This window comes from Lissotriton helveticus, chromosome 1_2 (assembly GCF_964261635.1).
Source record: "Lissotriton helveticus chromosome 1_2, aLisHel1.1, whole genome shotgun sequence".
In the NCBI taxonomy this organism is placed as follows: Eukaryota; Metazoa; Chordata; class Amphibia; order Caudata; family Salamandridae; genus Lissotriton; species Lissotriton helveticus.
Genome location: NC_136058.1, coordinates 154,149,840 through 154,366,892, shown reverse-complemented (window position 1 = coordinate 154,366,892; position 217,053 = coordinate 154,149,840). Strand labels below are relative to the sequence as shown.

At 45.7% G+C, this 217,053-nt stretch overlaps 1 protein-coding gene across 4 annotated transcripts; it reads right to left on the bottom strand.

Annotated features, from left to right (window-relative positions):
• Window positions 1–50,776: 50,776 nt before the first annotated feature.
• On the bottom strand, window positions 50,777–214,406 carry YIPF1 (Yip1 domain family member 1). 4 transcript variants are annotated; one of them, XM_078670416.1, is made up of 10 exons: window positions 214,181–214,406; window positions 161,976–162,048; window positions 143,822–143,985; window positions 129,425–129,505; window positions 129,057–129,144; window positions 128,861–128,977; window positions 113,984–114,150; window positions 110,813–110,995; window positions 91,755–91,855; window positions 50,777–51,618 (listed from the first exon to the last, which is right to left on the bottom strand). In XM_078670416.1, exons 2-9 carry the CDS (start codon window positions 162,004–162,006, stop codon window positions 91,763–91,765), a joined length of 924 nt encoding a protein of 307 aa, XP_078526542.1. In that variant the 5' UTR covers window positions 162,007–162,048; window positions 214,181–214,406; the 3' UTR covers window positions 50,777–51,618; window positions 91,755–91,762. The 4 variants fall into 4 exon arrangements, with proteins under 4 accessions (XP_078526542.1, XP_078526552.1, XP_078526558.1 ...); XM_078670426.1 differs by having other exon boundaries at window positions 213,123–214,403; XM_078670432.1 differs by having other exon boundaries at window positions 50,777–51,564; window positions 214,181–214,391.
• Between the last annotated feature and the right edge of the window lie 2,647 nt (window positions 214,407–217,053).

Here is a 217,053-nt window from a genome sequence, read left to right as displayed (position 1 = left end):
ACTAAGGAGAAGCCCGCTCATTGATACTCCGAGGGAGGAGAGGGGGGCTGAGGTGGGGGCGGCAGCCATTGGCGCTGTGAAGTCTGCTGTAGGCAGCATGGCTAAAACAAAATGTTGGGAATTCCATTTATTATAGAAAATCTACGTGTAAATTATGCTGTGAGCATCGAATAAATAAGTGCACACTAGATACTTGAGAACTAGGACATACTTAACCTTGAATCTGCAGTTCCTCGTTTGCCCAGCACACTATGCATTTTTCTGAATGTATGTAACACTTGTGTTGGGCTAGTGTTTGATGTAGGTGGCCACAATTTAGATTAGGGTTATTGACTCACTCTTTAACACTGGGATACATGGAGCATGTATATTTTAAACCTTTGTAACCTAGACCATAACTTCATTAGGTTCAATTGACGAGAATTAAGCCGAACACTTCCCAGAATGAATTAGCTTGTTAAATGAAAGCCGAGGCCAGGAGTAATGTGTCACCAGGAACATGGATTTATCTTGTAATCCTAATGTAGGTACACCTTGCCGATTTAAGGTCTGGAGAGTCGAGTGTTCAAAATAATGCATAGAGAGAGAGAAGAAAAAACAAATGGAATCTTACAGCTGGGGGGCCAATCCTGGTGTTATTAGCCCAAGCCACGGTCTAGCCTTAATTGGTGCTTCACCATTACAAGTCCGACAAATGTGTGATGCAGTGTATTACAAGCATACAGAATTCCATATTCAGATAGAGAAACAAAACCGGAGGCCCACATTCTATATCATATCTCCGGGATGAATAGCAATGCCGGTATAGTGTAAAGTCAGGGCAGGTTATTCCTTATATTAGATAGTGGTATTTTGTATTATACTGTTTATAGGTCACACCTTAACTCTCCCCAAAACCCCTTTTCAAATTTTAACTCTGCTGCTGCTTTCGGCAAAACAGATTTTTCTGTTTGCAGGTACATAGAATACATGTGGAATCTTTACTGGAAAAATAAACAAACTAAAGCTTGTGATTTGTAATTTGCAAACATATTTTATGCATAGTGATTTAGGTCGGTATAAATGCCTATTCTGTAATAACATGCAGACAGTTTCCTGTCCATTTATATTGAACCCCAGCAGTGCAATAAATAAACTGGTGTGAATATCTACTGATAACCAATGTTTACTAATTTTGAAGAGAATATAAAGGAAAGGGCGCTAGAAAGACAGGCTTCCTTGAAATGGCTTACATTACAATTTCAGTTAATGTTCTAATCACGAATCAGATTTTCATGCTTACTCCTCTGACTGTAAGGCATTGTGACATTACAACTCAAATATGACAAATTACTCCTGATGAGTAGTGACATAAATTTATGTTAACATTAACAGCCTCTAATAAGGAAATTAGAGACAGTTTCTGTTACAGGGATTGTAGTATTCCATATCCTATGAACTAATGCGTGAGTGACCTCAGAGAAGCCACTAATGCTGGTCTCATCAAGATGATAATGGCTAATAACTCATATTATTTGACCATCTCCAAGCATAGTCATTTTTTAAAAGTTTGAGTTTATTGAGAACAAGAAATAGCAATTCAAGCATAGACATTTTATTAGCAGAGTAAGTCAGCTGGGTTGCTTGCCTATTTTTGTGACCTCTGTAAAGTAATTTGTTTCTTGTAAGAGCTGCAGCTGAGGGTGTGTATGGGTAGATACAGACTGCATTCATAGGAATGTGATCGACTGCTCCGCTTTCGACGTTTAAGTGAATGCACTGAAATAAAGTACGAAAGTGAATGTGTCAGTAAAAGATGCAGTTAATATTAAGGGTCTCCTTAAGGCTTAGTTTCAGGGAAGATTAACGAAATACTGTTATGTATAATTTGTTATTCTTTTTACCAGGCAAGACTCACAAGAACATCCATGCATCGTTGGTGAAATATAAAGATTTTTTTTATTTTAGTTGTAGTGAGGGCCTTTGACATGTAGACACCACTTCCAAAACAAACACTGGCAATGCCAACAGATCTAGCTATAATGTGCCGCAGCCTTCACTCTTGCACGTACACCACTCACTCTGCATGTACATGGGCAAATACGTCTTTTACCTCTGGGAATAGAAGCGAGAACTGAGAAAGAGCGTAAATCTGCTCTGGTGCAATGGAACATGGGCACAACCAAGATTGTGTAAGAAGAGGAACAAAGCATGTGAGAGGGCATGTAAATGTGAAGCTGAGATGCTCAGGACAAGTGCCAGCAAGTGACTAATGCACCATGCAAAGTATCTTTACAAAGATTGTGTTACTCATAATTAGAGGCAGCAGTCCACCTGGGATTTAACCGAAGCACACTGAAGTAATTTAAGTAATGTTGTGGCAGCTGAATTAGCACAGTCTACAGGCGACAGAATATTTAGGTAAGCCAAGCAAGACGGCATTGCCATAATCCAAACAACTAAAATGCAAGGATTAATTTTCTTTAATGGACTACCATGTACCAGAGATCTTCTTGATTTGTGGGCAGAAGGTAAGATCAGTATTTTTGGGCATAGTTGCGGAAGCTAATAATGGGCCAAGAGTCAGTTCCTACCAAACCGAAGTACAGGTTTAAGGATGGTTCCCTAGAACTAGCACCACTGTTTTATCTGTTTTAAAATTCAGACGGTTATTGCACATCAAACATTAGACTGAAGTTGACTTCCCAGACGTTTAAGGGGAACGTCAGTCTAGCTAGTGCTTTGCTGTATCAGGAATTAAATATTTACGGCATAGTAAAAAAAAGCCAAAAAAAGAAACGGAAGGGGTTAAACAAATGTTAAAGAGCACAAAAAACAACACAGTAATTCTTGATTAATCAATGTCTATTGTTTAACTTTTAAAAAGAAAAACGACTTTAATTCACACACAACTAAATACTAAACATTAAATTACTGGTATACACAATGAAATCAAGACCTCTCTAGCACCACCTGAACTAGAGACTCGAAGTATACTGTAACTGTAAGCAATCTTTATTTCGGCATTGTGCCATTAAAGACAGAAAGCAAGTATAAATACTACAAGTGCAAGGTGGTATATAAAAACCTAGCAATACATTAAAGTAATCATCCTTGAAACAGGGGAATGTTAAAACCTTTAAAACATGTTTTAAATTAGGTCCATACAACTTAACATTGTGATACTACATGTGTGTGTTCGGTGATGTTAGAAGGTGGTTCTGACACTATGGGCCAGCCAGATTTTTCGCTTTTTGAGCACCCTAATTGTTAAGCTTTTACTATGGGGGAGCCTCATAAGTTGGAACTCACCCACAGTGAACTCAGGATGTAAGAGACAGCATGGGGATTTTACTTGTGTCCCCCTGGGGACACAAGTGTACATGTGTGTGCACACGTGTAGGGGCTGCGCAGGGGAGATTCCTAGCATGCGCAGCCAAGGAGCAGGTGCAGATAGACTGGTGTGGCAGGACTTATGCAGAATGGGGTGGTGACATGGAATAGGCTATATACACTGGGAAGAAACATGCCAGGGAAAGTCACTGTGTTTTACTGTTTTTCACTTCATTATACCCCTATGGGGATGTGGAGCCCATGGGCTAGAGTAACTTTCATAAGGCCTACAGATTCCAAACACGCACTAAAGTCCACTGTAACAGATGTGAGAAAGAGTATTCTGCAGATTCCAAAGTCATATTTGTACTGCTTTTGGGTCATCCAGGACTGTCATATTTCTCTGAGCCAGCCATAACCAGACGCTGGCTGAGGGCTGACCTCAGCAGGATGGATTGAAAACCTTTTCCACAAGTTAAGGCCTCCTCTCCACGAAGACAAGATGGGTGGGGCTACAGGCTCATCCATCAGCAGCTATCACTGGGTGCCAGGCACCAGGCTGCACTAAGGAGGGAAGGCAGCGAGGGGGGGAAGGGCCTGTTTCAGAGACCATGTGGCCAGAGACCCTGGACAACGCCATTTTGAAAAAACCCAGAGGCTGGATACAAAGGAGGAAGCAGGGGCAGGGAAGTGATGTATCGCAGTTTGATAGGACAAACAGGATAGGAGACTTCCTGTCAGCCCCCTACTCAATTTTTTAAAAGTACTTGCACTGGAAGAACAGCTGGAGGTGCTGGAACCTTATGCCATGGGCAGTTGGAAGGAGGAACTTCCTGATTGTCCCAGAAGGCAGAAAAGTGCCAGGGGAAGAGTCCAGGCCCAGTGAGCATCAGCCAGGGTCTCTGCGCAAGCAAAAGAGAGGCGCAGGGGGAGAGACAGGCAAAAGGCTGGCGCAGGAAGCCAGGGAAGATAGTTCCCTGCTGAAAACCCCCTCTGAGAAGTCCAGAGGGCAAAGGCGAGTGCTCCCAGTGGCTGGGGGGCGCCATCAGGAGCAAGCACACCGAAAATGGAGAAGATCAGACTCCTAGGGGCTGAGATATCGCCATCAGGGATCGCCATCTCGCTCTCTGTGATGAGGAGGAGGGGCCCGGGACCCCATCTCTGGGCCCTGAAGTGACGGAATGGAGGGGAGCACCGTTGCGCCCCCCTCCGAAGATGTCTGGGGGCCTGGGACCCCATACCCGGGCCCCGAAGCAAAGGAGGACCGAGTGCGGTAAAAGGGGCCTTGGTGGGACCGGGCCCCCGAACAGGCACCGACCGGCAGGGGGTGGGCTCCCTGAGCCAGATTACTCACCTGGGGTTCGGGTGGGACCAGACCCTCCAAAGAGAGGCCGCCAAAGGACGGACAGCGCGGCTTTCCCCGGCACAGAATGAGAGCCGCTCATCAAACATGCAGGAGTTCCCATAATGCCTTGCAGGCCAGGACCGACCTACAAGGGCAACCAGCCATTTTCTTTGCTTGGGTTGGCCCCAGGAGGACGGGGTCACCACCACATGAATGCAAAGGTGCTGGGGGAGCTGCTGGAGAAGCGCAGTCTCCCCCCAGCATGAAGAGGTGTCCCTCCCTAACTCACATGGGGACTAGAAAAGAATAATCCTTCAAGGGCTCAGTCGGCATTTAAACACCTTCTAGGCTTGACATTTTGTTCTACAGCTGAGGGTATATTGAGAAGTGCATCACAGAATGAAGTGCTGAGTTTGGTTGTCTGGAGAAGGGCATCCCCTGGAGATGAAGAGGTGTAATTGCACCAGAAATGCATTTACTAATGGTTATTTTTTTTAGAGGGACTGAAGGTCACATGTGTGATGCGAAGTGCCTGTGTAAGGTGATGTCATAAGCAAAGTGGGGTTATGTTGCCAGACCTTCCTGCTAGGGTGTCTGGCTGTATATGCTTAATCCTGTAATTTCATCTGTGATGCCTTTAGGGGCTGTATTTGCAATGCATTCTAATGATCCATAAATGTGATAAGAACTGTCATTTTAAGTGATGCTTAAACAACTATTCTTGCTGCTGCTGTTAGGCGAGGAACAACCCAGACTGTTAGCCCCGAGGATTTAGAGGTGCATACTTATGGTCAGTAGGAGATGCTCAGTCAGGGTTATGTGTCACCAAGGCAGGTGTACCCATTTTTAGTGCTTGTTGAGGTAATGGGCGGGGCCGCCACTGGGATGGTGCCAGTGCGCAGGGCCCTCATTAGGGGCCAGATGATGTGCATTCATGGGAGTGGTGGTGCTAGACCTCGCCCCCCCCTGTGGGAGGGGTGGAAATGTTATGCAATGTCACAAAGTAATTCCAACAGCTTATGTATATTTGTAAGTTGGTGCAAAGTATTGAGTAGAGTGTGTGTTTAATAAATGTCCTCTTACTTTTATAAAGGAAACAAGACTGGACAATCAATTATTGAGTGTTATTTCTGCGCACCTACAAATGGTGATTACTAGCCCACACCACCTCCGTTGAGTAAGCCTCAGACTGCTCTGCAACGCTACCCTCTAAGAGTCAGGCGCTACAATTGGGTGTTTGGTTCCCAGTGAAGGGCAAATGTGGTCATGTTATTTGTGAAGGGCTCACAGATGCTGCCTCGTTTTCCAACAAGTGACCTTTAGGCCTTTACTCTCCAATAAACAATTTAAAATAACATATCCCATGCATATCTTTGAGTGACTATATATACTATATTTCAGAATTTATTAATCAAATATATTGTGTAAGATCTAGGTCTTTAGGCTTTAGGTGATAGTGCGTGTTTTGTACTAGTGTTACCGTTAATTGTTCTAGAGATTTGTGATCAGCTAAATCCGTTGGGATGAACTTCATCCTAATGCACAATGTTGTGTGCAGATACTTTGACACTGCAAATACAATGTGCTGGCTTGTATCAGTTGTGAGAAGTTGGCCTGGTATATGATGCTCACTAGTTCTAGTGATCACCTTGTACCATGCCAAGTAACCCTTATGGTGCAGGTTGTAAAGTCAACCTTATAGACAAGCTATCCTAGGGGTAGCATGGACTAAGCAGTCTTAGGCTAAACTCTGTAAAGGCATGTGAAGCAAGCTGTTTTACCATACACAATCCCTTGAATACCAAATGAAAGGACACCACACAGATATATATTGAAAATATATATAGATTTATTTCTACAAATATCCCCGATACTCTTTATGAGCACAGAAGCAAATGCGTTAAAACAAAACACAGTTTAAATACACAAAAGTTGCACAATTATGGATGAGCCCTAGGGGCCACCTAAACCATATACTAAAATAGTGGTATAAGAACCACTAAGGGGAAAGTGAAGAGGCCTAGGGCCTGGGAAATCGCTGGAGCTGTTCGGGACTAGCAGTGAAGAAGTCGGGAAAGGCCCGCGGGACTCGGGTGCAGTGCGGAAAGTGCACGCTTTACCAATGCAATGTCAATGGTGCGTAAAAGTTACAAAGTTAGTTATTAAGGAACCTTCCGAGTGACCTAGAAGGATGAAACTTTAGACACAGACACTAGAGGTGTATACCAGTGTGGGAACACCGGCGTTGCTGAGTTACCTCACCCACAGGAAGCGGGTGCACAGGGTCGAAGTAGTGTCGGGTTTCGTCACGCAGGTCGATGGTGCTTGGAGCTGAAGATGCTGCAGGCGGCTCGATGTGAAGAGTTCCGGTGGATCCAAGGGTGGATCTGAAGAGGTGAAGACCTGAAAGCAGAGGGGACAATGTTCAAAGTCACTAGCCAGTGACTACCGTGGAACCAGAGTGGAACCAGGCGATGTCGGGTGCAAACAGGCGTCGAGGTGTAGCTTCTCTCTGCAGCCACGTGGACACGAGGGGTCGAGGACGTCCAGGAGTCGGTCACGAGCTGTCCCACGCAGGCTTCTCGCTGTTGGCGGTGTCGGCAACTTGATTGGAGCAAACAGGCCTTGGCTAATGCAAGCCACGCAGGAATCGAAAAAGGCTTGTTACTCGGACCAGCAAGGTCAGAGCAGGTGCTCCTTTTTACAGGAGCGAGGGCAAGTCTGAAGTAACCAGACCCGCAGTGTAAGTTGAAGGTTTCGTCGCCAAGATGGCCGCTAGCCACGTGGCAAGTGGACGGGATGGCGCGTCGAGTGGCACAGTGCAAAAGGGCCCCACGCAGATCGTGGAGATGCTGGGGGGCTGATCTTCGGTGCAAGGGCTGCTCGAGGTTGGGGCTTCTCAAACCCCAAAGCACAGCGTCGAGGGGGCCTCTGATGCTGCGCAGTCAGCGTTTCGGGGGTCTTCCAAGAGGTCCGGTCCCACGTCTCTCGGTGCCTCCACGGGTCCCTTCTTTGCAGGGACTGTGGATCGGGCTGTGAGAAGTCTGGGAGTCTGGGTCTTGTCATGCTCTGGGCTCGGGCTTCGGCGGGAGGCGGCGGCAAAGCAGACGTCGAGTTGCTGGTTGGTGCCTGTGTTCACAGGGTGGTCACTCCTTGGCCACAAGGGAGATTCTCTTCCGTCTTCTGTGCAGCAGAATGTCGAAGTCCAGTCTTCTTCTGTATTTCAAGTTGATTCAGGATGATCTGAAGTCTCAGGACACAGCTCCCACTCTTATTCGAATCTGGGGGGCCGGATCACCTACTAGGTCCCTCCTCTGGGTGGAACCAGGAAGGGGGGTGGTTACACCCCCTTTCCTTTGTCCAGTTTCGCGCCAGGACTGGGGCTGGAAAGCCCCAGCACCGGTTTGAACTGGCCTATGCACAGGAACACCTTGTGTGCCCCAGGCATGTCTGATTCTATTCAGCCCTGTCCTACCCAATACACAAAATCCTGTCTGGAGTGGTGCTAGCACCTCCCCAGGCAGGAAACCCTTTGTCCAAGCTGCCCTCGCTGGAAGGACTCCCAGCAGCAGGAGGTCAGACTTGTGTCTGTGGTGGCAGCATCCATTTTGTGATGCTAAGGCTCTGTTTAACTTTAACCGGGGTTCAGGTTAGGTACATGTCGTGTCCCTCTAGAAGGGTGGAATGCTACCCCCGTCGCCAGAACTGGAGAGGGGGTAGTATTCCAATTCGTATGACACCTTACTCGACATGTTTTGATAAAGCCAAACCCAAGATAGCATTTAACCGCGAGGTTCATAATGCACTTAAGAGTATATGGTATGGCAATATCATGAAACAGCTAAAGGACATGGTTCCGAAAGCTGCAGACAGGCTCAGCTCATGCCAGAGCACCATCTCACATATTTCCAAGCACTCTGCCTCCAGGATTGATGAGGCCTTCCATAGGAGTGACTGATAGGAACATATGTGTCCATTTTAGGTTAGGTATAGGCATACTACACCTAAGTAAGGGGTGGTTACACCGACTTACCCCAGCTGAGTGATCAGCCAGTTGTGTCAAATATGGAGGCCAGGCCAGGGGTGGCACAATACATGCTGCAGCCCCTGGTAGGCCTTGGAAGCACCTATGCCCTGGGTACCTGGGTACACTGTTACAGGGGCCAATAAGGTGAACCAGTTCCAATGTCGTTATGCACCTAAAGTACATGGGTAACAATTTAGATAGAGAACAGCAGGCTGTGGGTCTGATTAGCAGGCCCACAGCCACATTAAGTCATAAACCAGTGAAGCAAAAAGCAAAAATTTGGGGTGACCATAGGATAGCAGACCCTACTCTCCTACATCAGTTTATCACAGTATTCTCAGATCCTCTAAGTGCTGGGCAAACCCACCGTTTCTACAAATAGTTCTGATCCATTTTGACCTGGCCATTCTATACCCTGACCAAAAGAACATAACATGTGCCATGGTTTCAAGTAGACATAAACCTACCACAGGTCGGACATACCTGGTAATTTCCACTATAAGAGGATGAACCTTTGTGGGTGAAAGCACACAAGGGTAGTTAACCATGTCTAAACTATAAGTACAGCTTTCTAGCAAGATTGGGCTCCGACTCATTCCTGAAAGTTTCAGCTTTATACTGGAACGTGTGCTGTAACAATTCATCTGTCAATGCACCCATGGATGGACTTGCTAGTAGACAATGCAATTTTAGCTTTTTAAAACTTTCCTTTAGGTCCCTTTTTGATATATACCTACATGTTCCCTTTGGGTGGTCCTATTGCCAGTTTTTCCACATTTTGCCCCATGTGAGTCTGATGTGCCTCAGCCAGGGTAGATCACCACCCACGCATTTCCATTAGCTCTTTAAGCCCTTGTTGATATGTGTTCAGTGATGGGGTGGCCAATATTTTTTTCCAATATAGTATGGGCTTGATCGCAATCCCTTCCGCAAATGGTCTAACACCCATGTCTAGCCTCAGTGGGATCAGTAGAGTGCTGGTTGGTAAGTTGAACAGCTGACTGAGATGCCTATTCTCTGTCATTGTCAGGGCGATGATTGTCTTGTGACCCCAAAACTCTGCTCCATATACTATAGAACCCTGCACCTTGAGTCTATTGATTTGCATTATCGGGGAAATGGGTTTGGTAAAGGATCTCCTGAATAATTTCAGCAGCCCACCATTATGTCGCTCAAGGGCGAGTCTACGTTTGGAGATGTGAGCTTGCTAATCCATTTTTTTGCTCAGGGTCATCCCCAAATACTTGAATGTGTGTACCTGCTCTAGGGGAGGATCTCATTTAAAGTGGGTTTAGCTTGTGTGGAGCGAAATGAGTTGAATACCATGTACTTTGTCTTGTTGATGTTTATTTCCAAACTCTTTAGTGGGAAATAGCTTTTGAATTGGTCAGGATCTTCCGAAGGCCCATCGGCCTTCGGAAGATCTGCAAACATTAAGGCATGGACCTTCATTTTGTCTAGGTAGGGAGCATCATTATCGCACTGATTCAAGTAGGGGAGAAGAACATTGATGAATAACTTGAAGAGTGTTGGGTCTAGTATGCACCCTTGCCTAACACCTCCGGTTACAGGAAAGGGGTTAGTGACTTCTTCCAGCCTGCCACTACAAACCTAAGCAAAGTTCTGTTCATGTAATAGTTTTATAATTGTACAAAGGTAGGTTGGGTCTCCCAGGTCCACCAGTACTTGCCACAAGATTGTTCCTGGGACCAAGTCAAATGCAAAGTTCAGGTAGACAAACACAATGTAAAGTATACCTTTCTCCAGCGTGACAGTTTTCCAGTAAAGGAGCTGTAATCTTAAAACCTGATCAACAGTTGAGGTAGAGTTGCTGGAACCAGCCTGTAGGGGGGTTAAAATCTCCTTATCGATCCTCCATTCTTGCAACCTTTCTAATACTCTTCTACTAAATGTCTTTCGGACAACATTGATAGACTGATAGGTCTGTAATTGGAATGAGACCGGTGTTGGACTTGGCCCTTCTGGCAGGTTCACCCCTGAACTTTTTGCCGTTAATTGTGACATGGTATTAGGGATTCTTTGTTTCTGCGCACTTTCACTGTGTCCCTGTGGAAAGTGCGTGCGCACTCTGAGTGCGTGTGGTGAGATAGGCCTGCCCTCCCATAGGAGTGCATGGGGAATGTATTTGTCCCTGGTAGTTCCTGATGCGTGGGGTGTGCAGGCTCGAGTCTGGTATGTGCGGACTCGTGTGATTGAATGCTGCGCAATGATGCGTGCAGCATGTTTGTGTCTAATATGGAAGTGCCACTTCTAGAAGTGTGCCTGTCTGTGCACCATCACCATCACACCATCACCCTGCTCGACAACCTCGACAACCTCGGACTCAAGCAACTGGTGACCACCCCCACCCACCTCGCCGGACACACACTCGACGCCGTCTTCTCATCCAGCAAAGACGTCACCGTCAGCCACGCAACAGGACTCCACTGGACGGACCACAGCTGCGTCCACTTCACCTTCAGAAGAACGACGACCCACCACCACCAGCAACAGGTTGCTCGAAGAAGCTGGAACAAGATCACAGCCGACCAGCTCACCGCCTCCCTGAGCCAGCACCCTCCCGTCAACTCAGCGAACCCCAGCCAGGCCGCCGACAACCTCACGAAGTGGATCAGCAACTGCGCGGACGAACTCGCCCCTCTGAGGACCCCGCCCAGCAGATCCTGCAGCAGAAAAACACCATGGTTCACCGACGAACTCAAGTGCTCCAAGAAGAACTGTCGAGCCCTCGAGAAAGCCTGGAGAAGGGAACCAACGACGGACAACATGACCACCCTCAAGCTCGCCACCCGGAAACACCACCAACTGATCCGCGCCACCAAGAAAAATGCATACAAGGACCGGCTGGACAACAACGCACACAACTGCAAGGAACTCTTCAACATCGTGAAAGAGCTCTCCAACCCCAACGCCGGAAACAACGACATCACCCCGTCGCAAGACCTCTGCAACTCCCTCGCGTCCTACTTCCACAACAAAATCACGGACATACACAACAGCTTCAACAACCAACCAACGCAAGCCACAACCGCAACGACGCCACCATCCACCACCCTCCGCACCTGGACCCCGATCAGCACCGAAGACACCATCCGCACCATGAACTCCATCCATTCCGGATCTCCGACTGACCCCTGCCCTCACCACGTCTTCAACAAGGCCGACGCTGTCCTCGCACCCCACCTGCGGGACATCATCAACACCTCCTTCGACTCCGCCACCTTCCCTGAGAGCTGGAAGCACGCCGAAATCAGCGCTCTCCTCAAGAAACCCACAGCAGACCCCACCGACCTCAAGAACTACCGTCCCATCTCGCTCCTCCCGTTCCCGGCCAAAGTCATCGAGAAGACCGTCAACAAACAGCTGGCCGCCTTCCTCGAGACGAATGGATCCCTCGACCCCTCACAGTCTGGCTTCCGAGCAAACCACAGCACCGAGACCGCCCTCATCGCCGCCACCGACGACCTTCGAACTCTGATGGACAACGGAGAAACAGCGGCCCTCATCCTCCTGGACCTCTCCGCGGCCTTCGACACTGTCTGCCACCGCACCCTAGTACAGCGCCTCAGCAACATCGGAATCCAGGAGAAGGCACTGGAATGGATCACCTCCTTCCTCGACGGAAGAACACAAAGAGTCCGCCTACCACCGTACAAGTCAGAGGCCACCAAAGTCATCTGCGGCGTACCCCAAGGATCCTCGCTGAGCCCAACCCTCTTCAACGTCTACATGAGCCCCCTCGCGGCCATCGCACGCCAACACAACCTGAACATCATCTCCTACGCCGACGACACCCAGCTGATCCTCTCCCTGACCAAAGACCCCGCCACCGCCAGAGCCAACCTGCACGAAGGGATGAGAGACGTAGCCGAATGGATGACGACCAGCCGCCTGAAACTGAACTCAGACAAGACGGAGGTCCTCATCCTGGGATCCACGCCCTCCGCCTGGGACGACTCCTGGTGGCCCCCCGCCCTGGGCACCGCACCCAAACCGACGGACCACGCACGCAACCTGGGCTTCATCCTGGACTCCTCCCTCTCCATGACCAGACAAGTCAACGCCGTCTCCTCGTCATGCTTCAACATCCTGCGCATGCTACGTAAGATCTTCCGGTGGATCCCCACCGAGACGAGGAAGACGGTCACCCAAGCCCTCGTCACCAGCCGACTGGACTACGGCAACGCCCTCTACGCCGGAACCACGGCCAAACTCCAGAAGAGACTCCAGCGGATCCAGAACGCCTCGGCGAGACTCATCCTCGACATCCCCCGACGCAGCCACATCACCGGACACCTGAGAGATCTGCACTGGCTCCCGGTCAACAAAAGAATCACCTTCCGGCTCCTCACCCACGCGCACAAAGCCCTACACGACCAAGGCCCGAGCTACCTCAACAACCGGATCAACTTCTACACTCCCAAGCGCCTCCTCAGATCAACCAACCACGCCCTCGCCGCCGTCCCCCGCATCCGAAGAGCGACAACAGGAGGAAGATCCTTCTCCTACCTGGCCGCCAAGACCTGGAACTCACTTCCGACCAATCTGCGCCTGACCCAAGACCACCTCTCCTTCAGGAAGAAGCTCAAGACCTGGCTGTTCGAGCAGTAGCGGCACCCCCCCCTCCCAGCGCCTTGAGACCCTACGGGTGAGTAGTGCGCTCTACAAATGACCTGATTGATTGATTGATTGATTGTGCAGTGAGTGTGCTGGCATGTGATTGGCTGGAGCTGGCTGGGGTGCCAGGCTCCATGAGTCATGATGGGTCTGCCCGGTGGTGAGTGTTGAGAATAGCATGTGTGACGTGAGGGAGTGGTGCACCTGGGTCCTGAATAGGGCTGGGCTTTCCCCACACAATGCTGGCTCCGCCCCCTGTGGTGCGTCTAATGTCCCTAACCCTGCCAGTGAATAGAGTGAGGGGCTGAGGACATCAAGAGTGCTCCCAAACCAGCTGCGCCTGGTTTTTCCCCCACCCTGCACCTTTAGACAAAGGAATTCAATGTATAAAAAGGGGCTGTGTCTCCTTCCAAAATGTTCTTGTTTGCCAACTTGGATCCTGCCAGGGGCGTGCTGCTGCTTGGGCCCAGGGAAAGGCTTGCCTCCCTGGGCCCTGCCCAGCCCCTGGATGCCTGATGGACTTTGTTGCTAGGAACCTGCAGCCTAGCTTCTACTCTGGGATCTTGTAGAGACTTTGGCGTCATTTCTTTACCCTTGGGGGCTTCATGCTGAACTGAGTGCCCCTGGAAGCGCTGTAATTTGTGCTCTAGCGCTGGGAGCGCTTTACTTTCACCCCTCAAGCGCCTGTGAGCGCTTTATTTGTGTCCTAGCGCCTAGGGGCGCTTTATGTTCTATAGCGCTTGGGAGCACTTTAATTGCCACTGCCGGTGCCCACCCGGCATCGCCCCGTGAAATCACCGCCGCGGCCCTCGTGCCGCAAAAAGGAAGCCAGGCACCGGCATGCCTGATGTTGGGTGGGCCTTCCTGTTTGCGAGGGAAGTCCCGCCTGCTGCTGTGCCGCGATTGGCTGCCCGCCTGGCAGGAAGGGGAAGCAGAGTCCTCCCGCGGCCCTGGGCTCCAGTGAGCTAGGGAGAGCCCCGGGGCCGCCTCACCCTGAGTCCTGGTTCCGAGATGGGGGACTGGGTGAACCGAGGCGCTGCCGGGCAGGGCTCCCAGGGATTGGGAGAGCCCCGCTACCGCCGCCCATTTCAGAGGAAACCTGCGCAGCCGGTGAGTGTGTGCGGAAGGAGGGGGGGGCATCGGGGCATATTGCCGGTGCCCGCCCCCTCCTCCAGTGGTGCAGGCGCCAAGAGGCCCCAGTGAGGCCCCAGTGCTCCTCAAGCCCACGAGGGGCTCAGAGGGCCTTTGTAGTTAGAGCCCTGAGAGGCTCAAGAAGGCCCCATTGATTTACGAGCCTAAGAGGCTCCCCAGTGCCCCAGTTGTTCTCGAGTCCCCCGGGAGGGACTCCAACGTTCTGGACCATTTGTGTATTCAGAGCCCGAGAGGCTCAGGGGGCAGTTCTTGATCTCGAGTCCCCAGAGGAGGGACTCCAACGAAGGCCCCACATTGTTCTCGAGCCCTGAGAGGCTCCAACGTTGACAGCATTGCTTGAGAGCCCACGAGGCTCCCGGGGGCATAGTTCTTTTGGCCACCGAGCCTGCGAGGCTCACAGGTGGTTCTTGGCCCCTTTATTGTTTCTAGAGCCCCAGAAGAGAGCCAGGAGGCACGCTAGTGCCTGGCTCAGTTCTTCAGCTGCCCAGCACTTAGTGGGCAGCTGCTACGTTTAGGCCCCCCTGACATTGCGACACAGGGCGTCCTAGCCCCAGAAAGGCCAGTTGGCCTGGGTATTGTATGAGTTCATGCTAATGTAATTTCTGCGAACTGTTCTGTGCTGCACCTCTGAATGTGTTTTGATGCATCATGTGCCTTGTTCTTACACCTCTGAATGTGTTGTGTATGCATCGTGTTCTCCTTTGCTGCACCTCTGAATGTGTTTTGATGCATCATGTGCCTTGTTCTTACACCTCTGAATGTGTTGTTTGTGCATCATGTGTTCTCCTGTGCTGCACCTCTGAATGTGTTTTGATGCATCATGTGCCTTGTTCTTACACCGCTGAATGTATGTTTATGCATCATGTGTTTTGTTCCCATGCCTATACCCCTAAATGTATGGTGGTACTTAGGTGGTTGTTCTCTCCTAGTACAGGTGTTCCCTGTGAGGTCCTGGTTCCCTGCGCAATATTTTCCTAAGGTGGTTAGGGTTGCGTAGGTGGTACTTACCTGGTACCAGTAGTTACTGGTTGTGTGCTAAAGTGATTATTATTCTATGATCTACAACGTGCTATTTCTAACAGTATTTCTAGTTCTAAAAGTGCTGATTCCTGACAGTGGTCCAGGTGGCCCTGTCTTGTACATATCCCCTGTAAATTCTGCCCGTGCCTGTTGGCACATTGTAAAGTGTGTGATTTTAACTAATGTGTTTTGGTGTAATACAAAGGCTATTTTTATATATAACAATACAAAAGGACTGTCACTGGTCTGTACAACTAATACGGGCAAAGAAAAATGTGACGGACTCTGTGTCTACCTGTAAAGTGTGTACAACAAAAAGGAAATGAATCCCATCAGCCCACCCATATGGCAGAGCTTCATCATCTGGGATAGAACCAATGATGGTCCGGTTAGGGAGCCACACACCTGTTGGAATTATGTGCTTCTCGAAACCCAAGGAACCACCAGTGATGAATCATACCAAAAGTCAAATCAGTTTGGAATGGTGTGGGATGTTAAATTGCAGTGAGAAAAAATGTGTACAAAAAGAATCAAAAAGTGAGATGTACAATTGGCTACCATGATTTAAGGAAAACTTTATTAGGGAAAATCATGGTGTCAAAATTAAAATGAGTGTGAGACAGTTTGACACAATAACTGTCTAATAAGGATGGTATTTGGTCAACATGTTTCAGCCATTGTAGGAAAGTTAAGCCTACCGGGCTTTCGGCAGGACCTCTTGAACACTACTGCAATTAAGCTTGACCTAAGCTTAGTGAAAAAGCAAAAATTAACACAAATTAATGATACAAAACATCCTACCGTACATTGGATTTTCCAGACGGGGGATGTCTGTTTCATAAAGTATTTAGGATTCTTTCCCAAAAATGCTTGGGAGAAAGCTTCACCTCATCCTGGGCACTGCTCAGGGTTGGAGGCCCCGCTCTGTCCGTCGGTACCCCTGGACTGATCCTGAGCCGAGGGGGTTTGTCTGTCCTTTGGACTGTAAATAATTTTCCCCTTAGACCCTCCACCAACCTTGTTTTTGACGATATTTGTATATATAACCTTGTGCGGAGTTTCCTTTGTGGTGGGCCTTGGGTGTTGTTGCTGGGGGTGCGTGCGCAAACACTTAATTCACATTGCCTCCGAGTTTAGCCTTACTGCTCGAGTCACGTTACCAAGGGGGTGAGCAGGGGTTATCTTGGCGAGTAACTCCCTTGCCCTGACGTGGAATGGTGGTCTCTGACTGACTTTGGCGCAAGCCCTGGCCGGCCAGGGATCCCATTTCTAACAACAGGGGTCAGGTTTTCCTAAAAATTGGTATTATACGAGCCCCCAACCAAGAGTGAGGGTATATTTGCTGAAAACCCCTAGTCCTCTTCGCTTTTAATCCTGTCCCAGGACACCGCACAATAAAGTTATAGAGTCCCCTGGAACCAGTTTTAAACCTTCACATAAATATTTGTTTGCACTCTGCCCCACACCCACCAAGTTCTTCGGTCCCCTCTACACAAAACACCTCAACTCCTCTTTCATTTTTGAAGAGTTGTAGCCCACACCTGAACCGGTGTGAGGAGGGAGCCCCATGATGAAGCATGTCACCTTCGGGTGAGTGAGAGTTCTCGTCCTTATAAAAGGTCTCTCCTTATCCTCAACAAGACACATAACCTTCTGATCTATGAATTCTTATAGTAGTTTTAGGAGATTTCCTTCAGAATTTTTCCCTACAACACTAATTATGTCACAACTTTTTGGAGAGCGTACTTTTTGTGAACTACAATTTAGATACGGAGCAGAACTCTCTCTCTTTGGGGCTTCTCCTGTTGATCTTGTGTGTATTAAAAACCCTTCCATAATGGCATTAAAAAGTACCAAAAAGTAAGGTCCTCACACATCGATGCTTGACAAACACAGATCGCCAGGTATTCTATCAATGCCTGGAGCTTTTAGGTGAGATTTTTTTATGGCAAAATGACTTCACTGCTGATAATTGGGGCATACCCCTTGTTAACGAGGGACTCCCCTTTATCAGCGATGGAATGCTTTCCTGTCCAATCTAGAGCTGGAGTTGTTTTCGGTATACAATTTCGAGAAGTGCTGCATCCAAGCTTCTGCTTCTATATTGTTTTTTACAGGGGCAATGCCTTCTCTTTTCCCTGTCGCTAAAATATACCAAAAAGAACAGTGACATTTACACTTTACCGCGGTAAGGAGAGCGTGTTGGTGATCTTTTTATAGGCAGCTATTTTATCTTGTATGTTTTTTGTGTCTTTGGCCTGGTCAATACTTTTTCGCCTAACAGATCCAAACTACCTGGAGGATGGCGCTTCACCTAGCTCCCAGAGTGTACCTTGTTTATGTAGCCTACATTCTTATACTCACCCAGCTTCTTCTCCTTCCCTTCTTTTTTCATTGCTTTCCAATGCCATTCCCTTTGAACTGTCCTTCCTCCACCCAAAGCTCTTTTGAGCTTCCATGCATTGATTATGTTCAGGTACGGTCATTCCCTTTCCCTCTAAATGAATGCCTTCTATATTCATTCACAGAAGGATACAAGGCCAAATGTAATAATACATGTGAATTGCATACTGCAGTGAGTAACTTGAACTCACTGGTGCAGGCAGTGCTACTTCCTACATACTCATAGGAAGATGGACAAGAATGACTTTTTTAACAGGCGTATGAATATACATTTTCCTAATTTTTGCGTAGGAAAATTTAAATTCTATTTTGAACACAGAGGCGAGGATTTCTTGCTCAGTAGCCTGAGTAAAGAAACATTACACCATAACAATAGAAGAACTACATATCCCATGAGTCCTCAAAACACACAACAGTCCAATAAAAATCCTGGTAATCCATGTATAACAGTCTTCAAGAAAAAGCACTTCCTTTTCTTCATGCATTACCGCTGATCTTAAGATTTCTTCTCCTACTGATAATCTTCTGCCCCGTTCCTTTTGGAGGGATATAACTTCCAATATGATCAATTAAGTTAATCATATACTTAAACCATAACAGAACAATGAAACGTCCAGATGCTGGGTGGGTGAAAAAGCCTCTTTTCTATTAGGATGGGAGACTCCTCAGTTCGGTATCCTTAGATGGGGGGCCACCCCCGACTCCTGTACAATCTGTCCGGAATCTTGGATTTATGGTTGATGACCAACTAACCATGAGGCAACAAGCTGGTAAGGTAGCCTCAGTTTGCTTTGTCATCCTGAAATGGCTGAAAAAATCCTGTGGATGCTTCCTTTGCCCACTCAAAGAACGGTAGTTCAAGCTCTTATAACAGCTAGACTGGACTACGGTAACGTTCTGTACCTGGGAGTGGGCAAGGAAGTGCTACACAGGTTACAGGTGGTACAAAACGCTGCCGCCAGAATGCTTTGCAATCTTCCTACAAGAACATCTGCCTCAGTCTAACGTGATCTCCACTGGCTGAAAATTGAGAATCGCGTTAAGTTTAAAACTCTATGCTATATGCACAGGATCAACGAAGGAGTAGCGCCTCACTATCTTCAGGCCTTAGTGCATCAATACCGACCTACACGCTCCCTTCGATCCGCTAATCAGCACAATTTTCAAATTCCGAGGATTATAAGAACCAGAATGGGTGGACGCTCATTTTCCCATCTGGCTCCAGTACTTTGGAATTCTATGCCTTTTTTGCTTCGCATTGAGCCACAGCATCAGAAGTTCCGCAAGGACTTAAAAAGTTGGCTTTTTAATCAATAGTTTCTCCATCTGCACTGAGCTATCTGTTCTTTTCATTTTTTGCGTTCCTAGCGCCGGGAAACTTCGGGTAGCTGTTGCGCTGAATAAATGTAATTAATAATATAATAATAATTAGTAGAATTGAAATTTAGCTTCATAAAAGCTAGGAAAGTTTAAATTCTGTCTCACGATGAGAGGCTCAGGTTATGCAGGTTTAAAACTGGCTGACTGCCAATAATGCCACCCCTTCACTGGTTAAAAATAGGATTGTTTGATGTTAGATCGGTGGACCAATCAGTCACATTCAAACTATCCTCCAGACAGCCACCCAAAGAAAAAACTTTGGATGCCAGGGTTCTTCTTAGAAAGTGTGAGCCAAACTGAAGGTGTCGATGCCGGCTTCACTCACAAACCAACACACCCACCTTGCATTGAGATGAGTTCATCAGGTTTTCTCCTGAGGCGGAAGCCAGGAGTAGGCCTGTTTGTTCATTTTAACAAAATTTGAGTGTTTATTACTTATGCTTTTTACCTGTTCACTCCTTCTTTGTTCAGGGCGCCTCCAGCCTCCTGGAATCCTCGCGCAGCGGAGCCTAACGCTGACGCGGTAATTTCGCCATTGACGCCATCTCCCGACGCCCACGTAGGCCACGCCCCTTTTTCAAGAGGCCACGCCCCCTACCACCAATTTCCTTCCACTATAAATCATGTGCATATTCTGGTCGTGCAGCGGACGAGCGCAGCGGGCGCGACGATTGCGCGCCGAAGGCGCGGCTAAGGCAAGCCCGTCTGCGCCCGTCCACGCCAGACCGGGCCACGGGACAAAACACTCTGCGCAAACCCTTACGTACACTGCTGACCAGCTGCGTTCTTTAAATGCAAACTGGCAACTGAATCAAGCTACCATGTCCCACGCCCATAAACTTGGCATTGCTGCACCTTTGTCTATTACACAAACTCCCCCTCCCCTATCATCACCACTACCGCCCTCCTCCTGAACACGAGATCGGCCGTTAAACACCAGACTGAAATTTACGACCTTCTGGATTCGAAAACCCCAGATCTCCTGTTCTTAACAGAAACATGGTACAGGTCCGACTCTTTGCCCAGCGTCCTTGCCTCCCTCCCACCTGAATATTCCATGCTCCGCGTCGATCGACCTGGAAGCAAAGCAGGAGGCGGCGTAGCTCTGATTGCCCGCAAGGAGTTCCATTTTCAGATGTTGGCCTCGCCCACACTACCAGCTGCCGACTGCCTTGTAGCGCGCTCCACCTTCCTTAAGACCCCTGTCACATGCATACAAACGTATCGACCTCCCCAGTCGTCCTCTGACTTCCTTCTCGCTTTTCAGAACCTATTGGCCACCTTGGTGATTAATAATGCCTCTGTTATAGTTTTGGGCGATTTGAACTACTGGCCCACTGATCCCGCCGAGGACTCCATTTCCAAAGATTTTACTCAATCACTCCTTAGTTTTAATTTTATTCAACATGTTCAAAGCCCTACTCACATCCGCGGCCACATCTTAGACCAGATTTGGACGCTTAATATTCCAACCTCCCCCCCCATTATCTCGCCTTGTCCCTGGTCGGATCATTCCCTACTTGCTTTTTCTATGGATCTGAACCAAAAAACACCCCTTCCTGTCCCTAAAAACATCTGGGTTAGGAACTGGAACAAAGTGGATATCCCCTCCCCAATTCGCTAGCTGCCACCTGCCCCGATATTATGGACTTAGACCCTCATTCCCAGACTGCCACACTCGATCGATGGCTCACGACCGCCTGTGATCCTGTGGCCCCTTTGAAGCGAATGGCTATTAACCGCTCCCATAAGGCCAATAAATGGTTTAGCCCTGACCTCAAAGCTAAGAAACTAGAGGTAAGACAGGCTGAACGAGCCTGGAGACGAGCCTACTCCCCCACTTGCCGGCAACACTTTGTCACTGTACTTAACGAATACAAAACCTCCATACTGACGGCTAAGACCGAGTATTTCTCCGGACGCATCTTAGCGGCAGAACGCCAATCCCGTGAGATATTTTCCACTGTACACGAGTTGGCATCGTCGGATAGAGCCTCACCCAAAATCCCCCCCCTCCCAGGATGTATGTGATTCGCTCAACGATTTCTTCATTGACAAGATAATTCTCATTAAAGCCAATATTCCTCCCCCTCCTCCTACTTTCACTCCTTCCCAACCACCCGAAAATCACTGCTCCCTCACCACTATTCCTCCACTCACCAGAGAATCGTTGTCCCCTCTACTTAGCCGAGTCAAGTCGGGCTCCCCAGCCAACATTGCCCCGGCACGTATCCTCAGCCAGTTTTTTCTGGCATGCCCATCTCCTGTCCTGGCCCTTTTGAACAACTGTTTCACGTCGGGCCTTGTTCCGGCCTGAAGACTGCTATAATCTTCCCAATATTAAAAAAACCTGGAGTCGACCCCTCTTCCCCCGCAAATTACCGCCCCATATCCCTCCTCCCTTATTTGGGAAAAATAGCAGAGTCCCACGTCACCCAGGTGCTCAGCTCCTTCATTGAGAGCAGCAGCTATCTTGCACCTTGCCAGGCGGGCTTCCGCCCCCGGCACTCCACAGAGAAGGTGGTCATTTCAGTTATGGACCAACTTAGGGAAGGTCTCGACACCAACATCCCCCAAGCCTTGGTCCTCTTGGACCTATCCGCCACTTTTGACACGGTGGACCATTCCATCCTTTTGTCCCGTGTCAAGGCGGCGGGCATAGGGGGCCAGGTTCTTGCCTGGATAGGTTCTTTTTTGGAGGGGCGCACACAGGCGGTCCACTTGGCTGAATTTTCAGCCTCACCCAGCAAGGTGAATTGCGGGGTTCCCCAGGGCTCTTCTCTTTCCCCTCTCTTATTTAACCTTTATATCTTCCCCCTTATTTTTGCACTTCAACAAATGGAGGTCACAGTCTACAACTATGCTGATGACCTCCAGCTTATTTTTAATTTTACTTCTTCCTCACCAGATGCCTCTAGCTTCCAGTCGGTCCTTCTGTTTATCCGAGGTTGGATGAACGCAAACCACCTCGAACTCAACCCGGATAAGACAGAGTTGATCTTGACTGGGGGCAGCGGCAACCCTTGGTCACCATCTTTCTGGTCTATTTCTTTTGGTCCTCCCCCCCTTCCCTCTCACTCCGTTAAAACCCTTGGGATCATGCTCAATCACCACTTGACGCTTCACACCCACATAAGTTCTGTTGTTTCCTCCTCTTTTTTTACTTTACGCATCATTAGGAAAGTATCTCGGTTCTTTTCTCCCTCTGCACTTAAACTGATCGTCATGGCCATGATTCTGTCTAAAATTGACTATGGCAATATCATCTACAATGGAGCCCCGGCTTATGCACTTCAACGCCTCCAGCTGGTGCAGAACCAGGCAGCTCGCCTAGTGTATGGCCTACCAAAATTCCACCACTCCTCCCCTCTTCTAATGGCCCTTCACTGGCTCACCTTCCAAGCTCGGGCTGGCACTGCCCCCGTTTTCATTAACTCGGCCATAACCAACTACAATCCCGCCAGAGACTTGCGCTCTTCCTCCAAATCCCTGCTAGTCATTCCCCGGTTCAAGAAGAGGCGTTCCGGCGGCCAGAAATTCTCGGTGCTGGCCCCCACCTTCTGGAACTCACTCCCCCCCTTCCTTAGGTCTTTGCCCTCTTATACAGAGTTCCGCAAAGGTCTCAAGACCTTTCTGTTTCAGCAAGCATTTAGCCCATAACTCCCTCTCCCCCACAGTTTGAAATCCTACAGCGCCAAGAAACTGCCAAGTGAACGCGCGCTTTACAAATAACTCAAAATTCAAATTCAAATCAGCAGCTGTCCAGTACCTGGAGGTCTAAACTCCTCCGTCATGGCCGTAAAGGCTCTGATACATTTCACTGTGCATACTTATAATTTAGAGTTACCTGGAAACGCTGGAACATGAACACTTTTGATGTTAAATTTGGTTCTTCTAAAGACCGTAAATGTGACCCCTTCAGGAGTGAAGATCATAGAAGATATATCTAACGTTCTGACATCCAAACCGGTTTTTGTAAGAGATGATACATAACATCGCCAATTTACCTGAAATTTCCCTTCTGCACAGAAATTGGCTATCTTTGCAGGATTACAGAAGATGCAGCACCCAATTCACATCCCACAAGTGTGTATGTTGGCACCATAGACAATGATCATTGAACCCCCTGAAGAGTCTACAAGCAATTGGTACACCGCTGCAAGGCTGATGGCCTGCAGAAACAGCCAACCTGCAAGTGTTGATGTTCCTGTACTCCAAATTCTTAATAACCAATTCTGACAGAAAGTTCAAAATGTGTACAGCATCTGCTCCCACACAATCCAGATTCTGTCCTAGACACCAACGGGACCATCTGTGCCACACTGAGCTGTAGTATGTGACTGTGACTCTGACATTGCCTTTCTGTTGAAATTTGAAGCCTGCTCTGAACATCTTCGATGATTCAGCATTTCTGAAAACCTACCATGCCATCAACCTGAGTGTTCCTTCCAGAATCAGTCGATGTGCGTTGCATTGAGCATTCTTGAAATTGTTATGAAGCTGGGGAAGAAGGATTATAAACTCTGACCTAGGTTACAGAAGAACTGGAAACCACATTTTCGAGCTTAACACCTGTGTCATCAAGACCAACTTTGTCTTCTGCCACCCAACCTGTGATGTATGTCTCACAATCATTGAGAAAAGTGGGAACACATGCCTGAAAATCTGACTCCAGTGCTGAAGGAAGGCATCTGTCGTCTTCTCCAGAAGATCTGTCCTCCAACTGAAGAAGCATTGGAGTTGATGATCCAAACACAACATAAAAAGAGCTATTTGGCAAGGTCCACACTTGCCCATTATCTGGTGAGTTATCCCGAGTCCAGTTTCCAAGCGCTGAAGTCCCTCAGATATATAGAGTTCCAGTCTGCTATGCGATTTTGCTTCCCAGGAAGATATTCCACTCCGAATGAGATTCTCTTATCTAGGTCCTTGACTAATTCCACCAAAGACTTTGACTGTGTTCCTCCTATTGTTTTATATGTATTAGGCTGCTGATAGACTCTTCATTCTAACAGGATGGAGCAAGAAATGTTGGTCTTCATTTGTCACTTCATAATGAAGGATCTTACTAGCGGTTTTAATCAATCGAAGCACGTTTCTTTCTCTTGCTCGGACCATAGATCCTCTGTGGTAATAGCCCCACAATGAGCCCCCCATCCATAATGGCTTGTGTTGGATTTTATGATGAAGTTCAATAAGGATCTAAAAAGAACTTTGCCATTCCAGGATTCCATGTGGTACAGCCACCACTAGATCACTGTCCTGGCTTCTTTTGTTATGGCTGCTACATAAGTCAGCTCTTTCCAGAGATATGAGGCCTTGAGCCTCTGCAGTACCTGATAGTGTAGTGGACCTGAGAACATTGACTGAATTGACAAAGCTAGAAGTCCCCAAATCCTTGCACGATGTAACAAGACTGGACTGTTCACCAAGGTACTCCTTAACTCCCTTCTGATGAGTTCCATCTTCTTCTGAGCAAGCTTCTGCATCTGCCCGGCTGAACCTATAACAAAGCCCAGAAAAACTATTTTCTTGTTTGGATTGATTTTGGATTTCTACTTATTTATCTATTTTTTAGAGTCAAATATGACCAAAATGAGAAAAATCTAACGTACACAAGTTAGGATAGAAAGTTTCAAAGATTAAATAAAGTTATAGCTATTAGAAGACAATAGCTCCAGCGGGCACTATTTGCTTGACCTGGACAAATCCATAAGTACAGTCTGACCAAGATAGAGTGCGGGCTGGATACAGGAGTCACACAGACCCTGGCACAGTACTTTGGATGCATAAAAAAATCAAAGACCATGCGACACCCAAGAAGGTGAGACATTGCAGAGGCAGGTGCGGCTTCGGTTCCTTACTGCTCTGCAGGTTGTTGGCACGTCAGGGCTCGAGGACAGTGCAGTGCACAAAGGAGGTGAGGCGTCACTGAAGCAAGAGAGTGGGCGATTCCTGGAGGCGGTTCAGAGTCTGAGTCGCTGATACCTGGGACTTTCCGAGGCGCAGGGGAGGTGATGTGGTTGTTGCCGAGATGACCCTCAGTTCTTTACCGCTGTGTGGTGCGGATGGTGAACTAGGTGCTCAAGCTGCAAGGCTTTGATTCCGCAGCAGCAGTGCGTCACAGACATCAGTGGAGTGGTGATCGGGACTCCTGCAGTGGCAGTTCTTCAGAGGTGCTGCAGCATCATCGGAGCCTGTGTTGTAAGTTTCGTTGAGCGGGGAACACAGCTTCAGTGCAGACAGCAGCATATCATCAAAGTTGTAGACCAGCGCGGATTCCTAAGCCGCTCAACGTCAGTTTCCTCTTGTATCACTAAAACTCACTTCCAAAGGCCCAGGAACTGGAGGTGGCACCACTTGGCAAGTAGGGCTCTCAGCAGAGGTGCCCAGATGATACAGGTGAAGTTTTGGATGACTCTGAGACTTCTAACAAGAGGCAAGCTCAAATCCAGCTCATGGAGAAACTTTAGAAAGCAGGCTGTAGACAGCAAAGTCCAGTCCTCTCACTCCCATGGCAGAAACAGCAGGCAAAACCAACAAAGCAAACAGCAGAGTGGCAGTCCCTCCTAGCAGCACAACAACTCTTCTTCCTGGCAGAATGTCCTCAGTTCAGAACTGTTCCGAGTACATGGTGTCAGAGTTCCAGTACTTATACCCATTTTAGCCTTTGATGTAGGGAGACTTCAAAAAAAGGTCTTTGTAGTGCACAAGACCCTGCCCTTCCTGTTCCTGTATCGAGACACACTACAGGGTGGAGACTTCTTTGTGTGGGGACAGGCACAGCCCTATTCATGTGCAAGTGTCATCTCCTCCCACCACTAACTCAGGAAGGCTCTTCAGCTTGGTCATGAGCCATCATGATATGCAGGGCTCACCTCTGTGTCTGACTTTCTAGAGTGAATTCACAAAGCCCAACTGTCATCCAACTCAAATATGTATTCTAGGAACAGGCAGAGGCCCAGAATGGCTTAGTAAGAAAATGCCAACTTTCTTAAAGGGGCATTTTCAGACCTGGAATGTACAACCTGCCTTCACTAAAAGATGTGTTTTGAAATTGTCCAGTGACATCAAACTCCAATTTTCTATCTACTCCTAATTGGAAGACACACTGGTGTGCTGCTACCAAGTAGCTCCAATGCTAACCTATGGGGAGACAGGCTTTTCTGTAGTGTAAAATGAATTTAGCAGTTTTTCAGTACATGTCCTACTTTTTTGATACAATACACTGCACCCTGCCCATGGGGCCACCTAGGGCCTACCTTAAAGGTGCCTGACACGTAATAAAAGGGATGATTGGGGCCTGGCAAGTGGGTGCACTTGCCACGTCGAAAAGGTAATTTAAAACGTCCCATACATGCTCTGCAGTGACAGGCCTGAGACATGTGTGCAAGGCTACTCATGAGGGGTGCACAATCAGTGCTGCAGGCCTACTAGTAGCGTTTGAGTTACAGGCCCTGGGCAGACATGGTGCATTGTACTAGGGACTTACAAGTACATCAAATTTGCCAATCATGGAGAAACCAATTACCATCAGAGTTTAGACAGAGAACACTTGCACTTTAACACTGGTCAGCAGTAATAAAGTGCCCAGAGTCCTAAAGCCAGCGAAAACAAAATTCAGCACACAGCCAAAAACAGGAGGACTGAAGCAAAAAGACTGGGGAAACCATGCCAAAATATACCAGGTCTAACACACAGCTGAGAGCGGGGAGAACTACCCAGCCTCTCGGGTGTTCTCATCACTAAGGCGGAAGAACCTTAAAAGACCATCCGCGTTGGTGTGTTCTGTTCCAGGGTGGTGTTCCACCGTAAAGTCCAGTCCAGGAGATGGACCACCTCAACAGTTTAGGATTCTCAAACCTCATCTGCATTAACCATTGGAAGGGGCTTGTGGTCTGTCTGAACCCGGAAGTGAGTCCCAAACAAATAGGGTCTTAGCTTCTCAGTGCCTAGACCACTGCAAAAGCTCCCGTTTTTTATTGCTCTCTACCTCTGTTGCCTGGGAAGTAACCTCCTACTGATGAAGGCTACAGGTTGACCTAAGCTCTCTTCGTTTGGCTGTGAAAGCACGTCTCCCACACTATGCTCTGATGCATCAGTCTACAACACAAATTCCTTGGAAAAGTCAGGAGCACGGGTGCTGTGCACGTGGCTTCCTTCAGGGTGTCCAAAGCGGTCTGGCATGCCTTGGTCCAGATCCCCTGATAGGGCTGCTTCTTGGAAGTCAGCTCTGTCAAGGGGGCAGCAATGGTGCCATATCCCTAGATGAATCTCCTGTAGTAACCAGTGAGACCTAATAAGGCTCTCGCTTCTGCCTGGGTCTTTGGCTGTAGGGACTGCACCTTGACGCTCCCTATCTAGTGTCCCAAGTACACCACAGACCCCTTCCCTATCTGGCACTTACTGGCCTTCATATTGAGGCCTGCTTGCTGCTGGGCCTTCACCTCCTCCTGGAAGTGGTACATATGGCCCTCCCAACTGGAGCTGATGTAATCAAGGTTGGCTGAAAATCTACAACCCAGCCAGGACCTTGTTGACCAAGCTCTGGAAGGTAGCAGAGGCATTCTTCAACCTAAAAGGCATGACCTGAAACTGGTAGTGCCCATCTGGTGTTGAGAACGCTGATCTCTCTTGTGCTCCCTCAGTTAAGGCAATGTGCCAGTACCCAGAAATTAGATTAAACGTGCTGAAGAACTTGTCAGCTTCAAGCTGATGAATGAGCTCATCAGCTCAGAGATGGGGGCTTGTCAGCCTTGGTGATGGCATTGAGCCCACAGCAATTATCAGAACTGAAGTTCAGGTGTGACATGGGGTAGGGCAGCCTTGGGCACCAACACAACTGGGGTGGACTATGGACTGTTCAATCACCCCTCACCTCTTCACTCTCTCTGAGATCCTGTAAGAATTGTGCTCAACAGGCAGGCTGTCCCCAGTTTCAATATCTAGGGATGAGTGAGAACTGAGAGTTAAATTGTCCCAGCAGCTGGCGACAGTCTCTCTGCTGTTCTACTGTCAGAGTTGGGGAGCGTATCACACACTCTACTCACCTATCCTGATCTTTGGTAGACATCATCCATGACCAAGAGCATGGTAAACTCAGACCTCTCAAAATGTGGTTTGAGGCGATTTACGTGTGGGACCCTCAAAGTGTTCCTAGGAGTCTGCGTCTCCACCAGGTAGGTGGCATCACTCCTGCGCTCCTTTTCCTCAAATGGCCCAAACCAGTGGTCTTGTAGAGCATGGAGCTCTGCTAGCGCCATCACCTACACCTCTTGACCAGCCAACGTTTCATGTACTCCTGCTGGCTTTCGGATTCTCCTCGGTAAGTTTCTGGAAGTGGCCAATCTGGTTTCAGAAGGCCAGAATGTAACTGAATGCGTCCTGGGCTGTCTTCCTAGGAGCTTGCTCCCAGCCCTCCTTTACCGAACTGAGAGCTCCTCACACAGGGAGCCCATACAAAAGTTCAAAAGGGCTGAATCCAACCCACTTCTGCGATACCTCTCTGTAGGCAAGTAAGAAGCATGGCAAGATGACTTATGCCTCAAGAAGTCTGACAGACCTATAATTATGTCTTCCACATGGACTTCATTTACAAGGACAAGAAGTTGGTACCACGGTCAGACACCACCTCCTTGGGGAAACCCATTAGGGTAAAGATTCAAATCAGTGCCCTGACCACAGTGGGTGCAGGAATATGACACTTTAACCTGCACTTGTTTACAACGCGTGTCATTACCAAACATTTTTTACTCTGCAAAATCTTTTACAACGGATGGCTTTACAGCACAATCCATTACAATGCATTCCCCATACAATGCAATTTACTATTCTAACTCCACCAGGACGTTACTTTGGGGAATGTATTGTAATTGTTTGCAGTGTAAAGCCCTGCCCTGTAAAAGATTTTGTGGAGTAAAAAATGCTGGGTAATGGCATGTGCTGTAGAGCATGCGATGTAAAGGATGTTTACCGGGTGCAGTCACCGTCCTCTGAGGGATAGCTTCCAGATACCGGTTGGCAGGGTCCACACGGACTGTCCCAGGCTCTTCAACCTTAGGCTCGCTATGAAGGAGATCATTCTCCCAATAAATCAGGTAAAATATGAGGCATTCCCATATGCCTGGTTCTAGGCCAATTTCCAAAGACCCATAAGAGTGTGGTCTTCTTTTTGCACCACAGAGAATTCCTCCCTGCTGGGGCCTCCTTCCTGCTGCCAATGGGTCAGCTCAGGCAGGTCCCCCAGTTTGGCCACATCTTTCCCTGTAGGTTCTGGGGTGTCCCTCTTAGGTTCAGCCTCCTCCCAGACCATTAGAAGTTAAGGAGCCGGTTTCCAGTGAACCTTTCTCCTCCTCTTCCTGGCAGGGACGTGCATCACTGTTTCAGGCCCCAGGTCCTTCTGATCACCCTCTCTGGTTGCCTTGGATCGTATGGCCAGGGACACACATTCTGGCGACCCTAACATATCCAAGTGCGACCTGAGCTCCACTTCCTTCCAGACGGTATGCTATAGGTCGTTTAACAGCAGACAATCAAAAGGCATGGATGGACTTGCATCTATCCTCAAGGAGCCTGAGACCCCCCCATTCAAAGAGAACCTGAGCCACCAGACATGGGCAAACACTGTTGTCTACTGCAACTCCTTGTTGGACCACAATATAGACAACCTACTCTTCAGACACCAGATGACACCAGACAGTTGTCATACTGGCTCCTTTGTCTTGCAGAGCCTCAACCCATTGATGGTCACCCACTGCCTTTACCTTAGTTTTGTCTTTGTCAGGCAAGAGGGTTCTCTGGACCATCTCACTGTCACCAAGGGAGACTAGGGTCATCGCAGCCGGCTCCTCCCCAAACGTTACACTAGTCATTCCCAGAGTCTGCCCACCAGTGGGGGAGTTGTGCCTGCTTGGGACAACGGGGATTCCCCTTGAAGTGCCCTTCCTGATTACATGCAAAACACTTCAGGGGTCCCTTCCCTGCAGGCTTTTCTGAGAAAAAACAATCCTTTTCAACAGGGGGTTGGGAATCCTTACCCTGGGAACTAGTTTGGGTTCTTTAGAGAACTCATTACCCTTATTATTTTTGTCCCCCTCCTTCTGCCGGGGCCCTGTCCCCCTTTGGCTGAGTCAACCACATACACCTTCTTGTGGACCCTGGTGATGAGCAGAGATCCGCATCCTTAGCAGGGTCAGTAAGCTTAATGCCATTCAAGTGCAGGCACAACTTTGGAAAACAAAGACATGTGCTCCCATGCAATCAAATTGTAATGCCCCTGATAGCCTGTTATATCACTGCCCTTCACCCAACCATCCAGTGCTCTGAATAAGGAATCAAACCAGTCAAGCCACATCTGGGAATCAAGTTTAGTGCTCTCCCTAAACTTTTGTGGGTATGCATTTGGGACAAGATCTTGATCAACGCTGATTTCATGCTGGGGTACCTCATCTGGTCAGCTGGCCCTAATGCCAGCAAGGTGTCCCTCCCCTCCACTGCAAAATGCTTTCACAAACCTGCCCATGAATCTCCCTCAGGGACCCTGTGCATGTGTAAAGCTGCCCCATAGCCCTGAAACCACAAATCTATGTCATCTCCCTTCACATAACCGTTCATCACACTCTTGGGTATATGTACTGTTTCCTCAGACTGCACTGAAGAAATGCTGCCATCATCTTTACTGGACTTGATCTTCAAGCTCAGTTCTTAAGCCCAAATAAAGTTCTGTCCTCTAGAGCCAGTCTGTCCTTTTCCAAGACTAGCTTCTCTTTCTCCATCTCTAATGTTTGTTTTTCAACATCCCCACTGGGTTTAGCCAGCTCCAAGCGGAGCTTCCTGTCTTCCCGCTGGTCTTTCAAATCCGCGGTGTTCAGGCCTTTAGAGGAAAAACTGCTCCCTGCCTGGAGGGGACCGTTCCCCAAAGCAGATTCAGATTTTCTAACAAATCACCATTTAGATTGGGTTCCTCCTCCACCTCCACAACCTCCTCCTCTGGGTGCTCACCAGCCTCCCTGGCTGCTAATTAGGCCCGCATTGCCTTTTGCAGCTCCTTCTTCCAAGCAAGGCCTTTAAAAGAACACTTGAAACCCCTGCAAAACCTTTTGAGCGGAGGCGCCATATAGGTTTCCAACATCTCCTGCTCAAACTCTGCAGACACAGCTGATGGCTTGCCAGAGTGAGAGAGTATTGTGAAAACTCAAAAGGGTTGTCCTACAAAATCAAGGAAAATGAAAAGCAGTATATTGGTACATAATGGTTTGAGATATGGAAGTAGTATACACCAATCACTGTATGCAATGCACAAATACATGTTCTATTCTCACCACTGAACACCAATGTTAGAAACGTGGTCGCTAGTTGGAAGTTGTTTGCACCCTGTGCAAGTGGGGACTCTCTTCGCTCTAGTCAGGGTAAGGTACACACTAAGACTAATCCATGCTCACCCCCTTGGTAGCTTGGCAAAAGCAGTCAGGCTTATCCCCAGAGGCAATGTGTAAAGTATTTGCACACACACAGTAACACAGCGAAAAAAAAGCCAAAGTACAGCACACCAGTTTAGAAAAATAGCCAATATTTATCTGGGTGAAGCATGACAAACATCCAACATACACAAGTTAAGGTACGAAGTTTCAAAGATTAAATAAAGTAATTGCTCTTAGAAAACAATAACTCCAGCTAGGGCTGTTTGGTCGCACTTGACCAGGACAAATCCACAAGTTCAGTCCGACCGCGATGGTGTGCAGCCTGGATACAGGAGTCATGCAGACCCCAGAACAGTAGCTTGAATGCATCAAAAATCAAAGACAATGCGGGATGCAGGGTAGGTGAGGCATCGTGGAGGCAGGTGGGGCGTCGGTTTCTTACTGGTATGCAGGTAGATGGCCCGTTGGGGCTCGAGGACTGTGCGTTGCACAAATGAGGTGAAGCGTTACTGATGCAAGTGCGGTGTGGGTTCCTGCAGGCGGTGCAGAGTTAGGGAGTCTACGACGCCCTGGACATTGCGAGGTGCAGGGGAGGTGATGCAGCATTTGCCAAGATGATGCTCAGTTTCTTACTGTTGTGCGGTGTCTATAACAAAGTAGGCGGTCAAGCTGCAAGACTTTGATTCCTCAGCACCAAGGTCAAACCACTGGGCAACAGCTGCCGAGTCGGAGCAGTGCGTAGCAGACGTCGTTGGCGTGGTGCTCGGGACTCCCGCAGTGGCAGTTCTTTGGAGCTGCTGCAGTCGTAGGAGCAGCCTGCGTTGTAAGTCGCGATCGTTGCCCGAGCGAGGACCACGGTCTTGCTGCAAGCAGTGGCACGGTGTCAATGTTGCAGACAGGCACTGGTTCCAAAGTCGCTGAAACTAAATACTTGGCGCACAACCAATTTGATTTAGCCTTACAATGAAAGCATAATAGAAAATTTCCTGTGTAAGTGAATATGTCTACTTAAGTTGGCCAAATATTCCATATCAATAAGTTACACTGACATAATTCCTAGGATGTAAACAGTGTGTGGTTCAGATCATGTGCTTTTCGCATTGGCGCGCCTCTCATACATGTGTGTTCATCAGAGAACCCACATTATATCCACTGCTCGTCTATCTATGTGAAATATATGTATAGAGACACACTATTCATAATCTACTCCAAAAATATAAAACAATGGCTGCAATATTGAGGAACAAGCATTGCTGGAATTGGGGAAACAGAAGGACAACATGGCAAGGAATGGCATATGCAGAAATTGGCACATTAGTTCATGGCTGGCATATGAGGGGACAGGCCCATTATTCTATGGCTATAATAAATCGAAACTGGCACATCATACAATGCCTGGCATATAGGGTAGGTTTTGCTGGCATGGAAACACACGGGAACATTTTCAGATAACAAGTTGAACATTTGGGGGCAAATATGAACGCATTTGCAACGTATTTCAAGTTTGTATTCAATGATACATTTTTTAGATTTAGGGGCATTTATTATTGATATTGTGGCATTATTTCCTTAAAAATCCACATTGACCTGAAAATGCTATACATCACGTAGGAAAGACACATTAATCTTCCAGACGCAGAGTAGAAAACCCAAAAATTAATATTGTCTTGGCAGCAAGATTCAGATACAAATCTGCTGGCTCCCTTGAGAAGACCTGCTCAGGCAACCGTTGTGTAGTCTTACGGGGACAGAATCTTGTACTTCTAATGGTGAACTCTTACTGTGAAGCAGAACTACTTTGTACAAGAAAGTCAGCATCTTGCAAATCCACCGAAAACAGCCCGTCGTTGTTCAGGACAGCTTCCAGGAATAGATTCAGAATTAGTACCTTGAACGTCTTCACAGAGAAGTTGAGATTGCTGCAATCCAGTATTGTAAAGATCCAAGAATGTTTTCAAGAAACTGGTGGTAGTGATTGTTATCCCCCTTTCTGATATGCAACAAGTTCAACTGCTCCTGAAAGAAGTTCTTAAGAAGCCATTTGAGGAAAAGGAGAATTGGATTGAGGTCACTAGGGACCCGGGAAGCTATATGGTCCAGTCATCCTGCACCACAGACAGGAAGTATGACTGAGAGGCACTGTGGTATATCAGACTTAGTGAGCATGTACTCACAAAAACCAAAGGTAGTTACATACTCAGTGAAGAGCGTGGGATTATGTCAAGGACTAAAATAATATGGATTACATAGATATTGTTTAAATTCCAGTTCAAGGAATATCAATGTTCCTGTAAAACATGAGATCAAGAGATATTCTGACCGTATAATATTTCTGTAGCGGGAGGGAAATGTAACTTCGAGGGAAATGTACTTTGGAATTCTTTTTTGCATATTAAGTAATCTTTGCGAGAGGCATACAAAGCCCCTTCAGCATCATGAAATGCTCTTTGCTTCGGTTTGCTGTAGGGTTATCTGCACAGGGTGGTCCTCGTTTAGCTAGGGCACAGCCCAAAGCAAGATAAGACTTGGCAAACATTATCAGCACATTATTAATTAAGCATAGGGCACTGGCGGTAATTGAACTGCATGGGCAATTGTACTGCTTACTGAAATGCAAGATTCACTATATTTGGTTATTTGTTGTTTTATATATCGCAAACACCACCCGAGTGATGTACAATGCATTTGTATATAGCAGAAAATCAACCAGGCGTTGACTTTGAATATGAAGACACATTTTAGCATATATATAAATGCTGTCACAATATTTACAGAGGCAGGGAAGTGTGCAGCAGGAGAGTGTACACCTACAATAGAGATAAATGTCATCAATCAAAACACAAAGCACAGTAAATTGGAATGAAAGGGAGGCAGCAGTAAGATAAGGTCACAAGAATAACTGGATAATAACGAAAGAGAAATGTAGCAGAGAGCCCTAGTTCACAAAATCATTATGACTACACAAATGGTGAGGCTCAGTGAAGTATTAAAAATATCAACAAAAAAAGCAGGTGAGAACAACATATAAATCACCAGCCAACAGCACCGACACAAGAAAAATAAAACAAAAACAAAAAAATCAGCGCATACAAAATATGAGGGCACAGGGTGTTAATGAGTAAGAACAAGAAGAATATTATATAATTGATAAGGGGAGCATCGAGAAAAAACACATAGCACTGAAAGGCGGGGATGTGCACAGCACATGAATCTGCAGCACTACTAGCTGCAAACCGATTGTTACAGCCAATTCAAACTGAGCCAGTTAAGGGGCGGGGCCAGCCCTGAAGGGGGCTTATCAACGTGTAGAGGAAGTGGCATGAGACACACAAGGAGAAAGTGTAGCAGCACTGCTCAAACCACACCAGGGGGTGACTAGTGATGGGGAAATGGAAAGCCAAGTCGGTTTTGGAGAGTAAGGGGCCATGGCACGAAAAGAAATGGAGGGTAGAGAAAACTAGAAGACAGCAGGGTGAAGATGACTGGCATAGGTCATGTCAAAGTAAAGAAGTCCATTATAGGGGGAGAGGAGGAGGACAAGGGAATGGGATGGATTTTGGTGATGCCCGCAAACCTGTGCCTTGGGCTAGGACAATGGTTACCAGTATGGGAGAAGAGTAAAAAGGTGCAAAGAACAGCAATTCTGTAATGGGGTGGTGGAGGGAGCTTCAGCATGGGACAGATGAAATGGGATGGAATAGTCTGTACGAGTGGGTACCAGTATGAGGTAATTTTACCATCCCCCCTCTACCTCTTCACGCCCCATAAGAAGTGTGTATGTGCTAATAATCTCACATTATTGTGTAATCTCATATTTTTTCTTTTCTGCTATGTTTATACTTGTCTATGTAATTATGGAACCTGTAACTCACTGATCCTCATGTAAAGCGCTTTGATACCTCCGGGTCTAGCCAGCGCTATATAAAACTTTGCAAATAAATAAAATAAATAAATAGTTGATTATTATAATGGTTAGGTTCTAATCAGAATAAACTTGTCTTTAGATCTCCTCCATCAGTGCCTAGAAAAGTGACAAGCCACAGTGGCAATATCCAGTTTCTGTTTTTTTCTTATTCTATCCCCCTATTTCGGGGTCTACAGCTAACCAAAATGCCGCTATCTTTTTAAAACAAACTTTATTGGCTTTGTGCCTCATACATTACATACAGATGTGCTACTTATACCACTTTGGGAATCATTACAATATTAAGGTTACGACAGTTGTATAATGCTAGGGTGGTACTTATACATTACAATTTGTGATTGCTGTCTACATATAAAAGCAGATGAATGCATGTGTTGTGTATCATGTAGTATTAGTGTCTCAAGATAATATATAAAACAACTCCCCCCCCCTTCCGGGTCTAGCCAGCGCTATATAAAACTTTGCAAATAAATAAAATAAATAAATAGTTGATTATTATAATGGTTAGGTTCTAATCAGAATAAACTTGTCTTTAGATCTCCTCCATCAGTGCCTAGAAAAGTGACAAGCCACAGTGGCAATATCCAGTTTCTGTTTTTTTCTTATTCTATCCCCCTATTTCGGGGTCTACAGCTAACCAAAATGCCGCTATCTTTTTAAAACAAACTTTATTGGCTTTGTGCCTCATACATTACATACAGATGTGCTACTTATACCACTTTGGGAATCATTACAATATTAAGGTTACGACAGTTGTATAATGCTAGGGTGGTACTTATACATTACAATTTGTGATTGCTGTCTATATATAAAAGCAGATGAATGCATGTGTTGTGTATCATGTAGTATTAGTGTCTCAAGATAATATATAAAACAACTCCCCCCCCCCCCTCCTCTTCCCCCGCTTGGCTCATCACATTACTATTTACGAGACTTCAGTTAGTTTAATATCCACAGGAGTCTGTACCTGGTCTGCCAAGTCTGGAGTCTATGTGTCTATGACCCTGGGCGGACTCGGTTTGCTCTGTTCTATCCGATTCCCAAGGTGGTAAGGGGCGGCGGGTGGCGTATATAGTGTTATTGTGTGGGAAGGTCGGCAGCTTTGAAGGGTTCCAACATCATGTGCAATTCTATTGAGCCTCTATATTCCTCCCTATGTATTACTGCACTCTCTGCCCTCCCCCAGTGGATCACTTCCTCAGGCCAGTTTAATATGTTAGATGAGAAGGCTGATTTCCATCTCAAAGTTATGGATCTCTTTGCAATAAGTAAGGACAAGTCTGAAAATCTCACCTGTACCTTCTGGTTCTTAAACCGACGGTATAGGCCCACTATGCAGCTTTTTTGATGTATTCCAGTGTGTACACCTAGTCGCTGCCTCAAGTGTGTCTGTAACCTGTGCCCAAAAGGTGGAACGGAATTGACATGTCCACAGCATGTGCATCAAAGCGACATCGCTGGATTGGCATCTCGGGCCATTATTCTAAATCTGGGTACATTTTGTTTAGTCGATTTGCCGTGAAGTAAGCCCTATACTATCATGTATTGTTAAAATTTTAATTTGGCATTACGAGATACTTGTCTAGGGTATTCCAATAGAGAATCTCCTATTAAAGCAGTTCCCTTCCTAAGTCTCTATCCAATTTCTTCCTTAATCCTGTAAGAGACGTAGCGGCATGTGTGTGGATGCCGTGACAGAGCTAGCGGATCAAATAGCGACCATTGCCCATTAAATATAGGGAATAAACACATTTGTGTGTAGGGGATTCAGTGCTAGTAGGGGACAAGTGTTTTCTGATGAACCTAGTAGTATTTGCATGCAGAGGAAACTGGGAGCCTGGAACTCTGTTCGTGAAGTCCTCATGATTTAGAAGCACTGTCAGCAAATAATACCCCTATTGTTGTCACCCTCTCCCTTTCCCACTTGTGTATGCAACGTTTTGTTACTAACCCTGAGGGGGTGGGAAGGCACAATAGTGGCATGTTTGGGGCGTACAGGACAACTCATTTTGTGTATTGCAGAGCTCTCCTCCAGTAGATAATGGCTATTTTTAGTAATACTGAGCTGTTGGTGGAGTCTTGCTCTGGGGCAGTAGAAATGTGTGTAGAGTTCCTTGGGAGAAGGCATATGGCGCATATACTATGTCATGTATGTTGCGTCCAGCAAGCCAGTGTACAAGCCATTGTAATTGGCTTGCGAAGCAATAGCCTTGAAAGTCAGGACTCTCAACCCCTACCCCCTATCCGACCGCAGCTGCAGCTTGGGGAGACAAACCCTTCGGAGGCCTTTCCCCCATATTAAATCAGATAGTTGAATGTTTAGGACTGTACAAAATGCAGCTGGGATCACAATTGAGAGGTTGGGTAAAATAATAAAGTAGTCGTGGGAGGATGACCATTTTGGAGATTGCTATACGGCCTTCTACCGATAGGGGAAGGGATGTCTAGAAGGTTACTTTGGTACAGAGAGCAGAGACTGCTTTTTGGAGATCACCTTCGAATAAATCTTGTGGTGTCCTACTATTGTAATTCCTGAAGTAATCAGACGAGGCAATTGAGTAAGGTAAGAGTGATAGATTTATTGGTCATCCACTTTCAGACTCCCACAATAGAAGATCAACATTCTAACTTGAGCTCCGGTTTATACCAACTAGGAAGGACAGGGAGGGGTGGAAGGAATGTACCATGGGTGAGGAAAAAAGAGAGAAATTACAACGCATCTCCATCCCCAGGGAGGGAAAGGAGGAGAGGAGCAAGTAACTGGTACGTGGGAGAAGAAGATACAAGTGCAGTCAGTCAACGGGGCAATTCTATCCCCACTCCAAGTTTGCCCATTTTCCAACCGCACTACATTCCTCCCAGTGCTTTTGACATTCTGTGGGGAGAAGAATTTAATCTGCCCAGTTTGTACATGAGTGGCTTTCTGCACCACGACTGAATTGTTGGCTTTGAGGTTTAGATCTTTCACCCCAAACTTCCGATCAGACCATTTTTTGTAGATGGTTTGATGTCTCAGAACTTTCTGATGACTGTCCCATTTGTTGATCATCACAGGTTTCCCCCATCTAGCCAGAGGGGATTCAATTTGGTACCTGGTTCTCTCCCTCTGAGAGCCACGAAAGGAGAAACCCCACTGATGAGGTTGGGTGTTGTATGGTAGCCCCATAAGCACTCCCTAAGGGAGTCCTCTAAGTTGAAGCCATTTGTGATCGCCAGTTGGATATGATCTTTGATCATGCGGTTTGTCCTTTCTGCTAAGCCATTTGCTTTGGGAAAATATAGAGCAGTTTTCTCATTCTTGATGTTTAAGTTCCGAAGAAAAGTCTTCATTTCTTCGGAGGTGAACAGCACCCCGTTGTCCGTTACAAGGATCGCAGGTATCCCTTCAAACGAGAAGACAGATTTCAGAAACGATAAGATTGTTGGTAGTAGTGGAAGAAGTGAATTTTACAATGACCCAATGTGAGGTGTAATCTATTAGTACAAACCTAAATCTTTTCTGGGGTCCTAATGCATCCATAGGGCCAATTATATCCATGGCAAATGTCGTCCATATTTCTGCCGGTACTTCGATAGGAGACAGGGGCACTGTGTATTATTTTGGATTTATCGCTTCTCGCACAACTGATGCATTGCTTGACCTTCGCTTCCACCATCGAGTCTAAATTTGGGAACCAAAAATTATTTCTGACTTTAGTTTTGGTAAAACTTCTACCTAAATGTCCTTCATGGGCTAGGTCTATTATTTTCCCTCTGATCGCGGAAGGAGGAACTGCCTTATTGTTGCGATAGACTTTGTCATCAATGATGGTAAGTTTGTGCCTTACTTCCCAAAACTCCTTTAGATTGTCCGGCAATTCCATGCATTTCTCGGGCCACCCATTGATGATTAAGCTTTTTGGAGTAGACATACTGGGGTCTTCCTTCATTCTTTCATCCCATTCTCTCTTTAGTGATGGAAGGGAGTTGGACGGTTAGGATAGGAGTATCCAACAGCTCCTCTTGGTGGTTACTTGTGAGAAAAGACCTTGACAAATAGTCAGCCACTATATTGTCATGTCCTGGAAGATATTCAATTTTAAAGCAAAAGTTCTCTAAACCAAGAACCCATTTAGCAATTCTTGGGGGCTCGCAAAAAGATTGTTTGGATGAAAAAATATATGTTAATGGTTTGTGGTCGGTACGGACAGTGAACTTCGTTCCCCAAAGAAAAAATTTAAAGTGGTTGATTGCCCAGTAGCACACTAGGGCTTCTCTTTCGATTACGGAATAATTCAGTTCTGATGGACTCAGAGGGCGAGAGGCAAATGCTATGATGGTCACTCCATCATCTCCTTTTTGTGAGAAGGTAGCTACTAGGCCTTTGTTCGAAGCGTCTGTGCTTAATATGGTTTTCTTTTTGCAGTCATACGGGCCAAGGGCAGGAGACTCCATGATCTCCTGTTTTAATTTGTTTACAGTCATACTGTGTTTTTCCTCCCATTTAAATTCTTGCTTGGTCTTCAAAAGGTCACGTAAAGTTTCACATTTCTCAGAAAACGACGGAATGAACTTTGCCATATATTCAATTAGGCCTGAAAAAGACTTAAGATCTTCTTTACATGTAGGAAACGGGGCATCTTTTACAGCTTGTATTAAGCTGTGTTTAGATCAGATCCCATTTTGTGAAATTTCGTGTCCCAGGTAGTCAACTTCTTTAACTTTTACTTTACATTTGTCTCATTTTACTGTCAGTCCAGCTTCAGAAAGCCTGGTACATACTTCTCTGAACACCGAGTCATGCTCATCTCCAGAAGCACCATATGCTAAGACATCATCCTGGAAGCACATACTGTTGTGAATGCCCTTAAGAATTTGCTGCATCATATTTTTAAAAACGGCTGCTGCCGATGCAAGACCGAATGGCATCCGTCTGAACATGTATGTGCCGAAAGGGGACGAGAATGAAGTTAACGGTCTGGACTCTGGGTGAAGTTCAACCTGGTAATATGCCATGGAAAGATCAATAACAGAGAAAAATTTGGCTTTGCCCATTGTGCTTATCATTTCATTAATATTGGGAAGGGGAAATCTCTCAACCCATATATTATCGTTAAGGCTGCATACGTCAATGCAGAGGCGGATGCCTTCCCCATTGGCCTTAGAAGCGATAACAATGCGTGCCAGCCACTCTGAAGAATCTATTGGTTGTATGACTCCTAGCTGACATAGTTTGTCTAGTTCTGTTTCCAGTGGTTGTCTTAGATGAAGTGGAACTTGACGAGTTTTGTGGACAATTGGTCTGGCACCATTTTTATTTTATGTTGGTAATTTTTCAGAAGGCCGAGCTTGCAGAGAATAGGTGAGGAAATTCGTCCCAAAGCGTCTTTCCTGGATTAGGTTCCTCTACTACGATGACTTGCTCTTTATTGTTGGGGTTGAGGATGATGCCGAGCTCTTTCTAGTGTTTCCACCCCAAAAGTTTGGATCCAACGCTCGCCAGATACACTTTACCTTTAGTAGATCTCCCCTTAAAGTTTATATGAGCTTCGAACATACCCACCAGGGGAATTGGATCCTTGGTGTACCCTTGTGGAGAAATATCAGGTTTATATATCGTTGTGCTCTGCTCTCCCCAGGTTTTCTTGAAGTCTTCCACGTTAAGAAGGGTGAAAGGGGAACACGAGTCCGCGAACATCTCTATGGATTTTCCGTTGATAAGTATATTGCATTTGGGGTAATCAGAAGCAGAACCGTCACATGTACTTTTCACTTGAAAAATTAACTTAAGTTGTTCTTCGCCTTAGACTGTGACCGCTTTGGCTTGGCCACTTCCGCTGTCCCTACAGACTCTGGCAAGATGTCCACTTCTATTGCATTTCTTGCATAGGGCACTACGTGCGGTGCAGAATGGGTAGTTGGCTAAATGGTTGTTGCTCCCACATCTGAAGCATTTGAGGCTTGATGGCTCTCTTGATGGCTTATTGGATGGTTCCCCAGTGTGTTTGACTTTTAAAACATTACTACCAGGTCTGCTAGGTTCGTCAATCCTTACAGAGGCTACTACTTCCTCAGTCACTTTCATTTCTTTCATACATTTATCGGTGTGTTCGATTGACTGGGCAATGGCGATAGCTTCTTCCAAAGTGGGATTTTTGGTCAATAATTTTTCTTGTATCCTGCTGTTGTTAGTACATCTGACTAACTGGTCACAGATTAGAGAGTCATTGAGTTCTCCAAAATCACATCTTTGGGTAAGACCTCTAAGTACTGCGACATAGCTTTTGACAGATTCATTCTTGCCCTGGGCACGTTTGAAAAATGTGTGACGCTCCAGGACCACATTTATTTTATCGCCAAAATGGTTACCAAGCTTTACTAGGGTAATTTCATAAGCATCAAGTTCCTCATCTTCCTCTAACTCTGGTTCTGGTAAAGTTTCATAAACTTTACGACCATAAACCCCCAGGTTATGTAAGAGGATGTGCTGTTTGCCTAACGCAGAGAACCTTTCTCCCCCCATTGCAAATAAATAAGACTCAAAAAGTTTTGTCCATTCCTCCCAGTGGATTTCAGGTTCCCCACATTCGTTTAAAAATGAAGGAGGTTGACATATCCCAGGTGTGCCCATGTTGGAATAAAGTCTGGTGGGCAGGAAAAATAACTAAGAAGCGATAGTAAACTGAGGGTCCTATATGAGAAGAATAGAAAAATAATAAGAGTGGAGGAGTCACAAAACAAGACCGTAAGTATAGTTCCCCAACACAAGGAGATCAAAGCTGTTCATAGACCTCAGAAGAGCATGAGTCATATGTAGCACGCAGCAGCAAGGGAAGCAGAATTTAGCCACAATTTAAATTACTGAAGGTAGCGAATGTGGCGCCGAGAACATTATAAAATTGTATAACAGTCTCTCCAGGAATCTCAAAATGAAATAAAGTACAGTCTCACCGGAAACATCGTAATAAATGTATTACAGTCTCACCGGAGAAGAGGAAGACACTCCAGAAAACCTCACCGTGAGGGATGCAAAACGATGTGTAAAGTCCTTGAAAATGATGCCTGAAAACCCTTAACAGCCCCGGAGGGCGAGCTGGCAGTGGGGCATGGAGTTGCCGCCCAGGATGCACATCAGGGCCAGGCGTAGAAGGCTGGGGCGCCGGAAGGAAACGGCAGGGCTAGTCGGGAGTTGCCAGCGCTGGGACTCGCAGTGGAATCTCACAGGAAACTTCCAAGAACGAATCCCAGGGGAGGAGCCAAGCTCGCGACCGTGATGGCAGTGTTGTAGCTCGGCTCCGTCAAACCTTCCTGCCTGAACTGTCTATCCTGTACCTTATCCTGCCCCGAGAAGTCTTATTTGATGGAATATGGACTTATGACGTTTTGCTGGCACTCACCGTCTGCTCCGGATGTTCTTAAGTGCCGCGGATCCTGAGCTGCGCCCTTGTTCGCTTCGTGGCCTCCGGGGCGGGCAGGCCTGGTACTCGTCTGCGGCGCCCAGGCGGGGCGGAGCGCCGGGGCCGACCCCTTGGTGGAGGAGCGGGGTCGGCCGGAGCGGCCATTGTGCGGTTGGACCGGTGGCGTCTGACCGGGCCTGGTCTGGCTGTCTGGGGACCTGGTGGTGAAGTGCTGCCTTCCACGGACGGGGGTTGACCGAATGGACGACTCGTCTCCCCTTTGTTCTCCTGTCCGGCCATCTTGAAACCCTCCGCCCGGTCTCGGCGGGCGGCGCCCGTGGGTCGGTGGCGCCGGCTGCCTCAATATTCTGGTGGCCTGCCTTTTTGCCCTGAGGGTTCCATTGCTTGTTGCCGGCTGGGTCCCGTCGAGCTCTGTTGGTGGCCGGATTGGGGTCGGAGATTGCCGCGGCCGTGCCGGGCTGCAAAGATGGCGGCCCACACCCTGCATCTACGCCCATTTGGGGACGGCGACATTGGCTCACCGCACGGCACGTTTGCTGAATACCGTAAAGGTGAGCCTACAGTTGGCGACGTTTTCGCCGCCTTGTGTTCTTGGAGTGCTTCCATGACTGTGCCTGTCGATGGGCTGGATGGTAGCCTTTGTTCCCGGCTCGTTGGGCCGTCCCCTGCGTGTATGGCTTCGCCGCTTCAGGGTGCTGCGGTGCATTTCCTGGAAATTGAGAATACTGAGGCCACCGCTTGTTTGGACGTTCAGATGCCTGCTGCCTGGTATTGTCAAGAGTTCTCCCCTGTGGTGGATGCATTGGAGAGCCTCCAGCCGAGATCCGTCCGGATCGGTCTCGCCGGGTCCCCCGGTGATTTTTTGCCTTGGCCTGCCGAGCGGAGATCCTGTAACTGTTTCACCGGGGCAATTTTTTCCCCTTGGTCTGCGGAGCTGCGCTTGAGTTGCCTGCTGCTGTTGCTGCCCTTTTTTACTCATCCGGTCCGAAGCCGTTATAACTTGTGTAGTAGCTCGACGTTTGGAATCCCTGTTTTTCACCTCTGCCCCCTCATGTTCTGGTTCTTTGTGCACTGTGTGCCTCTGGCACTGGACAGACGAGGACAGGGTTGAGATGACCTTGCACCGCCGGACTATTACTTTGTGGCGTGACCGGATGACCGCATTGCGGCTCTACATGTATGATTGCTTCCTCTTCATATTCCTGGTATCTGTTTATTGTTTTGCAATGACTTTATCTTCTCGTGGGCTTTGAATGTGCTCGGACGGGGGAGTTGGGGGCTGATAGTTTTGATTCTGTGTCTCCTCTCCCGATAGATTTTTTCTTCCTTTCCCCTTTCTCTCTTTTTGTCTACATGGTTTCTTCCTTACTTTTTGACTCTTCTATATTTCGGGTTTCCGGTTAGGGCGACAGGCACGCTGCTGGGGGGGTAGGCCGTAGCCTTCCGCAGGGGTGTAGGGTAGGGTGGGTGGGGGGGGGGGTCTGTCTTTTTTTTTTTTTGTTCTTGGTTCTATGGCTCTTGTGTATTCTTTTTCAGGACGCTGCGTCTGCATGTAGGCCTCCTGGGGTGTTTTTTGCTAGCGTGGGCACACGGCCTCCCTGCTACCGATGTTCATTGCGCATCCATTATTCCTGTTTCCTTTGGTTCCGTGGGCTGCCCCCTTTTTCGTGTGCTTTATTTGCCATGGGGCATATACTGTGGGGCCGCATCCTCTTTTCCCTGTTTTTTCAACCCCTTTTTCTGATGCTCTTTTCCCCTTTTTCCCCTTCCTTCTCTCTTTTCCTGGGTCGATGTAGCGGATGGCTTTGTATCAATCCTGACTTCCTTTCTATGTATTGATGCGTATTCTTGTGGTAACGGGTGGGCGTTGGGCAGTGGATGGTATTGTTTGCTGATGTGGGACTCATGTTTTGCCCTTGCTATGATGTAGCTGTTCATTTTTTTTTTTTTGGAAACTCGCTGTGTTTTGCTCCACTGCCTGTTGATGACCCGCCACGGACTTTTGGACTTTAATAACTGCAATGTTCCTGCTCCTCACCCTATTATATTATAAAATTAACCTTCACTTTTCCTTCTCACTGTGGTTTCCATGTGGCTATTTGTTTTGCTTTGTTGCATCTGTTATATCGGAGACCTGCTGGAGTTTCTTTCCTGGCCTGTGTGCTAATACAGTGTGGTGGCCGGCCCGATGGGTTGTAGGCCCGTATTTGTCAGCTATATCTGCACAATAAAGGTTTAAAAAAAAAAAAAAAAAAAAAAAAAAAAGAACGAATCCCAAGTGTCGGATGATTTTAATGAATTATGCGCTGGAGCGAGGAACGATCTCCTGTGGCCGCAGGCGTAGTGTTGGTCCGTGAGGGAGGCTGCTGAGCGTCTGCAGGGCTGTGAGCGTGCGACCAATGCTAGTGAGCACGCACACCCTACTTCACTCGGTTCCAGAGCAAGGCTCGCATATGGAACGGAGCACCGACCCTTGACCAGAGAGGAGTGGTCGCCTTCACTAGGAAGTCCGCAGAGGTCTTGAATAGCAGGGTATCCGCTACGCCGAATGTAGACTGGCCAAGGATCCCCACAGGCGCAGGAAGAGCTGGCTTTGAGGCGCTATGATGTGTAGCAAAAAAAAAAACAGCTGACCCTCCTCATGTAACGGCAGCATGGAAAGGAGAGGGCCACAAAAGTTCAATCCACCAAAGCAAGGCTCCTCACAAGAAGGCACGGAGGAGCCACAGCAGCAGTACACAGATCAATGGCAGGAACTCGTCACCAGTCACAGAGAGAGAATAGAAAGGCGAGATGACCAATCTGCCCCCTGCGCAGAGTTGTCGCCATAATTGTAATTCCTGAAGTAATCAGACGAGGCAATTGAGTAAGTTAAGAGTGATAGATTTATTGGTCATCCACTCTCAGAATCCCACAATAGACGTTCAACATTCTAACTTGAGCTCCGGTTTATACCAACTAGGAAGGAGAGGGAGGGGTGGAAGGAATGTACCAAGGGTGAGGAAAACAAAAGAGGGATTACAACACCTACATATTCGGATGCCTAGGAATTTGAAGGTGTTAGGTGCGACTTGGTAGTTTTAGAGACCAAATGGTATTGCGGTTAGCGGCAGAATATTTTTTTAAAGGAAGGCGTAGGATTTAGTCTCGTTTATAGCGAGTCCTGAAATTTTTTCAAAATGTGTAAAAATATTCACTATGGGGTGTAGATCTTCTTGCAGGTTTTTGATATAAAGGACTGTATCATCTTCATATAGAGACAGTGTGTGTATTGTTTGGTCGATGGTGATGCCCATTCCCGCTGTCTCTTTTCGGAGCTTTATCGCTAGTGGCTCAAGTGCCAACATGAAAATCAGAGGAGATGGTGGGCTACCTTGTCTTGTGCCTCTGCACACTGGATAGGGCTGTGATATAAGTGTGCCTATGCGGGCTCTCACAGTTAGCAGCGTATATAATAGTTTATACCAGCGTAGGTATACGGGGAAATGGCAAACTTGCGGAGTACTGCTAGCATATATTCCCAGCTGCGAGTATCAAAGGCCTGGCGCAGGTCTAGGGAGATTCACACAGCTAACCAACATACTGCTATTGTGTATGGGGCTGTAGACACCGAGAAGTGTACAGAAGTAAATCACTCCTGTTGAATTCAGTCTACAAAGTTAGTGCTGTCTACCAGGAACGAAGAGGACACCAAATGGATAGCTGACAGGCTGAATATACAGTCGTTGGCTTCTGAATTGAAAACTCTTCAGGCACATGTGCTGGCACCATGAGAAACTGACGTTCAAGGCCCTGACAGTGAGATCATTAGGTCCCAGGAAATCAGAGTTTTTGAACAGTTGCTTCTTTGTGTCTGTTGTATATAAATTTAGACTGTTCCTGAACAAAGTATAAAGATAAGTGAGAGAACACTCAAACTCATGCCAAAGGTGAAGCTCATTGCTTGACATGACCACCTGGCTGAGCAAGCGACTTTTGGAATAGTACAACTTCTTGCCACAGGGCTCTAGACATTTCACTTGTTTGTCCATTTAGGAGAGCAAAGCATTGCCTTTTAGGGAATTTGCCATCAGCACAACAGATTTGTTACAGAGGTGTCCAGAGATGACTGTTTTTCAGTGCCTGATGTGTGTTGTCCAGAGACATTGTAGTAGCCAGTGTAATATAGCCTTAGAGCCCTCCGTAGCAGGCTCTACCTACCGCCCATTAAAGACCTGCTACAGCATTAAACTAGGGACCGGGCCTTTAATGATGGGTAGAGCCCGCTACGGAGGGCTCTAAGGCTATTAGAACATTACGCCCCTAGAGGGTCCTAGTCGAAATTTGATACTCCCTAAACAAGAAGAGTTGCTTCCTGTCCTTTATTTGTTATTTTCTTGATTGGGGTGATGTTTCTACAAGTAGGGAGGAGGCAGTCATAAGAGGTTGTCAACTATGTAATGTCAAATGAAGCTTACTTTTTATGATAGTCACCATAGAGTAGGTTACAATAAAACTCAACAAAATATATTTGGGAAATAGAATTTAATGCTGAAAATTATCCAAGCAAGCTGCAACTCTTCAACGGGGCTCGTTCTTGCCACAGCACGTTAGCAAAATAAAAATATTCAACTTGTGAACACGGACCCTGGGAAAAAAATTCCCAAAGGAGCTGCAACTGCCAGTTGCATTTTCTTGGAGAAAAGGAGAAACAGATCTCCAAACGCTTGCCACTGTTCAGAAGAATACATTGCCTGAAAACTACAAGTCAAATTATTGGTCCAAGCAGGTGAATATATTAAAATAAGCATAGTTCAAGGCAGGGACAACCTAGCACACATATTGCAATGGATAGGCTATATAGTATAATGTGATAAATGCACAACTTTGAGACTGTTATGCTAAATGTGTAAGGAATTCCGAGGTGGACAATGGAAATAATTCAAGCATGTGATCACATGAGATATCCAGTGCTGGAGAAAGACACGTTATATACAGTTTCTGGACACAGTTTCAGCAATCTAGAACTCTGTTGTCTAATTGCTTTGTAGTACTCATGCAAACCTTACTGAAGGGGAAGATGGCAAAGGGCCAGCTGGTATTTACTAAGCTGCATGCAACTGCGTTTATAAAGCATGTGGACATTTGTTTGCTTTTTACTACACATTGCCTGTGAAGTTTGAAATTGCTTATTGATAAATCATACAACAGGCTGGCGACTGCACAGAGGCTTGTTTCCATTTTAGATCCTGAACTATCACTCTTATTAATTTTTAAGGGTAATAACATAAGAAAATCAGCCCCACCTAGCTGACTGTGGTCACGCAGGAGTCTAAGAATAGGAAGAATTTGTTTGAGGGAATACAATTCCTCCACAACTTTGGAGGTGGTAGTGGGTATATTCTGAAACACAGCATTGTCCTGTTTCACTCCCCCCAAGTGTGCAGATACGTAGAGATGCAAGAACTGTGCCACTTGCAGCCAGAAAACATCACTTCAGACTTGAGGGAGGGAGGACCATTATGTACAATATTAATGATAAAGTGATGGATAAGGGATTTATCGGACCAGTACCAGGGATTTTACAGATCAAGCTACATAATAACACATATGGAATATGAGCAGTTGCAGAAGACATTGGCTATTTAGGTAATCTAGAGGCAGATTGCTGTGACTAGTGTTTACAAACTAAAGAAGCATCTACTTAAGTGAAATGTAAAATAGTGTTTCTACATTTTACTGAATTGAGTTGTAAGTGGAGAGCAAAATGAAGAAATCATGCTGAATAGTTGTTAAATGTGTTTTAGCATGTGAAGGGTAACTCATGTGGTTGAAAGCAAAGACGGGCACTGTGAGAAAGTGTACTATAAGGTTAAGTAGATGGTAGCCCCCTTCAAGTAATAATGGCACTAATCCTTACTTTGTCTAGTCATGTCTCAAAAATTTAAATCTGAGCTCAACCAGGGTTATGATTTTTTATTTTTTAGATGTTTCTAGCACCAAAATGCACAAAGCACCAACAGCAGGTTTCTGGTTGTACTAGTATTTGTAAAAATCCGAAGTCAAGGCGGACCGTGATGGACCGTGGGTCAGATACAGCTAGGTTTATCCAAGTGAAATGTTTACCTTCTGACTTAGTTGTTTTTCTGCAGAAAAGTCCTCCTTGACAAGGTCCTTGGCAGGTCAGGGTGCAGGCTGGATCCGAAGAGGGCCTCATTGACGGTAGCAGCCTGAACTGCAGGATCCAGGTGGGGGCCTCGGCTCCAGTAGGAAGTTTGAGGCTCTCGACATCAAAGGCTGAAAACTCCAAGCAAGCGAAGGGCAGCCCCAGGAAGCTGCTGGCAACGGCAGGGTGGTGTTCCATCGTGGTCCTGGCAAAATCCTCTATGTACAGACTCGGAAAATGGTATGGAATTCAGGATTCAAACCAACAAACTGAGTCCGACCTGCAGTTCCTCAACAGCGGCAGTTTTATATTTTTTGCAAAAAGTTCAGAAAAAGTTTCTGAATGTCCACTCTTGCAATTTTGAAGGAGAAAAGATTATACTCTAAAAGGACACGTCTTGGGGGTCATTAATCAATCTCCTAAAAGCCACCAGCGAGGTCCGGGGCCAATCCAGTTGGATTTAGCAGAAATTTGGCCCTATTGCAGAATTTGTGTCCTGGAGCTGAACAGGAGACTAGCCATCACACCCTTGGAATTCACTCTTTTGTCCTGGGTAAATGTGGGAAGCACAGGTTTAAAAGGAGGTGCAGTCCTACTGTCTTTCAAAGGTCTAGAGGGGCCACTCTGGCAACTTAGAAAATGGTAGTGGCAGGCCTAGGTATGAGTTATGTCTGCCTGTGAAAGGTGATGTCCATTTGAAGCTGGTGCAGTTGGTAGTCACATCCACTAGGCCATCCTGTCAGGTGGAGGTCACAGCTCCTCCCACCCAAGACCCTTTGTGTTTCCTTTCTTAGGAGCCATTCACACCCCCTTGCAAGGGGCCAGTAGGCCGTCCGGTGACAGGTGGGGATAAGCTCTGGAGAAACGAGAGACTTTAGGCAGAAAAATACCAATTTCCTTACTATTAATTTGAGTCCTTTAATCATTGTTGTAGCCATTACCAAACTGAAATTAGGCATTAGAAGGTTTTATAATGTGATAGAGTGTTTTCTATGGGTGCCCTCCTTCACACAGTGAACATTTTTTCACTGACAGCACATGTAAAACTTAAGTACACATGCCATACCTTTAAAATACAATACACCCTGCCCTATAAGCCTTTAGGGCTTATCTTAAAGGTGCTAAAGTATTAAAAAGAAGGTTTAGCCCTGAAAAATGGTTCATTTTGCCAAGTCAAATTTGCAGTTTGAAAAGTGCACACTCAGGCTGCAGGGGCAGGCCTGAAGACATGCTTTGCCTTGTCACTTTAGTAGCAGCAAAATAGGTGCTGCAGTCCCCTAGTGGCATTCAACGAACAGGCCCTGGGAACACAGGATACCATAAATTAGGGAATTATAGATAAGTTAAAGGTGCCAATTTCGATTTTTAACCAATTCAACAAGTTTATAGAGGTAAGAGCACATGCACTGGGGTCTGGTGTATAGAGTCCAAAAGCAAACAGCATTAGTCTAAAAAAAAAAATGCGGGTAATCATGCAATAGCAGGCTTTTTCTTAAAAGGCACTTAAAGCAATGAAGTCACACTTCTTAAATAATTAACCTAGAGCATTTAATAATGAACCTGTCACTTAGCATAATGAAATGTTTAAAAGGCATAAGAAACAATAAATAGGGTAAGGCTGGTAATTATTTTATTGTAAAAGGGCATCAAAAAAATAAATTGTCTAAACTCCTAGAATGTGGCTGGCTAAAAACATTGAATGGAAATATGAAATCCGGCAGTTCTTGAAAACTAAATGTCCCTTTTACAGAACTGAAATTTGAAGAAAAGATGCATTAAAATAAAGCTTTTAATAGGACAATACTAAAATTGAAACTAGACAAGAAACATCTCCCATTGACAGTTAAAGGCATGTATGAGTACAACATGGTCAAGCTCCTTAGACCACAGTGGAAATAGAAGGCGCCACGACTGAGTAAGTGCAGAGGATCTCACAGAGTGAAACAGCTTCTGCAGCTATGTAAGTCTGTGTTAGTCTCATTTGATTTTAGAGACATTATAAAGAGTAAACGTCACCATTTAATCCAAAGTATCCCGAGCATCAATTATGCAACAATAACAAATGCATTTTTCCAAAATAGTTCATACTGTGCAGAGCGTCAGCACACTACATAAAGAATAAATAAACGGCAAAACATTAACTGAAAAGGTGCAGTAATGTATTGAATAGTTATTAAGAAAAGCTTATATATTCGGTAAGTAATGTACAAATGGTGGAACCAGAATCTCTGAAATAGGTGTCTCAGATAAAACAAGAAACTAGACTGCAAGCATTAAAGATTCTGTTTGCCTAAATAATTAATTATTCTTCACTTCATTATTTCCATGTCACCGGTCTCCATCAATCAGTCCTGGCAGCTTCTTATAAAATTGGTTCCAGCTTGTCTTCATTTCGGTTACCCTAAGTGTAAAATAGATAGTGGAAGAAGAGAACCTTATTGGCAGGGACATAAACCTGAAAGACATAAATGTACAATGAAAGATGATATTTTCCCTCTATTAATCGAATCTAACTAGAAAAATATCTTGTCAATTAATGAAGACTAAATGAACACCCTGATATTTTATTTGCACAGAAAATAGCTTAAGTCATGCAGATTTTATTTTTAATACACAAAAGCAGAGTTTGTATTATCTAAGGTGTGGTTATCGTATTACGGGACGCAGTGCTTAGCAGTGTGATGGATGAAGAAGTGCGAGGGATATGTGTACAGTTTATGGTTTTCAGTAAGCTGGCAGTATTGAGCAGGTCTACAGGTCCTGTTTTGGCACCTGTTATAGTCCACTTTGCTGGTTACTGTACTGGGTTGACCGTTTAGAAATGCTGTGTTCAACGTTTATGGCCTGAGCAGGCACAGGTTAAAGCAGCGTTTCCTAAATAGTGGTTACTGAACCACTGGTGGGTTGTGAGCCAATTCTTGGTGCGTCGGAAAAGTCCAAGTATTATATTAAGATGCATTTAAATTCTGCATTTATCTTGTCACGTTTGCTGGGCATCAAAGACAGAGGTAAAACATCAGGCAATGTCTTCCGACACATTTCTTTTTATCTTTTTGAACATGGGGGCTTGTGTTTACAAACCCCTCTCACTTTGCAGTTAGAGAAAGAAAGGTTAAGTGAATTATGTGATAATATGGTTAGAGCACAAGGAGTGTGAAAGGCAAGGCTGAAGAATGTCATTTTTTGTAACCCACAACAAAATGTAAATTACTGAACATGAACTGCACACATTCAGCAGTTTGACGCAAAAATGAAGCAAATTTATTTAGGTAATTCCGACTTGGTGATGAACAAATTATAAATATTCATGAAAACCCGATTTCTACACCATCATTTGCATGCAATATAGTTTTATCAGTAAAACTGTTTGTCTGTGGAAATTTGGAGCCATTTCAATAGAAAATGTGCAGTCTGTAAATGACAGTGTGCTACCACACAATGCTTTAGTTACATTTATTTAAAAAAAAGAAAAATCGCCCACCTAATGTCCATTAAAGCTTGTTGGGTCACAACGACATTTGTTGGTCTAAAAATTGGGCAACGGTTCTAAAACATTTGGGAAGCACTGGGTTAAATGGAGAAGTGGCGGAGAGACCTACTGGGATGGACTTTGTTAATAGTATCCCAATTCTGATTGTCAGTCAGATGCAGTTGTGTAGTACCATTTAGACAGACTGTGGGCTTGGTGTCCAGACTGATTCCGGACACCCCCACCGGGTATGTTAGTCTGTATACCAGCCAGTTCACAGTGCAACGAACATGACAACTCTGATCCAATAGGATCGTGCAAACCGTGTAATACTTTTCGCTCAGTCACTCGTGCTCACTTGGTCTCAGAGAGATGCACAGAATAAACGTCGGGGAAGTGTTTCAATAAGCATTTATTGAACAAGCATCATTCTAGTGTAAAATTGGTGTGCTGAAACAACTATAAGACAGTCATAGATAAATAAGATATTAAGCACCAACCAAGTAAAAGGATGGTAGATTTCAACAATAGTGATTAAAACAATGACTACAGCAAGTATTAAAATACATGACTGTAGAATGACTACTCCTACGATGCAACCCTAACTAGATGTACCTAAGTGTACCTAGCATGTATGTAGGGGTAAAAGCCAAGGATCCCCCAGGACAAAGTCAACGCCATTACCTGAAGTGAGAGACTGTGGGACCCAGTCTTGGTCTCGAGATGGACACCCCGCAAGTGATGTCAGACCACTGCGAGCTGGAGTGTCTGCATGCAGGAACCTCAGCGTCTCACGTCAGTGTGTCGGCATGGAAGTCCTTTTCACCCCTGACTACCTCAGCAAGATATGGTGTTTATATACCCAAAGTGGTACCCTCAGGGATTATACGTCATTGTGTCAACTCGGACTTAGGATGACGGAAGGGGAGAATATAGGTGAAAGGTTAGGTGACTACCTGAGCCTATATTGGGGCACCTATATGAAACATAATGCCAGGAAGTGGCCATATAGTATGTTGCTAGTCGGGACCTACAGTGTTTCACTAAATTAGAGTCCTTTGTTGGCTAGAGGTATATGGCCGATCTCTTCGGTATTCTGTGCCTGTCCAATTGGTAATGGGTGGTTTATTGCTGTGGACTGATAAAATACTGATGTACATTGTCCATTAAATCTAATAAAGAACAACTGTCAGTCTGAATTCTGAGAGGGGTTATATTCATTCAATTATAGTAGATGAACAGCAAGAACATTTTCTTTCTCTGATATGCAAATTTCATTGATAGTCGACCAGTAAATCAAATATCTAATCACCATCTTATAGTGGCAGACAAAATTAGGTAGGAGTAGATAAAAGGGACAGTAAAAAGTGAAATGCCAGCTGAATAAACAGGTTTCTCAGAAAAGCTTGTACCACATTGTCAGCTGCTTTAGTGTCAGAGTCTAAATAATAGTGCCTAAATAGTATGACCTTGTTTCCAGATATCGGCTGTCTATCACATATCTCATTAAAGAAGACATTCCTCAAGAGAGCTGCAGGAGGGGGGCGTGGCTAGCTGCCAGACAAGATGGCCGCAGCTTAGGAGAGCTCCGTGACCCGAGGAGCCTCCCAACAAAATCCGCTTAGTTATCCTGCCCGATTCTGGCCCTACTGCAGAGATTTCCCGACAGGAGTACCTCCGATGTATGAGGAGCCAATTTGCGCCGTCGGGAACCATTCCAGAGCGGAGATCTGCCGCAGTACAAATTGCGGCCTAGCCTGGTGACTGAAGCCGGGGACTAAATTAGGTCCGGGACCCGTTTTCTGGCAGCGGCAGCGGAGTGCACAACAGACGCCCGGACCCCCGCGGAACACGCCCCAGCAACAGAGTGCAAGCGACAGCCTCGCAAAACGTGTGCGCCGCTGGAGGGGTGAGGGTGTAACGAGTGGCCAGACATACCCCCGGGGACCTCGAACAACAAAGGCATCGTGCGGCGGGTCGGCCGTGGGCCCACTGCACCCAACGCCCCCCCGGAGGGCGCAAGAGAAATACCGGAGTACAGGCGGTTCAGCTGGGGGTCCGGCACCTGAAAACATCGATTGGCACTGCATTCGAGGGGCTTTTCGGCGGACCCCCCCCCATCCTCCCCACCCCCATCCATTAAAGAACGACAACTCAGGCCCCAGAAAACAGACCACAAAAATCTACCGGAGAACTGCGAGTGAGGGCGTGAGGAGAGACTACTTGGCACCAGCCCCAGGGGGGGGTCATTACAGAAAGGGGAAAGTAAAGGCAGGGGGGCCTCTTGATCACCCACCCCAAGTAGGCTGTGAGTAAAATACCCGGAGGCACGCAACAATGAGCGGCAGGGGAGTGAGGGCCAATACACAGGCCCCCAGATTGGAAAAATATGCCTACAACAAAGATGGCGCAGAAGCGGCAAAGGGGAATGTGCCGCATTCGTCCACACAAGTGCCACGCAGCTCGGGGGACGCAGATGAAATCACCCATAAAGATGTAATGGCGACACTACAAGCGATGCAGGCCTCTATGGGCACGATCTCCACGGACATTTCCTTAATGCGAGCAGACCTCTCCAAAGTAACGGACCGCCTGGGAGAGGTGGAAAAAACGACAACGGGGCTCTCGGCGGACACAGCGGACCTACAAATCAGAATGCGCAAGCTGGAGCAAGATAACACTGTGCTGAAGAAGAAACTGGATGAACAAGAAGGGAGGTCCCGACGCAATATTTGTATGCCTAGTTGGCGTACCGGAGACGGTCGGGGGCCCGGCCCTGGATCTATTTGTGGAGTACATTATTCAAACCCCAAAACAACAATAGAGGAAGTGTAGAGGTAATGATAGAATCACCCTCCTGACTGATCTATATAAACAACGGGATTCTATCAATGTGTACAAGTGAGTAAACTTAATAATGGTGATGGTGGGTCTAAAGGTATGGCCCTTTCTTGTGATGACAAGATGAGGGCACCATGTGCTTTTTAAAATACCCCTCACACACTAAGAAGCCCCTTAGTGTCATGCTTCATCATCGGGGTCTTCCAGTCCCTCTACGGGGCGGGGCGTGCTACGACCTACGAACTACGTGGGAGCACTGATAGTTGTGACGATAGGCTATGTGTGGTGTAGTGTACGTGATATAAGTGAAGTGTAGGGACCTATTTAGTGATTGCAAAAAAGTTAAAAATTCCCTGGCTAGTAGAAAAAATAGAATTTATTTGGTTCTCTAGCTGGGAACGTTAAGAAGGGGGTTGTGTAGGTAGGGCAAATTGCTTACTACCAGGTCGACATGTTTCGTAAGTAGTCCCCTACTACTTACTCATCAGGACCTCTGATGGTCCCTACAGGAAAAATAAACTCAGTTTTGTAATCTAAAGAGTATATGCCTATAGTCCTATAACTAGGTAGCAAAAATCGGCTACCTGGTTAGGCTTCCGGGCTTGAGTGGGCCCTTAGGGAAGCTTTGAAAAATCTGACCGGATCTGGTCTCTGTAATGAGAAAAGGGGGAAGAAAATGCACAAAGAACATGTAAAACAGTGCTACATTTATCCATTCAGATGATACTCGATGCCTATTTACACAGTTCTCATATTGTCATTGCGTGGCCATATCAAGTATATGCCCGCTTGATTGATTGAATGTGCACCGGGACACAAAAAATGGTTGTGTCAATCGATGTCGAAAAACTCGTCATATCATTCATATATATTTATAGATTCTCAGCCACAGATTCTGTGGATAAGTGCACCCTGTCTCAAAAAACACATGCACTCACGTCTCAATGCACCCGAAAAAAACACACATACAAGGGAGATTAGCTGCCAATGGTAAAAATGATGATGTAGTCGTTCTCGAAAAAAGGGGGGGGTTGACAATGACAAACATTTACTCGCTTTCAATTGCTAGCTTCAGCGTTCTCTTAAATACATAAGCAGACGAGATTTGAATGTGCGGCGAAATCGAGCAGTTATATACATACTGATTAAACACTTCTAGCGTGCCTCATGAGCTGGCGATACGAAGGGTCTTCTCCGCTGTATACTGAAACGAGAAACCGCATCTAGCAATCACTCGCCGGTATCGGTGAGTTGTTATTACCTTGGTAAAGTGCACGACCAATGGATTAGAGACTCGTGGCCAGATCCGTTACTTACATATCCGCTTCATGGAGCAATGCCTTATTCCTACCCTTGTGCCTCTCTGAGGAACCGTGTGGCCGTGTTTCTGCCGTCTTTTCACTGAGCGGTGGAGGTGATTCGTCATTCCTGACTTGTTGCTGGAACCACATAGACTAGAGCGCTAACCCAAAATGGCCGCCGCTGGTGGCACAGCAGTGTGAAAAACGACTCGTTTTCAGTCTTTTTTCTGTTTTTTTGAAAAACATTGAGGCATTAAAAATTAGTATTCTGGTGGTATGACGACCAGTATGGATTATAAATAGGTTTAGGAGTCAGAATACATTGAAGGTGGTACGCTCTAATGAATCTAAATAAGAACAGAGGGATAACTAAACAGGACAGTTTGATTGTCCACTTGTGCTCAGTATCTTTTTATGAGTGTCGGTCATTACCATAGTGTCTGGGCCATAGAGCTCCATGGAAGGTTGTACCATTATAGACCATATAAAAGCATAGATAAGCACATACTAGAGTTGTCCCCATGGAATTTCATCGTTCAAGCCAGTCTTGTTTGAGTTGATGCGGAATACCCATCTCTGCTCCTTCTCTAGAAGGTGTCTTTCATGAGCCACTGACTCAATAATTGTCCAAGAAATATCTTCAGGTTTGTGATCGCTCTCTAAGAAATGGTTGGTTAGCTTGGTGCTGGCTTTTTTACACCTTATTGTACTTTTGTGCTCTCCTATTCTGGTTTTGATGGCTCTGCTGGTCATGCCCACATATTCCAATTTGCAGGGACAGGTGATGAGGTATACCACATTGGTACTGTTACAGTTGGCGAAAGCTCTTTGCTCCCAGGTGGCCCCATTCTGGAAAAACAGTTCTGTGCTCTTTTTGGTTAGACAACAAACCTTACAGTTTCCACATGGGTGATGTCCTTGTACAAAATTGTTTTTTTTTCCGTTTCTTACAGCTTTTGGTCTTGTGTGGACTAATATGTCCCTTATGCATGCTTGTACAAGTGAGTAAACTTAATAATGGTGATGGTGGGTCTAAAGGTATGGCCCTTTCTTGTGATGACAAGATGAGGGCACCATGTGCTTTTTAAAATACCCCTCACACACTAAGAAGCCCCTTAGTGTCATGCTTCATCATCGGGGTCTTCCCGTCCCTCTACGGGGCGGGGCATGCTACGACCTACGAACTACGTGGGAGCACTGATAGTTGTGACGATAGGCTATGTGTGGTGTGGTGTACGTGATATAAGTGAAGTGTAGGGACCTATTTAGTGATTGCAAAAAAGTTAAAAATTCCCTGGCTAGTAGAAAAAATAGAATTTATTAGGTTCACTAGCTGGGAACGTTAAGAAGGGGTTTGTGTAGGTAGGGCAAATTGCTTACTACCAGGTCGACATGTTTCGTAAGTAGTCCCCTACTACTTACTCATCAGGACCTCTGATGGTCCCTACAGGAAGCCTAACCAGGTAGCCGATTTTTGCTACCTAGTTATAGGACTATAAGCATATACTCTTCAGATTACAAAACTGAGTTTATTTTTCCTGTAGGGACCATCAGAGGACCTAATAAATTCTATTTTTTCTACTAGCCAGGGAATTTTTAACTTTTTTGCAATCACTAAATAGGTCCCTACACTTCACTTATATCACGTACACTAAGCCATTAATGCCGAAGTAGCTACTCTGCTATGGGATGGGAAAAATGCTCGCATAGCGCAATCCAAATTGTTACGAAGTTGGTATGACGGCGGCATAGCTCTACCCAGTGTCAAATTGTACTATTGGGCTGCGCAGGTAGCGGTTGTCAATCAATGGCTGCATGCCCGCATGATGATCCAGCTTACCGTCTAGACAGGGATGTACTGCTGGCTACCCGCCTGATAAGAGCCTTATACACGAACAAGAGGTGTCACACACTGACTGGCCCCACGGCCCACACAATCAAAATATTCCCAGAAAGCGCTGGGATGGGAAGGGGTGCTTACACTGGCCACCCCACTCTGGGAGACACGACGACTGGGCACCTTAGCGAACTCTAAAGGGTTCAAACACTGGGACCTAATAGGTATTACAAACATTGGTGACTTGTTAATCAGGGGCGAAATCCTACCATTCGAAGCACTCCAAGAAAAATAAGGACACAGAGCGATACCGATACACCCAAATCAGGCACGCACTCCAGAGCGCTATCCCTCCGGGCACCACCTTGGCAGACACTTCACCACTGGAGGACAGGCTCCTCACAGACCACCTAGACAAACACGCCATATCGCTAACATACCGGAAACTTGTTAACAACCTCCATGATCCTACGGTAGTCCTACGTAGCAAGTGGGAGGTAGAACTGGGAGACATAGACGACTCTGATTGGATGGATGCACTGGCATCGGCCAGGGAGGCAGCGATCCCATCTCGTCTGAAATTAATACAGCTCAAAATCTTACATCGTGTACATTATTCCCGCACCATGATACACAAACTGGGGCATGCACCTGATTCACTTTGCCTGCGGGGTTGCGGACAAACAAGTACATACTTTCACACATTATGGGATTGCCCAAAAATACAATCATACTGGAAGCAAATACTACAACAGATTTCGGAAGTAACTGGGGTGGAGGTCCTTGTAGACCCTAGATGCTGCATCTTAAATATATGGCAACCAACGGACCTAAACGTGGCGCAACAAGCGTGGGCTACACTAGCAATGGCTATTGCAAAACGAAATATAGCACGGAAATGGCGCTCCGGGGTACTACCCACACAATCCAGTGGGAGAATGATATGGATGTAGAATTGGCAGCTGAAAAAGCAGTTTATACACATAGGGGCTGCCCTAAAAAGTGGACGCGAATATGGGGGAAATGGAATGAATCCCGAGGGAATATATGTGAACCACCATGTACAGTACTGACCCCTGAAAATAGCCCATGACAAACTTGGGGATATAAGCAATGATTGTAACCACTACCACGAGGAGGGGGTGGGTGGAGATGGGAGAAGGCGCTTTGCGGGGTAGTAAAGTTGACTGATATTGTTGAAACTTGTGGAGTACACACTGCCGGAACGTTTATAATCGATCAATGTACCTGGATGAGACTGTAGTTGATTGTTGTATATTTGTAGGACTAATGAAATTAAAATTAAAAAAAAAAGTCTTAAAAAAAATAAAAAAAGAGCTGCATGAGCCTTTCCCTTTGAGAATGGGCACTAACTTTCTTTTGAGGCAGCTATCTGGCTAACAATAAAGGGCCTTTTTCATATCGAAGTTGTGAAGAGAGCTTTGTGCTGGACCTTACAGATATGGATTTAAATGGTAATCAAGTATCACTTTACAGGACAAAGAGGTCATGAAATCCTTCATCATTGGAAATGTGAAGACAATCTTTGAAAGATTCTTCCTTTACACGGAGATAGCCAGTCTGTGAACCTTTAGAGATGAAATCTGTTATTTATTTTTACCAGATATAGGCGGTCAGATGATAACATTCAGTCATAATAGGTTTTGGGATAGGTGGATTTTCCATACATAAAAAGCAAAATGTTTTCCACTTGAATGCGTATGATGGTCTGTTGGGCAGATGGAAAATTTCTCCAGAACACCTAATGATGACCCATTCATATCTGTAATGACTAATTCTGAGATATGAGACACAGGCAAAAGGACTGAACTATGTAAATGTATTGTTGTAATAGCAGATGCATTGTTGTTTATAAAAGGCAATAAAATCTGTAAAAAAAAAAAAAAAAAAAAAAAAAAAAGAGAAAATGATGACCCATTCATGACCCTTTTTAGGTCTCGGACCTAAAGGCTGCGCTTGCGCAGTCTGGGGTCGGAGAATTAATGTTGTTTAGTAGCGCTTTGGATCCCGCCTCCCTGCTCTGTCTCTCCTCCATTGGCTGGCTTCCTAAACGGAGGCCAGCCATTGGAGGAGAGAGCCGTCCCTCCAAAGAAGCTCCCTCTTTTTCGGATTTGGGTGAATACGTTTTGCTGTTCTTTAGACAGTGACGTTGTCCGTCACTCAAAACAGCAAAACCACGCCCCCGAATTCGAAAAAATACGGAAGCTTGCGGCCGCCATTTTTTTCCTGTTTTCCTGCCTGCCGGCTGTTCTCTGTGCCCGGTGCCTCTAGGCGCAGGCCCAGCTTCCAACTACGTGGGCTTGGTGGCTAGGGGGTTCTCCCTGTAGTAGGCCGCCATCCGCTCCTCTGTAGTGTGATCTGCCTCGGTGCCGGCGCAGTCTAGCAGGTATTTGGTGTGCCCGAAAGAACTCCCGGTAACAGGCCCGTAATATGTCGGTAGGCGCGGAGGGGAGTTGGAAAGCAGAAAGGGCTGCCCCCTCCCTCGTCACCGTTACCCTCCCCTATTCCTCCCTTCTTGCCTCTCGTCCTTGCACGTTGTCCTTCAACCCCTTCCCCTCCCACGTTATTTTCACAGTCATACTACTCGACTGTCTACCCGCTCTTCCCTCATCTCCCGCGCCACTGCATTCGAGCTTCTCTCCTCCCCCCTCCTGTCTTCCTCCTTTTATCTGCTCCTCTACCTTATACCCCCCAACAGCTCTCCCCCGTGATTGTGCTGCACTACACTCCTTTGCTTGGGGCGCACCGCTCTTCCGCAGCCTAAACGGCAGAGGCAAGCGTCACCTCTGCTTCTCTCTCACGGCACTTTCGTCCTTCTGTCGGACTCCCTCCAGGGCCCACGTGCCCGCCCTGTCCATTCTCGCCCCTTCCCTCTCCTTGCCTCGTCTCGGTCTTCTCCCCTCTCTCAGGATGATTTACTGATAGGCCGCGATGTTTTCATGAATGCGCTTCCCATGGCATTTAAAACGTTACAGCTCCAAGGAGCACGAACAACCAAGCAGATTATGGGCGTTTGACGCAATTTTTTCAGTTATTACTGCAAGAAGGCGAGATTCCAGAATCTGAGGTTTGTTTTTAACTCGCAGCTTGATAGGGTGCCTCAAAATATTTTTGAAGCACAATGTTTGAATTGTCATGGTTAGGGTCATGTTTGTAGCATGTGTTGTTGTAGATCGGGAGCATAGTTTCAAGTGACTTTGCTGAAATTGGAAGTTGCCCCTAGATTGATATGGTCTCCACACAGGCTGCTTTGTATAGTAGGAGTAAAGTGTATAGCTTGTGTCAAATTAATTCGATACTAGGATGGAGTTAGGTCATATGTACACAACTCCACCACTGCATCCTACCACCCTGCATCCAGTAGCACTGCTTCCCTTGGAAACCTTTACAATGTCTGCTTCCCAACCCACATCCAGTGTGTAAGCTTAAGGCTTTAGCAATGAGCATAGGGAAGCCCTTACTTTAGGAAAAGTACATACACTTGAAATTCCGCACCGTGTAGTGTTACTGTCAATTTCCAGCAGTGCTGTTTATTTCCAACAAAAGGCACATAGTGAACTTTATCCACAGTTTGACCAGCCGGGTACCTAGGTCCTCAGACTGGAGGCATTCAAAGAGAAACATGGCATCACATGGAGTGAGTTCAGGGGAGCATTTATATTGGATACAAGGGTGGCATGCTCTATTCATGAGTCACCTAGCTAAGAGCTCCTGACCACTGCACTGAAGCCACAGACTAGTCGCCGCGACGCACTCCCTGCATGCAGAACGTCTGCCCCCTCGATGTACGATGATCTTCAAGAGCACCAGTCACTCAAATGTCTCGCCCTCCCACATTGGATCACATGCTTACCCATGCTCAGTTCCGCAGGTATTTCTGGGCTGCCCTAACGCACTTCAAGAGGAAGCTGTGTTTGAGCTTCCAAACTCCACACGTTGGGCCTCTCCAGCTTTCCAGTTATTGATTGCCTGCAGCTCCCCGCCGCACCTCCTCCCAGACTGCGCAGGTGCCCCAAAGAAACTGAGCCCCATTGGGGCTTGGCTGTCATTAAAGAGAGGGTGATGTGCGACTTCCAGAGTTGGCAAGGGCTGCCTACTTAAGTGCTAAAGGGAATGCCCGGGGAAGACGGGTTAGCGGGGCCGATCGTCGCTGCTTATGGCTGTGTCTAGTGCGCGGATTATCAAAAGTTCCAAAAACAGCCACCAGGGGCTTGCTTTCCACTATGCGTTCTGGTAGAAGGCACTGACCGTTATACACGCATACGAGGAGTCTAGCCAGCTATCCTTGAACAATGCCCTGTCTGTGTACCTCATCCTCCACCATCTCACTCACCCCTTCCCCTCGCCAGCTGTACCCAAAAGTGGAGTCCTATATTGGTGCACCTCGAAATTTTGTTCCTGACAGGCTGGCATCTAATCTCCTGATTGCACAAAAGTGCATACTTCCACGTTTTTTTTTCTTCACACCGTGTGTTGCTGGTTCGAGTGAAGACATTACTTATCAAACGGGTATAGTAAAAGCAAAATGAGCCTTATTCCGCCCTATTTGAAATCATCAGTGCAAGTACAGTGTTTAGAAACTGTTGAAGATTTAAATCGCGGGTAATCTGCAGTATAGAGGAGTATTTCCTCTTTTGACAAGGAGTAGCATTCCTCGTCTTGTGCCTTCCTGTCTCTTACCCACTTCTGATGTTACCGCCTCATTCATTTTCGGACTTTCCATGGCCTTGTCCCTGCATTTGGAAAGATGCACAATATGGGAACAAATTATCATTTTACATATCTTTAAGTACCCGTGTGTAGCGTCATTTTCATGTGTAACCTTTTTCTTAGTCTTTCATTGTATTCATTCTTCGTTGAATATTTATTTAAGCAATCCCACTTCCATTTAAGTCTGATATTAATTTATATTTTTAAAAAAATGATGTTGAAAGTTTGAGGTGTGGTGCAACAGGGTACCAGCCCTTGGTCCTATTGCTCTAGCCTTGTGTGCGAAGGTTCTGCTTTATCTTGGTTTATTTTCTGCGGCTGGTGCATGAGGTGTTTGGTAGAACACCAAGCGTTTGCACTTTCAGCTTGCTTGTGACAGATGCTGTTCATTCACTTGGAAATTGACGTCATGCCAGCATTTTCTTTGGCAGGGTGGCCATGGCGCGGACTGCACTAGTAGTGCTAATGATGTCATTTTCATACCATTATCTGCACCTTGAATTTAGGGAATTACTCTGCTGCAGTTCAATAAAAAATGCACTTGCTGGCGGGAACTTAATTAGTCTGGTGTGAAGCAGCAACACTGTGTTGGCAAGCATTCAGTTTTAAAGCTCTTCCCTCCTTTAAAAAAGCAAAGCATTCTCACTCTGAACCTAAGATTTATATTGGGTTTCTGACCTCATCTACGGATTTTTAGTTTTTTTTGTATTTATTTTTTTAAACATTGATTTTTGTTTCAAATTTAAGTTGCGCTTTGGGGAGCTGTAACCATGTGTTCAAGCACGGTATTTCTTATTTTTGCTTAATCCAACTTTTTTGTTTTTGTATGCAGCAAATAACGGCCAATCAGTGTAAAAATCAATGAAGTAAATGGATGGTTATGAGAAATGCTTCAGATGTAGTTAAGCATCACTTGGTGAAAAACAAGTGGTGAAATGGAAAGACGTGATTTATAAATCCCCCTTCCTGTTAGTTTTGCATGTACGAAAAGCAGAATGAAAAGCACAAATAAAAATCTTAACAGCAGCCGTCCGTGTAGGTAAACGCGGTGGGACGGGGATAGGTATGCCGACAGACGACAGAGTAGTAATTGTTTATTTATTTAATCTCTGTTCTGTCGTCTGTCAAATCCCCCGCCCAGCCCGTCTTACTTGCAAGGACCACCGCTGAATCTTAAATGGATGATAGTAACAAATTACTTATGTACATGTTTCAGGCAAACTGCTTCAATGATTGACAAATTTGTCCCACTCACATATCTCTCATGTAGAGCGACCACTGCCAACCAACCTCCAACATGTGCTTTGTTGACTATTCTGTGGCTTTTGATGGAGTGGATGGACCTATTATGGAGGAAACTGTCAGACTGGGGCATCCCCCAAACCCTTTAAAAAGCAATTATCGCTCTCTACATGGACACATTGGTGCCAGTTAATCTTAGCTAAGGGAACAGGGTTTCGCAAAAACATCTACACAAATAGGGGCATTAAACAAAGCTGCACATTTAGCACACTACTATTCAGTCTGTACACTGCAGATCTGTGGATCTCTATCGCAAAGGCCAAGTCATTTCAAGATCATCTCACAAAAAATCCCAAACTACAATATGCGGACGATCGAATTATCTTGGACCAACCTACAATAGATCCTTCTGCGATCCTGAGATGAATTACATCAATTCAATCAAAGCAACAGGATGGTGGCAATTAAAGTAAAGTCACTGCCTCTGGGAAACTCATGGAGGAAGCAAAGAAAGTTCGGAAGCTGAGACCCTAAGATTAGAATACACAAGAACATACAAGTATTCGGGGGTTTCGGCTATCTGATATTAGCACAGCATGAGCTCACATTAAGGCTCTGGAGAAGAAAGCACAAAGCCGAATATTCACCCTATGTAAACTAAATGCAAACTTGTACAGCCCATTGGCTTAGGCCAAAATAAGAGTCTCTAACGCCACATTAATGCCAACAATCTCTTATAGTCAACAAGACTTTCCATCACAATTAGAAGCCATGCTGGATAAACTCCAAACAGAGACCTACAAAAGAATATTTCAATTACTTGATGCATATAATGAGACCAAATCCGGCTAGAGTTTGGATAAGTAAAACAAGATTAATGTGTAAATCCCAATTTTTCAAGGACTGCTATCAGATTTTTCCCACCAGGCCCGGAACATTAAAGGCAGTGTTGCAGAGCATCTTCAATAGACTGGATAATGACTTTTCTCGATTTTGTTCTCAAGCGAATAAGCTATTGGCATTGTAAATGACAATGCCATTTATTTATGATTTAAAAAAAAAAAAATGTCATGAGCAATGCCAATAGCACTACCTTTAATAATGCCGAGACCATTGCATTGTAAATGCTTGTTAAGTCTTTTGCTTGATTTGCACTTCTAGAAGGTTGACTGCTCTTATGGAGAGGCCATGAGCAATTAACCAATGCAAGGTTTTAGCCTCCACTGAGACAGTCCCCAATCTCATTTATTTATCCAGGTTTGTTTAGGTAATACATTGCTGTTGTGCTGTCCACTTGAGGCACCACTGACTTGTCTGTCTACAAAGGTAGAATACAATTGAGTGCAAGTTCAAGGAATATGACTCCTTACTACGCGAGTCATTACAGCGCGTGCTTTCACAATGCGGTCGTTACAACGACCGCGTTACTTCGCAATGCCATTACTACGCAAGTCATTACAACGACTTGCAGTAGATGGCGCCGTAACATTAGGAATGTATAATTTACTATTCCAACTCCTGCCTACGCAACAGTAAGGAAGGTGTTGGAATAGTAAACTATACTATTCCTTATGTTAGAGCACAATCTACTGCAAGTCGATGTAATGACTTGCATAGTAATGGCATTGCGTGGTAACAACGCGGTCACTGCAACGACCACGTTGTGAAGGTATTGCGGTGTAATGTCCGCAACGTAAAGGTTGTTTCCCAAGTTCAAGTGCTCTCAACTCAAATCATATTTATTTACTTTAATGATTACTTTGGATGTCGTTAGTTGAAGTCCTCTTCCGAACACACTAGCCGGTCTGGTGGCGCAGTGAACAAATGCACCCACAGCAGGGACCTGTGTTCGTCCTCATGGTCACAGGTTCTAATCCCGGCGGGTCCACTCAGCCTTTCATCCATTTAAGGTTGATAAAATGAGTACCATTGAGTTGGGTAACAATATACATCTATTATTCAGCGCCTTGAGACCTTCGGGTGATAGGTGTGCTATACAAAAGTACATGTTTGTTATGTTACTTGTAGCCGAGCAGTGTGTAGGATATCTTGACATCTGTTAATACATCAGAACCTGCTCATCTGGTTGGTAGTATGTCAGCCTTGACTGTTGCCTTGAAACTGGTAGCTGGGTGATGGTACCTTGATGGAGGGAGCTCCCTCTACCAAGCATTGAATAGAGGCCTAACTGGTCAATCATACTACACTGAATGTATAATGCAGGAACATTCGGCAATTCAGTATATATTTCATATATATATTAGCACCTTGTTCATAAACAAATCAAGTGGTGTAAAGCTATACACATTTCAATATTGCCTTCTCATCAATAATGTTGGGAGGGAGCGCAATTAAGTAACAAATATCTACAGCTAGAAAATGTATAGCCTTCAATCAGGCAGCTGCAACAAATATGTATGCATCAGTGAAACCAAGGTTTTTCAAAAACTCCTCTTGTTTTGCCCCAAATATTGGAAGATATTGTGTCTGATCCCCCAAGAGGTGCAGAAGTTGCATAGACCTTCCTCTTAGTATTGGACACATACAGGGGCCTCCATGGGGCATATTGTGGCCTAGCGTTCAACTGTTCCATGTTCCAGGTGTGGAGGAGTGGGCGGTGGATATTGGTTTGTGATTTTCTAGTGATTTCCTGTGCTTTCTTTTCCTATTTAATGTTAAAGTGGTCTATGCCTCACTGACAGCTTCCGGGTTGTAGATATACAGCAGTATATTTCTGGCTTTCTGCTGTTAATGCTGGTGGCCAGTGGTTGTAGGCAGAAAAGCTGTGTTTTGTACATTGCGGTCTCCAATAAACAGAATTATTCCACAAATACTCTTCTCTTAAATGACTCCCACTTGGAAAAGTGGCAAACATTCCTGCTTCCAAATGCAATTTGGTACCCTTTACGCATTCCGTAGCAACCAACTGCGTTTGCCTTGCACTAGATGGACGGGCCACAGTTAAAATTGGTCATACTTTCAATCCAACTACAGTGCAATTTCAATCATTTTTTCTAAAAAAATTCAGATGGAGTATTTGCTACGATAGCATGCTGATGTCACAATTGAAGTGACATAAAACTATTTTCTTTGTTTTTTCCAGGAACACAAGCCACAGAGGCTGGAGACACTGGCATACATTTATAGAAATAAGCAAAATACACATTAATTTTAATTGACAAGTTCTATTCCACTAAGGTTTCTACTCTGTTTCCTCTTCCTGACAACTGCCTGGCATTGCATGTTGCAGACACCACTGATACTCAAATTGGCCATTCATCACTGTCACCTGTTCAGATCAAATGTCCAGAAGTGATCCTGTTATCACAGCTCACAGTCATTAAACCTGAGAGCAGACGCTCAATAATTTCTAAACTAAATTGAAGAGTATGCCTAACACGGGATTGAAGTAAGTATTGTAAATTATCTATAGCCTAATGCTCCTTATCTTTCCCACAGTTACAGGCTTACACAGGAATTCTAATTTCACAAATGTAGTGTGGTGTGTATCCTAATAAGATGTAGTAAGGCATGTATCAATGGTTAATATAGGGCGCAGTCACATTAATTGCTCTATAAGTATTTGTAAATTACTATGGTGCACTCCCACAATGATGATAATACAAAGTGTTGCACACAGATACATTAGTTTGTAAGAGGAGCTCAAGAACTGCTTTCATTCCATCTTAGCAAAATCTGTTTCTGAATACTACTGACTGCTGCTCACTTTATATTAAAGTCTGCCTGTGATTATGATATACACACAATGCAGATTCTCCAGGTTACAGGCTGATACATCATCATGAGCAGGAATGCTGCTTTAGATGCTTTTGCCTTCAATGTGCCTCCTTTTTCACAGAGGATGACCATACCAAAATACTGCACTGTCTACAAGCTTACTGCATATCCTTTGCCTTTCTGTTACTTTCTGCGAGAACACATGCTTTAAGACTATATAAAAACAGATATGTAGAAAATAAGTGCTGTACATTTTAACATATGCCACACACAATTGTCTTTCATAATCAAATGTATTCTGTTTCCGTTTGCACTTTGATCATCATCAATAGAACGACTGTGCTGCAACTTAGAACATCTTGAATAAGATAACACAACTGCACGTATACACAAGAGGTATGTTCCCCAACCCACCACCCCACCCCCGATTTTGGCAGGCCAGAGGTGAGCTCCCTCAGACTGGGCCGTCATTGGGTAAAACGGTAGTGTCCCTAGACCCCTGATAACACTGTGAGCGTCCACAGGGGAAATCTTTCACCAGATCAGTCACCTGGTATGTCACCTAGCTATTACCACTTGTGTTAGCCCAATTTCACCAGATTTTCTTTTGTATTTGCAGGGGCACAGGTAACCTTCACACACTGCATTCCGTAGCTGTCAGTGGTTCCAAGCTACTCACTTTTTCAGCACTGTTGCTTTTGGCTACAATGAAACCCTCTTCAACAAGCAGATTTTGATCACATCTGCTGCCCTTCCAGCCCCCTTTACTCTCTACTGGTACCTTAATATTTATTGGCTGCCCCACTATTGTTTCCAATGTTTTACCGGCCTTTTGCAAAGAGCGTGCACTCGCATAGCAGTCCCATGATAAGTGTAGAAATGAACCCCTCTGTCTACATCTCTGCATGCAACCCTTCCCCCCAAATGTATAGAGTTGTACCCTTGAGCAGTATGCAGGATTTGAAGCTACAACTACCTAAATCTGGCCTCTATAGAGACCTTTTATAGGGATTCACAGGGCTTCCTCCCCTATACCATCACAATGTCACACCATTTATTTAGGACGGCCCCCAGCTCCCTCTGCAAGTTGACTATTAGCATGTTGTATGCAAGGGATTCTGCCTTTCTCGTAATATAATCTTCCATTAACCTTCTTTCGAGAGGTGAACTTTCAATGGTTTCTTCACCCAACCCCTATATTTTCAGTTAGTGCCTGTTTAAATTGGAGGTACTTGAAGGTCAGGGATTTAATCATTTCATATTCAGCCTCAAGGTGTATGAAGGGCACCACCCCCCTGGTATCCCATACCCCACTCAGTGTAGAAATTCATATATTGTCCAAGTGTTTAAAGCTGTCAAGGGCGGTCACTGCCTTCAGTCTGGCTCCGACCCACAGTGGGATCCGGGGAGTCAATATGGTTATCCGTCCCATTTTTAGGTCTCGCCTGTCGATGCGCATGCGCATCGAGCAAGGCGAGAGTATTGGCACTTATCCGCTCTTTATCCACACTGCAAGGAATCGTGGCGATTCCTTGCAGTGCACGAGAAATTTAAGCTCAATGCGCATGCGCATTGAGCTTAAATGCGCGTGCACATGCCCCCAGCCGCCTGCCTTGCCTACTCTCTCTCACAGCCTCCCCCAGCTCCGCCCCCTCACTACTTGATTGCACGGCCGCTAGGCCGTGCCTCCCCTACTCTCCTCCCCCCTCCTCCTCTCCTCTCCTCCCCTGCCTGCCTGCCGCTAGCCTTGCCTACTCTCTCTCACAGCCTCCCCCAGCTCCGCCCCCTCACTACTTGATTGCACGGCCGCTAGGCCGTGCCTCCCCTACTCTCCTCCCCCCTCCTCCTCCTACTCTCCTCCCCTGCCTGCCTGCCGTGTCGCACCTCTCCCCTCTCCGCCCCCTCCCCTGCCCGCCGTGTTACGGTGAAAGGCTTGTTTTTTTTACCAGCGGGCAGTCTCTTGCCCTCGGCTGCTTCTATAAAATTGTCCGAGCTTAAATTAGGGCGCGGTCTGCTGGGACGCTTAGCCCTCTCTTTAAGTTTGTCTTAAAAACATTCCACGCTCTGCCTCTGTCACATACTGCCCCCCGCCCATGCTGTGCGCTAAAAATCAACATTTCTGCCCTTCTCGCGCTGATAGTCTGCCCCATGCTAAGTGTCCCTCTCAACCCAAGTACTCTGCGCGCCACGCTGTCTCCTGCCCACGCTCTGCCTCTCAGTCACATGCTGCCTTCTCCGTTCCCCCAACACCGTCCATGCTGTGCACCACTCTGTCCGCCCCATGGCACGCTCTGCTCCTTTCACATATTGCCTCTGATCCCCCACCCCCGTCCATACTATGTGCCCCTCTGACCCCACATTCTTGCTGCGTCCCACTCTGCCCACGCTCTGCCTCTGTCACATACTGCCCCCGCCCATGCTGTGCGCTAAAAATATGCATTTCTGTCCCTCTCACGCTGCTACTCTGTCCCATGCTATATGTCGCTGTGTTCCCAAGTACGCTGCGCGCCACGCAAAAGTCAGTCTGGCCGTGGGGAATCCTAGCACTTCATCAGCTCTCCATTGATGTGGCCGCTCCTCTCCCCTGCCCCCCCCCCCATATCATCACACTTCAAAGGAATGCGCTCCGCTCCCCCGCCTCCCCCACAGCAATGCCGAGAGCTTGTTGTTTATAGTCTCCATTTACCACATGTTTATTGTGGCTTTAGTTTAGGGATTACCATAGTAACACGTGTACCCCACTGGGACTTACAGGGTCTGTTGGCCACTCGCTCATTATGGCTCCGTCTAAAATGTATTCCCAGTCATGGTGTTCTAGACTGTGGCTTGAGGGCACCGTGAGCCTTGAGTTTAATTTTGCTTCATCTTAGATTTCCGTAGATATATGTATGCTGCGCTTTGGGTTTGCCTAGCTCTATCTTTAGCTCTTGCGGACTTTGTAGTGTGTTCATGAGGTTGTGCAGTAGAGCATGTAGTGTGTGTCTATGTCTTACGGACTGCTTCGTAGTCCAGCAGAAGGAACATTTGCTCTCCATGCAATGTGCTTATTGTCTATCTATGACAAATTGTGTGCAGATCTGATCGGGCCGATGTTCACAGCTCTGCCGCTGCAGTGTGTTCAGAGAGAGCACATCCAGTCTTCAGGTCTGTAACTAGTGACTAATTCCAGCCTTGGTCGGAGTAGAGAGTATACAAATGTCAAGATCGACTTGCTAGCTGCAATGATGTCTGCCCTGCCACCATTTACTTCGGACCCTCACTCACCCTCACTCACCCTCACAACCCTCTCACCCTCACTCACTCTCACAACCCTCTCACCCTCACTCACTCTCACCCCCTCACTCACCTCACTCACTCTCACCCCTCACTCACCCCCTCACCTTCACTCACCCCCTCACTCACCCCCTCACCCCCTCACTCACCCCCCTCACCCCCTCACCCCCTCACTCACCCCCTCACCCTCACTCACCCTCTCACCCACCCTCTCACCCACCCTCTCACCCACCCCCTCACACGCCCTCACCCCCTCACACCGCCACCCCCCCACTCAGAATGCACACCCCCTCACCCTCACACGCCCTCACCCACTCACACCGCCACACTCCCTTAGAATGCACACCCCCTCACCCACCCCCTCACTCCCCCTCACCCCCCTCACCCTCTCCCTCACACCGCCACACCCCCTCAGAGCCCTCACTCTCACTCACCCTCACTCACTCACCCCTCACCCTCACTCACTCACCCTCACTCACCCTCACTCACCCTCACAACCCTCTCACCCTCACTCACTCTCACAACCCTCTCACCCTCACTCACTCTCACACCCTCACTCACCTGACTCACTCTCACCCCCTCACTCACCCCCTCACCCTCACTCACCCCCTCACTCACCCCCTCCCTCACCCCCTCACCCTCACACACACCCACCCTCTCACCCTTACACATACCCTCACACGCCCTCACCCCCTCACACCGCCACACACCCTCAGAATGCACACCCCCTCACCCTCACACGCCCTCACCCCCTCACACCGCCACACACCCTCAGAATGCACACCCCCTCACCCTCACACACCCCCTCACCCTCACACTCCTCACCCTCTCCCTCACACCGCCACACCCCCTCACACCCCCTCACTCTCACACCCCCTCGCTCTCACACCCCCTCACTCTCACTCCCCCTCACTCTCACTCCCCCTCACTCTCACTCCCCCTCACTCTCACTCCCCCTCACCCTCACTCCCCCTCACCCTCACCCCCCTCACCCTCACACCCCTCACCCTCACACCCCTCACCCTCACACCCCCTCACCCTCACACACCCTCCCCCTCCCACCCCCTCACCCACACACCCCCTCACCCACACACCTCCTCACCCACACACCCCCTCACCCACACACCCCCTCACCCTCACACCCCCTCACCCACACACCCCCTCACTCACACCCCCTCACCCTCACACCCTCACACCCCCTCACCCCCTCACACCCCCACACCCCCTCAGACCCCCTCACCCTCACACCCCCTCACCCTCACACCCCCTCACCCTCACACCCCCTCACCCTCACACCCCCTCACACACCCTCACACACCCTCACACACCCTCACACACCCTCACCCTCCCTCACCCCTGCACGCCTCTCACCCCTGCACGCCTCTCACCCCTGCACGCCTCACACCCCTGCACGCCTCACACTGCTGCACGCCTCACACTGCTGCACGCCTCACACTGCTGCATGCCTCACACTGCTGCACGCCTCACACTGCTGCACCCCGCACACTGCTGCACGCCGCACAACACCACCATATCACTCTGGGACGGCGCCACATCACTCTGGGACGGCACATCCACCGCCACCACCACATCCACCGCCACATCCACCACATCCACCACCACTACATCCACCACCCCATCCACCACCACCACCCCATCCACCACCACCACCGCATCCACCACCACCACCACATCCACCATCAACACATCCACCGCATCCACCACCACATCCACCATCACCACCACATCCACCACCACATCCACCACCACATCCACCACCACCTCCACATCCACCATGACATCCACCGCCACATTCACCACCGCATCCACCACTGCATCCACCACCACATCCACCACCACATCCACCACCACATCAACCACACCCACCACCACCACATCCACCACCACATCCACCACATCCACCACCACATCCACCGCATCCACCACCACCACATCCACCACATCCACCACCTCCGCATCCACCACCACATCCACCACCACATCCACCACCACATCCACCACCACCACATCCCACCACATCCACCACCACATCCCACCACATCCACCGCATCCACATCCACCACCACATCCACCACCACATCCACCACCACATCCACCACCACATCCACCACCACCACATCCACCACCACAACATCCACCACCACATCCACCACCACATCCACATCCACCGCCACATCCACCGCCACATCCACCACCACATCCACCACCACCACATCCATCACATGCACCACCACCGCATCCACCACACCCACCACCACCACATCCACCACACCCACCACCACCACATCCACCGCATCCACCACCACCACATCCACCACCACATCCACCACATGCACCACCACCGCATCCACCACCACATTATTTACAAAATTAAAAGCCATTGTTATTTGTAATATCAATACATCTAAGTCACGTAAATACAACACACATTGCATTACAAATGCTATAGGTGTCACATTTGCGAAAGTTAAAACTATTGACATTGTAACTGACAAAGCTATTAATTTTACTATTTTCAAAACCAACACATAAATAAAAAAAGTGTCATTTACAATACCAATCACTCAAACTTTCCTAATGCGAGACCTATTGCATTTCCAATGCTTGTTTTTGTTGAGCCTGATCCATGTTTTTACTAGTGTGATAGTCTAAGGCTGAGCGATATGTGGTATTTTCCCTCCCTCCTGTACGTGCCTAAAATACCTGCAGTCCAGTCTACGCCAATCCATTCTAAAGACAGAGCCCTCTTAGGGAGTTTGTAGCCATTTGTTCAATGAGCAAAGCTGAGCTGCCTCGTATTATTTCTTTTTTTTATTATTTAGGAGTGTAATTTCCCTAACACATACTGCTGTAATGTCGTCAGTGCAATCCAAGAGGCACCACCCGCCCACAGCAGCACCCTGGTCGTGTGCTCCAGTATCTTGAAGAATTAATCTGGGTTATCGTACGGTACACACATCCGGCCTAAATCACAACAATTGCATATCAGGAAAAAGAACATTTTAAGAATTGGGTCAATTTACAAGAGAGTTTGCATATAATAAGCCCTATGTGCAGAACTTGGTTGTCCTCCTGAGTCTTGCAATTGTGCAACTGTTGTGTTCATGGGCTTGCATGTGACAAGCACATCTCAAATTCGCAGAGCGACGTCTAAGGATCTGCACCTCACACATCACAGATTGAGACGCAATGGGCTTAGGAGACGGAAATGTCCCCAACCGTGTTTTTGACCTCACAAACCACTGGTTATGAAGTGTAGAATTATAATATGACCCTTAACCTATAAGGAAATGGACTCTTCACTCCCAGCAGCCATGGAAGTCAAGTAACTAGAGGGCACTACAGCAGGGATCAGCAGCACTGAATGTGGCTAAGGGAGAATGCTCACGCGCACAAGAACAACGCATAAACAAGCACTGCTGCTTCACAATGCTGTTCTGGCAGAATATGGGAGGGGTTGAAGCAGGAGCATCCAAAGCAGAGTTAAAACATTTCTTCACAAGAAAAACATTTCCTAACATAAGACGCACTCTTCCTAAATTCCCATTAAGTTTTAAGATGTTCCTCCCTCTTTGTTACACCTTCACTGGCAGGAGTCAATGTGTAATTGTTTTCAAAGATTGTCTGTGCTTAACCAACCTTTAAAGATGGACCCATCCAAGAACACCCTCAAACCATATAGAAAAATCCAAATAATTGGTCGAATTTGAACATTTGCAAAAGTACTTCGCTCCTGGAACATTCTTACCAGTCATGATCCTTAAATCACTAATGGTAATTTCTGTGTGCAAAGTTAAAATATTCCTCAAATAACTTAGACATGGGTGTGCAAAATGTTTGTGCATCTGTCCTAAGTGATGCTCTTGTTCTCTCCAATTGTAGTCTTTGATGAGATGGATCCAATGCATTACGTTTGCCTCAAAATGTATATTATGCCCACCTCAAGCATGTTTAGTACTTTACCCTTGGCACTAATGTTGCACAAAAGTAGTATTCGCAAACTATTATTTGTAATAATGTATTTTCTGAGTATTTTAAGGAATTGAGTTAAGTGGTTCAGTCAAAAGAAACAAATTAACTCAATATGAATGGTGGTAGGCTAAGAATGTGGCAACAATAACTGAAATGTTCTATATCAGTACACATGTTTTAATATTGATTACATAAAAACATTACAATCAAAACTAATCCTTAAATACTAGGGCACAGATACACACAGTCGTTACAAGCATAACACAAATCCGTGATTGATTACACCAATTCGTGTCTTTAAAAAAATGTAGAATTCAGCACTTTCAGATATTCATTGAGCGTAACTGACTCGGTTTCTTTAATTAGATGCCTCTAATCTAGGTTGTTTAAACCCGATTTAACTGACTAGCAAGATTAGCATCTGCACCCCACTGATCTATTAGTCACATCATTTAAGAGCCACATCCAGGAATTTCACTGGAAAGCTAAACCAGTGCATGTACTTTCTATTTAAAGAAAATAGAATTTTCCATTTTCACATGTGAATGGACATACCAGAATACAGGCATAAACACAGAATCACAAAAACAGATTTCTGTCTGCTGCCCACTGCATTGCTCCTTAAACCCCTAAGATCAACTAAGGGGATCCGCAAGAATAATTTATCCAAATAAAGTTGCCACTGCATGTCTAATTTAAAGTTAATTTGATTCAGGAAGGATCAAATTAAGATAGCACTACTTGGAGCCAGAATGACGGAATACCTTAATAACAAATCTGCACTAAAGCACTTGATTATTATATCTAACCAACCTAGAATTTTTTTTCAGAGGACTTGATATTCAGGAAGTAATGGTTATACATTTCATCGAAGTGTACCAGACATTGGCTATTGTTAATTAGTAACACAGCAGTTAACATCTTGGATGCAATGCTAATTGTAATTCCTGGAAAAGAGTCTAAATTAAATACCATGGTCCAAACTACAATATATGACAAGATATTGGGAATGAAACAGTATTTATTTTTGTTTGTAGGGCTTTAAACCGAGAGTCCAAGGGCCAGATGTATGAACAATTTTAGTATGCGCAAACGGGTTAATTGTCATGGCCGTGTATCAGCACAATTTTGCGAGTTGCAAATGAATTGCGACTCACAAAAAAGTGTTTTGAGACTCACTATTTGGAAGGGGCGTTCCCTTCCAAATAGCGAGTCTCAAACCCATGTACTAATGTTTTGCAACTGCAATTGCGGTTTCAAAACATTCGCAAGTAGGAGGTAATGCATTTGCAAATGCATGCAAAATTATTTTTTAAGGGCTGGCCGTTGCCCTTAAAAAACAAGCATTTACAATGCAATGGTCTCGGCATTGTTAAAGTTAGAGCTATTGGCATTGCTCATTGACATTATTTTTATTTATGTTTTGGCAACATAAAGAAAGACAAATAGATATCCACTCGCCGTCTATTTGTCCACAGTGACTTTAGAAAACCTGGAAATCGCGGCTTCGCCGCCCAAACTGCTTGAGCTCAGTCAGACATGCTCCATCTTCCAAAACGTTTTCTTTCTCACCTATGCCCACGAGATCCCCTCCCCCTGCCAGGCCAAAACCCTAGCGGTACCAACCACCTTGCTTAATTGTATTTAATGTACCCCCATTTTTTGCTCCATAATAATCCGGACCAAAAAAACGCACCTTCCAACTATCTCGCCTTAAAATTAACCTCTTATCGCCGCCAAAATTCACCCACCCCTCCAATAGGTATATGTCAGCGCCTTGCCTGCCTCAATATATCCACATGCTGAGAGAGAGACCCCTTGGAAATCCACACCCCTTCCCTGCGTGCCCAAACCTGTGTGATCCTGAGCAGATCTCATCATTATCTTGCACCTTTCTGGGCCGTTCTATAGTGTAATGTATTATTCTCAGGGCTTTCCACAAGACAAAGAAAAACCGTTTTGCATTCATATTGCATTCCGTGCAGCCCATACCAGGCAGCCTTTCAAGGCGCCCCCTCAAGCTGTGTTCTGGGCACAATCTCCTGATGCGCGAAGCCAAGGTAGTCATTTCAATTAAACATTTAAAAGAGGGAGCCCCTTTAGAGTGGGAGGGGAGCCTTTTTATGTTATTGGGTGTATTAAACACCTATATTGAATGGCAGAAGCGGTAAAACACCAGCCAGGCGGCTTTTATGCTAACACACATTTTTATTGAATGTGATGTTTTTTTCCCTTTCACGTCCATAGGGTTTTCACTCATGTGAGGTGGTCTTCTGCACTATTCACCATTTCACACACAATACGCTATGTGTACAAATAATTTTTCCATACTGTACTATGTTTTTCATCTTAGCCCCAGCCCTGAAGAGTCACGGGCGTCTTGCCCGCATGACGAAACACGTGTCGGCTGGTCTTTTGCTTTTGATGTCACCCTTCCACAAAGGATGGTCCAATACAATCTTTTGAATGAAAAAAGAGACTTTCAATTGTGTCCACTTTGTTTCATTTACTACCAATTGTTCTTTAAATGAGCATGACACTTATATACACCTCGCATAACGTGTGCACAGGACTTTTGTTGTACCATGAGACTATTTGACATAAATGTATAAATACTAATACATGTGACTATTTGATTAAAATTAATAAAAAGATTTAAATAAAATAAGTAACATCACATGAAGCATGTAAAAGTTTTAATAAAGAAAAATAGCATCGCGTGAAGAGTGTGCAGATTGCGGGCGGCCGCTGAGTATCTCCAAAATGTTAAAAAAAATAAACGTAACATTGTGCAAAGCATGTAAAAGTTTAAATAAAGAAAAATAACAATGAGCAAAGCGTGTGCGGAACTCACGACCGCCTTGAAGCGGAACCTTTCAGCCTGCCTCAAGTAAAGATAACGCGCATGAGCAGAGGCAGGCCAACAAAAAGAAAAGACTGCTCTCCAAGTATCTTAAATTAACATGACGAGTAAGAGCACATGTAACATGACGTTGACGTTGTGACGGTCTAGTCATCACAAGGACGCTAGTCGTCTACTTAAGGAGGGAAAACTCAGGGGACTAGCCCTGTTTGCCTACCCAGAGCGTCCTGAACGCGCTGCGCTTGTTATCTTTGCATTGCCTGCTTTACTTTAGGCATTTTAACACTCCCGTTTTCTTATTTGATTTAATGATTGTTTAATTCTGCCCCTGTTTTTAAATTCACTGCTCACTTACTCGCACAGTTAATTGTTGAAGCACTGCTGTTTGGCGGCTCCTCTCCCCGGTATTCCCGGTACTGTTGTACTTTGGTGGCCATATTGGGGGGGGTAGAAGTACGCCCGGCGGCGCCATGTTGACGTTGTGACGGTCTAGTCGTCACAAGGACGCTAGTCGTCTACTTAAGGAGGTCATGCTGACGCGCAGCGGATTCGCACAGCGGGGTCGCCGGTTTTCCGCGGGAGTTACGCCTGAGTTCTGCCCGTCTGCGCCCGTTTGCGCGGAGGACGGGCCGCGTTGTGAGGATGCCCTGCCCATGGTAGCATGTAAGGTAATACGCTCCTATTCCCTTGTGGATATGATTGCACTGAAACCTTTCTTTTTACCCTGTCACCACAGCTTTACTCCTGATGCCCTACTTCACCTTTCTATTTGCCCAACTTGTAACAGTGATCCCCTTTTTATTCCCTCCCCCCTTGGAAGTGTACAAGTACCTTCTATCGCTAAGTATCCCCTGCATTCGGAAAGGGGTTTTCTAATTAACGCTCGATCGCTAATTAAACATAATGTTGCCTTTCACAATTTTGTTACGGCTAGGAACCCCTCTTGGGTTTTTATAACAGAAGAACAAGTTACTTACCTTCGGTAACGCTTTTTCTGGTAGATACTATATCTGCCTGTGGATTCCTCACCTTGTGAATACCCCCTTGCGTCAGCAACATTCGGAAATTATTTTTTCGTAGCCTCGCGCCGACGTGAACTCCTGACGTCATAGAGACACGACCTCGCTCGCGACTCCGCTGACGTCACCGACGCCTATAATAGGCCCACGCCGGCGTGATGACATCAGTTCCGCCCTTTTTTCCGTGCCATCGAGGCACACGGACGGACCAATGACAGTAGAAATATACAAGTATACACAGTACACAGTACTCAAGGCAAAACACACAGTGTTAAGCAAAAGCAGGAAAGCAACTGAAACATTTCCTTGACAACAAAATATATATATACTACATTACAGTAACTCTGGCATAGAAGAGTGGACAACGGGGAGGCGGGTGGGTCAGTGAGGAATCCACAGGCAGATATAGTATCTACCAGAAAAAGCGTTACCGAAGGTAAGTAACTTGTTCTTCTGATAGATACATCTGCCGTGTGGATTCCTCACCTTGTGAATAGAGTCCCACAGCAGTCCCCACTCCAGGAGGAGGGTGTCCACCCTTCTAAACCAGGAAATCCTGAAGGACAGAGCGAGCAAAGTGGCCGTCCCTCCTCACCTCGGAATCCAAGCAGTAATGCTTCGCGAAAGTGTGGAGGGAAGACCAAGTTGCCGCCCTACAAATATCCTCAACAGGCACACCTCTAGCCAATGCTGAGGTTGAAGACTTAGCTCTAGTTGAATGAGCCCTTATACCCTCTGGTGGTTCCTTACCGGCCAAAGAGTAGCAGATCTTTATGCAGAGGACGATCCATCTCGATAAAGTTCTTTTATGGACCGCCCTTCCTTTCTTGCAGCCAGCAAATCCAACGAAGAGCTGGTCTTCCAAACGAAAGTCCTTGGATCTGTCCAAGTAAAAGGACACCGCCCTCTTAGGGTCCAGACGGTGCAGTCTCTCTTCCTCCTTGGAAGGGTGAGGGGGAGGATAGAAGGTAGGAAGGGTAATGGACTGTCCTAGATGGAAGGGAGTTACCACCTTAGGCAGAAAAGCAGCCCTGGTCCTAAGAACCATTCTATCAGCATGAATGGTCAGGAATGGGGGCTTGGAACTAAGAGCTTGAAGCTCACTAACCCTCCTTGCCGAGGTTATTGCAACCAGGAAGACTGTCTTAAGGGTAAGAAGCCTCATGGGACATTTGTGGAGAGGCTCAAAGGGAGCACCCATCAAAAAGGTCAATACAAGATTCAAATCCCACTGAGGCACAATGAAAGGTGAAGGAGGGAACATATTAGTAAGACCCTTCAAAAACCTTAAGACCACAGGAGACTTAAAAAGAGAGGGCTGGTCAGGCAAGCAGAGAAAAGCCGACAGCGCCGACAGGTAACCCTTTACCGTGGCAACCGCCAGACCCTGCCGTGCCAAAGAAAGAGCAAATTGGAGAACATTAGACAAATGGGCCCTCAAAGGATCAACAGACCTTTCCCCACACCACATGACAAATTTCGACCATCTATAAGAATAGATGGACTTAGTGGAGTCACGCCTGGCTGACAAGATGACATCCACAACGTCAGGCGGGAGGGAAAAGGAAATCAGGTTGCCCCGTTCAATCTCCAGGCATGAAGGTGCAATGTCTGGAGGTGGGGGTGTAGAACCTGCCCCTCCATCTGAGAGAGGAGGTCTGCCCTGAGAGGGAGACGGAGCGGCGGGTGAGAGGAGAGGTGGAGTAGATCTGTATACCACACCCTTCTTGGCCAATCCGGAGCGACCAATATGACTTGGGCCCGGTCTTGGCGAATCTTCCTCAGAACCCGAGGAATCAAGGGTATGGGGGGAAACGCGTAAAGGAGTTGACCTCTCCAACTCAACTGAAACGCGTCCCCCAAGGCTCCTTGCATCGGATACTGGAGACTGCAGAACGACAGGCAGTGCGCATTCTCGCGAGTGGCGAACAGGTCCACCCGAGGAGTCCCCCACATTTGAAAGATGTCGTGAACCACCTCCGGGTGAAGCCTCCACTCGTGGTCGGCAGAAAACTGCCGACTGAGACTGTCTGCACGAACGTTCAGAACCCCGGCCAGATGATTTGCCATCAGACAAATCTGATGGTCCTGAACCCAGGACCAGAGACGCAGAGCCTCTCTGCAGAGACACTGCGACCCTACCCCTCCCTGCTTGTTGACGTACCACATCGCAGTCGTGTTGTCCGTCAGGACTTGAACAGACTGACCGCGAAGGGAAGGGAGGAAGGCCTTGAGCGCCAAACGTATCGCCCGCAATTCTAGAAGGTTGATGTGAAGCAACCTTTCCTCTGGAGACCAAAGTCCTTTGACCTCCAGATCCCCCAGATGAGCACCCCACCCGAGAGTGGATGCATCCGTTATCACCGTGGCCACCGATGGGGGAAGTTGAAAAGGCTTTCCTTGGGACAGATTGCCTTCCACGCCCCACCAAGACAGATCCGCTGCAGCTTCTCTGGAGATCCTCACTGACTCCCTGAGATCTCCGCTGTGCTGATACCACTGCTTGCGGAGGCACCACTGGAGCGCCCTCATGTGCCAGCGTGCATGGTTGACCAACAGAATGCATGAAGCCATCAGACCGAGCAGGCGAAGGACCTTCAGGACTGGAACGACCGCTCCATTGTAAAACAAAGGAATCATCTCCCGTATGTCGCGAATCCTTTGAGGGGGAGGGAATGCACGACATACGGTTGTGTCCAGTACCGCACCTATGAACAGGTTGCGCTGGGAGGGCACCAGGTGAGACTTGGGTACATTTATTGAAAAACCCAACCTGTACAACAACTGAGTTGTCTCTCGCAAATGATGGAGCACTCTCTCTGACGACTCCGCTTTGATCAGCCAGTCCTCCAAATAAGGGAATACTGGAATCCCTGATCTCCTGAGATGCGCCGCCACCACTGCCATCACCTTGGTGAAGACTCGAGGCGCAGTAGTAAGTCCAAACGGAAGGACCGCAAACTGGTAGTGCTGCGATCCCACCGTAAAACGGAGATACCTCCTGTGCGACTTCAGGATTGGGATGTGAAAGTAGGCATCCTGCAAGTCGAGCGACACCATCCAGTCTTCTTCTTGCAGCGCTTGAAGAACCTGAGCAAGGGTGAGCATCTTGAATTTTTCCTGCTTCAGATAGAGATTCAAGATCCTGAGATCCAGGATTGGACGAAGCCTGCCATCCTTCTTCGGAATCAGGAAATACCGGGAGTAGCATCCCTGACTCCTTTCCTGCTCTGGGACCACCTCTATCGCACCCTTTCTTATCAGAGTCAACACTTCCTTTTGCAGAAGAGACAGATGCTCCTCGGAGCAATACCCTTGGCAAGGAGGGAAATTGGGAGGGAATTCCCGAAAGGGAAGGGCATACCCATTTTCTACAAGATTGAGAACCCAAACATCTGACGTAACCGATTCCCAATACTGTAGAAAATGGGTAAGCCGACCCCCAACCGGACCCACATGATCCTGAATGTCGGATCTAGGGCTGCTTCTCAGGGGCAGGGGGGTTGGAGGAAGTGGAGGAGGAAGAGGCCTGACGTCCACGAGGACGCACTCTTTGCTTTCCCCTGTATGACCTGTACAAGGAGTTTTGCTGCTGCTGTTGTTGCTGCTGCTGCTGCTGGCCTTGCCGGAAATTCCGAAAGGCAGGGCGGCCAAAACCTCTGAATCTTCTGCCAGTTGAAGAACCTCTCACTTGAAGACCCAAGGATTTAGCAGTTGCCTTGCAATCTTTAAACCTCTCAAGGGCCGCATCAGCCTTCTTCCCAAAAAGGCCTGAACCATCGAAAGGAAGATCTAATAATGTCGCCTGAACATCAGCCGAAAAGTCAGAAGATTTCAACCAGGCAGACCTCCTAGTAGCGACAGCAGTGCCCATAATGCGCGCCACAGAGTCTACAGTATCCAAACCGCTCTGAATGACCTGGCGAGCCGCTGCCTGAGCGTCAGAGATGACTTCCTCAAAATCCTTCCTGCTGTCATCAGGAATTTTTGGAACAAGAACATGCAAAGAGTCCATCAGAGCGTGTAAATATCTCCCCATCAAGCAAGTGGCATTTGATGACTTTAATGCAATACTGGCAGAGGAGAAGGACTTCTTTGCCACCTGATCCTGCTTCTTTGCCTCCTTCTCAAAAGGAACCTGAGGGAAAGCACTAACGTTCTTCTTGGAGCATGCAGCCTGAATGACCAAACTCTCCGGTGAAGGGTGAGAGGTTAAAAAGGCAGGATCATCAGGGGCAACCCTGTATCTTCTGGCTACACTTTTAGAGACAGCTGGAGCCGACAAAGGTTTTTTCCACACCTCTAGAATGGGCTCTGTCAGAGCATCATTGAAGGGAAGAAGAGGTTCCACCACTGAACTCGGAGAATGGAGTACTTCAGTCAGAATATTAGATTTGAATTCTGCTGTAGGCAAAGTTAACTTAAGGAGACTGGCAGCCTTTCTCATAATCAAATGATAGGGTTGAATGTCCTTAGAAGGAGTGCTAGAACCTGATGGTAACTCCCACTCTGGAGAGAAATCAAGGCTTCCTGCTTCTGCCAAATCCTCAAAAGTATCTTCATCCAATTCACCCTCTTCAAGGTCAGATTGTGAATCCAAAAACCTCCTTTCTTCTAGAAGGCGCTGAGCCTCTCTTCTGGATCTCATCTTGACCCGTTTTGCTCTCGGATCCACCATCGGCTCCGACGGATTCGGAATCGACGTCGGGATCGAATCCGCAGGTTCAGAGGGATGTGTTCTAGGTCGACCCGGAGCAGGCGAAGCCGGAACCGGCGTCGACGGCTTCGGTGGAGCCGGAAAATGCCACGGCGGCGTCGGAGCCGGCATGTAAGGCATAAACGGAGCCGAAGGGTAGGAGTGAGGGACTCCTAAGCTAAAAGCCAAAGGACCCATGGGACCCGAAGGTGCACCAGAGGGGTACCACGACCTCGAAAAGACTCCATACATCGCGTTGAGAAACGCAGAAGGGTCCTGGCCTGGGGCAGGAAATGGTGGATGGAAACCTTCAGGCCTGTCCCGAGGAGCGTTCGGATTCGGCTCACCTAATGGCTCGGAACCCTCATCCTCATGATGTTCCTCCTCATCTCGGGCCGGGGACGGCGCCGGAGATGGACTCGGAGCTGGAGTCGGAGACGGAGCCGGAGACGGCGCCCGTGACTCAGAAGGGGAAGCCTCACCTTCAGGTTCTGGATCCGAAACCTCAATGGTCACTACCTTCGAACGAACCTTCGGTGACCTCAACCTCGATCCCGACTCCTTACCAGAACGACGTCGGGACTCATGTCTCCTCTTCTTATGTTTCCTCCTTTTTGAAACATGATCCGAAGCCGACTTAGAAGACGACCTTCCTCGAGATCTAGACCTGGACCTCGATCTCGACTTCGACCTCGCCCTTCGAGAACGAGACTTCGACGATTTCCCCTTTCCAGCTTTCATCTTAGCCACTAGGAGCTTCGCCTCTCTCTCCCTCAGGGCCTTCGGGTTCATCTTCTTACACGAAGAGCAGTCCTCCACATCATGGTCCGAGCTCAAGCACCAGATGCAGTCGCTGTGTGGGTCGGTAATGGACATCATTTTGCCGCATTCTCTGCAGGGCTTGAATCCGGTCTTTTTCAAAGACATTGTCGAAGAAACAGGATACAGAGAAGCAGAAAAAGGTAACAATATAGGCAACAAAGTATCTGTTGGCTACAGAGATTCCCCATAACCGTTAGCGTCGACGACGCGGAAAAAAGGGAACTGATGTCATCACGCCGGCGTGGGCCTATTATAGGCGTCGGTGACGTCAGCGGAGTCGCGAGCGAGGTCGTGTCTCTATGACGTCAGGAGTTCACGTCGGCGCGAGGCTACGAAAAAAGAATTTCCGAATGTTGCTGACGCAAGGGGGTATTCACAAGGTGAGGAATCCACACGGCAGATGTATCTATCAGAAACCTGGGCTTCGGACTCGTCAGGTCCTGATCTTCTGATTGCGATTCCTGAAGGCTATGCGCTGCATAGATTGGACAGAATAAGGCGGAGAGGGGGAGGACTGGCGATTCTTTATAAAGCTTCCTCTGTTTGTCGTATAAAAGCCCTTTCCGAGCCTTCTGATACCTTTCAGGCTATGCACTTTTCTATCTCTTCTTCTCCCTCGGTATCTTTCACTGGTCTTCTTATCTATAGACCTCCTGGTCCTAGATCCAATTTCAGCTGTGACCTTTTTAGAATTTTGGAACCTTACTTTGGTAAACCCCATTTTACCATTCTAGGGGACCTAAACTTCCATCTAGATGACCTGAGTTCGAAAGATACTCTCTCTTTGACGGACTCCCTTACCGCATGTGGTCTTCTCCAGTTGGTGAATAGTCCAACTCATTTGGCAGGACATATCTTGGACGGGGTGTTTTCCAACGACCCTAGGCTCTCGACGGGTCCCCCGTTCCATTGGTTAGGTCAGATCATTTGGCCGTACCTTTAGAACTTACATTTCCTTCTGTGCCTCTGCCTATACTGTGTTCCGCCAATAGAGTTCCAAAGAGGAGCTATAGGAACATTACAAATTAATCTATTGCACCTTTTATAGGGCCCATCGCCCTTTTATCTACCAGAGATGCTGGTGCAGCTGCACGGGAACTCGCTAACTCCATCTCCAGAGCTGTTGAGGTGCTAGCCCCAGCTTCTCTCCGCTATTCAGCAAGGGGTAAACCTTCTGCCCCCTGGTTCACTGAGTCGCTGAGGCTCATGAGGCAGAGCTGCAGGAGGCAGGAGAGAAAATGGCGGAAAACCTGGGATCCCTCTGAAAGAGATTCTCACAAGCGGTTGCTGGGAGAATAGAAGGCTAGAATCATCAGGGAAAAACAGGAGTTATTTTCTAAACGTACGACGTCCCTTACCTCATCTAGGGAACTTTTTAGATTGTCGACTCTTTGTGCTCCTTACAAGAGCTTGACCCTGTCGTAGGCTCGCAGGAGCTATGTGACAGGATTTCAGAGTTTTTCCACACTAAAATTGCGGATATTTATCTTACGCTAGAAGCACAGAGAAGGACTCTAGATGTTGATCCCTGTTGGACCCTTTCCAATCTAGAGCCCTGGACCAGAGATCCTTCCAAGACCCTAACTGTCTTTCCGCCTCTCACCATTGAAGACCTAGATTCACTGTTGAATAAGACTAAATCAGGTTCCCCTCTGGACCCCTGCCCCTTGAAAGTTTTGAAGGAATGCAGGGACACCCTGTTACCGCCACTATTGGAGGTGATGAACGGCGCTATGCTACAGGGCACCTTCCCGGCAGCCTGGAAAAAGGCGATAGTTAAGCCTTTACTTAAGAAGCCCACTCTGGACCCAGAAACTCTTAAAATTTTTAGACCTATTTCCTTGTTGCCAGCTCCTGCTAAAATGTTAGAATCTCATCTCAACCTACATCTCACTGCCTTCCTCGATTCCTCTGGGTTCCTGGACCAGTCCCAACATGGATTCAGGAAATCCCATAGTACGGAATCGGCACTCACTGTGGTGATGAATAATATTCGAACTAAGGTCGATCAAGGGCAGACCACTCTTCTTGTCTTACGGCAGCCTTTGAAACCCTGTCTCCCTCTACTTTAACATCGCGTCTGAGGGAGATAGGTGTGCAGGGCCCAGCTCTGAGCCTTCTGTCTTCCTTTTTAGAACTAAGAGAGCAGAGGGTCAAGCTTGGAGAGTTCCTCTCCCCTGCTAAACCGTTGCAATGTGGGGTTCCGCAAGGGTCGGCTTAGAGTCCGACCCTGTTTAACATCTATGTGGCCCCACTTGCTAGGTTAGTAAAATCGCAGGGGATGGAGGTGGTGTCATACGCGGATGACACACAGATCATGGTGTCCCTGGCCCATTCGGTCAGTACCTCCGCGTTCAGCTTCAGGAACTGCATGCAAGCAGTCTCTGAATGGAAGATCCAAAATTCCTTGAAGCTGAATGGTGATAAAACCGAGGTGCTGGTCTTTGGTAAGGACCAGGAGATTTGGTCCAGCGAGTGGTGGCCCCCTTCGTTGGGAGCCTGTCCTATTCCATCTCACTCTGCCAGGAATCTTGGCGTCATCTTTGACACCTCGCTGACAATGAACCTCCAGGTAAATAGAACCGTGGCCACCTGCTGGGGAGTTATTAGGATTCTGAGGAGAGAATCGTTTACTATCTCTCCCCTCAGGCCCGTAAGCAGACCGTGGTCGCGCTGGTTTCCTCCCGGCTTGATTACTGCAACGCATTGTATGCAGATATCAATAAAGGCCTTATTCAACGCCTTCAGACTGTGCAGAATGCGGCCGCAAGATTTGTTCTGGATGCCCCTAATTCTTTTTCTGCCACACTAGCCAGGAAGAGCCTCCATTGGCTTCCGATCCAGTTTAGGATCTCTTTTAAAATACTCTGCCTTGTCTTTGGAGCCCTATCGGCAAGATGCTCTGATGCCATAGGCTCCCTCTTAACTTGCTATACTCCAAGCAGGAGCCTCCGTTCCTCCAATATGAATCTTCTTTGCATTCCCCGCATTAATACGGTCAGATGGGGAGGAAGGGCCTTCTCTACTGTGGCCCCCCGACTATGCAATTCCCTCCCCGCTGAGATCAAGACTCAACCCTCGTTGGCCATTTTTAGAAAGGCGCTAAAAACGTGGTGTTTTATCAAGGCCTACCAGTAAGCTTGCTTTGTGGATATTACAAGCATTTTGTTTAGGCGCCTTGACGCCCATTGGGCTAAGTAGCGCTATATAAATCGGGTTTCATTCATCCATTCATAACAGGGGCAATCCTTATGGGAGAATTCAACAGTAGAAATGGAGCGACTACTAAGCATATTAACCAATAAAAAGCAGGCATTCAGGAAGGACAGTAAATGGAGCCAATTAAAGAAAAGGGATGAGGCTTAAAGCACATAGTCTAGTGCATGTCTCGAAGAGACAGCACAGGCACTGCTTAAGCGAGACCTAAAAAGTGATACAAGTGCCTACTAGGTCTTCTTTGGGACTTATATGACCCATCCGTATTCTATGTCCTAACCTACAACGCTCCGCTGAGTGGTGTAGGACAAACCAAAGAATGCTTGTCAATGTTTTCCTTTTGTCTGTAATAACAGGAAAAAAGATAGATTGGACCATTACGCTTGCAGTAATTGCAGTATAGGTAGTCAAACCAAATCCACTAGACGTGTGACTTAACCCCTTCGACGCTCATGACGAGCTCAGCTCGTCATGAGTTACGCCTCTCGTACACTCATGACGAGCTGAGCTCGTCATGAACCGCGGGTTTTCGCAAAAGTCAGCGCACAGCGGGAAAACCCGCAGCGCGCATGGTGTTAAAACAGCTGGGAACAACATGTACTTACTAACTATAACAGCAACAGTGTAGTCTACATGTTACAATATGGTAGGACAAACAATAGGTAAGGGTCATGCACCTTTTGTAGAAAGACTGTTGATGTCGGCACACATTGAGTAATCATGCAGACCTATAGGAAGTTAGGGATGTATCCTAATCACTACCACCCCGCCCCCCCTGCTCCTAGTGTGTTTTTTCCGTGTAAGATATAGGGATAACTGTTAATAAAGTATCCTTTTTGCACCATCTAAATACAATGTTATTTCTTCATGTCAATCCACATACAAAATGTGCTTCCACATAAGCAGTCTGGATGAGACTGCCTAACACCCGCTGGTGCAAGTGAAGGCCTGCCTCCATGATTGAGGTGTGTCTTTTTTTGTTATTATGTTTTTGAGAGAACAGTATTCTTAACCAGTAACCACAAAAGAGGAACACAAATGACTTAACTAAGTAGGAGGTTAATGTTCCATTACTAGACACTATCAGTCTAGTTTATACTTATTTTGATATATAAAGGAGAGATGTATGTGTAAAACCCACAGAACCTGTGTAAATTCAGGTACTTTATTATTATTTTATTATTATTTTTACTACAGATGACAAGCTAAAAGCATTCCATTCCTATTGGATTTATCTATGGCAGATTGCACCCTAGTGTGTTCTAATGCAGTAACACTTATGGTTGCACTTTGTTATATACGCGTCCGACAAACGTGATCCGTATTTATTAATACAGCATCCAAGATTATAGGGGGAAGAGGCAAAATGGGTAGTTCAGAGTAAGTATGTTTGCCCTTGTCGGCTTAAAGCTCACCTAAAATGAGTTTCTAGCCTGAGAAAAGCAAAAATCCAAATGTAACATTAAAGGTTAGTTACACATTTTATGGAGTTGAGAGATGCAGAGAGTAGTGGCGCAGAGTAGAGTCGAGTGGCTCAGAGTGCAGTGACATCGGATGGTGCAGGGTAATGTCTTTTAGAGTGGTGCACAGTAGAGTATAGTGCCGTAGAGTGCAGTGACGTAGAGTGGAGTAGCGCAGAATTCATTGGCGAAGAGTGCAGTGTTGCAGAGTAGGTAGAGTGTCAACATGCAGTGGTGTGGAGGGGAGTGGCATAGAGAGCAGGGGCTTAGAGTACAGTAAAGCAGAGTAGAGTGCAGTTGTTAAGAGTAGAGTTGGGTAGAGTGCAGTGGATTGTTTTTGTTTCAGAGTAGAGTGAAGTGGAATAGGGCGGAGTGGTGCAGGGAAGCGTGCCGTTGCATAGAGTGTAGAGGCGTAGAGTGCAGTGGCATAGAGTGCAGAGTAGATTACAGTGACGTACAGTGGATTGGAGTAGATTGCTGGGGAACAGAGTTGCATGTTATAGATTGAAGTGCAATAATGTAGAGTGTATTTGCATAGAGTACAGTGGCGTAGAGTGGAGTTGTGCAGAGTAGAGTGGCCTAGATTGGAGTAGTGTAGAGGGTACTGGCGTAGGGTGCAGTGTTGCTTAGTTGCATAGAATGGAGTTGTGCAGAGTAAGTTGGTGTCGCCTAGACTGGAGTGGTGTAGAGTGCAGTGGTGAAGAGTAGAGGGGCGAAGAGTGCATTGGCATAGAGTGGTAGGGTAGAGAGGCATACAGTGCAGTGGGGTAGAGTGGAGAGTTCAGTGACCTGGAGTGGTGCAGAGTGGAGTGGCATGAAGTGGAGTATGCATGGTGTGGTAGGACACTGCCGTTGCAGACAACACATTTTAAATTAAAATTATCATTTGCAGATATACACTTTTACTAATAAAACTATACAGTGAACAGACAAAAGTGTGTGCAAATTGCATCTCCTAGTGAAATGTTTTTTTTATTACATTAAAGTAATAGTTTCCAACACACTTCAGAAATAACAAAAAATGTGCATCAATAGCCGACGAACACTGAGCTTGTTCCGAAACTCACTCAAGGATGAATCAGACCTCTTGAAATTCAGGAGCAGACTGAAGACCTTGTACTGGAAGTTGGCAACCTATAGCTGCAGTGTTAACCCATTAACCGCAGCCGTTTTTTCGCGGCAGTGCAGCAGTTTTAAAGAGCGGGCGGGGCTGCGTCGGCCGTTGAACGTGCGCAGCACCAGCCAGGTAGTGCTCCGAACGTTTAACGGCCGTCTGCAGCACTTAACGGGTTAATCCGTTTGTGACCTGCTTTAGTGCCAGAATGCCCCATTGGATTGATAGATGCACTTTATAAAACAAATAGATGAAAATATAACATCAGTCGTAAAATATTTAAGAAAAGGTGTTTGACAGAAGGCCTTGGCCAGTGAATAGACAATATATCAAAAAAATATCTTTTTTTTTAAAAACCTTTTTTAAATTTTATTACATGTTACCAATGTACACTGCCTCAAAAAATATTTCAATCCCACATTCCATATCTCAATGTTTCTTCTGGCCCCACTGTTACTCCCTTCCCTGCCCAGTCTCCACATCACTCTCAGTAACTGCAACATCTCTGGTCCTTCAACTCTGTCACAATTCTCTGTATTGATCCCACGCCCTGCCTCACGATCCCTCCTATGTTTTGCCTACGTGTCTCTTGAAAAGTTTTCACTTAGTCCGCTTGTCTCCAGGTAATCGTGGGCACACCCACATCAACTGCTTTTACACCAGTAGGTCTCTTATAATACACATGAAATCCAAGTGAAACACTTAATTTGTTATAGGAATGTAACAGGCGACGCTTGCAAGAGCAGTTACTTAAAGGGGGAGTGGGGTGGGATATCTAGCGCAGGCAGCAGTCACAGAATTTCTTTCAGATGGGTTGGTGAGAAAGATTTCCCAAAGAAACTCCAACCAGCTGCAGAATAACAGGGGTAATTGCTAACAAAAAGATGACAGGAGCCAGGAAAACTAGAAGAGGGTCGAGATACACAATAATGATAGAACTGAAATATTCGGAGGTTAAAATGATGCATATCTTTACCTCGACATTCACTGAGCCTTTGTTGTCGTCTTTGATGGCATTTGAATATGGGCAGGCGTAGGTGTGGCATGACTCTTCTCTGGTGTATCAAAAAAATATGCCTAGGAAATCAGATACAAATACAGAGTATAATACAAGGAAACGCACATTAAGCCAAAGGTAAAAAATACAGTAAACAACTGTTCGTATACAGAAATCATAGGAGTATGCAAGGGAATTGATATGAAAGGCTGGATGCTGTGATGAATTCCAATTAAACGGGAATTAACAACAAAGGAAGTGAATAACCTGGACACACAGTTTTTTATGGAATTTCCATTACCATGTTTTAAAATGGGACATGCAAAACTTTACTTTTTGAGGAATCTTCCCTCATTTTTTTTTTTCTAGTCTCTTAGGCAATTTGCCAATCCGAGGGCATACATTTCCATGTAACTTGTCTGCTATTTGACTTTCATTTAGTTATATGTAAAACAGGGAAATTAACTATTTACATTAAAAACTTGTTTTACTTCTCGTTTCTTGCAGGTGGCCTTGCACTGCCTTATTCTAAAGGACTATGGTTGGGTCGGGACAACCCTTTGAACTAATTCATAATGAACTGAGCATTTAATTGGACCTAATGAGACCTCGAGCGTCATTATCATAAACCCCGGTCTTCTTTTGGCTTAAACATAATCCTTTTTGTCGCACTCCTGCTCCTTGTGAACACACAAACAGACTTTAAAACGCAGAAAGTCCGGCTGGGCGCGAGACGAGTCGATGAAAGAGAATAAGCTGCAAAACTATTGGCACCGGTTAGTAACCTTTTGCAGCGTAGCTTATTCATGTATTTACATGCCACGTTTTCAGTTGCAATTATGATGAGATGAAGCAGTAGGAGAGATTAAAAAGAAAATCAACGAAGGCCCGGAAAAAAGTAGTGATGCCAAAAGAAACAATCACTGGCAAAGCCACTAGGTCTGGGGTTTGAGGTCAGTTTTTTAGCTTTGTCAATGCTGGTTGTGTTATCTTTTGCCCTGGTTTTTGCAAATGTTGATTGTCAGGGAAGCTGTTGGATCCTCATCAATGTAGAATAAAAAGAAAAGAAAAAATATTGGCTACAAGCCAAAATAAATTTCGGTCTCTTAAAGTTCTTATTACCACATTCCCGGCAATGAAGGAACTATATTGTGAGTGGATGTGCTCCTTCTAAAAAGGCAAAATTCCATCACTTAAAACGAGCCAAAGGCTAGAGTGGGCTGCATGCTGTAGTGGGCAGAAGAAAGATGTGAATGATACAACAACATACCAATGGATGAAGAGTGCGGTCTTAAAGCACCTAAATGTGTATTATAGATCAAATGGACTTGGCTTAAGCTAAAAAGCGTTCAGCTCTCCAAGTCGGCACTTTGCAAACATCATGCAATACAATGCTACAAAGAATGGTGAAGTTGTATCCTTTCCTTTCTTCGGAGGTGGTTAAGGATGTTTAGGTTATACTTTAATTGCCCCTCGGTAGTACTAGGACATAACGCGTATCTCTCCTACTGCGGGGTCGAGGGAGACCTGAAAAATAAATAAGCCTTAGCCTTGCTCACCTTGAGTGCGTGCCTCTTTGCTGGAGTAGGATGTTCGTTTGTGTGTATAGATAGAGATTATATATATATATATATATATATATATATATTACCTACTGGCGGTCGCCAGTAGGAATATATAGTTAGGATTTTTTCTCTATGGGATTTTTGAAAATTCTATGTCTAATAACTTTGGCGTTTGTGGACGGAATTGGCTGAAATTTTCAGGAAAATGGAACATTTTGTTTCTGAGCAGCCCCTGAAAATTTGGGGGGGGGTCATCAAGGGGGGGGCGAGAAAAAAGGGGGGTCCCAAAACGTGTTTTTGCCATGCAATTTTCCATAGGGCGGTTGGCCTCACTTTTAGCTCAAACGGCTGAATGGATTTCCACGAAACTTGGCAAAATTGTAGATATTGTTTGCCCGATGTGCCTTTGCTAGGTCTCAAGATATGTGGTCCTGTGAATTTTGAGTAAATTAGGTTTAAAAAAAGATATATATCTAGAGCCGCGCCCGGTACGCGTACCGGGGAGCGCTCCAGGCGCGCCACGCGACTTGCGCACGGCAAGCTGATTGGTTCTCGGGTGTCTGTAAACATTCGAAACAGTCCGCAGCGGCCGCCATCTAGTGTCTCGGTAGGATTGAGACACAAGAGGTGGCAAGAATCAAAGGGGGGAAATGAGCAAAAGGGGGCAGGGTACACCCCCCTGACCCCCTACTTTTGATGTGGGGGCCATAAAAGGCTCCCGCGGGTGAAAAAAAAAAAAAATTCAATTTTCGCGGGGGTGAGCGCCCGGTACGCGCACCGGGGAGCATACGGGGGAGCGTACCATGGAGATTAAAAATGACAGACTTTAAAAAAAAAAAAAAAAAAAAAGCTTCTTTTTATAAATTGGAGGTAGTTCTGAAAAGAACTTTTTTTTTGATTTTGTTGTTTTATATATTTTTTTTTGTTTTTGTTGTTTTATATTTTTTTTAGACTTTAAAACAATTTTATATTTTTTGGGGATTTTTGTCAAGGGAAAAACAAAAACAAGGATTCCAAAACTGCTCAACAGGAGCAAAAAAATTAAAAAATTTAGGGACTGGAAGAGCAGCGGTGTTGCTGTTTCTTTAGGGCAATGAGTTCAACACTCTGCTCCCCATAGCAGAGCAGTTCGTCACACTCCGTGCACAAAAATTTGATGCCTGCAAACACCGGCTGAATGTTAGGGACCATTCTTCCACGGGGTGGTCCCGAAGGTGTTGCTCCACCAGTGGAGGTTCTGCCGCCATCTGTGGGTACATTCCGTGCCAGCTATCTGACACTCTCCCTGGCAAAGTTGTTAGGGTGTCTTCTTTTCACATGCCTGATCAAATTAGCATTCCCAAAACTATATTTTTTCAGAGGATTGCCTCTGGATAAACTACTCCCACATATTTTGCAGGTTACTTTGGGAGCGTTGACTTTTTTCTGTCCTTCAGGGATGTCGTAAAATTTCCAGATGAAATGGGTTTTTTTCTTTTGCTGAGGAGGGTCCTCATCTAAAAATCCATCTGAATCACTGCTGGATGACTCTCTTGCAGCCATTGCTGGAGATCAGAAAAGTAGGAGATAGAGTAGACAGAACAGCTCTTGCTCTCTCCAAGTACAAAGCAATAGTGAGAGAAATGGGTGGGTTTCACACAATTTGGAAAAAAAAAAAGTTCTGAACCAATGAAAAGTGTTATTTTAAAGTCACATGGTTTGACGCGCTTACGCTACGCGCCCCGGGGCGCGTCCCGGGCGTGTATCGTAAGCGCATCGGGGCGCTTACGTTGCGCGATCGTATGCGCTTCCGGGTGCGCTTACGCGGTGCGTCATAAGACGCATCTCGCGGCTACGCGATACGTGTCTTATGACGCAAGGCGTGGCGGCTACGCGATACGTCACGATGTTGTTTTCGTTCGCGGCAATAGCGCTTCCGGGACGCGCATCAGTACGCGCCCCGGGGCGCGCCGCAAGATTGCGCTTACCCGTGCGTTCACCTGTCCGCGCCCCGGGAGCGCACCAAAAATAATATAAAAAAAAAAAAAAAATTATAAAATATAAAATTCGATTTAAAATGTATTATTTTTATAAAGATTTGCTATTAAAAAACCTATGAAATTCACTGAAAAAACCATAGGTTATAGACCATATATAGTTAGGAATTAGCATTTAAAAAACCTTGAAAATTCACTGAAAAAACCATAGGTTATAGACCATATATAGTTAGGAATTAGCATTTAAAAAACCTTATTTTACTCACACAAAACCATTGAAATTCCATATATAGTTAGTTGTACTAACTATATATCGCGCACCCGCAATCCACTGCTGATGATGTCACATATTACATCATTCATGACATGGTCAGTGACATCACTGATGACATCACTGATGACATCTCAAATGACATCACTGATGACATCACTGATGACATCTCATTTGACATTACTCATGACATCATTCATGTGATGATACGATGAACCTCTTCAGACTCTAATATAACCTTAGATACACTCAGTGTAAACAGACACTCACAGACTGTCACTCATCCATGGAGTTACTCACACACCTAATCAGTCTTGCAAAGAATCAATCACACCTCCATTTCCTCAACTATATAGTTAAACACACCTTACTTATTGAAACATATAATAACACATATTTACTCTGTTATACAATCCCTGATACAAGTTTACAATAATCCATACAGCCACTCACACATTCACTGGCTCTTATGCACAGTTATTTATATATGTCAACTACCACATGTACTGTGTTTTACATATGTACTTACTTTGACATGTAGCACTGAGATATCCATTCACTCACCAATACACTCATGCACACAGTAAACCGCCCATACAGCTGTTTCCACATGCACTTTTGAACCCATACATCTAGTGAATCAACTGCTCACACATCTATGCACAGAGTCATACACCTCCCAGACACCCACACACACACTCAGTCTCCCTTACAAATACTTGGCCAACTAATCAATAACCCATATAGTTAGTCATATAGCTAATGATCAACACATGCATCAGATTACAAAACAACAGACACAATGGTGCACAATTTAAAACAGTTTAGTCACTAACCCATGCACTCAGTGAGACACATTTAATCACTCACTTATACAGTCAGTCATGCACCTACTAAATACATCATCCAGACACTTATACATCCACTCATTCTTCAATATATAAGACATATTTTAACTTTACAGAAACATACAGTCACTGGATGTTGTCATCAGTGATGTCATCAGTGATGTCATTTGAGATGTCATCAGTGATGTCACTGACCATGTCATGAATGATGTAATATGTGACATCATCAGCAGTGGATTGCGGGTGCGCGATATATAGTTAGTACAACTAACTATATATGGAATTTCAATGGTTTTGTGTGAGTAAAATAAGGTTTTGTAAATGCTAATTCCTAACTATATATGGTCTATAACCTATGGTTTTTTCAGTGAATTTTCAAGGTTTTGTAAATGCTAATTCCTAACTATATATGGTCTATAACCTATGGTTTTTTCAGTGAATATATATATATATATATATATATATATATATATATATATATATATATATATATAGTCAACTAGAGTTTCCTAGGTTTGCCTCAGCCTTACCTCATGGACTGAATGAAACATATCAACAAGCATTTGCAATGCAATAGATCTCACATTTACGAGAGTTTGAGCTATTGAAATTGTAATGGCAATGCCTTTTACTTATGAGTTGTTTTCAAAATAGATCAATAAAAGTCAATGTCATTACAAATGCGAGACCTATTGCATTGCAAATGCCAGCGCATAACTTTTTTTTCTAAAAAGCGTTAGGATAGAGTGCGTCCTGCCTGCAACAGCAGGCAGGACAAAGCTATTTGAGAAAATAGTGCTCGGAGTGTCGCCATGGGAGGTTACAAAATGAGACAAGGCAGTAATAAGGAGGGACTACTAAGCCTTTTGATCAATGAACAGCCAGAGTTTACAGTGGACAATGACACAAGCCAATACAAAATATGTGCGGAGAGTGGGCAGAGCTCAAAGTCCCGACCTGAATACAGCATTCCTCTCAGAGCAGCGCACGGGCTGCCCAGGCTCAACATAAAAATGTATTTTGCTGTCATAGTGTCACTGGTGTGATCCTCAGAGTACCAAACAACCTTTTAATGTAAGGAGCGTTAGGCTGATAATTGCCACTGTGACAAGCACAATGGCAAGGAAATGAACCGAAAGATATGAAAGTCAGGTACCACCTTGGACAAAATCTCCAGATGACGTTGAAAGACATAGATAAACTTCGAAAATAGAGCAAGCGGCTCATCAACTAAGCTTACATCTCAGAACATATAAACAGAAGACACAACTACAAATTAGGGAAAATAAAAAAAGGGATTTGAAGTCACATTAATGCATGAATTCAAAAGGTAGACTAATGAGTGTCATAAACCAATATTAAACTGCCAGGAATGACCGGTCAATTTCATGTAAATGAATCTTCAACCAGAAAAACAAGGGGTCACCCTGATCGAATGTGCTCAACACCACTCTAGCTGATGTATATAAAAATGGTATGTTCACTCTTGGCGGCATGGGGAAACTGGTTACATCTCTTTAGTGAGCCATCAGAGGATTCATTCAGCCAGACGTGAGCATAGAAGAGTAAATGGGAGGGAAGCCTGGGTAGGGAACTCAAAGAATGGATTATCAAAAATGGATTATCAGTTCTTGGGTATGCTCCAATGGTGATGAGGAATGCAAAGGTCAAACTTCTACAATTTAAGTATACACATCACATTTTAACGATCACATCACATGTACCTGGGAGTTCATATATAATCAACCTTCGAAGCACATCATAAGAAGCTGAAATATTCCATATGGTTTGATCCTGCTCTTTGCTAAACACGTTTTGGGGGTAGATGACCTCTCCCATTGCTACTCTAAAGGTAGGAGAGGTTTTTGCACTAGGGTTGATAGCCTCTTGCAGGTCCAGGTCTGAGGCTATCAAATAGGCTCAAGGCCACCAAAGCAACCTCCTTTGGTGAATACAGTTAATTAAATGGGAAACAGCTGAGAATGAAGCGCATTCATATTATCGAAGAGCAAGAAATAATTAATTGAATGGAACCTGATATTAATGTATATGGCCTCAAAGTCATAAGAAACCTCCATGACAAATACACTGCAATTGGTTCTGGTTGCTGCCGCATGGAATTAGAACCATAAAAATGCTTGCATTCACCAACATGTAGAATTCTCTAACAGACCCCAGCTGTGCCTGCTTGCCACAGTGTCCTCTCTGTGGAGTGGCATGTGCTGTGTGCCGGTACCAATTCAATAATTTCAGAAGTCTGGGAACACCATCATTATATGCTTAACATGTTTTTCCTCTTCCCTCTGTATTGAAGTATATATGAAAACCAATACAAATGTACACAGAAAAAATAAAATCTGAGGGTGCTAAATGCACCGCAATTCAGTAGTCACATACATTCTTTCAACCGGAGGGTGTCAATGTATTCCTGTGCATTTTGCGACACAGTCTTTGGGCAATGAAGGGGTGAAAGAATGAAGACTTGAAGATTGAGTTAATCTAGAATGGCGCAACACAGAACCAAAAGTTGAGGAAACACATTCAGGGATATTTTGATTGCTGGGCTCTAAGGTCTTCTGGACACAAATCCAAGTGCTGACTTCGGAACCCAAGTCTCTCAATTGACTAATCGGTAAATGTGGTAAATCTAGGGACTGATTAACTCACTAACTGCAATTATGTTGCACCATTAACCTATAAGGTCTCTTTGATCTTTGATCTGATCTACGAGCATCGCCTAACCAAACAGGACAGTACTTTATCCTTTGAAAACACTAAAAGGAGCATCTAAAAATAGAGACAGGAGCAGCCATATTTGGCTTTGAGGCTGAAATGACAAACAAAGAGAAGAACAAATAAGAGGGTGGAATATTTAAAGGAAAGATAAACATCTTTAAAATGAATAGATCCATACAGGATGATGAAACGTGATCCCATGTTTTTACACCAGAAATAGCCCAAACTGCTGAATTGTTAACCCTTTCAATGTATCTTGGGATCTTTATAGGCAAGTCACTATGAGGGGTATGGCAATAATGAAAGTGAACGTGATGTGCCACCCAACTACTGCGGCACTATGTTCTTTAGATAAGGGGGCGAAGGATGTGTCTTATTCGTGAAAAAAGGGACTGCTGACTACTCCAATGACAATAATCTTGGGGGCCAGTATGGCCTTGCTATAAAAAATCTTCCCACATTTTATTTTACTTACTCTGCCCACTCACATTGAATACCATAATGTTTAGGGGTTTAATTGCCGTCAGTTTATAATGAGGACCTTGGTCTTTGATCTCTTAAGCTGCAGGGTGGTGGCCATCATTAACTCGTAATATATCTCAATAGCATGGAACGCAGGTTCCCTAAGTGAGTACTTGTTACCATACCGCTATGTCCCATCTGCTTTCCTTTTAACTGATAGGAGGAATATAAGCAATACAGAAACCCAAACTGGTAGAGGCAGATATTTTAAACCCCCCACAAATTTGCCATGTTTGTCCAAAAGAGGAGATTAACCTAGAGATCACTGCCTTGCACAGCCGCAGAAGGGGTCAATGTTCGAAACCCCCCCTTGTACCTGGACCCCAGACCCCTTAATGAACACGTGCCACAGATGATTACAATCTGTGATTGTACAAACAATTGTAAATAGACCATGTAAAATAGACAATTGGGCCAGGACACCATGATTGATACAGTTGATCAATCCCACCTTGAATGTTTTTACGATTTCCCTTCTACCTCACTTTGGGAATTCTTCCCCACCTTCAAGCACCCTTTATTGCACGTTCCCTTTGGAGCAACCTCTGTTATTATCATTGATAAATGCATATGATGTTGGTATGAAAAATAAATGCATACTGTTGACTTATCAATTGAAGTCTACGCACATCTTTTCTCATTTTTTGAAAAACTTTGATTTCATTTACATATAGATCTATCAATACTAATATATAAAGAGAGAGCCCAAACCTTTGAGGCGGGTAATTTCAGGAACCACAGCACCAATCACAACACCCAATACAGCGTTGGAAAGGGCAGTTGCAGCAGAAGGACATAGGCTATGCAGACGCCCACCATATACATTTAAAAGGTAAAAGAACCGTGCCAGCAAAGTAGTCCCTTGTGGGCGTGTCTGCGTTGTGCTTTGGGCGTGTGCTGGGGGCGTGACAAACACTGGGGGCGTGTGGTACGTTCCGCCCTTCATGCCATGTCTCATATCGTGTGCTAATCCCACCCTGCTTCCTTTAAATACCCCTGCACCCCATAATCATAACCCATCCTTACTCCTTAAAATACCCCAACACCCTTAAACACTAACCCATTTTAACCCTATAAATATACCCTGTACCCCAAAACCCAAACCTATCTCTAAACCCCAAAAATACCCATGTACCCCAAAACCCAAACCTAGCCCTGAACCCTATAAATACCCCTGTACCTCAAAACCCAAACCTACCCCTGAACCCTAAAATTACCCCTTTACCCCAAACCTAGCCCTGAACCCTAAAAATACCATGGTACCCCAAAACCACCCCTGAACCCTAAAATACCCCTGTACCCCCAAACCTAGCCCTGAACCCTATAAATACCCCTGTACCTCAAAACCCAAACCTACCCCTGAACCCTAAAATTACCCCTTTACCCCAAACCTAGCCCTGAACCCTAAAAATACCACGGTACCCCAAAACCAGCCCTGAACCCTAAAAATACCACGGTACCCCAAAACCACCCCTGAACCCTAAAATACCCCTGTACCCCGAAACTCAAACCTAGCCTGCACCCTTAAAATACCCCTGTACCCCAAAACCCAAACCTACCCCTCAACCCTAAAAATACCCCTGTACCCCAAAACCCAAACCTAGCCCTGAACCCTAAAAAATAACCCTGTATCCCAAAACCCAAACCTAGCCCTGAACCCTAAAAAATAACCCTGTATCCCAAAACCCAAACCTACCCCTGAACCCTAAAATACCCCTGTACCCCAAAACCCAAACCTAGCCCTGAACCCTAAAAATCCCCCTGTACCCCAAAACCCAAACCTAGCCTTGAACCCTTAAAATACCCCTGTACCCCAAAACCACAACCTACCCCTGAACCCTAAAAATACCCCTATAGCCCAACACCCAAACCTAGCCCTGAACCCTAAAAATACCCCTGTACCCCAAAACCCATACCTATCCCTAAACCCTAAAACTACCCCTGTACCCCATAACCCAAAACTATATCTGAACCCTTAAAATACCCAAACACCCCAAAACATATACATCAGTACCCCAAAACATATACCCCTATACCAATACTTACCTTATCCAAACATTAAAAAAAACATGCTTTTACCATTCATGCATTTACAACGAATTTCGTTGTGAATGTATACGTGGTAAAAACATATAAAATGTAATGCCATGCGTTATAATGGCATTGCGGAGTCATGGTACTTTCGTAATAAAAGTATGCGGAGTGATGGCATGCGGAAAGAAAGTTGCGGAATATTGGGCGTTTACCCTCCCCCGGTAAGTACATTGGTTGCACGGCGGCCCACATCTCCAGCAACATACTCATATTTTTTCACCACCCGTTTGAAAAATGCACAGGTCTCTCTCATTGATGGCCAGCACTGACATACACTTTTAGACACACCTCCCGACACAAGTTCTAGAATTGCGAATTTTAGAGCTGGGGAGCCACGTTCGAATCTCGGCATCAGCTCAACATCCTGTGATTCCAGGCAAATCGCTTTGTCTCCCCGTGCCTTCCACAAATGAATGTGTTCTGTAATGTAATTTGTGCTCCTGCCATGTTGTCGAGTTCGCGCTATATAATATTGCAAGGAAAAATAAAGTAGGGAAACTCGAGTTCACACACTACTGAACGCGCACTCTTAAGTGCATCAGCAGTGCACTGTGAATCGGAGCGTTTCACAGGCCTGTCACAGATAAGAAATGCTATCAAAACGAAATCCTACAAAACAATATACTACTGGCTGGCAGCAATTCATACCCGGACAACGTCGGGACGGGCTGCTAGTGTATGTATAAAACTAGAATGTTTTGTGGCAGGACGTTTTTGTTCTGAAAACGGAGCCCTAACTTGATTTACAGCTCCTGACTTAGAAACACATTGAACTAATATCATTGGTTAAATTATTGGTTTGAGGACCCCTGTTTTCTATATCGTATGTTACCCAGGTCCACAGACTTGTTGGGTCACCCAATGTCTGTAATGGCATGGTCTCTCAAGGCCACCCTTACCTGTGAAAAGAGAGTGCCACTACTGTATGTAAAGGGTTTGTTTGTATGGTCTGCAGGGGTGTGGAATTGTTTAAAAAATGTACTTGTCCAGTGGACAAAATTATGCAGAAAACTACTTGTCCTGCGAAGAAATCTACTTGTCTTACCTATTCCCTAAATCAATTAAACTGACCGCCAAAAGTGTAAGCTTGGTCTTAAAGAGTGCATTTTAGACATCGTAGTGCTTGAAGCATTGAAGCTGCCTCTTGGGAGAACAATGTCAATAAAGAGGGAGCATACAGGAATCAGAAATTACACTTTACCCGGTGTACGCTATACTGGTACGTTTTCTGTTCAAGATATTAACAATGAATATAAAAGACTGTCACAAATCAGCTAGAACTAAACCGGTATCTACAAAACATCTGAGACCCACGCAGAAGTCAGAGGAAGATATGAATATGATCTGCGACAGTGTCTATATGTGAACCATGACTTTTCTAGCTCTCCTAGGAAGGGCAGGAGACAACTTCCTTTTTTAGGGGATGGTTCTATCTCAGCCCACATAGATGAAAGAATCATCTGTCAAAACGTGTGAGCTTTTAACTTGTACAAATTGGGCACTGTGAGATGATGTTACATAATGGCAAGATTGAAAACTCCTGCAGCCAGTTTGGGGTGGAGGCACATTTAGGCCTGTGCTTTAGAAATTATCTCAACATTACCAAAGGGAAAACAGACAGTTCTAGAAGTATTTTTGAGGTGTGCATGAGATCACATTGCGATACTGGTTGGCTGGACAGTAATATCTTCAACAAGCTCAAGATCCAATTTATGTTAAAGAGAATTATTAAAGAGCATCATGCACTCTTACATGAGATTGCAGACTGACAATCAAGAGGTCTTAAGTAGAGGCCAGAGGCTAACTGTCCTGCATCTGCTAGTTATATGGAATGGGCACAAGGAAAGTTCATGTTCTAAATCTAAAATAACATGTCAGTGGATGATATCGAGACCAAGGAAGTACCATTGCTTCGCTTCTAGATATTGTTAGTTTCGACAACCTAAGGTACAAGCTGCAGAAATTTGAGCAAAAGTAAGTTGATACATGTATACTGAGACAGTGATTAACCGATGTGACTGAAACCTTAATGTTCCCTTTGGATGGTGGCATGCTTCTGCAGCAGACTTAGGACAGAAATGTAATCAGGAGAAAAGCTGAGGTGTTAGGCTTTATAGACAACACAGAGCTGCTTTCAGTAGGACACGAACAGAAGTGGTTAGTACTTGCTGAAACAGCAATTTTCCAGTCAGGACAGTCTGTCCTCAAATAATGATTGTATGACAGAGTATTGTTGACAAAGATATAGAGTTCTAAAGATATTTTACAAAAATATTGCTCCATTGGGTCCATATTATGCAGATCACTCTCTGTGGGGCAGAGAGATGAAGGTTGCTTACTTTTTGCTTCCATGAGGCAAAGTCTTGGAATTCCTATTTCAGAGAAATGCCAGTTACATTTGTCAATCGATATAGTGGATTCTGGTTTGATCTGCTAGTAAAGATCATTTATGCATTGTTATCGGCCCCAAGGGTGTTGCTAATCTGGAACCGGAAATACTTGTGTTTTTTAATGAAGTACACTGTGGTATAAGCAGACGTCCAGGGAGAAACATGAATAAGGTGACTGGCAGGACAAATCTAGCAAAGAAAGAACTCGAAGGCCTGATGACAAAAGCCAGAAGAATTAACTTATTTGTTTTTCAAAACTTTTCCCATCTTTTCATATGGAGGCTTGAGAGTACTCTAGCACATTGTGTGAGCATTTTGAAAAGGCTTGGGTGCAGACACAGAGGAGTTTGACCAGAAACAACAACGTATGAATAGTTTTTACTTTGTGCTATCCAGATGTGCTCAACCATCATTTTGTCCCAGAAAGCCATCTCACAAGTCTGCAGTTAGACAGAAAGGAATGTTAGGGTATGGGATAGGGTTAAAAATCAATGTTAACTTAAAGAAAGGGTGACATAGTTAGGTGTTAGAAAGACAACATAAAAAGTCAGAGATAGATGGGAAGAGTGAAGATTTAAGGACATTTTTTTCAAAAGAAGAAAAAGGAATGGAAAATAGGATGTACATAATGAACTTACAGTAAACGTGACAGTCACCGTGGTCATGAGGTTAATATGGAGGTGGCTGCGGCAGTATTCAGCCTCCAAAAATTGATAACGTCCCCATTATGTGATTAATACTTCACAAATCCGTAGGGGTCTCCCTTAGGATAGCAGCCAGAGAACAAGTCAATACAGGCTACTGAGGCAAGTGTTGCATCGGTGCACTGTACACAAGAAGTTTAAAAGGAAGCACCTGTCAGTATCCTCTAGGTATAACATGTTTTAGGCTTGCCCCGTCACCAGAACATGGGAAACCCTTCCATCACATGTATGACAGAGGTAACAACATTTACAAACATTCACATCAGTATTGCATAGGCTCTCGAGATGGAACAGGTGTTACAGTGGGAGTCGGTGATGACCAAGAGGTTATATGGAGATCCAGTGATGAATCGGGGGTGTGCAGGGTGAGTTACAGAGGGAAGCAGTGATGTCCTGCGGGAGGAGTTACACATGGTGGCAGTGATGTAACGGGGTGGGCAGGAGGAAGAGGGAGTTGCAGAGGAAGACAGTTATGCCCTTAGGCTGGGATTAAAGTGGGAACCACTGATGGCCCATTAGTTCACCGCTAAAGATGGGAGAGGTCTTAAAGAAAGAACCACTCATGGTTTCAGGGGTGGAAATACAACAAAGCTCGGGTTGTGCTGATTTTTAAAGAAGAGAGATGGTTTGGTGTTTAACAGAAAAGGGAGATGAGAAAGACAGGGAACTAAATGGATGGTAGAGGGCAGAAAGAGAAGGGAGGGCAGCATGGCATGGAAATGGAGGGATAGTGGTTTTACCCTGGTAGTTTGAGAGCAAAGGAAGGCAGCAAAAGTTGGCTAAAGATGTATAAGGATCTAGATAAAAAGCAAGAAAAGAAAGGGGACTTTGATTGGGTAATAAATACAGCATGGGGGCAAGACTGGGTCACCGTGGGAAACTGGACCAATGGCAGAGACTTTAGACACAGCAAGGGAAAAGAGATGAGTTGAACAAGGAATTCGAAAAATGACTGCAAACAGTAGAAGGAAAGGGTGGCTGACATAGCTTGAGGTGGTTGGGGGGTTAAGTAGCAAGTAAAGGAGGTTTTATAGTTGGTACTTTAGTAATTTATGCCAGCTGGCACAGGGCATATGTACACATTCAATTGCTTCTACTACCTCTCCTGAGAGGTTAGCAAAGTTAGCTGTTTCTGCTTTAAGCAACTTCTAACTGGAACTTTTCCATGTAGTGTATTTACTTGTTTTTCATGTGATTACTTTCCAGCAGAAAAAAAGCGCTTCCTGACTGCCTGGGAGTAAAAACCTTGGATCTGTGGTGGCATTTCATGATCAGCTTCATTGGAAGATGTAGCTGTGAAAGAGAATCCGGGGCTCTTGAGGCAGATTTCTTTGGAATCACTTACATTACCTTCTCAACCCAGTTTACTTTCCTATCTATTTTGAAGAAGCTTGTTTCTGTGCACTGCATAAACGCACTGTCCTGCTGTACATGCTGCTTTAACTATTTACCCCCCCCCCCAGTACATTTGAAGTACATTTCTGCCTTATGTAGGCACACAATGCACCAGGCTCTTATGGAAATGTGGCTTAATTATCGGCTGCCACGGGAGGGCGCGGAGCCTCTAATCACAACTACTTAGCCACATTGTGTGATCCTGGGCAAGTGTTACATTTTCATGGTCCTCCTGTCCTAATCTTCCAGGATTGGTTGTGCTTCGATCAGGGTTAACCCCTTGTACTAAGCGCTACCTTAAACAACTATATCTTTCTAAACAGCATAGGAGCCAGTGGTTTGACCAGAATTTTGTTAGTGTTTGCAGGGGCAGCAAGGTCAAAAAGAGCTTTCTGAGACTTGTTTGCTATAAATGAGATAAAATGTGTGATATTGGGAGGCCTGTGGGCATGACTGTGTTCAGTGAGACTAGAGCTTTAGTCCCTGTGAGGGTCTGAGGTCACCTATCCCGCAACAGGTATTGTAAATGGATGCCTTTTGTCCTGGCAATAGAAGGGATCACCCATAGTTTAGCGCCCCAGTGCTTCCCTAAAGTCATTCTTACTGCTGCACACAAAAGCATGTTAAGTCCCTGATAATTTTATGTGCAAGGTTTTGGTAACGTTTTTTAATTGAAATTAAGGCTCGAAATGCACTGGCAAGAGGCAGGACCAGATAAACTACGAGGAAAGAAAAAAAGCATAGTGCAGGCACCGGGTGAAATGTGAGGCTCATGGAAACGGAAGTACTGGCCGGAGTTTTTATGTACACCCTAGTTGAAACAGGAGAGCCCCAGGGACGCGGAGCAGGGGCTGGGAGGTGAGGCCAGTGGGGTGCACTGGCACCAAATAAGTGAAGAGGGAAAGCAATGTGCGAAGGGAGGGGCCCGTGAATTACTTCACTGCTGGAGGCAAATGCGAGTGAGTGGGGAGCGACCTGGGGGCTGTATCTGACAGGCCATGGGGCAGCACATTAGAAGGGTGAACAGAGAGCCCATGTGAGAGTATGGTCCGCCAGGCTCTTTCTCGCCAATGCTGTGGCTGTTCTCGGACTTCAGAAGCTGCATCATGTTTCCCTCTTGCTCTAAGGATTGAAAGAGCCAGAAGAGGAGCCCGGAAGCCGCATGAAAGCTTCGTGGAGTAAGACAAAAACCTCTTAGCTGACCGCGCTGTGCAATTTCTGTATGAACCTGCCAATTTCAACTTAATCAAGCGGCCGACTTGGGAGCTGGGGAACCAGGTTCGGTTCTCAGTCTTTGTTCAACATCCTGGGAGTCCGGGCAAAACTTTAATCTCCCCGTGCCTACAGAAATAAAATAGGCATCCTTGTGTAATGTAACTGGCTCTCATATAAAGCACTTTGTTTCAGTCAGGTGTCTCGATTTACTATAGTGCACGGTCTACTTGTCCTTCAGACAAAACAGACATTAAAACTTCTTGCTCTTGCAAGAAATCTAGATGTCTCGGGCGTCGGGCGATACAAATTCCCCTTCCCTGGGTCTGGGAATTAGCCTCCAACAGCCAATTAGGTTGACATACCCACTGAGCACATGGCAGACAACCACATTCTTCAGCCAAGAATTGTCTGTTTGTTGACATGAAACAAGAAGTGGAGGGAGGGGGTTATTAGTGTACAACAGTACCCTCCTTCCTTTAAATAGTAATAGAAACCCTTAGGGTCACAAAGTTGCCAGGCCTTGGAAGGTTGTTAGAGGTACTTATGGTTCGGAGTTTAAGGGAAACCTGACTTCAGTTTCTACGACTAAACCCATTTGGAATAATCTTTTCTTATGTTCCCTGAGACATCTCCCATCTGAATCTCTAGGCTCTTCCAGCCCTACCAGCAGGTCACATACACCTTTTTACTCAACATCTAAACGCAGGAATGGGGTCTTGTTGCGCAATGACCAGAAAGACATTAATATCTCAGTTAACTTGACTAATGTCAAACGCCAGAGACATCTTTTGTTGTATGGAATTTACAGCCAAGTTTCACCAAGCTATGTGCAAATGCTCAGATAACTTGAAATTATTCACCGCTAATACAATGATGTTTATGTAGGCAGAACAACATAGGTGAAATGAGCACACTTTGAAGTGATTGTGTATTCCCACAAACAAACAGTACTAACTATATATTTCGCAAAGAATCTCTATAATTTTTTCACAAAAGGGTTTATCTCCTGTTCATTACAATTTACAATCAAGTGTTATCACTGAGTGCATATTGTTAGTTTCAAACTGCTAACCTTGTTAGAAGGGAAAGTCAACATTCGTCAATATTTGAATGAGCTACTGTTCATGCTAGCTTTTAGTGTCAAATTCATTAAAAACAGCTAACAGCCCCCCCATTTTCTGAAATCACAGACATCATGTATTTTGTATGATATGGGAATGTAAAGGAAAGAACTACATTCTAGCATCCTTCCACTAGGCAGATAGCACGTTCCTCAGTTGTTAGTCTTTCACCAGCTTTGATAAGATTCTAAGCAAAGAAGCCCAAAACCCCTTCACAACTTTAATAGTTATCTTGAATGTTAATCTTTAAGTCACATACGCCAGTGCAATCCATTGGCATCAGACATGATATGCCAGAAGTGAGAAACTGAAATCAGCATTTATGCACTTACGTTTTCCACAAGTTGGAGCCTTCTAATTAGGCACAATGTCAAAGCATGTTTGATACAAAGTCACAACATCAACATTCAAAGATTTGATTCAAAAGAAGCAGTCTTCAACATTGACCATTTACTTTGTTTCCTTTAGGCTTCAGCAAGTTCTCCTTCATCCACTGTCTACCTAAGTCAGGCAGTTGACTTAGATATGTGGAGGTATTTAGGTAATGATATTATTATTAACTTGTTTTTCATAAGACACTTTATACCACACTTCTGCCAGTTCGTGAGGTCTTTAAATAGGAGGTGTTACGATTAACAATCTATGGTACTAAATGTACTGATGTTTCAGGAGAATGTTAGACAGAGATGGCCTTGTTGTAACTTGTAACTTACAGATTGTCACTTTGTTTCAGCTGCGACATTGAGCTATCCCACCAGCTTGCAAGTCTGGATATTTACAACATAAATACCGCACCAACTGACCATACTATTATGACATTCTAAACAAATTACTTATATCAAGGAGAAACAAATAAGAGTAAGGGATCCCAAAGGTGACAAGACACTTCTGCAACATCCAGGAATCCATGGTCAATCGTGTTACTGTATCCGTCTACTTAAAGCTAGTTTTGCCCACCATACTTCATTCCCCTCAAGGTCCGTAGGGGCAGTAGCAGTACCTTATGACAGTTAAGTTGAATATTGCTGAGAGACCTTCATGACTACTAAAGACATGATGTTCATGGGTCAAAGCATATCAGCAGCCCCACAAAATAATGGAAAGTCATAGTCACAACCCAGTCTGCAACACAGGTGATGACCATAGACTACTACAGAAGTTTTTTTTGTTTTTTTTTTTTAACAAGTCATTTCTGGAAGCAATAATTATGTACCCAACATTTTTTCAAAATGTCAATTAAGTTTAACTGCCATCTATAGTGAAATTAAGAACAATGTATATGAGAGTCTGATTGCTGCTTTATAATGCAATCTGTCAATGACAAATGATCTGCAATGATTAAGTTCCACGCAGGGTGAAATATGTTGGGGCTGTTTTTTATTAGTCCTCTGGCCTTTTTGATAACTTTATTCAATAATAAAGCTTTTGATATGTTTTGTAAACCTGGCTTTTCAAACTTGGCAACTACTTGATTTGAGGATTGTCTCAGGATCGTGGTTTAGCCTGCAGCATCAATAGGGAAGATTTCCTTAATTGGATGAAAGACACTTGGAGTGTGCGATCCGTGAGCAAGTCATTCAGGGCCATGACATCGCATCATACAGGAGACATAATGCAAATGAGACATCTATTTAATACAACTTCTGCCCATCAACTAAACGGTTGAACAATATACTCCTGCAGAGTTATAAAAACAGGGGCAGTCATTGTTAATGAAAAAGAGGATGGAAGATATGCAGTATGGTAGACCGTGAACCTTAAAAAATGAATTGCAAATTGAACTAATTCAAGTCCCCCACAGCAAATGTGAATAATATATGGTGCTTCAGCCAGACACTTTGATGGGGTCAGTTAGTCAACAAAAACGTCAATGCAGCAGTACTATATAAAGTGAAACTCTTACATTACCTTTCTGCAAAGCTATTTACCAAACATTTTAAGTGTGTATGTCATAAATGCACTTTATAAATGACACCATATTTGTCCACATAAAAAACATTCCTCCGCAAGCTGGTGTGCTGTTTGGCACCACGCATAGTTCTGCACCTTTAAGATACCTGTCAGTTAAACTCTTTAAGGAGTAAATACTAAATACTACGCACCGTACATAGTTAGTTTTGAAATACACCATGTTTCTCAATAATAACCAGTTCTAAAAATTACATGTGCATATTTACAAACAGTAAGGTAAGAGTCATACCTTGCAGCCAACTGCAAGTAGGGCATGAAGAAGAACTATCGTCACCACAGTTGCAATCGCAATTCGTCGGTTGTCATCTCGAACAGCAGGCCAAAAGGTCAAGACCAATACAGACCCTGAAATGAACATTGCAAGCACAACTAATATCCACCGCATCGATTCAAATGGAAAAATCCACAGCAACTAGAAAAAGGTATAATATAATATCACTGTACAGTAGTAGAGGTATACACATATGGAAAGGCAATGAGGCACATTTATTGAACAACTCAAAAACTAAAAACTAGATTTGACTTTGGTTGTTTAAATCTTTACTGAGTTACTTATTTCAGTCTGGACATTACCATTCAGTTAAATATGCCAACTGTCTGTTTCATTGCCTATAGTCAAACCTAAACTCACATGAAATTACAATTGTGAGAAATTGACCCAAATGACATTAAAATTTCGAGAAGTGGATACACACATTGCTACATAAGCTACCACCTCCACTGTCCTAAAAACATGCCCAATATCATCAGCAGTAACGTCCTAGACGAAAGGTACTCCTTTGTGTGTCTAGTCAGAAGAGGTGCTTTAATGCAAAAACACAGGACTTTATTTGAGCAAAGTACTAGACACAATGATGACACTTTGAGGACTAACATCAAACATTTAATTATATTTTAAGCTCAAGAAGAACACTGCCTTTAACAATGAGAATTATTTGTGTGCTAAGAAATAATTTTACTCCCCAAAATAATCACAGTGGTGAGTAAAATACTTCCAGTTTGAACCCTTATTTTGGGCCATGTTGCAGATTAGGACTTCAACTCCCTCTTACTTGTGACGATATATCGATATAGATATCGATATATATATATATATATATATATATATATATATATATATATATATATATATATATATATATATATATATATATATATATATATATATATATATATATATATCTAGAGAAGATGGAAAGTTGCCAATTGCTCCAGTTATCTATTTTACAGCTTATGAAATGCTTTAGAAGCTACTTGCTTAACACTGAGTGGTCATCATTGGTAAATACTCCAGAAGGAGGTCATTTAGTCAGGGCACATCTGGGTCACGTATTATGATGATTTAAACCCACACCAGTTGACATTTACTTATGAATCCAAACCTCAGAAGTTCTTTTCACCAAACGGTGATAGGAGTTATAAAAAACATCTTCAGGAACACTTCTTTCATTTTCTGTAACTTTTATTTATGTTTTTTCACAAGGGCTGTTGATATAATTCTATCAGATGTAAAGTTCAATTTGCAGTTTCATCTTGAATAACAGTTATCTGGTGCAAATGTGCTGTGGTTTCTCCTCCACTTAAATAGGCTTGAAACCAGGTACATCGTTTCTGCCACTATCACATTGTGCATTCTATATGCTGTAGAGATCGAAAATGAACTGTAGACTAAAAGTGGTGTTGTTGGTCTCAATACTCAATATCCTTGTCCACCCCATCAAAAACGTGAGTGAGTGCTAATTTCTATACATTTCTATACATTATGAAGAGCATCATGAGGAAACTGATTTTGTCCCATATTGAGTGTTGGATTTTGCAATATTAACTTATATTTGTGGCTCACTGTACTATATGTATGCTGAATGAACTTCTTATATTCAGTTTTGACAGTCAACAAACTGTGCTTGTTGTACCTTTACCATGGGTGTATAAGGGATAACAATTTCAAATCCATCTTATGTACCCTTTCAGCAAAGTATCCAGAACATCGCTGTCACTGCTGACTGCGCTCCCAGTTTTAATACAATTATTTGAATATATTTAATACAGTTGTTACTTGGTCAAGAACAACAAACATTAAGAATTCTAAGTCTACCATGGAAGCAGGTCTCTAAATTTATGGCAATTCCGAAAGTTTGCAGATACACCCCCCTATAGCGCTCATCGCTATTTCCACCCCAGGTTAACAATGCTATGGGAAAGAAGTGGGAAAGGTATGGGGTAGGAACAATTGGGGACTTTTTTGGGAGAGCAATATTTTCAATTTTCCAGGCTACAGCAGGTTTTTGGTATACCGGATAACCAATACTTTAAATTTGTCCAGATTGGGAGCATCCTCACCTTGTGTAGCCCTAAGATTAAGCTCGACTAGCTACCACTCTTGGATGCCATAACTAGGAAGTCGGAAGTCTAGCAGAATTAGGAATTTTTTCCAAACAACCTAGAAAAAAACCGAAGAATCCCGGGCAGTGAAATTGGGAAACCCCGATGTGGATATCTATATGAGCCTTTCTTTAACCGCCAAAATACTTTTATCCTCAAACTTAAAAGCTCAACTGTACAAAACTATATTTAATCTTTATTTTACACCTGCCAAACTGTACACTTGGGGATAAGGATAGATGATAAGTGCCCCAGTTGTGGGTGAGGGCCAGCCACCCTGATCCATATGCTGTATGACTGTGACAAACTGTCTATTAAAAGAAGGGATGCTAGGTTTTTGGAAGGAACTATTTAGCCATAGACTAGAACTATCCCCTACTCTGTTGACCTCGGGTATGATAGCACTATGGGTCTTAGTATCGAGCAGGAATACTGTCTTTTTTTGGGGATAGCAGTATACAGGATATTACTAGCGGCTAGATGGAAAGATGCAGAACCACCAACTTTCCATTTGTAGCTTGCCAGACTTCTCGGAATTTACAATCAAGAAAGGGCTATTTATGCCTGTAGGGGCAGACAGGCCAGAATTCGGGGGAAGAAGATTTGGGTGCATATCGCCGATTGGAGCAGAGATGCAAGGATGGGATAGGAGAGAGCTAACCGAGGCGGCCTAGAGCTCCTTGGGGCCCAAGGGGGTGGGTTTTCCCTTCTCTCTCCTTTTAATAATATAAAATAGGGGTAGGATGTAATGAATTGCTTTACCTTTTAGATATTCCCAAGGTACTGTACTGTTTTGGTTAACTGTCTTCCAATGGACCAAGCTGTTCTTTATATGATGTAGCGCTTTTCAAAACTGCTTTTACTGTATCAACTGCTTTTTATGACTACTCTTTTGTACTGTATTAATTGGTTTTTATGTGATCCTTGACTGGTATTTGACGTATTTGTATTTTGTGGAAATGCATAATAAAATTGTTTTTTAAAAGAATTCTAAGTCTACCAAGCAGGTCATACTTACAGCAGTTGGAATATAGATGAACAGTGAATAACCATAGACACAAACAATTTCCAGAAAGGAGTACGAGACAATGTTCATAACTTTGCTGTTTCTCCACATGAGGAACCCCCAAAGGGCCAGTGGAACAAGCCATGCGTATGAGTAGATGGCAGTTGCTGCAATGGACACTGAAACACAGAAAACCACAAGATCTTACACTTAATGATTAATATGCTGAGTGCATTGACCATAAAATATCCTGGAGGGGAAATTTTGATGTCAAACAAGAAATTAATTGCAATGTAACTGCACACATTTGTAAAAGCGTACAACATTAATCAGACATGGGCTGTTTTGATGAAGGTTTTTAAACTACAGTACATAACTCTACATACACTAACTTTTAACAATATTTCTGCAACCATTGGTTTGTGCATGGTGCTTACTAAACTTTCAGCTATATAATAAGCACTATTCAGTTATCCATTTATAATTAAGGAAATCTCAAGAGGTCTGCCTCTTGCCTTAGTATTCCCAAAATAATATTTGCTACTAGGGCTTGCCCCAGTCTTATCTGTGTGGCTTGATACTTACCTGTCTTTAGGGAAGGCTGCTTTCAGTCCACAAAACAAAAAACAAGCATTTGCAATGCAATAGGTCTCGCATTAGGAAAGTTTGAGCTATTGGTATTGTAAATGACACATTTTTTATTAATGTTTTGTTTTTGAAAATAGCAAAATTAATAGCTTTGTCATTTACAATGCCAATAGTTCTAACTTTCGCAAATGTGACACCTATAGCATTTGTAATGCAATATGTGTTGTATTTACATGACTTACATGTATTGATATTACAAATAACAATGGCTTTTAATTTTTTTTCAATAATTAATACTTACATGAAAGTTATTGTAATTTATAATGGCACTAGCCTAAAGTTTTGTAAATAACTCTTGTGAAGATTATGTTCAGTGTATTTTATTGTGACGAAAATCAAAGAACAGAAGTGAAATATTAACATATTTTTGTTACATTTGTAATAAAGCTTGAAACATTGAGAGAAAATATGTGAACCAGGTGTTGTTGAATGGTTGCACAGATTGATGCTGTGGTGGCGCTGAGTGATCCTGTGATGGCGAACGAGTGATGCTGTGGCCTTCAGTGATGCTGTGGTGGCGCCGAGTGATGCTGTGATGGTGAACGAGTGATGCTGTGGCCTTCAGTGAAGCTGTGGTAGCGCATAGTGATGTTGTGGTGCCCCTGAGTGATGCTGTGGTGGTGCGGAGTGATGCTGTATGCTATGTTTTGTTATGCCATGCTATGTTTTGCTATCCTATGCTTTGATTTGTTATGCTATGCTGTGTTTTGTATGCTATGTTATGCTATGCTTTGTTATGCTATGCTTTGTTATGCTATGCTTTGTTATGCTATGCTTTGTTATGCTATGCTTTGTTATGTTATGCTATGCTATGTTTTGTTAGGCTATTCTATGTTTTGCTGTGTTTGGTATGCTATGTTTTGCTATGCTATTATATGTTTTGTTTTGCTATGCTATGTTTTGTTGTGTTCTGTTAAGCTATGCTATGTTTTGTTGTGTTTTGCTATGTTTTGTTATGCTATGCTATGTTTTGTTATGGTATGCTATGTTTTGTTATGCTATGCTATGTTTTGTTATGCTATGTTTTGTTATGTTTTGTATGTTATGTTTTGCTATGCTATTACATGTTTTGCTATGCTATGTTTTGTTGTGTTCTGTTAAGCTATGCTATGTTTTGTTATGTTATGCTAGGTTTTGTTTTGCTATCCTATGCTTTGTTTTGTTATGCTATGCTATGTTTTGTTGTGTTTTGTTATGCTATGCTTTGTTGTGTTTTGTATGCTATGTTTTGCTATGTTATTACATGTTTTGCTATGCTATGTTTTGTTGTGTTCTGTTAACCCCTCCACTGCGCCCGTGATTTTGCGGAAGTGCGGCACTTCCGCAAAACGGGCGGGGCCGCGTCGGCCATTGGCCGCCGGCAGCACCAGCGAGGTAGCGTTGCCGTCGGCCAATGGACGACGGCTGCATGGAAGGGGTTAAGCTATGCTATGTTTTGTTATGTTATGTTTTGTTATGCTGTGCTATGTTTTGTTTTGCTATCCTATGCTTTGTTGTGTTTTGTTATGCTATACTTTGTTGTGTTGTGTTTTGCTATGCTATGTTTTGTTTTGCTATCCTATGCTTGGTTTTGTTATGCTATGCTATGTTTTGCTATCCTATGCTTTTTTTTGTTATGCTTTGCTGTGTTTTGTTATGCTATGTTTTATTATGCTATGCTGGTGAGGGTGTGAGTGTGTGTGTGAGAGTGTGAGTGTGTGTGTGTGAGGGGGAGGTGAGGGGGTGTAAGGGTGAGGGGGTGTAAGGGTGAGGGGGTGTAAGGGTGAGGGGGTGTAAGGGTGAGGGGGTGTAAGGGTGAGGGGGGGTGAGGGGGTGAGGGGGGTGAGGATGAAGGGGTGAGGGGGTGAGGGGGAGTGAGGGGGAGTGAGGGTGGGTAAGTGTGGGTGGGGGTGGGTGAGGGGGTGTGTGAGGGTGAGGGGGTGTGAGGGTGAGGGTGTGTGAGGGGGTGTGGGGGTGTGAGGGTGTGAGTGTGTGGGGGTGAGGGGGTGTGAGGGTGGGGGATGTGAGGGTGGGGGATGTGAGGGTGGGGGATGTGAGGGTGGGGGGGTGAGGGTGGGGGGGTGAGGGTGGGGGGGTGAGGGTGGGGGGGGTGAGGGTGGGGGGTGTGAGGGGGTGAGGGTGAGGAGGGGTGAGGAGGTGTGAGGGGTGAGGGGTGTGAGGGTGTGTGGGGGTGTGAGGGGGTGAGGGTGAGTGAGGGTGAGTGAGGGTGAGTGAGGGTGTGGGGCGGAGGGTGTGAGGGTGAGTGAGAGAGCGTGAGGGTGAGTGAGGGTGGGTGGGTGAGGGTGGGTGAGGGTGAGTGAGGGTGAGTGAGGGTGAGTGAGGGTGAGTGAGGGTGAGTGAGGGTGGGTGAGGGTGAGTGAGGGTGAGTGAGGGTGAGTGAGTGAGGGTGTGTGAGGGTGTGTGAGAGAGAGAGAGTGAGGGTGTGTGAGGGTGAGTGAGGGTGGGTGAGGGTGAGTGAGTGAGGGTGTGTGAGGGTGTGTGAGGGTGTGTGAGGGTGTGTGACGGTGTGTGAGGGTGTAAGGGGGTGTGAATGTAAATGTTATGGAAATTACGTACATTTTTTACGTACGAAAATTACATAAGCATTGATATTTAAGAAAATGATGTAAGAATTGTAAGACTTGATTTCCTTATGCATAAATAAACAAATGTCGTTTCTGTTACTTTTCCTCCTGCAACTTTCTTTGTGCTGTGTACTGCCTTTGAAAATACAGTGAGCCTGTGAAAGACAGTGCAGAGGAGCGCAGTTATTTACAGTATCTCCAAAGGCAGTTATATTTGTCAGGGCCTCTCAGTAGCCGACTTCTTGTGAAAGCGAGCTCATTCATCCTGCATCTCACTGTCCTGCCATTTCCGGCAGACAGAGGGAGGAGGTGAAACCACAGGTTATGAGGGGTGAACGCAGGAACACCCCAGCGTCGGAGTTATTGGCATTATCAATACCAATGATTTTACCGAGCCATGTTGCAGGGTCTATATCCTTTGTGACCAAAAGAGGTCCCACCACATGGCTCGGTAAAACACATTGGTATTAATAATGCCAATAACTCCAATTAGAAAAATAGCTTGCATGTGACCCCGTGCCCTGCATATCACATCGTCACATTTGGATATTTAACCAGAAGCGAGCGTGGTCATGGTTTTTTTTTTTAAAAAACCTTTGTTTTAATCCTTTTGTTGCATAATATTGTGAGGGTTAGTAAGCATTAAATGACTACAATTACAATTGCTATGTAATCTGAATTCAGAGATAAAAAGACATGGGTGCGCAAAAAGAAAGGGAACTCCTAATAAGCGCATTAAAGGCAGTAAGACTAGAAACGTTAAGCGCAGCAGCTACCAGCTACAGTGTGCATCCCTGAGCAATGCAAGAAATTATCGAAGACCAGCACAGGAACGTTATTGATATAAGTTGCAGTACAGCAATTTAGCAATCGCACAGGAAATTTTAGGAATGTAAGCACACTGGGGACTCAGTAGGGGTCCGAGTTCAAGTAGTGTTATACAAGCCACCAGCTGGCCACGCACCGAAAAGACCATGTATTAGAGAAAATCTAAATAAAGGTAATAGCAGAGGCAGGAAGGGAGAAAAGAAAACCGTCCCAGCAGGTTAGGGGGACTGGAGGGGTGAGGAAACAATGGGCTGCTGAAACAACACAGCAATGGGGGCTCCGTGAAGGGAAAGTGTGTTGTTTTGGGCGGCCTTGTCTTGCTCATCTCATGTCCCTCTGCTACGCTTTCCGGGATTCAGGACAGCCAACCCCAGAGGGCTCACAGCGGTGGGACTTGGGCAGCAGCGGAGGCACAAAAGGCAAGAGACAAAACGGGTCTTCAGACAGATAAGCTGCTCTTTTCGGAAACAAATAGTAATTGCATTTCAGCCAGAATTAGGAGCAAGTTTCACATCTTCAACTCCAAATAATAAGATGAAAGAAATGTTTATTACACTGCTCAAACGAAAGGAACTGCTTGCATAGGGATAATGTTCTTTACACCGATGCCATTTGGCAACGGTCGTTGTACTTTGAATAATAGCACGACCAGCTAAAGCAATCTCGGCACAATATAACAGCGAATTACTTAAATCTTTGAAAGTCTCAACAACAAGCCGGAGAAACTTGGCAGAGCAACAAACAAAACAAGTTGTGAATGAAAGAACATTGCGGACAGAAGCTTTTAGGGGCGGGGGAGCGGATCCCTTTGAAGCACGGCCTCACGGCCGTGCTAGAAGTGTGTGTTAATTAGGGGGAGGAGAAGTGAGGCCGAGTGCGCTGGGGAAGCAACAGATGGCTTTAATTTAAACCTCTCGGAGGCAGGCGGCTTGGATAAAAGCGCGGTCACGAGAACTCATGCACTCGTCGAAATCCGCATCGTAAAAAGTCAGTTTTGTGGTTCGGTTGCAATAGGTCTCTCTGCGAGCCCTAACAAAGTGTGGCAGCTTCGTAATAATTTTTTGTTATGAATGCAATTTCTGCTTAACTGCAATCAGGACTGCAACCTTTACTTTCGGTCAAGAGTATTGATGCAGGCTGTCAACACCGAGTACAATCTAAATTTTTCTTTTACATAGGTTTTACATGATTTAATGGTTGCTCAGGACTTGGCATTTGAACACAGACCATTTTAAGTTGGGTTGAGGATGATCCCTTCCAAGGCATGTCCAGGAAGCCTATCCTTAACAATAAAGGTTTGCAGGTAGCCACAGACTTAAGTTATTAGGCACTCTTGTTGTGGTAAGTGGGAACTTGGCAGAATACATGTCCACTTATGGCCCTTATGGTTTTTTAATGCCATGCAGATGGGATTCATATCTTTTCCTACAACCCGAAGGATATCATTTTCTAGAGTTTCTTCCTGCAAGTGAAAAGAAAAGACACATTTTCTGTGAAGTGTGAATTTTTCACAAAGATCAGAAAGAGGTATTTGCACAGCTGTAGGTGATCATTGATCATTGAATATTGAGAACTACCTTTGTGGATGATATATATTATCAATATTTGGAACATGATGAATTATACATGGAGTAGAATGTATATTCATTAAAGAATGAAGAATCAATGAATCTTGTGGATTGAACTTTATGTGAAGCGTGTTTCAAAACTTTAGACCACGTGTCATGTTCAAGCTGTGCACTGGGGAGCCTACCTCTCATCAGGGGTAGCTTTGTAAAAGTGTGAATTTTTCCTCTGACCTCTAGTTAAGAGGTTTCAGTGCTAATGTGAATATTGCAGATACGTATATAGTAGCACACGCTTGCTGGTGCTTGGACCTGTGGGGCTAAGAAAACAAGTCATATGACACAGATATGGATACCAGGACTCTTACTGGAAAAATGACCAAATCTACTCGAAAACACTGAAATGAACATCACTGTCCTGCGCCATTTGGTGCTGAACCATTCGAACATTCTTTATAGACAGAAGTAATGATCAAAAGTGATGCTCCATTGGTGCGACCTATATGATGATGAAAAATATTACTGAAATGTAGTTATCAAACCAGCAGCTAAGCTGAAACCAGCATTGGAAATGCAATAGGTCTCGCATTAGGAAAGTTGGAGCTATTGGTCTTATAAATGACTTTTTTTTGTATTTATGTGTTGTTTTTTAAAATAGCTAAGTTAATAGCTTTGTCATTTACAATGCCAATAGTTAGAACTTTCGCAAATGTGACACCTATTGCATTTGTAATGCAACATGTTTTGTATTTACGTGACTTAGATGTATTGATATTACAAATAACAATGGCTTTTAATTTTTTTAAATAATTAATACTTAAATAATTTATTTAATTTGTAATGTCAATAGCTTAAACTTTTGTAAATAACTTTTGTGAAGATTATGTTCAGTGTTTTTTATTGTGACGAAAATCCAAGAACAGAAGTGAAATATTAACATCTTTTTGTGATTTGTAATAAAGCTTGAAAGCTTGAAAACAGCTTGAAACATTAAAAGAACATATTTGAACCAGTGATGTTGTGGTTGCGCTGAGTGATGCTGTGGTTGCGCTGAGTGATGCTGTGGTTGCGCTGAGTGATGCTGTGGTTGCGCTGAGTGATGCTGTGGTTGCGCTGAGTGATGCTGTGGTTGCGCTGAGTGATGCTGTGGTTGCGCTGAGTGATGCAGTGGTTGCGCTGAGTGATGCAGTGGTTGCGCTGAGTGATGCAGTGGTTGCGCTGAGTGATGCTGTGATGGCGCTGAGTGATGCTGCGGTGGCGCTGAGTGATGCTGGGGTGGCGCTGAGTGATAATGTGGTGGTGCTGAGTGATGCTGGGGTAGCGCTGAGTGATAATGTGGTGGTGCTGAGTGATGCTGGGGTAGCGCTGAGTGATGATGTGGTGATGCTGAGTGGTGCTGAGTGATCAAGGGGTGATGCTGGGGTGGTGCTGAGTGATGCAGAGTGGTGCTGTGGTGGTGCAGAGTGGTGCTGTGGTGCAGGGCTCGACAAATCAAAAAAATCTTACTTGACCTGCAGGTCGAGCGAGTAGACTTTTCTACTCGACCTAACAGCAATGCACTCGACCCACAAATTGATTGCATATATATATATTTTTTTTTAATGCTTAGGAGCAACTTCTGATCAGAATGTTTTGTGTGAAAACAGTATTGAATTCAGGGGCGGATTCCTATCAGAGGTAACAGATTAAAAACAGGGACTGAAACAGGAGAAGAGCAACACATACTACATAGGAGTAAAGCCGGCTAGCAAGGTGAGCCTGTGAATGAAGAGCAGACGGGTAGTACTAAGTCACCCTGGCTCACTTGCAACGTGCTGCACACCAAGACATAATTTAATAACATACTGAATTGATTCATTGTACACCTAGACGAGACCTGGTATCTAACGCCGGGACAGACATACAGCGTAAATGAGCACTTTTTTGAGGAGGAAAAAACAAGGGACTCCAAGAACGGTTGTTTAGCCGCTGGTGGGGGAGGGGGCGGGCCGCCATTGCGGAGAGGGTCCTAGAGATATATGTCTAGATAAAAAGAATAGCATAGCCAAAATAAAACTGGGTAAATTAGGTGTTGCAATAGACAGACAGACCATTTCGAAAAAGAGCAATCGTCGAAACGGTTTCCTCAAACACAATTCAACAATTGGTTTGCTAATGCTGTTCAGGCAGGGATATTCATGCTGTAAATATGGGGTCAGACACACATTGCCCAGGATCACATGTAGCCAAGGCAGGAACCGGCGCTGTAAATAAAGCCTGTGCCTTCTAGGCGCGGGAGGGGTGAGTGGACACGTCACATGAGCGCTGCATCTCCCGCCGTGCACGGAGCAGCAGGCCCGTCAGGCTCCGGCAGGAAGAACGGCAGGTCTCGCAGCAGCTAGTTACTTCTCAGTCACTGGTATTCACGGTTTCACCAGTGCTGGAGCATATTAAAATGAAGGGGAATCGAAGAGCCTAAAAAATGAAAATAAAAAAAGACACTATTTTAACCCCTATGAAAGAACCCCCAGTAGGTACTGAATTGATATTTGTATAGCGCTTTTCACGACCTGCGAGACCCAAAGCACTTTCTGGGTCGTCCTTCTGTATTCTGTATATAGCGCTTCGTACACCTAGCGAGGTACTAAAGCGCTCCCATGTATCAGGTTCATGGGAGTCACTGCGCACAGCTGGGAGGCCGCATCCCCGGTGTGGCTCCAATTATAGGAGATATGTCCGCATTACTGTCCAGTTCTGGAGGCGACTGCTGGAAAACCAGCTGGTAATAGACCCCTGTCCCTCCATTGAAACCCGGACTCCCCGCCGCCTCATTCAACATGCCGCATATCTATGATAACTTGAACCCTCGAGTGAAGGGTAAGTTAAACAGAAGCTTCCAGACCCTGTGGGGTTCCCAAACAACCCCCAGCTGTCCAGAGCGGAGCCCCGCTGACAGAGCACTCTTTCATGTGCAACAAAACCATATATTAGTGTTAAAAACCGACTCACCTCTGCAAACAAATCGCCCTGCACTCCGTCTCGACTCCACCGAAGAGAGAGCGTATTGGCGTGCTACAAGATTGACGGAACTGGGACCCACAGAAACAATAGGCAGTGCACCATACCACCATCACTAAGTTAGGTGGTGTGTGCATGCTGCCCCCTAGAGCCTTCACCGCACACAGCACCACCACCAATCATGCTGCCCCCTAGAGCCTTCACCTGCTACTGCAGTGCCCTGCCAGATCGCACTCGCCAGGCCGGTCAAGTAGGCCTTGAAACCGACTCGCCCTTCAGGAAATTCACTCGCATTTGCGGGCGGTCGAGTACATTTTTCGACCCCTGGTGGTGCAGAGTGGTGCTGTGGTGGTTGTGTGGTGGTGCCGAGTGGTGCTGTGGTGGTGCTGAGTGGTGCTGTGGTGGTGCTGTGGTGGTGCTGAGTGATGCTGTGGTGGTGCTGAGTGATGCTGTGGTGGTGCTGAGTGATGCTGTGGTGGTGCTGAGTGATGCTGTGGTGGTGCTGAGTGATGCTGTGGTGGTGCTGAGTGGGAGATGGGGAGAGGGAGAAAAAGGAGAGCAGGGAGAGAGGAGAGAGAGACGGGGAGAAAGAAGAGAGAGACGGAGAGAGGAGAGGGAAGAGAGGGAAAGGGAGAGAGGGAGAGGGAAGTGAGGGAAAGGGAGAGAGGTAGACAGAGAGAGGGAGAGTGAGAGAGTGAGGGGAGGGAGAGAAAGGGAGGACGAGAGGGAAGGAGGGAGAGGAGAGGGAGTGGAGTGAGAGAGGGATAGAGAGAGAGAGGAGAGCAGGGAGAGGGATAGAGGAGGAGAGAGTGAGAACCATGTTATCGACTCAAGCACCATGAAATACCAGGAAGGCACGTTTCGTTTAGGAGGTTGATGCATAATAAAAAAAAATCACAGACGCACTACTCCACTTTAAGGAGGCAACACTTCCAACATTATGTAATTGCCCCTCTGTCAAACAGAGGACTGGAGTTAAGATGTCCCTGAAATAGGCCATACACCAAGCTTTAGTTCCAGCCTTGGGCTGGAACTAAAGCTATCAGCTGGCTGTCCACAGCGAGAAAGTAAACAAAGCGACTGTCTCCTGCTGATTTGGGCTGAACATCATATGTTTTATTTTTTTTATTCATTTAAGATTAAAACAAATAAAAAAATACTACTTTTAAAGTCAACTCCCATTTCTTTGTAGATTAATAATAGTCTGGAACTATATGTTAGCAAAAAAGTAAAGTTCTGAAACTCTTTGGCAAAGTACACTTCAAAAAGAGAGAGTTCAGGTTTTACAATTATTTATGCAATATCGTGAGCTGTCGTGAAAATTTGCCTTCGTTGTCTCTGCTCTTAAGAAGGGCGCCTCTTTGCACCACCGAGCTCACGTGATCGAAGGAACGGCTCACGGCACAATATCAGGAAGAAGGCTGCTCACTAAGAAACGTGCGAGTCCGGAAACTGTCAGGTGATAGCATCACATGACTGAAACATCACGTGACTTTTGAAGAGCGCCTGACATCTCCCAAGAGAGGAAGAAGAGGTACGTGGGCAAGGGAGGCACTGCATGGCGTCAAACTAATCCAGCAACGAGAGGTGTTCAGAACTCCGGCAGCGCTACACATTTATATAGGGCAGCAGCCTAAATCCTGATGGTTTAGGGGACAGCAGTTATCGCAGACTGGGGGCAACCCTATCCCCGGGTGTTGATAAATCTCAGGAACATCTCAGTAGGATTGGCATCCTTCTAGGAAAAAAAATAGCAGCCATTTTAATGTGTTTTAGGATTCCGGGAGGGTCTAGAGTTGGTACTTCAATAGAAGTTTGTGTAAAATCTTGTATCAAGATATAAGATCAAGATTCTTGTGGCAAGAATAACTCGGAAAGTTAAAAGAAAAGGATACACTGCCTGGCGGCCGTGAAACTGAAAGCACGGCCGGCCGGCCGTGAAAGCCTTTGATGCAGCAGGGGGCGGAGCGGGAAGAGCTGCTGGTGGCACCAAGCTGGGCAACAAATGGCTGGCGATTTGATGCTGTGCACGCGCATTTTATTTCATTGCGCTTGCGAATTGACCTAAAAGCGCACGTGCACTGCATCAAATCGCCACTTTGGTTAAACTCTGGATAAGCCCCTATATCTCTCGCCAGCTCAAATGCGCAAGCGCATCGGCAGGCGAGACCTAAAAATGACGAGCTCTTGGCATTGCTGTGGGGAGGGAGGGAGGAGAAATGCGAGACCGGGCCTGGTGGCCGTGAAAAGTGTGAAGCAGGGGGCGGGGGAGCAGATCCCTTTGAAGTGAAGCTAAGCTTCACTTCAAAGGCAGGAGGCTCGAGCAACAGATGGCTGGCTTTGATGTGGTGATGCGAGGCAGGCGGATAGAAGCGCGTGCACGGGACGTTCACCTCCTGAAGTCATATGGTGCCTTTAAACTGCCGAATGAAGGCATAACCCACTGGAGTTTTAGTAAAGTCTGACAAACTCAAATGCCTTATAAAACGAAAGGTATAGTCTATTTTTTGTAAAGGTAGACTCTAACTGCACATTCAAAAACACATCTTTAATTAGGTCTTATTGTAAACAGCATCAATACAATTTTCGGGATGAAAAGGCAGCCAGCAATTCTTGTAGCTGAAAAATAGTCCCGTGAACGAGTACAGATTTACACCAGCGGGAAAAATACCCGATTTATTCAAAGCCATATCACGGTTCGAGGTCTCAAAATGGTCATTCAGTCTTCCGCACCTAACTTGGCCGTAGGACAGGCAGTTACACTTCAGTTCTGCTATGAGCCCAACCTCCAAGGACAATGGGGCAAAAACAACAACGAAACACATGTAATGACTACACAGCATAACATTTGATGATAATACCATTTTGGTTTTTCTGCAATCAGGAAGTGCATGTGATATTTAAAAAAAATAACAACCCTTACTGAAAACGGCAAACACTCAAACGTTCGTGGTAGATGTGGGCGAGTCAACAAACAGGGAGAGCCACACGGCTCTAAACCCAGGCATGAAACGAGCGAGCCCCGAAAAATTGTTGCCACGTAAATAATACAACCATTGTGTTCAAATATGAAAAAGTTTCTTCAAAATAAAAATGTGTGTGTTCAACGTGTGGAAAGCGTTTCATCTTATTACATACATCTGGTGGGAGAAGAGATCACTTGCATTACCACGGTTTCACTCCCTCAGCCCTAAACGCCAAACGGATTGCAATAAGCCTTCGGTGATATTTACTCAAACACACGCAGTCAGCAGGTGGCGCTGCAACTCCTTCATTGCCGCTTCAGGAATTTGCATTAAGCCGCACTCTGCTGCTTACAGGATCCAAGACCTACGCCAATGAGTGAGGATGCCTGTGCTCCAATTTATTTATTTATGCAATGTTATAGGTTTGAACATATTTGGTTTGTTCCTAGATATGAGACACGCTTGCAATAAATGAGAATCGGATGCGGGAAGCTCATTCTCATAAGACTGTGCCAAGTGAAAATGAAACGTATTGCCTTTGTCTGCATCCCAAAGTATGTGCCTCGCTCAGCGAGTGAGACAACCAACCCGAGCTGTGAGACCTTAAGTGCTTGTTTAGGCGGGTGTCTTCTCTTCGCAATGATAATATAATGATAGGAGGAGTATCTCAGAATCGGGTCTTTGAAAATATGCTGCTCACTTAATTTGAAAATAATGTATGTCCTTCAATAATGCGGTTCAGTGGATTCCAGAAACTGCAGACCATGCTTAAAAGCTAAATAAATCAAAATAAACATGGAGGAATAGAAGCGCTCTGATCCCTGATACCTTCGGGTGAAGTTCGAGCTATAAACAAGCTCTCTGCATTGCTGGGGGAGGGGGGGGGGGGGGGTGGGGGGGCCAGGGAGAAGCAGCCTTTGATGTGCGAGTCAGTGGGAGGGAACAACCATAAGGGGTGTGATTGGTGGTGCTGAGTGGAAAGCGCGTGCACATGCACATGCACTCGGCGCAATCCACCTGGTTTAGCTTTCCTGGTTTCAACTCTTAGTTTAGCCCAAATTGTCTCAAGCTATTAATTCCTGCGGAATTTAATAGTCGAGACCTAAAAAGTCTGTGTGCACTATACATTACATGGGCTCTTTAATCATGTCTCAGATGGAACCGATGGCGACTTTTTGATGTGCTGAGGGCCACCACTTATGGATAGAAAGGGTAGTTGGGAAAAAATATTTAATTCCTAAAACCTTGTGATAGGAAATTAAGCTTCAACCTGCCCTCCACTAACGTATTGGTGTGATGCATACGGTAAACGTTAATAGGCATAGTTAAAAAAAAAAAAAAACTACCTTGAACTCAGCTCAGTATTTGTGAAGCCACACAGAGAGAATAATCAATAGGAGAAATTGTTCTAAGTAAGGGCAGCGCAGAGGTCTGGCATTTCCACAGTGATTGCACACAAAGCAATGCAAGGAATCCTTGTAAATAGTCTAAACCAGTGGTTCTTAACCTTTTGACTTCTGTGGACCCCCACTTAATCCTCACAGGAATCCAGGGACCCCCACTGATTCATTACAGGATCCCGGCTTAAGTAACTTCGATGATTTGAAGCTCAAAACAATACACACAAAAAACAGAAACAAGTATTCAAACAACTACACAAATTATAAAATATTTAATTTAAAAACTAGCTTAAAAAAAGAATAATTCAATTTTAATGGGACAGTTGTGGCATTTTTAAGTTCAACTGAGGCCAATCATCGTCCATACTATATTCTGTTTGATGCATAGGCACTGTTCCCACAAATCCATCTGAGGAGACCAACTTAATTTTTAGCCTCCAATTTCAAATTCCTGACACATTTACAGACTGTTTAAACATTTTAAACTTTCCACTTTGCTTCTTTATTTATATACACTCATTAATGAGTTAATATATTAAATTCTCAAAGCGGTCGCAAATCCCCACAGTAGGTCCCCATGGGTCCCCTAACCACAAGTTAAGAACAACTGATCTAAACCACTGGCACCGCTTAAGGTAGGAATTCAACCCATTGTTTTTTACCCTCTGTGCCACTACACCAATGGATTTCAAACGTTTGAATGCAGTCCAAAGTAAAACAAAAAGAACTTAACCAGACCTTTCCAAATTACATATATGTTCTTTTAACTATTGATTAATTGGCAGCTCTCGACATATTTAGCAATTCAAACTTGCAGTTATGTGGAGTTATTCCTTTTAAAAATGTAATTAAATACATGATTTGCAACACACTAGTGACATCCTGAACCCCCGAAAGGTATCCACAGTGTAATCCTTTATATGAAATAGGTGGAGGTACTTTGGGGATTATGTTGAGTGCCCCCACACCTCCACATTTTAAAACTTACTTTCAGCCACGGTATGACAATAAAAATACATCACTGATGGCAACATTACAGAGTAGCTCACTCCCCTTCTGTTTTCTTCCACTAAAAGTCTGCACTGTTCTAAGGAAAATGCTTGTCTATGTTCTCTAAGGGCATAAAAATGCTCCTCTTGGCTAGGACCTGATGTTCTCCTACCCCATAGAAGAACAATTCAGGGCCCACTCCTTAAGGCTGAAAACTTCTGCTCCAGACAGAGGCCCGCCTTATGCTTGTATTTCCTCTGGCAGAGGCTCTACTTAGCAGTTTTGGATGGACTGTTCAAATGAGCGGGGTTAGTACTGATTTGCAAAAGGGGAACCCTCTGCCTAGCGTAGCAAAGAGGCTGGAAAATTGATGGGTTGGAACAACTGTCAGTTGTTTAGGCTATTTGCAAGCATACCTCCCATCACCGTTTGTGTGTCTGAATTCCAAAATGATGCCAACACATCTTGACCTACGTTCCATGGCCCCTTGATGATCGACACCCGGGTTTTTCACACAGGTCTCTTTAAGTCCGTTTTGGCTCACATATCCACTGACCAACTCCAAGCAGAATAATCATTATCCAGTATACAAATCCAGACTCCCTCCGCCCACTATAAATGAAGGAGTTTGGTCGTTTTGGTTGGAATCATGTAAAATGTGAAACTAGTGAAAAAGGATTATCTGCTGATTTAGTTGTGATTTGAAATACAAGCAGTCTTGATGTAGTAGTCTGGTAATGTAAACTTTCTGTAAAGTAAATAAATAAAGGAACTAAGTACTTTGACATTTCTGGTGCAACAACAAAATATGTAAATAAAAATGGCATTGATTTTTGATCACACAAGAATGTGTGTATTGTATGCTTTAGCATTAGAACATTCCAAGTCATCACGTTAAACATACCAAAGCCTGTAAGTGTGGCATGCTTACCTTTTCTGAATTCAGGCACATAATGGTAATTTGGATGGCCTTGATGGCTCACATAGTTTGAGATGTTTCCACTGATGGCAATAGCAAATACCAGCGTGGCACATATCCAGAAGGGACCTAAAGAGAAAACTGTATTATAGACAAAGTACCTGAATGATATCAATGTGTTTGACATGAGAAGATTTTTCATGCTCACCATACAGATCGGGGTTACTCCGGACATATAATCGTACAAAGTTTCTTCCAGGTATTGGCAAAAGGGAGCCTTTTATTCTATCGAGAACCTAAAAAATTAACGATGAACAGTTGAGTGATCTCAACAAACAATTGCAGGCACAAGTGCTCACATCCTTACTCCACTTAAACGAGCGGACATACATGTAGACGCTGTAGTACCACTATTATAACTGGTTGAGAATAATTTAACAATTTCAATTAAAAGAATTAGGTAAAGAACTTAATGATAATCATTTTACAAGAGCAACAGGGGCGAATTGAGAAATTAGATACCAGAGGCAGACAACAAACCATTCTCTAGGCGAAGCATGGCAGCTCTTTACAAACCTGCCGAGTGTCCACGTCAAAGAAAGTTTGGTAATATTCAAACGTCCAAAAGGCAGCACTCTTCTTTTGCCCAGCTAGCAACTGCAAGCAAAAGGAAAACTTTAAATAAATATGCACCTACGAACAGAAGACACAATCTAATCTAATTGTCAACTACAGAACAAAAAGAGATGTAAGCATGCACCATTGTAATTTATCCTCACGAAGAGAAAGGTTTTCAACAGAACTTTCGCTCCTACAGAACTAGTTTGAAAACATCCTGTTTTCTTCTTTTAGTTTTCAAAGAGAGCAAAAGATGCAGTATAAGAACCGTTAGCATACCATGTTTGTTAATGTTCTGCACCCTTCTCAGTTTGTATTTAATGTATACATCTCCCTGTTGATGAATTTCTCCCAAAGTCAAGATGTCACTGTATGTTTACGAAGATCTTATTAAAAATTAGCAGTGCCAACAACAACGTGCAGACTGGAAACGACCGCTGATATGGCAGCCTGCATGGGTTTCCAATAACACCAAGTTGTACTTGTATAACCCCATACATTGTAAGGATTTTTGTTTTAACTATGTCCCCTCTCTTGTACAGGATCTCTGGCAATTGGAAATGGCAACTGCCCAACTTGATGAAGTCAAAAACGCTTTTTTTCGATTCTGATCGTACTCGAGACCACACTTTAGTGTTGTGGTGTCAAGTAAGAGCAGAATCGAATCCAGACAATCATCTGAATCTTGATTATTTCTGGAACGCTTATGCATTTTCACAGAAGTATACGCATCAGAGGGTTATAAAAGAGTATGCAGACAGTACCAATCTTTCACAATCATGCCTCTCCTAACTTGTGTGTTCCTCAGGTGTACAGAAAAATTAGCTGTAATATCTGCAAAATAATTCTAATGAAATCGAGAAATATAGTATTTTGTTAGCCGATATCATTTCTGAATGGTAATCTTTAGGGGTGAAAGGTTTAAAGGAAAAGTTCCATGGAAAAGGGAATTGTCTGGGTCTTCTCAAAAGCCTTTTTCCAGTGCTACAGGTCTGAGGTGCAATGCTTTATGAGTAGGGCTCCCGGTTTTATGGTATTTTTTTTTACCATTTCCGTCTGTATTTATCCATATCTATTTTTTGGGCATTTTTTCGATATTTATCCACATTTATTTTTGCCACAAGTAAAAGGCGATGCTATAGCTAGTATTTTTCCACATTCATTTAAATTGACAATGCACACATGCGCTCACTAGCGATTTGTTGTGGCTTTAGGAGTGCTTTAAATGGTCCGATACTGAGTAATTTGAAAAGAAGAATACATGTGCTTATCAGTTCTGCAATAAAAACACTTTAGGATAGAGTACAAGCACTTATCAGCAGCAAACATGTGCCGGCGCTTCTGTATTTCCACCTAAAGCCAGCTAGAAATCGGTCTTCAAATGTCTATGGTTTTCACCAGGGGCGGATTGGCACTGCGGGCATTCGGGAATCGGCCGAAGGGCCGTTGTCTCCGTGCCCTCTGTGGGCCGGTTTTTTTCTCCCCTTTCCCAGTTCACAGAGAGTGCTCTCTGCTATCTGCTCTCTGTGGACTGGGAAAGGGGGGGGGAAAAACGGCCCACAGAGGGCACGGAGACAGAGACAAAAATGAAAGCGCTTCACTGTGTGCCATATAGTGATTATTAGCTGTGGCCTCTACTTCACCCCCTGCCCCTGCAAAGCAATCACACCAAGGGTGGGCTGGGGAGGGGTGATTGTTTGCGAAAATTGGCCTCCTTGGGGGCCAGGTGTTGCTCAGGCCTTGAGCCATTTTCACCTCACCCCCCTGGGGCCGACGCAGCCGAGAAACAGTGTTAATCTTAACACCTCGCCCACAGCCCCTGAGATTCAGGTCATAGTGGGCGAGGAAGAATGGGTCTGGCTGTGGGGGCTAGGTGATGTTTTGAACTCGCACCGTCTTCACCTTAGCCCCCCCTGGCTACCGTGGATGACCCAGCAGCTGTGTTTTGCGCTCTCCTGCCAGGACATTGCCCTGGGGCCTGGAGGGCTGGGGAGGGCTGATTAATTTACTAATTGCAGGGGCCATACTGCTGTTCATGTGCTCCTGAGCTAAAGGTCTGAGGAGGGCTGAGTAGGTTAGTAATAGCAGGGGCTTCCTTTCTTTTCAGGTGCTCCTGCACTGGAGGGCTCGAATAATTTTGTGACAGAAAGGGACCTTGCTGGTTTTTAGGTCTCGCCTGTCGATGCGCATGCGCATCGAGCTTGCAAGACTATTGGGGCTTAAACAGTCTTTAACCAACTTGCAAGGAATCGTGGCGATTCCTTGCAGTGCCCGTGAAATTCAAGCTCAATGCGCATGCGCATTGACATTAAAAGCGCGTGCACATGCCCCCAGCCGCCTGCCTTGCATGTCTTTCCCTCAGCCGCACTCCTCCCACACCCCCGCTCCGCCCCCTCCCCGGTCTGCCGTGTCGCATTTCTTCAGGGCACTTTCTCCACGGCCGCCAGGCCACATCAAAGGCTTCCCCAGCACTGCCCCACCCATCAATCACCATCCCACTGCCACCCCCCTCCCTCTCCATATGGTGCGCTCTGCCTCAGGCCTCTGAGCCGTCCCTACGCTCCCCACCCACCCCCATCATTCACACCCTTTGTCATTACTTCGGCCCAAGCCTGAGCCATCCCTACGCTCCCCGCCCACCCCCCTCCTTCACACCCTTCGGCACCACTCCGGCCCCGATCCTGAGCCGTCACTTATTCACGGCCGCAGGCCATGACTCGCATGTACTTCCCCGGCTCTGCTCCCCGCCCCGCCTCCTCTCTATCCCTCGCTCTCCTTGTTTTGTTCTCATTCTCGCAAGCTTTTACCAAGTCTCAAGGCCGCACTTTCAAGGCCTGTCTCTTTCACGGCCAATGCTTGTTTACTTCGTCTCCCCCTAACCCCAACACTTCGAGATCGCTGTTATTTTTTTATTTTTTATTTACTTAGTCGATTCCCGTGATTTGTGTATTTAAATTAGTAGTTTAGGAGATTAACGTTGAGCCAACGCCTAGGCTCGAACTCTGGTCTCCAAGTCTCTGGTCGGTGAAACTGTTTCAGCACAACAACAGCCACGTCACAACCCACCATTTGGAGCAATGTGCTCCCGCCATGCCCCCCACAGCAGTGCCAAGAGCTTGTTAATTCTTAACTAACTGCGCAAATTGCTCTGTACCACAAACTGCTACCCCCCACGCCTCAACTCTCCACGTCTGTACTTCTACTCTTCCCTACTCTCTAACACTACACCCTCTCACGCAGGCTCTCCACACTTTCACTCGCTTTCCCTGCTCCTTCACCTGTCGGACTCCTCTTCGTCCTCTCACATTTATACCTGTTTAGTCCCATCTTTCCGGCTTTCCCTTCCCATCTCCTCCCTCTGCCTCATCTCCCTGACTTGTCATTCGACGACCCCCTCACACACAGCCCAAGCCTTCCATCCATCGTACTCGCTTGCTTCCTCCCACCTTCCTCACCCTTTAACAATGTCCTACCCTCCAAGGTATCTCCCACATGCTTTACCTCTTACACTCCCCCTAACACACATGCTCTCCCCTCTTCATCAGCTCTTCTCTCCCTGTTACTTCTTCCCTTCCAACACCTTCTCCTCCCTTACCCACTCCTTCTCTCGGCCCCATGCTCCCTTCACACTCTGCCCCCCCCCCCATCTCTCTCTTTTTTCTGCCTACGCTGCCTTTACTGCCCAGTCCTCGCCTTTACGAATTTACGCTGTTTACCGTGTGTCTCTTCTTTTACAACTTATTTGAGTGTTTTTTGTGTCTACACTCCAGGCTTTTGGGGTTCTGTTAACCCAGGGGCGTAACGCAGGCACCTGGAGAGGGGCATAATTTGAGCCGGTGGTTACCACCACATCCACCACCACATCCACCACCACATCCACCACCACATCCACCACCACATCCACCACACCCACCACCACTACATCCACCACACCCACCACCACTACATCCACCACCACCACCACCACCCCATCCACCACCACCACCCCATCCACCACCACCGCATCCACCACCACCGCATCCACCACCACATCCACCACCACATCCACCATCACCACCACCACCACATCCACCACCGCATCCACCACCACCACATCCACCACCGCCACATCCACCACATCCACCACCACCACATCCACCACCACCACATCCACCGCCACATCCACCGCCACATCCACCACCACATCCACCACCACTACATCCACCACCACCACCCCATCCACCACCACCACCCCATCCACCGCATCCACCACCACCACCGCATCCACCACACCACATCCACCGCATCCACCACCACCACATCCACTGCATCCACCACCACCACATCCACCGCATCCACCACCACCACATCCACCATCACCACCACATCCACCTCCACATCCACCATCACCTCCACATCCACCATGACATCCAACGCCACATCCACCACCACATCCACCACCACCACATCCACCACAAGCACCACCGCATCCACCACCACATCCACCACCACCACATCCACCACATGCACCACCGCATCCACCACCACCACATCCACCACCGCATCCACCACCGCATCCACCACCACCGCATCCACCACCACCGCATCCACCACCACCGCATCCACCACCACCGCATCCACCACCACCACATCCACCACCACCACATCCACCACCACATCCAACACCACATCCACTATCACCTCGACATCCACCATGACATCCACCGCCGCATCCACCACATGCACCACCACTGCATCCACCACCACATCCACCACACCTACCACATCCACCACCACACCCACCACCACGTCCACCACCACATCCACCGCATCCACCACCACATCCACCACCACCGCATCCACCACCACATCCATCACCACATCCACATCCACCACCACATCCACATCCACCACCACATCCACCACCACATCCACCACCACATCCACCACCACATCCACCACCACATCCACCACCACATCCACCACCACATCCACCACCACATCCACCACCACCCCATCCACCACCACCACCGCATCCACCACCACCACCGCATCCACCAACACCGCATCCACCGCATCCACCATCACCACCACATCCACCTCCACATCCACCATCACCTCCACATCCACCATGACATCCACCGCCACATCCACCACCACATCCACCACCACCACATCCACCACATGCACCACCGCATCCACCACCACCACATGCACCACCGCATCCACCACCGCATCCACCACCACATCCACCACCACCACATGCACCACCACATCCACCACCACCACATGCACCACCACATGCACCACCGCATCCACCACCGCATCCACCGCCGCATCCACCACCGCATCCACCACCGCATCCACCACCGCATCCACCACCGCATCCACCACCACCACATCCACCACATCCACCACCACCACATCCACCACATCCTCCACCACATCCTCCAACACATCCACCACCACTTTCACCACCACCGCATCCACCACCACCACCGCATCCACCACATCCACCACATCCACCACCGCATCCACACCACATCCACCACCACATCCACCACCACATCCACTATCACCTCGACATCCACCATGACATCCACCGCCACATCCACCACATGCACCACCACCGCATCCACCACATGCACCACCACCGCATCCACCACATGCACCACCACTGCATCCACCACCACATCCACCACACCTACCACATCCACCACCACACCCACCACCACACCCACCACCACGTCCACCACCACATCCACCGCATCCACCACCACATCCACCACCGCATCCACCACCACCTCCACCACCACATCCACCACATCCACCACCACCACATCCACCACCACCGCATCCACCACCACCCCATCCACCACATCCACCACCTCATCCACCACCACCACATCCACCACACCCACCACCATTTCCACCACCACATCCACCACATCCACCATCACCACATCCACCATCACCACATCCACCACCACCACATCCACCACCACCACATCCACCACCACCACATCCACCACCACCACATCCACCACCACCACATCCACCACCACCACATCCACCCCCACATCCACCCCCACATCCACCCCCACATCCACCACCAACACCACCGCATCCACCCCCATCACCACCACATCCACCATCACCACCACATCCACCACCACCATATCCCCCAGATCCACCACCACCACATCTATATGTGTGTGTGAGTGTGTGTGTGTGTGTGTGTGTGTATGTCGCTCTGTGTGTGTGGAGGTGCAAATGCAAGGTTCTTGGATTTTCGTCACAATAAAATACACTGAACATAATCTTCACAAAAGATATTTACAAACGTTTAAGCTATTGCCATTATAAATTACAATACATTTTATTTAAGTAATCATTATTCACAAAATTAAAAGCCATTGTTATTTGTAATATCAATACATCTAAGTCACGTAAATCCAACACACATTGCATTACAAATGCTATAGGTGGCACATTTGCGAAAGTTAAAACTATTGACATTGTAACTGACAAAGCTATTAATTTTGCTATTTTTCAAAACCAACACATAAATAAAAAAAGTCAAACTTTCCTAATGCGAGACCTATTGCATTTCCAATGCTTGTTTAGTTGCTCAGCATGTAGGCCAGTGTCACCTTGGGCCTGTGTCCTGCACAAGAACAGTATCCTCCCACTTTCATTCCTTGTCTGTGCATAGGCATATGTGGCCTGATGCCAGAGTTGCAGAAATGGGGATTCAAGTTTGAATCCCAGCGTCTGCTCAACAGCCTGTGATTCTGGGCAGATCACTTCATCGCTCAGGCCCTTAAATAAAAAAATCGGATCATGTGTACAGTAATTGGTACTCATGAATAGAACTCAAATAGCCTTTGTCTTGGGCTAAATTTACACTATATAAAACTGTCAAATGGTAAAACAACTATAAAAAATAACCATGTGTTCATGCTTTATGATTCTGCAAAGGGACCATAATAATTAAAGAGGACACTTTATAAAAACATGTCCATATTTTTAACACAGCATTTCCGATACAAAATGTCCATTTAATTCCCCTTAGTGCTTCACGGTCTGGTTTTCTTATGTTGTGGAGGCTGCGCTCTGACACCTAAGTCATTCGGCACCGGATGTATGACATTACAACGCATGCTTTTACCACGCATGCTTTTACATCGCAGTTTTTACAACGCATACCATTACAACGCATAGCGCTTTGGGGTGCTGGGTAGTGAATAGTTTAATTTACTATTCCAACTCCAGTCCCCATGGATAGTAGGGAAGGTGTTGGATAGTAAATTAAATCTATTCCCTATCCTAGAGCGCCCCCCAGCGCAATGCATTGTAATGGTTTGCGTTGTAAAAGTTGCGATGTAAAGGCACTGCGTGGTAAAAGTTGCGTTGTAAAGGATGTTTCCCTTAGGCACCTCTTGTTGAGTGCACCATTCTACTTCTATGTTCTTTTTGTTATTCTGGGAGAGTCTAAGCTTGCCCTAAGATAACATTTCATAGTATTCATAATTTCCAGTGACTCCCTCCTCAATGGGGGATCTTGTTGGCTGATGTTTGTGGTAGCTGGTTAAGAAAGAGTATCCAACGACATTGTGCAGGGCGTTAAGACTGCAAGTAAGTATTCAGTTATCTGAACTGCAGTACTCCTAGTCTTTACCAATGTTACTTGCTCTGTAAGCTTTATAAGGCTTAATTTACTAAATATTTCTCTACAAATTAGACCTCAAAGAGTAACCAAATGGTGTTTTATGAAAGGGCACGCCCCTTGAATGTGGGCCACACCCCTTAAATGTAGGTCACGCCCCCTTAATGTGGGCCACTTTTTTCGTCAGTGCCCGGGCCAAATTGTGATCCCAATCCGACCCTGGTTTTCACACAGAAAGTACGTAAAGTTACCTATATTGGTGGTGGTGTGTTTATGTGTAGATAGACAGATAGATAGATCCCAAGCTACACGCCACGTCCTCTGAAAGTTACTATCTCAGTCTAAGGTTCACCGACTGAAAATAGATGCTAAACCACTCTAGGGTGATCCCAGCTAAATTTATCTTCCAAATTATCTTTCATACAGATTGCAAATTGTAGAAAACACAGAGACCCTGTGACTTTACGGGCTGCAGTTTGCCAAAAGAAACCTGTTTAAGGCTCTATGCCTGTGTCACAAAGCTATCTATCCAACAGGTTCTGTTATTACTGCATGCTGATTGGCGGAGAAAATCAAAACACGAAGCGCAGAACCTGTTCGTGTGTGTGCTTTACTTTTATTACAACATACCGATTGGCACACTGCACTTTCTACCGAAGGGTAGAGCGATGTGCATTGTACTGTTTTTTTCCACATGCCCGGTGACACGAAAACAAACACGTGAACTACAGGAAGTTCTCCGTATACTTTGGTCTTTTACTACTGCAAGCTGGCAGGTACCCAACACAGAACATGTGGCATGCAGACTAAGTCCCTGGCCATTGCACGGATACCACGGTAGGCTGACTGGTGCAGAACTGTGCACACGTGAGGTGTGCCACTCCGGCAATGATAGCCTACGCGTGGCGCCGCGAGGCCAAATGAAAAGGGGGGGGCCCTCGGCCCCCCCGCACGCATGGCGGCGCGGCGACCGTCGCCCCCCCCTTTTCCCCCTTTGTTGTCACTCGGCGGTGGGGGCGTGCCCTGGGGGGCGCGACCCACCGCCGATTGGCCGGCGGCCTCCCTGACCCGGATCCAAGGTAGAAGGTCCGGGTCAGGGGGGGCGGGCTAAAGGAGGGGCCGCCTGGCCCCTCGGGAATAAAGAGGTGGGGAGCGCCCAGGAGACCCCCTTGTCCCTGGACGCTCCCTCGCTGAACGGTGTGCCCCGCGCTCGGGGCTTCTTTGTTTTCCCACCCACCATCCCTTGGAACAAAGTCTTGTAGCAGTTCTTATGTCTGGTTGACTGGTAAGTTTTGAAGGTACTGTCCACATGTCTCACAGGGTAGTAAAAATGGAATTGTTGGTATATTTTGTTGATGCTTTTGTTTAGGAATTTTTCCCCTTTTTAGCAAACCATGTGTGAAATGAATTGTATTTGATGCCAAGTGTCTTTAGGCCTTTTTTCCCTTTGTAGCTATACGTTGATACTGTTATTTATTAGCCAGTGTAGCTGTCCTTTAGAATTTCTTCCCATAGGTCGTCGTATTTATTAGGTATGGGGCATGCGGTAAGGTCATTATCGGTGAGCACATATTTGAGGTCTGAGGGGGCGGGCATCATCCTATGGAGGTTCCCGCCCAGGGGGAGGGGCCTGTGGGCCACTCCTAGAACTCCAGGGGCAAGGTAATTCATGCTGCAAAGGAGCGCGGGTAGGAGTAGTTCACGCTTTCCTTAGGCTGGTAGCCACCCCGCGCGCGTATACTCATGACGTCACCGGCTGGTGCAGAGTAAGGGCCCTCCTTCAGTGGGTAAATGGAGTTCAGGGCGTAGATCGGGCAAGTCCCGTGGTAACACTGCGCATGCGCACGTCTCAGGGGGAGGCGCAGCTTGTAGGACCTGACACCGGTAGTGACCCTGCCATATGGCCAGAAATGTACAAAAATCAAGATGAGGATGTTTAGTCTCGGTTAGGAAACAACATGTATTAGAGTTTTTGTTAAGGTCAGGCTCTCAAACTTGTTGAAGAATTATGTATCTAAATGTCCTGCTGATTTTTGTATAAATTGTTGATGATGCAATTAAAAACCTTTTTTAATTTCATACTTTAATAAATACGGCCGGGCGACTAGCGCCCGCCTTCCAAAAAGTAAAGATGTCTCGTGTCCACGTTCCTGGGTGTTGGGTGCCGGATTGGGGGGGGAGGCGGCAGCTAGTCGCTGACCATGCCAAGGTGCTCATATACGAGGCAGACTCTCCCCGTGTCCTCTATGGCTGCCCCAACAGCCAAGGTTGGAAGGGCCGTGGGCGTGACCACTGATTGTGGGTAAAGAGGGGGAGAGAGTTATCAGTCTATTGTAAGATAACGGGCTGGCTCAGTTCTAATAGGGCAGGGGCAGTGAATGGTCTTAAGCTATCCAACACCTCCTCCTTCCAAACCAAGTCCTTATATCAACAGCAAATGCCAAAAACACATATTGGCAGGGAATCTGCCACGGTTTTGTTCAACAGAATCGATCTACAAAATAACGGGAACCTCGTATGCACGCAGGTGCTTGTGCGTTGCACTGGTAATACTGCACACTGTTACACATTACTGAACACGTAGTTTCAGTAAGTGTGTTACCATGTATTGCGCGTTTATTATTCACTGCTAAAATTGTTGAATTTGTGAGTGTAGAATGCATGCTCTTAGGCGCAATAAACACTCGCTGTCAAGAGTGCGGTCAGACACTGTTCCTGAAAGAGGAAAAATAGGACCATTAAAACTGAAATCAAAGGAGAAAATGAAAAACACACAAAAAAGAAAAAAGGTGAATCACGACAGGAGGACATAAGAACAGACTGCATTCCGTCAGAGACTAGTAAAAGGTATACTCCCTTTATTTTACAAACAGCCGCAGAAAAGGTTAAGCAGGGCTCACGTGAAACAAAAACTGGTACTGTAGTCAAAAGGGAACCGGGTAAGCCATGTGAGTTTTATAGCGCTTCTCAGCATTCGTGCACTCCCCCATGCATCTTAATAAGTAAAGAATTCTACAGGTAAACCAGGTAACCTGCAAAAGTTGTGTTTAACAGTCCTTTCCAGAAAAAGCTCATACTCTCCCGAAAAAGAGTGATTCTACATTGTACAAGTGTTGTGAATGTGCCAGCGCCTCCTCATCCCGGGGTAGAAAGCGCTACATAAACGCAAATTCAACAAAGCACGAATAGAACCCAAACGCATAAATAGTACAGCTCAGCAAAACCAGTAATGTAAAGTTCACCAACCTTGGGCCCTGGCAGAATAGACAAGCACCTGCCACATGAAGACCCAGAGGGGCAGCCTCCAGCCCCCGACCCGCAGCATGGTCCCCAGCGTGGCTCGTTCTAATCCAGTTGGGTTCAGACGGCTAAGGGTTCAGGGGCGGGACAGAGGCTCCTGAAGTGCTGCTCTTGGGAGCCCCAGGGTCCCGCAGGGGGAGCAGAGTGTAGCCGGGTACAAGGGAGAGATGCGCTACTGCAGCACTGTGAATTTAAGTGCTTAAAATGTGCACTGTATGGGGCCTGGGACAGGGACTCAGGAGCGTTTGGAGAGGCTACGGCATGGGGTGAAAGGACAATAAAGCCCCATTAACAAGTAAATGGTCTTTGAAAAGACCTGTGAAGTACTCGGGTGTGGCTGTGTGTGTGTGTGTGTGTGTGTGTGCCCTGGAAGGAATTTCCAGCAGCAGGAAGGGGGCATGGCGAGAGCTCTGGATTCGAGCAAGGCAGCGTGGCAACATTTTCTAGTATTTTACCGTTTCTAAATATAAATACAGCCAAAGGAAATATAGATTTCCGTCTGTATTTATATGTAGAAATCCGTAAAAACGGAAAACCGGGAGCCCTATTTATGAGCTGAAGCCTTGTGAACCGAGTTGCAGGCTTCCTATATAGTAAATTGGGCTATATAAGAAGTATTTGTGCTATGTCGACTTCACTTTTCGCTGCACCAAAACAAGCAGCCTGCATTGGCAGTGTGTGTGTGTGTTAAGGTGCAGGGCCTCTAAGTGTGGCACAATATATGCTGCAGTCCTTAGAGGCATTCCCTGGTCACAGTGGCCTTGGACCCATGGTATCTTTTACAAGGGACTTAGATTTGGCTAGAGAGGTGCCATTTGGCAGTGCAAGTATACAGTTTTAGGGAAGAACACAGGCCCTGGGAACCTGGCTAGCAAGAACCCAGGCCACACTTAGAGAGCATCAACAGCAGGCAAAAAGTGGGGTGCAACCCTGCAAAAAGGGGCACTTTCCTACACAGTGCAATGTGTAATTCAATCTGTCACTCCAGGATTCAGAGGCAGCAGGATCCACCTGAATGTGGGACAATATCCCTATAGTGTATTCCTCACTCAATATCAAATCGGTGGCATAGCCAAAACCCAGAATGAATGGCTTTGATGGTACATAGTTGGGTTCTGCCCTAAAGGTTAGGTTTAAAAGATTGAGCAGCTTTCAACTTTTATGAATCTGAGAGCAACATCTAGACCAAGACTCCCAAAAAAAGTAACAGTCGGCACAAGCAAATGTATATTATGGGTTATTATTTGCCACTCACAAGACATATCTAGCTAAATTTCATCATGTCAAGTTTTCGGAGAAACAAAAGTTCACATATAGGAAACTTTACTCATCGCTACTGCAAAAACTGCTAAATAGAACTACCCAAAAGGTAGGAACTAAAACTTTACTTAGATTTGAGACCATTTGAGGTTCAGAGTACATCTGTTTAGTAGATTTTGAGAGGTTTGTGTTACAAAAAGACGTTTGTTGAATTCGAAGAGTTAATCAGGAAGGAACTTGGGTATGACCGGTCTATCAGTTTTCAGGCCAATAGAGTCAGATCTGCATAGGACCTTAGAATCTAAAAAATGAAAAACAAACAATTTGAAGCAAGCATATGTTTCCCTTTGACTTATATTATTAGGCCCATTGGGGGTTTTGGGCACTGATCCTTAATCCTGGAAAAAATGTCCGGAGGTAGTAGGGAATCAGCAGTGGAGTCTTGTTGCCCAGTACCCACTGCGAAAGGCCATTTACAGCTGCTTCAGTGGCACTGTGCCTGCACAGCTGGTTAAGAGGGCATAGCCAAAGACTATGCACGCCTGATTGAAAGGCAAAGGAGCTGGAGATTGGACACCCAGATTATTGGGAACAGAGAAATTAAAAAAATAAAAGCACTATAGAGCTGTGTTTTGTTTACTCAGAGAAGAAACTGATGTAGTTTTATGATCCGATATCAGTGACTGTCTCTAAATATTTTATACACACACAGATATGTACACATCATACAGATATATACATACACATACATATTATTCCTCAGCAACCATCATCTTCTGATGATCCAGTCGCACTCTCCCGCAGACACACGATGTCCAGATGCTTAATTGAATTTTTATTTTTCAATTTGTAGCAACACCCAACACAGGACGTATACACACACAATATATATATATATATATATATATATATATATATATATATATATATATATATATATATATATATATATATATATATATATATATATATATATATATACACATTGCCAAAGGCTGGACGGCTGAAACGCGTTTGTCAGCTATGGTGGATTGGAGACAATAAATCTTTGAAAAAACGACTCGCGTGTGCACCGCATACCTTTGTGGAAACGAAGGATTTTGGGCACACACACACAAACAGACACACAGAGAGCGAGGAAGTAAACAATTACGAATAAGTCATTTTGATTTAGCTCTACTTTCCATTCAAAATGCATTTTTGGATTGCAATATCTTTGGTGCTGAAACTTTACACGCCCATACAGAAACGGACTCAAGTTTAGCATGGCAAGTTGCATGCAGGTCTGTGCACTGTTTTAATGGTACGGGCATAAGTGTTGTGTTGGGGACTATAACTGGCTAATTTCAAGTGTTTTTATGTTTTGTTGTGGAACCATAATCTCACTTTAACACAAAACCCACTGGCGAATACATACATGGGGATCGGCTAACATCCTGTCCCCCAACCAGTAAGAAAAATGCACAACAGTTTTGTGAGCACACTGTAGTAGCTAAAAGGGTTAATTGTATGCCCCCCCCCCCATTATTTCTGATGGAACGAGTTTTTTAAAGTCTGCTTCTTCAAAAAAAGTGGGGATTTTGTTACTGCAAGAAGTAATTATACCTGCTTATATATGCCTAAATGATGTCCGATTTCGGAAGGAAATCAGTCAAAGTGTTAAATAAGGCTTTTCTACCTGCCTTTCCTCTCATGCAAGGGTCATTACAGGGTGATGACACGATAAAAGTCATAACAGCCTTAGACACAGCTAGCTGATCTATTGATATGCACTGGTCCTTCCAAGATATTTTTGAAATATCTAGTGAACCAGCGTTTCCAAAATGACAGGAATAAAAACAATACCCACAAATAAAAAATAAGCACGGCCCACAGCGGCATAAAACTGTTTCAACACATCTGAAGACAATCTAAGCAGGTTTCTTAAGTCAAATGCTGGTCCTGAAAGAACACACTTCTACCCTGCAGAGCAGGCACAATGCACAATAGCAACGCTGCATAAAATGTTTTTTCGGAGTTTTTCCCTGTGATGAATATCAACTCAAGACATACACGATGGGGGTGGACGGGCTGAGTGTGGTGATCAAGTGGTAATACCTTTGCACATGCATGACATATGAAACTAGATAATGTTAAGAAATTCTAACCTCTGTTTTATCAGATACGTCATTCCCTAGGAGGTCATCATCCTCATCCCGTCTGGTATCTCGTGGGACTCGACGCTGACTCTTCGGTTTTTCACTTGGATCATCTATGCTGATTGTGGTGGCATCAGGATTTATAGCCAGCAAGTTAGCAGCAGCATCGAATTCTACAAACAATCACAGCTGAGTTGTTGTAAAATCCTAAATTAATTTTTCACTTGATAAGCAAATAGTGGAATTAACAACAAGCATTGGAAATGCAATAAGTCTCGCATTAGGAAAGTTTGAGCTATTGGTCTTATAAATGCCTTTTTTTAATTTATGTGTTGTTTTTTAAAATAGCTAAGTTAATAGATTTGTCACTTACAATGCCAATAGTTATAACTTTCACAAATGTGGCACCTATAGCATTTGTAATGCAACATGTTTTGTATTTACGTGACTTAGATGTATTGATATTACAAATAACAATGGCTTTTAATTTTTTTAAATAATTAATACTTAAATAATTTATTTAATTTGTAATGTCAATAGCTTAAACTTTTGTAAATAACTTTTGTGAAGATTATGCTCAGTGTTTTTTATTGTGACGAAAATCCAAGAACAGAAGTGAAATATTAACATCTTTTTGTGATTTGTAATAAAGCTTGAAAGCTTGAAAACAGCTTGAAACATTGAAAGAACATATTTGAACCAGTGATGCTGTGGTGGTGCTGAGTGATGCTGGGGTGGCGCAGAGTGATGCTGGGGTGGCGCAGAGTGATGCTGGGGTGGCGCAGAGTGATGCTGGGGTGGCGCAGAGTGATGCTGGGGTGGCGCAGAGTGATGCTGGGGTGGCGCAGAGTGATGCTGGGGTGGCGCAGAGTGATGCTGGGGTGGCGCAGAGTGATGCTGGGGTGGCGCAGAGTGATGCTGGGGTGGCGCAGAGTGATGCTGGGGTGGCGCAGAGTGATGCTGGGGTGGCGCAGAGTGATGCTGGGGTGGCGCAGAGTGATGCTGGGGTGGCGCAGAGTGATGCTGGGGTGGCGCAGAGTGATGCTGGGGTGGTGCAGAGTGATGCTGGGGTGGTGCAGAGTGATGCTGGGGTGGTGCAGAGTGATGCTGGGGTGGTGCAGAGTGATGCTGGGGTGGTGCAGAGTGGTGCAGAGTGGTGCAGAGTGGTGCAGAGTGGTGCAGAGTGGTGCAGAGTGGTGCAGAGTGGTGCAGAGTGGTGCAGAGTGGTGCAGAGTGGTGCAGAGTGGTGCAGAGTGGTGCAGAGTGGTGCAGAGTGGTGCAGAGTGGTGCAGAGTGGTGCAGAGTGGTGCAGAGTGGTGCAGAGTGGTGCTGTGGTGGTTCTGTGGTGGTTCTGTGGTGGTTCTGTGGTGGCGCTGTGGTGGTGCTGAGTGATGCTGTGGTGGTGCTGAGTGATGCTGTTGTGCGGCTGAGTGATGCTGTGGTGGTGCTGAGTGATGCTGTGGTGGTGCTGAGTGATGCTGTGGTGGTGCTGAGTGGGAGATGGGGAGAGGGAGAAAAAGGAGAGCAGGGAGAGGGTAAAGAGAGGGAGAGCGGAGAGAGGGGGAGAGAGGAGGGGGAGAGGAGAGAGAGGGGGAGAGAGGAGAGAGAGGGGGAGAGAGGAGAGAGAGACGGAGAGAGGGGAGAGAGGAGAGAGAGACGGAGAGAGGAGAGGGAAGAGAGGGAAGTGAGAGAAAAGGAGAGAGGGAAAGGGTGAGAGGGAAAGGGAGAGAGGGAAAGGGAGAGAGGGAAAGGGAGAGAGAAAGGGAGAGAGAGAAAGGGAGAGAGGGAAAGGGAGAGAGGGAAAGGGAGAGAGGGAAAGGGAGAGAGGGAAAGGGAGAGAGGGAAAGGGAGAGAGGGAAAGGGAGAGAGGGAAAGGGAGAGGCGTAGAGGGAGAGAGGGAGGGTAAGAAGAGAGGGGGAGGATGAGAGCGAAGGACGGAGGGGAGAGAAAGGGGAGGGAGGGAGAGGAGAGCAAGCAGAGGGGGAGATGGGGATGGGGAGAAAAAGGAGATCAGGGGGAAGGTAAAGAGAGGGAGAGAGGCGAGAGAGGGGGAGAGAGGAGAAGAGAAGGAGAGGGTGAGAGAGGAGAGAGGAAAGTGATGGAAAGGGAGAGAGGTAGACGGGCAGAGTGAGAGAGTGAGGGGAGGGAGAGAGAGGGAGGACGAGAGGGAAGGAGGGAGAGGAGAGGTAGTGGAGTGAGAGAGGGAGAGAGAGAGAGAGAGAGGAGAGCAGGGAGAGGGATAGAGGAGGAGAGAGTGAGAAACATGTTATCGACTCCAGCACCATGAAATACAGGAAGGCACGTTTGGTTTAGGAGCTTGATGCATAATAAAAAAAAAAAATCAGACGCATTACTCAACTTTAAGGAAGCAACACTTCCAACATTATGTAATTGCCCCTCTGTCAAACAGAGGACTGGAGTTAAGATGTCCCTGAAATAGGCCATACACCAAGCTTTAGTTCCAGCCTGGGGCTGGAACTAAAGCTATCAGGTGGCTGTCCACAGCGAGAATGTAAACAAAGCGACCATCTCCTGCTGATTTGGGCTGAACATCATATGTTTTATTTTTTTTATTCATTTAAGATTAAAACAAATAAAAAATACTACATTTAAAGTCAACTCCCATTTCTTTGTAGATTAATAATAGTCTGTAACTATTTGTTAGCAAAAAAGTAAAGTTCTGAAACTATTTGGCAAAGTACACTTCAAAAAGCGAGAGTTCAGATTTTACAATTATTTATGCATTATCGTGAGCGTCGTGAAAATTTGCCTTCGTTGTCTCTGCTCTTAAGAAGGGCGCCTCTTTGCACCGCTGAGCTCACGTGATCGAAGGAACGGCTCACGGCACAATATCAGGAAGAGGGCTGCTCACTAAGAAACGTGCGAGTCCGGAAACTGTCAGGTGATAGCATCACATGACTGAAACCACGTAACTTTTGAAGAGCGCCTAACATCTCCCAAGATGAGCAGAGCCGGCCGGTGATAGTCAGGAAGAAAAGGTACGGGGGCAAGGGAGGCACTGCATGGCGTCAAACTAATCCAGCAACGAGAGGTGTTCAGAACTCAGGCAGCGCTACACATTTATATAGGGCAGCAGCCTAAATCCTGATGGTTTAGGGGACAGCAGTTATCGCAGACTGGGGGCAACCCTATCCCCGGGTGTTGATAAATCTTAGGAACATCTCAGTAGGATTGCCATCCTTCTAGAAAAAAAAAAGCAGCCATTTTAATGTGTTTTAGGATTCCGGGAGGGTCTAGAGTTGGTACTTCAATAGAAGTTTGTGTAAAATCTTGTATCAAGATATAAGATCAAGATTCTTGTGGCAAGAATAACTCGGAAAGTTAAAAGAAAAGGATACACTGCCTGGCGGCCGTGAAACTGAAAGGCCGGCCGGCCGTGAAAGCCTTTGATGCAGCAGGGGGCGGAGCGGGAAGAGCTGCTGGCGGCACCAAGCTGGGCAACAGAAAAGGAGACACGGCCTGGCGGCCGTGAAACTGAAAGCACGGCCGGCCGGCCGTGAAAGCCTATGATGCAGCAGGGGGTGGAGCGGGAAGAGCTGCTGGCGGCACCAAGCTGGGCAACAGATGGCTGGCGATTTGATGCTGTGCACGCGCATTTTAACTCATTGCGCTTGCACATTGACCTAAAAGCGCACGTGCACTGCATCAAATCGCCACTTTGGTTAAACTCTGGATAAGCCCCTATATTTCTCGCCAGCTCGAATGCGCAAGCGCATCGGCAGGCGAGACCTAAAAATGATATATTGATGTTTGGCAGAACCATAGTTCTTAAATAAACTCTGAAGAGATTGTGCGAAGCTGGACTCACACTTCACAAGGAAAAGTGTTGATTTTTAGAAAATGATGTGGAGTATGTGGAATACACCTTGTCTGAAAAGGGTGTCAAACCCAAAGCGGATTTGTTGAAAGTTATGACTTATGCCTTATCCAGGCAATAAGGACCACCTAATAGCATTTCTTGGACTCAGAATATTATGCTAGGTTTCTAGAAAACTTTGCTGATGAGACTGAATGATTGAGAATGTTACTCAAGAAGGGTAGCAAGTTTGCGTGGGGTCAGTGTCAACGACAATGTTTTGTATAACATAAAACGCAAGATATGTACTGCTGGAGTTTTAGTACCACGTGACATTAAGCATAAAACAGTTTTGACTGTGGAAGTTTGTGCCACAGGTATTGGTGTCGTACTAACACTATTTAATGGTAAACGTGAGAACACAGTTGCTATTGTTTCAAGATAACTGACCAAAGAAGACAGGAATTTTTTTGTAAATGGGCGGGAATCTTTAAAGGCAGATTGGGGTATACCTGGGGAATTTCTATTTTGCTTTGCATTGATCACAAACCGCTATTCAAATTTTTGTCACTTGGAGGAGCATGGAAAATGGTTTAGCAAGGTTGCCTGCATGTTTGCTTGAGTATCGCTACAAAATGGAACATATTCCTGGGTGGAAGAATGCCCAGGCGGATTGTTTATCACAGCTCTCTGTGGATTGGGAAGAGATGGATGGCGATGCTGTGAAAGCTGAAGAGAGAAAGAAGGAGCCATTGCTTGTGTGAATTATGTGTTGGTTTGGAGCAGTGGTACGGTCACGATCGAGTAGTGGGAGAAAGCTATGGCTAGTGAGGATGTTCTGCCTGAAATAATGTTCTTGGTAAAAAAAAGGTAGTAGGAGAGAGAGTTCTGTAGCTTTATATTTATTTTTTTATTATGATAAACACATTTAATTACCAATTCACTCTTAACAAAATATTCTCCCTCAGCACATTATTCCTGGGGCAGATGATGTGGGTATAATATTAGCAAAAAATTAAAGTCTGGCAAGGGAAACTAAGAATGAGAAAATCTTCAGTAAACAATATAGCAACACGCATAATGATTTGGTGTAGTAGTTTGTGAAATATTGCTCTGTGTCACATATACACACACATGCCTAGTAAATATTTGTTTTGATTTATCTCAATGGTCTGCTTTAAACAGTGAATGTAACTGACAGTCTCACAAGATGTCCTCGGCAAAATGAGTATGAGATACTGCATACATTTAAGACCACGTGTCCACCACAAAGGCCGCTTGCCTTGCCACATCGATTTTTTTTTATTGTTCTTTTTATTAAAGACAAATTAATACATAAAATAGCACATTACAGACAAGTTAAAAGAAAAGGAGACACGGCCTGGCGGCCGTGAAACTGAAAGCACAGCACGGCCGGCCGTGAAAGCCTTTGATGCAGCAGGGGGCGGAGCGGGAAGAGCTGGGGAACAGATGGCTGGCGATTTGATGCTGTGCACGCGCATTTTAACTCATTGCGCTTGCGCATTGACCTAAAAGCGCACGTGCACTGCATCAAATCGCCACTTTGGTTAAACTCTGGATAAGCCCCTTTATCTCTCGCCAGCTCGAATGCGCAAGCGTATCGGCAGGCGAGACCTAAAAAAAGCTCTTCCAATGTGCTTGGTAAGCCACCTTCACTCTTATATCAATGCTCACATCTATACTGAATAACAAATGCCACTTTTCTGTGACCAAGAGAAGCCAAGGAACGAAGCTACAGTTCATCAATAAGGAGAAACATCTAGTATTTTCACAGGTTACAACCATGATTGCATTGATCGACATAGTACTTTAGGGGAGGACATTTTCGGTTATTGAAAGGAACACTCTAATTATTAAGGTTTAGCACAAGGTACTAAAAGGCTCTTAAAGACTCAGGTTCAATCACAGTTCATCAAACCTGTGTATGCACAAATCCACCCTAGAAATGAAACACACATTAACTGGACATTGCCTCTATTAGATCTCTGCGAGATTGCATCGGCACCAGTTTTAGAGCAGACTGTGGGAACAAGACTGCATGTAACTGAGTTCTTGATATGCAGAAAAGAAGATCAGATGGTTTGCTCTTTCTCTGCCTTGTTACTTATCCTCCTTGCTGTGGCCCCTAATAACATCAGCCATGAGGTTGAAGTGGACAGATAAACTGTTCAGTAGACTCTTAAGACGGCTTAATTTCTTCTTAAAATGTGAATCTCAGACTACAGCCTTTAACCATGTCCCCAAACAGTGTGACATGCAGGTGTTCTTCTTACCTTAATGTTTCCCGACACATACTTTTTGCAATTTTACTGCAACCATGGAAAGTTAAAAACCTTATGTAGTAAAAAAAGCAATGCCACAAAACCTGAATTAATCCTTTACTCCCTTAATGCCCATTACAATTTGCAGCAAATGTAGAAGTCAAGCCACACTTTCTTCAATATCCACCTCAAAACCAAACCACAATAACACGAAGTAGCCTTTAGTTAAAATGCGATATGTCCCCAATTCCCACATAAACATGGTAACCAATCTCTGCTCAAGAGTCTTTACCTACCCTAGAAAAAGAGAGAAAGATAGTGACTAAAGAGAGATCTAGAGAAATGTAAAGAGTTATAAGAATTTGTTAATTACGATAGGTAAACCTCTTTCTGCTAGATACTCTGTCTAACCACAGATTCCTCACCGTACCCTTTCGAATATACATATCCAGTTGCCAGACTCCAAGTATTTCAAGTGTTTGCTCCTGAGCTGTGGTAGGTTGTAGCTTGGTACTCGCTGCTCACTACCAGGGAAGTGACAGTGAAGAGCCATACATTGACTACATCTCTGCGCGAAGGCATTCGTTTTCCTTGCACTTTTTCACCCCATCAGGTGTGTATCAATCATGACAGATTGGAGGTGAACATTGTACCAACGCTAAGTTGGGACTTCTGATAAACGAATCATCACAGCAGAACTGGGAGAATGGAAGGGTGGTAAGGAATCTGCGGTTAGACAGAGTAGCAACCAGAAAAAGTGTTACTGAAGGTCAGTAACTTGTTATGCTGATGGATTCTTTTAACTACAAATATCTTACCTTTAGAATAGATACTCAAAGCAGCACCTCCCAAAAGACAGATGGTCTGAGGATTTGACACACATCAAAAGATTCTGCAGGGCACAGTGGGCAAAATGGTCGTCTCTGTGGTCTAGACAGCCATGTAGCAGCCTGGGATAGGGCAATGCCTTTGAGGCAACTTTGGCATGAGGGGGATGAACTGGGGTTCTTTCTTGGCCTGGGCACAGCATATTTTCATGAACAGAACAATCTATCTGGACAGGGTCAGTTTCTGCACTTGAAAGAGCTGGTTGATAAAATGGTATTCCCTATCTCATTCACCATGTAAAAACGAAGGGCTCTCCTCATATTAAGACGGAGGGGCCTCTCCTCCTCCTTCAAGGGATGTGATGGACCGAAAAGGGCAGGAAGGGTGATAGACTGATCCAGGTGAAGGATGAAATAACCCTTGGAAGTAACGATGCCTGGGTTCTCAGCATCAATTTGTTGGGAAAGGAAGTAGTGTAAAGGTTGCACTGACAGTGCTTGAGATTCACTGACTCAGTGCACAAAAGTGACTGATAATAAAAAAAAGTCTTGATTATGAGGAGCTGTGGAGAGCACTGTGCATGGGTGTAAAGGTGTGCATAACAGAAATATGAGTCCAGTTTACAGTACCCATTGAGGTATAATGCCAGGTTTTGGTGGAAACGCATGTCAAACTTTTTAAAAACCTCATCACATCTGATGACTTGAATAAAGAAGGCCAACATAAAAAGGCTGAGAGGACCAACACCTACACAGCCTTGCAGATACGACACACAGAATATCAGATAATCTGGCAAGCAGGGGATCAGGCTGATGGTCTCTACACCAGGCTACACATTCCTCTGGACACCAAGAATAGATGGCTTTAGTCTAGGGGTGCTTACAGCAAGAAATTACATCTAAGCCTTAAGTAGGTAATCCAAAACTGCTGAGTTGTCACTGTTCAATCTCCATGCACGAATGAGTAGAATGTGGAGATTCTGGAGCAGAACCCTGCCTTGTTGCTAAATAAGGCGATCCTCCCAGAGAGGCAACCGGTTCAAAGGGTAAATGCACAGGCTCAACAGAAGAGGAGAACCATACTCTCCTGGCCTATTCCAGAGCTATGAAAATGACATAGTTCTGGTCTATTCCTGGCTTTCCTCAGAATTTGAGGCAGGAAAGACGGTGGTCGAAACATGTACAGAGGTCCTATGCTCAACTGAAATCGCAACACAGGTGGAGGTGAAATGACCCATCCAGAGCACAACCTACAGGTCTAAGATATGTTAGGTCACTCCGGAATGAAGACACCCTTCGTGGTTTGCAAGTTGATGTTTGCCGAGTTTGTCCTCCCTAGCTTTTATTGTCCCCACTGGATGACTGGCTTCCCTGATGTTCCAGCCATCTCCAAAGGCGCAGTTCTTTCTGACACAAAATCCAAGATCACATGTTGCCCTGATGGTTACAGTGCAGTGCCACATAGTGGTCATGGGCCAGATGGTGTGAGAAAGTGCCTCTTTTGATATGGTTAACCCCCACTTTTTGCCTGGTATTTGATGTGATTTTGATTGTAGTGCATAGGGTCCCTGCAAACCAGGTCCTCTGTGCCAGTGGTTCTTCACTAAAAATGTTACGCAATTGACCTTTCAGGTTCTTGTAAGTCCCTAGTAAATGGTACCTGGGTATCTAGGGCATTTAGACTGAAGAGGGTCTCTTAGGGAACCCTCACATAGGCCATGCAGACTGCCACTGCAGCATGCATGGCCTGGTGCAGACAAAACGATAAAGTCCACAAGGCACACTGCCTGTGTGCCATGCCAACTTGCACTGCCCAAGGTATAGGCAAGTCATCCCTCTAGCAGGCCTTCCAGCCCTGAGACAGGATGCACTATACCATAGGTGTGGGCATATCTGCATAAGCAGGTATGCTTATGCAGCAGACACCTCTGGCCTGTGTCCAGGTGGCGCACAAATTCAAAAAGTTTCCCGAGCCATCTTGAGTCCAATTCCAGCATTGGCTGACCACTCCTGGACTCCACGATGACATCAAAGGCTCCCCCGACCGCGACTGGCTCCAGCAAGAAGAATCTCACGTCACCAAAAGACACCCTCCCCCCCGCCTCTCCCCCCGCCCCCCCCCCCCCCAACACCTCGAATTACCTCTGCTGTCACTGGTTCCCTTCGTGCAGACTCTGGATTGAAGTCTGCAGGTTGTTTGTCCAACTAAGTGTCTCCATTGAAAAGAACTGGTTGCCCTACACCTACACTGTCTTTGCACCTGGCCGCCCCTATGCCGCTGGTGGTGTATGTCTGGTGCTGCTGAGTGCCCCACCCCCCTCTAACTGTGCTTGCTCTAACACCCGAAGCGTGGCCTCTCCAACCGATTTACTTACCTGCAAGCAGCGTGGCTCCATGCACACCCAGTCTCCATTGAAATGCATTGAGCCCATCTTCAAATTTGAACTCTGCACCCGGCAGACTTTGTGCTTACCTGAACCTTGTCCTCTTCTGATCTAAAACCCAGAAGACTGGAACTGTAAGTTGGGTACTTACCTGTGAAACCTGTGACCGTGTATATTTTTAATATGCCTCTCTTTTTTCCTTTTTTCCTTTCCTCCCCCATTTTTCTTCCCTAAATTTCTATTTCTCACTTATAAAATGTAAATTTGCCTCTGTATAAAAGGGTTGTCAAATGGATTATTGTTTGAAGGCAGGCATTTTCTAATTTACTGTCCTGAAGATGATCCCATGTATTTATGCCAAGGGATCGAAACGTCGACACCAATTGTACCATATGGCACTAAATATTGTGAATGAAATGCACAATGGTACTAATATGAAAATCAAGTCTGTCTAAAATACACTAGAATACAGACCCCTCCCCTTGCCTGAACCCACTCCCTTCTACTTTCTGTTTTGTATGTGTGGGTCACAGGTTGCGCTCCACTTGTATTTTGTCACAGATTGTATATAGAAAGCATATTCTTTCAATAAATACTGTCCGGCTGGACAAAGAACAATAGTGTCTATATAGCATATGTTGATAAGTTGTACTTCATTTGTTGTCTAGGGACCACTGTCTTTAGTAACAATTACCTACCCAAGGTCCCTACTAAATTGCCTTTGGGTTCCCTTGTTTCTTTAAAAAACTGTGTCCAGTATGGCCACTATAAAGATAATTCTCTGTGTAGATATTAGTTTGGACTTCTTTGGACTTCTGTCCGCTGACCAAAAACCCTAGGAATGATAGAATAATTATAGCCATTAGGAGATGGCCTGCAACTGGCTGTGGCAAACTCTCTGTGAGCAAGCAGTCATCAAGGTATGCAATATATATAGATCTTGGATTCCCGGTCGGGCGGGGCCGACGGGAATGCGGTCTGGGAAGTCGAGGCCTGGATCACCAGACTCTCAGGGGTGGGATGGGTGGACAGGAACTTGGGGTCATCCTTACACGGACGGTGGCGTCTGGCCACGTTCCTATCAACAGGCGAACCTGAAGCAGGCCTGGACCACGTGCCCAAAAGAACGTCAGACAAGGCTTCGTTGAACGGCAGCAGTGGCTCCTGTGGGCATGACTGCGGTTTGAAGACCTCAGTGAGGATGTTAGGCCTCACGGCCGCGACGGGGAGCTCCAGGTGTAAGGCCTTGGCAGCCCTCATCAGCACCACTGAATAAGCAGCCCCCTCCTCCGAAGCCACGGTAGGAGGCGAGACAAAGCCAAGGTTAGGAGAGTCGTCCAGACCACTGGCGTCACCCAAATCACCTGTCCAGTCCACATTGTACTGACACTCGCGTGACAGAGGGTCCTCAGACCCCTCCCAACCCTCTACATAATCTACATATTCACCATATTCGGAATCAACAATGTAGACCGGCTCAACGGGGTCCACAGGCCCCATCGGCGTCGGACTCGGCGTCGGGCGACGCCGGTCCGACTCCGCGTCCGGAGTCGGAGAAGGTATGGGGGCAGCGCCGCCCGGCGCCGGAGCACCGGCGCCGCGCGGGGGCGGCGTCGGGGGCAACCCCGATGGAATCGTCGCCGGAGAGGCCGGTAGACCAGCCGGCGTCGACCCTGAGGGTCCCTGCGGCGCCGGGGTCGGAGCCGTCGGCGGCACCGGGGCCGGAGCACCCGACGGCGTCGAGGCAGGAGCACCCGAACCGCTAGGGCCCCCGGACGGAAGCACAGGGCCCGAAGGCGCCGTAGGCCCCGTCGGAGGAGACAGTGCCCTCATGGCCATGAGGAACTCCTCTATCTCCCCGGGCGTCGCGCCTTGCCCAGGGACCGTAGGGTATGGAGCAGGCCGCGCCGGTGACTCACGCGGAGCCGCGGGGGTGGGGCCACCCGAACCCCCGGCCGCATCCCGCGAGCGTCGGGGGGAGTCGGGCGTACGATGACGACGCCCCGACTTCTTGTGTTTCCTACCTGAGGAACCAGAGGAATGGTGACTACTTCCGGAGCGCTCGTGGCGGCTCTGCGACCGTTCCCTCGACCGCTCCCTCGACCTCCGGCCGGACCGTGACCGTTCTCGACGCGGGGCTGACACCCGCAGCTCGAGTAGCTTGCGGGACCGCTCCCGCCTAGCTTTACTCGTCAGGGCCCGGCAGTCGACACAGTCGTCCACGGCGTGGTCGGGGCCCAGGCACCGGAGACAAAGTCGGTGATGATCCGTGACCGACATCGTGCGGTCACAGTCGTCACAGTTCTTAAAACCGGCATCCTACCGGCACCGTAAGAAGAATCAAGGATTCACAAAAAAAAACTTTGGTCAAAAGACCGGAGTACTGCACTTCTCGGATCTGCGCTAATTGGCGCGGAAAAAAGAAGAACTGACGTCAGCGCGCGGAGGCGGCGTCTATATACTCCAGCGACGTTATCACGGCGCACGACGCCAACGACGGACGCGGAGCCGCAGGGGACGCCTGCAGACGACGCCTACCGACGCGCAGGGGTACTGCTACGCAAAAGTTTCCGGATCCAGACTGACGCCTGGGGATATTCTAAGGTAAGGAATCTAATACTAACCTGTTTCTTTCAGATAGTAGTAGTAGAAACAATGGTTGCCCTTTTCCGATTTCAGTACCTTCTTTGTGGTCCCTTGACCAACAGCAACTTGACTTACCGCAACAGAATGTCTACATGATCCGCTAAAGCTGGAGTATGAAGGGGTGGGATACAAGGGGAGGATGATAGGAATTCTAGGGTATATTCTTGCTGAACAATATGCAGCACCCACACATCTGAAGTCATTAATTCCCAAGTCCTCTTGAGCCACAAAAAGTCTGGGCTGGCAGCTGAACTGGCTGTGAGGGCTGCCATTGTTGATAACTAGACTGCACAAGTAGCCTCTCAATTTTGTATATTTTGGATGAAACTGGCAGGCCGGAAAAAGAAAGCCTACAGAAAGGACCAAAACAGCTGTCTTTAAAATGTTCCAGCGCAGAACTGGACTTTTGTTCAAAAAGTCTGGACCACAATACTGGTGCCCATGGAATGGTTCACTCAGTCGACTGTGTCAAGACCAGCCCGTGTATCACCGCAAAGTAGACAACCATATTTAGTGACTTTATGGCGGAGAATACGCCTGCACCAATGCTATCTAGCAGAACAGAAGAGAACACATAGGGGATGATCTTGCTCACGGATGACTGGACCAGAGCTTTCCGGGGTCAGATATTGATTGAGAAAGGCCAAGTCACCGGAGGATGGCCTATGTCGCCTAGCCACTAGACAACTGACTGGTGGAGCTGAGCACAGCTTTGTCCAAGTAGCCATTAGCGTATCTGCTAGAGCCTCACTGAAAGACAGCAGGCCAGGCTGTACGATTTCAGTCAACAAGTTTGCTTCTGTTTAATTTCAGTTAGGTATAAAATCAAGACGTTAAGCTGCCGTGGGGACAACCACCACACAGGAGGCCCTTTCCTCTGTGAGTGGAGCTAGTAGAGAGTCCACAAACAGTCTCAGGAGAAGTGTCTAACCCACTAGCATTTTGTAGGTTCACATACAATCCAGCATCAGTATAATGAGGGTGGGTGAACAAGATGTCGGTCTGCTCATCGGTCTCATGATCATTATCGTGTTAGGTTCTGTAGCCACAAAACAGTGTCTTAGTAAGAGCCAAACAGGGCCTCTACCATACTATTTTACTGCCATTGACGAAGAGGCTATGGATCATCCCATGTTTGGGGGCTGCACCTGGTGATTTCACACCACAACACAGGTCCAGCATGACCCAATGTCAACCCAGAGATCAGTATCCGGACCACAAGCAGAACGAGTGCCGCCGGAGACAGCGCTGGTGCCATCAGGACTGGCTTGGTTCCAGGAACAGAAAGGAACTATGAGTTGGCGATAGCAAGAAAGCAGGAGGAAGACTAGTGGGGTCAGTCAGGTCGGAAACGAGGATGAGTCCATCTGCAGAAGTGCAAATGGTGGCTCCTGTCGCTCTGTAGGGACCAAACACACTCCAGAGGGAGCCAGGATCAACTTGAAGAGCTCTAGCACAGTCTTGTTAAAGGCCTCTATCTGCTGAAGTGCCGATGACGGCCCAGGGAACTTGCAGCGAGCCTTGAAATGGACTTGGAAGACGTCTGCAGAGCTGGTCCCTTGAAATACCAGCTCTGTTGCTTCTCATCTGTTTTGGAAATGGCTTTTCTTGCACTTATGGCACGACTTGCACTTAGAATTACTAAAGGCTTCGGATTGAGTTCAGAAGACCCTTCGGAAAGGTTTTGTGAATTTTTCTATGCTCACACAAACTTAAACGTAAAAGGGGAAAATTATCAACTGTTCCAATGTATGCTCAGAATAGTCCAGTTCTTTTATTTTATTTCAAATCAGAGCGAGGTTGTCATATGTTTTTCTTTTGACCTCTTCTTAGTTTTCACACATATAATGATCTGTGCCAAGGGGCGGTTCCCTATAACTATACCCTTAAGAGGAATATTTTTAGAAGGACTGTCCATAATCCCTAGTATGTGAGTGTTGGTGCGTTTAGAACCCAGGCAACTACAGGGCTCTTCTCAGGAAGGGAAACTGGTGGCTCAGATTTCGTGCCTCCTTTCCTCAATGGATTCTAATTCAGTTGCCTCTTTGATTATTTGTGTTTGCACATCAAGGAAGGGGGTCTTGGCTGGGCGTTGCCCTCTTAGTGTTTTCATCGTAGCCATGTAGGAATTACCAGTGATTTTCAACAAGCTGTGGTCGTCCGCTTGGTGGTCCCATGGGTCTCTTTATTTATGTGGCGGTCCTCTGCTCACTCTTGTAGACTCTTCTGACAAATGCAAATACTAACAAGAGTACTGGAGCCACAGCAGGGGCGTCGCTTGTTTGATTTACATATAGTATGAGGTCTAGCTGTTAGTATGCTTTAGACAGAACCGGCTCCTTCCCAGAAGAGTTCTCGACTATAATGGCAGACACGTATTGGCTATTTGAGAACTTGAGCGGAAAATTACAGTCTTGGCTTGCACTTATGATCTTAACTACGATAATCTTTGTTTCTGCGATCAGCAACAAGTGATCACTAGGTTACAATGTTGTATATTGATGAAGGAAATAACTTTCAGCTGTGTTTTGAACCACCAATTTGACAGGTTGAGTGGGCCCCATAGAAAGCAATCAGTGGCCGCACATGTATTATGCCAGATAACGGAATAAGAGCAATTACTTGATATATGGAGACACAAGAATCCACATTGCTAATTAGTTTTCATTCTACTCCGCTGTGCACACTATGCGTTCCTGCTTTGATTACATGTTGATTTATAGAGATAATTCTCCTGGCTCCAGTGTTGTACACATTTTGTGCGTACATACTCTGACCATACCCCACTGTGTGTGAAACAGGGTGTGCCTGATAAGCGCCCTTCTTGCATTTTGTGAAGACTTCCATCTTAATCTCTACTTGATACTGTACTTAGGTTTGAGGTTGCTACAGCTGTCAGAGAATACTTTGATCTTAATGTTGATATTGTTGAAAACTTTGAGAGGGATGAGAGGACTGCTGAGGAGAAGGTATGATGGGTGGAGATGTCAAACACGTTCTTTGCCTCACCAATGGCAGATGAGCAAAATGAGGGCTCACAATTAGACGACCACAGTATAGCTGATTAGGAGTGAACATCTTCTAGCCTATGCCATCACCCACTTGGTAATCTAGATTTCCTTTTTTGATATAAAAATGATATCAGTGTAATGTTGTTTTGAATCAAAATGTCTTGCATAAATTTACTGCACAAATCTTAGACGCTCCCGACAACCAGGAGGGAGCAAAATGATGACAAAGTGATGCTGTAAACGTGCTTGTTTATGCTCTGTTCAGTTGTGGCATTTGTTTTATTGAAAACTTGAAAGTCAACTTAATAAATAAAAAAATAATTATAGAAATAAATACACCTAAATCATTCTCTTTATTGAGATCAGAGTTTAACCTTCAAACAGCCTGCAGTGTACATACAAACACATGAACATCTTAAGTTTGCTATCTTTCATTCATCAATTGCATTTACACCCTGAATCGAAGTGGTCTTTGGAACCACTACAACAACAAAAGGACAAGATGAAAGGTTACATTTCCTTGCTCAAGTAAAGTAAAAGAAAATGCAATCCTTTCAATTAAAATTGAGTGATAGTAAAAGCTTGGCACACTGCGCGGTTTTATTACACTTTTTGATTTGAGGGTTGACATCTGGAAAACTAAAGTTAGAAAAACACATGTAAGGTTTGAAAACAAGAAGGACGAAAACGTTTCAACTAAGCAAAAGTTTTTGTTTACTTTTTTTTTTTTTAAATGTATTGGAAAAAACACCGGTGCTCTTAAAAACTAACTAGGAGGCAAGCTATTTTCTAACCCAATGAAAAATAACCATATTCTGTTTAAGAAAGATATTAAAGTAGTACCACAAGCACTAGAAAAGATTCAGAGCTCTACAGGCTCTAGGGTAGATATGCAAACATGGAGAGCGTATAATATCTGGGCGCATAAAGCCATGATTAGGGCCAATTTCAAACGCATGGCTATTTTTTGCAAGTGGCAACTTTATTATATCCCATCTCGCCTTCATAAAATGTATGCTTCCGTTTCGGGAACATGCTTAAGATGTAATTTCTCCAATGGGGACTGGTTTCCTATCTGCTTTTCATGTCCAACTTTAAGTGAATTTTGAAAGCAAACTTTTCACTGGCTTAGCAACAAGCTCCAAATAAACGTAGTCCCTCAACCGAATACTGTCCTCTTAGGAATTAGCATACTTATCTATTTCGACAGCAACAGTGTATTTTAATTGCATCGCTTGTCGATAAGTCTCTGATTCTGCCAAAATGGAAAGTGGCTGAGCCCCCCCAACCTTTTCCCAATGGCTACTCAAGATGTTTCTAATTGAGGGAAAGGAAAAACTATATTTGCAAAGCATTAGGCAAACTTTTCAAAATCTGGGTCGGGAAGTAGGTTTAGCCTTATTTTTATCTTTGAAAAGGGAGCACTGTATAATCAACAAGAATAGGTCTTACTGCTAGCAAGGCTGTTTGTATAGGTTCTTATTTATTTAAATTTGACAGCCATTTATTATCTCATGTATATCAATGATACTAGTATTTTGATTTTCTATTTATGTTTGTTTTTACTAACTGCAATAATAAAATATAAAATAAAAAGATATTAAAAGTGTTCTTCAATGCTAGGAGCGGAGTACAAATTACTATTTATCCTAAATCTAAGATAAATCAACCTTGTTTTTATAGAGACCAGCAGTTTCTCACTGCCAAATTTGATGAGTTAACACAAATTAATTGCTCTTACTAGAAAAAAGAAGCCTCCCTAAAATCAAATGGGATGTAATAACCAGGTCTCAAACCAAATGAACCCCAACTGTAACACCACTGTCTGATTCACAAACTCAGACCTCTTAGACAGCTTTATTATTACCCATTGGGAAATGAAACGGAGAAAGAAGCAAACACAAATGATAAAGTGTGGGGCATGTTGTGCGTTGTGCTAACAATTGTCATCTCTCTTCGCTGCTCTCTTTAAGATGAAGACCAGGCTTTCCTGAGCCTTCTCTAGCATGGCTTCCAGAATCTGTAATGCCTTCCCCCTTTTATTAAGAAATCTTTTACTTAAAAAAAAAATTAAATCTATCCTAAAGAATCTGCCCCTTAAGAAACATCTGCATTTGAATGCCTCAACACTCAACTTTTCCAACTGTAAACTGACTAATACAAAAAATTTACGCTCGTTCAGTAATTCTGCAATGTCTATCTCCTGAAAATCGAGCATTAAGCCATGCACTGTGCCTTACTATAGTGCTCGCTCATTGTGTTCCTCCTACCTGTCACTTGTGCTATTATTCACCATATCACACCTCATACACTCTGCTTTCAGCCCTGTGAGATACTCCTCGGCCACTAGATAGCTGAACAGTTGTATCTTGAAAATCAATGCAAATGGATGGCTTGTGAGTGCCTTTCCTAGTCAGCTACTAAACTCCATATTAACCTACCAGAACAACGCTAAATCACTAGCTGCCCTGTTAGATAAGTGCCTCGAAAGGATCGCAAGCTCCACTAAGTTTGTCCAAATATGATCTCACAATGCTGCTGTTTTTGACAAATGTTTGCACTTTGTTTAGGGTCCATTTGTACATGTCTCCGATGCCCTTCAACCAAGCATTCTTAGGACTAGTTTTTTTTAATTAATTTGTCAGAACAGCATGGCCTATTCTTCACTATTTGTCCTGCCTACTATGTGCCTTGTAACTTGGCCACACTCTCAGCTAAGTTTGTCAAATATGATTTCATAATGCAGCGGCTGCACAACATGCAACTACGCATTCGATGTTGGCTCTTTTTTGTACAGTTCTCTGAAATCCTGGGAATGCATCCTTTTAAAACTACTGTACACATTGTTTGCGCCTATACCACACAAGCGGTCTACCCCACCATATCGCAGCTTATTACCTCATTTATCTCTAAACAAATGCACATTTTATGCTGTACCTCGGACACTATTACAAATCTGTGTCCTATCTGTACAATGATTTAAACCCTTCGTGCGGGAGTTGTGCTATAAAAAAACAGAACATAATCATTTTTTATTATATTTGCTTTTAAAAAAAGCTTTCTAGAGGTCACTTGTGAGAACGTGCATATTCACCGTTGTCTACAAATCCATTTCAGTACTTATTTTTATTCAGAACTTGTAGAGAAGCAGGTAACAAGAGATCGACCAACAGCCAAACTTTGAATAAAGACAAACCTTGAAACTTTAAGTCATCTACGGTCGCCATTCATTCACCAGAACAGGACTTAACAGCCAATGGCTTGAGTATCTGAAATAGAAAAAAAACAGTCAACTGCACATCTGATTCGAGTATTGTTGCTTGAATATTATTCCATCTCAGATACATTTAGACAAGGTCCGTCTCAATCATGAGCTGGCGTGTTAATGAACTAAAATGCACACATTCTCGTATTTTGCCTACACAAACCTGTGTGTCTGACAACAGACTGAGGGCTACTACGATGTCTGTGGACCATAAAAAGCTGGTTGGCACCAAGCTACATCCAAGTAGTGTGAATGGTGTTTTACTAAATTCAAATCTGTTATTCTTTGCCGTAATAGTAAAAGTTTCCGTCATTTACTGGCTATGTGTGAAAAGTACTTTGTAAATTGAAGTTCAAACGCCGCCAGAATACAGAAGCTTGAGCAGGTAAAACAGAGCGTTGAGGTGGAATTATATGGTTTCTATTGGAATGATCTTTAGCTTGAACCAAGCCTTCTGTGAGTCGCTTTTCGGGCAACAAGCTGGTTTAAGCTAAAGGCATTGAATGAAAGGGTTCTTCCCTCACCAAGACAAATTTTCTGCGATCTTTGCTATAGGACCTGCATGTGCCTAGTGTTGGTTTGTGGATCACAGTCAAACCCAGTTTGGCTACACTTCCACTTAGGCTCACTTACAGGAAGTCCGGGGGTGTCCCTTACCTCTCTGTACCTCACTACACACACTTTGGTGCTGTGCAAGGACGGAAATGAATCACTCAACTTCGAATTTAGCAGGGACGGTAGCGAGTAATATCTCACTGACTATGGTGCTCAGCAAGGCTGTTGAACATCTTTACGGGTACTAAGCAGAATGAGTTCTCTCTTACACTGGTGTCGCAGAAATAGAGTCCCGCGCATAAAGGTATTTGCAGGTATGAGGCCTTTGTGGTGGGGTCTTTTCAAACTGGTGCTGGTACTGACTGACTAGGCGTATCTTTTACCCAGGTGTTCTTTATTTATAGGGTTTATACTACTGTGCTTTGCAAGGCTGTTGTTTCTCTGACCATTCTCTAAGGTGGGCTCACACCGCCTGTATTTGTGTCCTCTAGTCTTGTTCCTAAAGAATTATATCATCCATCACGGATGCAATTTGCCCATAATTATAGGCTTTTAGAAGAAAAGTGCGCCTCCCCAAAGGTTGATGTCAACGTGTGCAGGCCAAATTGACAGTACTGCAATAATATGGTCGAGCTTGCAATCTGTTAATGTTGCTGTTCATTGCAGTGTATCACTGAAATGCTTAACTCTGGTGCCGACTGGCTGCATGCAAGACTCCCACGATTCTGCAGCTGTTCCTCTCTATTTTTTTAGGTCGAGCCTGGGCAGCGCGTGCTCTGCTGCAACGCATTCAGTATTGGAGTATGGATTTGAAGCCCCGCCCACTCCTCGCCCATATTTTTTAATTGGATTGTGTCATTGTCCTTCATAAACGCTGGCTTTCTAGTCGGTATTAGGCTTGTTAGTCCCTACTTGGTACTGCCTTGTCTGCATTTGTTACTTCCATAACAACTGCAGCTTCTACTTGTCTTGTTACACAGTCTGCTTTATCTTGGCTGTCAGCACTATTTTGTTTAATGATTTGCCCCTATACCACCCACTACGTTGCAGCACGCCGCCCGCTTTTATTTTAATTATAATTACTAATGGGGGGTCCGCTGTAACTATAGAGGCCACGTTTCTTTCTTTCTTTATTTTAGCAGTGTGGTCTGCTTTAAGTATAGTGGCAAGCTTACTTATTTTTAGGTCTCGCCTACGCAGCGTGCATGTGCTGCACAAGAGGGACCTCATGTAATCGATTCCGTTTTTGCCCAAAAAACGTGCATGCGTTGCATTGCTTTCAATGGCAACGCGTGCACGTTTGGCGATTCCCTTGCGGGAGCGAGCAGCGTCATCTGGTAGCAATAATCGCGCTCGCTCCCGCAAAAGAAACAATGCGCGCCCCTGCTCTCGGCCGCACACCCCGCACTTGTGAGCGCAAGGCGCGCGCGCTTGCTTTTTCTGAAGGTTGCTGGCGCCCCTGTGGCCTGCTTTTTGTGTGGTTTTCTTTTCATAGCTCTTATCTTGCCCCCTCAACTTCCTTCTACTCTTTCAAATGTTCAATACATAGAAAATGTAACCCCTTCGATGCTGATGACGGAGCGGTTCCATCATCAGCATCGGTTGGGCACAGCCCCTGGGGGGATGAAGGTGCCCGTCACGAACTGCACAGTCAGCGCGGACTTGCCCACACTGCCGCTGCCCAGCACCACCACCTTGTACTCGCGCATGGCCCCCCCGCCACCGGCACCAGCCCCGTGCCCCCTCCCTCGCCTCCCGTGGCATGTACTCACACCTTCCCCGCCCCCCGCGGAACAGCAGCGGCACCCCCAGGTGGCATGGGCGGGCCCTACGGACCCCCCCCCGGCTGCGGCTAATGCTGCACACAATGAATTATGAACCGCGCGCCCCCCGGCGCGCCGGTGCCTAATTGGTGTAAATATAAAACATTTGACCACAGACTCAGTCACTGGGTACCAGTGAGACAGATTGGAAAACAGTATCAGTGAGTAGGTGGGTTCTCACTCCTTGGAGCGCAGTCTCCAACATGTGTGTAGCGCAGTTAACGGGGGGAGTGGTTCACCCTGCCCCTTATCTCCTGGAAACTCCCACCTCCCCTGGGGCGCTATTCTGCTGCAAAACTCTGTCTCTGTCCTGGGATGTACTTGTGATTAGGAGGTTGGAGCATCTTCAGTGAGTGGGCTCCTGCTACTCAATCTCGCATCTCAAGCTGTGGACGACAAAGGTGAGGCGTCCGGGGCAGGCTGTGTCTGCACGCGCTGGGCTGGGCCGTGCTTTGAATCACGCAACGTATTGCCCTCTTGTTGTTGTGTCCCTTGCTCACTGCACCATCAGGATTCAAGCAAGCCGGGCCGAAGACGGCTGTAATGCCAGAAACCGGTCCCCGGAAGCTTGTTTCCTTTCCAGTAAAGAATTGGCTTGGTAGTTTGGTCTGCCCTGTTCCCATGATGCACTGGGCCAGGGACAGACTAATTTGCATGTAGCCAGGTTCTGAACTGGGATGGTGCAGTGAGCTAAAAAACAGTGATGGATCAAGCCCTGATCTTTTGACTGGGTAGGAGTGTTCTGCTTAATTCAGATACTCTGTCCATCACCACCCCCCTTTTTGAATCGTTTTCGCCACCACAAGTGTGGAAGGGTATGCTCAGATGTGAGTCCCTTGCTCACTGCACCATCAGGATTCAAGCAAGCCGGGCCGAAGACGGCTGTAATGCCAGAAACCGGTCCCCGGAAGCTTGTTTCCTTTCCAGTAAAGAATTGGCTTGGTAGTTTGGTCTGCCCTGTTCCCATGATGCACTGGGCCAGGGACAGACTAATTTGCATGTAGCCAGGTTCTGAACTGGGATGGTGCAGTGAGCTAAAAAACGGTGATGGATCAAGCCCTGATCTTTTGACTGGGTAGGAGTGGTCTGCTTAATTCAGATACTCTGTCCATCACCACCCCCCTTTTTGAATCGTTTTCGCCACCACAAGTGTGGAAGGGTATGCTCAGATGTGAGTCCCTTGCTCACTGCACTGTGGAAAAGTAAATTTTGCCATGTTCTGTGTCCCTACGCGTCCTCCATCATATGTTATCTGTGCATGATTAATATGCATATGTATTCCCCATGTTCGATTAATGACGCAATTACAGTTGTGTCCATCTCTAGTATGCCAGTTTCCAGTTCTCGTGAATACTACGAATATCAGGCCTATGTAAAGTTACGTTGCCACGTTTCTCAGTGTGCACGTTATTTCATTGTAAAGTCCCCGTTTCTAGGCCTCAAAAGGGCCCGGATACCAGATTCAGCTCCTGTCTCCTGAGCCCTCGCTGAGGAGCGATACAGCCCCCACCTGTATCCCTGACCCTTCACTTACTTCCTGCCTCGCAGTGCCCGGTTCAGCCTGGCTCTGCCTCTGAGTCTGCCAAGAGTATGTTATGATTCTAGTTATCAGTCCAGCCCTCCTTCTCTGCATTCCTAAGCTACTGAATCGCATCAATAGTTACCGTCATTGTCTAGCCTTTACGTCTCCATGTTAGAGAAATACTGTATTTAATGGTCATTTAATATTCTTCATCACGCACTACATGTAGAATAATGCATGCTCCAGTCTTAGAGTCTGTTAGCCTTTACCCCGATAACTTTTGGATTCTATCAACATGTTCTCTAAACATCAGATACTAGATACTGTTTAGGTACATGTCGCCCTGACTCTCCAGACTTCAGTCTCTGCTCCTAGCACAGAGTTCGTAGCCCCCAGCTTCTCCTAGTAATACGTCATTGCCAGTTTGCGCGCACCATTAGGTTAGAGGTCCCGGCTCCTTAGGTAGCCCCCTCCATGTTTCCGCCCCATTCATGACATATTCTGTTACGTTTGCATCACATGTCTATGTATACGCCCTGTTACACCTACTTTCACCCTTATCTTTCGCGACTGCTACGCGTCACACCCTTTGCTCCACCCACCGCTCCGCCTATCATATGTACTGTAATGCAACTGTTTTAATATATATATGCCTGTGTATTGTTATTAAATGTTCACCAGTCCTTTCCCCAGAGCGCGCTCATCCCAGATCCAGCCCCGGCAGCTGCCGGGCCACGCCAGTCCAATCCTGTCCCCCCCTGCAGGGCCCTGCCATCCTGTTCCCGTGCAGGTTGTCCTGTTCCTGTCCTTTATGCTGTAATAAACCTGCAAAACTCCTACTACCTCGAATCTTGACTCTTATTTATTGAGCTATCTGTTATTCATTTATCCATTCAAAAATAGAGGTATTATTTATTTATTTACCACATAATGGCGCCCGAACAGGGACTTGCCCTTTCCCCACGCGCCGGTGAAGCCACGCCGGCCCCCTGACCCTCTGCAGCCGTGACGGAACCATACCGTGCACCGGCAGATATTTCTGCTTCAAGTATCCCTCAGGCCCACGGAGGAGACGGAGGTGGCGGTCCAGCATCCAGACGAGGCGGTGGAGGAACGCGGCGAGTCCCGACCAGAGCCCAAGCCGAGAGTCCAAGGTCCGAGGTATCCGGAGGCCCACCCGTAACAGAAGTCCGAAGTTCGTCCGTCCGGCGTCGAAGCAGTCCCGTCCAGTCTGAGGCCTTCCGTTCTTGCTGCCCGGTGAGTACCGTTGCTGGGGTAGTATCTAGACGGATCTATGATGTTACAACGCGTTATTTTACAACGCAGACCGTTACATCGCAATTTTTACAACGCAGGAACCATTACAATGCAAACCTTTACAACGCATGTCATTACATAGCAGATGCTATTACAACGCATGGCATTACATCGTAAGTATAGGTAAGTATACCTTTTTAAAAAAAATGTAATTAAGTTAATTTAATTAAATTAATTTAATTAAAATACATTTTAAAATAGTAATTATTTTTATTTAATAAATTTAAATTTATTTATTTAAATTAATTTTAATAAAAATTGTAATTAATTTTATTTAATTAATATAATTAAATTATTTTACTTTAAATATTTTTTTGGTTGTAATTAAATTAAATTATTTAAAATAATGTATTTAATTTAATTATTTTAATTAAGAAATGTAATTAATATAATATAATTAATTTAATTTAACCTAAAAACACCCCTGTACCCCAAAACCCAAACCCTGCCCTGAAACCTAAAAACACCCCTGTACCCCAAAACTCAAACCCTACCTTGAAACCTAAAAACACCCCTGTACCCCAAAACCCAAACCCTACCCTGAAACCTAAAAACACCCCTGTACCCCAAAACCCAAACCTTGCCCTAAAACCTAAAAACACCCCTGTACCCCAAAACCCAAACCCTACCCTGAAACCTAAAAACACCCCTGTATCCCAAAACCCAAACCCTACCCTGAAACCTAAAAACACCCCTGTACCCCAAAACCCAAACCCTACCCTGAAACCTAAAAACACCCCTGTACCCCAAAACCCAAACCTTGCCCTGAAACCTAAAAACACCCCTGTACCCCAAAACCCAAACCCTACCCTGAAACCTAAAAACACCCCTGTACCCCAAAACCCAAACCCTGCCCTAAAACCTAAAAACACCCATGTACCCCAAAACCCAAACCCTGCCCTAAAACCTAAAAACACCCCTGTACCCCAAAACCCAAACCCTGCCCTAAAACCTAAAAACACCCCTGTACCCCAAACCCTGCCCTAAAACCTAAAAACACCCCTGTACCCCAAAACCCAAACCCTGCCCTAAAACCTAAAAATACCCAAACACCCCAAAACATATACCTCAGTACCCCAAAACATATACTCCTATACTCATACTTATTTTAAAAATTACTTAAATTAATAAATTTAATTTATAATATTTAAATACATTAATAAATCTTTTTATTTATTTTTATTTATAATTAATAATAATTAAATCAATTATATAATATTAAATAAAATAAAAAAAAATTATATACTTACCAATATTTACGATGTAATGGTATGCGTTGTAATACCATCTGCTATGTAATGCCATGCGTTGTAATGGCATCCGATGTAATGGATCCTGCGTTGTAATAGCTGCGTTGTAACAGCATTACGACGTAAAAGTTGCGTTGTAAGTGATACACACCTATCTAGACAGGGTCAATCTAAATTGTCTCTGGTCCGATGGGTCTGGGTACGCAGATCTGAAACGAAGTGTTCACCTAGGTGGATACGGGTCTTGATGCGTCCCTTTATGGGACCGGTATGTTCCGTGCTGTTTCAGCAGCGCATCCAGTAATTCTAGCCTGTTCCGTTCTCGAGAAATTCATGTGTTTCTGTTCTCAGTGTTCCAGGTAGTATTCTGTCCGAACTGTTGCTTCATAATGTTATTCAATGTATGTTCAATGTCGTGGTATGCCTGAATTGTTTTCTCAATTGTTATTGTTCCTCGTGTATTGTATTGTGTTCAGATTCAAGTTTGCAATGTCCCTCTTTTCGAGATTACGTCAGTTAAAAACTAGAAAGGGTCTGCTAGAAGAAGCAGTTCCTGTCCCGCCTAGGGACAGTCCAGGTCATTTTATGTATCAGAAGCATGGCATAAGTGCCATATTATATCTAGATTTATGGGTAGAGTATACCAAACAGTTAGAAGAAAAGTATAGATGGCCTGTATCAGGCACATGGGATGCCGAGTGCATCATGCGAGTAGAAGAAGCATTATGGAAAAAGAAAGCCAGACAGTCACAGAAAGATGCCATTGAGTTATGGCGCAAAGAATCTCATAAAAGAACCGAAAAAGAAATCAGAAAGTCTGAATTAAGTAGAGAATCCTTAGAGCGAGCACAAGAAAAAGAATTAATCGAGATAGGTGAACGAGTTAAAGCCGAACAGTCAGACAGACAGAGGCATGCTCTTATTAAGGGTATGTATCCTCTTCTTGCCGAGGGCTTGCCAAAAGCGACCCCGGAGGCATTCAGTAATTTTCCGCCACCCTTAGTTCCGACCAAGCTACGTCACAAACCGACCGCAGCTGATATTTTCATTTCGTCCTATTTGGACGACACAGTCCCAGAATATGCAAATCCCGCTCCGCCAGTCCCTGTAAATCAGGCACTTCCCGCTCCTCCAGACACCGGAGTACCTGTTACGGTACCCCCGGTCCAGCCCGCCATACAAGTCCAGCCTGCATTTCCATTTCCCACTCTGCCAGGACGAAGAGCATCAGTAGACGACTCTAGTTTAGGGGCCGCAGGGGGAGGTCCTCCAGGAACCCCGCCGCCACACAAGCGTTTAACGTTAGCCGAATTACATGCACAAGCGTCACAGCGTACGCCCAGGTATCAGTCTGTTGCGGAAATAAGAAAAGCCCTTAACGAATGTGGCTATGATCCAGTCCCAGGCGAGGATAATATGGTTTTATATTCATTACGCGTAAGAAAGGTGACCGAGTATCTAGTCACCCTACCAGATATGAAAGGAGATCTAGACAGGATATATCGTTTCATCCGTACAGGGGATGATCCAGAAAGTATTGGCGAAGCCATGTCTCAAAGGAAAGCTGAGATCCAGCTCATGATATTAAAGTTTCTGATTAATTGTCTAATAAGAGAACAAGATTATCCGACCAAAGATCAAGCCGAAATGAGAACCCTGACAAGATGGAGTGATAATATAGCCGAGGGTAAGCATAAGACCATCAGCAGTATAGAGAGTATGTACAAGAAAATTCGTAAGGAAATAATAAGGTTACATGATCAACGTAAGGCAGCACAAGTAAGCGAAAAAGAAAATGACTCTGCGGAAGAGGTAGAGGACGAGAATCCCGCCAGAATAGCGTATGTAGGAAAATCTAGATTTCCAGATCGCCATTTACGCCTAGAACACAAGTCAACTTTCCATCACCCGGCACCAGAACAAGGTTCTCTAGAACAAGTATTTCAAGCTACCGATCACATTCTGAAATCACGAATCGGTTATAACGAGTTAAGTACTATGCATGAACAAGAACTAGTCCGATCAGCAGTCCGATGGATTACTGATTCTACCACTTTTCCAGACGAAATAGTGGTACAAATGTTTCTGAAATTGCCCCCAGCCGAGCAACGACTGGCGGGTATGTATATGATTCAACACCTCATTACTTTGTATGAGGGTCAACATTCTGATCCAGGTCCGTTACACGATGTCCTGAACGAGTTACTCCAGTATAGATGGAAAGGTTTAGGTACCGATTTAATTAGTGTCATTCTAGAACAGCGCCACAAATATAGTATGTTCTTGAACCCGCATTTTGTTCATGTCTCACCTCCAAAAAATAAGCCCTTTTACATAGACAGACAGAATCCGTTACGAGAAGTGCATCCAGTTAAGACAGACGGTGGCGAACTAGAACGAGTGTTTGTTTACACCCCGATTACAAAGATGGAACTCTTAGAGATGAAAAAGTTAATTCCCTGTCATGATAAAGATCCAGCAGGGTTCCACCGAGAATTAAAAGACATGCTCCGTATGGGAGAATACACGTATCCAGATATTATTAAAATGTTAAAAGTCCTGTTGCCCGCAGGGGTATATGAAAAACTCAAGGAAAAAGAATGGGAGGTGGGAGAGAAAAAGATCGATTGGGCAGTTCTAGAAGCTGAAGACAAGATACGAGTACCAGGTACCGGTCTTGGAGACAAATGTAAAGAATTACCAGAATTATTAATACAAGTTTTGCCTAGATTATTGACAACTAGAAAAGAAGACTGGGATGCAATCTCAGCCTGTAAACAGAAACAAGACGAAGACACTAGTGATTTTTATTCTAGATTTGAGAAATGTTTTATTATAAACAGTGGCCTCAAGATATGTAGCGAGTCATACCCTCATCTTTTTGTAACTAAACTAGTCGAGAATTCAAGTCCACCAATTAAAAACCGAGTTTTGAAAGTCGAAAGTACCTGGCAAGCTAATACCCCGTCCCAGATGTTACAGATGCTTCAATATCACCAGAATAGAATCAGAGAAGAGCAAGAACACGAGAGAAAACGTATGAAAGACACGAAAATATAAGTACTAGTTGCACAATCTGTTCCTCAAGACAGTCAGAAGAGGGGTCCGAATCAAGCCAGTCACCCTGCAGCTCCCGTTAAAGGGAACTGCAATTATTGTAAACAGCCAGGTCATTTTATAAACGAGTGTGCAGTTCTGAAACACAACATAGCTACCGGTAAGACTAAAGAAAGACCACGTCCGCCTAGACAAGAGCAAGTTACACAGACTCCTCAGTCACAGAATGCACCACAGACAGTTACAGTACCACAGCCTATTGCTGCAACACAGCATGTTACACAACAGATGTACCAGTATGCGCAGTCAGAGTATCCAGAGTATCAGCCATATTCATGAAACAGCCTAGAGAGGGAGGTAGGCTTGCCTCTCATCGAGATACCTGTAGATCAAGAAGGTCCCTATGTTCACAGTCAAGTATTAGGGAAAGACAGAAAGTTTTTGATTGATACAGGGGCAAGTAGGACCACCATCAGTCACGCCGAAGTTCCAGGGGCTCCGCTCTCAGGCTCTAGAAATGTTTCCCTTGGATTTTCAGGAAAACCTATCGTAAATGAAATTTCAAAGCCAGTTACTCTAGAAGTAGGTCCACTGTCCCGCACTACTGATCTGTTACTTACGAAGTCATGTCCAGAAAATTTATTAGGCATTAAAACACTGAAAGAGTTAGGTGCAGTTATATGCTGTTCCCCAGAGGGAATACGATTGTTCCTACGTGACTTCAAGGGTCACTATGTATTACGAGATTTTGATCCCAGATTGTCTAATGTTCCGCAGCATCTATGGGCGCGAGGTCCAACTGATGTTGGCTATATGCAAATCACACCCCATCGTGTGACTCTCAAGCCAGGTGTAGTGTTACCACGAATCAGACAGTACAGATTGCCACCTGAGGCTGTAGCAGCCTTATCCAAAATTATTGACGAGCTTATGGCTCAAGGAGTAGTTGTAGAAACTGACTCCAATGTATGTAATTCTCCGATCATTCCTGTCATGAAACGTACTGATCCAAATGCACCTCCAGTATATCGATTAGTGATTGACCTTCGAGAACTTAATAAATGCATTATTCCCCAGTACCCAGTTGTCCCAGATATCTCTTCCCTATTGACAGCCATTGATTCCGAAGCCTCATTTTTCACTGTCATAGACCTCAAGAACGCGTTCTTCAGTGTCCCCATTCATCCAGACAGCCAGTTTCTTTTCGGATTTTGTTTAAATGGAAGGAGCTATATGTTCACACGCGCTCCTCAAGGTTTCACAGAAAGTCCAAGTATCTACAGTCAAGCACTTAAGAGACAACTAGACAATATTCACATGCCGACTGACACTGCCCTGCTCCAGTATGTCGATGATCTACTGATCACAGCCCGTTCTGAACATGCTTGCGAACGAGCATCACTTACAGTCTTGTATTTCCTAGCCGAGATGGGGCACAAGGTGTCCCCTTCGAAGCTTCAATTCTGTGTCCAGCAAGTGGTCTACTTAGGACACTTACTGTCCAAGAGGGGTAGGCAGTTGACACCAGATCGTATTCAGTTAATAGCGAGTCTTCCTCAGCCCAAGACCCAGAAGGAAGTACGTGCTTTTATTGGCCTTACTTCTTATTGCAGACAATGGATTCCTCAGTATGCATTTCTAGCTAAGCCACTGATACAGTTAACGACCCAGGAGGCAGCCGTATCGACTGTTCTCCCATGGACATCTGAACATACACTTAGTTTTAATGAGTTAAAGAAAGCCCTATGTCAAGCTCCAGTTCTAGCAACACCGAACTACAGTAAGCCTTTTACACTTTTCGTCACTGAACGCGAAGGTACAGCATTATCTGTCCTCACACAAGATCAAGCAGGACAATACAAGCCCTGTGCTTATTTTTCAAGCACATTAGATCCTGTAGCCCAGGCTCTGCCTGCGTGTCTCAAGTCAGTTGCAGCCACAGCACTAGCTATCAGACAAAGTGATTCCATAGTATTAGGACATTCCTTGACAGTACAGGTTCCACACTCCGTGGAAGTTCTTTTAAACCGAACACAAACTCAGCACTTGACAATTGCACGTTTAACAGGTTATGAATTGACACTGTTCCAGCCACACATAGAAATCAGACGCTGCAACGTTCTAAATCCTGCTACACTGTTACCATCAGCTAATCCAAATCCTGCCACACACGACTGTGTGGAAGTAGTTAACATTATGACAAAGCCAAGACAAGATCTGACAGATATTCCATTACCAGATCCCGACCTGACACTTTATGTGGATGGTTCATGCATGAGAACAAGTACAGGAGAACTAGTCGCCGCGTATGCAGTGACTACTGACACTGAAGTTATAGAGACACACCGTATTGACACCCTGTCTGCTCAAGCAGCGGAGCTAGTTGCTCTGACACAAGCCTGCATTCACGCCAAGAACCTGAAAGTTAATGTTTACACCGATTCACGTTACGCATTTGGAGTTGTACACGACTTCGGAGTGCTCTGGCAGGAGAGAGGTTTCATGACTTCTCATGGAACCAAGATTCAGCATGGTCTCCTTATTCAAGCTCTGTTAGATGCCATACACTTACCGACATCCATTGCTATCATGAAATGCAAAGCACATACGAAAGTTACTGACACTATTTCCCAAGGTAATGATCTAGCAGATCGCACAGCCAAGCTTACAGCACAGGCTCTAGACTTTTCAGTTAAGCCAACACAGACACATACTCCAGATCCGACTACATGTATGACAGTTAAGGACCCTACTCAAGATGTCATAGATATCCAGTTACATGCTACTTCCGATGAAATCAAGAAATGGTCCGAACAAGGAGGGGTCCAGACAGATCAGGGATGGGTAACGAAGGGTAAAGCCACATGGTTTCTCCCCGACTCTATGGTTCAAGTCATTATCAATACCGCACATAGTCCAGCACATTTAGGAGAAAAAGCTATGTTAGACAGTTACCAGAATATTTGGTTCAACAAGCATTTACGAGCTGCAGCCAAGCAGAAAGTCCGTACCTGTATGATATGTTGCCAGTTTAATCCAGGTAAAAGTGTCCCGGTGGAACAAGGTGGATTCCAGCCCCCTGACCACCCTTTTGAAGTCCTCCAGATGGATTACATTCAGATGGAGCGATGTCGAGGTTTCAAGTATGTCCTTGTAGTAGTATGCGCTTTGTCCAGGTGGACAGAAGCATATCCAGTCCCAGATTACACAGCCACGACTACTGCCAAGCAGTTGGTTCGTGAGTTCTTCCCCCGTTATGGACTCCCTAGAGTCGTATATTCTGACAACGGCCAGCCATTCTCATCCGAGTTGATGAAACATGTTTCCCTGTTGTTAGGGTACCAGTGGAAGTTCCATTGTGTACGCCATCCTGAAGCAGCCGGTCTCGTAGAGAGACATAATCAGACCCTGAAAATTCGCATCGCCAAAGTATGTCAAGAGAAAGGTGTGGACTGGCTAGTAGCTCTGCCAGTTGCCCTGTTTTATATGCGCATGGTCGCACATTCCAGATCAGGTCTGTCCCCGTATGAGGTCGTTTTCGGCCGCCCCCCTAACATGTGGGGTACTCCTAGACCCCGAAGTATTACCGATGTTTCAAGTAATATGCTGACAGATTACCTAGCTTCCTTGATGTCTGCCCTCAACTCTTGTCGTTCACAGGTTGCCGCCGCCTTTCCAGACAATACCGAGGTGGCACCGCATGAAATCGTTCCCGGATCCATGGTCCTAGTGCGAAATTTCGATCGTTCAAGTCCGCTGGAGCCTCGCTGGAAGGAGCCCCGACAGGTCCTCCTGGCCACCCGTACAGCCGTGAAGTTGGAGGGACGCAAAGGCTGGGTGCATCTTTCGCATATCAAAAAGTTTTATGGATTGAAACCAGTTTCAAAGAACATTTCCGAGCATTTAAAGGACTGCCAAAATACTATTCTTAAGGACTGTCCCGCAAAAGACACTGTTATTGAACCCTCCCTGTTAGAGACAACTCCGCAACAGGAGTATAAGAAAAAGCTAAGGTCTAGTAAAATAAGTCAGCCAGTTTGATTGTCTAAGTCCTCCCCTAGGTGAAACGGTTAGACCGGTTTCTGACATGTATAAAATAGACCCCCATAGTGAGAGAGTTAGTCAAAACTCAATCCGATGTATCGTTTTTCTAAGTTTCGTATTATTTCTCAGCATTATGATTTCCTGCACCAGTTATGCATTTTTCCTGTATTTTCCAGTTTCTCATGTAAATAAGTCTTCTAATGTTACAGTAGAGCACACGTTTAGTGATCTGCCTCCTCATGAACTCTCTTACCGCCTCGCTATGCGTAACAATTCCTTTATCCGCATGTTACATTACTCACACCAGACCAGCAATGCCACTAATTGTTGGGTGTGTGGTCGACTCCCCCCTTTTCAGACACCGAAGGGAGTTCTGCCACTCTTTCCTTATCCATTTTCACATAATGGTTCGTGTGGAGCATGGTCCACGTTAACGTCATCCTCAACAGATATGTCTTTTCTGAACAGTACATGTTTCCCAGACAAGCAAGGTCTTCCCCACAGAACAGGGTTAGATCTAGAAAACGAAGTTTACAATTTAGGTAATTATTCTTCGAATTTCATGGTCCTGAATGTTCAGTCTGATTCCACTCCAGACTTACCTGCTATTTCCGTATTACCAGTCAAAGGCGAATTATGTGTCCGAAATAATGGTTCCGTACATGTAGGACACAGCGATTGTACTACTATTGTCAAGTATAGTGACAGTGGGAAATTTATTTTCAAAGCCTCACGTCATTCTTATTTTATTTGTGGTCAAACCGCATATGTTCGTCTGCCCCTCGATTGGGAGGGAACCTGTTACATTGCCTTCCTACTGCCACCTGTTTTCCTAGCCCCACCTGATTATCATAGAAATACACATCTAGTACACATTAGACATAGAAGGGAGATCGAGTCCCCAATTGTCGATTATACTGAAACTGCTCTAGAACAGTATACAGATTTCAATAGAGGTTTCTTTTTTTTTATAGGCCCTATCCAGAACAGTAAGCTAATCCGTAGGTTAACCAGAACCCTTGAAGCTGTAGTAAATGAGACTGCCTCTGCTCTAGGTAACTTAACCGAAGAGCAATCTGCTATGAGATTTGTCGTTTTGCAAAATCGTCTCGTCCTTGACGTCATACTGGCCGATAGGGGCGGGGCCTGTAGAGTCATCGGATCTAGTTGCTGCATTTTCATTCCTAATAACGCGCCGTCTGTTTATTCAGCTATAACCAGACTCCATAAAATTGCCCATCTGTTACACCAAGATCCAGGCACCTGGACATGGTCCGGTTGGTTCTGGAATATAATTTCCGCCTGGGGATGGAAAGTCTTGTCCTTTCTAGGTATCGCAGTAGCGATCATATTCAGTTGCTGCCTCTGTATACAATGTGGCCCTGCGATTTGCGGCATTCGTGCTACCTCTTGTATTCCTAGTCCCAAGCCCCGTTCTAAATCCCGTTCCAAGACAATTCGAGACGAGCAAATGATACTGTATGAAATGATAGATGGTATCATGAATATTGATGTTTCCTGATGGAAACGTAGTGACAAGGAGGGAATGTGGAAAAGTAAATTTTGCCATGTTCTGTGTCCCTACGCGTCCTCCATCATATGTTATCTGTGCATGATTAATATGCATATGTATTCCCCATGTTCGATTAATGACGCAATTACAGTTGTGTCCATCTCTAGTATGCCAGTTTCCAGTTCTCGTGAATACTACGAATATCAGGCCTATGTAAAGTTACGTTGCCACGTTTCTCAGTGTGCACGTTATTTCATTGTAAAGTCCCCGTTTCTAGGCCTCAAAAGGGCCCGGATACCAGATTCAGCTCCTGTCTCCTGAGCCCTCGCTGAGGAGCGATACAGCCCCCACCTGTATCCCTGACCCTTCACTTACTTCCTGCCTCGCAGTGCCCGGTTCAGCCTGGCTCTGCCTCCGAGTCTGCCAAGAGTATGTTATGATTCTAGTTATCAGTCCAGCCCTCCTTCTCTGCATTCCTAAGCTACTGAATCGCATCAATAGTTACCGTCATTGTCTAGCCTTTACGTCTCCATGTTAGAGAAATACTGTATTTAATGGTCATTTAATATTCTTCATCACGCACTACATGTAGAATAATGCATGCTCCAGTCTTAGAGTCTGTTAGCCTTTACCCCGATAACTTTTGGATTCTATCAACATGTTCTCTAAACATCAGATACTAGATACTGTTTAGGTACATGTCGCCCTGACTCTCCAGACTTCAGTCTCTGCTCCTAGCACAGAGTTCGTAGCCCCCAGCTTCTCCAAGTAATACGTCATTGCCAGTTTGCGCGCACCATTAGGTTAGAGGTCCCGGCTCCTTAGGTAGCCCCCTCCATGTTTCCGCCCCATTCATGACATATTCTGTTACGTTTGCATCACATGTCTATGTATACGCCCTGTTACACCTACTTTCACCCTTATCTTTCGCGACTGCTACGCGTCACACCCTTTGCTCCACCCACCGCTCCGCCTATCATATGTACTGTAATGCAACTGTTTTAATATATATATGCCTGTGTATTGTTATTAAATGTTACGCCAGTCCTTTCCCCAGAGCGCGCTCATCCCAGATCCAGCCCCGGCAGCTGCCGGGCCACGCCAGTCCAATCCTGTCCCCCCCTGCAGGGCCCTGCCATCCTGTTCCCGTGCAGGTTGTCCTGTTCCTGTCCTTTATGCTGTAATAAACCTGCAAAACTCCTACTACCTCGAATCTTGACTCTTATTTATTGAGCTATCTGTTATTCATTTATCCATTCAAAAATAGAGGTATTATTTATTTATTTACCACAGCACCATCAGGATTCAAGCAAGCCGGGCCGAAGATGGCTGTAATGCCAGAAACCGGTCCCCGGAAGCTTGTTTCCTTTCCAGTAAAGAATTGGCTTGGTAGTTTGGTCTGCCCTGTTCCCATGATGCACTGGGCCAGGGACAGACTAATTTGCATGTAGCCAGGTTCTGAACTGGGATGGTGCAGTGAGCTAAAAAACGGTGATGGATCAAGCCCTGATCTTTTGACTGGGTAGGAGTGTTCCGCTTAATTCAGATACTCTGTCCATCACTACCCCCCTTTTTGAATTGTTTTCGCCACCACAAGTGTGGAAGGGTATGCTCAGATGTGAGTCCCTTGCTCACTGCACCATCAGGATTCAAGCAAGCCGGGCCGAAGACGGCTGTAATGCCAGAAACCGGTCCCCGGAAGCTTGTTTCCTTTCCAGTAAAGAATTGGCTTGGTAGTTTGGTCTGCCCTGTTCCCATGATGCACTGGGCCAGGGACAGACTAATTTGCATGTAGCCAGGTTCTGAACTGGGATGGTGCAGTGAGCTAAAAAACGGTGATGGATCAAGCCCTGATCTTTTGACTGGGTAGGAGTGTTCTGCTTAATTCAGATACTCTGTCCATCACCACCCCCCTTTTTGAATCGTTTTCGCCACCACAAGTGTGGAAGGGTATGCTCAGATGTGAGTCCCTTGCTCACTGCACCATCAGGATTCAAGCAAGCCGGGCCGAAGACGGCTGTAATGCCAGAAACCGGTCCCCGGAAGCTTGTTTCCTTTCCAGTAAAGAATTGGCTTGGTAGTTTGGTCTGCCCTGTTCCCATGATGCACTGGGCCAGGGACAGACTAATTTGCATGTAGCCAGGTTCTGAACTGGGATGGTGCAGTGAGCTAAAAAACGGTGATGGATCAAGCCCTGATCTTTTGACTGGGTAGGAGTGTTCTGCTTAATTCAGATACTCTGTCCATCACCACCCCCCTTTTTGAATCGTTTTTGCCACCACAAGTGTGGAAGGGTATGCTCAGATGTGAGTCCCTTGCTCACTGCACCATCAGGATTCAAGCAAGCTGGGCCGAAGACGGCTGTAATGCCAGAAACCGGTCCCCGGAAGCTTGTTTCCTTTCCAGTAAAGAATTGGCTTGGTAGTTTGGTCTGCCCTGTTCCCATGATGCACTGGGCCAGGGACAGACTAATTTGCATGTAGCCAGGTTCTGAACTGGGATGGTGCAGTGAGCTAAAAAACGGTGATGGATCAAGCCCTGATCTTTTGACTGGGTAGGAGTGTTCTGCTTAATTCAGATACTCTGTCCATCACCACCCCCCTTTTTGAATCGTTTTCGCCACCACAAGTGTGGAAGGGTATGCTCAGATGTGAGTCCCTTGCTCACTGCACCATCAGGATTCAAGCAAGCCGGGCCGAAGACGGCTGTAATGCCAGAAACCGGTCCCCGGAAGCTTGTTTCCTTTCCAGTAAAGAATTGGCTTGGTAGTTTGGTCTGCCCTGTTCCCATGATGCACTGGGCCAGGGACAGACTAATTTGCATGTAGCCAGGTTCTGAACTGGGATGGTGCAGTGAGCTAAAAAACGGTGATGGATCAAGCCCTGATCTTTTGACTGGGTAGGAGTGTTCTGCTTAATTCAGATACTCTGTCCATCACCACCCCCCTTTTTGAATCGTTTTCGCCACCACAAGTGTGGAAGGGTATGCTCAGATGTGAGTCCCTTGCTCACTGCACCATCAGGATTCAAGCAAGCCGGGCCGAAGACAGCTGTAATGCCAGAAACCGGTCCCCGGAAGCTTGTTTCCTTTCCAGTAAAGAATTGGCTTGGTACTTTGGTCTGCCCTGTTCCCATGATGCACTGGGCCAGGGACAGACTAATTTGCATGTAGCCAGGTTCTGAACTGGGATGGTGCAGTGAGCTAAAAAACGGTGATGGATCAAGCCCTGATCTTTTGACTGGGTAGGAGTGTTCTGCTTAATTCAGATACTCTGTCCATCACCACCCCCCTTTTTGAATCGTTTTCGCCACCACAAGTGTGGAAGGGTATGCTCAGATGTGAGTCCCTTGCTCACTGCACCATCAGGATTCAAGCAAGCCGGGCCGAAGACGGCTGTAATGCCAGAAACCGGTCCCCGGAAGCTTGTTTCCTTTCCAGTAAAGAATTGGCTTGGTAGTTTGGTCTGCCCTGTTCCCATGATGCACTGGGCCAGGGACAGACTAATTTGCATGTAGCCAGGTTCTGAACTGGGATGGTGCAGTGAGCTAAAAAACGGTGATGGATCAAGCCCTGATCTTTTGACTGGGTAGGAGTGTTCTGCTTAATTCAGATACTCTGTCCATCACCACCCCCCTTTTTGAATCGTTTTCGCCACCACAAGTGTGGAAGGGTATGCTCAGATGTGAGTCCCTTGCTCACTGCACCATCAGGATTCAAGCAAGCCGGGCTGAAGACGGCTGTAATGCCAGAAACCGGTCCCCGGAAGCTTGTTTCCTTTCCAGTAAAGAATTGGCTTGGTAGTTTGGTCTGCCCTGTTCCCATGATGCACTGGGCCAGGGACAGACTAATTTGCATGTAGCCAGGTTCTGAACTGGGATGGTGCAGTGAGCTAAAAAACGGTGATGGATCAAGCCCTGATCTTTTGACTGGGTAGGAGTGTTCTGCTTAATTCAGATACTCTGTCCATCACCACCCCCCTTTTTGAATCGTTTTCGCCACCACAAGTGTGGAAGGGTATGCTCAGATGTGAGTCCCTTGCTCACTGCACCATCAGGATTCAAGCAAGCCGGGCCGAAGACGGCTGTAATGCCAGAAACCGGTCCCCGGAAGCTTGTTTCCTTTCCAGTAAAGAATTGGCTTGGTAGTTTGGTCTGCCCTGTTCCCATGATGCACTGGGCCAGGGACAGACTAATTTGCATGTAGCCAGGTTCTGAACTGGGATGGTGCAGTGAGCTAAAAAACGGTGATGGATCAAGCCCTGATCTTTTGACTGGGTAGGAGTGTTCTGCTTAATTCAGATACTCTGTCCATCACCACCCCCCTTTTTGAATCGTTTTCGCCACCACAAGTGTGGAAGGGTATGCTCAGATGTGAGTCCCTTGCTCACTGCACCATCAGGATTCAAGCAAGCCGGGCCGAAGACGGCTGTAATGCCAGAAACCGGTCCCCGGAAGCTTGTTTCCTTTCCAGTAAAGAATTGGCTTGGTAGTTTGGTCTGCCCTGTTCCCATGATGCACTGGGCCAGGGACAGACTAATTTGCATGTAGCCAGGTTCTGAACTGGGATGGTGCAGTGAGCTAAAAAACGGTGATGGATCAAGCCCTGATCTTTTGACTGGGTAGGAGTGTTCTGCTTAATTCAGATACTCTGTCCATCACCACCCCCCTTTTTGAATCGTGTGACGGAGCCTTTACACCGGTCGAAAATTGCTTTGTTACCTGTACTGGGCCTGTGTCCATATGCGAGTGGAGGCATGGTTGGTGCTTTTGCGGCTGGCAGCGTAGCTGATGGATGACTATGATAGATGACACCATCTCTCCGGACGTCTCCTTCCTAACAGAAACATGGATGAACGCCTCCTCAGCCCCAGACATCACCATTGCAATCCCGGAAGTCTACAAGATCATCCGGAAAGACCGCACCAAGCAAACAGGAGGAGGCATCGCCATCGTCCATAAGAACTCCATCCGCATCTCAACCAGCTCAGACGTCAACCTCGCTAGCGCCGAGCACCTTCACTTCCAGATCCACACCGACCCCAAGACCACACTCAGAGGTACCCTCCTCTACAGGCCACCAGGACCCCGTGCACAATTCAGTGAAGACATCACTGACTTTATCACCCCACACGCCCTCCCCTCCGAGGACTACATTCTATTGGGAGACCTCAATTTTCACCTGGAAAAAAGCAACGACAGCAACACCACCGCCCTTCTGGACAATCTCGCCAACCTCGGACTCAAACAACTTGTTAACTCCCCCACTCACTACGCAGGCCACACACTCGACCCTATCTTCACCTCCAGCAAACATATCTCCTTCAGTCACACCACAGCTCTCCATTGGACGGACCACAGCTGCGTTCACTTTATCTACAAAAAGACCACAGTCCACAACCATCCTCAACCTACTCTGCAAAGAAACTGGAACAAAATCACCTTCGACCAGATCTCCTCATCGCTTCTTCAACACCCTCCTGCCCATTCTTCAAACCCCAACCAAGCAGCCATTAACCTCACTCAATGGCTAACCAGCAGCTCCGACAACCTAGCTTCCCTGAAAAAACGTCATATCAAAATAGGCAGCAAAATCGCCCCCTGGTTCAACGACGATCTTAAGAAATCCAAGAAACTCTGTCGCTCCCTTGAGAAGGCATGGAAAAAAGACCCAAACACCAACACCAGGGACGCCTTCAAAAACGCCACCCGCATACACCACCAACTGATCCGGACTGCCAAGAAAGCCGCTTTCAAAGACCGACTTAACAACAACGCCCACAACAGCAAGGAATTATTCAACATTGTCAAAGAGTTTACCAACCCCACTGCCAACTCCAACGACATCACTTCCTCTCAAGCCCTTTGCGACTCCCTAGCTTCGTTCTTCCACGACAAAATCGCAGACATCCACAACAGCTTTGACAACCAACCCGGAGGCCAACCCACCCAACCTTCTGCCGTACCGTCACCCCCCTTGAGCATCCTTAATGACTGGTACCCAATCTCCACTGAGGACACCATCCGTCTGATGAACTCCATCTACTCAGGATCCCCCACAGACCCATGCCCTCACCACATCTTCAACAAAGCAGATTCCATCATAGCACCACACCTCCGAGACGTCATCAACTGCTCCCTCAACTCCGCCACCTTCCCGGAAAGCTGGAAACACGCCGAACTCAGCGCCCTTCTAAAAACAAACACAGCTGACCCCACCGAACTCAAAAACTACCGCCCCATCTCGCTCCTTCCATTCCCGGCCAAAGTCATCGAGAAAGCTGTCAACAACCAGCTCGCCGCTTTCCTCGAAACCAACAAATCCCTCGACTCCTCTCAGTCCAGTTTCCGAGCCAAACACAGCACTGAGACCGCACTCATCGCAGCAACAGACGACATTCGAACTCTACTGGACAATGGAGACACAGTCGCCCTAATCCTCCTCGACCTTTCCGCAGCCTTCGACACAGTCTGTCATAGCACTCTGTTACAACGCCTCAGAAACATCGGAATCCAAGGAAAAGCACTGGAATGGATCACCTCGTTCCTTTCCGGAAGGACCCAGAGAGTCCGCCTCCCACCATTCAAATCTGAGGCCACTGAAGTCATTTGCGGCGTGCCACAAGGATCCTCACTCAGTCCCACCCTCTTCAACGTATACATGAGCCCCCTCGCGGCCATCGCACGCCAGCATAACCTCAACATCACCTCCTACGCTGATGACACTCAACTGATCCTCTCACTCACCAAGGACCCTAACACCGCCAAGGCCAACCTACATAAAGGAATGAGAGAAGTAGCCGAGTGGATGAGGCAGAGCCGTCTGAAACTGAATTCCGACAAAACAGAAGTCCTTATCTTAGGCACCTCCCCCTCCGCCTGGGACGACTCGTGGTGGCCAGAGTCCCTTGGAAAAGCACCCATCCCGACAGACCACGCACGGAACCTGGGCGTCATTCTGGACTCCTCACTCTCAATGACCAGACAAGTCAACGCCGTTTCATCATCCTGCTTCAACATTCTTCGCATGCTCAAAAAAACATTTCGCTGGATCCCCACCGAAACTAGAAAAACGGTCACCCACGCACTGGTTACAAGCCGCCTGGACTACAGAAACACCCTATATGCCGGTACCACCGCAAAACTTCAGAAAAAACTCCAACGCATCCAGAACGCATCAGCCAGACTCATACTAGATATCCCGCGTAAAGACCACATTTCTGGTCACCTGAAAAACCTCCACTGGCTCCCCGTCATTAAGAGGATAACATTCCGCCTTCTAACCCACGCACACAAAGCACTTTACGAACTTGGACCCGAATGCCTCAACAGACGACTTTCCTTCTACACCCCCTCCCGCCAGCTACGCTCCTCCCACCAAGCCCTTGCTGCTGTACCTCGCATCAACAAAACCACCATGGGAGGAAGATCCTTCTCCTACCTGGCGGCAAAAACCTGGAACTCACTTCCCATTCACCTTCGCCTCACTCAGAACCACCTAGCATTCAGAAATCAACTTAAAACCTGGATATTCGACAAGTAATTCCCCACCCTTCTCCAAGCGCCTTGAGACCCTCTGGGTATGTAGCGCGCTATATAAATTAATTGAATTGAATTGAATTGAATGACTAATGCAACTCCCCTCACGAAACAGCGGAGACTGCCCACTGGTGTCTGCGACGGAACACGTAAGACTCGAAGGTGTTAAGGCCTTTCATGATGGTACTACCGGTAAGTGAGCATACTCTGATTTCTGTGACTGCATGTGCAGCTTGCAGGCCCGATTATGGGGCCTTCGCGGGTGCCAGCACTCTCTTTGCCTGAACCAATGCTCCTCCAGTTAACGGGGGGGAGTGGTTCACCCTGCCCCTTATCTCCTGGAAACTCACACCTCCCCTGGGGCGCTATTCTGCTGCAAAACTCTGTCCCGGGATGTTCTTGTGATTAGGAGGTTGGAGCATCCTCAGTGAGTGGGCCCCTGCTACTGAGACTGCTGTAAGGGCCGGGCTGTGCTTTCAATCCTGGTGCAAGTGTGGTGTCCTGCTGGTGTCCGTCCCCCCACCCCCACTCTTCCTGGTTGTGATGGGCAGCAGTGTGGAGATGGCTTCCCAGCAGAACAATGGCCGCTTGTGCACTGTCCTTCAGTCGGTCACACTGCTCTTAAAACCTCAGGCCCCCTGTGTGTAAAATATATTTGTCACCCCCGCTATTACTGGTTGTACTGGTGTCCCCCCCCCCCGCTCTTCCTGGTTGTACTGGTGTCCGTCACCCCCCACCCCGCTCTTCCTGGTTGTGCTGGTGTCCGTCACCCCCCACCCCTCTCTTCCTGGTTGTGCTGGTGTCCGTCACCCCCGACCCCCGCTCTTCCTGGTTGTGCTGGTGTCCCTCCCCCCCCCAACCCCGCTCCTCTTTGTTGTGCAGGTGTCCGTCCCCCCCCACTCTGTCTGTATGAGGGTGGCTCTGTCTGTGTGAGGGTGGCTCTGTGTAGGTGGCTGTGTGTGTGCGGGTGGCTCTATGTGAATGACTGTGAGTGGCTCTATGTGTGTGTGTGGCTCTGTATGTGTGGCTCTGTCTGTCTGTGTGTGTGTGTGTGTGGCTCTGTGTGTGTGTTTGTGTGGCTCTGTGTGTGTGTTTGTGCTCTGTGTGTGTGTGCAAATGCAATAGGTCTCGCATTTGTGAGAGATTAAGCTATTGGCATTGTAAATGACAATGCCATTTATTTACCTGTTTTCAAAACCAACACATAAATACAAAATTTGTCATTTACAATGCCAATAGCTCTAACTTTTACAAAGGCGAAACCGTTGCATTGTAAATGCTTGTTTGTTCTTGTTCTAGGCTTTTGCTCTTTAGACTGTTGGAGTGTGTGGTTTTGTTACCGGTGGTTCTGCTGTTTGTGTAGTTTCATTGTTTGGTAAGAGACCTTTTTTGTGCTATTTCAATGTAAATGTGTTTCTTGCAAAATGTGTAATAATACCAGTACGTTCTGTTTCTTTTTTTTGTGATTGTAAAACATGGTTTGCATTTGTGCTTGTTGTGTATTTTTTTCTGTACATTTGTTTTTAGGGCTCGGCCTACGTCACCACGAAGTGGGGCGGAGCTCCGAGCTCCTATTGTTAAAGAAAAAAAAAAAGTTTCTTTAGGGCTCGGGAAAGAAACATTCCTTAGTGCGCGAGCTTTTTTTTATTATCTGAATGGTGATTGGTCGTCGCGGTGCTGTTTTTGTAGTAGTCTTGATGCCATAGGGCATATGTAATGTTAGGCGGCCATGTTGGCATATTCTGTGCGGTTACGCGCACGGCAGACTATTAATCTTAATTAAGAGCTGTCAGAGTGCCCGTGTAATGCAATCCAGATGGTCTGAGCGGTGCAAGTGCTTCCAGACTAGGAGCAGGGTAGATCCGGGAAGATGAGAAAACACTGAGCGCGAGACGGGCGCGAGAGGTGCACCCCGGGCCGTCTCAGCAGGAGGCTTTCACAGGAGCGTGTTTTTGTGCGACGGGTTCGATTCCCCGCCTGGCACACCACAGCTCCTCGCGACCCAGCCATGTGTGCACGCAACGTTGCACATCCTAATTAGCAGCGCTCATGAGCAGAGCTCGCTCGCATCCCAAGAAACTCGAAACTCATCACTTTGGGATTTGGGATTTCCTGGCACGAAGCAAATTGCCACCGATGGAGCAGCTGCTGGAGGTTGCCAGCACCAAGGGGCCCTTTGTGCGCGGTAAGCAGCTCTCTGGTCTGCATGAATGGGCTCAGCCGAGCATGGCGCTGGCAGAACACCCCGGTGCTCGTCTCGTGGAGATAGGAGCCGCAGGTGAAGGTGTTTTGGAAATTTACACATTTCACAGAGAAATGATTTACTGGTTGGTATTCTGCCCGTGTAGTTAGGAAATCGGTGCTTTTGCCATTGTGTCTCAGAAAGAGGGCCGCTCTTGAACTTTTTAACTCCTGATTCACAATTTCGTCGGGAACCTGATTGATTCCGAAGTGATTGCACATCTGAAACCTCAAATTCAGCTGTGTGTGACATGGTTTCCCACCGTTTCACCCCAACACAGTGGGGCCCTCAAAACATCCCATTTTAAAAATAGATTTTCTCAGATTGACAGGGAACAAAGAGGTCCCTGGGATTTTGCCTCGCGTGGTCAGGTCAAGACATTGTGTTGGAAAGCGCTGTTACTCGGTACCACACAACAATGTTTTTGGCAAAGAAAATGCGCCGCGCGCACAAAAGCAACTAATCGGTTATCCGCACGATCGAACAACTCATGGTGACGAGCAACTTTACGACCCTGGTTCTGCCAATTCAGCTCCAACATTTTTAAAGGCTCGTTGTTGCTTTCCAACAGATGCAGAGTACATATATCTCTAAGTCATCATCCTTTTGCAATGCCATTGATCAGTGCTTTAAATGGGATGAACATGTGGGTGCATCCCTTCCAAGAATCTGTTCCAGGAGGTGTGACCTAAGGGCGTGGCTTAAATACGTGAAACATAACCCCTATGCTTCACACACCACCACACACCCACCAACGCCCCAAACAGTATTCAAATGGCTGTGAGTTTTCTGTTATTACATCCAGACATACCACCTAACAACCAACATGCACCTAAAGCGAGCCAGATCTATTGGCTTTGTCAAAGTTTGTTATCAGTATAAAATAAATGAGTACAGACAATGATTTTGTTAATAATTAGAATGAAAAATGTGACAATATTTAAAATAAGGGACTGTGAACTAAACATTGTTAACACCGGGAGAAGGGGCAGTGGTGTTCAGTATGTTAATCAGCTCCGTTCTCCCCTTCAGGCCACTTTCCTCTCACTCTTTTTGTCACTAGCCCCCTTTTCCCCCTAATTCTTCCTTCTGCATATCTCACAAGTCATAACTCTCCTTTTCATAATTTTATTGTCACTGTGTCCTTCTGAATCTACTTCCCTGCATCACTTCCCATGGTGCATACCAAAAGGGATAGGGAGTGCAGAGTGCATAGGGAGTGCAGAGTGCATAGGGAGTGCAGAGTGCATAGGGAGTGAAGAGTGCAGAGTGCATAGGGAGTGCAGAGTGCATAGGGAGTGAAGAGTGCATAGGGAGTGAAGAGTGCATAGGGAGTGAAGAGTGCATAGGGAGTGAAGAGTGCATAGGGAGTGAAGAGTGCATAGGGAGTGAAGAGTGCATAGGGAGTAAAGAGTGCACAGTGCATAGGGGGTGAAGAGTGCACAGTGCATAGGGGGTGAAGAGTGCACAGTGCATAGGGGGTGCAGAGTGCAGTGCATAGGGAGTGCAGAGTGCATAGGGAGTGCAGAGTGCATAGGGAGTGCAGAGTGCATAGGGAGTGCAGAGTGCATAGGGAGTGCAGAGTGCATAGGGAGCGCAGAGTGCATAGGGAGCGCAGAGTGCATAGGGAGCGCAGAGTGCATAGGGAGCGCAGAGTGCATAGGGAGCGCAGAGTGCATAGGGAGCGCAGAGTGCATAGGGAGCGCAGAGTGCATAGGGAGCGCATAGGGAGTGCAGAGTGCATAGGGAGTGCAGAGTGCATAGGGAGTGCAGGGTGCATAGGGAGTGCAGGGTGCATAGGGAGTGCAGGGTGCATAGGGAGTGCAGGGTGCATAGGGAGTGCAGGGTGCATAGGGAGTGCAGAGTGCATAGGGAGTGCAGAGTGCAGAGTGCATAGGGAGTGCAGAGTGCATAGGGAGTGCAGAGTGCAGAGTGCATAGGGAGTGCAGAGTGCATAGGGAGTGCAGAGTGCATAGGGAGTGCAGAGTGCATAGGGAGTGCAGAGTGCATAGGGAGTGCAGAGTGCATAGGGAGTGCAGAGTGCATAGGGAGTGCAGAGTGCATAGGGAGTGCAGAGTGCATAGGGAGTGCAGAGTGCATAGGGAGTGCAGAGTGCATAGGGAGTGCAGAGTGCATAGGGAGTGCAGAGTGCATAGGGAGTGCAGAGTGCATAAGGAGTGCAGAGTGCATAAGGAGTGCAGAGTGCATAGGGAGTGCAGAGTGCATAGGGTGTGCAGAGTGCATAGGGTGTGCAGAGTGCATAGGGAGCGCAGAGTGCATAGGGAGCGCAGAGTGCATAGGGAGCGCAGAGTGCATAGGGAGCGCAGAGTGCATAGGGAGCGCAGAGTGCATAGGGAGCGCAGAGTGCATAGGGAGCGCAGAGTGCATAGGGAGCGCAGAGTGCATAGGGAGCGCAGAGTGCATAGGGAGCGCAGAGTGCATAGGGAGCGCAGAGTGCATAGGGAGCGCAGAGTGCATAGGGAGCGCAGAGTGCATAGGGAGCGCAGAGTGCATAGGGAGCGCAGAGTGCATAGGGAGTGCAGAGTGCATAGGGAGTGCAGAGTGCATAGGGAGTGCAGAGTACAGAGTGCATAGGGAGTGCAGAGTGCATAGGGAGTGCAGAGTGCAGAGTGCATAAGGAGTGCAGAGTGCATAGGAAGTGCAGAGTGCAGAGTGCATAGAGAGTGCAGAGTGCATAGGGAGTGCAGAGTGCATAGGGAGTGCAGAGTGCATAGGGAGTACAGAGTGCATAGGGAGTACAGAGTGCATAGGGAGTGCAGAGTGCATAGGGAGTGCAGAGTGCATAGGGAGTGCAGAGTGCATAGGGAGTGCAGAGTGCATAGGGAGTGCAGAGTGCATAGGGAGTGCAGAGTGCATAGGGAGTGCAGAGTGCATAGGGAGTGCAGAGTGCATAGGGAGTGCAGAGTGCATAGGGAGTGCAGAGTGCATAGGGAGTGCAGAGTGCATAGGGAGTGCAGAGTGCATAGGGAGTGCAGAGTGCATAGGGAGTGCAGAGTGCATAGGGAGTGCAGAGTGCATAGGGAGTGCACTAGGCACACACACCTCCAGGCACCAGTGCACTCTTCCACCAAACACACACACCAACAGCCATCAGTGCATGCATCAATTGTTAACGCATCCACAATTAACTTTTGTACCAATCGCAGTATGATACACTTTACTTTTAAACATATTCATGTAAAGCACAGCATGACACCATTGGTAAAATTACAATACAACTCACATAATACCACTACACACCACATGCACACACTCCATCACACATGACGAAAAGACATTGCCATTTACAATACCATTAGCTCAAAATCAAATAAATCCGAGCCCGATTGCATTTCTAATGCTTGTTTTTCTTCTTTTTAGTGGGATATTGTTGACTATTTGCTGTGTCTTTGCAGAGTAGGTGCTGGTGAGTTTGGCTGTATTTTGTAAGTGAATTGTATAGTTATTCAGTTTATAGATCTTTGTGATAAAGGCTTACATTTTTTTACCTACTTTGCACAGTGTTGGTTGTTGAGTTGTTTGTGCAGTCTCCTTTCTTTGTGAGGATAATGGCTAGCCGCCGGATTACTGCTCAGCAAGTTGTTGGAATGCTTTTTGATTCTTCCTCTGACCATGGTCCAGAGACTGACTCTGATTCTGAGCCAGAGGTGGGAGGTGAAGATTCAGGTAGTGAGTTTTCTCTGCACATGGCTTCATCTGATGATGAAGATACTCCGAGTGCTGAAGAAGCTACTTTTGGTGTGGATGAAGTGCCTGTGGTTGCGGAGGACATTGCTGTGCCAATAGTGCGGCAAGAGGCATCTGGGCTGCAGCCTGGGGCTGCTAGACTTCCAGTTTGTGTAGTGAGACAAGAGGCAGCTGGTCGGCAGCCGCAAGACTGGACGTTGAAAGGTCTGACCTCTGGGTTGCACCAGGCATGGTGCAGCCGGCATTGCCTGAATTTACTAGTGTTCCAGGGTGTAGGGTGAACACTGAAAACATTTTGCCAATTGATTTTTTCAAGTTGTCTATGGATGATGTTTTTATGGCTGAGATTGCAGAGCAGAGTAATTTGTATGCTGAGGGTGAACAGTGCCAGCCTTAAGCCCCATGCTAGAGCTACCCGGTGGACTCACACAAATTTGGAGGAGATGAAAAAGTTTTTGGTTTTAACTTTTTTGATGGGCTTGCTTAGGAAACCATCAATGGCTTCATATTGGTCTACTAGTCCCTTGATGGCAACAGCTATATTTCCGGCAGTCATGAGTCGTGATAGGTATTTGCTTCTGCTTCGGATAATGCATTTTGTTGACAATAGTTCTGCTTTGGCACGAGATCACCCCGATTGTGACCGCCTTTTCAAGATTCGGCCTGTCATTGATCATTTCGTTGATCGATTTCCTGAGATCTTTTATCCTGGGAAAGAAATTGCAGTGGATGAGTCTTTGCTGTTGTTCAAGGGCCGCTTGGTATTTCGGCAATACATTCCTAGTAAGAGGGCACGCTATGGAAGTAAGCTTTATATGCTGTGTGACAGTCAGACTGGATATGTCTCTAATTTCAGGGTGTACACCGGTAAGGAATCCAGGATTAACCCCCCTGGTTGTCCGTCGACTTTTGGAGTGACTGAGAAAATTGTGTGGGAACTTGGTCGTGGATTTTTTAACAAAGGCCATCATTTATATGTAGATAACTTCTACACTGGTGTGCGGTTGTTTAGGGAATTGGCCAAAGTGGACACTGTTGCTTGTGGCACAATCCGCTCAAACCGTAAAGGTTTCCCAAAAGAACTTGTTTGTCAAAAGCTTGCTCGGGGACAGTGCATTGCGTTGTGAGGAACTTCTAGCTGTGAAGTTTTCAGACAGGAGAGATGTCTACATGTTGACTTCCATACATGATGAAAGCACTGAACCGGTGACTGTTTGGGGTCTGGTTGCAGAAGCGCGCAAACCTGTGTGCATAATGGACTATAATAGGCAGATGGGTGGTGTTGACAGAGTAGATCAGAGGTTGGAACCGTATGCTGCTCTTCGTAAGGCTTACATTTGGTACAAGAAGTTGGCTATCCATCTTTTCCACTTGGCAACCTATAATGCTTTTGTTGTGTTCCAGAAATCTTGTCCCCAGTCATAGATGACTTTTGTAAAGTTTCAGGAGTCTGTAATTGGCAGCCTTGTTTTAGTGGAACAGGCAAGTGTTCCTAGAGTTGGAGTGGTGGAGGATGTTGCCAGATTGAAAGATCGCCACTTTCCTGATCAAATTCCTCCTACAACCTCAAAAGACTTTCCGAGTCGGAGATGTAGAGTCTGTTGGCGAAGAGGTTTGCGGAAGGAGGTTCGTATGTACTGCCCCGACTGCCCTTCAAACCACGGGCTGTGTGTACCTCCTTGTTTTAGATTGTACCAAACGCAAAAGAATTTTTGGAAGCATCCATGAGTGGTAAAGTGAACTGGTTGGTCTATATTCTTTAAAACTTATTGTTCAGTTTCAAAGTTGGCATTTGTGTAGTCTTTTTAGATTTAGTTGTTGTGTTAGTAGATTTGTATCAATTTGCAATTTGTTTTTCTTTTATTTTGAAAAAAAACTAAAGTATGATGTTGGTTTGCGTGTAGTGTCCATTGTCTGACAGTGTGCATGGTTTGGCACTTGGCTGGCGGTGTCTGTGGACTGGTGCTTGTCTGGCGGTGTCTGTGGACTGGTGCTTGGCTGGCGGTGTGCGTGGTCTGTTTGGTTGGCGGCGTGCGTAGTCTTGCGCTTGCCAGGTGGTGTGTTGGGATTGGTGCTTGGCTGGTGGTGTGCCTGGGCTGGAGCTTGGCTGGCGGTGTGTGTGGAGTGGCGCTTGCCTGGTGGTGTGTGTGGACTGGTGTTTGGTTGGCGGTGTGCATGGTCTTGCGCTTGCCTGTTGGTGTGTTTGGATTGGTGCTTGGCTGGTGGTGTGCCTGGACTGGTGCTTGGCTGGCTATGTGTGTGGAGTGGTGCTGTCCTGGCGGTGTGTGTGGACTGGTGCTTGCCTGGCGGTGTGCGTGGTCTGGTGTTTGGTTGGCGGTGTGCGTGCTCTTGTGCTTGCCTGGTGTTGTGTTTGGATTGGTGCTTGGCTGGTGGTGTGCGTGGAGTGGCGCTTGGCTGGTGGTGTGTGTGGAGTGGCGCTTGGCTGGTGGTGTGCGTGGAGTGATACTTGGCTGTCTGTGCACGGAGTGGCGCTTGGCTGGATGGTGTGCGCGGAGTGGTACTTGGCTGGATGGTGTGCGTGGAGTGGTGCTTGGCTGGCGGTGTGTGTGGAGTGGCACTTGGCTGGATGGTGTGCGTGGAGTGGTACTTGGCTGTCTGTGCACGGAGTGGTGCTTGGCTGGCGGTGTGTGTGGAGTGGCGCTTGGCTGGCGGTGTGCGTGGAGTGGTGCTTGGCTGGTGGTGTGTGAGGAGTGGTACTTGGCTGTCGGTGTGCGCTGAGTGGTGTTTGGCTGGCGGTGTGCATGGTCTGATGGTGGTGTGGGTGGACTGGCGCTCGGCTGGCGGTGTGCGAGTAGATACTTTCTGTTGGTCACTACACACACTGCTAGTTGAGTGACACTCCACGCAGTCCATCATTTTGTGTAGTTGCAGTGTCAGAAATGTGGGCGTGTGAAAGTGATGGGCCCTTGAATGGCGCTGTCTGCTGGTGTGAGTGCTGTAATGTGATGGGTCCGCGGCTGGCGGTGTGAATGTTTTGTATGTGTCACACATACGAAAGGTGTATGAATGGCCTGTAAAGAAGTTGGTGCCTTGACGTGGCTTTACAGCTCACAAGCTGTGAGTCAGTGGTTCAGTTTATCATACTTTCAATTATACATTTTTGTGAAATTACTTGCGAATACAATTGTATGTACTGAATCATCACTCACCCTCGTGCCAAATCCAACCAGTATGTGTGTGTGCTTGCGGATTAGATGGCTGTGTAGTAATATTTGTCTTTTTTCTCTTTCTGAAGTAGGGTGTACCTTGTCCCTTTTTGTGAATGTTGTAATGTGTTGCTTTTCCTTCCGGATGGTGTCAATGGTCTGGTGTGTATCAGGTATGAAAGGTGCGTGAATGGCCTGTAAAACGGTTGGTGCCTTGTCGTGGCTTTACAGCTCACGAGTTCGGTTTTTATGCATTTATTTATTGACAGAGCATTTCATTTTGTTGAAATATCTTGTTAATAAAATTTTATGTACTGAACCATCAATCGCCCTCGTGCCAAATCCAACCTGTATGTGTGTGTCTTTGAGGAATAGATAGCCGTGCTTGAATGTTTGACTTTTGAGTAACTCTGTTAAGGTGTACATTATAGCTATAAATAACTTACTAAACTTAGATATTATTGTTAAACCATGGGAGTATATGGTCATGTCTTTCTGGTGAATTCTATTGGTTTTTTTTATCCACAATCTCCTGCAAACTTGAAAATGTCTGTCACAATTTCCACGCAATATTGTCCCAAGAATCGCACGCTCTCAAATTGAAAACTTAATTCATTCAAAACAATTTGGTTTTGCAAGGGGGTTCCCATGAGTTTTTGGCCCGGGGCTCGGCGGGCATCTTTGGAAACTACCAAACAGTTCTGAAAACTTGACACCCGGGGGAGTCCAGGGAGGTATGGCATGCGTGGGTCCCCCAATGTTTTCCTACCCAGGAATCATTTTACTCATGAGAACAAGGGGAACACTGGGTGGTAGGACATTTTTGCCGGCACGGAGATCCCACGCAAAAATGTATGTAAAAAAGTGTTTTTTTAACCTAATTTTAAGGTTTGCAGGGAATTCTGGGTAAGTAAACCTTGGGGGACCCACGCATACCATACCTCGCTTGACTCCCCCGGGTGTCTAGTTTCCAGAAATGTGTGGGTTAGGTAGGTTTCCCTAGATTGCCGCCGAGCCCCGGGCCAAAAACTCATGGGAACCCCCTTGCAAAACCCGGTTGTTTAGTGATAGGTTATTTTGATGTCGCCTCCTTAGGTTTGGGGCCCTTGCCTGTCGTGGGTCCTTGAGCCACCCACGCAAGTGAGGTACCATTTTTTTCGGGAGACCTGGGGGAACGCTGGGTGGGTGGAAATTTGTTGATCCACGCAGATTCCAGAACTTTGCACCACAGAAATGTGCGGAAAATGCGTTTTTTTGTCAATTTTTTAACTTTGCAAGGAATTCTGGGTTACAGAACCTGGTGGGAGGCAGTCGAGTCACCCCATCCTGAATTCCCCTGGGTATCTAGTTTTCCAAAATGTATAGGTTTGCTAGGTTTCCCTAGGTGCCGGCAGAGCTAGGGTTCAAAAACAAAAGGTAGGCTCTTTGCCAAAAAAGAGGACGTTTTCACTGCAAAATTGCGATACGACCACGTTGCGTTTTGCGCCGTTTCCTGTCGCAGGCACTAGGCAGACCCAGGCAAGTGAGGTACCATTTTTATCGGGAAAGCCGGGGGAATGCTGGGTGGGTGAAAATTTGTTGATCCACGCAGATTCCAGAACTTTCCACCACAGAAATGTGAGGAAAATACTTTTTTTTGTCAATTTCTTAGCTTTGCAAGGGATTCTGGGTAACAGAACCTGGTGGTAGGCAGTCGAGTCACCCCATCCTGAATTCCCCAGGGTGTCTACTTTTCAAAAATGTATAGGTTTGCTAGGTTTCCCTAGGTGCCGGCAGAGCTAGGGTTCAAAAACGAAAGGTAGGCTCTTTGCCATAAAAGGGCACATTTTCACTGCGAAATTGCGGTGCGACCACGTTGCGTTTTGCGCTGTTTCCTGTCGCAGGCACTAGGCAGACCCAGGCAAGTGAGGTACCATTTGTTTCGGGAAACCGGGGGAACGCTGGGTGGGTGGAAATTTGTTGATCCACGCAGATTCCAGAACTTTCCACCACAGAAATGTGAGGAAAATGCGTTTTTTTTTGTCAATTTCTTAGCTTTGCAAGGGATTCTGGGTAACAGAACCTGGTGGTAGGCAGTTGAGTCACCCCATCCTGAATTCCCCTTGCTGTGTAGTTTTCAAAAATGTATAGGTTTGCTAGGTTTCCCTAGGTGCCGGCAGAGCTAGGGTGCAAAAACTACAGCTAGGCACTTTGCCATAAAAGGGTCAATTTTTAACTGCAAAATTGAGGTGTGACCACGTTGCATTTTGCACCGTTTCCTGCCGCAGGCACAAGGCCGACCCACACAAGTGAGGTACCGATTTTATCGGGAGACTTAGGGTAATTCAGATTTGTAAATCAATTGTTATTACCTATTTAGTTTTCGTGCATTTCTCCCTTCCCAATGAAAGACATTGTGTAAAAAAAAAATCTTTTTGAAAAATGACCAATAATTCTCATGCTAGTATGAGTATTCCCAATTTTGAAAATGTGCAAATATATACTGTTTCTAAACTCTATAATTTGTACCCAATTCAGAAATACATAGGTGTCTTCCATACAGATTGTTCCATGTATACATTTTCCAAGAATAAGTGCTCTATACCCAGTAAATAATAAAATACCATTGCAAGTTGCTGCTCAGTTTTTGGATCTGGGTTCGTCGGGTTCTTGGTGAAACTACAAGTCCTATATATCCCCACAACCAGGAAGGTCTAACGGATGTAACGGTATATTGCTTTCCAAGAGCTGTCAAAAATACAAGAAGTTATAGGTGAAAACGTGGAGACAAAAGGCTGTTTTTTTCAACAAATTTTCAATTATTCCAAAATTTAACTGTTAGTTTCTATAAAGAAACCTTCATGGATTTAGACAAATGACCCCTTTCTGAATTCAGAATTTTGTCTACTTTTCGAAATTCTATAGCTTTCCAGGATCTATTATTGCTTTCAAACTCATTTCTACCATTAACTGGAAGGAGGTTGAAAGCTCTAAAAATAGCAAAAATAAGCTATGTCCCAGAAAAATGCCAAAACTGTGTGAAAAATGTTGGTTCTCTGACAAAAGACTGTCATTCCCTAAAAGCTGAGAAAATTGAGATTTCAGCCCCACAAACCCTTTTTTGATAACATTTGCAGGGAAAAACCCAGAGGCTTTCATTTGCAGCCCGTTTTTCCAATTTTTCTGAAACAAACTAAAATGTCACTGTATTTTGCTTAATTTCTGGGACCCCTCCAAGGGAATCCACAAACCCTGGGCACCTTTAGAATCCACATGATGTTGGAAGAAAAGGACGCAAATTTGGCGTGGATACCTTATGTGGTCAAAAAGTTACAGGGGCCTAGGCGCGCACTACCCCAAATCGCCAAAAAAAGGCTTAGCACAGGAGGGGAAAAGGCATGGCAGCGAAGGGGTTAAGAGGAAGAGCGGGAAGGAACATCAAATTTGGTTTTGCACAGGGTATTCTCGATGCAAAGCCCAGCTCTTTCTGAACCCTGACCCCTGAAATACTCTGTGCTATAAATACAGGCATCAGGGCACCTCAGTTATGATGTGCATCACCCCTGTCAAATCAAATGGCTCATTACGAAGCTCTGCCAATGCGTCGCGCTCCAGATCTGCAAGCAGCCATCTCCTATGCCATTCCCAGGACATTATACAGCTCTGTTAGAGCCCCTCCATCATGCAGTATCACTTTGTGTGCCGTACTAAGGGGGCAAAGCATGCCGGTTCTGCCTGTGCGTCTCGGCCTGACCTCGGACATCCTCAGCTGACCCATTACTTCATCCCACAAAAGCCGCACCGCCCAACTTAATAGTAAATGCAGCACTGACTAGCGTACTGGCACACTGGAGTCGCTTAGGTCACCCAGAGCACCTCAGTCTGCCTCAGCACTCTAGTTAATCTATTAGTGGGACACACTCCTACAAGGCTTCTGTCACAACCCTGCAATATTTTTTCTGCCCTAATTTCTGCTGCACCAAACTCACAAATTGCAGTCAATAAAAGCAGTAGCATGCCCTATATTGTTCTGTGGCAATTTGTAGGACACCCATAGTGGCACCCACAGTGACACCCACATTCTCCCACTCCTTTTCCTCCGTGTAACAGAATTCGCAACACTCCTCTCCCAGTGCTGGGAGACACACAGTGGGAGGTCTCTGGGTTCGTACTCCCAAGGGGCGGCCACCCTCCCCACCCCCCTGGCTCCTGAGAGGGTCCTGATTTAGAGCGCTGGCGGCAGGTCCTGGCGTGTCTTGTGACACTTCTTGTGACTCGGCCCGGGCAGGAATTCCGGCGGATGCAGGACGGGCACGGAAGTAGAGCCCAGAAACACGTCGGTCTCCTAGCGACCGGCTCCAGAGCATAGGATCCTATTGTTTCTTCCTTTTTTTGTCATCTATAGCAGCGCCGCATCCTCCTGATGTCGGAGGGTGACTTCCTAAGCTCTCTGGCCACAGGGAAGCCTCGGACCGGGGCCATGAGCAGTGGAATGGCCTTTAGGGTTTGCTGGTTTGTTGTGTGACCCGCCAGTGTGTTTGGGGGTCCTGAACCTGTGCTGTTTTGCGGCGTAAGATGGTTTTGTGACAGTGTGTCTTTGGCGGCACACAGTGTGGCCGTGCCAGGGTACAGTGGAGTCCAGCGCCAGGGTGTAGTTGAACTATATGAGTTGGCAGGGCCCCAGGGCGATGGCTCCCACTTCCCCAGTCCCAGCAAAGTGGTGATGGCCCTCTGGAGCTTGAACCTTCAGAAACATGAGTGGGAGAGGTCGTTGCAGATGTATGTACAAAGAGACTCCGGGTTCCATAAAAAACAAGCATTGGCATAGCCAACAGGTCTCGCTTTTGGGACCTTATAAGTATTTAGTTATGCAGTACAAAATCCATGGTGCAATAACATCAACTGTTGCATGGCTAAAAACTTATAAGGTCCCAAAGGCGAGACCTATTGGCTATGCCAATGCGTGTTATTTATTGTTTACTAGCGCCCATGAGGCGCTTTCACATTCATGGAGGCATTTTATTTGTGATATTTGTTGGTTTGTAATGATTTGTCTTTGCAATTGTATTTTGTTACTTATTGGGTGGGTGACAATATATTCCACTGAATAGCATTGAGATGTTTACATTGTATTTTATGAGTGTTTTAATATGTCATGTATAAACGATCATTTTGTTAAAATGATTGTAAAGAAAAAAGTAGAAGAAATTAACGGTGATCAAGGTTATTAAATATAGTGACCATGAACAAAAATGAAAGTACATAGTTTCAGAGTCAGTATTGGCATATTGTATGTTTGTTTGAACTTTTAGTCGCCTAGCCTTGCTGACTGGTTAAGAGTCCATTCCCCAATATAGATATTTAACTTTTAGAAAGTGGGCATTTTCTTATTTAACCATTCTGTGCCAGGATCACAGTTGGGCTCCTGTGCATTCACTCTAGACAGTCACACAAAAGAAGCTGAGGTGTGCCTAGCATATCCTGATGGGCCATCACCAGGCTGAGCAGCCTTCCTAAACTAGAGTGGTGGGAGGAGTCTGTATAGGGCAGTGCATGTCCTCACACAAAGCTATCTCCATCCCCAGGTAGTGTGAATGGAGCCAGGTCAGAGAAAGGCCGGTTCTTTTGCACAACAAAGACTTTTCTTTAAAGTTTGCCTACCTCAAAGGCATAAAGCGGTACAAGTATTGGACCTCTCACACACTCAAATCAGAACACTTCTGGACTGAGGACATTCTGCCAGGAAGATGAGCTGTGGTACTGTTCAGTGGGCCTTCTACTTGGCTGTGTTGGACTGCTACTTGCTGATTCTGTCTTTGGCAGTGAAAGGACTGGACTTTGCTTTCTACATCCTGCTTTCCAAGTTTGTCCAAGGGCTTGTGTTGAGCTTGCATCCTGTTGGGAGTCTCAGGCATATCAAAGACTTCACCCACATTTTGTTACCAACACTGGGACTCTTCTGCTGTGGGCCCTGCATTGATAGGGTGTGCCAAAACCAGCCCTGGGCCCTTGGAACTGAATGGTTGTGCTGTAACGTCCAGAAAAGCAAACCCAATGCCATCCCTGAAACCACTGCCTGCAGCAAAGCCGTGGTCACCGCTCGTGAGAAGCACAACGCATCAACAGCGACATCGCAGCCCCGGCCGCATCGCCATCTCTTCACACTGTCATCGACGCCATTGCCTGCACCAAAGCGGAGAGCACTGCTTGTGAAGAGCACAACGCATCGCCTCAACTCGAAATCACAGCCCTATGTACCGACGACAACCCCATCAACTCTGACCTCATTACCGACGCCTCTGCCTGCACCTTGGTTGAGGGCACCGCTTGTAAAGAGCATGATGCATCGCTCCGTCTCACATCACAGCCCCAGGTCTCATGATAACCGCGATCAGTACCAATGCCACGCCTCTGCCTGCACCAAAGCCGTTGTTACCACTCATGAAGGGCACGACACATCGAATGTGACATTGCAGCCCCGGCCCTGCAAACGTCAGCGCTCCTAACCTCGACATCGCGGAGCTTTATCCCCAGAGTGTGTAACGCCAAGGCCTCAACGACTTCTGCATAATTTTCAGAACTGAGGCCCGCAACACCTCATCTTAGGATTTCATCGCAAAGTCCCCGAGTTCTCTTCACTTCCAGGTACTGTTTTATGGATCTGTCCGACGCCATATCCCTGAGCTGTTGGATTTGTGTTGTTCACGACGCCGGAATAGCCCCGGTTGGTGCTATTGACTTCAAGGAACTGTACTTTTAAGTCTATTCTTGCAAAATTCCTATCTTTACTTGTGTATGTTGTATTTTTATTGTTTTGGTCTTGTTTTACTGAGAGAAATATTGGCTAGTTTTCTAAACTAGTGTGGAGTTCTTTTTGGGGGGGTGAAAAAAATCTTTGTGCTTTTTTGCGCAATTTTTCATTAAAATCTTTAAAATTGCATTTCTTGGGTTCTACCAATAAGATATCAGCCGTTTTCGTCTTGTTTTGTTTATTTTTAAAAAGCTACATTTTTCTAACTTGGTCTGAAATCCGTTTTGTGTGGTGTTTTCGCTTTGTTACTGTTACTGTTACAGTTAAGCCTGACTGCTCTGTGCCAAGCTTCCAAACGGTTGAGAACAGGTTAGCTTAGGGTGGGCTTGAGCCTAACCCTAAAAGGATTGTGGTTTCTTCTTGTCCAGGACTCCCACCCTAGACAACCAACAACCCGATTTCTTACAGGTGACAACATCTATGTAACGGTGTGTTGATAGGTATCTAATGAGGATATAGCTGCTTGCAACATAACATGCTCCGACGTGTCTAAATTCAGTGGTGACAAGCATGTAGATGTGTACCTAGCTGTGGGATTGTGATACTTGCACGGAAATGTGTACGTAACTGTGGCAAATCTGAATTAGGCATGGTAGTGTAAACCCATCTGCAACAGTTGTACACCTTGCATCAAAACGTGCGCCTAATTTACATAGGTATATTTGCATAAGAGTGTGCACCCAACTGGATTACTGTAATACTAGCAAGGAAAAGCGCACTCAACTACAATAATGTGATATAAGCATGGGAATGTGTACCGAATAGGGCATTTGTGTACTGACTGACAACACAAACCTAACTGGCGGAAAAGGGAAAAAGTGAACATGGCAGTTTTGATCAGTACAACTGGAATAATTTTCCTTAAAATGCACCGTATGTCTCACAATTATTTCAATTTTCGGGTGGAGACTCCCAAACCCCGGAAAGAAAATGACCGTTAATTTCTACCTAAATTTGACTTAAGCTACCTGCCTTATATGCTTTACAATGGGCATTTTTCCTCAATGTTATTAGGAGAAACGGCAAGACCCCTGTTTGATCAGCGTTTATGATTTAGTGTGCTTTGAAATGCACCCTTTTCTTCAGTTTTGAACCATATTGCTGGTAAAAAGGTACATTAGAATGCACCATTTGCCAGAACATTTCCCTGGTAAACAACCTTTACAAAGCAACTTTTACCACGCAGTGCCTTTACAACGCAACTTTTACAACGCAAACCATTACAACGCATCGCGCTGGGGGGCGCTCTAGGATAGGGAATAGGTTTAATGTACTATCCAACACCTTCCCTACTATCCACGGGGACTGGAGTTGGAATAGTAAATTAAACAATTCACTATCCAGCGCCTAAAAGCACTACGCGTTGTAATGGTATGCGTTGTAAAAACCGTGTTGTAAAAGCATGCGATGTAAAAGCATGCGTTGTAATGTCATACATCCCATTTCCCTTAAACATGCATTAAGGGCAGGATGTGCAAACTCACAATCAAAAGCAGCTTTAGCCAACAGTATCTGCATCGCCTGCTCTAAAATGCCAGTGTTCCATCCCCTTGTAAAGTTGATTGGCAACCAAAACAAATTTTGGCAACCGAGACAAATTTAGGCATTGTCCAGTCAGCCGAGAATTTTTGGCCATGTCCTCCTCATAGCAATTTGCACCTTGGTGTAAGTTTGGCATATTAATCCTCTTCCTCTTTATACACACATTGTGCCTGCCACTGTAGAACATACAACTCCTATAGTAGATGAATGGCACAGTTCTTTCTCAGTCAATCCATGTCCCGTCTTCAGTCACCAGTGCCACGTGGCCTCCGATTCTCCAGGTTTAGGTTTCCTGCTGCTTAAGGCTGCGGTCTGCTCTTATCGCCGACTTTAGACCCACCTTTCTTAACATCTTCCTGAACGGAAGACTCTGAGAATGGCGAGGTTTTGTGTTTTCCTTTTTTTTTGCACTGCCCCCCTCGAGTTACCACGGTTTTGTGAGACAGATCCTTCTATTCACTCAATTAAACATTGGACCCTTTCCTAACGTGACACATGCTTCCAGTCCAATTCATTTGAGTGCACTGTGAAGCTGAGTCACCACTGCAGCGTCAGAAAACGACCTACATTACGTCTTGGACAGGTCGCGAAAAACGTGCTTAATTAATGTAAATGCCTACGTCTCCCTTGCTCAATGTACTTTGTGATGACTGAATTAGCAGATCTCCTTTCCTAATTGCTCCAATCTGGCAGATTAGTGTAATGACTACCTGCATGATTTGGTTGCACCGTGCATATGACGGCTTTAACTAAAGATGTGGTAGACTCAGCCTTTCACCTTTCTAACGTGTCTGAAATTAGTACCATTTGGGTCGGGTGCTCACACTTTTTAAAGCACTGTGAAAATGTGCCACTCTATTTGAATCCAGTTATTAGTTTTTTTAGTAGCCTTCACTTTTAGTGACCAATGTTTCCTCCACACCCAGCTGACAACTGGGAAAGTTGTTTTGCGGCGTATGTTCCTTGAACGTCATGTTTATTGAAGTGCATTTTAATAGATGGTAAACATTTGCTGGGTCGCAGCAGAAAAGGGAAAAAAATGTACTAGTGGGGCAAAACTACATGATTTGCGCTATGTCGACACGAGGCACTAAAATCGATACAAGTTGGTTGCAACGGTTTTTGGCCATATTATAATATTTTGACAGAAAAAATTGTGGCCAAATATGAGACTTTCATTTGATGGAGCCTTTAAAGTTAGTAAGACTGACTGACTTCCAAAGTTTACACTTGCACCGAAGGAGTGAACTTGATGTATGTAGATATGATACTTATTTTTTAATAGTGTTGTTGATTATACCAACTTTAAACATTTGGCACTTTTCAGTTCGTAATCAACAGCGGGTTTCAGAGTATGGAAGTATGAAATTGTACTTGTCATCAAATGGTCTTGAATAGATTTCAAATATATGCTCAGAAATGTACTGGTCATGGTATATTGTACAGTCTTACGATGTCTACATCAACAACAGATGGAAGATCCTAGTTATTAGGATATGGTTTAAATTCTTTGGTCAAAAGCGGGTGCTCGAGTTCAGTGGAATTCCATTACCAATGGGTAGCACCACAGATGGGGTGAAAAGTTATCACCTATGAGTACGGTCCCTGCTGGCGTTCTCCCTCGAGGCTTGGTCGTCTTGCAAGAGATTTTTCAAGGCCAGGGGAAATGTACCACAAGCTGAACTGGCACAGTTAGGACTTGTATACCGATTCAAGGCGATTTCTTGTCATTTCTTTTTGTTAGGGTGGATGAAATCGTCTTCTGAACTAAGTGAGCAATTACAAGATTCTCTCATGTGCTGTCTTGTGATTGCTGCACTCACGGCCCATTTCAGTAGTTCTCTTCTCCACATGGGAATTATCCAAGCATGTGTGGATTTGCGTTACATGGAACTCTGGAGATAATACGCATAGTCGCCATAATTCAGTCACTGGAGCCGGATGCTTTAAAATAAGTTTTGGCCTGGAGAGAATCGAAGTAAACCAATCTTGCTGCTAACTACATGTATTCGGGATTAGAGAGAATTTGCAGATGTGGTAAATTATTTTTAGACAATCTACTTGGTTTCTTGGTATTTTCTAGCTTCTAAAGTGTGCACGCTCCCCAAAGACTTCAAGGAGATAATTAGCAGCACCTAGGTCTTAATGAGGAAAATCCACCAGGCTTGTAGCACCATTCCTGAATTTCAGATGCTCACTTTAGGTGTGCAGAGTTGGTGGAGGTGTGTTCCAAAGGCTTTGTGCTCCCAAAGCCTCTCGTCCCAGGTGGCAGTTTACCAAATGCATGCCCCTTAAGCAAATGACTGTTTGCCTAATTCTAATTGTGTCAAAGATGCATTGCTGTGGAACATGATCATCAGAAGTCTTGGCCCAGCTTCAGGGTGCACTTTCTTCACAATAATATGGCTTACAATTTAATGAGCAGATGGACTAGTACCCAGTGGACCTGAGCTGCTACTGGAATTCCATGTTCTATATAGTTGATCTTAGTTGTTAGGTAAGCTTATAAAGCGCGCAGCTGCCCCAGCATAGGGGCGGCCCGGCGCTGATAGCATTGTCAGAAGAAAGCAGGGCTAGCACATAGGGAACAAATGAGTTTTAAAGACCTTGCGGAAAGGTAGCAGGTCATCCAAACGACGAGTCTGAAGAGGGAGAGAATTCCACAATTTAGTGGCAAGACAGCGAAATGACCGGCCCCCCGCTCTGAGGCGTTTCACCTGGGGGACTGAAGCCAGGGATTGCTCAGCAGAGCGTAGCTGGCGTGTGGGGACATAGGGAACCAATAAATTAGATAAAATCTCAGGGGACGAGAGTTTTAGGATTTTAACGGTCAGAAAACGTGCCTTCAATTCGATCCTCTTAGGAACAAGTAACCTGTGAAGGCTCTGCAAGGCACCTGACGTGGAGCAGGTTCTAGGGAGCCTGAGCAGAACACGAGCGGCTGTATTCTGGACTTGCTGAAGGCGATTCATCTCCGCCTTATTGGCGCCTAACATCAGAGAGTTAGCGTAGTCCAGTCGGGATAAAATAGTCGCCTGCACAATTAACTGGCGGGTGGCTGGGTCGAAGAACCCCAATATGGGCCTCAGACCCCGTAGGAGTCCAAAACAGGTACCAGCGAACTTATTGGTATGCTCCTGAACCCCCAAAAGTGGAGTCAAACCAGATCCCCAAGTTCTTTACCACCAACATAGGGGTGGGGGCGCTTCCCAAGGACGCCAGCCACCACTGCGTACTCCAGAGCCCCTTGTCATTCCCCACCAACAGCACTTCTCACTTGCTAGCGTTAAGTTGAAGACAGTTGGTGGTCATTCAGCGTGCTACCACCTCTAGCCCATTTCGAAACTGCGCGGCGCCCCGAGCCTGGTCATCAGAAAGGGCCACCACCAGTTGCGTGTCATCCGCATACAAAACCATGGTCAAGCCATGGTCCCGCACCACTCCCGCCAGGGGTTGGACGTAGAGGTTAAACAGGCCAGGGCTTAATGCCGAGCCCTGAGGAACCCCCTGCTTGATGGAATGGATGAGAGAGAGGAGGGGGGGGGCTGAGACCTGGAAAGCTCTGTCAGAGAGGAAAGAACAGAACCAATCCAGTGCCAGACCGACCACCCCTGCCTCCTCTAGGCGATGTAGAAGGATCTGATTGGAGACAGTGTCGAACGCAGCACTGAGGTCGAGCAGTATCAGAGCCTCAGTTTGTCCCTCATCTAGAATGGTCTGCAGATGTTCACTCGCCGCTAAAAGCGCAGTCTCGGTACTATGACCGGGACGAAAACCATTCTGGGTGCTGTCTAAGGTACCGCTGTTGTTCAAAAAGCCAAAAAGGATGTTATTGGTGTGGGCCTCCGCAATTTTGGCGACCCAAGGCAGAAGGGATATTGGTCGGAAATTTTCCAACTATACAAGTAGTCCTGTTGCTGCATTTTGCAGTCATTGATGACTGATTAAGTATCCAAGAGGCCAAAACAAAGGCAACAGAAGTAGTTGAATTTTAGCAGATCATAGCTCCATCCACTACTTTGTATTTTTGTTTACGGTATGATGAGTGGAATGCTGTGCAGTTGAGTAACTTAAGAGGACTAGCGCTGGTAATGGTTTTGTGTTGGTAGGAGAAAAATAGTCGGTTATCGATCAGAATGCAGAGTTTAATTGCCAGTGGGGTGGATTATGGGTGCACACCTAGTATTTCTAATTTTATGAGGGACGTACTACATACCTACAATAACAAATAATTTTACCTCTTTTTATTTTGTAACTTTAATTTCTTGACTTGACTATAGCCTTATTCAAACTTGGCCTGTAGGTCGAGCGGCACTGATAAGTGAGGAGGTGGCCTGGGCAGATATCTACAGGAGAGTCTGTGTCTTGCTTCTATTTGGATTAGATGGCAATGCCCTCATTAACCAAAGTTGGATGTTTTTGAAAATAAGAATGCTTGCTCTCGGTGGCTTACCTGTTATTCTGCCTACCTTTCTACCTTTCAGTAGAATTACCATACTTTTGACCAATTGTTTATTAAATCATAAAGAGGTGCCCTGTCAATGCAGGTGAACGGTGTTTCACTTAGTAAAATCATGTACTGCAAGCAGGGTAAATATATTTCTTTACATTTGAGTTATAACTTAGTAACGGATTGTATGATATCTAACCATCTGTATTACTGTGGTGACTTTTATTCCATAATAGTATAAGAGTGGCTCAGAACATTTGCTAGTTCAATCTGTAATGGTCTATACAAAGTTGTCCGAGGCTGTATTTCTAGGTGTTTCTTTTTGTCTCAGTGGGACCTTCTGGAAAGGCTGGGGAATAGAGAATATCAGTGTTGTTTGCACATAAGTCCAAAGGGAGCTGGATGATGAGAAACACTATTTAGTAATGCGTAAATGAGAGCTTCGACACAACATTCTTCGGGATTGGATTCCAAATTTCAAGGCATAACTACTGGAATATGTTCTAAATATTCAACTTCACCCAGAGTGGGTTTGAATCGAGGATAGCACACCCCTTCCTTTCATTGCATGATGGAACCATAGAGAACGTATGTACGTTCAGATGAAGATATGTTAAATTACAGAAACATACACGCATAAATACATTGATAAATAAGTCCAACTGGACTTCCTCTAATAGTAGTCAAATCTTTTTCGAAATAATGTACACCTCCTTAAGCACCTGTTTTCATTAAATTTGTTCTCATTTCCATATCTTCCAGATTGCCTTCTGCCTCCCTCTGGAAGAACTTTGCTATTTCTTGCTGCCCCTTGGAATAATTCTCCCTCTAGATTACAACTCTCTGTAGGTTCTATAATTTGCCCTCCGCTGTCGTTATGGTCTTGAATAGTACGAGGTTTAACTGGATAGCATAAGGGCACACATGTGTCTCTTTCACAATGCTCACTAATAATTGTATATGCACCCAATTTCCTTTGTTTACTTCGATGTCTCCTGTAGCTCTCCAAGCATTCATAATGTGTTCTGTCGTATTATGCTTCTTCCTAACACTGATTTTTTATTTCTTATTATTCCTGCTGACTTGCTTCGACTTTCACCTGTATCCCATGCACAGTGAAGAACTGGGCTTCCTCCAAACACCTCAAAGGGCAACAAATCTACTGTTCTGTTTGGAGTCAGCCTATAAACAACAACTCTCTTTTCCAAATACTATTACCAAACACCTGTTTCTCTCGCCCTTAAGTGTTTTATTCAACCTCTCCACTATATTGTTAGTTCTGGGGTGACATAGTGCTGCCAACTGTTCGATAACCTCTAGTTAGATTGCCTCTTAGATAGTCCTCAATGTCCTTTGACATAATTTGCTTACCATTAACTAGCTAGAACTATGTTTACAGTGTTATTGGAAAATGGGAAGATGCCAAGAATGAACATGCACTTTATGTTCTGAAGGGGTCCAAGATTTTCATATGTCCTGTTTTTCTGTAACACATTTTAACTTAGTTAGTGGCACTATCTGAGAAACACATTTTTTAAGGAATAGTGTATATAATTGCAAATGTATTTAGAATGTTTTATAAAGCATGAACATGATTCAAGAGTATCAGAGCACTGTACATAAGATGTCAAATAAGCTTTCCATTTGTTTTATGCCCTCCTTTCTTTACTAACTTACAGTATTTTAAAATCTGTTAACCGGAATTCTATTAATTGTACTCCAATTGTAATCATTATGCTATTTTTATGATACAGTAAATGTACAATGCATTGTTTTGAAATCCTTCATGGGAGGGAGGTGGTTAACAAAATTGAATTGAATGGGACCATCCTCGTCACCATCCCTCACTGTAAGAATTACTTGGTCTACTAACTCAGTTCTTCTACATCTCTTGTCCCTGGTATCTGCTGATACTTTGCACACCTGGAAAAGTGCCACCGCATTTCACACTTACAACACATCTCTTTTATTGCTGGATAGACACAAGAATGCACTAGGTGTTTGTCACTGCCACAGTGGTATAACACCATGTTTCGGTCTCATTCTATTCCCCTTTGTGTGTGCCTTTACTTTTTAGGTTTTGCCTGCACAACGCTGGTGAAATCGTGGTTTATATCCCACCAGCTTGCTTATTATTGGTTCCAGTGCTTACCACTGCCGTTTCCTCCATTTCTAGAGGCTGTAGCATACTATTTCCTGTTGTTCCGTTTCCCATGCACAGCTTTGTGAAATCTATTGTATTTAATATAAATCTTAAAAGGGGCTTACATCCCCCACCCTCTTGCTTTTCATTTGTTCCTGTCTTTGCCACTTACTTTTCTTCAATTTCTATTGGCTGTAGCATACTATTTCCTGTTGGTCCTCACATGTATCTTTTATCAATGTCCTGGGGCCCAAGTTCTGTTTATATCCGCTTTTGTGGAACTTTTTTTATGTTTTTTTTATGTTTTGTCTTTGCTACAGCCCCTTCCTTTCACTCACATTAGACACCCATAACTACTGTCATCTGCGGGGTCCTGCATGAGTGATTAAACATATTTTTAGTCGCTCTGACCTCCGACTTCAAAACAGGGCTGGAACTTTTGTTTTCCTCAGCTTCCAGCTGATTGGCTATATAGGGGGTGCATGCTCACTGAGATTCCTATTTTTGTTTACACTCTCGCTCTTCAGCTGAGTGATTAAACACATTTTTAGTATGGTTCAATTGCGGTATGGGTGTCTGGGCGCTAAGGTTTGGTGCACACTTTGCTGGAAATGGGCTTTAGGTCTTTACAAATGGCGTGACTTTCTGAGGGGCATGACTTTGTGTATGTGCCGTCTTTTCTTGACAAACCATTTACCAGATGGCAGTATTTTACATTATGCGCATGTGCTCTGCGTGCGGTGTATCACGCTCTAGTTGACTATGGGGGCGTAGCCGATGGGTACTTCTAGCGACAAAGACTTGAGGTCGGCAGACGCCATTTTGCAAGGACCTATTTGGCGGTGGCAAATGGTCCCCAAGGCAGCCTGATTACTCACGTTTTGCATGGGTAGTATGTACGCAGACCAGATTTCCAACCTGATGCCGGCTTGTATATCCCTCTAGATCGACGAATGAATGCGTTTCCACCACCTGGGATCTATCTGCATCTTGCCCCATAAGGCGAGTATTAATCCATTCCTCAACATCCGGCCGTCTACCAGCCCTCACCATGCTGCCCACTGTTTAGTTCAAAAGCCTTTTAATAACCAGTTCCCATAGTGCCCGCACGTTTACAGTATTTCTGCACCAGTGCCATACCAGCTTCTGGATAATCATTGTGCCCGGCTTTTCTTAGCATTGATATTGTGTCGTAGTTCTTCTGCCTAGTGGACCCTGCAGCATTTATTTCTGCACTGCGAGGAAGTTTCCCCGTTTTTCAGTCCTTGTAACTTTGTCCCGGCATGCACTACCTACCGCATCCTCACAAAGTTCTGTAGTGTACAGGTACAACTAAGTACTCTCAAAATTATGGCATTTTCTTTCATGTGTGTTCTCATGTTTTTCAGTTTGCCGCCATTCCTGTCCCAGCGTATGCCATTCTGCCAACCCACTATGCTCAATTCTAGTAGTTAGAGGTATGTGCCATCTATCCTCATGTTTCTTTGCCTCCTCTTCCCCACGCAGTTTAGATATTTACATTAATGTTATCCTCACTTTTATGGAGTTTCTTTAACTTCCATTGCATATGTGCTCGCCAATGTAAAACTTACCAAAAATGCAAAAAATATTGTCAAATAGGCGAGACCTAATGAATTTACGAATGCTTGTTACTTTTTTATTAATTGATTCATTTTACTTTGGCTAAACTGTTTCACAAAATATCAGTTAGTTCCATTGCAAAAAAACTCCCAAAAAACACACAAACATGGCCCTCCACTTGCACTGTGTTTTCTTGTGAACAAAAGTATTATATATGGTTATCCTTATGCAGCATCACATGTAAACACAGCGCCTAATTTGTGAATAAAGTTAAATAAGTGGAGTAGCCCAGAGTTTTCCGATGGAGCCCTGTGCTTCACTGCCAAATCCTGGGGTTATCGAATATCAATGCTGCCTAGTCTTGATTCAACCTCATGCCTCTTTCGTTCAGCACCCTACGCTTCCTGTTTCTTTCTCATTCTTGCGGGTTCATTTTCATCCATGCTTCCTCCCTTTGTCACTTCTTTCACTCAGCCTTTAGCCTGACTAGCAGGCAAACAATGTAGTTCTTGGCATCAATGGAAGACTGCATTAAAAGCAAACTACTGGTCAAATGCCCTAGTCAGTCTCTCGGCCTGTAGAATCCAAACAATAATGCTTATCCAGGTAAATGTGCAACCCCAGAGTGGCCCAAGTACTTCACCCGCATGCCTCATTCCTTATAGCACTTAGAAGCAGCTAAAATGCAGCATGATGTGCTCCTTGAAATATCCCACATAGAATAGGTTAAAAAATATAGAGCACTCGCGGCTGAGATTACTACCTTTTAACCCAATACAAAATGTGACTTGCTCGCATGTGTTTTCCTCTTTGGGTGTGCTTTGGAGTCATGGTTTAGTAATGTGGGCAGCAGTGAATGTAAGCGTTTCCAAAAAAACATGTACTGAATGCACTATCTGCGTGCATGAATGCTTCTGTGACCCTGTGCATGTTCTTGCATGAGAGAGTGTTGTCTGCAGTGTCCAGCACTGCAGATGTATAGTTGCAAGCCCGTTAAGCCCTGTATTACTACACTCTGTACCTGAAGTGAATGTGAAAGTGTGCACTTGAGTATTTAAATAAACAGCCAACATGAGTTTCGCCCCTTACATCAGCCGTTTGGCCATGGGGCTTCCTCATGCCGACTGATTACTTCCACACGTCAATGACAGGACGTCCTTGTTTCTCTGCAAAATGTGCTTTTCGCTACACCGAGTAGGATTCCCTCTTACCATTAATAAACCTGATGCCCTGAGGAAGCCGCAAGGCCAAACGGCCGATGTAAGGGGCGAAACACATGTTGGCTGTTTATTTAAATACTCCTTGCCTTATGGATCTGTGACCCATTGCTGCGGTGCATGACTCTGAATCCTGGAGAGTCAAGTACCACAAAGATGTTCACGTAGAGCGATCAATTGGAATTTTTCCTAAAATAAGAGTGACGATTCTTACTTGTCATGCAAGAGTACCTGAAACTGAACCAGAGCCAGGTATCCTGGCTCATGCTTTTTAGCAGCTTGCCCACCTGCAGAAAGAGGCAATCAGACTTTACAGCAGGTAAGGAGCTTTGAGGCAAAGCTGTGCCACCTAGGAGAGGCTGGGTAATGTCTGCAAAGTGGCAATGAGATAAGAGGGTTAACCATAGTTAAACCTTTCCAAAAAAATGTTAAGGAAAATATCTTGTGCAAGTCATATGTGATCTAGGTGTTGCACCATGAGACACCCACTTTAATAATAAACGCACCTTTTTGTACTTATAGGGGAAATTGAATAATCAATATATACCTGAAATGCTTTAGTATCATTATGCACATCTGCACACCAATTAAATCTCAATCACATTAAATGTGAGCCCTTAGAAATGCCCATAGCCTTGCCCCGCCCCTTAGTCCACATCTCAATTTGGTGAGTACCTGCACTTATTTTTTTCCATTTAAAGCACTGGTCACAATAAAGACAAAGGAAGTGAAAGCAGGCTATGAGGTACGAGGGAGGAGAGGTGGAAGAATAAAGAATTACGCCCAGAGTCCCAAGGAGGTTACGGCCCTTAAACAAACCGATTGCCACAGATGCGGATAAACATGTATGTGCTCAATTACAACTTCAATGATATTGAAGAGGTGTTGCTTTTACAGTCCTTGCTTTTTTCTCTGAAATTTCAAAGCATTGTATTTGTTATTATTACTTTAAGCCCTGAAGAACATACAATAGAAGCTGTGTGAATGCATATTTTAGTTGTGGGTTGGAGTCTTCCTTGCATTAACTTTCCTAAATCAAAGAACAGATTAAGGAAGAAGAAAGAGGTAAACTAAGAAGTGATTATGAAATATTCCTTCAGGAAGGAGGGTGTTCCAGTAGTGAAATGTTGATTTACCTTCTGCCTTAGTTTTTGGGTGAAATCCACAGGAAAGAGGAATAATTAAGGCACTTCTTGAATTTTTACAGCATATGTTGTACATATGGTAATGTCTTCTTTTTACTCTAACATTTCATGTTTGCTATATCCCTTAAATGTTTCTTGTGAACAAATGACATTCCCTGTGCTGATGCAGAAATGTTCTGATAAGAAGCACACTTGTAAAAAGAAAAACTAACACCAATAAGTACTATTGCTGATGTGCTCGAAGTACAGAAAGCTGCTTCTGGTACTGTCATTCATAGTAAAGTGTTCAAATGCTGTGATAACTTTCCCTTATACTGACTGTGAACTTGTGCTTAACATGCATATGTCTGCTATATTTTTAATCTTTAAATAAACCTAGAGACATATGAATGTTTGATCACTACTACTTTGTATTATACAAAGCATAACATCGAACTTATTTTGACTTGTACGTGTGACTGCCATCTCTTTACTTACATGTATAGTATTGCTTGGCTTCCTCTCGTGTCCGTAAACCTGACCATTCGCCCTGAATGTTTACAGTCCCTGTCCCGAATACGGCTCCATGCCCAGTGGTCACCCTAGGCTCGCATGTCCTGGTGCTCTGTGGGAACGGGGAGTTCCCTTATTCCGTGCTCCTCTGTATGCGAGGCTGGGGGCCTCTCGAGTGATGTGCAGATATGGGTTTTATCTTATCTTGTTGTGCAGAGATGGGGTATCTCTTCTCCTGGAGATCAGTAGAAAAGGGCTCTCATGGAACACTGTAGGGACAGGGTCAAGCTTAACATGGTGCTCTGAAAGATTGATGGCTCTCTCATCATACTACTCTGTTTGGATAGGGGCCTTTCTCACTATGCTGCTCTGTATGGCTAGGGGTCTCTCTTGCAATGCAGGGTTTTTTTATCCGATTTTCTACAGGGACGGGATATCGTTCTGGTGAGCGGGAACATGGCCTCTAGGCGACCTATTTGAGGAGGGACTGGGTGTTATGCAGGGACGGGGCGGTGACACTTACTCTGGTGTTTGCAGAGTCGAATCTCTCTTAACCTAGATACGTCGTGTTACTTGTCATGCGTATCACACTCGCTCACTACTCAAGTAGTTTCACCGCTCTCTAAAGCTAGCAGGATTGTGGCCTCTTGCCTTGTTGAAAGTATAGTGGAGGGGGCTCTCTTACCCTGGTGTACTACAATGACGTTGTCCCACTTACCCCGTAATCCTTCATGCACGTGGTATGTTACCCTGGTGCTCTGTAGGGATGGCCTCTCTTACCCCGTGCTTTTTAGTGGGATCTCCGTGACTATTTCAATGCAAGGTAGTTATGAGATAGCTTTTCTCCAGTGTTTGGCAGGGGAGCATGTCTCTCGCTTTAGTACTCTTCAGGAATAGTATATTTCTCATCACCCTTTTTCATTAAAAGTATCTGTGTAATCTCTTATGTTTGGGCTGGGACTGTTCCCATCAAAAAACTCGGTAAGAATTGTGGTTTTTTTGCCCCTGTATTGGCATAGAGAACAGATGTCATCTCTCCTAACCTTAGTCGGTTGGTGCTCACTCTAGGTCCTGGTATCGGGCGCCTGTCGGAGGAGCGGACGAGTCAGTGGGGAGCGGCATTGAGGGTGTTTGGAGGCTGGAGTCCCTCTGGGTACGTACATCTGCTACAGCTCTGCTGTAGAGTCAGCTGTGAATCCTGCCTCTGATGATGCGGGCGGAAGCAACATGCCCACGGGGAGGATGTGATGTGACAGTAGGAAAAGAGCCAAGCCGGGATATATGGAAACAGAAAAGGGACTACAACGCATCTTGCGTCAGCATGCCGCCATCTTTAAATGAATAGGTCTTGCAAAGGAAAACAAGCTTTGTCGTCATGGTGACTGCCGAATTCACTCCATCACAATACTAAAATACATTTTTAAAAAGCACAGCTGCCTCGAACACAATGCCAAAATCACCTACTATAAACCATCAGTCTGCCGGGGATTTCCTCTAGCAAAAGCTTACGCACATACGGGAGCGCCGGAAGTGACGTCATTGTTCTGCGGCAAGAACGAAGACTGCCGTGAGTGCAATGGCCATTAAAGGGACAGATGGATTGGCATCGGTCTCTTTATTTTTCCAACTCCACTTCCTTCATCAATTCCAGCGTATACTCAGCTAAGTGCTGCAGCTGTTAAAAAAGAGCAGCATCGATCCTCTGCTCTCGGTCCCAGCTGCTCAATTTCCGTCCCAGACCAGCTTCCTCATTTTTCATTAAGGGGGCAAATTCAGACACAGCTCCCTGCATGTGTGTGCTTCGTACGTGTTATAATCAGTCCTGTCAAGTATCACGCAACACGTGTGACACTAACGCATTTCAGCGTGGTGTTCCGCAACACCGCACTGAAAGGCATTGTCACGCATTTTGCCACTTGACAGCGTGCGCCACCGGCGGTGCCTGTGCACGCACCTGTGCGCCAGCTCTGTTGCTCGGAGAGAGGTGCTGCCAGCCAGCAGCTACTTGCTGTGCTCTGAGTCAGAGTTCATTAATAGCTAAAGAAGAACAATTATATCTTGCGGCGCCGCACGGCGAAATTGACACACACTGCGCTGTCAATAACCGGGGGCGGGGCCTGCCCATAGCATTCGTTGCTCCTGACTGTCACTCACACTGTGGCAGGGCCAGGATACTTATCCGGATGTGACGTAGTCCCAGTGCTTGCTCTTGCTGAGGCACCGCGTGGGGTGGAATATCCGGATGTGACATGCTCTCCCTCACGTCCTGGGACACAGTGGCGGGGAGACTCGAATCGGAGTCGAGGGAATCCTGCCGTGTGTGCGCATATTTGCATTCCGTAGAGCCTAAGGAGGAATGTACAGTTTTTTGGGCCGGTGGCTGTATTACGTTCAAACAAGGTTGACTTGTTCTGACAGCTTGTAAGTGATCGCAGTGCACGGTCTCATATGTTTTTTGAACACTGCATTAGGACCAAGCATGGCAGGTATTGTATGTTTTCTGCAGGTGAAGAAAGTATTGTTGCTTTTTATATATGTATGTTACAGTATTGTGATTGGTTGCACGTTGTTGGTAGTGTCTCACAGAGAGCAGTTAAAAAAAAAGCTTCGCTGTGTTTACCTAATAGGGTTTGACCACATTTAATCGCACTTACACATCTATCAGTTAGCCTCAAAGATCCCCGTTTTTCGTTGCATTCTTCCATTTCTCGAAACTAATTAGCATCTTCGGGCTCTAGATGATAGAGGGAGCAGGTGTAGCTCATTTGCAGCCACATTCAACAGCTGTAGTTGTTGACCAAAGCTCTGGCTTTGGTCAACCACCACAGCTGTTCAACGTGGCGGCATAGAAAATAAACATAGTGCACCCAAATACCTTAACTGTAAAGTAGTGTTTGTTTAAATCTGTGACGCACACTTGCTCTAATATATATGATTACGAATTTAGCTTTAAGAATTTAACCACACGTGTGTATGTATGATTGTGTGTATATCTATCTCCTACTGGCGGTCGCAAATAAGTTAATTGTGTAGCTTTGGTGCGCCGGACCATTACACTGAAGCTGCTCACTTTACTGGTGTGATATTTTAAAGTAATACAGCCTGCCTGGCTGTGATCGCTGTGTGGCTCACTGCCTCTCCTGAAGATTGCCCAGAAATCATGCTTCCATGTCTCTGATGACTGCGGCGGCCAGATTCCGAAAGTCAGCTGACTAATTAATTTATGGTATAGGCTCGACGCAGCTGAGCTCTGATTTAGGGCCTCTCACATCCTGTTGTATAGTCCTGTGATTCTGCCATCTAAACACAAGTCCTTCATCTTTTTAGGTTTTGCCTCGCCAAAAAGATGCGCTCTGCGCATCTTTTTCGCGCAGGCGAAATCCTGATGAGATCTGTAGTGTGGCTTTGGTTCGGCCCTCGTCATTCATTGGCTGGCTCCATAAATGGAGCCTAGCCATTGGACGAGGGGCCTGTCCGTCAATGCCGGACCAGATTCGGGGGCGTTCCCGACATTCTTTGGCTTTTGCCGACGTCACGCGACGCCGGGAACGCCCCCGATTCTGTTCCGGCATTGCCGGCACCTCCCTTGCTCCCCCTCCCGCTTGTTTCCTGGTGCCCGCCTTCGTGCTCCGGCCGGCCGTCGTCAGCGTCTCTCCTCCCCCTTTCCCGCCCCCTCCCGCTTGTTTTGGTGCCCGTCTTCTGCTCCGGCCGGCCGTCGTCAGCTCTCTCCTCCCCCTTTCTCGCCCCCTCCCGCTTCTCTCTGATGCAACATTAACGAGAGTCTTCATTACACGGAAACAGTCAGAAATAAAACAAAACACATCAATTTATGCACCATAGAATGTTAAGCGTGCACAACAAAATACTCTGCAACCCACACATCAGGTGTGGGGGCGATCAGTCAGTGACAGCAGCA

Excerpts from the sequence above, each read along its gene's own strand:
- YIPF1 (XM_078670416.1), bottom strand. The coding sequence starts at position 162,006 with ATGGCGACCGTAGATGACTTAAAGTTTCAAG. Across the intron at positions 129,145-129,424 it reads TTGACGTGGACACTCGGCAG|GTTCTCGATAGAATAAAAGG; the intron begins GTTTGTAAAGAG and ends TTAATTTTTTAG. Across the intron at positions 110,996-113,983 it reads TCATCTATATTCCAACTGCT|TTGCTGTGGATTTTTCCATT; the intron begins GTAAGTATGACC and ends ACCTTTTTCTAG.